Source organism: Heteronotia binoei, chromosome 5, assembly GCF_032191835.1.
Source record: "Heteronotia binoei isolate CCM8104 ecotype False Entrance Well chromosome 5, APGP_CSIRO_Hbin_v1, whole genome shotgun sequence".
Taxonomy (NCBI): Eukaryota; Metazoa; Chordata; class Lepidosauria; order Squamata; family Gekkonidae; genus Heteronotia; species Heteronotia binoei.
Window position 1 is genome coordinate 126,930,948 of NC_083227.1, and position 251,456 is coordinate 127,182,403.

General features: G+C 43.1%; 3 protein-coding genes across 6 annotated transcripts; 1 reads left to right on the forward strand and 2 right to left on the reverse strand.

The window, feature by feature from the left end:
• Nucleotides 1-21,212: 21,212 nt before the first annotated feature.
• On the forward strand, nt 21,213-187,325 carry MGAT4B (alpha-1,3-mannosyl-glycoprotein 4-beta-N-acetylglucosaminyltransferase B). Of its 2 annotated transcripts, none has more exons than XM_060240343.1 (15): nt 21,213-21,614; nt 120,071-120,250; nt 123,489-123,629; nt 126,301-126,434; nt 134,021-134,067; nt 137,952-138,065; nt 139,833-139,908; nt 140,871-140,985; nt 143,084-143,214; nt 149,069-149,176; nt 160,047-160,240; nt 170,591-170,669; nt 171,927-172,014; nt 184,293-184,384; nt 186,258-187,325. In XM_060240343.1, the coding sequence occupies exons 1-15, from the start codon at nt 21,518-21,520 to the stop codon at nt 186,279-186,281; spliced, it is 1,620 nt and encodes a 539-aa protein (XP_060096326.1). In that variant the 5' UTR covers nt 21,213-21,517; the 3' UTR covers nt 186,282-187,325. The 2 variants fall into 2 exon arrangements, with proteins under 2 accessions (XP_060096326.1, XP_060096325.1); XM_060240342.1 differs by having other exon boundaries at nt 21,214-21,614; nt 184,293-184,405.
• A 1,528-nt stretch (nt 187,326-188,853) lies between these two features.
• Nucleotides 188,854-204,648, reverse strand: LTC4S (leukotriene C4 synthase). Its single transcript, XM_060238318.1, has 5 exons — nt 204,519-204,648; nt 200,233-200,332; nt 198,534-198,604; nt 191,055-191,136; nt 188,854-188,959 (listed from the first exon to the last, which is right to left on the reverse strand). Exons 1-5 carry the CDS (start codon nt 204,574-204,576, stop codon nt 188,854-188,856), a joined length of 417 nt encoding a protein of 138 aa, XP_060094301.1. The 5' UTR covers nt 204,577-204,648.
• Nucleotides 204,649-215,848: 11,200 nt separating this feature from the next.
• Nucleotides 215,849-246,285, reverse strand: MAML1 (mastermind like transcriptional coactivator 1). Of its 3 annotated transcripts, none has more exons than XM_060240346.1 (5): nt 245,612-246,285; nt 227,514-228,923; nt 226,570-226,830; nt 223,027-223,138; nt 215,849-220,030 (listed from the first exon to the last, which is right to left on the reverse strand). In XM_060240346.1, exons 1-5 carry the CDS (start codon nt 246,026-246,028, stop codon nt 219,051-219,053), a joined length of 3,180 nt encoding a protein of 1,059 aa, XP_060096329.1. In that variant the 5' UTR covers nt 246,029-246,285; the 3' UTR covers nt 215,849-219,050. The 3 variants fall into 3 exon arrangements, with proteins under 3 accessions (XP_060096329.1, XP_060096328.1, XP_060096327.1); XM_060240345.1 differs by having other exon boundaries at nt 223,027-223,141; nt 227,514-228,920; nt 245,612-246,284; XM_060240344.1 differs by having other exon boundaries at nt 223,027-223,141; nt 245,612-246,284.
• Nucleotides 246,286-251,456: the final 5,171 nt, after the last annotated feature.

Below are 251,456 nucleotides of genomic sequence, written 5' to 3' on the forward strand. Positions count from 1 at the left end.
CTGCTTTTTAAAATGGTCTCTTTTTAAAAGGCCTTCTCTATAAAAGCACCCCAATGGTGGAACCAGCTGCCGGAAGAGGTGCGGGCCCTACGGGACCTTGGCCAATTCCGTAGGGCGTGTAAAACCGCCCTCTTCCGGCTAGCCTTTCAGGATGGAGCTTGAAATAAACATCACGCCATCACTAATACTAATAACTGAGATAACAGCCTGTAGAGATTATTTTAGACTGTTTTTAGATTGTTTTAGATTATGAAAAATGTAATGGTAAATTGTAATTTTATTGAATTGTATAACTGTTTTATTGTTCAATGGCTTTGCCATACCTGTAAGCCACCCTGAGCCTGCCTTGGCGGGGAGGGCGGGGTATAAATAATATTTTATTATTATTATATTATTTTTCTTCCTCCTCCTCCTCCTGCCAGAAGGCCACAGATGCAATCTGACTGCAGCTCCACCCACACTTCTTTTGTCTGTTCAAATCTGCCTGTCATTCTGCACAGAAGGTAGACAAGATAGCTGAAGAAGATCACAGTCTGTATCATCACAATGTCACCTTTTACATTCTTACATCTGGCTTTGTGAAGAGGTCTAGAGAACTTCAATGGTTGCAGATATTTTTGTGTTACTTAGTTAGTTGGTCCTAATCAGGGCTTTTTTTCTGGAAAAAGAGGTGTTGGGACTCACAAGAGGGAAATGAAGGAAAAACACATGAGTGCCCCTCATAAACTCTTAAACATTTTTTTAGGATTTGGTTTCCAGAGATTCCAGAACTTCACTCCACTGCGTTCCCCTGGAAAAAAGCCTCTATCCTAATAAAAGATATCAGGGCTTTTGGTTCGGTATGTTGGTTTGGATCAGATGTGGCTACCTGTATTAATTTTGTATTGTATGTCCATAACGAAAGAGAGAAGGAATGTTTAAAGGTGAAAGGAGATGGAAGTTTATATATGTACAGAGAAGTGTTTCTGTGTCAGGAAAACTTTATAAGCAAACTAAGAGGAAAAGATTTATTTAATTACCCTAAATTACATCATACCCTTGACTCACAATCATACCTTTTCTGGTTTCCTGACTGATGAAACAGACCACAAAACAGCAGTGTTGGCCCTCTGAAACCCCTCTACTGGCCCCCTTTGTTCTCTGCTTGAAGGAACTTAAATCAGATGGCTATGACTCAGCTGAGTCCCATGATCGGTTCCTTTCTCCAAAAATCCTAAAGAGGGAGCTCTAGGATGGAATTATATAACATAGAGAGGTTCAGGAATCTACCTTTTTTTAGTTGTCTCCTTGCTCTGTCATGATGATTCAAACAAGATGCAGTTGCCGAGAATATTCCAGAATTCGCTAGAACTTTTGCATTTTATACTAAGATTTTGAAAATAATGATTTCCCCCTTCTTCTTTATAAAGTAATTATTCTCCTAAAAAGTGTTTTGGATAGGAGAAATGACACATATTACAGCTCTGACACATATTATTGTTTCATTGGGTAAGGTTGTCCCACAACAGGGACTTTCCCCATCCTTCTGTTTTGCACACTTGGGTGGTGTTGTTGTTTTTTTCCATAAAACCAGTGTATTCTTGAACTAGTCCTCTATTGTTCAAGCAGCATAAGTGTATAACCAGGAAAAAATTATGTAAGATTTACTTATTTAGATATTTATACCCTGCTTTTCTTCCCAGCGAGGACCCTCCATGGTTTACAACATAATTATCCTCTTCTCCATTTTTATCCACTGAACAAGAGCCCTGTGAGGTAGGTTAGACTGAGAGAGAGAGTCTGTGTGTGACTGGCCCAAGGTCACCTAACGGCAGCTTCCATAGCAAAATCCATGTCCTGCTAGCAACTGGGCCACAGAGTGAGGCAGAGCAGCACTGCCACCCCTTCTACCTGCCTGGGGCCTGGGCAGATGAAAGAGACAGCACAGCCTTGCTTCGAGGCTGGCACACCAGGGCCTGCCAGGGTCCCAGGCCAGTGGAAGGGGCAGCACTGAGGGTAGGCAGATTGGCCTTCTGCCACCTGGCCACCTAGTGGGGAGGCAGCAGAAACAGCCCCAGTCTTCCCCTCCCATTTAAAGTCCTCTATGGGGGGCAGGGATGGTCATGGGGGCAGCCTGGGGTAGCAAAAAAAAAAAGCATTCCCCCCCCCCCCCAGTCTGTGGGAAAATTGTCTTCCATGAAACCGGTCCCTTGTGCCAAAAAGGTTGGGAGCCACTAGAATAAAGGATTCTAGGATACAATGTATGGCATCCGACAGTAGAATTCTCTCCCACAAAGCACAATAAAAGTACTGCCCTAAAGAATTAAGGGTTTAAACTTTACAATTATGTAAACTAGAAGAACACTGTTTTCTGATATACAGCTTTGGAGATTAAAATGTCCAAATTTTGTAAGTGATTTTGTAAGTATAACCTTTTCTACCCTTATGTTGGAAAGGAAAGGTCCACTGCGGAAGCACCAGTCATTTCCGACTTTCGGGTGAAGTAGCTTTCACAGCAGACTTTTTACAGGGTGGTTTGCCATTGCCTTCCCCAGTCTGTTACTTTATGTTATGTTATGTTATGTTATGTTATGTTATGTTATGTTATGAATGGGGAAATGGCTTTTTAAAAAATGTTTCCCTTTTCATAGGATCTTTCAAGCCATTTTATTTACTTAGTGGGAAATGAGGCCTAGTTTCTGCCTCTCCGGCAATGACATGCAAAAACAACATTAAATAACAATTGCTTATCTAAGACTTCCATCAAGCAGCTGGGAGGGAACACCTTACAGAGTGGCAAAGGGTGCTATTCTACTCTGTCTCCTCTTCATCCAGCAATACAGATCAACATTGCATGGTGAACAGGGTAATATAATAGGAATGGGACTTTAATTAACATGGTCATCCTAAGGCCTAAGCAGAGTTATACTCTTCTGAGCCCAGAGACTTCAGTGGACTTAGAAAGGTATAACTCTGCTTAGGATTGCATAGCTTTATTAATATTCTCAATACCACAGCCTGGCCTTCAGATCCATGCAACAACAAGATGAGAATATTTTGAGACTCAAAACACATGCACATAGAGTTAGCAGGGCTTATTTTGAGCAGGACACAGACGGGCTGACTTGGTGCCAGGGTGTGGCCTAATATGCAAATTAGTTCGTGCTGGGCTTTTTCTACCAAAACAAAAAGCCTTTAGAGTTAGGATTGCAGTACTTCAGTTAGAAAGGCCTTAGATCAAAGTTCCCTTGTATCTTAATTAGAGTTTTCATGCTGACCTTAGTATTGCCGTTTGCACATAAAGTAACCTTTGGGCAATCTTTCCATAGTGTTCCTTTATAAAATGCAGCTAGCATCTTGTGTTGCTTGAACAAGGGTGCAAGTGTACAAAAACTTCCCTGGGAGTGAGACCCATTAAATAAAATGAGATTGACTTCTGAGGAGACCTTAGGGTTGCTCTCTAAATTCAGGAACAAAAGCCTAGTGCTAAACATAAAAGGTAATCCCTTGTGTAAGCTCCAGTCATTTCCAACTTTATGGTGATGTATCACGACATTTTCATGGCAGACTCTTTGCCAAAGACTCTATTCTCTTCCACCAAAAGGCAATTACAGTTCAATATCGAAAGCTAAATTATTCCATCTATTCAACCCGTATACCAGAAACCAATATAGCAGCAACAGGCAAAACCTCTCCTGTTTCACTAAATAGCTTTTTGCAGGCTTCTCAACTTTCAGTTTTTTAAATCTTTTCCATTTTCACCAAACGCCATTTCCCTGACTTATCCAATTTGCTGTTATATGGGTTGAATAGACAGAAGAATTTACGCTTTGGATAGTGAACTGTATTTGCCTTTTGGTAGAAGAGAACAGAGTCTTTGGCAAAGAGTTATATTGGGACCAGTGTTCCCTCTAAGCTGAGTTAGCATGAGCTAGCTCACAGATTTTTAGCCTCTAGCTCACACATTTTTGTCTTAGCTCAGGAAAAATGGTCCCAGAGCACAATAATTTATGCGGTAATTTAATACCAGCGGCTCACAACTTTAATACCAGTAGCTCTCAAAGTAGAATTTTTGCTCACAAGACTCTGCAGCTTAGAGGGAACATTGATTGGGACTTCAGTTTTCTCCACCACTTGAAACATACCTGTGTGCAACTGTGTGCCTAAAAGAAAAGCAAAAGCGTTATAATTGTGAAGACTCTTTGATTTGTCATTGAGAGAAATTGACACAATACATCTTTAAGAGGTTTCTGCAACATGAAGCCTTCAGGTTTCTCTCCAGTTCCACTTTCCATGTGACTCTTGGTTACTTCAACCTCCAAATGGCAGCTAGAGATCCCCCACTATTACAATATATCTCCAGGCAACAGAAATCAGTTCACCTGGATAAAATGGCCACAGTGGAAGCTAAGCTTTGTGGAGGGTTCCAGCCCCTTGGTCTGGGTGGGGGTTCCCCCACATTTTCAGGCTCCTCCCCACTGGGATCAGGGGGAAATCCCACATTTAAATGCCCAAAAGTGCAGTGTGTTGCAGAAGTGATGTCATTGTGCTGCTAACATCATGCAGTGTCTAAGGTTTTTTGTCAAAACTATGGTAAATTTGAGCTCAATAAGAGTTTTGCCCAAAAACTAGTGCATCACAACATGACATCAGAGGTCTGATGATGTCACTTTGGGGTGGAATGCATGGTATTTTACCTGTTGAGTCCCTTCCCAAACCCCATCTTCCCCAGGCTCAACCTCCTGGTATTTCCTGACCAAGAGCTGGCAATCCTTTTGCTCTGTTCTTGCAAACTCAATCATGGAGGCCCTGGCTTCCTTGACTGAGTCAATCCATCTCATGCTGGATCTTCCTTCTTTCCTGCTACTTTCAACTTTTCCTAGCATTATTGTCTTTTCCAGTGAGTCTGCTGTATCTACTACCAAGTGAAGCTCCTGGGAAGGCCTGAGGATCCCCCCCACTGGGAAACAGGTAGGACCTGGCAACCCTAGCTCTATGGCATTATAGTTCATTGAACTCCCAAGCCCTGCCCTCCTTAGCCTTCACCCCCAACCTGGAGTTGGGAACCCTATCTCCAGGTTATAAAGATAAGTTCACCTGGAGAAAATGCCCTCTTTGGAAGATGGGCTCTATGGCATTATACCCCACTGAAAACCCTCTCCTCTCCAAACTCTACCTCCTCAGGCCCCACCACTAAAATCTCCAGGTATTTCACAACCTGGAGCTGGCAATCTTAGTACAGAAACCAAAGTAAGTCTGTTTGCTGGGCAATCTGGAAGTATTTAACATTTTCCAAAGTTCGAACAGGTTTGGCAGCCTTGTGGTAAAATTAGGTATTTGTGTTGTGAGTTTGGAGCAATTTTAACAAAACCTTTAAATGGGAAGCAGGGCAAGTTATTACACTACTGCTGTGGACTCACTTTAACGAGCATTGGATTCCTTAGAAAACATATAGAATAATGTTGCACATATCTGTGGTGCATTGCAGTGCACCATGTGCAACTGTGGTGTAACAGATAGAGTAAGAGTAGGACTGTTCCCTCTGCATGTCATGAGCCATCAATTTGCTTCTGACTCATGGTGATCCTATGAATTAATTATCTCTGACATGTCCCATTATTAACAACCTTGGTAGGGTTTTCAACCTCCAGATGGCACCTGAAGATCTTCTGCTATTATAGTTGCCCTCTGGCAACCCAAGATCAGTTCCCCTGGAGAAAATGGCTGTTTTGGAGAGTGTGCTGTATGAGATTTTACCCTTCTGAGTCCCTTCCCAAACCCCGTCCTCCCCAGGCTACACCTCCAGGTAGTTCCTAACCAAGAGCTTGCAACTCTACCCGTTCTTGCAAACTGAAGGTCCTGGCTTCCTTGATTGGATCGCTCCATCTCATGTTGAGAGGGACTTCCTCTTTTCCTGCAGTTTTCAACTTTCCCTAGCATCATTATCTTTCCCAGTGAGTCCACTGTATCCATTACCAATTGAAAATCCCTAATCAGCTATAAAGAGGATTCTGAGCCAGTCTGTCTCATTCAGCATGGCCTGGTCACAGGGCTGTTGTGAGGATAAAGGGGAAGGAAAAAAGAAACAGGACTGTTGTCCTAAGCTCCTTGGAGAAAGGATAAAAAGGCAATTCTGTTCCCATAGAATTATCACCTTGTGTTGGACTCCAAGTAAACCTATGTAGGATTTGGTTTAAATAGCACATATTAGCCATGTGACTCTTTGACACAATGCTTTCAGTTTTTATTACTGTTGCTGTGTGTGTGTGTTTAAAAATCACACATGAACACAAACAGACTAATGTTGTTTATCATTCAAAAGCGTTTCTCTTGCAAGAGGCATTTCCAACTGGTCATTGGGATGATAAACTGGAGGAGAGCTGAATGATGTAAGCCACTTTGAGTTTCCACTGGGGAGAAAGATGAGATATAAATGAATAAATACATTTAGGCATTAAATGGCTGCACCAGTCTTGATCATGGTTGAATGTGTAAATTGCAGAAAGACAGAGACATTAGACCTGAGCAGCTGAAATTGAAATAGTTTTTTTAAAAAATTAGACACTTGAAAAAATGAGATTAATGCACACAAAATTATTGATCTGGAATGAAAATGGGAACAGAAGGAACATCTTTTTTATTTATTTGTATGGGTATTAAAATATCAAACATGCTTCAGTGATGAACATTTAACAAAAGTGAGATGAAAAGCACCAAACCATTTTTAAAAAATTGTGTTTACATTGATTGCAGAGTTAGAGGTGCCTGAAACGGAGACAGAGGATTTCAAATAACTGCTTTTGTAAACATGCCTATAAAATCTCCCTTGGTTGGAAACGAAATCATTTTCTATTGTTCTACTTCTGCTGTTGTGTGGGACTTTTTTGAAACTATTTCTGTAAGGCAAAAGTGCTCAAACTATGGGGAAGTTTCTCTTTCACAGGGCAGTGCAAGGCTCACAGGGTGAACTGGGAGAGGAGATGAAGGGAGATGAGATGGCAAATTTGGGTTTCTCTCTGCATGATGTAGAAATGGCCTTGCAACTCATTCTGTTGTCCATGTCTCTATCATAACATGCTTAGCTATCATACAATTATCTACCTCAACCCTAAAAATTGGTACATGTTTTAATGACATATTTTATATAAGACCTGCATTAAATGATATGATCAAGTATAAATAATATTTAAATGTTTCTGACTGTGCTCAAAGCTGGAATATTTTTTGCAGTTATTAAATCACTTGTGATCTTGAAATTTAACAAGTAGGGAGAGGAGGGGCTCCCTTTATGATTGTTCTCCTGTATCCATTTTCACATCTCGTACTACTGTCCCTACTTTCTTCTCCACTAAACAGCATGGCCTTGACCTGACTAGTCCAGTCTGATCTTGTCAGATCTTGGAAGCAAAGCAGGGTCAGCCCTGATTAGTACTTGGATGAAAGACCACCAAGGAAGTGACAGTTGCTACTCAGAGGCAGCCAATGGCAGACCACCTCTGAATTTCCCTTACATTGAAAACCCTACAGGGTCACCATAAGTCAGCTGTGACTTGAAAGCAAAAAGAAAAACAGGATCACTCAACCTCCCCCACTCTTCTCACAGCATGCCTGTGCCCTCCAAGTTTCTCCTCTCACTACTTCAGCCCCTATCCCAGTCAATATGTGCCAGCTAAGGTAACCAGGTGTCTCATTACAAGCCTCATTTCTGATGGCCCCCTCTATTCAGGAGGTCTGTTCAAAGTTTCCCCTCTCACTGTAGTTTCTTGCCTCTATCCCACCCAACATGTGCCAGCTAAGGTCATCAGGTGCTTCACTTTTGATATCTCCCTCTATTCAAGAGATCCATTCAGCTACAGCCATGGATGCTCATTTTCAGTGACTGTATCCACACTTCGAAACAGCCTGCCAGATAACACTCTTCTCCTTCTACAAAAAATGCAAACTGGCATCATTTAAATGCACCTTCAGCTGAAATAATTAATATCTCTGGCGGCTGGTAGTGACAATGTTGCAGTTTTAACATGATGTTTAATTTATGCATTTAATGATGCTTTTTTGGGTGTATATTTATACACTTGGGCACTGTGGAAAGATGGAATATAACTATTTGAAATACACACCAGAGCTTCTCTCTTTTTGGAGAAAGGAGAACAGTTACAGGGCAAAGTTTGGACAAGCAAAACCTGGGCTGGATCCTGGGTAAGATGGAAGAGCTAGACATCATCAAGATGTTGTCCTCCTTATTGTTCTCTCTTACAGTTCTAGATCTTGGGGTGAAAGTGGACCTGTGCAGATACATTACCTCCACCCTTTCTTCCTCGACTTTAGGCCTATCTTTGACAGGCTCCAGACATGGCAAAGAGAGAGAATGATGAGAACAAGCAGTATTATGACACTATTTTGGCATTCTGAGGATAGAAATACCTTTAGGACCCTGTACCAACTATTTAATCAGAATATTTTCATTCCACTTTCTTAAAAACCTTGTTGAAGGTGGATAACATTCACAGGGGAGGGCAGTGAAATCAACATGTGACTTACTGCTTTGAGTTGTCTTGAAGATTCTTGACTTTTTTGACAGGGCAATCCTAAACAGAATTATACTTTTCTAAGTCCAATGAAGTAAATGGGCTTAGAGAGATGTATCTCTGTTTAGGACTGGTACTGTTATTGCACAGTATAATTTTAGCACCCCAAGTTCTACCACCACCCTTTCATGCTAGCAAGGTGCATTGTTGCCCCAGACATCATTCCTTTTCATGTAATTCTTTTGCTCCTGAATTGGCAAGGGAGTGCCAGGAAATATCCAGAAGGGGAGGAGATGCAGCCCAGGGGTTTCCATTTGCTGTCTCACAGTCTCAGAGGGTAAAAGGTGACATGAGATTAATAAATAATATGTAAGCAGAACAGCACTCCCTCTGCTGGCCCTGCTCTGCAACGCACAGCAGCCATTTATGATGCCTGTGATGGTCATACTAAAGCCACGAGTTCCAAGTTCCTCTTCTACAGTTTTTTCCCCCCCATTCTAGTTCCTAATGTCATACTATAATAAGTGGTGAGGTTGGTGTCTGGAAGCAACTAAAACAAACAGATGTGACAACTAATGTGGAGTTATCAGGATAGTTTTTTGTATTCCAGGTATACATCTTCCTGAAACCCTTCTGCTGGTGCGAAGTGCTGTCAAGTCACAGCTGACTTACGGGAACCTTGTAGGGTTTTCCAGGCAAGAGATAGCCAGGGGTGGTTTGCTATTGCCTGCCTCCGTGTCGTGACTCTGGTATTCCTTGGTGGTCTCCATCTAGTCAGGACTGACTCTGCTTAGCTCCTGAGGTCTGAAGAGATCAGATTAGCCAGGACTATCCAGGCCAGGATGAAACACCTGTAGATGCAGTTAATTAGTCTTTTTTCCTTGTAGCTATGATGACATTAATTTTATTAACATAAGTTAATAAGGCCAGTAAGTTATCTGAATGTTCCTATTATTTTGGAATTGCTTTTGCTATCCTTCTGTCAACATTGCATCAGGACACATATTCTAACATCCACAGGCCAAGACAGGTTACTGTGTTTAAGACAGAGGAAACTCTCATTTGTACTAACAGTTTCAGTAACAAATAACAAACACACATTAGCTATTTTTAGACTCTTTTCTCATCATCATGGCATGGTTAGCGTTCCTTGTCCCACTGTGATATTGCACACACCCCAACCTTTCGCTTCTACCTATGTGGGTTTGTATCTGCAGCTTGCTTCTACTTGGAGTGTACAGGAGCCTAGCTGGACATGATCAGAATTCAATTAGTCCAGCATTTTGTATCTAGAGTTTCCAACCAGATATCCCAGGAAACTTGGATGCAGTCCAGGGGTTTCCATTTGCTGACTCACAGTCTCAGAGGGTAAGAGGTGACATGGAATTAATAAATAATATGTAAGCAGAACAGCACTCCCTCTGCTGGCCCTGCTCTGCAATGCACAGCAGCCATTTATGATGCCTGTGATGGTCATACTAAAGCCACGAGTTCCAAGTTCCTCTTCTACAGGTTTTTTCCCATTCTAGTTCCTAATGCCATACTATAATAAGTGGTGAGGTTGGTATCTGGAAGCAACTAAAACAAACAGATGTGACAACTAATGTGCAGCTTGGTGGTAGTCAGCCTTTGTCCTCAGTGCTATAATGAAGTACATCACCAGTGATTGGAGGAGTTCAACTTTGCTCTTACAGCTAATAGCTGCAGACAAGCTTTCCTCCATTCGTTTCTCTAATCCCTTCTGAAAGACACCTAATTTAATTTATTTACTTACTTTCTTTATTCCCACCTTTCACCCCAATGGGGACTCAAAGCAGTTTACAGCATTCTCCTCTCTTCTGATATATCCACACAACAACCCTGTGAGGTAGGTTAGGCTGAGGGTGTGACTGGCCTAAAGTCATGGCACGTGGGGTTCTGAACCTGGATTTCCCAGATCCTAGTCCGACACTTTAACTGCTAATCTTGAGGAATCAAGTGATATGCATGTATGTGAGAACCAGACCTAACAGGGAGACAACAAAATTATGTGTGGAGTAGAAAAAGTGGGAAAAGTTTTTTAAATAATAGTTTATTTTATTTTCAACCCCTTTGCTAGTAATTCCTAAATCAATATGTGTTTTTCTTCCCGCTGCTAACGGGGAGAAACTAAAAAAGAAAAAATTCCCACATAATATATGCTTGCATGGTCAGCAATGGTGCGGAGGGAGCTGTAAAAGAAATACCTGGATCTCACAAATTCTTCAATACGGCTTCCCTATCTTCATATTAATATCTGATGTACATTTATGAGGAAGTAGGTCCCATCAAGTCTATTTATTTATAAACATATTGGCTTGGATTCTCTGGAGGAGGTCCATGCATGCTAATAATCTCTGCTATGGAGTGCACTTTCTCTTCCAATAAAACTTCCATCTGTGCAAGGGCCCACTTGAAAACCATTGATGTGAAAATGGAAGGTTTAAAGGAAGTAGAAATTCATTCCATAGCAGTAACTAACTAGTGTACACAAAACTCATTCATAGGATTCAAGCCCTTGCTATCTTTTCTCTCCCCCATCCTTATCCATTAAGTGAGAAATTCCATCATTTAGCATTTCACTTGTTGTCTGGAAGAAAAGAGCACTGGACTCCTATGGTGTCTTTGTAGTATTTGCTTTATTTACAAATATACAGCACAGGTAGAGGACTACAGGGACTCCTCCACGGCAACAGATCCATTTCTTCACATCAGATTATCAGACAGATAAGAACATAAGAGAAGCCATGCTGGATCAGGCCAATGGCCCATCCAGTCCAACACTCTGTGTCACACAGTAGCTAAAAAAATTATATGCCACTGATGGACCTCTGCTCCATATTTTTATCTAACTCCTTCTTGAAGTTGGCTATGCTTGTAGCTGCCACCACCTCCTGTGTTAGTGAATTCCACATGTTAATCACCCTTTGGGTGAAGAAGTACTTCCTTTTATCCATTTCAACCCGACTGCTCAGCAATTAAATCGAATGCCCATGAGTTCTTGCATTGTGAGAAAGGGAGAAAAGTACTTCTTTCTCTACTTTCTCCATCCCATGCAAAATCTTGTAAACCTCTATCATGTCACCCCGCAGTCGACGTTTCTCCAAGCTAAAGAGCCCCAAGCGTTTTAACCTTACTTCATAGGGAAAGTGTTCCAAACCTTCAATCATTCTAGTTGCCCTTTTCTGCACTTTTTCCAATGCTATAATATCCTTTTTGAGGTGCGGTGACCAGAATTGTACACAATATTCCAAATGAGACCACACCATCGATTTATACAGGGGCATTATGATACTGGCTGATTTGTTTTCAGTTCCCTTCCTAATAAATCCCAGCATGGCGTTGGCCTTTTTTATTGCAATCGCACACTGTCTTGACATTTTCAGTGAGTTATTTACCATGACCCCAAGATCTCTCTCTTGGTCAGTCTCTGCCAGTTCACACCCCATCAACTTGTATTTGTAGCTGGGATTTTTGGCCCCAATGTGCATTACTTTGCACTTGGCCACATTGAACCTCATCTGCCACGTTGATGCCTACTCACCCAGCCTCAACAGATCCCTTTGGAGTGCCTCACAATCCTCTCTGGTTCTCACCACCCTGAACAATTTAGTGTCATCTGCAAACTTGGCCACTTCACTGCTTCCTCCCAACTCCAAATCATTTATGAACAAGTTAAAGAGCATGGGACGCAGTACTGAGCCCTGCGGCACCCCACTGCTTACTGTCCTCCACAGCAAAGTTGAACTTGTGAATCTTCTGACAAAAATATGTAATCTTTCATTGAAATCTGCCTCCGTTCCTGAGGACTGGAAGGTAGCAAATGTCACCCCCATCTTTAAAAAGGGTTCCAGAGGAGAACCGGGAAATTACAGGCCAGTCAGTCTGACTTCAATACCAGGAAAGTTGGTAGAAACCATTATCAAGGACAGAATGAGTAGGCACATTGATGAACATGAGTTATTGAGGAAGACTCAGCATGGGATCTGTAAGGGAAGATCTTGCCTCACTAACCTGTTACATTTCTTTGAGGGGGTGAACAAACATGTGGACAAAGGAGACCCAATAGATGTTGTTTACCTTGATTTCCAGAAAGCTTTTGATAAAGCTCCTCATCAAAGGCTCCTTAGTAAGCTAGAGAGTCATGGCGTAACTTCTACCAGGCCAAGGGATTTCTCTAGAGAAATTAGTAAAAAACAGTTTAACCCTTAGTCACAGTGATCAAAGGCCAAGCATGTAGGAAAGAACCATTCACATAATCCCAGCAGACCTTAGCCCAAATTAATTACATTATACAGGATCAATGCATATCTTTGTGGAAATTGCTGCATTTGAGCTAGACAGCCTGCACTAAAAGGATTTAAATGATTGCTATGTAATGTGCACCCCCTAGCATGTGCATATGAAAATGTATGCAGCTTAGCCTATCATGCTTCAGTGCAAAATTAAGCAACAGTTCTGACTTTCCCCACTTTCCATCAAATGTTGATTTTGATTGTTCTTAAGCATGTTATGAATATTTAGTTATTCTTCTTGCCATAAGCCATATTTCTGAATATACAAGGCCTTTGCCAATAACAGCCTGTTTTGTTGTGCACTGCTGGAGTATATTTTGAGTTTGATGCTAAGAGCAATGAGCTATGAAGAAGGTTAGAGAAAGCACTAAGAAATGTGCTTTGGGTGATAAGGGTGATGCATTGTGTTTACAGAAGGAGTGATGAATTGTGTGATGTATAGCCTGCTTCTACACAGAAGGTTTAGTTTTGAATAACACAGAAAATAACAGAAAGAGCAACAGAACAAAAATTACAGTCATGCTTCACAGTTTGCTTTATGACTTTGATGTGTCTGAGTACTTCGGAATGTGTGCTTATGTATTACAATTGCCCAGATGTTCTGTTGCTTTAAAATGTTTGGAGCAGTGAGGCACTGTGTCTCCTTCCTGTTCTGTCCCCTAGCCAACCTCCTTCCACACCTGCTATAGGAAACCAGACCTATAGTGTGGCACCATAGCAGTAAGAAGACCTAATGTGAATTGTCTAATCTCAGAAGCTAAGTAGGTTTGGCCCTGGTCAGTATTTACACAGGAGACCGCCAAGGATTGCTGGCATTGCGATGCAAAGGCAGGCAATGGCAAACCACCTCTTAATTTTTCTTGCTGTGAAACCCCACTAGTACTTGCCATAAGTTGACTGTGACCAATAAAACAAGACAAAAACCCAGCAGTAAGGAAGCAATTCAGAACAGGTCTACTCAGAAGTCTAGTTTTATTAAATGGGGCTTACTCTTGGAAAGGTGTTCTTAGAATAGCAACCAAAGCATCAAAGTAGTCTTTCAGTATTCTTTCAGAGACAGGGACAGAGTGATCCTAATGCTGTATTGAAGCTATGACTACTTTACCCTTAGCAACAGGGAGTCTTGAGGTGTGGGGGCATTCTAGAAAGGTCTAATGAGGACACATCTGTCTTCTTTCTCCCCACTACAAAATCCATAGCAAGAACAGTAGATGGTGCTACTGGCTTAGCTGATGCTCAGATGGAACATTTGGACACAAGACTTATTTTCTCTTGTGTTCTCAAACAGCAAATAATAAAATGAAAATAAAAGAAAATAAACAGAAAATACTTTTTGCTTTACTTCTTTTAGTTTAGCATTCTCATGGAACCAGAGTTCCTGACCTCCTTTTCGTAGCTGTATCAACCTAAAACCTGAGGAAGCTGTTAAACGACAGAAGCTTCCGCTGTAATTTTATCTCTTGCCAGGAACTGTGCTTTCCAAAATGTGGTACTAATATTCATGGGGATTCTTCACCAGGCTTTAGGGAGAACATATTGCAAGGCCCCAGAGGCTTACAGGAACATTTGTGTGCGTGTTTCCAGCACATCAATGAACCACAGCAATAAAGAAGAGGGATGGCTGCAGCAGTGTAACTTCTATTTGTTGCTATTTTTCACTAGAATACTTCAGGTTGGAGTTGTAACTGTTATTGACTGACAGGAGTGACTGGAGAAAGAAGAACACTCGGAAGGGGCTGGGGTGGGGTGCTTAGTTCAGACATTGGGAGAAACCTTAAGTTAAATTACTGGCTGTGGTTAGTGTGATCTGAAATTGGTTTATCAGCTCAAGTCCCTTTAAGAATAAAAAAAACCCTCGTTAAAGTATAAGAAGAAGAGAATACAAATAAAAGGACAGTTCTCACAATGGAGGAAAATAAGCAGTGGACAATATTGGAATTTGTGCTATTTTAATTTGTTCATCAAAGATCTGGGGGTGAGCAGTATAGTGGCCAGGTTTGCCGATTACACCAGATTATTCAGGATGCTGAAAACCAAGGCATTTGTGAAGAGCTACAGGAGGATCTCTCTAAATTGCATAAGTGGGCAACAATGTGGCAAATGAAGTTCAATGAAGTTAAGCATAAAATTATGAACACTAGAACAAAAAAATTCTGCTGGTGTCAGAACTAGCCACACCTGAGAGGAAAAGAGATCTTCATGGTTTAGTGGATACAAGTGTCACCTCCAAGCATAGCAGGGTGTAAAAAAGCAAACTCCATGGTAGAGATTATTAGGAAAGAAACTGAAAATAAAATATACAACATTGTAACATTCCTATAGTGATCTATGGTGACGCCTCATTTGGAATATTGTGTGCAGTTCTGGTCACTATATCTTAAAAAGGACATTGAAGAGCTGGAGAAATAACAGAAGAGGGCAACCAATATGATTATGGGATTGGAGCACATTCCCCATGAGGAAAGGCTACAGAATATGGGACTTTTCAGTTTAGAAAAATGATGACTGAGGGAAGATATGACATAGATTTATAAAATTATGCAAATGGTAGAGAAGTGGATTGCAATAACTTTTTCTTCCTTTACAAGTTGGGGGCAGCCAATGAACTTGATGGGCAATAGACAGCCAGAAAAAAATACTTCTTTACTCAACAAGTAATTAAATTGTGGAATTCACTGATTATGGATATAATGATGGCCATGAGCACAGATAGCTTTAAAATGAGATTACACAGATAAATGGAGGATAGCTCCATCAGTGGCTGCTAGCCATAATGACTAAAGGGAAACTCTGCATCCCAAGGCAGTACATTTCTGAATACCAGTGCTAAGAGAGAATGTCAGGGTAAGACTTTGGCCTCTCTGCCCAGTTTGTTAGCCTTTCAGGGCAACTAATTGGCCACTGTAGAAACAGGATGTTAGACTATATCAGGGGTGGCCAAACTGTGGCTCGGGAGTCACGTGTGGCTCTTTCACGTATATTGTGTGGCTCTCAAAGCCCTCACTGCCCTGTCAGTTGGCTTGGGGAAGGCATTTCTCTCTTTAAATAACTTCTCCAAGCCAAACCAGCAAATGACTTGGAATATGCATATAACATTAAAGTTGCTTTCTTTCCACCTCTCCCTCATCTATTTGCCTCCCTCCCTTCCTGTCTTGCGGCTCTCAAACATCTGATGTTCATGCCTTGTGGCTCTCAAGCATCTCATGTTTATTCTATGTGGCTCTTACATTAAGCAAGTTTGGCCACCCCTGGACTAAATGAACCATTAGTCTGATCCGGGAGGGTTCTTTTATGCTCTTGTAGTTCTGCATGTTGTCTGAATGCAGACATACTGGCTTAACCTGGCATGTTCTTTGGTAACACTCTCTGAGGATATATAGAGAGAAGAAAATGAAACCAGCATTTGTTGAGGCTAGCCAGAAAATGAACAATTGTCTGTGAGCTGAATACTGGTTTCAGAAACTATTTCTAATTAAAGTGAACCTTGATTTTGTGTCATGTCTGAACTAAGCCAAAAATTCAAACTGACTGGCTTGTGACTGTGGCTTGGAAGAATGTGTGTTTGGGACAATTAATTTTGACTGGAGCTTGTAATACATGACTCTGGGCTGGGTAGAGATGTCTACAAGATAATTGTGATTATACATGTATATATATGCATATCTCGGTGGATTTGGGTGGCATATATTCTAGACTAGATTTTATGCAAAATGTTGTTCCTCCATGGTTGTCTGTTTTCTTTCTAAAAGGAAAGGCAAAGCATACCAGAAGGAAGGATCCTCCTCATACCCTTCAAGCTTTCCAGCATACTGGCACTGGAGACAAATCTATGTGCTGAACTTTTTGTTTTTTGGGGAAAATTTTTTTTAAAAACACATTAAAACTTCTCTGTAAATGTTTCCTGTTTAGGAACTCAAATGAGATGATGATAATTCCTGCTTTGGCATCACAGTCCATATCCACACTTTGCTGGAACTGTACTGCTGATATGGGATGTTTCCTACAAGTATCCTAAGTTTGTTTTCATTTTGGGCTTTCTTGCATAACTCCATCCTTAGTTTCCATTAGGCTCTTTTCTCCTCCAGTGGCCTTATCCTTTGCAAAATAAACATGTTAAAATGTGTACAAGATGTGCAGTTCTGTGTACAAGCAGTTTTATGTAGCCCTAGGCACCCTTTACTATGGCCTCCCAAACGCCTTTGATTCCCAGGATATCTGCTGACAGGGGCTTATGGCAGAAAGAAGGGAACGGTATGCACAACACAGATTTCAAATAACAAATTGAAAGTAGTGAGCCCTGGCCAAAACATGTTCATTAATAGGGGAGGGAGAAAAGGCGAAGGGAAGGAGTTGAGCATCACTGAAAATGCTATTTACCATACAGGAACCCAGATCACAACACAGCATATAATGAAGCCATTCTTGGAGCTGTACCTGTTTCATATTTAGCAGGATGACAAGAATCTAGAAAACTTAAGATATTGGTCACCATAAAGTTCCAACAGAGTGAGACAGAGTATGTACGAACTGAGAACAACCCAATTTCTACCACTTACACACTAACGCTATTTATCCATAGTATTGACATAAATAACCTTGATAAATTGCTCAGGATACAATCTCCCAAGTGAAACTACCAGAAAATAACTGCGTACTTTTCCTTCACTTATGCAAACTCTATCCAGTGTCAGAAGGAATGCTTATTTCAGCCAATTGTTAACAGGCTTTTAAGGCAATGGCAAACCACCCTGTAAAAAGTCTGCCGTGAAAATGTTGTGAAAGCAACATCACTCCAGAGTTGGAAACGACTGGTGCTTGCACACCTTTACCTTTTTAAGGTCACCCAGCAAGCTTCCATGGCAGAGCAGGGATTTGAAGTTTGAACCTGAATTTCCCAGATCCTACTCTGGCACTCTTAACCATTACATCATGTATCCCAACCTACTTTTTCATGGAATTCAGACACCCAAAAGGTGTCCTTTCCAGACACTGAACATATACAGCTTCAGCAAAATTACTATATCATGTGCCTTCATACAGCACTCTAGGCTACACTGTATTTCATATTCTAAGGCACAACAAAGTTCCTTGAGGAAACATGTTAGAGCTATTCCTGGTGTTTACTTCATTGCTGAAATGCCCAAAGTATTTTTGGTACTTTTGGTATTTTTGATAGCCCAGGCAAAACCAATCTTGTCAGATCTTGAACAGGCCTTGGCAAGTACTTGGAAGGGAGTACCTCCAAGGAATACCAGGGCTGTGGCACAGAGGCAGGCAATATCAAGCAACCTCTCTGAAATGTCCAAGCCCCACTAAGGGTTGCCAGAAGTTATCATGACTTTCAGGTACACGCACACACACATACACACAAAACTAAAAAAGAAAGAGTGGTAGGCATTGCCATCTAACTGGATTGTATGAAGAAAGAGAATTAAAATAATTCTGTAGAAAAAAATGCCCAAAGTATTTTACCTTACTGCATGTTCATCCTACTTTGCCAATTAATCAAAAGTTGGGAGTAGCCTGCACCCACTCCAAGTAGGTTGATTACACTTTGGACTACATCTTGCATTTGTAATGTCTCATACATATGCCCTAAAAACTAGTTTTGTTGTTGTTGTTCAGTCGCATAGTCAAGTTCGACTCTTTGTGACCCCATGGACAAAGTCTCGCCAGGCCCTCCTGTCTTCCACCATCCTCTGAAGTCTGCTCAGATTCATTCTGTTCCTCTTCTTTATTTGTAACTTGGAGTATAGATGTATCTGTCAAATGAATGTACACATCATTTACCTGTTTGGTTGAACTGTGACTCACAAATGCTTATGATAGATTACAGTTAATCTTTAAAGTGCCACTGGACACCAGTTTAATTTAGCTGCAATGGACTAACATGCCTGCCCCACTGAAATTCCTAGGAAACTGGGGCTATCTTTGTAATGCTGGTCTCATTCTTTTGCTGTTTCTAGCCTTCTGTATATGCATTTCTATGAACTGAATGCAATACTTCTTTGTGTCTGCAAAAAAAAATCTTGCTCAATAATCTTATGCCACAATAAATGCTTTTTAAGGGACCACAATACTCTTTAATTTTTTCGTGAGACAAGGGTCCACTTTAGTTGCCACATTATTCTTAATCAGAAAGCCCTACTTTGCAAGGGGGAAAAGTGAAGTTCTTTAATGTGTGTGACAATTGCATAGATGTGAAACCTGGGTATGGCAAATGTATGTGGTTTGCTGTGTGTAAATAAAGCTGGTACATGCTGTGAAGACACCGCCAGATACGACTTCCCAGTGTGCTCATGTGGCATGAAATACACACAAGTAAGTGCTTTAAGCTGCCAGTTCAATTTTTTCTACCTGCTTTCTATGTAAAAAACACAGTATTTGAAAAAACATCCCTTCAGCATCAAATTATTCATTTTGAATTTTTACCTGTTTTTTCCCACATAGAAGTCACCAAAGCTGCTTACAAATAAAATAATTGGGAATTGCAATATTCAAACCACATAAACACATGAAGCTGCCTTATACTGAGAACCAGTGTGGTGTAGTGGTTAGAGTGTAGGACTAGTATTTGGGAGATGGGGATTTAAATCCCCATGTGTGTCATGGAAGTTCACTGGGTGAGCTTGTGCCAGTCATACTCACTCAACCTAACCTACCTCACAGGGTTGTTGTGAGAATAAAATGGAGGAGAGGAAGAAGGTTTAAGCCATTTTGGGTTCCCCTTGGGGAGAAAAGTGGGCTATAAATGAAGTAAATATGTAAATACTGAGTCAGGCCATCCAGCCCAGTCATGTCTACTCTGACTGGCAGCAATTTTCCCACATTGCAGGCAGAGTCTTTTGCCTCACTTTGAACTGCCTCCTTTAATTTCAAAGGGTTGTATTTTAGGAAATCTCAGAAGACTTGTATCTGAGTTTTGCTTTGCATTTGTTGTGCTCTGCATCATCAAAGGATGAGGCATGTGCTACTGAGTGCTATATAAGCATGTCAGTCCTCATGTGAAAGAAATCCCTCTACTACAGGAAAGTTCAGGACCAGTTCAAACATTATTCTGTGTTTGGTAGTGGTCCCATGGGATGGGGGTAGAATAAAGTTTAATACAGGTTTTGAGTCTTGGACTGAATTAAACCCATGATGACAACTGAAGGCCTCAGGTAACCACCCTGTCATGTGGTGTGTGAAGGCTGCTCCAGAAAAAGACTGGTGGAAGTCTCCTGCCACATCTTCATCTATATTACTTAATTCATCTGTCACTTACCACTGAAACTATGAAATGAGTATTTTCAAAAGTACAGTGTGTGTGTGCGTGTGTACAAGGACTCCTTGAAGAAATCCCTTGGCACCTGTCACATCAACCATCACCAGTGGTCTGACCTAGCCTCAGATCGCAAAGCATGGAGACACACCATCCACCAGGCTGTCTCTTCCTTTGAGAACGCACGCATAGCTGGTCTTGAGGACAAAAGGAGATTGAGGAAGAATCGCACTGCTACAGCACCAACCCCAAATCAGACTTTTCCCTGCAGCCACTGTGGCCGGATCTGCCTATCCCGCATTGGTCTTGTCAGCCACCAGCGAGCCTGCAGCAGACGTGGACTACTGCACCCTTCTTAAATCTTCATTCGCGAATGGCCTGAACCAACATGGCTTCTCTTATGTTCTTATTGCATTTAAGATCTGTAATACCGTATATACGGAATGTTACATTCACAATGTTACAGGCATCAAATGAAGAAAATGTGTATGTGTGAAGCAGGTTGGAGACTAAAACTGTGATCACGGAGGTGGATGATATTTCAAGACTGCTTTTGAGGGGCCATCAAGGTTGCCAACCTTCAGGTGGGCTTGGAATCCCAGAATTACAACTGATCTGCGGACTACACAGATCAGTTCCCCAGGTGAAAACTGTTGCTTTAGAGGGGGGACTCTGTGGCATTATGCTCTGTAAAGGTCCCCGCCACCAAATCTCCAGGCATTTCCCATCCCGGAGTTGGCAACCATAAGTAGGTGTCCGAAGATGGTGGGAACAACCATTCAGTCTGTGAGGCGAGGTTTTCTCTTCACTGTTCGTCGTTTGAGGAGGTTTTGCTTGCACTGCACTCTGTGCTGGCACTCGGGGCTCCTATTCCTTAGGCACCACACCCGCTCCTGCTCCTTTGGCGCGATATTTTCCTGGCACACCCTCCCAGAAAGCGTCTGCCACTCTTCCTCACGTCCTCGTCCCCTGGCTGTCACACACGCCCGCTGCGCGCCCGCTTGCACGTGTCTGTCGCCATGCACGTCCTTGCACACTGGCGGTTCTTGGCGGCGCCCAGGCGGGCAAGCGAAGTGGCTCGAGGCGCGCGCGCGGCTCCTTTAATACGGCGGTGCCATCTCCGCCCCTTCCCTTCCTTAGCAGCCCCCTCTGTGCTCCAGGCCCGGGGAAAGGCAGGCGGCTGTGGGAGCAGCCTTCGCTGCCCGCTGGAGCCGGCGGCCCGGTGGGGCGCGGCCAGTGCATGAGGGCAGCGGGCGGAGGCGCAGAAGGAGGAGGAGGAGGCGGGGGCGGCGGTGACTCCCTCTCGCCCGCCTGGGGACTGGCAGCCCCTGCCGCCGCCTCCACTCTTCGCCGGGGCCCGGGAGGCTGAGGCCGCCGCGTAGCGCCCGGGACATGCGGCCTCCCCAGCCGCAGCTATCGCCGAGGAGACGAAGGACATGAGGCTCCGCAATGGCACCTTCCTCACGCTGCTGCTCGGTTGCCTCTGCGCGCTCTTTTCGCTCTCCTGGTACGGGGCCTTCGGCGGGCACAAAGGTAAGGAGCCCGTAGAGGAAAGGAGGAGCGCGCTCGCCTTGCGCACTGCGCTTGGCCGGAGTTAGGGGTAGGCAGCCGCCAGAGGGGAATCGGAAACATCTCGCGAGGGTCCCAGAATGCCCTCGTAGGCTTCTTGAATGAGGAGCGGGGCCCTCTCCCGAACTTGAAGGTTGCGCTGCGCGCTAACCCCCATCCCTTTTGCTACCACCAACGTAAAATCCTGTCCCAAATCTCTAGGCACTTAGAGCTTACTCCTATTCCAGTCTTTCTCTTCTCCCATACTGCAGTCTTCTTCAAGCTAAAATTTGTTTATTCATGGAGGGGTGCATGTATCTGCTTATTTATGCAGTATGTTGTGCTCCTTTACTGTAGAAAGTGGTGATCAGAGGCCCCCCCCGCCCATTTTCTTCTCCCTCCCTCAAATTTGTGGAAGTACTACAAGCGGAATGTATAGTACAAGGTGGCTTTTGGTTCTCTCTGAAACTGATAGCTGCCTTTTTCATCCTTCTCTCCTTGGTAATGTCCATCTTATTAATGTTAGTCTTTTCCCAATGGGGAGCACTAATGTTATCCATGTATGCTTCTTTTGTGTGCAGCAGCCCTGTTAACTTTTGCTTTGGCCTTAGTAGAAGTGTCCATGGAGCCTTCATGCTCAGGATGTCACTGAACTTTATACACTGTTCAAAGTGAGCAAAATAGGAATAGAGTTCTCCAGCCTTGCCCTTGTGCTCTTGTACTCACAGGTAATGTGATGTTGTCAGAGGACATTGGATTAGCTGGACAGTGTATTTCTACTAGCAGTGACTATTGTTTTTGCTAGATTTTATTTGGTGATCATGTGCTTATAAAATCAATCGGTGGTGTTACTACTTTTCTCTCTTTTTATAGACACCTGAGGTCTCACTATAATGTTTACTCAGAGTATCTTCCTCATTGATTATGTGTGTTTTAAATACTTTTAAATCTGGGCATTAGCCTCCATAAAGCAATTTGAAAAATTGTTCACACCTATCCATACACTGCCGTAGTAAAGCAGTGACATACAGAGAGGTATGCAGGAAAAAGTAGGAACCATGTTTCTGATGTATTATAAAGTGCCAGAGAGCTGCTTCCCACATTAATTTTCTAGACCTGAAAAATGATCCTTTAAAAAAAAAAAGCTAATGTGTGGATAATGGTTTGGGTGTCCTTTTTACTTCAGGTGCATACAAGGTAATTGATACATCTGGCAGCTAAATTTCTGACATGTAAATTTGTGAATGTGAAAAACACTTGCATTACAAATCACACATTATATTTTTCTGCTTTCAGGATCATTTCATGTCTTGCTTTTTCATAGGTAGGAATTAATCTCCATTTAAAAAAATACATGTTTTATAAAACATAAAGGGTTGTGGCTGCCCAGTCAGTGTATTCACTGGAAAATGCAATCAGTCACCATCAATATATATATACAAGGTTTATTTCTCTGTGTAGAAAAAATTACAGTTAGCACTGAGATTAATTCTTGTAACCTGTAAACTAGTGTTAAGTTCAGAGACATGAGCATTTTTTTTTAAAGGAAAAATAGTAGATTGCCATTGGCTACTAGGGCTGTCAGTCAGTACCTAATAACTGTTCATAATTCATTGGTGCAGACAGCCACACTGTTGAAGGAAAGCCTAGGTCATGAAGAACCCAAGTTATTAATGGATTGATGCTTGGAGCAGGCAAGGGTTTGTTTTAGATGTTGCTTAATTGCATTGAAAGCAAATGTCTGTATCTGGTAAACACTCAATAATGTAATCAATCTATAGATCTGCCCACCATTCTGTACATTCTTGATGGGAATTGGACTTCTTTTAACCTTACCCCTTTCTGGGCTTGCTTTACCTCCCTTCTGTTAGGTCAATTCTCAACTGTTTGTCTCTAAGCAGGCTGAATAGTCTAAGTATTCCTAATAAATGGAGTTAAACTATTTTTACTTCCCAGTTTTTAAACTCCTGTGCACGCTATTATCCTCAACAATTATTTAATGAAGGAAGTTGGCAAATGTTTCCTTGTTTCTCTCTGGAGCTGACAGAATTGTTCTAGCCTTGAGGATGCCTAAAGCATGATTGCTTTCTTAGGGCAAATGTGTCCTGCAATCATGGAGAGGATTTTGCTGCTTTTCAACCCCACAGAGAGGAGATAGCTGCAAGATATTATAGTAGGATTTTTAACTCAACTGACTAAATAGTTGAATTATACAATTGGAATGGTATTTCCTCTATAATTTAATTTGATAGCAAAGTTGATTCAATTTATGCTGTGCTTTAGTTTCTCATTGTTGAAGAAATCCTCCATGTTGCGAAATTATAGTTGCACAGTTGCAAGGGAAAAATGATGCTCATACCATTAATTGCAATATTTTGTGGATTTTTTTTGACATTTTTTGACTAGATAAAAAAAGGTAGTTTAATCCTCAGACTAACTGTCCCTGTGTACAGGGGCCTAGAATACAGCTGCACTTTGTGATACTGAACTAGACATCATTATAATAGCACAGTTGGCTGATACAATGGGATCTGTAGGCCACTGCACTTGAATTGTTAAGGCTTCAGTCTTGTCAGCAGGCACATGCGTCTCTTAAGAGAATTGCTTCATTTTGTTTCCAGAGTTTCTGCCTAATGCTATGCACTGCTGTGCCAGCAAAGGAGAGGGGCAGGAACTGCCAGCTGGGGCTGCGGCCCTGTTGTGCTGTCACAACCCATGGCCAGGGATCTGAATCAGGAGGTTTATGGATCTGACTATGAAGCTTTAATTGCTGGCAAAGTGTCATGGGTTGCATGCAGCCGCATTGCCAAGGACCATCAGGAGCAGTGTTGTTCAGGCCATCACATAGAGTGGGAAAAGTCAGTGGGGACCTGGTGAGAGAGGACATGGGCTGAATTAGATGATGGTATTTAGCACAAATAATCCCTGGTTAGATCTCTGACATTTACATATAATCCTAAAGTCCATTTAGCTGCTACAATTAAAAAAAAAAAGTACCATGTTTTGTTATTTTTGCTTGTAATTCTGAATTCCAGTGCTCATTTACCAGGGATCCTTACATTAGTGGGAGGGGGCAAACTTGTGGCCATTCATGACATTTTTACCAATGTAAGACATCTGTTTCATAGTTACTGACCTATCTGTAGAATCAGCATGCACAGGAGGAATGAAGTAATGTGGGACAAGGGAAAACTGTTATACAGCTGAATGTTATGCTCTTGAAGTGTAGGTGCCCTGTAGAATGACGGGTAGATTATAAAGTCATAGGATAATGGCCTCTTCAGGATTAGGATCTTCACTCACTGCTTCAAAATGTTTCCTTGTTTCATAAAGAGGCCTCAGCCTCTGCTACCTTTACAAGAAGTTTTGGATTTTGTAGGTTTAAATCATGGCCAACCTGTTCATTAGGCAGCCCTAGGTGGCTACCTAGGGAGCGGCCCTGGGGGGGGGCGCTGATTCAGGAATCTTCCGGAAGCATAGACCCAGGAGGCTGAGCAACAGTGGTCAGGTGTCACATGCACGCTGAGGCACAGGAACTGCACTTCAACCGTGGTGCTCACCCTCGCCGGGGGTGACAGTGGAAGGAGAAAGGGTGTGGGTGGGGGAGGGGCTGAGCCTCACCTTGGATGCCAGAAGCCCTGAAGCCAGCCCTGGTTTAAATATGATGGAAGGTTGATGTGTGCATGCACATTTTTAACCTGGTAACAACTGTGGCCCCTCTTTTCAACAGGGAATTCATATCCACAGTTGTTGATAAAAATTATCTATGTTAATTAATTTATTTCTCAAGTATATACTTACAAAAGAATTAATGAGAGGAAAGGGGCAGTTAGAAGACTACATAAATGTTAACCAGAGCCATTGGCTGGAGAAAATGAATCCACCATTCAGCCAACAGCATATTATCTTTGTGACAGAGCCAGTTGTACAGTGAGTTTTGGCCCCTAGTTTTGCCTCTTTGGTGGAGCTTTATACAGTCACAGTATTGCTTAATAACAGGACAATGGTATTCCCAAATATTTTCAGAACTGCGCTGGGAATGCTGCTTTGGGGACTGAGGTTGGGACAGGTTTGCTAGATTTTGTGAAATGGTCCTGGCACACAGCTCCTTAAAGAAACAGTTATTTCTGACTGTTGGTATTCATCTGAAAGTTAATGGATACGTTTCTTTGCACACTGTTTAGCCTCTTTATTAACGTAGTGTCTTTCCTTTCGCTGCTAGTTTCTGCACTTTAGAAGTCATTAGGGCCACATCATCCATCTGTCTGGAGGCTTCTTTACTTCCCCCAACCCATTTAAACAGTGTGTCTTTGTTATTGCTGTATAATGGGTTTTGGCTTTGTGATGGTTACTTGATTTCCCTGCATTACTCATCAACTAAAAGGTTCTCTCAACTGTGGTTTAAATTCCATTAAAACTATATCCCTTCAGAGCTTCAGATAAAGAGATTTAGAAACTGAGATTGGTGCAGAAATTTATAATAGTAGATATTTCTGTTTAGATTCCATTCATTAAAGTGTTACATATGACCTGCCTTGTCATTATTTTTGCCCAGTAGATGCAAACATATGGAATAACTGAAAGAGGTAATAAATTGTTTTTATTAAAAATAAATAAAAATAATTATAAATAAGTACACAATATAAAAATAACAACAGAATGTGACACATTTTGCAAAAAGTTCTAGATTAAAAAAAAGTAATGCACATTGGGGCCAAGAATCCCAGCTACAAATACAAGTTGATGGGGTGTGAACTGGCAGAGACTGACCAAGAGAGAGATCTTGGGGTCATGGTAGATAACTCACTGAAAATGTCAAGACAGTGTGTGATTGCAATAAAAAAGGCCAATGCCATGCTGGGAATTATTAGGAAGGGAATTGATAACAAATCAGCCAGTATCATAATGCCCCTGTATAAATCGATGGTGCGGTCTCATTTGGAGTACTGTGTGCAGTTCTGATCACCGCACCTCAAAAAGGATATTATAGCATTGGAAAAAGTGCAGAAAAGGGCAACTAGAATGATTAAAGGGTTGGAACACTTTTCCTATGAAGAAAGAGGTGGCGGCGGCTATAAACATAGCCAGCTTCATGAGGGGATTGGATAAACATCTGGAGCAGAGGTCCATCAATGGCTATTAGTCACAGGGTATAGATGGAACTCTCTGTCTGGGGCAAGTGATGCTCTGTATTTTGGTGCTTGGGAGGGGTAACAGTGGGAGGGCTTCTAGTGTCCTGGCCCCACTGATGGACCTCCTGATGGCACCTGGGTTTTTTGGCCACTGTGTGACACAGAGTGTTGGACTGGGTGGGCCACTGGCCTGATCCAACATGGCTCATCTCATCTCATCTCAAGGTTGAAATGCTTGGGGCTCTTTAGCTTGGAGAAACGTCGACTGCAGGGTGACATGATAGAGGTTTACAAGATAATGCATGGGATGGAGAAAGTAGAGAAAGAAGTACTTTTCTCCCTTTCTCACAATACAAGAACTCGTGGGCATTCGATGAAATTGCTGAGCAGTCGGGTTGAAATGGATAAAAGGAAGTACTTCTTCACCCAAAGGGTGATTAACATGTGGAATTCACTGCCACAGGAGGTGGTGGCGGCTACAAGCATAGCCAGCTTCAAGAGGGAATTGGATAAAAATATGGAGCACAGGTCCATCAGTGGCTATTAGCCACAGTGTGTGTGTGTGTGTGTGTGTGTGTATATATTTGGCCACTGTGTGACACAGAGTGTTGGACTGGATGGGCCATTGGCCTGATCCAACATGGCTTCTCTTATGTTCTTAAGTTCTTAAGTATTTTTTTCCCTGCAGGTTCTTTTTAATTGTCACCTTTTAATTCTACTTTATATAGCAAAGTAGAAGGATTGTTTATTCTCTTAAGTTGTAAATCTTTCACATCTTTTCTTTTAAAAAACATTTGTGAGCACTGTTCTCACCTTGACTGCATACTGTATTACATTTAGTATACTGCAGAAAGGAGAGAGCTTATATGTGCAGTCCTTCATTGGGGACCACAAATGCAATAAATCATAACTGGTACATTTTTAACTGGATATAATTAAAACAATTTTATATTGTCTTAATATATATGGAAGATGCCAAACTAAAGCTGGCAGACAAGTTGCTTCTATTCTTGTTTTAAACAATTTTATTAATTAGTAATATATTGTTATAGAAATCTGTAAGAAATTTTAAAATAATACAAAATAAAAACAATACATCGCTTCCCCCCCCCTTCTCCCTCCCTTTTTCTTGACCCCCACCAGTGTTTTAAAATTAAAGAAAAAAGAAACAAGGTAACTTAACAAATCAAGAATCCCCATTTTAGAACCTTATATCAATAAGGAAGAAATAAAAATGTAAAATAAGAAAAGTTAACTCTATAAATTCATCTTCATTTTTCAATAAGAAAACATTTTCCCTTTATAAATTCTAGTCCATTATTCCACCTCCTTCAGCTTTTATCAGAAATCACTAAGTGTCCCCTTATTTTCCATTGTTTTTCAACATAGTTTTGAAATTTCTCCCATTCCTTCCTAAACTTCTCCAAATCATAGTCTTTTAAGATTCTTGTAAGTTTATCCATTTCACTCCATGACAAAACTTTTAAAATCCAGTCCCATTTTTCTGGTATTTTGTTTTTCTTCCATAGCTGCGCATACAATGTCCTTGCAGCTGAAAGCAGATACCACACCATCGTTCTATCTTGTTTTGGAAAACTTTCCATTTGTAATCCCAACAAAAAAGAGTCTGGAGACCTCTTAATGTCATAACCTAAAATGTTTGACATCTCTTTCTAAATCATTTGCCAAAATTGTTTTTCTTTTTCACAAGTCCACCACATATGGTAGAAAGAGCCTTCATGTTTTTTACATTTCCAGCATCTGTCTGACACCTGATTATTCATTTTTGCCAGTTTCTTAGGTGTCATGTACCATCTATACAGCATTTTATAACAGTTTTCTTTAATGTTATAACATGTCGAAATCTTCATAGAGTTCTTCCATAAATATTCCCAAGATTCCATTTGAATTTCTTTATTAAAATTAATTGCCCATTTTATCATTTGAGATTTAACTGCTTCGTCTTCTGTTGATCACTTCAATAGTAATTTATAAATCCTTGAAATCAACTTTTCATGATCATTTTGGGGCAACTTCACTCTCTGTTACTCTTTGCAGTTCTTCCTGTTGACTCTTGGTCATATTTTTACACAAAATTTTCGATTTTTCTTTATTTATATAGAAGCCTGCCAATTCTCCATAGTCTTGAATTTTATGAAGCAGCAATGGTGTCACAGATAGAGGATTTTCATAAATAAACATTACATCATCAGCAAACGCTCTGTATTTATAAGAAAAACCCTTCAGTCTCAGCCCCTCTATTCTATCTTCTTGTATTTGCATAAGCAATATCTCTAGCGTCATTATGAATATCAATGGAGATAGAGGGCAACCTTGCCTTGTACCTTTGCTGATTATCATTTTCTCCATCAAATCTGCATTTATACAGAGTCTTGCTTGTTGCTCAGTATATATCGCCTTAGCCATTCTTATAAAAGCTTTTCCAAATCCTAATTTCTCCATCACTGCAAACAAAGTCCCAATTCACATTATCAAAGGCCTTCTCTGCATCTGCAAAGAATAATGCCACTTCTTTTTCAGGATGCTTCTCATAATATTCAACAATATCTATGACAGTTCTAATATTATCTCTAATTTGTCTTCTGGGAAGAAATCCTGCTTGTTCCTCTTTAACAAAATTGTTCAAATGCTGTTTGAGTCGTTCTGCTAGTATCCTAGCATATATTTTGTAGTCATTGTCAAGTAATGAAATTGGTCTAAAGTTGCTTTTATTCTGAGCTATTCAGTGGCACAGAGTGGTAAAGCTGCAGTACTGCAGTCTGAGCTCCATGCTGACGACCTGAGTTCGATCCCGGCGGAAGTTGGGTTCAGGTAGCTGGCTCCAGGTTGACTCAGCCTTCCATCCTTCTGAGGTCGATAAAATGAGTACCCAGCTTGCTGTGGGGAAAGTGTAGATGACTTGGGAAGGCAATGGCAAACCACCTCGTAAAAAGTCTGCTGTGAAAACGTGAAAGCAACGTCACCTCAGAGTTGGTGTTTGCACAAGGGACTACCTTTACCTATTCAGTAAAAAAAAAAAATTACATTTGCCTCTTTAAAAAATGTTGATTTTGACCAGAATTAGTCCCTCTACAAATAACCAGGGTCCTAAACGTCTGATATCTGCATGAGAACAGATAGGGTGGAATTAGAGCAAAACTATACAATCAGAGGTTTTCACAAATTGGGACCAATTTTGCACTAGACTTTTAATTCTGGTTTAGCCCTGTCCCCAAGATGACATTCTACACTAAAATAATAGAATCATAGAGTCATAGAGTTGGTTTCTCTGATTCTAGTGTAGAATGTCATTTTGGCGACAGGGCTAAACCAGAATTAAAGGTCTAGTGCAAAATTGGTCTGGGTCTGAGTTCCCCAGACACAGCTCAGGTTCCCCACAACCAAACAGCAGCTGCAGGAAATGGCTTTTAAAAAATAAAGCAGATGGAATGCCACCCTGGGGGGGGGGGGGGAGGAAGGGCTCCTGCCTTCCCCCCAAGCTGTTTTCCCACAAAAAAACAGATCAGGAGAAGTTATTTCCCCATTTTTGCTGGTTCCTGTGGAGTATTCTATGCATGTGGAGCAGCAAAAACAGGGACATAATTCCCCCACAGCACTGTTTCAGTGCAGAAGCCCTTCCTCACCCCATGGAGGTATTCCAAGCCCATTTTGGCTCTTCGTTATTTTTAAATACCATTCTCCACAGCTGCTGTGTGATTGTGGGAAACCTGAGTTGGGTCTGGATAACTTAAATGAATTGTAGTTGGCCTTAAGGTGTGTGTGTGTGAGAGAAGTAGATTCCTTCCAGCACATTTTTACTTAACCCTAGTACAGGCGTGTCAAACATGCAGCCTGGGGGCCAAATCAGACCCTTGGAGGACTCCTATCAGGCCCCCGAGCAACTGGCTGTCTTCTGCTTCCTTCTCCCTCTCTCTCGAGTCCTTCTGCATAACAGCTTGCTTTCCAAGGCTTGCTCAATCACACAGCAGCTAGAGCAGAGACTTTATTTTCTCCATTGGCTGAGGTTCCTCCCTTGGGGAGGAAGGGGGGAAGGAGGCAGAGCTTGCTTTGCCAGGTTCTCTCAATCGCACAGCAGAGCTACTGAGCCAAGCATCTCTTCCTTCTATTGGCTGAGGCTCCTGCCCCTCCTGGTCCCCTAGGGAAGAAAGGAAAGAACCAGAGCTTCCTTTGCCCGGTTCGCTGGATCCCATGGGAGAGATACAAAGAAAGCACCTTTAAGACCAACAAGGGCTAATGTTTTAAAAAAAACAACTTTTAATTGTGTTTGCGTCCTTTATAAAGTTTATATCTCTGCTACCTAATCTTAAATAAGTGTGCACATGGCCTGGCCTGACATGGCTTAGCCCAAAAAGGTCTCATTTGTCAGATCTGGCCCTCATAATAAATGAGTTCGACACCCCTGAAATGAAACACATCAATGCAGCCAGAACCTTACAGTTAAAATTTATAACGGTCTTTTTAAAAATGGGCTTCATTTTCAGGGCTTTCAAATGTAAACATAACTTTTATAACCCCAAACTCTTCCTTTCTCTCCTGAAATAAAGCTAGGAATTCTCTTAGAAAAAAAATTGCAATTCAGACTTGGTGGGAGGGATGGTGAAAAGTATGTTAGACCATACTTGTTGTACCAGCCTTGGTTCTATCATAAATCGAAAACATTTTGTTTGTAATATTTGAATAATACTTGTGTGTTGCCTATACTGACAAGATCAGGAAAATGTTGAGAGAGAAACTTAACATGGGTCTTCAGGAGATGGTGTGAGATGAGGCTTTTTAGGTGGGCTTTTGGTATGGGTGATGCTTGGTTAATTGGGCTTCTATTCTAATGACTGTCTTCTCTGCTGAAAAAAATGTAAACATGTATATTTTTCACCTGGCACTCTTGGTTTTTATGAGTCACCTTGAGTTCCTTTTCAGGAGAAAGAGCAAAATATAAAATAAATATTCTTGGTTTCTCCATTAAATGGGCTGCCTTGGAAAGGAGAACTGGTCAAAATCTCTTCTGTTGTGACTGAAGCTCACAGATAAGCCATTGCCCAGAGGGGGTGGGGGCAGTGTTGCTCGCACAGCAGTAGTCTAGCATTAGGCTCTGATAGAACATTACAGAAACTAGAGGCAAAATTATGAGAGTTTTGCCTCATTATTATTTTTAAAGCAGGTTCCTGTAATCTAGTTTAAAAAGGGAACCACATCGGGGGAAAGGTGCTACATAATACCCTCCTTATGCTATTTTTTTTTTCAATCCAGATTGTTGCTCCCTTGCTTTATTTACCCCTGCTCTGAAAATTTTATGTATTTTCATATTCCTCCCCATGCATGTAAAGGAAGGTTGTATATTGCAGAAATGGTACAAGATGGAAGAGTTATTGCCCTTCTCCCCCACTTTAACTTGCAGTTTTAAATCACTGAGCTACAAAAATCATGTCATTCTTTTGCTCCAAGGCTAAGCAGTTAACTCAGAATATCATTTGAGCATTGATCAGAATCTACTAAGGGCTCCGGAGTTCCTGGAGAGAAGAGTGTGTCCAAGGCCTTTGAAGGAGATTGGTCCTTTGCTTAAAGAAGCAGCTCTTAGTTTCTGAGGGCTGCATTCCAGTAAGGCTGGTATGTTTTCTACAGCCTGGCCTGGTGCCAGAGGCAGGATAAGTGGAGCTGGGGGAGTTTCTGGAAAACTGTCATCTGTATCTTTGTTGGCAGCGAAATATTCTCAGAAGCAGGGCATAGAGGAAGCATGGTCCCCTGAGGTCTTCATCCAGAGAAGACTCTTCAAGAGTAGTTTCCTGAGATGTTCCAGGGAGAAGGTATCTCCCATTCACTAGGATGTCCCAGGATTTCTCTTTTGATATGAAAATAATTCTGGCCCATGTAACAACCAAGTATGTTCATAAAACGTATACTCTGTGGTTTTGCGTTATTTGAGGCCGCTCATACTGTAAAGCATAAAATCATGAAATATCTATAAACCAACTGTCAATCAAAAGAAACTAAAAGTAATAAAATAGTTACAAATAAACCAGTCCTAAACCATTACAAGAAGCTTGCTATGAAAGATGTGTTTGGTTTTTCAAAGTCGTTATATCATTGCTTGTTCCCAGTCATGTGAGACCTCTCTCTTCAAGTTTTCCTGTTCCCCTAAGACTTCCTCTGCTCTTCTTTCCCCTTTGTTCTCAAACCACCTCTCTATCCCATGACCCAAGCCTTATTTGCTTTCAGTTTCTTGGCTTCTGGTCTCTTAGAGCTGTGGTTTCCTCATATTTCCTTCCCTTCTGCCTGCACTCCTCCTTTCTAGAACCTGAGAAGCTAAGGAGCCAGGGACCTTTGCTCAGCCAGTGACGGGCAGACACCCACCTGACTCTTCCATCTCCCAATGACATCAGGACAACTCAACCCATTGCTCTCAGATGCTTCTATTGCAACAAAATTCCTTGTGTACTCCAGTGTACATAATGGTTTATGATAAAAAATTGTAAACCGTAAGGAAAGCAAAGAATGTAAGGGTTGAGATGTGGGAAAGGGAGCTTTGTGGAACTTAACTTGAAGTTGGCCCAAAAGGGACTGTAGTAGTTAAAAGGAAACCAGCTACATGAGAGACAGTTTGTTATAGTGGTTGGAGTGTTGGACTAGGATCTGGGAGACCCAAGTTCAAATCCCCACTCTACCATGGAAGTTTGTTGGGTGTTCCTTCTGTCTCAGCCTAACTTACCTCAAAGGTCCTCACTGGAGGAGAAAGGTGGGGTAGATAAATAACATCCAAAATGAGTATTGCAGTTTAAGGTACAGGGATCATTAAAGTCTGTTTGGCATGTCTTTTATTTCACCCTAGGTTGTCAATATTGACTTACAAGAAATGAAGAAAAACAAACCATTGGATTCTTTGTTTACAGAATGTAAGAAGGATGCATAGTTGTAGTTTCTGCAACAGAAAACCTGTTCATTATGAAGTGAACTGAAGTAATTTATTTAATAAGCCACCAGTTCTGACTTCTGCCTGCCGACCATAGTGACAGGTTTGAATGATGATCTAGAGGTGGAAAAACACTGAGGTGGCCAGTTAGTAATTAAACTTTTAGCTGCTGTCTTCCATAGTACAGCTCCTTGCCTTCACTTCTGTAAAATATTCAGCAAATAATCTAGCCGTGTTACCACCAGGGTGAAATAGAACATGTTCTACTTGCTCAGTAACAGGTTTACTGTTTGCAAAGGCTGGCAGCAATTTGCCAGAGATGTCGGCATCTATATCACGGTTTACAGATTAAATAAGTTTACCACATTATTTCTAGTAAAAGAAGGATTGTCACAATTATATGTCCATACCAAACTATTTCATTCTTTAGGTAGATATGTTCATTCTGTACTCAGTGGGAATGGCTGGGGTTGCGTGCCTAACACCACTTTCTGGGAAATGAAGCACCACTGAAGTCAATGGGAAATGAGTTGCAATGATTGCGACATCTGCCTCACATTTCCATTTCTCACCTTGTCTTGTTTTAACATTCCAATTTAGTGCTCATACACAGGGCTTTTTCTGCTAGTTACGGCTCCTTGCGCTTGTGTAGTGACAGATTGGGTAACAGAGATACTGTCTACTCTTCTGCAGTAAAATTAGATTTACTGCATGCATAGGGGTTGTTTAACTGCATTTAACTTTTCCAATCAATGTCTTTTTTGTAATGAGGTTTTCTGTAGCCCATCATCACGACAGGGAATACCTGCTGAATGAATTTTAAAAACCTCTTACTGTTCCCACAGCACATTAACAGCTTGTTTTTTTTTAAGAATAAGATTCTGTTTCTTTTTTTCCTTCCTATTTCACCTTGGCTAACCAGAGTAGTAAACTTGGCTTTTGATAGGGTTGTTTGGGCTGGCCAAAGAAGATTTGATTAGGTGTCTAGTCAAATGTTGGTTGTATGTTTTTATTAGAACAATAAGTACTTTAATGTCACAGGTATGCTACTTAAGCTAATTAAAAAACACTAATGAACTGTTACTGTGAAATAATGAAATTAGATTTTAAAATAGCAATGAATTAGTATAACTGTTGAGAATGTTACATTTCTCTAAATGTGAACAATTGTTTGTTTTGTTATTTTAGAATACTAGTGTTAGCCTACAGTTTCCAAAGTTAAACAAAAAAAAAGGTAAAGGTAGTTCCCTTTGCAAGCATCAGCCGTTTCTGACTCTGGGGTGACATTGCTTTCACAACGTTTTTATGGCAGACTTTTTATGGGGTGGTTTGCCGTTGCCTTCCCCCTTCATCTACACTTTCCCCCCAGCAAGCTCATTTTACCAACCTCAGAAGGATGGAAGGCTGAGTCAAAGTTAAACAAACCAGAAGTAAAATGAATTTTTAATGAGAATTGTGCTAAGTAGACTGTAAGCCATTTCTTTGTTTGGAAGTAGCAGATGACCAGCAGAATAAGCCTTGCCTGCTGCTAGACTTGCCACCGGCTGTGTCAGGACTAGGAGCCTTTGCTAGCTAAGGATATCATAATGAAAGGAGCTACCACTTACATGGTGGCATTCTTGCTCAGTGGCACTGAGAGCCACTGTGGTGTAGTGCTGAAAATTGGTGTTCTCTTACCTGGAGGACTGGGTTTGATTCCCCACTCCTTCACATGAAGCCTGTTGGGTGACCTTGGGCTGGCCAGTCATAATTCTCTCAGGACTCTCAGCCCCATCTACCTCACAGTGAGCCTGTTGTGGAGAGAGGGGCTTGTGATTTTAAGCCACTTTGAGACTCCTTAAGGCAGAGAAAAGTGGGGAGAAAAATCTATGCTTCTTCATGGCGTATTTTTACCATAGTCAAAATGCAGGTTGTCAATTTACCTTTCAGGTTTTACCTGAACTGTAGTAGAATTTGATGAGAATAGTGATAATGCTTGAGTTACTTGCGTTCCTAGAACATCCTATTCTTTTTCTAGTAAAAAGTGTGAGTCATTTTATCCATTCTCTTTTTCCCTGTGACATTTTTACAGAGATTATTTTCCACCATTAGACAACTATGTCAGGTAGGGGAAAGAAGACAGGGAAGTATTGGACAGTAATGAAATAATTACTAAATATTTCAAAGTGGCAGTACTTGCATGTTGCTTGTTTACTCTACCTCAACCCCATTTCCTGACCAAAAAGAGATTTTAGTTGTGAAATAAAGCAAAAACAGAACTTTTGTTAACCTGTGATGTTTCGATAGTGGCACTGTGATTTTACTGAAATTTACTTAATTTATAGTCCAGCTTTCTTTCTGAGACTTGTTAATTAGAAACAGTGCAATAAAACAGTATTTTAAAAACACATAGCATCATAATGCAAAAACTGGATAACAGAATTGAGAAAACAATGCAGTAAGACTAAGATGATGGGTTGAATCCAGTGCAGAATTTCTGCTTGTACAAACACATGTGTTCTTGTGCAAACACATAAGAAAAAGACTGCATAGCCACTTGTGCTAAACCAGGCACACTTAGTCCCCAATTATGTTTCTGCTTGCACAAGATCTTGTTGCAGCCAGTTTCTGGATACTGTAATATATAAGGGAGTAAAGCACTAGATGTTGCACAAGATCTTGTGTAAGTTGTACTGTGCTAAATCAGTTTATATTTCTACTTGTGAATTGCTGGCTCCAAGCCAATATATACAACAAACAGTGAAAAGTCCACTTCCCTTTATCATAGTGCCTTCCTGAGCATTGAACCCAGGAATGAGATACTGAATCCTATTCAGAAAAATAAACAGGTCACGTATGGAGCTTCTCTGAATGGGAACAGCTGTGGCTCAGTGGCAGAGCATGCAGAAGGTCCCAAGTTCAATTTCTGCCATCTTCCGTGAAAGGATGTGGCAGTAGATGATGTGAAAGTCTTCTGCCTGAGAAGATGTTGTTGATACATCACTATCACTTCCGGCTGTAACCTGGATGTGATGTCACTGTCTCTCAAGAATTTCACCAAGCTATAGAGATAAAAGAAATGCTGGAACATTAGGAACAGGCTTTAGATGGAAGTGACATGGACATCTACCCCTCCCCCCTGCCGCCATTTTCCTCCACTGCACATTTGAGCAGCAGCAGAGGCCATGGGAGATCACCCACCATAGCAGTTGGCAATCTTAACCCTTGCAGTGGTGGATGCATGTTATGATATTTTTTAAAAGAGGGATCATCCTGATAGGACCTTCTTGATTATACGTGTGAAGGAATTCCATTCTTACCGTAGTACAGACTTTCAAAACCAATAGTAAGGGTTGGAAGGGTTGTTTGTAAAGCCTGGTTTGGAGAATTTAAATTGAAGTGGCTCTCCTTAGGCCAGCAGTTAACTAGATACCGTTTGATATTTGTTACATCTTGGCTCAGTGTGTCCCAAGTATCACAAACATTGCAACAAGTCCAATTGTAACTTTCTAAGGAGAGTTTTGTCCACCAAGACTTGCTATGTGTGTCATGAAGCCCTAAAGGAAATAAGCCAGATTTTTGTAGCAGTCCTTTGTCTGAATGTGCCTGTTTGGCATTGCTTCAAAAGCATAATACAGCATTTGCTTACAATTCTGCTACTTCAGGAGGTTGTGATATTTAAAAAAAATATTCTGCTGCACAGCTCTTCTCAGATAATTCTGCTGATTTTTATGTATATAATCCATCTATACAAAAGCCATCTAACATTCTTGTAAATGTCTTATCTGATTGCAGCCATTCAGAATTAAGGATGGTCAAATACAAGAAAGGTATAGAAAGGTATAGAATATCTTAGCAATGTTAGGCATTTGTCCCTATCCAACCATGCTCTTTTTATTCTCTCAGAGCTTCACTGTTTTTCAGAGGATCTGAACTGTGCATTTCTGTGATTCTTTGCAAGTGGTGTTTTCTCCATATTGTACCTGGACAACTGAAGCACAGATCTATTCATTCATTTATTTACTGTTTAGCATCATAAATGTACATAGCACTTTGTGGAGAAACACAAGTAAAATAATAGATTCTGCTCTGTGGAGCTTAACCTGCATTTCAATACTGTGAAAAGCAACAAAGGGAAAAAAATATGATATGGTGCCTTGGCCAAAGTCACCCTGGTAAAGCATACATTTCAGGATACTCTCTGAGTTTCTTTGTTGTCCTTAATGTACTGTGAATTAATCTGAATAAGGATCAAGCACTGATTAATTTTAACTCTGAAAATATAGTTTGTTTAGAGAATAAAGTATAGTAACTTATATAGTAACCAGGGCTTTTGTTGAGCAAGAATGCACAGGAACGCAGTTCCGGCTGGCTTGGCACCAGGGTGTGTGGCCTAATATGCAAATGAGTTATTCTAGACTTTTTCTACCCAAAAAGCCCTGTGTGAAACAATGACGATCAGGGGGTATGGCCTAATATGCAAATAAGTTCTTGCTGGGCTTCTTCTACAAAAAAAGCCCTGATAGTAGCTAATACTTATTTAAAAGCTAGAGCAAGGGAGGGCAGACTTCATGCTTCAAGAAGCATCTTAATTCTTCCCCCCCGAAGAGATCTGAGCATTACCAGTCACAACATGTCAGCTGTGTAGGTGAAGCCAGTCACAAAATGGCAGCTTGTACATATAAACAGCATTTCAGTGCAGGTCTGCAGTTCTTTGATGGGGAAACCTTCACACACACACACACACACACACCTGTTTTGCCAAAGCAAACCATGATCACCCCAAATTATAACTTGCCCTGCAGCAGAAAAATGTAACAGTTAACCTCTGAATTTTCCTTGGAAGAGGCTAATAACAGCTTGGATGCAGAGGGGAAGAGTCAGTGGTACACACCCTTCCTGTCCAGAGCAAGGGTGTGTGCATACATGAAGGAGGAGGACAAGCAGCTGGGAAAGGGTTCTGTTACTTTTCCATCCAGAAACAGGTGCATGTGCTTCACCTCCTTCCCATGAAAGAGAAGCTGGAGAGGTAGCCTTATAGAGAAGGGTAAACTGGAGGGGGTGTGTGAGAAAGCAACTTTAAATTGCTCAGAGAGTGACTCCTGGTGATCTTCTGCCCACCTTTGCACTAGAGGATGGGGATCAGATTTTGAATGCAGTTTACTATCTCTTTACTTCATCTGTGCCCCACCTTTCTCCCCAGTGGGCACCCAAAGCAGCTACATCATTTTCCCTTCCTCCATTTTATCCTCACAATAACTCTGTTGAACTTAGAGCATGTTAAGTTTAGACTAGAGCATGTGACTGGCCCAGGGTCATTCAGCAAGCTTTGATGGCAGTGTGTGGATTTGAATCTGGGGCTCCCAGATCCTAATCTTACACTCTACCCAGTATAGCAGATTGAATCTCATGACTTTCATGTAAAAATAACCTCTGCACATAGAAAACTAGCATGCAATGTTCCAGGCATACTTCCTCTCTGATGTGCTATTTTTTTTCCATGTTGGAGTTTTGCTCTGTGTTTAACACAGGGAAGTCATTATAAATTACTAGAAATAAGGCCCATTGTGAAGGAAAATACAATGGGCTCTAGAAAGAGGATCTGTGCAAGTGCCCCCCCCCCTTGCTGTCTTCCCACCCACCCAAGTCAAGACATTCACTCCCCCCCTTGGTGTCTTCCCACACCCAAGTTCCCACCACCACTCCTCGTCTTATTGCTACACTCCCCAACCACCTCTTCCTCCCACCTCTTCCTTCCTGCACCCTTGGCATGCCACTACCCTCCCATGACATTCAGTCACCTGCACCCTTGCTGTCTTCCCACTCCCCCATGACATTCATTCCCCCCCCCCCTTGCTGTCTTCCCACCCTCCCCACAGCTAAAACAGATGCTGGCTTCCCCTCCCCCGCATGTGTGTGTGTGTCCCTATGTCTGTGGTGCCCTGAAAGAGACCCAGAATGGAGATAAGGAGGAATAATTATGGGGTGGGAGGCATGGAAACAGTCACATAGACGCTGAAGCTCAGCATTCCTTTTGTTTGCAGTGAATTTTTGTGGCCTTTTCTTGTCATATTCAGTCTTGTGGCATTTAGCATCAGTGTGAGCTTGTGTAATGATCTGGTTTTTTTTGTGTGGCTTAGTTGTGTTATGGTGTACCGTAGAGCAGGGGTGTCGAACTCATTTGTTATGAGGGCCGGATATGACATAAATGAGACCTTGAGGGGCCGGGCCATGTCGAGGTGGGCTGAGCCATGTTGGGCCGGGCCATGTGTGTACCTATTTAAGATTAGGTAGCAGAGATACAAATTTTATAAAGAACACAGAGAAACACAAATATATTTTTTAAAAAACTTAAAACGTTAGCACCCACTCATTGGTTTTAAAGATGCTTTCTTTGTATTTCTCCTATGGGATCCTGGGAACTGGGCAAAGGAAGCTCTGGCTCTTCCCTTCCCCAGGAGGCTGGGGGGAGCCTCAGCCAATAGAAGGAAGAGAGGTTTGGCTCAGTAGCTCCACTGTGCAATTGAGAGTGGCTGGCCAAGCAAGTTATTCCTTCCCCCTTCTTCCCCAAGGGAGGAGCCTCAACTAAAGGAGAAAATAGAGGTTTTGCTCTGTAGCTCCTGTGCAATTGAGCAAGCCTGGCAAAGCAAACTGTTATGCAGAACAAAGCAAGAGACAGAGAGAGCGAAGCAGATGACAGCCAGTTGCTCGGGGGCCTGATAGGTCCAGGCCTCCAGGGGCCTGATTCGGTCCACGAACTGCATGTTTGACACACCTGCCATAGAGTATGTGCCTCAAGGTGGCTGTTTTCTGTAGGGGAATTGATCTGACGTCAGTTTTCCATCCCCTCCCCCTTCCCTGCAGCCTCTACATAGGAAAAAAGCAGTCCTTCTCCACAGTGGAGGCCAAAGCAGGAGGGAAGTGGCCTCAGTAGGTTATAATGACACAGAGTCCACCCTGCAAAGCACCCATTTTCTACAGGGAAGCTGATCTCTGCCATCTGGAGAGCAGTTGTAATTCTGTGATCTCCAGGCCTCACTTGGAGATTGGCAACAATGGTTCCCCATGAGGAAATGGCATTGTACCTGTCTGAGGTCCCATCCCTCCTCAAACCCCCATCCTTTCCAAGCCCCACCCCTTACATCTTCAGGAATTTTTCAAACCTGCAGTTGGCAACTGTATCTCCTTCCGTTTATCTTCTCCTATGACTTCATTGCCTTCCCCTTCCCTGCAGCCTCTATGTAGGAAAAGGACAGTCTTTCTCCACAGTGGGAGGGGCAACCATAGCAGCTTACATCATTCTCCTCTCACAACCCTGTGCAGTGGGTTAGGCTGGAAGTCTGAGACTGGTCTGAAATCACCCAGTCAGCTTCCACAGCAAGAACCTGTATCTGGCAGACCTCACTCTGAAGCCCTGGCTCCTATGCCCTCCTCAAACTCCACCACAGAATCTCCAGGAATCTCTCACCAACCTGGAACTGGCACAACCAGGACTAACCACAATAAGTGCTCCCTCAGAGGCCTTTCAGACCAAGACTCTTTCTGATAACATCTTTTCCCCTTCCAGAGGAGGTTAGGGAGGAGTTCTCAGCCAATCAAGGAAAGCATCTCTCTACCTGTTTCCCTCCTCCTCCCTCTCTCAGCCAAACTAGGTTAGGGTTTCTTTCTCTGCTCTGTGAATAAGTGCAGCAGGCAGCTCAGCCAATGGGGGAATAGGGAGAGCCAATGGCTGCCAGAACTAAGGTTGGTTGCATTTTACTGAGAGAATTAGCTTTGCAGGTTAGCAACAGCCACTCAGGTGGGAGAGAGGAGCACCTGAACCATTGAAAAGCAAGTACTCTTGATTGATATTTTTTGGGGCCAAAGGCTGATACCCCACAATCCCACCAAGCCCCAACCAATCAGGATGGTCAGATTTGTCACAACTGGCAAATTGTTACTAAATAAAAAACAACATGCTAATTGCAGTCTGAAGTGCAGAATGATTTGTTTGAGTTTGCTTAGCTTTCAAGCACAAAGCCTTGCAGCAGACATCATGGTTTTGCTTACTAAAACCCGTATTCACAAATGTGCTACTCTGCTTTGGTACTTAATTTTCATCAGCCCTGGCTTAAAACAAATGCTTTCATAACTGATTTTTTTTTTTTTTTGGCCACTGTGACACAGAGTGTTGGGACTGGATGGGCCATTGGCCTGATCCAACATGACTTCTCTTATATTCTTATGATTTTATTTTTCCTAAAAGAGACCATACACTTTTGGGAGAAGGGCAGAGGGAGGGAGCAATGGATGTTATTAGCTTTGGCCTATTCAACAATTGTACTTTGGAATTTGACTTTGTGTCAGTTTCTAATACTAGTTTCCAGCATGATTAGGAAAGTAGTGCCCCAGAATGCCTGTCACATGAAGCTGTCTTATACTGAATCAGACCTCTGGGGTCCAGCAGAGTTAGTACTGTCTACTCAGACTGATGGCAGCTCTCCAGGGTCTCAAGTAGAGGTCTTTCACATAACTTACGACCTAGTCTTTTAACTGAAGGTGACAGGAATTGAACCTGGGACCTTCGGCATGCCAAGGAGATGCTCTGCCACTGAGCCACAGCCCCTTCCTCTGTACTTTTCTTCAGTGGTGTCTGTGGGGGGAACCCTTGTATCATTGAATCTGGAGAGAAAAGAATTGCCATGCATATTGAGAGTTACCTGCTTGGTGTTGTATTTAAGGAATAACTGCCTCACTTTGTGAATAAAATGCTCAGTATCCTGGGTAAGAAGAAAGTGTTAGTTTGCATGTCTATTGTGAAGAGAACTGATATTTATACAGGTCCGTTTCTAGTACAGATGTGATTTTGTATTTGTGGTACCTTAGAGCATGTGAGTACAGGTTGGAACTGGCCATTTAACTTGCAGGATACCTTCCTGGTGGGCCACTGGCAGCTGCTCATTGTTGGTGCTGCTGGCCAGGTATGAGCTGACTGGCTATTGCAGCACTTTGCTTGTAGCACTGCAGGGGCCACCCAGCATGACTGCTTCTGCTGGCCCATTTTAAATTTCCCAGAAAACTCTTTGTTTAAGTAGTATGCCCATGGGAAGTGCGGTGTATTAGCATTAAATGTATGTGTGAAAAAGAAACCACCAGAGGCTAGCTTCCTGGGAAGCAGCTTTGAGTATTTCATAAGCCAAATTGATGTCTTTGAGGTTTGACTGTTGAGTATGACTGTTGTCTAGAGCTAAATTCAGACAAAAATTTCTCCATTTCAAAGAGCATTGACTTTTGTAGATGCTGAGCATTGGGCATCAAGAGGAATTAGTTTGTCTAAAGCAGTGTTTCCCATTTGCAGGGTCGTGACCCGGTACCAGGCCATGGAAGCCTCACTACCGGGTCACAAGAAAAGCCAAAGCTAGCCCCGCCCCAGCAAAGCTAGCCCCGCCCCATCTCTGTGTTGTGCAGAGAGGAGCTGGGCTGCCTCTCCTTCCTTCTCCCCCACTCCCAGTGTTTGAGAGAAAATCTGGGGACCACTGGCACTTTAGACCCATTAAGTGTTCTTCAGGGTATGAGCTTTCATGTGCCTTGCAGTATGTTCTTTTGGGTAGATTTCCCTGGGAGGCCTGGGTGGCAAAGAAGGATGTGTGTGTTTTTTTCAGCTGGGATGGGCATGGAGTGGGCATTTCTATTATCCCCTTGCCCAGATTTCCCGGAGATATGGGCTTGGGTGTCATCAATATGCGGCTGATACCCAGCTCTATCTACTAATGGATGGTCGGCCTGACTGCGTCCCAAAAATCTGGACCTAGCATTGCAAGCTGTGGCTCAGGCTGAGTAGGTTGAAGCTGAATCCAATGAAGACAGAGGTCCTTTGCCTTGGTCGTGGCAGTCTGGGAAGGGAAATCCCCCTTCCAGTTTTTGACAGTGCGCCATTGAAAGTGGCGCACAAGGTCAAGAGCTTGGGGGTTCTTCTGGAGTCTTCCTTGTCAGTGGATGCCCAGATAGCAGCCACTGCTAAATCCGCTTTTTTCCATCTTAGGTGGGCGAGGCAGTTGGCCCCCTTCCTAGAGCGTCACGACTTGGCAATAGTGATACATGCAACGGTCACCTCAAGATTGGATTACTGTAATGCCCTCTACATGGGGCTGCCCTTGTGCCGAACCCAAAAGTTGCAGCTGGTGCAGAATGAGGCGGCCAGGCTATTACTAGGGCTCCTGAAGTGGGAGCACATACAGTTGGGGCTGCGCAAGCTGCAGTGGCTGCCATTTGTATACCGGATTCGTTACAAAGTGCTGGTCATTACCTTTAAAGCCCTATAGGGCCGAGGACCTGTCTACCTTAGGGACTGTCTCTCCCCATATGTGCCCCAGAGAGTACTGAGATCAGGTGCACAAAATTGGTTGACAATCCCCGGGCTGAAGGAGGCCAAACTGAAGAGTACGTGAGAAAGGGCCTTTTCGATCACAGCTCCACACTGGTGGAACCAACTACCAGATGAAGTGCGGGCCCTGCGGAGTCTTGATCAATTCCGTAGGGCCTGCAAGACTACCCTTTTCCAACTGGCCTTCGCTTAATGTGGATTTTAGTCTACTATATACTGCCATCATAAACTACTGAGGAGAACATCTAGAACATAGCACTGTAAATGTTAGTTTTAATTGTAATTTTGATGGTTTTGATTATAATGGTTTTAATTAGCAAATTATATATATTGTACTGAGATAATGTTTTATATTGTAATTTGTATTTGTTATATGTTGTGAGCCGCCCTGAGCCTGCTTCGGTGGGGAGGGTGGGATATAAATAAAATATATTATTATTATTATTATTCCAGTAGCTGGGTTTTTTTACCAAATGACCCCTAGCTGGGGTCATCTGATGGTGAGGAAGGCTTTTTTCCCCCTTTCGTCTCCCCCTTTTTTCTTTCTTTCTCTGCAAGTGATGCTCTGTCTGTATTCTTGGTGCTGGGAGGTGGGGAAGCAACCGTGGGAGGGCTTCTAGTGTCCTGGCTCCACTGGTGGAAATTATGGTGCTTTTTGGGCATTGTATGAGGGAATTTTGGACTGGATAGTCCACTGGCCTGATTTAACATGGCTCCTCTTATGTTTATGTTCTTTCTTTCCATGTCTTTCTTTCCATGTCTTTCTTTTCTTTTCTTTTCTTTTCTTTTCTTTTCTTTTCTTTTCCTTCCATTTCATTTTTTCCCTTTCTCTTTTCTTCCATTTTTGCTGGATGAAACTTTTCTGTTCATCATATTGTTGTTGCAGACATAGGAGCTCTCCCAATGAAAAGTTGGCACCTCCAGTTGTAGCCAGGTGGCCTATGAGATTTCTGTGTGAGTAAGAGTAAGAGGTGTGGGGAAGAAAGAGATTATTGGAGATTACTGTGGTGTATCCCAACAGCACTGGAATAGACAGTACTATGAATTTGGCAACATTTTACTGGTCCTGCTTTTAACAGCTGTCTGACACCAAAATTAAACTCCTGCTGTAGATATTAAAAAGGATGAAAGTAGTTCACTGGCTAAGTAGCTGCACAACAGGTTGCTTTTAAAGGCATGGGAAACACAGCCAGTAAAAAGCTGCAAGCCCCTTGTAAATATCCTTTTTGGGATAACTGCAGAAAAGCTTGTATGAACTTCATATCACTTGAAATTAATTCATTAGTTGCAGTACAATTCTCTGCTACCTTTCACAGCAATTTCCCAGTGTTTCAACCAAAGAAAAGTATGAAAAATAGCTGTCAAAAGACTTTCTTGAAACGAAGCAGCTTGGTTGTAGCTTGAGGCAGGGTTCCAGTAGTAGCAGCTGAAGAAAGGGCCTACTAAATGTGTCAGCATATTTTGAGGTAGAACGACTGCCAGGGCCCAGTGTGGGTGGAAAACAGTGCTGGCATTCCTGATGGCAATGGCAACAGCACTCCCAACTGCATACACTGACCAGTGCTGTTGAGGAAGGGATGTGTAGGTGGTGCAGGCAATTGAACATGGGCATTAGGAGTGCTTGCAAGCTGGAGAAGAATACACAGATAGGTGCATGCAGGTGTTGGGGTGAAAAGAGAGGACCGCCCACTTTCCACCCCCATTTTGGCTTAGCATGAGTTTCAGAGAGATTTTTCTGAAAATGAATTTACTTCCGAAGAAGAGGCAGGTTTGGGGGAGTGCCCTGGAAGTGACATCACTGGAAAAGATGGAGTTTTGGTTCAACGTGTCCCAGAAGTGACACCACTTGGGCCAAGAAAGAGAAGTGTAAAAATCACCGGACCACGGGAAAAAAAAGTTTGGGAAACCCTGGTGTAGGGTATTCAAGCCAAGAGGTGATCAGAGGTAGTTTGCCATTACCTCCCTCTGCATAACAACCCTGGTGGTCTCCTATCCGAACACTAACCAGCATCGACCCTGCTTAGCTTCTTGAGACCTGACAGGATCAGGCTAGCCTGGGCCAAGGCTGATGTAGACATTACTAATTTCTATTGGAGTTGGTATATTAGAACAGATTGAGGTTCCTGAAAGAACTAGATCTCTGGAAGGATCTCTACGGAACACAAGAGTTTATGCCCCTAGTGTGTAACATATGAATGTGGGAATGAGATGGACTAAATGAGTGGAAACAATGACAGCTATCTTAACAGATGATATTTCCTTATACAAAGTTAGACCATGGAATCATCTAGGCTGGTATTGTGGCAGCAAATTTGTACAGTCCTGGAAAAGGTCTGCTTGACTGAATTCTCCTTTACTAAAAATGCCCATATTCCAACTTCATACTCAGTAGAGCAGTTAAGACAGAGAAATAATCAGTTCGAAGTAATCCTCACTAGAATTTCACCCTTTTGACTATTTCTAACCTCTTACAACTCACTGGGATGTTTCTGCTTTTCTACTGTGTTTACAAATATACCATGGGAATATTGAGTATGGGATTATTTTTTTCTTAGACTACCCTCTCTTAACCTTTTGTGTTATTCATGTCTTTCTTTGCCCTTCTGTTTCTTTTCTCATTTGCAGTTATTTTCCTTGACACAAGCTCTCTTTTTTACTATCCAGTTGTGACAGGCAGGTACCTTCTCCTTCATCAGATGTTTTTTCCCCTTATAGGGTAAATCTCTGGATGAATCTAGGTGATGGGAAAAGTTTGACTGCATTCTGCCTCACAGCTAGCTGTTGGGACAAAATGCATTGTGGGTATAAACTTCCAAATGTCCTTCCCCTTCTCCACAGTCTGACAATAAAGCATTTAGTACAGGCCATAGTCTCATTTAAGAGCCCCATGGTGCAGAGTGGTAAAGCTGCGGTACTGCAGTCCTAAACTCTGCTCATGACCTATATTATGTTATATAGAAGTATAACATAAAGTAGAGGTTTGACCCTCAGTCAAGTTCTTGCACCCTTGAAAAAGTGTTCTTGAAAGAGATTCCAAGAGGACTCAAAAAGCCATGATGGCAAAATATACTGGTGGCGGCCACAAGTATAGCCACCTTCAAGAGGGGTTTAGATAAAAATATGGAGCACAGGTCCATCAGTGGCTATTAGCCACAGTGTGTGTGTGTATATAAAATTTTTTGCCACTGTGTGACACAGAGTGTTGGACTGGATGGGCCGTTGGCCTGATCTAACATGGCTTCTCTTACGTTCGTAATTATTTTGGATTAGGAGTTGTTCTTTTGTTAAACAGAAATTTGTCAGACTAGTTCAGTGGAGGGCAGAAATAGTTTTTCTTTGTACTTCTCCTTTCTCCCCTGTGGCTTATACAAAGTGAGTCCCAAGCAACTATGAGAATAATTGCACAGCAAAAATGTTACAAGCATTCTTTTAACTTAATGTTAAGATATAACTCAAATGTTCTAGCTGTACAAGTGTTTATTCACTAAGGATGTTAATACTGGCAAGGGGAAATGAAAAGGTGATATTGCTAGCAAGCCTTGAAAATTCTAGGGCAAATAAACTTCTTTCAGAATGCCTGGTTTTAGTGTGAGGGTGGGAGTAGGAAGGCATAAATGAGCAACAAAATATTGGAGGGTAGGAAAAGAAATGAAAGAATCACCTGTGCGAGTTATGAAAGCTACTTTTTGTATGATATATGGATACAGAACACCAACATCAACTGGTTTGCACCTTGAGTTCCACTTGTTGTTGGTTGTGGCTTCTTTTGATGGTTTTCTTCAGTTATAATTTAGTATGTCAAAGGAAAGTAATTAAAAAGAGCTTTTAGATGCATTTTCTTGAGGCATATATAAAATAACAGTGCAATCCTAAACAGACTTCAGTGGATTTAGAAGGGCATAACTCTGTTTAGGAGAGCACTCTTCCACAACACCTTCCAATCATTTGGGATTGCCATTATGCAAAGTTACTGGCAAAATTAAAAGATTATGCAAACTTAAAATAAACAAAGTTTTACAGCTGACTGTTGAAAAATTGCTGTTGATGTGACAAGCCGCTCAGAAGCTAACTAGAAACTTTTTCTAAATGGTTCAAAGGTAATGCAATAGTCAAACATGTTCTGGAGGAAAAAGCTGTAAGGTTTCCATTTCACTGAACTCTTATAAAAAGCTTGGAACTGAGCCTGAGATTTCAGAAATTAATCACTGTACATGTTTATTATCTCAACACTTTCTGAGAAATAGATGCAAGGAATGTAATTTATGTTTCATTTCTTTTGTTTTACTGACTGACTTGGGCAGAAACAATAACTATTCATTTACAAAGATTTGCTTCATTTGTTTTTGGCTGAGTTTGTATATGAGATGTTTTAAATGTATACCAAAAATGTAAAATGAGAATGCAATAAACACATCTTCAAATGTGTTTATTGTGAAGGTATACTATGACTGGCTACAGCTTCCTGTTGTGATGATAAATCTGGTTTGTTTCTGTATAGTGTGAACTAAATAACTCTCTGGAATAGTTCATAACCAGGATCACACTTGCATGAATTCTGTGTATGTTGGGCAGCCAAATTATTTTGTGTACTGAGGAAGCACAGAGGAGCATTGCTTCCCTTTGTTGTTCAAGAGCAAAGCCTTCTCTGCCAAACATTCATTTATGAGTATAAACATTATGCAACAATCAGCTGCATCATCTGTGTGATCATGGAATGACAGAATTGGCTAACTATGGTGGGTTGCCATAACAGTGCTTCATAGAACTAAAACTGCAGTTTTCACCAGGAGGATCGACTAATACAGAAATTCCTAATGTTAGTTATACTGGATGCTATTGTTCATCGTTGTAGGACATTATATTTTCTTCATTTACAGGTAAATGGAGGAGGCTATATAGGAAGTTTCCAAATGAATGTGTGGGGAGAAAGGAGAGGCAAAATGGAAGAAGGCTTGTGAATGGTTCTTGTCAATTACAGTAGATGTTTATTGCTCAAGAGAAGATTAGGCCCTGATTAGCATTATGTGGGCTGCTGAACATCCCAATGACACTGAGCATGTGCGAGTGCTCAGCAAAGCCTGCTTGCTACCTAGCAGTGCTGCTTCCCCCCCCCCCCATCCCCTGTGACCAGTTAAGTTGCATCTAGAGTGCAAAAAGAGTCAATTTGGACACTGATCTTTGTTTGCCCTGTAGAAGGCCTTAATTTTCATCTATTTTCATTGTGTTTTGCAGAAATCCATTTAAACATTACTGTCATTAAACAAAATGCATAGAGAATGAATTTATCAAAGCCATGGTAGTGAAATGGGACTGCTATGTTGAGTGGCAGTATAATTCTGAGTAGCCGCTACTAGGAGATAGCCAATAGGGAAGGGCTCTTGCCTTCATGTTTTGCTGGTAAGCTGGCTGACTTTGGCACAAGGGCATTAGAGGGATCCTTTGTCTGATCCAAGGTCTTTTGATATCCCCTGTTTGGAAAATGCCAGTAGTGGAGATTCCTAGGGAATATACCTGGGACCTTCTCCTTGTGAAGTAGATGCTCTGCCACTGAGTCATTGGCCCCTCCTCTTCTTTTGCATCTCCTGATACTGGATCCTTTTAATTGACAGTGCCTCTACCTGAGACCCTGGAGAGCCATTACTGCCATTCAGCATAGATAACACTGACCTTGATAGACCAATGGTCTGACTCAGTAAAAGACACTTTTGTTCAGAATACTAATGATTTCCTTTGAAGGCTCATTCTGATGATGATTAAAAAAGAATTAACCCATCCACCCCCAGTTCTGTCTGAGAATATCTGTGATTTTCGCTTTTGCAAAAGAGGTAGTTTTTTTGAAAGACTTCTTTTGCTTTCTTCTTGAACTTGTCCCTGATGTTGTAATTAAGTGACACAGTGTGTTCTTGCACATGAGTTTGTTCATAACTGCCATGCCTGTTCTTTTGCTCTACCGTTCCCTTCTATTTTCTGTGAAAAAAAAACCCGTGATTTAGGTTGAATAGCAATTAAATGTTAAGCGTGAACGACACTCTTTCCATATCTAATTTGCTGAAAGGCATTTCCATCTCTTAGAACCAGTATAGTACAAAGAAATATTAAAAAGTACTATCAAAGTGACATTTTTGCTGGGCTCCCTTTGCCTCTTTCTAGTGATACATGTCTCTTGACTATCATTTTTTTCTTTCCCAGTTTAAGCATCATGTTATTTGATTCATTTCCGATTGTTGAGAAACAAAATCTTTCTCAGGACTTGTCTTCCTGTATATTTCCTCTCTTGCTTCATTATCTATTGTTTTACCTTGCCCTCTCTACCTTTTGTTCCTCTATTATCCCTCACTTCCTTATATTGGAGGAGAGGAAAATGCTGTAAGCTGCTTTGAAAAACCTTTGTGCAGTATTGAAGTACAAGATGACTAACATTTTCATAAACAAAATCTACCATTTTTCTGTAAGAAAACATGTTTTAGTATGTATCAGATGTATCTAATTTACCTCCTAACAATTAAATTTGGTCTCATGGATTATCTGTAGCTAGAGTTCACCTAATCTAACAATCTAATCAAAATTTGCAGCCTTTATTTAACCATTTTCTTTGGAACAGGACAGGATTTAAGGGCCATCATGTCAATTTTTATGGATGTGCACAAACAGTTTAATTCTGGGTATAAGCTTTCATGTGCATGCACGCTTGATCAGATACATCTAAATAAACCTTTGTTGGTCTTAAAGGTGCTACTGGATTAAAACTTTGTTCTTTTAATGCATTGCTCTTGAAATGCTGCTTTATTGTCTGTATTAATATTGTCTGTATCTCTTATTTTGTTGCTGTTGTACTCTAGCACTTATTTTGTTGGGTCTATGTATTGTCATATCTCTGCAGTGTTTTATTTATTCATTTTTTCAATTTATATTCCACCATCTCCAAATGGGCTCAGTGTAGATTACAATAAGATTTAAAACATCAGGTAAATACAATTCTTTAAAATTCTATTAAAAACAGAATAATTTAAATATACAACTGCATGGTTCCAGCTGTCATCACTAGGCCTGTAAGGGACATCAGATCTGGGCCATATATGATGGAAGCTTTAACTTCAGTGGTGGGGGAAAATGTTTGATGGATGTCCACCACCTCAGCTAAAGACTTGGCTTTTTTAGCTGTAATCCAACTGAGCATCAGCAAGAAAGGCAGACTAAAATGAAGTTAATAAAATAAATAATTCTTCAGTATTATGAACTTGCAGTTGTAATAGGAGACTTCAATGTCTTTAATGTCTAAGAAAAATAACCAATCTCTGTTAAAGTCCTCTCTGTTTAAATACCATGCCACCCCTATTATCAGGTAGCAGTGGCACAGTTATTTTTCTATTCTGAAAGCAGATTGCTTGATGGGATAAACAGCAGTTGCAAAGACAATTTCAACAAAAAGATTGAGATGTATTGAGCTATGAAAATGAAGATGGTATAGTGTTCCAGTGACCTGAATCTCAAACAATTTTGTCATGTTTAGAATAAGGCTTTTCAGGAATATGTGTTCCCTATAAGCAACTGCTAGCACCAGCCTCTCTTTTCCTCGAAAAGCCCCCCAGTCACAATTAAACCCAGTGGAATTGTTGACAGTTTTGTTAACAGGAATATTTAGGGAGCTAGAGCAGCGCATTAACTAAGAGAAGACTGATGAATCAAATCTTGCCCCTTCTATAAGCTTACTAGGTGCCCCTGGGGAAGCCATTCTCTCTCAACCTCGGTCCCCCATTTATGGAGGTCATAATAGCTATGTACTTTAAAGGGATGTTCTAAGGATTACTGTGATAATATATGTGAAGCATTTTGACTACTGAGAACACAATATAAATGTTACTATTGTTATTATTTAGGACCCATCTCAAAATGATTTTAAGTTGTATTGCAAATACCAAATATGCTGTTGTCAGCTTTCTTGAAGGTTAAGTGTGTGATTTCAGGTTTGCTTATGGGGTGTTGTGGAACAAGCTGTGAAAAGACTGCATACTGTTAGGGTATGTGTATGTCTGAGCTTTACTGCTTTAACAGTTTTATAAGCAATATTTCAGCTTGTGTTAATAAAAGAGAAAGGAATTCCTACTAGAGGATTCAAGGGTAACTGGCACCTGTTATCATTTTCTCTCTCCCCTTTTTATAACCTAGTGTAAATCCAACTACGTAAGGAAACTCTCCCACAGATGCAGTTACAGAGCTGTAACAGATACTTGTTTTAAAAGACTTGTACATAATGATATGAAACCTCTTAGATGCAAACTATACATTACATGCAGATATGTATTTTTTAAAATCTTTTTTGTAAAATATGGTGTTATGTAAAGCTATTTCCTCACTCAGAATTATCCCCCTCAGCTGATTTGTCTCCCATGTGATTCCAGAATCATGGTTATAATAGCAAATGTGCTTCTGGAGTCCCTTGGCATGAGTGCTGGAGGGGTGGGAAGCAGTTCAGGTGGAGGCAGATGGGGCAGAAGCATGGCTGTTGGACAAAGGTAAGAATCCCTCTGTCTGCTGTTCCTTTCAGAACTGTGGCATCCTAAGTCCTTTTTCATGTTTTTTCAAAGCAGCAGTATTGGGTGGTTTTCATGTATATAGCAAGGAAAATGTAGCTTCCCATTTTTCTGCAACTCTCATTCCTTTCTGTAACCAGAAAGGACATTTTCCTTTTATGCTCAGAAATACCTTTCATAGAGTTCTTGGCAACCCTGCTGATGTGAACAGATAGCCTTGTATTAGGAAGAGTCCCTCCCCCTTTTCCTTCCATGTGATTTTTAAAAATGGATTTAATTGGGTTTCAAATGAATCTGAATGTTACTGTGACAGCTATAGTTTATGAATAATTTTGGAAGTATCGGGACCAAACTCGATGTGTCGATGGCCAGCCATAGTTGTTGCTCACATATTTGCCCCAGTCATAAATTGAGCTAGGAAACAGATGTAGTTTTTGCTTGTAAGAGATGTATAGGTAAGAGAACCTATGTCCTTGAGCCTTCAAGAATTATGGCACTTGAGCCACTTTTCTTCATAACCTGACTGTGGTATGAGAAGTTGGCCATAGTGTGGAAAAAGTTAACAGAAAGCAGTGAAGATAGGTTCTGCTTCCCTCACCCAGAGATACTTTGAAGTATGGAAATAGATTCCATCAGGCAAATATAAGTAAGCAAATGTATCTACCCCCGTCTCCGTATCATTTTTGGCGTGACTCTTTCTGATCTACTTATGTGAGTTTTTCTGTATTGTGACCATGCAGGTCAGTTCAGGACTAAAAATTGAACCCTTTGGGGTGGTTATTGTAGGGACCAGTGATGCAGGGTTACTGAAACATTCCTTCCACCATTTGAGAGGAGACTCTTCAACAATATTTTAGCTTTGGTTTTGACTTGACCTGCAAAGCCAAATTGATTAATTCATAACTTGATTTTATTTGGATTATTATTTGTATTTGTGGTTTTCTTATTCCTCTACCACCCCAGTTACAAATCTATAAAATGTGTTATGTATTCATATAATTCCTACTGATAATCAACTGCAAAACATTAATTATAGCTTTGAAAGTGCCAAGGTTGCCTAATATTGTATTGGAGATGGTATCCATACATTATTATGAATTCCATGAAACAGTGGATATTTTGAAAAGGGAACTTGCTCTGTTTTGTATCTTTAGTATAGAGAGCCAAGAAACAACATGTGTACAGTATCTGGTCCATAAAGCAATTTTATCTAGCACCCTGTAACTTTACCAAATTTTAATAAGATAAGATAAATTTATTTTTATATCCCGCCCTCCCCCGCCAATGGCGGGCTCAGGGCGGCTCACAGACACGGAACACCGTGATATAAATAAAATACAATATAAAACAAACAATTTTAAAATACAATTCAATTACAAATTCAATCACATAGTTAATTAGATGGATAAAACGGTGCTATAAAGTGCAATAGATCGCGATCACGTACAGAATGGCGGGATGGCTACAGATCCATTTAACCAGGTTCTGTCCCAAAGGCAAGCTGAAACAGAGAGGTTTTGCAAGCCCTGCGGAACTGGTTCAGGTCCCGCAGGGCTCGCACCATCTCTGGAAGTTGATTCCACCATCGAGGGGCCATTGCTGAAAAGGCTTGCTCCCTGGTTGTCTTCAGTCTAGCCTCTCTTGGCCCAGGGATTTTTAAGAGGTTTTGGGAGCTAGATCTCAGTGCTCTCTGGGGAACATATGGGGAGAGGCGGTCCCTGAGGTAGGCAGGTCCTCGGCCATATAGGGCTTTAAAGGTGATAACCAGCACCTTATAGCGAACACGGTACACAACCGGCAGCCAGTGCAGATCCCGCAGCCCAGGCTGCACGTGTTCCCACCGAGGTAGTCCCAGCAGCAGCCTGGCCGCCGCGTTCTGCACTACCTGAAGTTTCCGTGTTTGGCATAAGGGCAGCCCCACATAGAGGGCATTGCAGTAGTCTAGTCTCGAGGTGACCGTTGCGTGGATCACAGTTGCTAGGTCGCTGCGTTCCAAGAAGGGAGCCAACTGCCTCGCCCTCTTGAGGTGGAAGAAGGCGGATCTGGCCGTGGCAGCTATCTGGGCCTCCATTGATAAAGAGGATTCCAGTAGCACTCCCAGGCTCTTGACCCTGCACACTGGTATCAGTGGCGCACCGTCAAAAGCCGGTAGGGTGATCTCCCCTCCTGGTCCGCCCTGGCCCACGCAAAGGACCTCAGTCTTCGCTGGATTCAACTTCAGCCCACTCAGCCTGAGCCAGTCAGCCACGGCTTGTAACGCCTGGTCCAAATTTATAGGGACATCGCCAGTCCGGCCGTCCATCAATAGATAGAGCTGGGTATCATCAGCGTACTGATGACAACCAAGCCCGTACCTCCGTGCAATCTGGGCAAGGGGGCGCATGTAGATGTTAAACAACATCGGGGAGAGAACTGCCCCCTGAGGCACCCCACAGTGAAGTGGGTGTCTCTGAGACAGCTCCCCCCCAATTGCCACCCTTTGTCCCCGACCTTCAAGGAAGGAGGAGAGCCACTGTAAGGCTAGCCCCCGAATTCCTGCGTCGGTGAGGCGGCGGGTCAGCAGCCGATGATCGACCATGTCGAACGCAGCCGACAGGTCTAGCAGCAGCAATACTGCCGAGCCACCTCGATCCAGTTGCCGCCGGAGGTCATCCATGAGGGCGACCAAGACTGTTTCTGTCCCATGGCCCGGGCGAAAGCTGGACTGGCATGGGTCCAGGGTGGAAGTGTCCTCCAAAAAATCCTGTAACTGCAACGCCACAGCCCTCTCAATAATTTTGCCCAAAAAGGGCAAATTTGAGACCGGTTGGTAGTGTGCCAATTCGGCTGGGTCTGATGAAGGTTTTTTCAAGAGAGGGCGGACCACTGCTTCTTTCAGGGGTGTTGGAAAGATACCCTCTGAAAGGGATCGATTTACGATGTCCCGCATAGGACACTTTAGTTCCTCCTGGCAGGCCTTAATTAGCCAGGAGGGACATGGGTCCAGATCGCAAGTTGTGGATCGTGCAGTGCCAAGTATTCTGTCGACTTCCTCCAAGCTGAGCGGGACGAAGCAATCCAGAGTTAAATCAGAAGACACGCATTGGGCCTCGAGTTCGCTTACTGCATCTAAATTGGCAGGGCAGTCGTGGCGGAGCGATTGGACCTTATCTGCAAAAAATTTCGCAAAAGCCTCACAGCCTATCTCCAATTCCTTAGCCTTTGAGTTGCCCTGTGGCAATGTAGTAAGGTTCCGAATTATTCTAAATAATTGAGCCGGGCGCGAATTTGCAGATGCAATCTTAGCCGCAAAGTATGTTTTCTTTGCGGTCTTGATTGCCATCTCATAGGACTTCATAAACTTCCTATAAGATGTTCTAGTCGCTTCATCACGGGTACGCCGCCATTGCCTCTCTAGCCGTCTAAGACCTTGTTTCAGCTGGCGTAATTCCGGGGTATACCACGGAGCCAACCTAGTCCGAGATCGTAGAGGGCGTCGAGGTGCGATCTCTTCGATGGCCCTAGAGAGCCGGCTATTCCAGGTCTCAACCAGGCCATCGAGAGAATCGCCAGGGGGCCAGGAGTCCCGCAGGGCCATCTGGAACCGTTCCGGGTCCATTTGGCTCCGCGGGCGAGCCATAATAGGCTCCTCGCCTAAACAGGTTTGGGGAGGCATATCTACACGGGCCTTAAGGGCGAAGTGATCCGACCATGGCACCGCCTCTGCGGTTATATCGCTCACTGCAACCCCGGCCGCAGAGATCAGGTCCAACATGTGTCCAGCCTGGTGAGTGGGGGTTGCAACGAGTTGAGAGAGTCCCAGTGTCACCATGGAAGACCCTAGGTCCGTCACCTGACTAGAGGACGGGTCATCAGCATGGACGTTGAAGTCACCCAGGATTATCAGCCTCGGGTGCTCCAGCGCCCAGCCCGTCGCCGCCTCGAGCAGGAACGGTAAGGCGCTGGCTGGTGCGTTAGGTGTACGGTACACCAGCCAGATCGCCAACCCCTCTCCAGCCTCCCACGCCAGACCGTGCCATTCAATACCCTCAATCTTTGGGGCCGGGAGCGCCCTGAAGGAATAAGCCTCTCGTACAAATAATGCCACTCCTCCCCCCCCGCCTGCTAGTCCGCGATTGGTGAAAGACCGAGTAGCCCGGAGGAGCTGTTTGCGAGAGGGCTACTGTGTCGCCCTCTCGGATCCAGGTCTCGGTCACGCAAGCCAGGTCCATGTTCTGTTCGAGCAGAAATTCTCGAAGGATTGAGGTTTTATTATTAATGGACCTGGCATTGCATAACACCAATGACGGAGGCGGGTTATTCAGCCTGGCCCTACTACCTGTCACCCTTGGGATGGGACGCAGATTGGAAGAGGGCCGAGCACTGTCATGTCTCTGTCCTTTATGTGGTATAAAATAAAATTGTTTTTGTAAGTGGTGAAGATGGAATGTTCTACATTTCAGTTGGACATCTCTTTGTGTGCTTTGATGTAATGCCCCAAAGTTACATGAGCACATGTGCTCCAGAAACATAGACATCTTTTTGCTAGTTCTCATCAACTTTATTATAGAATCTAGGCATGTGTAAGGAGGTTAGAAAGTATTGCAAAATACCATTGGCCGAAGGCTTCAAACTGCTGGTTCCATTCAGTATCTGGGGAAAGTGGGTGGCCCTTTCAGTATTCAGAAGTTTGTACTGTGACAATCTCAGCCTCCCTGACAATCACTTCTCACTGTCTTCCATCTGCCCTTGACTGGGGACCTGAGCTAAATCAGCAAGGAGCTGGCATTCATGGGTTAAAATTATCCAGTTTTGACTCATCCCATCCAGGATCAGAAACAGAGTAGCAGCCATCACCTTCAGAGATAGTCTCTGGTCCATCTTAGCCATGCACATTGTGCGAAAGAGGCTGAATTCACCCTTCCTTCTATTAGCTTCTCTTTCCTTTTGGGCCTTCCTTTCCTACAGAGATGGAGTTGTCTTTGCATAGTTTAAGCAATCTATTTGCTTATGTGTGTTGGAGTTGTTTATTCAGGATAGTTTTGGTTTATAAAAGAGCTTTATTCCAATAACACAAAACAAGAAGCACCAACTTAGGGGGAGGAGCCATGGCCCAATGGTGGAGCATCCACGTGGCACGCAGAAGGACCCTGGTTCAATCCCCAGTATCACCAGTTAAACGTATCCGACTGCAGAAAGACCTCATTCTAAGACCCTGGTCAGCAGCTGCCAGTCTGAGCAGATGATACAGACTGTGATGGACCAGTGGCCTGATTCAATTTGAGGCACCTTCATGTCTTTACATGTCCAACTATTCTACCATGAAGGAAAAATACAGCAGGGTTGGCCAAAGAAAAGACATATTTAAAAGGCTAGCTAGAGTTAATTTAGATTCCTCTAAACAACCCCTCTAAATATTCCCAGTTACAGGTCAGAGGTTTTATGGCCTCTTGCTCCAAAATTTGGGTTGGGCAATTTCCTTTTTGGTGTCTTTGAGGCAAAAGCCTAATCTTCCATCAGAGGAAAGGTGACAGTTTAGTGGATGCTTTGCTGCCTGTTCTGGGCTTTTTGCACGTTCTGCATCATCCTAAAACTGCTACATTGCCCCCATAATGCATTATTTTAGCATCAATTCCACTCCCATTTATAACATCCACTATGGTAAAAGGCTGTGCTATAAGGTACTTTGTTATTCAGACAACTCGGTTCGCTGCCAGCTGCCATGGCTAGCAGTATGTCTGGAGTGCAAGGCCCATTCCTACACTTATCAGTCACTTTGGAGAGAAGGAAGGAAGAGCTGCTGCCTCAGCAGTTCACTGCTGCCAATTTGCTCTCTTAGTGTTGAAGCTCCCAGCACGGCTGAATTACAAGGTTTTTGTAGGCACCGTGAGGGTTGCTGTAAACCTGATACTGGCAGGGAATGGCAAGACCAGCAACAACAACAACAACAACAACAACAATAATAATAATAATAATAATAATAATAAAAATAATAATAATAAAATTTTATTTATATCCCGCCCTCCCCACCTAAGCAGGTTCAGGGCGGCTAACAACTTCCATAAAATATATAATACAGTAGTTATACAGCATGGCATGACAGGTCCTGTCTGCTAGTGACTGTACACAGGGCTTTTTTTGAGCAGGAACGTGCAGGAACACATTTCCGGCTGGCTTGGCATCAGGGAGTGTGGTATGCAAATGAATTCCTGCTGGGCTTTTTCTACAAAAGCCCCACGTGAAATAATGGTGACATCGGGGGGTGTTGCCTAATATGCAAATGAGTTCCTGCTGGCTTTTTCTACCAAAAAAGCCCTGACTGTGCCCTATAGGAGAAAAAGGCCCACCCCTTACTGCTGCAAATCTGCTCTTTTGCTTACCACTGAAGCACTGAAAAGACAGGACTTTTCCCAGCGCCACAACTTGCAGCAAGGTTGGCTGCAAATCCAGTACCCTTTAAGACATCACAGAACATGATAGGATCAGCAAGGCAGCAGCCTAACCAGTCAGAGATGAGCTGAGAGTATGGCTTGTAGGACAAGATAGCCTCACACTCCCTCGACACATTTGTTCTCAAGGGGAAGGAGGAAGAGGAGGACTCAGGGTACTTGCTAGCTCCCTGTCCTCTCTCAGTGCAATCTCACACATTATGGATGGCACTTTTTTCTTTTTCTGTTAAGTTACAGCTGACTTATGGCAGCCCCTGTACGGTTTTCAAGGCACGAGATGTTCAAAAGTGGTTGGCCTCTGCTTCACAAGCCTCATATTCCTTGGAGGTCTTCCATCCAGATATTAGCCAGGGCCAACCCTGCTTAGCTTCAAGATCTGACAATGTTAGACTGGCCTGAGATGTATATGTCAGGGCATATGACTGACACTACACCATCACGAAGCAGAGGTACAGAAAAGGTGTTGTGTGTTGACAATAGCCTAGGAATTGAACACAGGCACTTTGAAAGAGGAGAAAGTTAGAGACAACAGATGCTTGAGTTGGGTATTGGGTTGCCCAAGTAGTTATAATATTGAACTTTATTAACTGGCACATTTGATGTACCAGCAGCCCCCTGAGTGCCTAATACAAAGCTTTTAGTGTACTAGCTTTTAAATTTTACCTGTTTCTTTATCCCTTTCCTATGTCATAATATGTTGCTTGTTTGGGAAGCATTTTTCAGAAGCACTGCAATTTTCCTGAAGGCCATATGGTCTGCCATTTTATCTGCCTTTTCCAAAATTCAGTAATAAGAGATAGTTAGGGGACTGTCTTGTTTCCTTCGGTTTTAAAGGAAGGAAGGTCCAAGTATGCTTAAACTGATAATAGCTACTGCACTTCTTTCTGTCATGGTTAAGAAGGCTTCTGAAAAGAAGGCATTGCTGCTAGTCCTGGAATGTATGTAATCTTTTCTTGATACAACAGTATAGAGATAATTCCAGTTTGGATTGAAACTACAAGGGCAAATAATGCTTGAACAATCCGCTTATAGTATTCTCAGACACAGATGGAACCCACTAATGGAATAAAGAGGGATCCAGATAATTATCTCAGCTGCATTAACTCCTTTCTGTGCAGTAGGTTACTCTTGCTTTGACACAGTTGCAGTGTGCATGGAATGCTAAATCTATTTAGTTAGATCTTGAAAATGTCTGGCTATTTCTTTTATGAAATATGGAAATGTGTCTCTCTCAGGATCAGATCAGAAGCCTTTCTCTCTCCTCCTTGAGATTTCTGATGCTTTTTTCCCCTTGTTCATTTCGTGCTGAACTCAAAGCGTGGTTTTGATCATGGGGAGTCAACATTTATGTTTTTGTTGTGTGAATAAAGAATGGGGGGGGGGGGCGGATCCTAATAAAAGCAGTTTATCATAAAGTTGAAACTGTGGTGTGCATGCACAGACAAATTACCAAATTTATCTCTGCTTTGATCTACTATTAATCTAGATGAGCTCTTGTACAAAAACAGAATATACTATAAAATACAATCAGATGGGATGACAGGAATTACAGCAACATTAGGACTGTGAACTTGAAGTATGTGTAATGAAGATGATTCATTCATACAAGACAGTGTCTAGCAGAAAGCAGAATTCATATTTGTATTTTAGTATTCACCATTCAGAAGAGAAAGGAATGGATGCCTAGAATTTGATATTGGTATGGTGTTGTGTTTGGAGTATGGAACTAGGATTTGGGAGAGCCAGAGTTGGAAGCCCTACTCTGCCATGGAAAACTCATTGGATGACCATGGTGGTTGAGAGAATAAAATGGAGGTGAAGAGAATGATGTAACCTGCTTTGGTTACCCACTGTGAAGGAGGATGGAGTATCAATGAAGTGAATAAATAAAATGACAATCACTTGACATCATCACCTGAATTTGAATATTAGACCTGGTTTTATTAGACTGTCTGGTATATTCCTAAATTTAGTAATATACAGTCTTTGTAGTCCGTAGAATATGAGCTAATAGCTGAAAGAACACAACAGCAAATGAGATTTAATTAAATGCTTTTTTCTGTGCTGAAGTTAACATCTCCCCAATGTTATTTAACATCTACATGCACCCTCTTGCCCAGCTGATTTGGGCTTGGATGCCACCAGTTTGGACTTGGATTTGGGCTTGGATGCCACCAGAGTTTGGGCTTGGATGCCACCAGTATGCGGATGACACTCAGCTGTATCTATTAATGGACGGATGGCTGGACTCAGCCCCAGACATCTTGGACTGGGCATTTGGGGCTGTGGCTGGTTGGTTGAGGTAGAGTCAGCTGAAGCTAAATCCTGTACCTGAGTTGTGGAGACTTGGGAGGGGAACTCCAGCTCCTGGCCTTGGATGGGGTACCCTTGGTGCCAACATCCAAGGTTCGGAGCCTAGGTGTGATGCTGGATGCTGACTGTGGAGGCCCAAGTCACAATGGCTGCTGAACCAGCCTTTTTTCATCTTGGGCAGACCCAGCAGCTTCCTATGGCTTGGCTACAGTGATCCATGCAACGGTCACATCCAGATTAGACTACTGTAATTTGCTCTATGTGGGCCTACCCTTGCACCTGACTTGGAAGTTGCAGCTGGTGCAGAATGCAGCAGCACATTTACTGTTTGATGCCTTTGTGGGCACATATTCAGCTGGTCCTCTGTGAACTGCACTGGCTGCCAATAGAGTTCCAAGTTAGGTTCAAGGTTTTGGTTCTAACCTTTGAGGCCTTGAACAGCCAGGGACCAACGTACCTGTGGGACCGCCTCTCCCCGTATGTCCCATGAAGAGCCTTAAGATCGGCTGAACAAGGTCAGCTGGTAGTCCCCAGCCCAAAAGCGGCCGGTTTGGCCTCTACAAGAGCCAAGGCCTTTTCAGCTCTGGCCCCGACCTGGTGGAATGAGCTCCCCATAGAGATCAGGACCCTGTGGGACTTGCTACAGTTCTGCGGGGCCTGTAAGATGGAGTTCCGCTGCCAGGGCTTTTAGCTTTTAGCTAAAAGCATGGACAATTAATAGATCAGCCCCTCCTAGTGTTATTAGCCCAGACCTTTTTTTTACTTGTTCATGAATAATGTAAATTGAGCTTAATTAGATCTTAAATATTGTTGAGCAGACTAAGAAGTTGTCATCTTGTTGTTCTATATTAAGTACATTCTTCTACATTGAGGATTTTTTATTTTTATAGTCTTGTTTGCACTGATATGTTGTATTTTATTTCTGTTGTAACCTGCCTTGAGCCTGCCTTGGCAGAATGTGCAGGATAAAAATCTCATAAACAAACATTTTATTTATTTATATATTTAAGTATTTTGGTAGCTTTTCCAGATTAATATAATTGTCTAAGAAAGTATTTCAAATATTTTGAAGAGATTTTTTACTATACAGAATACTTATTATATTATATTTATTATATTATCTTTATTATATTATATATTATGAATTATAAGTTATATTATATTTATATCCCGCCCTCCCCTGATGGGCTCAGGGCTAACATCAATTAAAACAATGTAAAATTACATTATTACAGTAAATAGATCCAAGCGGGCAGACGTGTTGGTCTGAAGCAGTTGAACAAAGCAGGAGTCAAGTGCACCTTTAAGACCAACCAAGTCTTATTTAGAACGTAAGCTTTCGTGTGCTCTTAAGCACACTTCATCAGACGAGGAATCCAGCACAGTGAGCAAAGCCATACATAACTGAGCAGAACCATACATAGCTGGTAGGCAGTGGCCCAGAATGCAACATGGTACAGATTTAAGAACCAATGACAGTGAAGTAAAATTATCTGGTAGGCAGTGGTTTAGAATGTAAAATGGTACAATGACAGAATAGTAAAATTAACAAATTGAGCAAACCTTTGATCTGAGTAGCATGAGCATGCAAAAGCAACAAAACAGTAGTATGTCAAAATGTGAGATTGTCTGTCAATGACAATGGGAGATGGGTTCAATATATGTAATGGGATAAGCAACCAAAGTCCCTATTTGAGTGTGTCAATACAGCTAAAAGACAAATATATTGGATAGTGATGTTCTTGTCCACTTAATTTACTTTTTAACATGTAAACATAGTTCTAGTTTGCCATAGGTAAAGGAATACAATAAAATATAGTGAAAATGGGTAAAGCATATGTAATGAGATGTACAGCCAATATCCCTATTTTGAGTATGTCAATACAAATAATTATACTGATACACAATTCTAAAAGAGAAACACATTGGAATACTGTGGATGTATAGCTATACTCACTGAGAGTGGGTTTAGCATCTGTAATGAAATAAAAAACCAATATCCCTGTTCAGTCCTGGGGAAGTGTTTGTTCCAAGTTTCATAATAATTTGTAATTCAGCAATTTCTCTCTCCATTCTGTTCTTGAAGTTCCTTTGCAGTAAATTATATAGTTATTACAGTAAAATCACAATAAGTTATTAAAACACCTCAAACATATACAATTTTAATCCCTAGATGGCATTGTTATTACTTCTGAATTAGCGCTGTTTACTGTGATGTTATTAGGTGTTATTGAGCGCCTTGCGTTTCTGTTTGGATCGGATTAAGATATTAATGCTGTGGGGTGGTGAAATACTGAATGCCTCCATTAGATGTTAAAAGCCTGTTTAAACAGTTCTGTCTTGCAGGCCCTGTGGAACTGTGGCAAGACCCACAGGGACCGGATGTTTTCAGGGAGAACATTCCAGAGGGTAGGGGCTGCCACTGAAAAGGCTCTTGCCCTGGTGGTGGACAGCCGAAGATCCTTTGGCCTGGAGATCGCGAAAAGGTTTTGTGAGCTTGATCATAGTGCTCTCTGGGGCTCTTGTGGGGATAGGCGGTTCCAGAGGTAGGCAGGTCCCAGGCCATGTAGAATAGATCTACCTAATTTTTTAGATGTAAAATTTGGGGAAGTCACATGCTGATTTTACTGTAAGATAAATTCATTCTAGCTTGGATGATAGAATACATCCTTAGAGGTAGGTTCGACCCTTACTGCATGCTCTTGGCAGCAAACTGAAACTGTAGTTTTGATCTCCATTGCTAGGGGACCTTGTGAGAATAGGCTTTTGAGAGAGATCCATACCTATTTGCAGCTGTAGTTTTCCATCCTTTTGGGGAGGCTTTTTTTGCCCTAGTTATGGTAGATGCCAGTCTCGAGGGCTAGGGCTGCATCTTCTAGCCCAACGTAACTAGTGCTGGTGGACTCAGCTGGAGATTCACAAAGTTGGCTGAAGTTACCTGCCATTCACCTGGGCCTGAGATATTTTCCTCCTCTTCCCACATTTCCACAGTGTATGTGCAAAATAGATAACATTGCAACCAAAAGTGTATGTCAACTGCCAGGACAACAAATGTCCTCTTAAAATCACCAGTTTAACACCAGTTTCCTTCTTGGAGACTCCATATGGTTCTGCAGGTGATAACTAAACCATTGAACCACCTTAAAGATAACACAAAGTGTTAATTACTGGTTGCTGTCCCTTTCCATGTGGAGGGTCTCCAAACTGCCAGTCAGGTTCAGTTTATGCTTTTTTCATGAAGGCTTGTGATATTGAGGACTTGCCCAGCATTATACCAAAAATCAACTTGACCTATCATGAGTCTCTGGGAATCAGTCTTGTTTTCTTCTATTTTTAGTCATCTCACCCAAAGGAAAAATCTTGGGGCTTTTTGGGTTTGCATTGAGTTCTATGGATCTACATTTGTAGAACTTCATACTTTTTCAGACTGCTTGTGGATCTTTGTGCAGCCATATTGGGCAGGAAGAGATCTAAACAAATGGCTCAAGGGTGTAAGGTTTAGCAACAGCAACAAGAAATTAGAGTTTGAGAAAGTACTGTTTTCCACTGGTGCATCAACCACAGTGATGTTTGACACTAATACTCTATTGAAAGAAACTAGCAAGGCCATCACATGGACATCTGTGTTGGCTTTTATCAGACAATATAGGATTGATGCCATTGCCTCAGCTGATGCAGCTTTTGGGAATCAGATCTTAAAACAGGTTCTTTAATTAATATTGGGTAGGCAGTCATGCTCTCCAGAGATGGAAAGTGCAGATTTTTGAAATCAGATCAGTAAAGGTTTACTACTTTCTTCAAACTATACATTGGATTTCTGCTTGGAGGAACACAATACATCCTTGATTTAAGGAAGAGTTCTTTTTTGACTGGTGCATCTGACTCTTTTAATAGCCCTTTGCTTTGTCCTATCAGTTTTTATTCCTGTCTGGTCCCTTTTCTTTGTTAGTGTTTTCCCCTACGTTTTGGAGATGTTTAAGATTCAAACCTATGGAATTTTCCAGTCTGCAGAGAGAAGGTTCCAAAAGCTCAGTTCTGTTTTCCTGTGCTATAGCAAGCGGCAAGGATCAAACTCATCTGTAAATGTACTCCATGCTTCCAAGCAGAATGGACCTTCAGAGTAAGTCCAATGTATATTTTCCTAATCTAAAGGGACAAAATGGATATTTTAAGTACTTGGCCTCATCTTGACAGTTTGTGGTGACCAAGTAACTATGAAGCCTGGAGCCTTTCATGTATCTTTTGTAAATTAATGTGAGTCCTATAAAAGAACCATGCCTGTAAAGCTGTGATAAAGTAACAATGTATTTTGAGAACTAGACTGTTTGTGCTCTTAGTGATTTAATACAAATGTTTCCATCGTGTTTTTTTTAAAGTATTTTAATTACCTTGTGTAGTTTGAAATTATCTGGTTCACCTGTGTTCTCTAAATTAATACAAGGAGGAGGAAACACCCATAGTTATCGGACCTTTATCACAATATTGCCGTATCTTGATAGTTGCAGAAGCCAAATGTGTGCCTTGGTGGGTTGTTTGCTTAAGATTCTTTCTCTGAAGAAGGGACAGCATTTCCTGTATTAGAAGAACCTGAACTCTCTGCCCATCACAGCCAACAACAAGGGAGCTGAGAAAAGCACGAAGGGGAATATCCTTAGAGAAGTGATGAAAGCTTGTTGATCTCTCTAAGAGGAAGCATTTGTGTTTCATGGGCAAGGTGCTGGAGAGATGCACTGGCAGCAAGACATCTTTATATACAGCTGGGTTTTCTGCAACAGGGGTATCAAATTTTAGGTGCATCTGCTTTGACAACTATGTATCTTTTTCAATAGATTTACTTGAAAGCCTTGATTAACTATTACTTTACCCTCAGATTACAATAAAGTACATTTATTTTTGTTGTGTAAAGTACACTTTTATTGTGTAAAATGAGTGGGGGAGGCTAAGGAACATAGATACAAGCTTCAGAAACACCTTTTGTTGGGAAAAGATCAGAATGAACTTGTTTTTATGGGCTTCAGTTTAAATATGCTCCTTGTGTGTTTGACTGCGTTTGCTGTGGTTTCAAATGGCTTGTACTTTGTAGGGATCAAGCCATGAACTAGTACCAAAAGTCTTTAGCGGTTAGTGTTGATGCTTCAAAAAGAATGCTGTTAGCTTGAAACTTTATGAGTTGCCTACACAAACAATAAAATTAGCTTAATGTTCAATGAAGGATCTTTTATTTGCTGTAATCTTAATGGCCAGTTTCTGACCTGTTCCCACTGGTATTTAAGGAGATTGCCTTTTCAGTTGGGGGGACAAATTCTCAAGTGGTGGCAGATACCCACTCCTCCAAGGTCTCAAGAAGAATTTGGAGGGATGAAGAAGAATCCCTCTAAGGAACTGGACTTTCTGGTAAACATGCATCTCCTGGCAACTGAGCTCTCTCTCAGTCATTTGCAAGTGATGGGAGTGGGAGAGAGAGTGAGGAACCCTAGGCAATAGCAGTAAGAGGTACATATTTGGGGTAAACAGTTTCCACAGTATCTTCATGCAAGTAGCATATTTTGGGAAAGTTTGGGGAGTTGGTATCTCTGAGTGTACCGTCATTCACACATAGGAAAGAGAACAGATGTATGACTGTTACTTAAGCTTTTAGTTTTGATGTGCCAGCCACTTGTAGTTTGTTTGGTGATTGAAGCACACAGTATGGAGTTCAGGAAGGTACCAGGACTTCCTTCGTCATGGCAGTGCAAGAAAAGAGTCTTCAGTAATTCCTGTCTGCTTAGTAGATGAGCAAAAGGTGAAGCCTGAAGTGCATGCAGACGTTCATCCAGTTTCCAGAGAATGCAAGGTTACATGACATCTCCCTCACCCCAGAAGTACTTCATGCAACCTTTGACTCCTAAATTTGATGTTGATGTTGAGGAACTGTTATGCTATTCTACTTCTGTTTCCCTAACTCAGTTTCCTTCTGAACTGGGAGCCAGAGCTAGTATAAGGCCCTTGGTCTGCTTCAACTTTTAAAGGCTGTAGCCAGAAGCCCAGTGGGTTCATGGCTAAAACCTGTGAGGAACCAGTAACACTTTTGGTGCAGTCTCTTCCTTTCATCTCCCTTTCCCAGCTCCTATTGTGGGGCTTCATGACAGCTGATTGTCACATGGGTAGATGTCAAATGGTCAGCTGTAAGTGGGTTCCTGATCCTTCAAGTGCCAGCTGCCATTAACTAGGTGGACGGTGTATGGACCTTTTAAAGGCGCATCTGTGGCCCCACTGGGCCTAGCTTGTCAATGTGGGGTGCCAAGGAAGAGTGACCACCATTGTCCCCACCCCCTTGACATCCATGTTGTTCTTGGTGTGGTGAAGATTATTAAGATTCAATGAGATTATTAAGGTTCCTCTTACTCCTTTTGAACAACTCTTGCATAAATATCAGGGAGAAGTCAAAGGTCTTATCGCAAGCGTTTATAAAATTCTGATTTCAGTCTTGTCACAAAAGCCTATACAAACTCAATTATTTTGGCAGAATATTTGTAAGCAGAATATCCAAGAGGAGGATTGGCACTCAATTTATAATTCATATGGGTTTAAGATTATTTTAAAAAAAAGATTGAAAGGCTGGTTGGTTTTTAGGAGCTAGGAGACCTAAAATAGGCAGTTTTGAATTTAGAAGGAGGGAAGCTAGATCTTATTGACAAGCAGACTGGGAAGAGGGGATATGAGTCTGCTGTTCCTTTAGTGGAAGAAATGGCACTTCAAGACTAGCTCTTTCAGTCTTCATATCAGTTTGCTCTCAAGTTCATCTCATATATTTGTAAAAAGGGGGGGGCACAAATCTCCATCAGTTTCTCCTCATGAGGAAGTGCTATAGAAAGCAAAGTGGAGTACCATCTTTGCCAGTGCGTTTCAAGAAAGTTCTGGTGCTTGCCTGTGGATCTTGTTCTCTGTACCCTTTCTCTTTTGCTGCAGTCTCCAGCATATCTGGAAGACTTTGCTGTAGGCTGCCAATTTTGGAAATCCTTATTATAGGCAACTGGCTGTGATGGTTATCCCCATCATAATGCCAAAGAATTTGCTGCAAGAGAAGACTTTTACACAAAAAGCAAATTTCTTCATCAAGGATTCATCAGTTGGAATACTCCCTCAACTGCACTGACAGCAAATGCTTGGAAGTAGTTCTGTCCCTGAAATAACCATCATGTTTGTACTGATCCATCACCTAACAAATCAGAGGAAAAGGTCGCATTGCAGTAATAATAATAATAATAATAATAATAATAATAATAATAATAATAATAATAATAATAATAATAATAATAATAATAATTTCTTTGAACCCTCATCGTGCCATTATTTCTTCGTGCTCTGTTAATGCCTGTAACCCATTTTTAACGTTTAAAAGTTTCTGTTAATTTTCAAAGTAAGGGGAAAAGGAAATAGAGATAACAAAAGATGGGAATACAAAAGGAAAAACCAAAGAGAAGATGACAGTTTAGCAATACACTCCTATAGCCCATTTTTATTAAAGTGCTTGTGTTCATGCTTGCTTTATAATCTCTTGGAACTGTTCAAGTCTTCCCCTTCCCCTTGTAAAATCCATTTGCATAATACTACTGAGTATTGCACAGATTTGCAGACGCTCTTAATGCTGATGATGTAGGTGCAAACATGCTTGCTCACTTGGTATACATTTATATTTAGAGTTAAGTCAAATTGGCACATTTCTTAACATAGCAAATAAAATGTCCAGAACAAAGGGGGTGGGCGGGAAACCTTGAAATATTAATAGGGTCTATATAGCAGTTTGCAGAGTTAAAGCAGTGAAAAGGTGCTATGTCCCTAGCTCTCCTGGTGCAGTTGGTTTGCTATTGGGGGCCTCTGTTTTTTTTTAAGAAATGAGAGTTATTTAAAAGAGCCAATGCTGTAACTTTCTGGATTGTGCACCACCAAAATTCCTTTTAAAATAAAATTGGTTTTGCGGAATGTCCAGGACAAATTTATTTGACTCAGTTATGGTTGAAGAGGATGATATCTACAAATGTGACTTCTTGCCATATTTGTACAATAAAATCTTCAGTTTTGTTACACTATTGTTATTCTTTTTTCTTGACACTAGTGAAAGGCTGGACAACGAGAAGCAGATTTAACATTTGCCGTTGCCACCACTACCTGCCACCCCACATGAGTTTGGCATTCAAAATATTTATTCAGATGTTTGCCATCTTGCTACTGAGCCATATGAGAAGTATTTCCAAAAGTTTCTCCAGAATCCTGAGGACAAGAAAATGACTTGCTTTGAGGAATGTTCAGAGATGAACAGTTTCAGTGGAATGGGGGTAGGTGGGTGGATAACAGTGCAGTCTTAAATACAGTTACATCCTTTATAAAGCCACTGAAGTCTGCAGGCTTCAAAAATTAGAACTGCTTGTGATTGCACTATAAGGCACACAATATTTTAAGAACTGGAATAAAATGTTCACTTAACTCCAACCTTTGTGTTACATCTGATAAGAAAAACTGCTTTGATTTAGGATCTTGTTTCTGTAATCTTAAAATGTAGTTACTTAAGTAAATCTTTAGAAGGCCTTGCTGGCTACAGCACTCTTACTGTAATTAATTTGAAATGCTTTTTGGTAGAACATTGTTTTGCACAAGATGGATAATGCTTTCATATAGGAAACGGAATAGACAGCCATATACAATGAGTTTGTGTCTGTTTCATTACTTGCACAGAGCCTATGAAGCCCTGAGAGTGCTAATTACATACAATGGTATGTACACAACTTCTTCAATCACTGTGGTAGCCATACAGGAATTTAATCTTGTGAGAAATAGCTCTGTGATCCTGAGTGGGCACTTATTTGCATCTCCTTGAGCTAGTGAATTCTACCTAGAGCATCTTAGCCTCCAGTGTATTAAGGGATGGGGAATAATCTTTCTATTGTCTTTTGAAGAATGATAAATTGGAAATAAGACTGAAATAATTTGAAAGTTAATGGTTTCTGTTTCTTGTGGGATATCTTGGTAATACAATTATCTGTTTTATAAGGCCATAATATTAAATAAGTCATGGAAAATGTCATCAGGAGAGATAACCATAGTCTGTCTTAACATGAAGTTTGCCTTCGCATAAGTGCTTTAATGCTGATTTCCCATGGAGAAACACAAAAGAAAAATGTTTCCCCTGCAGGAAAGATTTGTGGGTAGAATACAACATTTCTGCTGACTTCTTTTTATTGATCTTTGCTGAAAAATCCACATGAACGACAAAATTAAACTGTAATTGTGCAAGGCCTCTATGGTGTTTTCCATTAGGCAGTAGTTGCTCTCTAGTCCATTCAGGTTTTTGCAAAGCATTCTTTTATGTTGATTGTACTATTTAATAGCACTGTCAGTGAAAAGATATGACCAAAAATAATAGAGTAGCTGTATATGTTGGAAATAATATTTTTGTTTTTGCACTTCATTCCCACATTGTTATATATATTTTTAAAAGCCAGAACTTTTATATTCTAGGCATTCTCAAACAATATTTTTATATACAATCATCTGCTAGTGTGATGATATTAATATAATGTAGTTGTTTTAGTCAAATCCATAAATAGGAAAGCTAGCTTGGCTCAATAGCTAGTGTGTGTGTTTGATAGGAATATAAGATCAAATCCTCTCCCAGGGTGGATTCACATTTTACCTGGCTATTATGTGTAGTACCTGTGCACCAATGTTGCTCATTATACATACATTATTAAAAGGAGACTCCTCTCCAAATACTTGGGAAGACATAGTAAAATGCTTCTCAGTGGCTTGAAATAAGCATGGCTGCCTGGTACAGGCTTATGCAAGTTTCCCCTTCACATGTGTAAATGGGAAAACATGATTGTGCATGAATTGGCATCTCTGACATTAAGCACATTGGTTGCCTTGAGAAACTGATTCTCCCTCTGAGGTGGACATTTGATGGGTGTTTCCCACTGCCCAATCAGGGAAGCAGGAATAATTTTTCCCAACTTCCAGCCCCTTACCTGTGGGAACCACCCTCTCCAGTTCTTTTCCTGCCTCTACAGGAAGAGCAGGCCTTGCCTTTATCTCCCTTAAATTCTAAAATTTTCTAACTCAGCTTAATTCAGTCTTACATATTTTCCCTCATAACTAACAGTTATATACTTTTAAAAATTCTTTTCACTATTTTTCCTTACATTCTCTTTCTTTTGGAGAACAACAAGATATATAGCAGGGGTGGCCAAACTTGCTTAAGAACCACACAGAATATATGTCAGATGTTAGAGAGCAAGAAGAAAGGAAGGAAATTGAACAAACCTTTGATCTGTAAATAGTCAAATTTGTTGCTTTTACTGTTCTGTCATTGGATTTTAAATTTGTGCCATTTTGCATTCTAAACCACTGCCTACCAGCTATATGTAGCTCTGCTCACTGTACTTGATTCCTCGTTTGAAGAAGTGTGCATGCACACGAAAGCTTACATTCTGAATAAAACTTTGTTGGTCTTAAAGGTGCAACTTGACTCCTACTTTGTCTACTGCTTCAGACCAACATGGCTGCCCACTTGGATCTATCTAATAGGCGTGAAAGAGCCACAGTTTTGCTACCCCTGATATATAGAGAGGCCATCTGCTGCAGTGGCCATTTTATGAGTTCTTAAGCTCTACATTTCTTAATTAGCCTTATTCAGTCATATATATTTTCCCTCATAACTACCTTTATATACGTTATGTAATTCCTTTCACTGTTCTTCCTTACATTTTAATTCCTTTGGGAAAGAACAAGTTATATATAGAGGCCATCTTCTGTTGCTTCAGCCATTTTAAGAGTTCTTTCATTTACTGAGTGAGTTATCTTCACCTGCTTATATAAAGGCAGATCAATAAGAAGACAGTTCCTTCTGCTGAGGTGGGACTCTCCCCTTCATTGCTGGTGCCAGGCAGGGCAAGAGGAGACAGCATGTCCTTTCAGCTTGCCTTGGCATTCCCAATGAAATTGACTGTGGCCATAAGTGAAGCCAGCGTGTCTTCTTGGCTTGCCTTGGCATGTTCAGTGAAACTGCCTATGGACATTAAAGCTGAGCCAGCATGACCCATAGTGGGCATACCATGGCATCCCCAACTGATTGCCTAAATCTGAAGGTGATGGAAAAAATGCCTCTTGCTGCTGCTGGCTCCAGAGCCCATGGCTACTTCATTCACCTCAGCACCTGATGGCAATCACTCTGTGCACCTACTTGGTGGTCACAACAAGATCTTGATTATTACATCACAGACCTCATGGACACTGCAGAGCTGCAACAATGGGTCAAGAGCAGGAAGTTCTGTGTACCCAGATGACATGCTAGATTTTGAATGTCGCAGTAATGTATGCAAACCCAGGCTATTTCTTTACTTTCCAAATCTATCTCCCATTAAGTCTGGAAGGCTGTGGAGTTGTTCCCCCTCTTCCATAAGTCATGCTAACAACGCAGCACCCAGCAAAGACCATCTAAGCAATTACTCAGTACGCCAAGTAGTTGTGACAGCTATACCCAGTACCTGCAGAGGGTCTATGGGTCCATTAATGGGTTATGTGCCTGGTTCAATCCTCGGAGTTTCCCCCTGAGTTCTTATCTTCTTCAGTCTAACCATGAGGTAGGAAATTACCAGATTATATCACAGTGGAGATGACTAGACAGATCCCTCTCCAGCTCTTCTTCCCACTCCTTCCCTTTGATGGGGAATTTGGAATCTCCCAAAGGGAGATCTATCTGGTTCCCTAAGGCAGTTAGGAAGGGAATTTACAGCACATAGGGAAAGAGAGAACTATTTATGTCCCTGAACTCCCACCAGTGGTCCAGGTGACCTAACACCCTTACATAATAACAAATAAGTAAAGCCTCCCCACCCTCCAAAAAGCACCTTGCTTGTGGAAATGGCTATATGCGCGATGACTAATAAGCATCAGTATATGTCTGACAAGGGTTAAATGACTGGATCCCATTCTTTTTATGTAAACTTTCACTTGGATGTAAAGCTGTTTTCTGTGTACATCGGCAGGTCAGTGAGAGGATATTCCTCCCAAGCTAAGACCATGACAGCATTAGAGCTGTAACTGACTATCTCAAAAGACATACCTGGTCCTCTAGTTCTCAGGCCAGTGGTTAGTCAAAGAGAATACCAAGTCCTTTCCAGGTCTAGCAAAGCAGAGAAAATTTTTTCCTCCCATCAGTTGTTTAGGAAACAATTAAAGACTGAATGGGTAAAACCTATGGCCAATAGACAATTACAAGATTTACTAAGAAACTGTTTGTTTTTTGTTTTCACTTTTCTACACAGTTCCTTTGAACTGACAGACACAACTAGGCCTGTCTACCGGACTATGGATTCCTTGTCAATCTTCAAGATGTTCTCTACTTTAAAAGGTGAATGACCATTAGATACTTACCATGAAGGGTCATTCTCCTCTGAGGAAAGAAGTAGTGTGGGAATGACAAACTAATTATTTTTACAGGATGGAATTATCAGATGTAGCTATTGGGCCTACCTTTTTCAAGGAGGTTAATACTGTGGCAGAAGATATGTGCTTTTAAGTCTTTCTTCCCTTGCTTTTTCCCTACTGAAAAAAGCCCACAGTATCTCATACTGGGGAGATAAAAGCAGCCCAGGGGTAGTCTTTTCATCAGGACAGTAATAGTACAAGAGAGGGTGTCATTCTCTTCCCTGGAAAAACAACCCAAGTGGCTGCATTCAGAAGAGAAAAAGAAATTTTAAAAATCATGGAACTAACTGTAATGTAACTCCATTCCAGTTCCTCCTGTATGAGGACCAACAGGCAATAATGTGACCACTCAAATGCCTTCTCAAATGATAGGGTATATATAATAGTAATTCATTCTGTTGCTTATTGGGAACTGGGCAGCCTTGTCTGGAGTCACACAGTTCTCTTCTGTTGGTACTAGTATAGAAAGTGGTTTGAGAGCTCATATTTCACCTCCATTCCTCTTGAGGGCTTTCCTCACTGCTTTTGGTTTTGTTCTGTCCATAAAGGCTTGCCTTGTAGCAGAAATGCATGCATTTATTAGGCAGTTATAATGCACTAAAAGCAGTGGTTTCCATGTTACTATTTGGAAGAACAGTTTTAAAGAAACTCACAATTGTCCAGAGTGACCAGATTTGACAATATGAAGCGAAATACAGTGGTATTCAGCCTTACCCAGCATGTAATCTAGAGGAAAGAGCTTGTGTGCTGGCAGATATTTCCTTCCTACAATCAGCAGTAAGACCCCCATTTACAGGCAAGGTACAAAATCGTGTGCTAAATGTTTAAAACTGTTCACACCAAGGTTTTGCAATGAATTCAAACAACATTATGATTAAGTTAGTAGCTGAGTGCAAAAAAGTCATTACATAAGTTCTTTGCATGTTAATTAAATAAATGTTACAGCACCTTGTGAGAAAACTAAGCTGGGTTGGGTAATTGAATACACAAGGTCTATTTTTGTAGTTCCCAGGTGTGTACACGTTTGGTTCCTTATTCCCTTTATTGTCTTCATTGTATATAGAGAGCAGAGGTGGATTTGAAGCTACAGCTAAAGCTAGAAAGACTTGCTTCCTTCTAATGTAATACCTAGGTTGTTGGGACAAACCATTATTCACAATGGCTTCAAGCATGAATAAACTCTGTGGGAGCTAATGTTTGTTGTGCTTGCTTGCACAGGAAGAGTGCAGGTGGCTTCCTTTTTTAATATGAATCAAGATTACAGAATAGGCCACAATGTTCTTTTTCCTTCCCCTTCCCTCCCTCTTTCATTGTCTCTGGTAGCTGATCATCTAAGTTTCACCCTAACCTGTCTCTACCCTTTGTACTTGTTCTTTCACTCCTCCATATTCTCCTAGTTCCTTTCACTAAGGTTAGTTCCTGAGGAAGTCATGGTCCTCTCTCCAGTACTGAACTAAAGTGAATTCAACTATAACTCCTGGTTAATCTTTGCAAATTGGCAGTTTCTGAAAAAATGTGTACATTTCTCTCTTCAATTTCCTGAATATCCAGCTGAATAAACACTAAACTCTTCAGATCCAGGAGGATGGTTCCTGTGCTGTAGGATGTATTTGTCATTGATCATGAGGGAGGGGGTAAGGGAACATGATATTCTTCCACAAAAATTATGGGGATGCAATTTAAAATAAACACCTCAAGAAATAAATATTTTGAATGAAGGCAGGTCCTCTTGGTTTTAATGTGCCTTCGAAAACAGGTACACATATATGAAATGTAGCAATTTCATTGGCGATCCAATTTTATAAGCAGAGGTCCTTATAGCAGTCTGTCCCAGCGTCTGAGACAAACTCCTGATTTTCATCCCTTTGCATCATACCCAATGCTTCTGTTTATGACAAGGTTAGTAACACAAATAAGTGTTGTTTATTTAAATTTTTTAAATTAAATCAGATTTTATAAACACCTTTTGTTTAAAAAATTCTATATGAAGATAGTTTTAATTTCAAGTTTAAGGCCTCAATGTACTTAATGTACCAGTGTGAGATAATTTATTCATATAATGTTTTTGCAGAAGTTTTATCAATAGTCCACAACATGCCATGGGTATGTTTATTCTGGAGAGATGTCTGAGAGGTGATATGATCACCATCTTCAAGTACTTGAAGGGCTGTCATAGAAAATGGTATGGAGTTGTTTTCCGTTGCCCCAGAAGGTCAGATCAGAACTGATGGATTGAAATTAAAAGAGTTTTTGGCTAAACATTAGGAAAAACTTCCTTACAGGTAGTGGTTCCCCAGTGGAATAGGCTTTCTTGAAAGGTGGTGAGCTCTCCTTCCTTGGAGGTTTTCAAACAAAAGCTAGATGACCATCAAACAGCAATGAGGATCCTGTGAACTTTGGCAGATCATGGGAGGGAGTGCAGGAAAGATTGCATCAGTGCTTAGTTCTCGTGGCCCTTCCTTACATACCTAGAGAAATGCTTACCAGAACTTTGGAGTTAGGAAGCAGTTTTCTCCAGGCCAATTTGGCCAGGGATCCTAGAGGGTGGGGGTTTGGGTTTTTTTGCCATTTTCTAGGCATGGAACAAGGGTCACTGTGTGTGTGTTGGGTGGGGGGGATAGTTGTAAATTTCCTGCATTGTGCAGAGGGTTTGGACTAGATGACCTGAAGGTCCCTTTTAACTTCTGACATCTTGCCATTACTCTCCATCTATCTCCTTCAGTTAATTACTCTCAACATTCCACAAATACATCTGCCCATCAGTCTCCAATTTTGATATATTTCCTTCACTATGTTCTCCCCTGGTATTAAACTCAGACATATGGTGACCATATAAAACTAAGCTTGTTATTCTTGTTTGGTCCTTGAATCTGTTAAACATCTTCATTATGTTGCATGCTAATTTACTGCATATCCTTTACCTCTTTGTATGGACTGGCAATAACTTCCATTTCATTGTATCTGAAGAAGCGTGCATGCACATGAAAACTTATATTTTGAATAAAACTCTGTTGGTCTTAAAGGTGCCAGTGGACTTTAACTTTGTTCCGCAGCTTCAGACCAATATGGCTACCCACCTGAATCTAGGTTTTCTCAGGATAAAACAAGGCTGGTTGTGGAAAGTGCCTTCAAGCTGCATGAAGGATTTTCAAGGCAACAGATGAACAGAAATGGTTTGCCATTGTTTGTCTCTGTGTAGCTGCTCTGAACTTTCTTGGTCATCTCTCATCCAAGTACTAACCAGTGTAAGAAAAAGCCCCCTACTTTTTATACACATGGGCATCGTGATCACCAGTATGGTTGCCAGGGTGCCTGGAGTTTTCACTCACACATATCTGCTCTAAGAAGTGGACTTTGCCCACGATTTCTAAGGCTTATGTGAATACTATAAGCCTCAGCTTTGCAGCAGTATTCTACATCTCTGGATGAGTGTTAGCCAGAACTACAGATGAGCCTCCAGCCACTCCTTGCGTGCACAGTCTCGGCCGTTGTAGTGGAAGAAGCCACGCCGCCATGATCTGTACAGGGAAAGAGTTTCCAGCCTGTTTCCATGAACCAAAGGCTAACATCACCAGAATCCATCTTGTTTTCCTGACTCCATTACAGCAAAACAAGAGACTCACGTATCCAACAGCTGCTTCAACTTCTGCATAAGGCAATCGAGCTTATCTTAGGCTTGGATCCTGCCAGACTGCCTAAGCTTTTGTCCAACGGAACCCAAGACAAAGGATGGTGCCAGCAGAGGAGTAAAGAAGAGGAAGAACAGCTTCACTCAGAGCCATAGTTATTGTATAAATTGGGTGTCACCTTAGGTATCAATTTGACCCTATATTGTCACTTATAGATAAGTTTGGATAACTTGTTTAATCACCTCCACCCAATACCTCCACCCATGCCCTGCCCTAACTGTCACACTGGAGCCTCCCCCTTGCCCATTGTTACCTGGAAGCCCAATCAGGTAACCAGGGCCAGGTCTGCTTATTGGCCAGGTATGGGCATCCAATCAGGTGCCCCCAATAAACTGGCCATTGGCTACCACACAAGTCCAGCCCTTATGGTCATTGCGGAGCCTCCCCTTTTTCTGGGGTCATGTATCAGCTGACCATCTGTCATCCGCCCCTGAACCTCCTACTCCCTTAGGGGTCAACCTCTGACCCAACATTCTGCACATGTGCACCTAGCAGTACCCCATTCCTGCTGTTTAGATACATCTTCGATTCCTGATCAGTTGAGGGTCCCTTCCCCCATGGCCCTAGTTTGTTGCCATTGGGTGTCTGGGAGTGCCAGTGGCGATTGGGTGTCTGGGAGTGGGCTTGCCAAGCCGAGGGTGCAAGGGGATTGGTGAAGCAATTACATGGCTCCCAAAGGAGTTTGTGGGCTCATGCAGTGGCAGGGGAGAAATGTGACTTTAGGAACAATGAGTGCCTATGGGATGTGCCAGCATATTGCAAGGTGTAAGTTTGCTCCTCTCAGGGGGGCATGTCAGGGCCCAAAGTTCTTTGAGATCCAACTAAGCCTGGGCACACCCCTGACTCCACCCCCTCACTGCCGGACTCTCCACCAGACTTCCGCCTGTACTCAAGTGCAGGACTGAGGCTCTGCTGCCCTGGTGTGGAAGCCCACTCGGGCAGGCCCACGCACATGTAAGTCGCCTCTGCTCCGACGTAAGTGAACTTAGAGTGGTGTAACTCTGACTTATGTGGGCGTAGGCCTTAATTTGTTTCCAGAGGACTCCCCCCCCCCTTAGGATTGTGCTGTTAATAGCCTACAGAATGTCAAGAGATATGAGGTAATAATAGTTACTGGTTTATACAGTAATTTTTTTCCAAATAGAAGAGTAACATGAATGTTAATTTTTTTACATTAATTGGATGAAGTTCAGAAGAAAGGATGTTAACTAAATTACATTTCCAAAGGATCAGTTTTTCTTATTTAAATGGTTTCTCTAATTGAAGTTGATGCAGACAGTAGAATGATCAGTATTGCTGTATTTTTCTGAAAATGTTATTCCACAGCCTATATTTACTCATCCTTACAGTGTCTAAAATCAGGAGACATTTGCACCACAAGTTGCAAAAAAAATACCAACTTTGATTTCTCAGTCTTTCTAATGGACCCTGTGAAAAACCAGTCAGGGTCAGCTTGGGAGGGTGACCACTATAAATCTTTTCTTTTCACCTCCCCTCAGTACCTCAGGCTCACACTCTAAAAACCCTGTCAGAAATCAAAACTAGCCACCAGATGTTTTCAAAAACCACAAGGAATATTTATTGGTTCACAAAAAGCAATGGAGGGGGTAAAATAATATTGATTAGGATATTTAAAGTCAAATCAGTTAGCAGGCAATTCAAAATAATCTCTGATTACTAGAGATTTGTCAGGCTGAATTAATTTCAACAGGCAGGCTTTTAGAAAATATATACACAAAACTTTAGACACTGACTAGGCAGAGATGAAATGGCCCCAAACCCAGGCTTCTTTAAATAATAAAAATAACAAACTGAAATTCACTCTTTTCCACACACACTGAGGACTCCTGACTTGTGCTAGATAACTTTTCCCCTACAGACATACACACTAGCTCACTGGACTCACACTCTTTTGAGTGCTCTAACCAGCCCCTCAACTCCTGGTGTATCTCAGTCCCAGCTATATTCCTTGTCTGACTCTTGGGATCCCTTTCTAGCCACAAGAATCCAGTCACAGTATTTGTGTATTGGAGTGTTGTCAGTTTATACAAGGAGTCTGCCCTGTTGTGCTGACAAAACCCCACAGAGAGTTTCTCCTTACCCCCTTTTGACTAAAAACTCTCTCACAGGCAGAAGCTTAGCCCACGTCTGTCCACTCAAGGAACTTAGCCCCACTGGCTGTTCTCAACTCTGAGGTGTTTTTTCCTTCTGCAAGCCCCTTCAATTCACTACATTCTCGTTTCCATAGCTGCAGCCCAGCTAATTGTTGCGAGGCTGTTCCCAGCTTCCATACTAAGTGCCTGAGTCTATTACAGACTTATAGAGTATTTTTAGACTTGTAAAATAAAAGTAATGTTTGATATTTAATAACAGACTTCTGTAAACAGGTGTTGTCTGTATTTACAATTTTAAAATTCTGCTTATTGCATACATTGGTAAAATGCATTTGTAAATTAAAGAAAAAAATTTAACACATTAACAAACATTAATCTCTTACAACTCAATCCAGGGACTTCATTTTGGTACCTCTTATATATCTCTTCCACATCTCTGTACTGCCCAATTTCCTTGGCCAGTGTCTATGTAACCCTATTTCACGTCTACCCTGATATTTCACTTCTGCCCTGAGGTAACATTGAATCTGTATTTGCCAGATTTCAAACCCTCCCTCCTCCCTAACAATGATTTCAATGGGTTACACTGAGCAATTACTTCTTTAAAATGATATAATCGTCCCTGCAACATGCAAAATGGTTTGTGCATCCCTTCTGTGTCTAACAGCCTCTCCTAGAAAACAGGAGATTAATAGAAATATATATGCCAATCTGGTAAGCAATTCTTAGCTCTCCAGAAAGCAATTATTTATTTATTTATTTTAGTATATTTCTATTCCGCCTATTCCTTGTAGAGCTCAGGGTGGAGTACAACATATGATAAAACAATAAAATACAATAACTTTACCATCATCACGTATTGCCAAGCCTGGCCGTCACACATCATGATATCTCATAGAGATGGCAGATATTAGTCCATTTTGTAGTACAGGTGACAGTGCAATCTCTTCACAATAGACATAGGGATCATCATAATCAAGGTAAAGTAAATTTTCAGGGTTTTAACTTCAGAATCCTTTTTTCCCTACGAGTACCTATGGTTATTTTTAGCTTTGATGATCAGAAGTTTTCTATAGTATATTATGTTGTTAATTCCTAGCATGTTTTATTCCCCAGTCAAATGAGAACATAAAAGCAAAAACAAAGCCCTTGTTTTGTGTGGAACATAGAAAATGCTTAGAAAGCTTTATTTTTGCTGCACTGCTTGAATAATTAGACTGCTAATGAAGTAACTCTTCTTGTGCATGGGTATGGGCTTAAAGTAAATCTCCATAACAAAAAAGTAAAAATATTAGTTTACTGTAAGTGTAATGTTAATCCAGTTACCTAACCATGGTTATATAACTCGGAGCATCCCACAAACTCAATGGATTTTGCTTATTTGGCACCAACCACTGTTTGCAACTATAGCTAGAAGATTTGCAAACTGGTTTGGTACCATCAGTGATTAATAGAACCACCAGTGCAGGTAATGCTTACCATAATTATCTCCAAAACTTAAAAAGGGGCAGGGTGAATGTGCAAAGTTACACTGTTCTCCTATCCTCATAATAATGGTTAGACAATTAAGAAGCATTCAGTCCAAATCAAACCATTTTGAAAGTGAGTATTACTGTGCTTGAATATTGATGAAAAAAATAAAATAGTATTTTATAATGGACCTATATGTGTCCAATATTTGATTAAAAGAAAACCAAACATCTGGCTTTTAAATCACTGTCATGAACACAAAGCACCATCCAAAATTGCACACAAAAGCCATTTAGCCTTTATAGAGATAAAGGGACTGTCTGCTGTAGAACTGGTTGCTGAAGCAAAGACATTTTCAGAGGAATTGCGTTCATCTTACACTTTCAGGGCTGGTTTTTTTTTCTTTTCTAAAACCATTAGGCACTTATGATAAGAGGCCCCCTCATCGTTTTAAACAGCATGTCAAAGATTGCATAGATTATTATCCATCACAATGTTGCATCTGTCAGCTGTGTGCTCCAGAAAGCCTCTTCCTCCCAGCAATTGCCTTGGGTCCTAGATGCAGGATAGCTGACTGCAGGAAGACTGTTGTTCCTCCCTTTCCATATGGTATGGAGTTTGAGTGTTTGTCTCATGTTTATATCAGCTGATTTCATTATGTGAACCACCTAGCCTCTGAAGAATTATGTGCTAAAAAGATTATTTTTAACAACTCCCCCCCCTAGTAATATTTTTTGTAATCAGAAACACTAGCAGTTCCTTTTAATTGTGAGCTTTGGAAAACTTAGTGTTTGGATCTTACCAGCTTTTCCACTGTTGCAAATGTTAGGAGGTGGTGCCCTCTGACAACCCAAGGATTAATAGCAGTTGATTGAAAAAGCTGGCTGGATCTAGCCCAGTATCTGTGTGGAACAGGGGCAAGAGAGATATTACAGTGGTGTTTTGATGGTGTGCAAGGATGAAAGTCACAGCCATCTATATAATTGAGAATGTTTTTTACCTCTTAATAGCAAGAACAGATAAAGTGTAGGGTCAATTGCAGCTTGTCCCAGGATATGGAACTGAGGCTATTTTAAGCAATAACTATGGGCACTCCCCTCTAGGGCTGCCCCGCCCCACCCAGTCAGGACAGTGGATCCCCAACCCTGAATACCTGTTGCCTGCTGCTGCCCCAAGTAGCGGCTGGGAGTGGTAAAAAAAAATTCACCAAGGTCATCAACATTACATCACTTCTGGGGAGGGTGGGCAGCTACTGCTAATGCTTCCAGGGTTTCCTCAAAAGTGATGTGCTCACACTCTTGAAGCTGGCCCCCCACCATGTTCCCACCCCTCCTGCCTGTTGCCTGGCTGAGCCTGCAAACCTAGTCCCAGTTGTCATGACCCATGTTTGATTCAGACATGGAGGCCCCAGTTTCAACCTCTGTTTAGATTTAGTTCTGTTTACTGGCTTATTTGCATAGGGAAGCCTATGCACTTAAACACTGCAATGTCAGATAAAAATATTTATGACATGATGACTCTGTTTATATAATGCTCCCATGTTCCCACAAGTACACAAGTTCATGTGAACATTTTTTGTACAAGTGAGATGATGTATAGAATCTATAAACTGGCCCAGTGTTATGAAATATCTAGTGTCCTTGAAGGTAGCTCTGAACCTTACCCCAGTTCAGAGTAGGCTTTCGGAGTAACAAGATGAATTTTGAAAATGTTTTGTTCTCTGAAAGTTCTACAGAAAATTATGGGTAGTACAGAACCAACCAGTACTTACAAGTGCAATCCTAAGAACACTTTCCTGTGTGTGTTGTGTAATGTGCTGCTTAGAAACTGGATATGAAAATGCAGCCCTGGATTTGTTGCATTATGTTGCCTACATTCATCATAAACTTCTAGTCTTTAAACCATGCTTAAATAACATGCCACATTACATCTGCACCAGCTCTCAAGTGCGTTAAAAATCATGTAGGTATATACTTACATCCCGTAAATTGCTGGTTTTGCCTGATTATTTCCCAACCTGTTCCAGTGTTACTTCAAGTTATTTAAACAGACATGAGGATTAAAATTGAGTGAGTACTGATATTCTCAGCGGTCCAATAAGAGCCAGAAGAAGCCGATAAGGTGCCCTTGCCTGAACAATGGTCCTTGAATCTCTTCAGATGATCCAGTGCACAGAAGATGGTTCTCTCACATTCCAATCCATAAAGCACTTGCTTCAAGGACATTTCGCTGTCAACTTGAGTAGGTTTGCCTTGGCCCTGCCGTTGAAACCCTAGCTGTTTAGACTACACCGGGTACCTTGTAAACAGTTCAGTGCAGTAATACATTAGCCAAGCAGTGCTGTGGCTTTAGATATTTTGGGGAATGTTTGCTTTAAAATTCAAGGCACTAAAAGCTGAATAGAAAATGTGCCAGGTTGTGAAACTTGGCATACTCACTCAGAAGAGTAGGCTTTCAGCTCAGAGTAGTTTGTTTATTCACTGGTGAATGATTTTGAAAGGTTTTTGTTCCTAGGCTCTCCTCAGCAGGATCTCTTTCTCATAGTAGTATACTGGCACATAACTTTGAACCCAGTCCTGACATTCAGCTCAGCAACAGATTTTCCCAGATTTTCGTATTGCCAAATTTGGCAGAAGAACAAATTCATTCTGAATTAATCTATGGCTGTTTTTCTGTCATTCACATACTCATTAGGAATCAAATTTCTCTCCCCTATTCTTCCCATTTTATTGCTGTTTGTTTTGATGTCCAGTATTGTACAAGTACTTGTGGAAATATTAGACCAGTAGTACTCAGTGGCTTGGAAGCCGCATATGGGTCTTTGATGCCACTTGTGGCTCTTCTGAGAGGCAAGGGAAACATAATATAGCCTGAACTTGTCAGATCTCAGAAACTCGGTAGGATTGGTACTTGGAAAGGAGACCACCAAGGAAGACTCTGCAGAAGAAAGCAATGACAAACCACCTCTGCTGCTCACTTGCCTTGAAAACCCTTTGCTGGGGTCACCATAAGCTGGTTGACAGCACGTACGAACATATGTGACTCTTCCAAACACTGTTCCCTAATATGGCACCTCCTCTGTGATTCAGGAAAGCAGGCAGCACTCTTTTCCAGGGGGGATTGTACTTGGCAGTTTGCATAAAATGGCTGCCACTAGAAATGCAGACATCATGCCAGGGATGGAAGTATATGTGGATCTTTGGGCTAATAGTAACTGCAGATGAGGCTCTCTGTGGGCCCCAAAATGAGTACCACCATATTAGGCAATGGTGCATGAAAGTTAGAAAGGGTGAGGTGGAAAAGTGCTGTTGATGGCTTTGCTTGTATATCAGTGAAATTCATCACCTCTTTATTTCACATGGGATATTTTTCTTTATGCTTGGTTGTTGTCAATAATTATATAAAAAGCTGTTAACAATAATATAATTAATGACATGTGTTTGCTAGAGTTTTAGCATCCTAGGCATATATCAGCATTCTGAGTGCCTGGTTAGACGCAAGGAAATGTCTCTTGTGTGCCTATCATTGGTGTTTGCCATTACAAAGCAGCATAGTAAAAACGTTGACACAAACAAACACACACACCTCTCCCCTATGGGAGTTGGGTTTGCTTATTAAAGTGTCTGCTGTCTGTCTGTTTCTTCAGACAGGAGGTGTGATGGCACTTCCTTATGGAGTGCTGTGAATATAGCTTTATTCTGTACAAGCAGTGTGCAGTAGTGTAAATTACGGAGCAGTCATATTTGTTCATGTGGGTTCATGCAGTTGTAAGAAACTTGCACTATATTTAGAAGGGAACAATAAAAGCAGATGAATTTAAGTCCCAGGAAAATGCATGGAAGATCCTCCTGCTTCTTTCACTTTCATTTGAAGATTTTAGGACTATTGTAAGCCAAAGGGGGAAGTTTTGTTATTTTTAACTTAATTTCTGTACAGTGCCTTATTTTTAGGGCACTTTATAATTGTACAATGGTTTAGGTCTGTCCTTAGAAACCAGAATAGAGTAGCAACTCTATTTTATGTTTATAAGGTGCTTGGTTTTCCTCCAGTAGGGATCCAGATAATCTTCCACTTTAACTATTTCTTTTCTTCTGTAGTTGTGCTGTTTCTCCTTGTGCTTTTATGGGAACTTCCAGCCTCTCCAAAATCAGCAAGTCTAGTATCTCTGTTCCTGCAGCAAACGCTGAACATCAGTGTTTTTGCCTCACCTGCTGACACTAATATCCTCAACAGTGTGTACCTTGAGCAAGAGGTACTGTGCTGGGTTACCATCTATCCCAGCATCCTGACTAACACAGTGGACAACCTGGAGGGATAGCATCCAGAAAAGCCATAGAGGCTATAACTCATATTGCTTTCTAGCACCAATGTTCCCAAAGTTTACTGTTTCTGGACTAGAAATATGAACACCTGGGGGGAAGAAAAATCAGGGAGGGGGATTTTTTTCCCTGAGGACTTTTTTTTTGGCAGCACTGAAAGAAACTCCTATGAAATTTTTCCTCTTTTGAAATAAGTGACATTCCTTTGTAAGCTTTCGTGTGCTAAAAGCACACTTCTTCAGACAAGGGGATCAAGTAGCTGATCCCCTTGACTGAAGAAGTGTGCTTTTAGCACATGAAAGTTTACGTTCTGAATAAAACTTTGTTGTTCTTAAAGGTACAACTTGACTTTGTTCAACTGCTTCAGACCAACACGACTGCCCACTTGGATCTATGCCTTTGTAAGATAAGGTGTTACTGTGGATGTGTAGTATGACAATTGTAGTGTATCCTAATATGTTGTATATGTCTACAATATTCACAAGAATTATAATTATCTAAACCAGGAGTGTCAAACATGCAGCCCCAGGGCCGAACCAGGCCCCTGGAGGGCTCCTATCTAGCCCCTGAGCAACTGGCTCTTGTCTGCTTCCTTCTCCCTCTCTCTTGCTTCTTTCTGCATCTCAGTTTGCTTTGCAAGACTTGCTCAATCAATAGGAGAGCAGATGGCAGAGATCAAGAACTTCTGGAGAACAGCAAACAGACAGCAGAGACCAATAAAGCCTTAAAGGCATTAGATTCCCAGGTGACAGATAATACACAAAAGGTGAAACAATTGGGAAAAGAACAGAACATACATGATTCCAGACTCTTGCAATTGGAAATAGACAGAGCTGCCTATATGCTGAGGTTTCAAAACATACCAAAAGATAAAACTGAAGATTTACAGAAAATATTAAGTGAAGCCTTGGCTGAAATTTTACAGGTGACTCCTCAAAGGAGGGAAGAAGAATTTGATCAAGTCAGACGAGTGCCATCAAGCTTTACGAGATGGAATAAATTGCCCAGTGAAGTCACTTGAAACTTACAAGAAAGAGAACCAGAGATGATATTTTGAAGCAAGCAAGAGACAAACCTATGATGATAGCTGGAAATATGGTGAAAATTTTGAGAGCAGTACCATGGCCAGTGAGACGAAAGAGGAGAGAATACCAAGCTTTAACAGGCTTCCTGAGAGAAAAAGAAATACCCTATACATGGCTAATGCCGGAAGGCCTCCTTTTTACTTATAAATAGGTACAGGATAAATTCCATTTTCAAAGCCCAGAATTTTCTGGATAGAGTGAAGGAAAAAGAGGGGAAGGAAAAGAATGATGATGAAGAGGAAGAAGGAAGCTCTGGTGAAGAGAATCCAAATGAATCACGGAAATAGACAACAAGACTGCAGACTAAAAAAGATAGTGATAAGAAAAATCCATAATGGCATCAATAATTTCTATTAATGTGAATGGACTCAATTCTCCTGTTAAACGGAGGAAGACCTTCAGATATTTGACAAAATTGGAAATGGATATAATTTGTTTACAAGAAACCCATATTTTAACTAAAGACCAACACCTTTTGAAAAATAAGAAACTTGGCAGTTTATTTACAGCAACAGACATGACTAAAAAGAAAAGGGGAATGGCAATATATATTAAGGATAAATTTAACCCACAATTACAGTATGCCTCTGAAGATGGAAGAACCTTATTAGTGGAAATTACAGTGGGCAATAAAAAAATCCTACTGGCAAATATTTATGCCCCAAATGATCATCAAGAGAAATTATTTCAAGATTTACATTTTAAATTATCAAATTTGGAATACGTGGAATATTGTATAATAGTAGATTTTAATGCAGTTTCTGACAGACAACTGGACAAAAAAGTACATAAACAGACTAAAAGTAAAAGTCTTCAATTGCCAATAAGCTTTTGGAAGCCAGCAGAAGAATTGGATCTACTTGATGCATGGAGAACAAGATACCTAAATTCGAAAGACTTTACCTATTATACTCCTAGTCATCAAACATGGTCAAGAATTGATATGTGTTGGCTCTCTACAAATTTGGCCAAAGATTTAGTTGAGACAGAAATTCAAACAAGAGTCATATCAGATCATAGTCCTGCAACGGTAAAGTTCAAAGGTAGAAGAAGAAGAAGATCATGGAGGCTAAATACCTCAATTCTGTAAGAGAAAGATTTTCTTAAAGAATCTAAGGTTGAAATGGAATCCTTTTTCAAACAGAACATAACACAAGATGTAAAGATGCAAGCAGTTTGAAATACTGCTAAAGCATACTTCAGGGGCCTCTCAATTAGATATAGTGCCAAGAAAAAGAAAGAAAGAACTGAAAATTTTCAAAAACTAATGTTGCAAGCTGGAAAAGCTGAAAAGAACTTAAAAACGCAACTGACAAGACAGGAGTTCCAAAATAAGGTTAAAGAAGCACAACATCAATTGAACTTGTTACTCACAGAGGAGATGGAGATAAAATTGAGATATGCCAGACAAAACTTTTTTGAGCATGCCAATAAGCCTGGAAGGTGGTTGGCCTATTGAATGAGAAAAGAGAACGCCAAAAGATAATACCGGTTTTGAAAGATGAGAATAATAAAGAGAAAGTTCAAAAAAGGAGATATGTCAAATCGTGGAACAATTTTATAAAAAGCTATATGAAGATAAACAAGTTCATTAAATAGACTTAGAAGATTATATTAACCAAAATAATCTTAACAAATTTACAGAACAACAAAAAAATTTAAATGAACCAATAACAATAAGGGAACTTGGAGACGTAGTGGCATCTCAAAAGAATGGTAAAGCCCCAGGGACAGATGGACTGCCTGCGGAATTCTACAAAGCTTATGAAGAGTCCTCACTGTTACCATTTAAACATCTTGAAAAGATTCAAGACGAAGGCCAAGTATCAGCTTCATGGCAAGAAACTACAATATTCTTAATCCCAAAAGAAAGTGCGGATTTGAAAGATATAAAAAACTATCGTCCGATCTCTCTTTTAAATGTGGATTATAAAATCTTTGGTGCAATATTGGCACAACGTTTGAAGAAAGTTCTACAGTCTACAGTACATCAAGACCAGGCTGGATTCCTTCCTAAAAGAAACCTGAAAGATAATGTTAGAACAGTTTGTACGTTTGTAGTATATTGGAATATTATGAGACCCATCCAGAAAAACAACTGGCACAAATTTGTTTGGATGCTGAGGAGGCCTTTGATAATGTTCGTTGGCAATTTATGTCACAACTGAAAGGTATGGAATGTGGTGAAAATTTTTTGAGAGCAGTAGAATCAATATACTCTTTCCAAAGAGCAAGGGTGTTGGTGAATGGTGAACTAACAGAAGCAATTAATATTCAAAAGGGTACAAGACAAGGTTGCCCACTATCACCACTCCTTTTTATTTTATGTTTAGAGATATTGAATAACCAGATAAGAGAAGACACCAGTATCAAGGGAGCAGTGGTAAAAGGTGAACAATACAAATTGAGAGCTTTCGCAGATGATCTAGTTTTTATATTAGAGTAACCAATAGACTCAGTAGACTGTCTTATAAACAAGATCACTCAATTTGGTTACTGGGCAGCAACTACCATAAAACAAAATTTTTGACAAAGAATATGACGATAGAACAAATTCGGTCTCTTCAACAAAAATCAGGGGTTTTGTATGAGAAAAAAATAAAATATTTAGGGATGACAAAAGAATCAAATAAGTGCAGCAGTTTAAAAATTGACAACTATGATAAACTACTTAAAGAAATTTAAAAAGACCTGGAAAATGGCATAATTTGAATTTATCCTTAATGGGAAGAATAGCCTCAATAAAGATGAATATCCTCCCAAGATTATTATTATTATTATTATCCTCCGAAGGTTATTAGTTTTATTTCAAACTATCCTAGTATTTTTAAATAGTGGGTTTTTTCAAGAATTGAATAAGATGGTTTCTAAATATATTTGGCAAGGCAAAAAACCAAGAATCAAACTAAAGATATTGCAAGATTCTAAATTGAGAGCAGGTATGGGCCTTCCAGATTGGCAATTGTATTACAAAGCTTCTGTGCTCCTGTGGGTAAGAGACTGGATACTATTGAATGATTAGAGGCAATTGCTGTTAGAGGGACATGATCTCAATCTGGGTCAGCATGCGTATCTATGGTATCAAAGACTTGAAGGACATTCCTCTTTTAAGAACCATTGGTTTCGGAAATCTTTGTATCATACATGGTCATGGTTAAAAACAAGAATCTATCAAAAAATTCCAAGATGGGTATCTCCAGTGGAAGCACTTACTCATCCAAATCTTTTAAAACCTAGCCAGAGTTATAGATTCGATGACCTGTTGAGAAAAGACAATCAACTGAAAATCAGAGAAGAGTTGTAAAGCATGGACATTAAAATGAATTGGTGGTTGAGAATGCAAGTTAAATCTAGGTACGTCAAAGTCAAGACTATAGGTTTTAACACTGAACAATACCCATTTTATAAAATTTTTCTAGGTCCTCAAGAAAAGCTAATCTCTAAACTATATGCATACCTATTACAGATGAAGATGCAAGATGAAGTTGTAAAAGATTGTATGGTCCAATGGGTGAAAAATTTGGGTCATAATATTACATTAGAAGAATGGGAGAGATTGTGGAAATTCAATATTAAATTAACCAGGTCAGTAACTTTTAAAGAAAACTTGTATAAGATGTTTTATAGATGGTACATGACTCCACAGAAGTTGTGTAAGATGTATACTAATATGTCTAACAAATGTTGAAAATGTGCTAAACAGGTGGGTTCTTTTTATCATATGTGGTGGACATGTGAGATGGTGAAAGACTATTGGAAAATGGTTCATGAATTATTACAGAAGATTATGAAGACACAGATTCAATTCAAACCAGAACTATTTTTATTGAACATATTTCCTGAGGATTATTCCAAAGAGATGAGACATTTGTTGCCGCATTTCAATACAGCAGCCAGGATTCTTTTGGCACAGAGATGGAAATTTCAGGAAATTCCCACAAGAAAGGATTTGGTGGGAAAAATTCTGGAAACAACAGAGCTGTTGGCTGGAAATCTAAGGAAGAAGCAAGAAAATATGGGTTGAAATTCTATGCCTGGCTAGATACTCAAGACTCTGATGTGAATTTATATCTCCTTTTTCCTGTATTCTGTATTACAAGATTGCTTTTACCGGAAATGTCAAATTCAATAGATATTTTAACAACATAATACAAAATATCAAAATGTTGATGATGCAAAGTTAAGAGATAATAATATGTGAAAATCTATGTATTTTAAGAAAGTATAGTAGATGCAGACTTGTATTTTTTGAAAGTACTCTCTATGCAGATTAAGACTGATTTGTAATCTTTATTTCTTATCCCTTCTTATCCCCTATTCCTAATTCTTTGAAACTAATAAAAACTTTTAAAATTAGAAGTCTTGCTCAATTGCACAGGAGCTACAGAGCAAAGCTTCTATTTTCTCCATTGGTTGAGGCTCCTCCGCCTCCTGGTCCCCTGAGGAGGGAGGGGAAAAGCCAGAGCTTCCTTTGCCCAGTCCCCTGAATCCCTTTACAACCAACAAGTGCTAATGTTATAAGCATGTTTTATTTTAAGTTTAAAAAAAAATCTTTAATTGTGCTTATCTGTGTCCTTTAAGAAGTTTATATCTCTGCTATCTAATCTTAAATAGGTACACACACGGCTCAGCCCAACACAGCCTGGCCCAACAAGGTCTCATTTATGTCAGATTTGGCCCTCATAACAAATGAGTTTGACACCCCTGATCTAAACCTTTAGATAATGATAATTCTTGTGAAAATTATAGACATATACAACATGTTTTAAAAGATACTTGTTCATTGGTTAAATGTGACTAATTTTGTCCACGGTTAATATGCAGGTGGGGACCCGCAACAGAATGTTGCATAATGTTTTAAGTTGTATTTGCATTTTTTCTTTGAAACTGCAGTGTAGGATTTGTAGTTACTAAATCCAGTGTAGGATTTGTCAGCTTTTTGGATTTTCTCATTTTGGCAGGGCATCCTCTTTCATGAGGGACTTTTGGCATTGTATTGGTCTGTCTGGTACTGATGAGGGATTGTTGTATCTGACAAAAAAGATAGAGATTCTTTCAATTGTCCTATGCGGCACCCTCTTAAGGGACGAGGCAGCTCTGTGAAAGCCTTCTGTGAAGGGAAGGGAATGACAGTTGGAACCCACTTTCCCTTTTTCCCTTTGTTTCTTCCTTTTTCTTTATTGAACACTGGAAAGAGAGCCATCTAGCCTTGCTAAGTTTCCTTGTGCATAGTCAGCCAGCCGGCTGAAGTTAGCTTCAAAGAGGAGTTTGCCTGGGAATCAGTGTTCCCTCTAAGCTGCAGTCTTGTGAGCAAAAATTCTACTTTGTGAGCTACTGTTATTAAAGTTGTGAGCTAGTGGCATTAAGGTAGTGAGCTACTGCATAAATCATTTTTTTCTATGTTTAGCAAAAAACATAGAAAATGGGGCGGGATATAAATTAAAATTTATTATTATTATTAGGAATCTATAGTAACAGTGCTAGGATCAGGTGATGCCAGGGTTCTGGCTTGTGCAGTTGTGTTTAATGCCTTTAAGTTTATTCAGTCTGAGGACGTGGACAGGATTCTTGGAAGGACATACCACATTTTTGAATGACCTTTGCCCCTCCTGGTTGCTTAAATCTGCTTGGGGTGGGGCAAGCAGATTTGGTCCAGGAGACAGTAAATGCTCCTTGAGAGAGGAGGTGGTCACCCCAGCCTTGAAACAGGAGGTGGTGAGCCCATTCCTGCAGAAATCTATTTTGATCCCAGGCAACATTAATAACGGCTGCCTGGTCTCTAATGTATCATTCTTTATCAAGGTGATTGAATACTTAGTGATTGGGTAACTCCAGGGATTCTTAGATTGAAATGGATTGTTGGAACCTTTCCATTCTGATTGACCCAAGAATTAAGGTGTCTCCTGTTCCGGATGGGATTACATTCCCACTAAAGGAGCTGTTTCATAATTTAGGGGTGCTGCTGGAGCCAAGCGTCCTGCGAGATAAGCAGGCGGTGGCAGCAGCAAGGAGCAGCCTTTATAAGCTTTGGTTGGTGAGCTAATGGCAGCCTTTCCTGGGCAAAAAAATACCTTATCACTGTGGTGTCTAGCCTGCCATCTGAGGCTAGACTGGTGACAACCTGGGAAAGGGTCCTGACATCAAAATTATGAAAAATTCCAACATTTTGAAATTCCCTCCCTGGGGAAATTCAGCTTTCCCCCCTCTCACTGTCTTCCACCATGAATCTCTTGTGTCTGGCTTTCCCTCAGTGAGTTTCACTGACTCTTTTTATTTTATATGGTATTATAAATTATGCTTTTATGCTGTTACAGTTGCAGCATAGTATAGTTTTGATAAGAGAGTGTTACATATATGTCTGGGGGGGGGACAAGAAAAATGCCCCCCATGTCCCTACTTTAGACTTGGAGATTTCCTTTAGTTATTATGGTTAAAGTAATTGGTGAACTTATCCTCCATGAATCTTTTGAAGTTGTCTATGCTAGTGTCCATTGCTACATCTGCTGGCAGTGAATCCACAATTTAATTGCTCATTGAGTGGTGCCTTTTTATGTCCTGAATCTAATAGCCATCAGCTTCCTTGGGTGAAACAGGATGCTGGGTGAGATGGACTGCTGGTCTGACTCAGCAAGTTATCTCTTATTTTCTGCTATGTTATGTTCTTAAGCCACTGTTTGAACTCTTTTTTTTGTCTGCATGCTAACCTGTGATTATAGCAATACCTGTAACAAATAGTCTGCTGTGAATTCACAGGCTGATTTTTTGACTGGGATAGGAGACTGGGACAAGGGAGGTCTGGGCCTTACATTTTAGAAGCATTAAAACTGAGCACAGTTTCACATTTTCTGCATTTCCAGCTAATGAAAGGCAATCTCTCTGATACCTCCGCATCTTTCTGGTTTAATGAAAAGTGCAGTGCTGTGCTGGAGCAGCCAGATCATTAATGACTGATAATCAGTGACATTTCTTTTTTGACTGTACCATGAAGGGGTGGAAGAGAGAATGGTGGCTTTCTTTTAAGCCACTGAATTATGGCTTAACTTTTACTGTCTCCTGGGGTTTGTGTAAAATAGTCGGCAACAAAAATTAAGATTTTTATTTATTTATTTGATTCATAATAGAGAGCCTCTATGGATTTATACTGTGAGCCTCCCTGCCGAAGCAGGCTCAGGGCAGCTCACAGTATAAAACCACAACAATTAAAATCCATACATATTATAAAATTACACATTCCATACTTAAAACAATCAGAGTAGTCTGGTGCTAATCTCTTTGATATTATATCATTTCAGTGGCGACAGTATTTCTTCAATTTCCCTACAATACAGGCTCGGCGTCAGTTGAAATCCAGTCGGAAGAGCGCAGTCTTACGGGCATTGAGGAACTGGGCAAGGTTCCACAAGGCCCTTGCTTCCTCTGGTAGTTGATTCCAACAGTAGGGGGCTGCAGTCAAGAAGGTCCTCTCTCTAGTGGTCTTTAGTTTGGCCTCCTTCGGCCCAGGGATTACTAATAGATTTTGAGATCCAGATCGAAGTACCTTCTGGGGAACATTTGGGGCGAGACGGTCCCTAAGGTAGGCAGGTCCTAGGCCATACAGGGCTTTAAAAGTGATAACCAGCACCTTGTAACAAATCCGGTATACTATTGGCAGCCAGTGCAGTTCCTGCAGTCCTGGCTGTATGTGCTCCCACCTGGGAAGCCCCAATAGCAGCCTGGCCGCCGCGTTCTGCACTAGCTGTAGTTTCTGGGTTTGACATAGGGGCAGCCCCAAGTAGAGGGCATTACAGGAGTCCAACCTCGAGGTGACCGTTGCATGGATCACCGTTTCCAGGTCTCCGCATTCAAGAAAGGGGACTGACTGCCTCACACACCTAAGAGGGAAAAAAGCAGATTTAGCAGTGGCTGCTGTCTGGGCCCCATTGACAAGGCAGGCTCCAGCAGCACCCCCAAGCTTCTGACGTTGTGCGCCATTGTCAGTGGTGCACTGTCAAATGCTGGTAAGGGGATTTCCCTGCCCAGACCGCAACGACTCAGGCAAAGGACCTCTGTCTTCGCTGGATTCAGCTTCAAGTGACTCAGCCTAAGCCATCCTGTCACGGCTTGCAGCGCCAGGTCCAGATTTTCTGGAACACAGCCAGGCCAGCTGTCCATCAGCAGATAGAACTGGGTGTCATCAGCGTACTGGTGGCAACCCAACCCATACCTCCAGGCAATCTGAGGAAGGGGGCGCATGTAGATGTTGAACAACATTGGGGAGAGCACGGCCCCCTGAGGCACCCCACAATTAAGTGCGTGCCTCTGGGACGACTCTCTCCCAATCGCCACTCTTTGTCCCCGACCATCTAGGAAAGAGGAAAGCCATTGCAAGGTCAACCCCTGAATCTTTGTGTCGGCGAGGCAGCAGGTCAGCAACCGATGGTCGATCATATCGAATGCAGCCAACAAGTCTAACAACATCTGTACCGCTGAGCCGCCTCAGTCCGGATGCCACTGGAAGTCATCCACCAGGGCGACCAGCACTGTCTCTGTCCCATGATCTGGGCGGAAGCTGGACTGGTGGGGGTCTAGGACGGAAGCGTCATCCAGAAAACTCTGTAACTGTAGTGCTACTGCCCTCTCAATAATTTTACCCAAAAAGGGTAAGTTCGAGACCGGCCGGTAGTGTTCCAATTTGGCTGGGTCTGATATAGGTTTTTTCAAGAGGGGGCGGACAATAGCCTCTTTGAGAGGCATTGGAAAAAGCCCTTCAGAGAGAGATCTCTTTATGATATCCCATAAAGGATATCTAAGCTGCCTCTGGCAAGCTTTAATTAGCCAGGAGGGGTAAGCATCCAAATCACAGGTTGTTGGGCGCACAGTGGAGAGGATTCTGTCAACTTTCTCCAGACTGAGTGTTTCAAAGCAATCCAAAACTGGTCCAGAAGACAGGCACGGGGCCTTGAGTTCACGTACTGTTTCCAATGTAGCGGGGAGGTCGTGGCGGAGCAACGAGATCTTATCTGCAAAAAAGTTCGCAAAAGCCTTACAGCCAATCTCCAGTTCCCTAAGGTTTGGCCTACCTTGTGGCAGTGTAGTAAGAGTCTGAATTGTACTAAACAGTTGTGCCGGGCGCGAAATCACAGACGCAATCTTGGCCGCAAAGTAAATTTTCTTTGTGGCTTTGACTGCCATCTCATAGGACCTCATAAACTCTCTATAAGATGTTCTCGTCGCTTCATCTCGAATTCGCCGCCATTGCCTCTCTAGCTGTCTGAGCCCTTTTTTCATCTGCTGCAATTTCGGGGTATACCACGGCGCTAGCTTAGAATGAGGGCACAGAGGACACCGAGGTGCGATCTCATCGATGGCTCTGAAGAGCCAGCCATGCCAAGACTCAACCAGGTCATCCAGAGATTCGCCAGGGGGCCAGGAATTCCGTAGAGCCATTTGGAACCGCTTAGGGTCCATCAGGCTCTGCGGGCGAGTGTCACAGCTGGGGCCGGGTCAGGCAAAGTCCAGAGGCAGTCCGAGGTCTGTAGCCAGCAAGCAGGAGTGTCCAAGGTGCCAAATCCAAATCGCTGTGCAAGTATCGCAGGTCCGAGGTCCAGAAGCCAAGGTTAGGGAGTCCAGAAGTCAAAAACCAAAGTCAGGGAGTCAGGAACCAAAGTCAAGCCGGAGTGGATGCTAGAACGTCAGGGAGATGACTAGTTGCTTCCACAAAGCCTCCTCCCAAAGCCCACAGCTATATAGCCCTCTGCTGGCTGTTGCCCATTTGGGCTAATTGCTGGCTCTGGGAGGCAGCCAGGATCCTGTTACAACTCAAGCATCCTTGCTCTTAGGAGGGCCAGAATCCTCTCAAAACTCAGGACTCAGGGAGCGTCTTGCTTGTGAGCGTGCCGCCCTCCTCCGATCCCTGAGGTCCTGATGGAGGCGGTTACGCACACGAGCCACCCGAGAGGGCGAGGCAGGGGGGCTGGGATCTTCTTCAGCAGGAGGCAGGGGTACTGGTGCAGGTGGCAGGGGTACAGTTTCCTCGGCAGACTCGTCTTCCTCTGCAGGGTTCCCAGCACCCATGACACTATCCCCCCCCCCCAGGGCCCCCCTCCGTCGAGGGACCTGGGAGGTCGGGGTGGTCGTTGTGGAACTGTTGCACCAAGTCCGGGGCATGAAGATTGTCCACGGGCTCCCAAGACCGGTCTTCTGGGCCGTATCCCTCCCAGTCCACAAGGTACTGGAGGCTTCCGTGATGGTACCGGGAGTCCAGGATCTGGCGCACCTCGTATTCTTCCTCGTCATCCACCAACACCGGTGGTGGCGGCGGTGGGCAAGGAGGCCGAGCTGGGTCAGGGGGTGCAGCTGGAACAAGGAGGGAGCGATGGAACACAGGGTGAATGCGGAGGTGAGGTGGCAACTGGAGCCTGAAGGCGACGGGGTTTATTTGGTCCATGACGGGGTAGGGTCCTATGAACCACGAATCCAGCTTGTGAGACCGACCAGGCCAGCGCAGGTAGCGAGTTGAGAGCCACACCTGATCCCCCGGCTGGACTGGGGGGCCTTCCTGCCTCTTCCGGTCCGCAGCCAGTTTATAGGCTTCCTTGGCCCGCTGTAGCTGCTCTCGGAGCAAGTCTTGGCTGGCGTGGAGTTCTTGCAGGTAGGCCTCGACGGCGGGGACATTAGTGTGTGGCAGGATCTCCGGGAAGAACCGAGGGTGGTAGCCGTAGGTTGCAGCAAACGGGGTCATTTGGGTAGACGAGTGGACCGCATTGTTGTATGCAAACTCCGCTAGAGGCAACAGAGTGGTCCAGTCGTCCTGCTGGTAGCAGGTGTAGCAGCGGAGATATTGCTCTAGCGTGGCATTGGTGCGCTCTGTCTGACCATCTGTCTGCGGGTGGTAGGCTGAGGACAGGTGCACTCGAGTACCCAGGCTGGAATGGAGGGCTTGCCAGAACCGAGAGGAGAACTGGGGCCCCCGGTCTGAGATCAGGTGGGCTGGGAGTCCGTGCAGACGAAAGATGTGTTGCAGGTAGAGCTGAGCTGTCTCCTGAGCTGTGGGAAGTTTCGGGCACAGAATGAAGTGGGCCATCTTGGTAAATAGGTCGACGACCACCAAGATGCAAGTCTGACCTTTGGATCGTGGGAGTTCCGTGATGAAGTCCATCGAGATGGTATTCCAGGGTCCTGAGGGTGCGGGCAAGGGCTGTAACAACCCCGAGGGTTTGGCTGGGACGTCTTTGGCCCGCCGACAGACGTCACAGGAGCTGACATAACGGGCAACATCGGAGCGAACTCGTGGCCACCAGAATTCTCGCGTCAGCAAGTGGGTGGTCTTATGCTGTCTGAAGTGCCCGGCGGGCAACGAGTCGTGGGTCAGGCGTAGCACTTCTGCCCGTAAGGGCCCGGGCGGCACATAGAGGCGTTCGCGGTGTAGCAAGAAACCGCCTCGAGTCGTGAACTCGCCTGCCGAGTCATCTTGGAGGGCCTGGAGGTGTTGCTGGATCCAGGGATCGTTGGCCTGGCTAGCACAAATGTCCTCCACGAGTGTGGGTGAAGTGGAGGTGGCTGCAAACACTGAGGGCGGCAGGATGGGAGCAGCGGGCGCGGCCTCAGTTGAAGCAGGGGCGTATTCCGGTTTCCAGGAGAGTGCATCTGCTTTCCGGTTCTGGGTATGGGGGATGTAGGAGATCTGGAAGTCAAAGCGAGAGAAGAATAGGGACCACCGGATCTGGCGCTGGTTGAGACGGCGGGTGGTCTGGAGGTGCTCTAAGTTCCGGTGGTCGGTGAGCACTTGAACAGGGTGGCGAGCCCCTTCGAGGTAATGCCTCCAAACCTCAAAAGCCGCCTTGATCGCGAGCAACTCTCTCTCCCAGATGGTGTAGTTCCTCTCCGCAGCGGTGAGCTGGCGCGAGTAATAGGCGCAGGGCTGGAGTGGCTGAGACGGCTCCTCGCGCTGGGACAGCACTGCTCCCAGGGCCACGTTGGAGGCATCAGCTTCCACCGTAAAGGGAAGCTGGGGGTCAGGGTATCTCAGGAGTGGCCCGGTGGCAAAACGGGTCTTCAGAGTGGAGAAGGCGTTATCGGCCTCTGGGGACCAGCAGAAGGGTTCTTTGGGGCGGAGTAGTTGAGTCAGGGGTGTTGTCAGGGAGGCATAGGCCGGGATGAATTGCCAATAGTAGTTGGCAAACCCAAGGAACCGCTGCAGGTCTTTGTGATTCTGAGGAGCCTGCCAGGTCAGGACCGCTTCCACTTTTTTCGGGTCCATGAGGATCCCCTGCGGTGACACAATGTGACCGAGGAATTCGACAGAGCGCAGGTTGAAGTCGCACTTCTCCAGCTTGGCGTAGAGGCCATGGGTTCGTAGGCGCTGCAGGACCTGGCGGACGTGCTCGGCGTGCTGGGCAGGATCGCGGGAGTAGATTAGGATGTCATCTAGATATATGATTGCGAAGCGGTCGAGCAGGTCCCGGAATATGTCGTTCATGAACCTCTGGAAGACAGGGGGGGCGTTGGTCAATCCGAAGGGCATCACCAGGTGCTCGTACTGCCCGTATCTTCCATTCGTCTCCGGGCCGTATGCGCACCAAATTGTACGCTCCACGGAGGTCCAGCTTGGTATAGAGTTGGGCCCCCTTTAAGCGATCCAAGAGTTCAGGGATCAGTGGTAGAGGGTACCGGTCGTGGATGGTGATTTTGTTCAGGGCCCGGTAATCATTGCACAGTCGGAGCTCCCCACTTTTCTTCTTCACGAAGAGGACTGGGGCAGACAGGGGAGAGGTTGAGGGTCGGATGAATCCGCGTTTCAGGTTCTTATCTAGGAAGTCTCGCAGAGCGGCCAACTCAGGCTCCGACATTGGATACAGATGCCCCACCGGGAGTGGTGCCCCAGGTACCAAGTCAATGGCACAGTCATAGGGCCGGTGAGGGGGAAGCTGATCTGCCCCTGTCTCCTCGAAGACATCGGCGAAATCCGCATACTTCTGAGGGAGCTGAGGACCACTACTCGGGATGCCGGCTGCCAGAGTGGTGGGAGGAGGCAGGTGGGGGCATGGGTCTCGGAAACATAGTTCCTGCTGGGCCCAGTCCACGATGGGGTTGTGCAGCTTCAGCCAGGAAAGGCCCAGAATCAGTGGGAAGCGAGGCATGCGGGCGACATTAAACTGCAGCTGTTCTTGGTGCTGCTGGACGTGGAAAGTGATGGGACAGGTCTCCTGGGTGACGGGCCCAGAACGGAGGAGGCGCCCGTCAATAGCCTCCACCAGCAACGGAATCGCTTTTGTCTGCACCGGAATCTGGTGCTGCTTCACAAAGGCGGCATCTATAAAACAGTGGGCTGCTCCCGAGTCCAGCATGGCATACACGAACAGCCAGCGTTTGTCAGGCAGACGGAGTTTGACAGGTAGCAGGAATGGGCCCGGGGTCTCAGCCTGCTGTTCGGAGGACCCAGCCAGTCGCCCCAGGCTGGGGGGTCCACTTACGCCTGGGGCTGCCCTTTTGGCGGCGGTGGCAGCGAAGGTCCGGGTGTCCGATGCTTAGCAGGACAGCCGGAGGCATAGTGGCCTGCCGTACCGCAGTAGAGGCACAGATTCTGCGTGCGGCGTCTGGCCTTTTCCTCTGGGGTCAGGCGGGGTCGAGCAGCTCCAAGCTGCATAGGCTCATCCTTGGCGCTGGTACTAGCTAGGGACGGGCTAGGAGCCAAGTGGCACGGCGCAGGGAGCTGGCGCCCTCTGGTCTTGGCTTGGCGGCGACTTTCCAGGCAGCCATCGATGCGGAGGCAGAGGGTGATAAGTTGTTGGAGCGTGGGTGGTTGCTCCACCCTGGCCAGCTCATCCAGGACCTCCTCTGCCAACCCCTCGGTAAACTGGTCCATCTGGGCAGCCTCATTCCACGCCAGGTCTTGGGTCAGGAGCTTGAATTCGGTGGCATATTGGGCCACCGAGGAGTTGCCTTGCTTCAGTGCCCTGATCTTCCGGTTGGCTGTGGCTGCTTGGACTGGGCTAGAGAAAGCATCAGACAGGTGGGCCTCAAACCCCTGGTAATTAGTTAGTAGGGGAGAGGACGTGACCAGCAAGGGTGTGGCCCATTTGGCCGCCTGCCCCTTTAACAGACTGATGATGAAACACACCTTTGTCTTGTCATTGAGGAAGTCCCGTGCTCTCAGTTCAAAGTACAGCCGGCACTGTGCTAGGAAGGCAGGAAATTCTTCCACGGCACCCCCAAACCTGTCAGGTGGGGGAACTGGGCACTTGGCTGGAGCACTGGCTGCAGGTTGTTGCTGCAAGTGCACTACTGCCTGTGTTAGCTGCTGTACCTGGGCTTGGAGCGCAGCCAGTAGTTCTGTGGTTTCACTTGCTTCAGCCTCCATCCTGTGGAGTGGGTGTTTGTCGGGTGGAAGCAATCTGTCACGGCTGGGGCCGGGTCAGGCAAAGTCCAGAGGCAGTCCGAGGTCTGTAGCCAGCAAGCAGGAGTGTCCAAGGTGCCAAATCCAAATCGCTGTGCAAGTATCGCAGGTCCGAGGTCCAGAAGCCGAGGTCAGGGAGTCCAGAAGTCAAAAGCCAAAGTCAGGGAGTCAGGAACCAAAGTCAAGCCGGAGTGGATGCTAGAACGTCAGGGAGATGACTAGTTGCTTCCACAAAGCCTCCTCCCAAAGCCCACAGCTATATAGCCCTCTGCTGGCTGTTGCCCATTTGGGCTAATTGCTGGCTCTGGGAGGCAGCCAGGATCCTGTTACAACTCAAGCATCCTTGCTCTTAGGAGGGCCAGAATCCTCTCAAAACTCAGGACTCAGGGAGCATCTTGCTTGTGAGCGTGCCGCCCTCCTCCGATCCCTAAGGTCCTGACGGAGGCGGTCACGCACACGAGCCACCCGAGAGTGCGAGTAAGGGGGGCTGGGATCTTCTTCAGCAGGAGGCAGGGGTACTGGTGCAGGTGGCAGGGGTACAGTTTCCTCGGCAGACTCGTCTTCCTCTGCAGGGTCCCCAGCATCCATGACAGCGAGCCAAAATATGCTCACCACCTAAACACACTTGGGGTGGGACATCCACACGAGCCTTGAGGGCATAGTGGTCCGACCATGGCACTGCTTAAGCAGTAATACCATCCACTAAAATTCCCACCGCAAAGACCAAATCTAGCGTGTGCCCCGCCTGCTGAGTGGCATTGTTACAAATTGGGAGAGTCCCAGTGTCACCATGGATGACACTAGGTCCATTGCCTGACTGGAGGTCACGTCATCGGCTTGGACATTGAAGTCACCCAGGATCAAGAGCCTTGGGTATTCCAATGCCCAGCCTGTTATGGCCTCCATCAGGAATGGTAAGGCCCTGGCTGATGTGTTAGGCGGATGGTACACCAGCCATATCACCAACCCCTCCCCAACATCCGACACCAGACCGGCACATTCAATGCCATTGATCTCTGAGGCGGGCCGGAAAAGCCCGGAAGGCGTAAGCCTCTCGTATGTGTCATGAGCCCTGAGGAGGGGAGCTGGAATGGTTAACAGACCAGGAAGAACCAACAGCTGGGCCGTCAATCACACCCTCCACATTCCAGGCACCCACTCCAACTGTTGACAATCGGTCTCCTCCAAGTTCTCCCCCTCCCATCTCAAGAATGCGCACACGTCTTCGATAGGCACTGACAGAAAACAGACACACCGCAGGCCAATGCTTCAGATCTCTTAGCCCTGTTTACTAGGTAGGGTGACCATAATGTCTGAAGGCCAGCCAGGGACACTGGGGGGGGGGGGGGGTGCGCGCGAAGCGTGCGCGCCGCCGGAAACAGGAAGTGACGTCACTTCCGGTGACGTCACTTCCGGTGACGTCATGCCACCACCGGAAACAGGAAGTGGCATCACTTCCTGTGACATCATTTCCCCTGCGTCACCTGCCGGAAACAGGAAGTGACTTCACAGCACTTCCTGTGACGTCCCCAAAAATCCCCCAAATATCACCGCCGGAAACAATTTTGTTCTCAAATCCTGTATATACTTCATCAGTATATGGGATAAGGCACTTTCTCAACTGTGCTGCATAATGCAGCCTATTTATTTTGTCCTGTTGGCTCTGTTGGCTCTATCTGCGCCACCTTCATCACTTTCGGGGTGTGGATCCCCCAGTGGGGTGGTCTCCCGACTCCCTCCGCTGACTGTTTCTGATAGCCCTGCGCCCCCTCTTTCATTTGATATGTGTCCCGTGCGGGTGCCACCCTCCCGCCGGGAGATGCCGCAAAATGAGCCCCCTTGAGGCTTATGGCGGCAGGGCTCGGGGGAAGCGAGCTAGACTGCTGTTCTTTTGAGGGGTTATAGAGTGTTTCGAGCCCGTCCCTGTGGCATCGGTCCCATCGTTGTGGGACCCAGGGGGCCGGCGCAGCGGCACGCCGAAGCAGCCTGTCACTAATAACACCGGTCAAGATGCAGGACAGGAACCTGGAAGTGACCGACAGGCTGCTTCAGCGTGCTGCTGCGCCGGCCCCCTGGGCCCCACAATGATGGGACCGATGCCACAGGGACGGGCTCGAAACACTCTATAACCCTTCAAAAGAACAGCAGTCTAGCTCGCTTCCCCCGAGCCCTGCCGCCATAAGCCTCAAGGGGGCTCATTTTGCGGCATCTCCCGGCGGGAGGGTGGCACCCGCACGGGACACATATCAAATGAAAGAGGGGGCGCAGGGCTATCAGAAACAGCCGGCGGAGGGAGTCGGGAGACCACTCCACTGGGGGATCCACACCCCGAAAGTGATGAAGGTGGCGCAGATAGAGCCAACAGAGCCAACAGGACAAAATAAATAGGCTGCATTATGCAGCACAGTTGAGAAAGTGCCTTATCCCATATACTGATGAAGTAAATACAGGATCTGAGAACAAAATTGCACTAGAAGACACAAACACAAAGCTCCCTTACACTGAATCAGTGCTTGGGTCCACCAAAGTCAGTATTGTCACATAAGAGAAGCCCTGTTGGATCAGGCCAGTGGCCCCTCCAGTCCAACACTCTGCGTCACATAATAACATAAGAGAAGCCCTGTTGGATCAGGCCAGTGGCCCATCCAGTCCAACACTCTGCATCACATAACAACATAAGAGAAGCCCTGTTGGATCAGGCCAGTGGCCCATCCAGTCCAACACTCTGCGTCACATAAGAACATAAGAGAAGCCCTGTTGGATCAGGCCAGTGGCCCATCCAGTCCAACACTCTGCATCACATAACAACATAAGAGAAGCCCTGTTGGATCAGGCCAGTGGCCCATCCAGTCCAACACTCTGCGTCACATAAGAACATAAGAGAAGCCCTGTTGGATCAGGCCAGTGGCCCATCCAGTCCAACACTCTGCATCACATAACAACATAAGAGAAGCCCTGTTGGATCAGGCCAGTGGCCCATCCAGTCCAACACTCTGCGTCACATAAGAACATAAGAGAAGCCCTGTTGGATCAGGCCAGTGGCCCATCCAGTCCAACACTCTGCGTCACATAAGAACATAAGAGAAGCCCTGTTGGATCAGGCCAGTGGCCCATCCAGTCCAACACTCTGCATCACATAACAACATAAGAGAAGCCCTGTTGGATCAGGCCAGTGGCCCATCCAGTCCAACACTCTGCGTCACATAAGAACATAAGAGAAGCCCTGTTGGATCAGGCCAGTGGCCCATCCAGTCCAACACTCTGCATCACATAACAACATAAGAGAAGCCCTGTTGGATCAGGCCAGTGGCCCATCCAGTCCAACACTCTGTGTCACATAAGAACATAAGGAGGGAGGGAGGGAAGGAAGGAAGGAAGGGAGAAAGGGAGGGAGGGAAGAAGGGAAGAAAGGAAGAAGGGAGGGAGGGAAGGAAGGAAGGGAGGGGAGGAAGGAAGGGAGGGAAGGAAGGAAGGAAGGAAGGAAGGAAGGAAGGAAGGAAGGAAGGAAGGAAGGAAGGAAGGGGGAGGGAGGGAAGGAAGGAAGGGGGGAGGGAAGGAAGAAAGAAAGGAAGGAAGGGAGGAGGGAGGGAAGGAAGGAAGGCAAGGGAGGAAGGAAGAAAGGAAGGGAGGGAGGAGGGAGGGAAGGAAGGAAGGGAAGGGAGTGAGGGAAGGAAGGAAGGAAGGAAGGGAGGAGGGAGGGAAGGAAGGAAGGGAAGGGAGTGAGGGAAGGAAGGAAGGAAGGAAGGAAGGAAGGGAGGAGGGAGGGAAGAAAGGAAGGCCGCCCCCCGCCCCCCCCCCCCGCTTTCGGCCCCCTTACCTTATTCCAGGGCGGCGGAGTCCAGCGGCGGCGGCGGCGGGGAGTCCTCCGGCGGCGGCCTCGCGGCGAGGGAGGGAGGGAGCTGCCGGCGCTGGCCTCCAGGGACCAGCGCCGGCTGCTCCGCGGCTTCCCCGCGGCCTCCGCTGGTCCCTGGAGGCCCTCCAGAGACTCTGGAGGGCCTCCAGGGACCAGCGGAGGCCGCGGGGAAGCCTTCGCTGGCCGGCGCTGGTCCCCGAAGGCCTTCCAGAGGCTCTGGAAGGCCTTCCGGGACCAGCGCCGGGTGCCCCGCGGCTTCCCCGCGGCCTCCGCTGGTCCCTGGAGGCCCTCCAGAGACTCTGGAGGGCCTACAGGGACCAGCGGAGGCCGCGGGGAAGCCTTCGCTGGCCGGCGCTGGTCCCCGAAGGCCTTCCAGAGCCTCTGGAAGGCCTTCTGGGACCAGCGCCGGGTGCCCCGCGGCTTCCCCGCGGCCTCCGCTGGTCCCTGGAGGCCCTCCAGAGACTCTGGAGGGCCTCCAGGGACCAGCGGAGGCCGCGGGGAAGCCTTCGCTGGCCGGCGCTGGTCCCCGAAGGCCTTCCAGAGCCTCTGGAAGGCCTTCCGGGACCAGCGCCGGGTGCCCCGCGGCTTCCCCGCGGCCTCCGCTGGTCCCTGGAGGCCCTCCAGAGACTCTGGAGGGCCTACAGGGACCAGCGGAGGCCGCGGGGAAGCCTTCGCTGGCCGGCGCTGGTCCCGGAAGGCCTTCCAGAGCCTCTGGAAGGCCTTCCGGGACCAGCGCCGGGTGCCCCGCGGCTTCCCCGCGGCCTCCGCTGGTCCCTGGAGGCCCTCCAGAGACTCTGGAGGGCCTACAGGGACCAGCGGAGGCCGCGGGGAAGCCTTCGCTGGCCGGCGCTGGTCCCGGAAGGCCTTCCAGAGCCTCTGGAAGGCCTTCCGGGACCAGCGCCGGGTGCCCCGCGGCTTCCCCGCGGCCTCCGCTGGTCCCTGGAGGCCCTCCAGAGACTCTGGAGGGCCTACAGGGACCAGCGGAGGCCGCGGGGAAGCCTTCGCTGGCCGGCGCTGGTCCCCGAAGGCCTTCCAGAGGCTCTGGAAGGCCTTCCGGGACCAGCGCCGGGTGCCCCGCGGCTTCCCCGCGGCCTCCGCTGGTCCCTGGAGGCCCTCCAGAGACTCTGGAGGGCCTACAGGGACCAGCGGAGGCCGCGGGGAAGCCTTCGCTGGCCGGCGCTGGTCCCCGAAGGCCTTCCAGAGCCTCTGGAAGGCCTTCCGGGACCAGCGCCGGGTGCCCTGCGGCTTCCCCGCGGCCTCCGCTGGTCCCTGGAGGCCCTCCAGAGACTCTGGAGGGCCTCCAGGGACCAGCGGAGGCCGCGGGGAAGCCTTCGCTGGCCGGCGCTGGTCCCGGAAGGCCTTCCAGAGCCTCTGGAAGGCCTTCCGGGACCAGCGCCGGGTGCCCCGCGGCTTCCCCGCGGCCTCCGCTGGTCCCTGGAGGCCCTCCAGAGACTCTGGAGGGCCTACAGGGACCAGCGGAGGCCGCGGGGAAGCCTTCGCTGGCCGGCGCTGGTCCCCGAAGGCCTTCCAGAGCCTCTGGAAGGCCTTCCGGGACCAGCGCCGGGTGCCCCGCGGCTTCCCCGCGGCCTCCGCTGGTCCCTGGAGGCCCTCCAGAGACTCTGGAGGGCCTACAGGGACCTGCGGAGGCCGCGGGGAAGCCTTCGCTGGCCGGCGCTGGTCCCGGAAGGCCTTCCAGAGCCTCTGGAAGGCCTTCCGGGACCAGCGCCGGGTGCCCCGCGGCTTCCCCGCGGCCTCCGCTGGTCCCTGGAGGCCCTCCAGAGACTCTGGAGGGCCTACAGGGACCAGCGGAGGCCGCGGGGAAGCCTTCGCTGGCCGGCGCTGGTCCCGAAAGGCCTTCCAGAGCCTCTGGAAGGCCTTCCGGGACCAGCGCCGGGTGCCCCGCGGCTTCCCCGCGGCCTCCGCTGGTCCCTGGAGGCCCTCCAGGGACTCTGGAGGGCCTACAGGGACCAGCGGAGGCCGCGGGGAAGCCTTCGCTGGCCGGCGCTGGTCCCCGAAGGCCTTCCAGAGGCTCTGGAAGGCCTTCCGGGACCAGCGCCGGGTGCCCCGCGGCTTCCCCGCGGCCTCCGCTGGTCCCTGGAGGCCCTCCAGAGACTCTGGAGGGCCTCCAGGGACCAGCGGAGGCCGCGGGGAAGCCTTCGCTGGCCGGCGCTGGTCCCCGAAGGCCTTCCAGAGGCTCTGGAAGGCCTTCCGGGACCAGCGCCGGGTGCCCCGCGGCCTCTCCGCGGCCTCCGCTGGTCCCTGGAGGCCCTCCAGAGTCTCTGGAGGGCTTCCAGCGACCAGCGGAGGCCACGGAGAGGCCTCCACCACTGCCGCCGGGCCCCGCGCGCGGGCGGGGAAGGCGGGAAGTGAGGGAGGGAGCGTCCCTGCGCGTGCGCAGGGGCCCTGCGCAGGCGCAGGGACGCTCCCTCCCTCACTCCCCGCCTTCCCCGCCCGCGCCCGCGGCCCACCGGCTCCGGGGCTGCCTAAACCGGGACCTTTAATGGTCCCGGTATAGGCAGCCCGGGATCCGGGATTGGGTGGCCAGATCCGGGAATGTCCCGGGAGACCGGGACGGTCTGGCCACCCTATTACTAGGGGAACTTTGGCCACCCAGGAAGCAGGTTGATTGATGTGCCCATATAACTCACGCCCGGGACTTGGCAACCTCGTGGAAGCAACAAGTCGATTCCCTGGCTTGCATCCATGCTGCTTCCTGACTCCAGTTCCTGACTGGTTTGAATTCATTGGCACCCCTAACCCTTTGGCTTTGGACACTGACTTCTTCTGGTTTGCGATTTTGTTGTGGTGACTCGGCTCCTGACCGTCTCCTTGAACTTGACTTTGGACCAGCTTTAGACTCCCTCCTGCCTGCGCCCTGAGACGTGACAGTATGAATAGAGTGACCCCTTCCCTCCGCCAGCTAGTCCATGAATGATGAAAGACTGAGTATCCTGGGAGAGCAATTTGGGAGAGGGCTACGGTCTCCCCATCTCGCACCCAGGTCTCAGTCACATAAGCCAGGTCCATGTCCTACTTGAGCAGGAAATCCTGAAGGACTGAGGTCTTTTTATTTATGGACCTGGCACTGCATAACACCAGTGACAGAGGCGAGTAACTACCTGCCACTATTGAGATGGGACGCAGACTGGAAGGGGACCTAGCGCCTTCATGTCTCAGCCTCCTTCCCTTATAGCGATGTCTGTTCCCACCGTCATATCTTCCCCTCCCCAGGAGTACTGGAATCTCCAGGCTGGTCATTCCCTACTGGTCTACGCCACAGCCTCAGACCAGTTGTGATGCGGCTTGCTTGACTGATCACACTGGGCTGCTGCAGAAGTTCATATGAAGCTACCTCATACCAGTTCAGGCTGCTGATCAGATCAGCCTTGCCTGCTTTGACTACCATTGGTTCTTTATCATAGAATCATAGAGTTGGAAGGGACCTCCAGGGTCATCTAGTCCAACCCCCCGCACAATGCAGGAAACCCACAAATACCCCTAATTCACAGGATCTTCATCGCTGTCAGATGGCCATCCTAGCCTCTGTTTAAAAACCTCCAAGGAAGGAGAGCCCACCACCTCCCGAGGAAGTCCACTGAGGAATTGCTCTAACAGTCAGGAAGTTCTTCCTAATGTTGAGCTGGAAACTCTTGATTTAATTTCAACCCATTGGTTCTGATCCTACCTACTGGGTATGGTCTAAGGTAGATAAATCCATGATCATTTCATTGTAGTTCCTAGGGGTTAAACTGGGGACCTACTGCAAGGATGATATATGCTTTACATTGTGCCATGGCCCCTCCCAAAATGTATTCTACAGGAGTGTGTATAGATTTATTCTGAAAACAGGGCTCAACATGGTTGCCTTTCTCAGTGAGCTCAGCTTTCCATCAGAGTGCACTGTAGAAGGTGCAAGTGTGCATGCCACTATTCTACAAGTTAGTTTACTCCACTACATACCAGTGGACAGGCTACTCATCATTTCATATAACAACTTGTCTCCTCACAAAGAAATAAAAGCAGAATAATTTGAAAAAGCTGAAAAACTGTTCCAGGGAGGAAAGGACGGAGAGGTAATGACATTCGTATGGATCCCAGTCAACCATCAGCATTGAACATCAGCTTTTGCTGAAGCCATATTGAATAAGTATCCTCTGAACTCATTTCAGGAGTGAAGATGGTCCTTGAATAATGCCACGCATGTATGCATTTTATACGTTCCCTCACAAGTAACTGCAGTATATTAAAATTGTAGGAACACAATGTGCATTTGTTTTTTTCCCTTGTTCTCCCTTTCTTCCTCCCTGGTATATTCAGAATTTCTCTTTCTTTCTTTCTTTCTTTCTTTCTTTCTTTCTTTCTTTCTTTCTTTCTTTCTTTCTTTCTTTCTTTCTTTCTTTCTTTCTTTCTTTCTTTCTTTCTTTCTTTCTTTCTCTCTTTCTCTCTTTCTCTCTTTCTCTCTTTCTCTCTTTCTCTCTCTCTCTCTCTCTCTCTTTCTCTTTCTCTCTCTCTTTCTCTCTCTCTTTCTCTCTCTCTTTCTTTCTCTCTCTCTTTCTTTCTCTCTTTCTCTCTCTCTCTCTCTCTCTCATAATGTGTGGACTTTACTTGAACATTCACTGTGAAATTTTGTTTCTTCACTTGTGTTTGCTTTAAATAATGCTAAGTGTGCATAGGCGATTGTGGACTGTACAGTAATAACACTGATGAACTCAGAAAACCTTTAAATGGAAGGAAGAGAGGGAAATTAGACTTTATTGGCCTTGTAGGAGCTGTATAATGATTAGGAAGTTACAAATGAATATGGAAATCCACATTCAAAGCAAGTGGGTGAGAAAGGCCTGATGAATAAGGAGGAAGAGGACTGATGGTTGCTTGAAAGCGGTCTCTAACATGTTTGTCCAGATTATGATTTATAACACTTATAATGATGGCAAGGTTAGTGTCTGTTTATAAGGAGCTGTTTTTATAACCATGTAACTGGCTTGTGGAATGCTAACCTAGATTAGGTGTAGAATTTTCAAGGTGCCTGTAGTACTCAGGAAACAAATCATGCATAAAGCAACTGCTGCAGGCATATCCTTTGCTCATGAGAAAGATGCATATGCATAGAGAATGGCTAAGCAGAGCCAACGTGAGTGGTTTGTTCCATGTTATGTTTTCAGACAAGGAATTGCTTGCAGCAGTACTGCAGTGATGTGAAAAATGGCCCTTAGCACTGAGAATGTAAATGCTTTGGGAGAAAGGAAGGGTAGATACATTATAAAAGGAAGTGTGATGACTTCAGGGCATTTGAAGATGATTCAAAATAGTGGGACTGTCCTAGATCAATTTCATACTGTGATGTTATCCCGGTTTGAACCTGTTTTTACCCCAGTAGTTTTCTAATTGTTGGGGTTGTTGTTAAAATCATAGAATCATGGAAAGGACCTCCAGGGTCAACCCCCTGCACAATGCAGGAAACTCACAAATACCTCCCCCTAAATTCACAGGATCTTCATTGCTGTCAGATGGCCATCTAGCCTCTGTTTAAAAACCTCCAAGGAAGAAGAGCTCACTGCATCCTGAGGAAGCCTGTTCCACTGAGGAACCACTCTAACGGTTAGGAAGTTCTCCCTAATGTTGTGCTGGAAACTCTTTTGATTTAATTTCAACCCATTGGTTCTGGTCCTACCTTCTGGGGCCACAGAAAACAATTCCACACCATCCTCTACATGACAGCCCTTCAAGTACTTGAAGATAGTGATCGTAGCACCTCTCAGCTGCCTCCTCTGCAGGCTAAACATGCCCAGCTTCTTCAACCTTTCTTCATAGGACTTGGTCTCCAGACCCCTCACCATCTTCGTCGCCCTTCTCTGGACCCGTTCCAGCTTGTTTCTATTCTTATTAAAATGTGGTGCCCAAAACTGAACACAGTACTCCAGGTGAGGTCTTACCAGAGCTGAGTAAAGCGATACCATCACTTCATGTGATCTGGACACTATACTTCAGTTGAGACAGCCCAAAATTGTATTTGCCTTTTTCAATGTCCATGCCGAGGATGCGGCTTCCACTTGGTTGACAGACCTAGTGTCTTCCATGGCAGCACTGGGACTCTCCCAATATATAACAACACCCACACATCAGGCCGGGCACACGTTAAACCTGATCTTTGCAACTGGAGTTGTAGTGGATCAGATTTCTGCTGATGCAATGCCATGGTCAGACCACTATACCCTGAAGACCCGTGTGAATACTTCACCTCTTCGCCATTTAGGTAGTGGGCATGTTTTGGCTTGCAAGTTTTGGCTTGCCCACGAAGCCAGATAGACCCTATGCGGCTTCAAATGACTTTGCGGGATCCTTGGCCCTCTGGTGACTCGTTGGATGAGCTTGCGGAGACTTGGAATAGCCAGCTCTCTGCAGCCATCGATGAGATCACTCCCCAACATCCTCTTCATCCCCGTTCACAGTCTGCACCGTGGTATATCCTACAGTTTTATTTCTCCCAAGTGGTTTGTTGATTGACCAAGACCTGTAAATACTACTATGAAGGAGCTTCTTCTCTGATTTCTGTGCCAGTGGTATATGCAGGGTCACTGGCTGGCTTCACTTATAGCAGAGTTAAGACACAGAAGAAGGAACTAAGCTACAACCAAGGCCTGCACGAGATAAAAGTCAGGGCTGGGGGAGCAGCTGCTTATCCATCACTGCCTTCTGGGTATGTCCTGCTGAAAATAATATGAGTTTGACTTTGCCTGCATTGTACTTCGAGCTAATCAGAAGTGAGGCTTACAGATAGGACATTCAGGGCAATGTCTAACAGCCTGCTAGTTAAATGTTTGCTCCATCCATTGGTTTTGTTTTCCCAAGAGCAGCCTTGTGCCATCTGTCTAAGGGGACAATCTGAGGTCTTGTATCCTTTCCTTAATTATTCATGCAGGTTTGTTTTTGAAGCAGCTGGTACTTTGGACACAGCTGGGGAGGTATCTTGCTGATCTGACTTTCATAATTCCCATAGCCTGCCATAGGTGTTAGTAGATGGCGATGGTGGTAGGAAACCTGTTCTTTCAGTCTTCAAACAGTGTTTTTTTTAAAAAAAAAATATCGCAGTGTCTTTGGACAGGCATTTTAATTTGACCCTTTGATTATTCTTCCTTCTCACTAGGTTGCTCACTGCTGGAATTTTGGACTTCAGTTTGTACGCAGTGTATCAGGATCATGGAAAATAAGATGGATATTTGGGAGGGGGGTTCCTTTGCTGGTTCAAGTAGGCTATTTTTGTGTCTTTTCTGATAGCTGGCGTAAGGACTGCCAGTTGCCATAGTAATAACAATAACATCGCTTTGCATAGCAAAATCTTCATTTGAATGTTTGGGATCTAATGAAACTTTGTGGTAGTGACAGGCAGGAGACTCAGCCCTTGTTTCTGCTCTGCTCTTCCCCTCCAAAGTCTTCAGTTTTGCAGTCAAAATGAATGAGGGCAAACAGTAATATATGAGGAGTTCTCTGATACAACCCTCTCATGGATTGCTGACGTGGCAAGAGGGCTTGCGTGGTTCAGTGAGGCTGTGGGCTATGCCATGCAGGGCCACCCGAGATGGACAGGCCACAGCTGAGAACCCAGACAAAATGTGATCCACTGGAGAAGGAAATGGCAACCCACTCCAGTATCCTTGCCGAGAAAACCCTATGGACAGTAACAAAAGGCTAAAAGATATCACGCTGAAAGATGAGCCCCTCAGGTCAGAAGGTGCCCAATATGTTATTGGGGAAGAGCGGAGGGCAAGTCCAAGAAACCACAGAAAGAGTGAAGCAGCTGGGCCAAAGCTGAAAGGATGCTCAGCTGTGGATGTGTGTGATGGTGAAAGGAAAGTCCAATGCTGCAAAGAACAATACTGCATTGGAACGTGGAATGTAAGATCTATGAATCAAGGTAAGCTGGATGTAGTCAAACAAGAGATGGCAAGACTGAACATCGACATCTTGGGAATCAGTGAACTAAAATGAATGGGAATGGGTGAATTTAACTTAGCGGATCACTACATTTATTATTGTGGGCAAGAATCCCATAGAAGAAAGTGTGGCCTTTATAGTTAACAAGAGAGCAAGGAAGGCAGTAATGGGATACAGTCTCAAAAATGACAGAATGATCTCGGTCCGTATCCAAAGCAAACCATTCAATATCACAGTAATCCAAGTCTATGCCCCAACCACTGATGCAGAAGAGGCTGAAGTGGACGAGTTTTATGAAGATCTACAACACCTTCTAGAATTAACACCCCAAAAAGATGTCCTCCTCATCATAGGGGACTGGAATGCCAAAGTAGGAAGTCAAAAGGTAACCAGAACAACTGAGAAGTTTGGCCTTGGAGAACAAAATGAAGCCGGGCAAAAGCTAATAGAGTTTTGTCAAACTGGTCAAACAACCTAAAAGGCGACTCTACACATGGACATCACCTGATGGGCAACACAGAAATCAGATTGATTATATACTCTGCAATCAAAGATGGAGAAGCTCCTTACAGTCAGCAAAAACAAGACCTGGGGCTGACTGCGGTTCAGATCCATGAGCTACTCATTACAAAATTCAGGCTTAAACTGAAGAAAACTGGGGAAGCCATTAGACCATTCAGATTTGACCTTGATCACATCCCTTATGAATATACAGTGGAGGAGAAGAATAGGTTTAAGGAACTAGAGTTGATAGAGTGCCTGAAGAACTATGGACGGAAGTTCGTGACATTGTACAGAAGACAGCGATCAGCACCATCCCAAAGAAAAAGAAATGCAAGAAAGCAAAGTGGCTATCTGATGAGGCTTTACACATAGCTGAGGAAAGAAGGAATGTGAAAGACAAAGGTGAAAAAGAAAAATTCACCCAACTGAATGCAGATCTTCAGAGAGCAGCAAGGACAGATAAGGAGGCCTTTCTGAAGGAACAATGCAAAGCAATAGAGGAAAATAATAGAATGGGAAGGACAAGAGATTTCTTCAAGAAAATTGGAGAACTCAAGGGGACGTTTCATGCAAAGATGGCCATGATAAAGTACAAAAACGGTAGGGACCCAACAGAAGCAGGAGACATCAGGAAGAGGTGGCAAGAATACACAGAAGAGTTATACAAGAAGGATCTCAGTGTCCTTGACAACCATGATGATGAAATCGCTGACTTCGAGCCAGACATCCTGGAGTGTGAAGTCAAATAGGCCTTAGAAAGCATTACTAAAAATAAAGCAAGTGGAGATGACGTTATCTCAATTGAGCCATTCAGAGTCCTAAAAGATGATGCTGTTAAAGTGATGCACACATTATGTCAACAAATTTGGAAACGCAACTATGGCCACAGGATTGGAAAAGGTCAGTTTATATTCCAATCCCAAAGAAAGGTAATGCCAAAGAATGTTCAAACTATCGCACCATTGCACTCATTTCACATGCCAGCAATGTCATGTAAAAGATCCTACAAGCTAGGTTCAAGCTGGGTTTCGGAGAGGTAGAGGAATTAGAGATCAAATTGCCAACATTTGCTGGATTATGGAGAAAGCATGGGAGTATCAGAAAAAGGTCTATTTCTGTTTCATTGACTAAAGCCTTTGATTGTGTGGATCACAACAAACTGTGGCAAGTCCTTCAAGAGACGGGAGTACCCGACCACCTCATGTGTCTCCTAAGAAACCTCTATAAGGGTCAAGAAGCAGTTGTCAGAACAGGATATGGAACAACTTATTGGTTTAGAATAGGAAAGGGGGTTTGACAAGTATGTATATTGTCACCCTGTTTATTTAATTTATATGCAGAGTACGTCATGCGGAATGCTGGCCTGGATGAAGCACAAGCCGGAATTAAAAACATCAACAATCTCAGATACGCAGACGACACCACTCTAATGGCAGAAAGTGAGGAGGGCCTAAAGAACTTCTTGTTGAGGGTGAAAGAAGAGAGCACAAAAGTAGGCTTGAAACTCAACATCCAAAAAACTAAGATCATGGCATCTGGCCCCATCATACCTTGGCAAATAGAAGGGGACGTTATGGAAGTAGTGACAGACTTCACATTTCTGGGATCCAAGATCACTGCAGATGGTGACTGTAGCCATGAAATTAAAAGACGTTTGCTCCTTGGGAGGACAGCTATGGCGAACCTGGGCAGTATAATAAAAAGTAGAGACATCACCTTGCCAACAAAAGTCCGTATAGTCAAAGCGATGGTATTCCCAGTAGTATGTATGGCTGTGAGAGCTGGACCATAAGGAAGGCCGAGCGCAGAAGAATAGATGCTTTTGAGCTGTAGTGCTGGAGAAGAATCTAAGTACAAAATTTCAGTGTTTGAAGTACTGGGTGAAGAAAATCAGTAGCCCTGCTTCCAATTAGATATGGAAGAAAATTTCTTGGAAAATTTAAAGTTTGGTGGCCTGCCTTTTTTATTCGGGGGGCGGGGGGGGACTCCTTTGAGAAGAATTGGACTATAGTGTTACTTTCTTATCAAACTTAAATTCATTTTATTATTTTTATTGCCAAAAACTCATGAGTTAGGATTTGCAATTATATTGTTTGGCATGTTGATGACATTTAACACCCAATAGTGGAGAGGAAGTGAGCTGCACATTATGGACCATCTCCTGTGGAGAACTGCAAATGGGTGTGTGGATGAGATCGACGGGGGGTTGCTGACTTCCAGACCTTTACAGGCCCAAATGTAGCCTCAATACAGATTAAAACCATACAGCAGGGGGTGGCCAATGGTAGCTCTGCAGATGCTTTTTTTGCCTGCAACTCCCATCAGCTCCAGCCAGCATGGCCAATGGCTGGGGCTGATGGGAGTTGTGGTCAGGAAGGCATCTGGAGAGCTACCGTTGGCCACCCCTGCCATACAGTATTCACAAGCAGGACCTTAGGCAACCCAAGACATTTTGGCCAGCTGGCCTTCTCCAGTGGTCAAGCATCACTAATATGTGTAGGCTCCGTGTTGCAATAATAAAACAAAGTATTAATCAATATAGGGCCAAGTGAAAATTATAATACTCATCAGTGGCTCAAGGTATACAATAGAGGTCTCATACGATGTCACCTTGGCTGCAATCACAGAAATTAAGTAATGCACTTTAATCCACTTTCAGTTTACTTTCCAACTGGATTTTACGGTGTGAACTGGCAAAATCCAGTTGGAAAGTGGATTGAAAGTGCATTATTTAGTGTGTGTGATCGCAGCTCTTGTGTCCTAGTTGGGTGCATATGCCTTAGATGGTGCTACAGTGGTATTCCTTCCTATTTTGGTTCAAAGGACGGTTTCAGATGCAATCCAGAGCTTATCTGTCATAATGGTATGTGGTTTACCACTCTGGATTGCATTTGAAATTGCATCTTTCGGACCATGGTGGGCAGGCATGTTGTTGCGGTGCCATCTGAAGGGTGTGCACCTGATTAGGGTACGAGGCAATATCATGAATTTGTGATAACTGGTATTATCCATATGTTAATGCTCTATATCTACTGATTTTAAGAATGGGCTCTCTTGTTTGTATATATTTAACCTTTTAGGTTCATAATTCTCTGTCTGGTGCAGTGATGCTCTGTATTCTTGGTGCTGGGGGGGTCAGGGCTTCTAGTGTCCTGGCCCCACTGGTGGATCTCCTGATGGCACCTGGATTTTTTGGCCACTGTGTGACACAAGAGTGTTGGACTGGATGGGCCATTGGCCTGATCCAACAGGACTTCTCTTATGTTCTTAATCTTGAGAGTTCCTTGGACTGTGCCACGTTCTCAGGGCACAGGCAGGCGGGTGTCCAAAGCCAGTCTAAGGTCAAAGTTCAGGAAGTCAAGCAGGAGCCAAGTCACCAAAGCAGAATCGCAAACTGGAATCAGAAGTCAGTGTCCAAAAGCTAAAGGGTCAGGGTGCCAAGGAATTCAAGCAAGTCAGGATCAGGAAGGAGCGTGAATGCAAGCCAGAGAATAGACTTGTTGCTTCCACAAGGTTACCAGGTCCTGGGTGGGTGTTATATGGGAGCCTCAATCAGCCTGCTCCCTGGGTGGCAGCGACTCTGCTAGAACTCAGGGCTGAGAGGTCTGAAGCATCAGCGTGCCTCATGTCTTTGCTCTGAAAGTTCTTTCTGGAGCCTGCTTCATATTCTTGCGATGAGGGGGGAAGAGCTTGGAGGAGGTTGATTGTCAACAGCTGACACTGGTGCAAGGAATGTGGGGAGAGTGATTGATGGGCCAGCTGCTGGTTGTTCGGCTGAGGAACTGGCTGGCAACTTTTCCAGGTCTGTTAACCCTTCCAGCTCCCCCTCGCCAGGGCTCATGACACGCTGCAAGAAAATCAAATCAGTCAGTCTTAAGGGAAATCAACCCTGACTTTTCCCTGGAAGGTCAGATGCTGAAGCTGAAGCTCAAATACTTTGGCCACCAAATGAGAAGGGAGCACTCACTGGAGAAGATCCTGATACTGGGAAAGACAGAAGGCAAAAGAAGAAGGGGACGGAAAAAGATGAGATGGCTGGACAGCGTTACTGATGTAACAAACGTGAATTTGAGCAGACTTTGGAGAATGGTGGAAGATAGGAGGGCCTGGTGTGACTTTGTCCATGGGGTCATAAAGAGCCGGACTCAACTGTGCAACTGAACAGCAAAAAATTTTGATACAATTGTTTTTGTAAAAATTGCATCATTTCTTCATGCACCATGTTATTCTTAGCTGTTGAAAAACTGGAAATGTAAACTGTTTACTGTGTTTCTAAACAGTTTTTATGAAAATCCTGAGGCTTTTCTAGGCTGGGTGCAAATTTATTAATACTGGTCTTAACACATTATTCAATACAGTTGAAATCAATGAACACATCTGTGTCTATGTTTGTGCACAAATACGGTGCATGACAGGGTCCCCCAATGTGGCATTCGTAAAGGCTGCCCTAATTCACATGAAAGGGTTTTCCTCTGGAGGATCAGGAGGACTGATAAGCACCTGGCCTTTCCTTAGCTCCTGTATGGCTCTATTCCCACATTCTTGCTTTCCTTCTTTCCAGGAGATGTGTGGAGGGGGATATTATGTTCCACCTTTCTGCTCAGTCTCTTGCAGAAGCCATTTTGTGGTGGCACTCACCACCCCCTTTCAAAATCCAATGGTGCCTGCAAACTCAAAAAGGTTGGGTACATTCAGGGCCAGTGTCAGGGTTTCGGGCACCCTAGGCCCCACCCCACATCTGGAAGACCTGGGAAGGTGCGAGCAGGGGGCAGTGCGGCAGTGTGTCCTCTCCTCAGCACCACCTTCCCTTGCAAGGGAAGGGGAGCTCCAAGGAATGCACGTGCTGCCGCCCCACCCCGCTACTCTCGCGGTGAGAGTGGTGGGGTGGGGCAGTGTGCAAGCTTGGAGCCTGCCCTCCCTCGCTGTGGAACACTTCCATGGCAAGGAAAGGCAGGCTCCAAGGCAGAGCCAGTGCACACTTGGGGGAGTGGCACCTGGTGCCCTGTAAGCCAGGTGGCACCCTGGGGAGCTGCCTTCCTGACCTACTCCTATGCACCTGCCCTGGGTTCATTTGGTCTATGGTTAGATACCAGTAGCTATAAACACTGTGGCAGTGATTTCACTTGCAGTTCTTGAAATGTTCACACATCACAAATATCAGTATTCGTTCTGTCACTTAATATTTTTAATATTATCAAACAGACCTGGGCTGTGAGGCATGCACTCTGTCTCCTCTTGTGGAGCTCCAAGCTCACCCATCACCTCCTGCATTCCCCTGGCTCTGGGGAAAGGGAAGTCGAGGCAGCCTTTCCTGAATCCTGGGTCATTGGCTCACTTCCTGTTGGGGTTGTCTCCTCTGTGGTCTCAGTGCCCATGGGGCTAGGGTCCACACTGTCTTTAGCAACAGGTGCCCGAGGACTCGCTTCTGCCACCTCTGAGTCACTGGCAGGGGTGGTAACAGGCTTGGCTGGACATCAGCATCAGTTGCTGCAGGCTGCTGACCCATGCCATAGAGAGGTTGGAGCACTGTTGTTTTCTGTTTCTCCAGAAAGTCAAGTTAGAACCAATGGGTTGAAATTAAATCAGAACCATGTTTGGCTAAACATTAGGAAGAACTTCCTGACAGAGCAGTTCCTCAGTGGGACAGGCTTTCTTGGGATGTGGTGGGCTCTCCTTCTTTGGAGGTGCTTAAACAGAGGCTAGATGGCCATCTGATGGCAATGCAGATTTTGTGAACTTAGGCAGATCATGAGAAGGAAGACAGGAAGGGTTGCATCAGTACTTAGTTTTCGTGGCCCTTTCTTACATGCCCAGGGAAATGCTATCACCACTTTGGGGTTAGGAAAGAGTTTTCTTCAGTTTGGCCTGGGATCCTGGAGAGGTGTTTTGTTTGTTTGTTTGTTTTGGCCAACTTCTAGGCATCGAGCAGGGGTATGTGGGGGGGGAGGCATTTGTAATTTCTTGCATTGTTCAGGGGGGTTGGACTAGATGACCCTGGAGGTCCCTTCTAACTCTATAGATGCATTCACACTACACTAAATAATGCGTTTTGCAGCTGGATTTTACTGTGCAAGAATAGCAAGAAATCCAGTTGCAAAATACATTATTTAGTGTAGTGTGAATGCACCCTACAGTCTTATTATTTTAATTTGATGTGTTATGTTCTCATGCTGTATCATATTTTATTCAGCTCTTCCTCCAAGGAGCTCTTAGTTGTCCTCTTTTATATTTATCCTCACAACAATCCTATGATGTAGGCTAGACTGACAGAAAGTAAGTGGTTCAAGGACATCCATAGAGCTTTGTGGAAGAATGGTGATTTGAACCTGAGTCCCGCCTCTGTTAGGCAACATTAATTTTACATAATGCTAAATAATGCAGTTTGAGTCCACTTTAGTGACCGTTTTCAAGTGGATTTTGCCATTTCACATAGCGAAATCCAGTTGCACAGTACATTGAAAGTGGATTGAAAGTGCATTATTTAGTGTGTGTGAAAGCACCCTAAATATAGTTGCCATGAGCATTCAGCCATTGCTTCCCTTAATAGGAATTGTTTTGACAAAATGAGCAATTCCATTTATTATCCAACAAGCTTGCATCTCAAGGTGACTTTCAAAGGAACTCAGTTTATATGTAAACCATTTAACTGTGACTTTGCTTCTGGCTACTTCTAAATTTATCTGTATTTTCAGAACTCCTGCCCACAGGCATAAATCATAATACAGGTGTGAGCATTTAAATATTTAAAAGAAGTGGAAGACCTGCTTGCTGAAAGCATACATTGCTTTGAGTAATGTGCATCTAGTTAAATACAAAGGTTTTCTCCCCTCTTCCAAATTAGCTGTTGAAGCAGGCTGTTCTCTCCTTATCTCTTCCTTCCCCACCCCCTTTGAGAAAAGGTTGGAATTTAAAATAAAACCCTCTTGCAGCAGAAAAAAAAGAATAGCGCATTTTCCTCTTCTCTGCAGGTGATGTTGTGGATATCTATCAGCGAGAGTTCCTAGCACTAAGAGACCGCTTGCATGCTGCAGAACAGGAGAGCCTCAAGCGGTCCAAGGAGCTGAACCTAGTCCTAGATGAAATAAAGCGAGCCATCTCTGAGAAGCAGGCCCTGCGGGACATAAACCGGACGTGGAGCAGCTTATCTGGTAAATCAAGCTGTAACAAGAATGAGATCATGATACATGGAAGCAGTGGAAAAGTGCGCACATCCATTGTAGTATCTCAGACAGGACAGGCATTTTGTGTGTCCCAGGGGAGATTTACTATAGGGATGTAGTGCTGAGCATGTAAAGGTCTCTGGGAAAAAATTATTTGTGGTGTGTGGGAAATAAACCTTTCCCTTGAGGTATACTAGCTGTGTATTTTAAGCGAATAGAATGAAAAATGTTTCTAATCCACTGAAACATAGAGTAATCTGAACTTCCCAGCTGTTGATGGGAGCATGTGATGCTTAAATAAAAATACTACATTGGTGTGTTCAGTCTTCCTACTCTTCTGCCTGCCTTTTCTTCATCCCCAGCTGCCTACAGCTCCTGTGACTCTCAGCCATGGCTCTCTCTTCTCCTGTGACTCTCAGCCATGGCCTTCTTTCCCTCTTCCCGCCCCTTTCACACAAAAGGCCAACGCCATGCTGGGAATTATTAGGAAGGGAATTGACAACAAATCAGCCAGTATCATAATGCCCCTGTATAAATCGATGGTGCGGTCTCATTTGGAGTACTGTGTGCAGTTCTGGTCGCCGCACCTCAAAAAGGATATTATAGCATTGGAGAAAGTCCAGAGAAGGGCAACTAGAATGATTAAAGGGCTGGAGCACTTTCCCTATGAAGAAAGGTTGAAACGCTTGGGACTCTTTAGCTTGGAGAAACGTCGACTGCGGGGTGACATGATAGAGGTTTACAAGATAATGCATGGGATGGAGAAAGTAGAGAAAGAAGTACTTTTCTCCCTTTCTCACAATACAAGAACTTGTGGGCATTCAATGAAATTGCTGAGCAGACAGGTTAAAACGGATAAAAGGAAGTACTTCTTCACCCAAAGGGTGATTAACATGTGGAATTCACTGCCACAGGAGGTGGTGGCGGCCACAAGTATAGCCACCTTCAAGAAGGGTTTAGATAAAAATATGGAGCACAGGTCCATCAGTGGCTATTAGCCACAGTGTATGTGTGTATATAAATTTTTTTGCCACTGTGTGACACAGAGTGTTGGACTTGATGGGCCGTTGGCCTGATCCAACATGGCTTCTCTTATGTTCTTATGTTCTTACCCATCTCAGCTGTTGGTTTCCACACAGGGATAGGTTTGTGTAGTTTCTCCATTGCTGGTGCAGTTGCTAATACAGTGCTGTAGCAATGCGGCTTCCATCTGGCCAGGGCCAGCTCACCCATTAGGCAAACTAGGCATTTGCCTAGGGCGCTGGCAGGGTGGGTAAGCCAAATTCAGCTCTCCCCCCCCCCCATCCCATGCCCTGGACAGATCACTGGTTTGCCTCTTCCTCTGTCCACCTGCCCCCTCCCCTTCTCCATAGCTTGCCCATCCCGCCTCCTCCCCGTCGCTTCTCTTCCCCCGTCCACCCGCCCAGCCTCGCCTGTTCCCCGTCACTTCTCTTCCTCGTCCACCCGCCCCGCCTCCTCCCCATCGCTTCTCCTCTTTGTCCACCATGCAGGCGGTGGGGAGTGGCGCTGCAGGACAGCGCTGCGGAGGAGGGTGGTGGGTGGTAAGCAGGCCTGGGGCACCATGCGCCCCAGGGCTGGCCCTGCATCTGGCAGATTTCCCCAGAGTTTCCCTGTCCCAGTCCCCAGCAGTGGCTGTTTCTATTCCCCCAGGGCACTGGGGCTTTTAAATTTTAAATCAGAATGTCACTGTACTGAGATATCATTATACCAATATGTATAACAGGTTGTTTGAATTTCCAACATTCATTTTAAACATAAATCTCTGTCTCCTATTGTGAGTATACACTGTTTCTTTCGTATCTCTGCAACAGAAGGGTCTACAGATTTATTCTTTTTTTCAGAATAAAAGTTGGGACTTCAGAGAGCCTGTTACACATAGTCGTATAATGATATATTGAGATAACTGTATTCAATTGATTTGTTTTTAAGTTAAAAGCACACACACACACACACCCCCCCGTTGGGTGGGGGAGAAATGAGCATTGCACAGACAATGTCAGGGAAGATGACTGCCATGTGGGTGAGAGAAATCCAAATTCTCCCACACACAACAACAACCATTCAGACTTTAATGCAGTCATCCCTCAAACTTAATGGCAAAGCAGGTTTGAGAAAGATTGGATAAAAGCTGGGAAAACACTGCAAGTGTATGAATGAACCACAATGCTGTGGGAAAGCAGGCGGGGGGGGGCACTTCCCAAGTGCATTGAACCTGGAGCAGATAACCTGTGTGAAAATAGGCCGCTTCTGCTTTCTAAAGAACTCTTCACCTGCTTCTTCACTTCGCAGTGGCTTTGTTAAGCTGCTTTCAGTAGCTAGTCTGCTCCCTCCTGTACTGAAAGCCCTTCCCACACACAGGCTAGGCTGGACTTAACTGGAAACTGAAGGCAATGTGTGACCTCTGCTGCTTCAGTGCCCCCTGGTGGCGGTGGAATACCACCTCAGAGAGGCTGCCACAGAAACAAGTTTAGGGTTAACTCTGTACATTTTTTTTATTTATAAAGCTGCACAGCCGTGACCAGTAGACATGCAGAATCCCATTTTAAAATGTTAAGCAGGGCTTCTTTTGTAACAGGAACTCGTTTGCATATTAGGTCACACACCCCTGATGTAGCCAATCCTCCTGGAGTTTACAGAAGGCCCTTTACTAAGAGCCCTGTAAGCTCTTGGAGGATTGGCTACATCAGGGGTGTGTGGCCTAATATGCAAGGGAGTTCCTGCTACAAAAAAAGCCCACGAATGTGTCAGGTTTTTAAATAAATTATAACAACTTGTCACTACAGACAGCTGGGTATTGTGTTCCAAGTACATACTCTTTGTTTAAATACATACACTGGAAGTTTCAAAAGCAATCTCTCAAAAGTACTCTGTAATAACTCTACAAAATTAGGGGCATGAAAGCCAAGAGCCAAGTTATGGCCACATACAAAAATGAGTGCAAATTCAGATCTTTTAGCCAAGGGTGTGATTTCCTCATCTCAAAAGATTTTAAGAGAGGGCATGCTCATCCATCTTGAGCTTTAAGTAATTCCTGCTAAATTTAATGGGATTAGTGGGTGCAAGTGAAGAAGATTGGACTGATTAACCTAAATTAAGTGATAATCTGGGCTGGCCAGATGGTGCTGTGAAGTGGGTATGGCTTTCAAACTTTACATTCTCTCTCCAGTCTGTTCCTGCAAAAAGGTTTCACTCTCCTTTTTTTCAGATGAAACAAAATTAAAACTGTGGAATATCACTAACAAGAATGTGTTGCATCTTCCTACCATCTTTCATCATTTGCCACATTTGCTATCAAAGGAGAACAGCCTGCAGCCTGCTGTGCATGTAGGACAGGGACGCACTGGAGGTAAGTGACCTGGCTTTTCCCTGGCTTTAGGTCCCTTTCCTTCCCACCTGGATGATCCGTGTTTACTCTCTCGCAGGCCTGAGCAGGGGGCGTTAATTTCATTCTGGTTGTTTACTGCATTGTGATCTTAAGATCAGTGAATTGGATTGAGTTTACATGTTACAGCTGCCAAATAAAGATCATTTTCAGTCATTCCTTGGGGAGCCATTATCACGGAGTAAACCAACTGTATGAGTAGCTTCTTGAGTGGCTGGGGCCATTTCAGTACAAACGTTTTCTTTTGGACTTTTGCACTGGTATGGAGAAAACCAGTCTTACTGCAGGGTAGAGCTCCTCGATGGCAGTCACCTAGATGGAGCGATTTAAAAAGTTACCTCCATTTGACAGCCATAATATGTACATTGGCTCTGAAAGTTATGCATGACTCCCAGGTATACTTTGGTCCTAGAAAATGACTTGCTGTTTCATCCCAATGACATATCTGTATAGGAGTTTCTGGTGTTCCTATGCGTTGATATGGCCCTTTTCAAACTGCTTTTGTACTCCATTTTACTAACTGGTTGCTAATGGATTTTTTCCTGTTATTTCAGACAACCCATTTTAGTAACAGGCTGCTAATGAAATTTATTTACCTGTTCATGCAAACCCACTTGTGTCAGGTTGGCAAAAGCATGAATAAGCTGCTTTTGAGGAAAATGGCTATCTTCCATTTTCTAACTATTTATTGCACTTCTGAATCACTATGGTGTGCTGTTTAAAATGTCCATAGTACTTTTTTACAATGCCGCTTTCCCCCCTGCCATTTTTCACAGCATGATCTTCCTCTGGCTTTAAAAAAAAACATTCTAAGTTGAACGCTATAGCATTAAACCAATATAGCACTTTAGTGCTATAGCGCATTAAAGAAATGCCTTGACTCCATAGTCCTCATAGTCCAGTAGGGTGGCCAGACCGTCCCGGTCTCCCGGGATTTTCCCGGTTCTGGCCACCAATTCCCGGCTCCCGGGCTGCCTATACCGGGACCATTACAAAGTCCCGGTATAGGCAGCGGGGAGCCGGCGGGCCGCGCGGGCGGGCCGGGAAGGCGGGGAGTGAGGCAGCCAGCGTCCCTGTGCGTGAGCACGGCGGTGTGCGCACGCGCAGGGACGCTGGCTGCCTCACTCGCCGCCTTCCCAGCCCGCGCGCGGGCTCCGGCAGCGGTGGTGGAGGCCGGAGAGGCCGCCGCTGGTCCCTGGAGGCCTCCAGAGGTCAGCGCCGGCAGCGGAGAGGCCAGCGCTGGTCCCTGGAGGCCTCCAGAGACCAGCGGAGGCAGCGTGGAGAGGCCAGCGCTGGTCCCTGGAGGCCTCCAGAGGCCAGCGCCGGCAGCGGAGAGGCCAGCGCTGGTCCCTGGAGGCCTCCAGAGGCCAGCGCTGGTCCCTGGAGGCCTCCAGAGGCCAGCGCCGGCAGCGGAGAGGCCAGCGCTGGTCCCTGGAGGCCTCCAGAGACCAGCGGAGGCAGCGTGGAGAGGCCGGCGCTGGTCCCTGGAGGCCTCCAGAGGCCAGCGCCGGCAGCGGAGAGGCCAGCGCTGGTCCCTGGAGGCCTCCAGAGACCAGCGGAGGCAGCGTGGAGAGGCCGGCGCTGGTCCCTGGAGGCCTCCAGAGGCCAGCGCCGGCAGCGGAGAGGCCAGCGCTGGTCCCTGGAGGCCTCCAGAGGCCAGCGCCGGCAGCAGAGAGGCCAGCGCTGGTCCCTGGAGGCCTCCAGAGACCAGCGCCGGCAGCGGAGAGGCCAGCGCTGGTCCCTGGAGGCCTCCAGAGACCAGCGCCGGCAGCGTGGAGAGGCCGGCGCTGGTCCCTGGAGGCCTCCAGAGGCCAGCGCCGGCAGCGCCGGCAGTCAGAGGAAAATCACATGGCAAAAAAGGCTGGGTGGGGGGGAGCAGCACTCTTTGAAATGACCATAGCACTTTAGAGACAGCTCATTAACAGAAGGAAATTTGCTATATGAAACCCTTGTCCCTTTATTGCGTTACTTGAAATCAAGCCAACAGCAAATAAATCCAGCTTAGAACGGTAATGTGGAAAGACCCTGTATTTGCACTAAACAGGAAATGCAGAAGGAAGTTCTTTGAAACAGTGCAACACAAGTGTTGCTCTTTTCGCTTGTGTGGTTTCTGTCATCTGGGCTCAGCTCACACTTCCCTTCTATGTGGTGCAGAGGTTGAGCATGTGTGATGTGTATCTATGGTGGCTACAAGCATTAACAGTGTCCCTGGAGAAAGACTCTCTCAAGGATGTGTGCTGCCCCTGCTTGAAAGGGAGAGAGTGCATGACTATACTCTCTGGAGGATCTACCTCATTCTTTGTCAGTCAGAATAAACTTCATCCTCCTGAAGGTATATTTGAAGTCATCTGGTCTTGAGTGTCTGAAATCTTAACCTAGCATGAAAGAAATATGACAGATTCTTCTTCAGTCAGGAGCAATGTACTGTTGAACATCCCTATGCCCTGTAGTGATCAGCACTTTATAGCTATTCATGATGAATCTGAGAATGTTGGTCCATTTTCCTCCACACGTGGAGAACTTTACTGAAAACAGAAAGAACGGTAAACTGAGTTCTTAAAAACAAGTGTGAGGTGCAGTGTGTTTATTTGTCAACAAGATCACTTCAACTATTATTTGCTTTGTTCTTGTACAGTATCCGTAGTGATGGGAATCCCCAGTGTCAAACGAGAGGTTCATTCCTACCTTACAGATACCCTAAACTCTTTGATCTCAGAGCTCAACCAGCAGGAGAAGGAAGACTCTGTCATCGTTGTTCTGATTGCTGAGGTAAAATGATCTTTTCACCTCTATATCCAGCTTTGATAGCTCTCATCCCTTTATTGTCTGTCTGAGAAGGACTTGGTATGGATCCAGGCGGCTGTGTGTAGTCATAAAGCAGCAGGATGTGTCTCTACATGGCAGTGGGCCAACTTCTCCTTTGGCTCAGAGAGATAAGTCCAACCTTGGGCTGCTGTCCGACAAGGATCATCGGGCACATCCCGCCTGTGGGGCCCAGCAGGCTGTTTCCAAAGTGAAACAATGCTTGAATGCACTCAACTGTAGAGGGTCAATACGTTAGCAGAAGGCTGAGTGGCTGTTGCCAAGATGGCAATTGTGTACATCTCTTTAATTTAAATTGCATTCAGCTTGTTGACCTTTGCTCTTACAGAATGTTAGGCAGCTGTTGACTGAATTGTTTTTAAAAAGAAGGCTGGCAGAAAATGCCATGTTATCATAAGCTTATGTGCATTTGCTGCCGCCACCTGTTTGGCATCCGAAGAAAGGCTTGGCTTAAACCAAGAACTATGCATTTTGCTACTCTAATACCCCTTACCAGAACTAGCTCTTGAATTCGGGATTAAAATGGCCACAGCACATTAATCTATGATAGCTTCATTTTATCTTGGGGTTTATTTGGCTTTCCCCCTGTCTATTGCATCCCTTATTGGGCTATTCTTGCAGACGTGAAATGGTCTTTCTTTCAAAAAATGCTTTGAGAAGCAAAAGAGCCTTCAGTGACATGTTATTTCCAAGAGAATCTCAACTATTAATGTCATCTTTATCTGCATTTTTTCTTGATGGAATTTTTGATTTTGCATTACATTAGAATAAAGTTGACAATAAGACCTAATACCTGCTATTCATGCAACAGTAGTCTGTTGCTTAGCAGAAGTAAAACTCGAGGCTGCTTCATATGTTTGGGGATTTATTTATTTATGTATATAAATAATGTTTGCAATAAAACAATGAAAAAAATGTTTGCAATAAGGTGTGAGAGGCATTATTCTGGTATTTATTGCATACATTGGGAAGCTACTGTGTGCATCAGTCTCATACTGCCCTTCTCATTAATGCCAATATGTTTTTTATGATGTAAATGTCAAACTCTGTTGAAAAGGAGACATGTCAAGCAGCCCTTAAGGGGGTCTGATTGGTGTCCCTGAGCACAGGCAAGGCATTTAATGTCTCCATTTTCATTGTAACCAATTTGTGAATCTTTCTATGAAAATTATAAAGAGATGGTCAACTGGAAACAGATAAATGTGTGTGTATTTTTACAGGTATTTTACAGATATCTGAGTTTTCTTTGCCAATTCTCATGTTTCTTTTTTTGAAAAACAAACAAACAACAAAAACAAACCTACTGTTCCGGCTCCCCCTTAAATGAGATCAGTTAAAATTCTGTTTTCAAAAACATTTGTTGGAGACTTAGCTATGGGATAGAATAGTCTGAGCTATAGCAGTCTTTAGTAAAATATCTCTGGGACTTCTAACAATATATAACATGATTTATTATCCATAGAAGGAAAGTGGATAGCATTAATGTGATTATATTCTAAATTCTTTTTAAGTCTGACCTACACAGTATCTGATTTGCATGATGAGGCACTGTGTATTTATTTTAGCTTAAGGTGTTAGAGTACATCCCCTCATCCATTAAATCTTTAGTGTAAACTTGTGAGGTAAGTTGAGTCTCTGGCCCAAGGCCACATAGTGGATTTTGTGACAGTCAAGGATAGGAGTCTGAGTTTCCTGAAATGCAGTCCGGCACTCTAACCGCTACACTGTACTGGCTCATGTTGCCTCTTAGTAATATGGCCCAACTTAGCCACGCCTCCCATTTGGATTAAATGTGCATGATCACATGAGCACATCTGCCCTTTGAGCTTCACCCATTCTCACCCTGTCTCCAAATGCCTCCTGTCTGGATTAAAAAGCCACCTAGATTTTCCTGGTTGTTTCCTCCTGAATTGCATTTAGGTCACATACTTGCTCTGAACTCTTGAGCATGACTCATAAGTGGAAGAACAGTGTGATCATCTCCTGTGTGTTCAGGGTCCCCCCCCCCCAGCCCTGCTCCGAGGAGTGCTTGTGTGCTTCTCTGCTTGAGTGCTCACACTTGTTTTTTTAAAAACCTTTTCCGCAGTGAGTCTATGGTTGAGGTGCCTTGATATGGCAAGAGGGCTTGTGCAGTTCAGTGAGGCTGTAGGCTATGCCATGCAGAGCCACCCAAGATGGACAGGCCACAGTTGAGATCCCAGACAAAATGCAATTCACTGGAGAAGAAAATGGCAACCCACTCCAGTATCCTTCCCAAGAAAACCCCATGGACAGTAACAAAAGACAAAAAGATATGACACTGGAAGATGAGCCCCTCAGATCAAAAGGTGCCCAATATGCTACTGGGGAAGAGTGGAGGGCAAGTGCAAGTAACCAAAGAAAGAGTGAAGCAGCTGGGCCAAAGCCGAAAGGATGCTCAGCTGTGGATGTGTCTGATGGTGAAGGGAAAGTTCGATGCTGCAAAGAACTGCATTGGAACATGGAATGTAAGATCTATGAATCAAGGTAAGCTGCGTGTAGTCAAACAAGAGATGGCAAGACTGAACATCGACATCTTGGGAATCAGTGAACTAAAATGGACAGGAATGGACGAATTTAACTCAGAGGATCTCTACATCTATTACTGTGGGCAAGAGTCCTGTAGAAGAAAGGTGTGTCCTGGAATGCCAAAGTAGGAAGTTAAAAGGTAACCAGAACAACTGACAAGTTTGGCCTTGGAGAACAAAATGAAGCCAGGCAAAGGCTAATAGAGTTTTGTCAAGAGAACAAGCTGGTCATAGCAAACATCCTCTTCCAACAACCCACACGGCTACTATACACATGGACATCACCTGATGGGCAACACAGAAATCAGGTTGATTATATACTCTGCAGTCAAAGATGGAGAAGCTTCTTACAGTCAGCAAAAACAAGACCTGGAGCTGACTGCAGCTCAGTTCATGAGGTACTCATTACAAAATTTAGGCTTAAACTGAAGAAAACTGGGGAAGCCATTAGGCCATTCAGGTTTGACCTCAGTCACATCCCTTATGAATATACAGTGGAGGTGAGAAATAGATTTAAGAAACTAGAGTTGATAGAGTGCCTGAAGAACTATGGATGGATGTTCGTGACATTGTACAGAAGGCAGTGATCAGCATCATCCCAAAGAAAAAGAAATGCAAGAAACCAAAGTGGCTGTCTGATGAGGCTTTACAAATAGCTGAGGAAAGAAGGAAAGCAAAAGGCAAAGGTGAAAAGGAAAGATTCACCCAACTGAATGCAATTTTCCAGAGAACAGCATGGAGAGATAAGGAGGCCTTCCTGAAGGAACAATGCAAAGCAATAGAGGAAAATAACAGAATGGGAAGGACAAGAGTTCTCTTCAAGAAAATTGGAGAAATCAAGGGAACATTTCATGCATAGATGGCCATGATAAAGGACAAAAACAGTAGGGACCTAACAGAAGTAGAAGAGATTAGGGCAAAAATACACATAAGAATTATACGAGAAGGATCTCAATGTCCTTGACAACCATGATGGTGAAACCGCTGACCTCGAGCTAGACATTCTGGAGTGTGAAGTCAGATGGGCCTTAGAAAGCATTACTAACAAAGCGAGCAAAGATGACGTTATCCCAGTTGAGCTATTCAAAGTCCTAAAAGACAATGCTGTTAAAGTGATGCACACATTATGCCAGGAAAACGCAACAGTGGCCACAGGATTGGAAAAGGTCAGTTTATATTCCAATCACAAAGAAGGGTAATGCCAAGGAATGTTCAAACTATAACACCATTGCACTCATTTCACATGCCAGCAAGGTCATGTTAAAGATCCTACAAGCTAGGTTTCAGCAGTATGTAGATTGGGAACTACCAGAAGTTCTAGCTGGGTTTCGATGAGGTAGAGGAACTAGAGATCAAATTGCCAACATTCACTGGATTATGGAGAAAGCACGGGTGAATCAGAAAAACGTCTGTTTCTGTTTCATTGACTATGCTAAAGCCTTTGATTGTACGGATCACAACAAACTGTGGCAAGTCCTTAAAGAGACGGGAGTACCAGACCACCTCACATGTCTCCTGAGAAACCCATATAAGGGTCAAGAAGCAACTGTCAGAATGGGATAGGAGCAACTGATAGGCGCAACGGAAAAGGAGTTTGACAAGGATGTATATTGTCAACCTGCTTATTTAATTTATATGCAGATTACATTATGTGGAATGCTGGCCTGGATGAAGCAGAAGCCGGAATTAAGATTGCCGGGAAAAACATCAACAACCTTAGATATGCAGATGACACTACTCTAATGGCAGAAAGTGAGGAGGACCTAAAGAACCTCTTGTTGAGGGTGAAAAAGGAGGGCACAAAAGTAGGTTTGAAAACATCAAAAAAACTAAGATCATGGCATCTGGCCCCATCACACCTTGGCAAATAGAAGGGGAAGATATGGAAGTAGCGACAGACTTCACATTTCTGAGATCCAAGATCACTGCAGATGGTGTCTGTAGCCATGAAATTAAAAGACGTTTGCTCCTTGGGAGGACAGCTATGGTGAACCTAGGCAGTATAATAAAAAGCAGAGACATCACCCTGCCAACAAAAGTCCATATAGTCAAAGCGATGGTATTCCCAGTAGCAATGTATGGCTGTGGGAGTTGGACCATAAGGAAGGCCAAGCGCAGAAGAATAGATGCTTTTAAGCTATGGTGCTGGAGAAGAATCTTGAGAGTCTCTTGGATTGCAAGAGGATCAAATCAGTCAGTCCTAAGGGAAGTCAACCCTGACTGTTTCCTGGAAGGTCAGATGCTGAAACTCAAATACTTTGGCTACCAAATGAGAAGGGAGCACTCACTGGAGAAGATCCTGATGCTGGGAAAGATGGAAGGCAAAAGAAGGGGACGGCAAAAGATGAGATGGCTGGACAGCGTTACTGATGCAACTAACATGAATTTGAGCAGACTTTGGAGGATGATGGAAGACAGGAGGGCCTGGCGTGACTTTGTCCATGGGGTCGCAAAGAGTCAGACTCGACTTTGCAACTGAATAACAACAAAGCAGTGTAAATGGCCAACCATGGACTGCTGTCATGATCCTGCCACTTCAACAGCAGCTGTCTGATAGCTCGGATATGGACTAAACTCAAGCGGCTTTTTTGGAGCCAAGATAATGTCAAACCAGTTTCCCAGTGTGATAGCACCCTGTGTATCCCACTGTAGCCTATTTGTTGACCTCATCAATATATCCAAACCTGGTCAAATCTGAGGTTGTTTAAATTCAAAAATTGCAGCCATGAATGGATAAGACAGAGCTTTCCACAAACCTGAAAAGCTCTCCAGATTTGCAGAAAAATCTGAAATGTAAAAAAAATAAAAATTGGGGAGGTTAAAAATCCTCCCAATTCTAGGAGTACTTGTAGCTTTAAGAAATGAATGCAGTCATTAACTATTGCTCGGCAACCAGAACAGTTTTGCCAGCATTTCATGCATGAGGTGTGATCAGATGGGCTTTTTGGCTTACTATAGCTACCCCCCCCACCCCCAGATTTAATGTAGGCAATCACACATACACATCTCCTACCCCCTCACCCCCCAGCCTACACATCCTTATCTCATCATAGGCTGGGCTGGGAACAGAATAAATAGCCCCCGGGAATTTTCCAGTAGCAAACTCCTTGCTGTGCCTCCATGGCACATTTCTGGCTGTCTGAATGTCTGGGGCGTGCCATGGATGTTCTGTGCATATGCATGAGCTGTATGAATGCTCCTGTGACGTGTGTGGCATGTGCTTGTCTTGGCAGCTGGGCATGTGCTGTCTGATTGCAGCAGTGCACCTCAAACTGCACCAGCTTTTTCAAACTGCAATGACAACTTCCTACTTTGATCTTCCCCCCGCCCCGTTTCTGTTAGTAAAAGGCAGGGGGAGGGGCCAAGGGCTTTTCCAGGACTACTTTGGCATTTGACAGAAAACTCATCAGCCAGATCTGGAAATGGCTAGTCACAGATTATATGATTTACTCAGCACTGGCTACTTACTACTGTTCAACAGCTGCCACCCCTCAAAAACATGTGGTTAGGGTTTCAGACTAGGATCTGCCATTGAAGCTCACAGGGTGACCTTGGACCAGTCATATAGTCTAAGCCTAACTTACCTCTCAGGGTTGTTGTGAAGATAAAATGGAGGAGTGGAGAATGATGTAAGCTGCTTTGGATCCCCATTGGAAAGAAAGGAAGAGCATAAATGAAGAAAACATATAATAAAAACAGCTTAACATGGGTGCCAAATAAAAAGTTGGTTGGTGGTTGGAAAGGAGAGAAAGAAGCAGAAAAAGGCGAGGATATAAGAGTTGCCAGGAGAATGGAAAGAAGAAATAGTGTGTGGAAGGGGATAACAGATGGAAATTAAGTACCTCCTGCAAGATCTTGTAGGTTTTCCACTGTGCAACAGGGCCCACCCAGGTAGTCAGAAGTATGCACCTGGTCATGATTTTCCCAAGCAGAAGCTACTAGGGTATGGAAAGGTGGAAAAGCTGAAAACAGAGGGACAGATAAAAGGCAGGAAGGAGAGAAGGAAACAGAAATTGAGGAGAAAGTATAGAAACTTCCAGGTAAGGAAAAGAAAAAATACTGGAGGAGAGGGAAATGAGGTGCTCCCTGCAAGTCCTTGCAGTTCCCTTCTTGTGTAACACACCCAGTAGTGTAGTGAGTTTCAACAACAGTGCCAGTGTATCTGTTACATATTTTTTCCTAATTCATAGGTGCTTTTGGTGTATCAGCAGGAGCATATTATCAGAAGTCACCAAGATCAGATAATGTTATCTGTTGGTCAGGCTTAAGATGAACCCACCAGTGATCAAATAAGACATAGTGTTCAAACCACTGGACTGCCTGAAGAAGCAAGATGTGCAGGAACTGAAATAGCTTAAGGTGTTAGGATATTGAAAAGCCTGGAGAGCAGGTATGTGTATTTATAATAGAAAGATAGTTGTCCGGAGTAGAAAGATAGAAAGAAGGTTGTTCAGTGAAGCAATTTTAAGCTATTGGAGGATGCTTCTATGGAGTATGACAGAGCTATTCTGAAGCAAAGATCTTAAAAACACAGGATTCTGATTAGTGTTTGTCAAGAGGCTATAATCCGGATGTTGCTAGAGATTACTTTTATGAGATGCACAGTGCATGTAAAAAGGTAAAAGTAGTCCCCTGTTCAAGTACCAGTCGTTTTCGACTTTGGGGTGACGTTGCTTTCACAATGTTTTCACAGCAGACTTTTTACGGGGTAGTTTGCCATTGCCTTCCCCAGTCATCTACACTTTCCCCCCAGCAAGCTGGGTACTCATTTTACCGACCTCAGAAGGATGGCAGGCTGAGTCAACCTCGAGCCGGCTACCTGAAACCAGCTTCCACGGGGATCAAACTCAGGTCATGAGCAGAGCTTAGGACTGCAGTACTACAGCTTTACCACTCTGCACCACAGGGCTCTTGCAGTGCATGTACTGATGTGTTTTTCAACCTGGGTGTGGATGTTATTTCACACATTTTAATTTTCCTTTTCAGACAGATCCGCAGTACACAACAGGAGTGGCAGAAAATATCAAAAACCTGTAAGCAGTTTTCTTCTGTAATGGCAGACTTATCGCAGGACAAATACTTTGGTTTCCCTTTAATGGAAAAATAGAACATTTTTGTTTTAATGTTAAATTTTGGAACAAGACCTTTTATAAAATCCAAAGTGTATCCATCAAATATGTATGCAGGCTGACCTCACTTTTCCTCCTTGCCTGTTAAAACTGGCTGTGAGTCTGCATCAACCATTAAACCAATCATGGCATCCATTTATTTCCTCCTCTGTTTCTTAGGGTTGTCAGGGGACTGATTATTTAGAGCAGCAGAATGTGCTACATGGCCTGTGGTCTGTATTTATGCTGCTGGTGAGTTGTGTGGCAGATACTGCTGACTTAGATTTACAATAGTCCCAGGAACACTGTTCTTCTTATCTGTATTGTACTGTCTGTTCACAGCATGGAAAGGGGGATAGTAATCAGGCAGCACTGACCTCAGACCAAATTAAGGTCAAATATAGGCTTCAGGGTTTACTGCCATTCTGGGTGACATCAACATCCCTCCCAGATGCACTGTACAACATTAGGTCATTTTCTTCCTTCGTCCCACCCCAGTTCTGCAGCTCTGATTTCTCTAGAGCTCCATGTGGGCTTAACAGTTCATTTCTGCTGTGGAGCTTTGCAGTATCAGGGTTTTCTCATCAATCAGTTGCTGTGGGCTTCCCCTCCCCCCTTAAGGATTTGGAAAGGAGACTCTGGTGGATTGTTTTTAATTATTTGCAAGCTGGTAAGAGACAGCAGGCAAGAATTAGCAGCATCAGAGCTCTGAGGACAGAAGATTTAGACAATAATGGTAATGTAAGAAGCCACAACCCAACTTCATTACTGCTTCTGCATTCTGCATATTGCCTATTAATAGCATCAGCTAAGATCAGGACTTGGAAAAAGGATGATGTGACCTAATAGCTCAAGTTCTGCTGCCCCCACTGTACAGGTGATGAGAGATGGCTCCCTTAATAGTCGAAATGGAAATTATTTTGTTTTCAGTGCAAAGAAAGAGTTCAGTGCTTGTGTTTTGTCATGTGAAGTCAGGCAGTTCTCTGTGCTGCCTTTTAGCCCTTGGCAAAATTACACAGTTAACAGAAGATAATGGGTCTTATTGTGTAATAGACCTTGATGAAATCAGCAGGCATTGTCTAAGAAAGTGGCCCTCTATCAAGTGCCTCAGACTTTCCCTTTAACCAGTTTAGTGATTTGATTCCCACCCCCACACACACAAAAACTGTTTTATCTCCCTTAAATGGAATATGCAGAAGTGTAGGGGAGGGGAGGGGAGAGAGAGAAAGTTGAAGGGAATATGTGGTAGAGAAGTACAGTTTTTAGCCGAGATGGCTTTGAGAAAAAAGCAGTTGCTTCTGTGTCAGAGCTGCATTCTCAGTAGGAAGCCACAGTTCAAATATTGCTGAAAGAGGATTAATTTAAAGGCAGATGAGGTTGTCCACAGGACAATGTTGTTGCTGTTTTTTAAAATGAGTTTGAACATAGACAGAGCGGCTACTTTTGTTCCTGAATCTGTCTGTTCTTGTGGTCTGGTAAACACTTGAATAAGAGGGGTAAGGTTTACTGCAGGACAAAGGACAATGTTGTTTGTCTGTAATCAAGCATTGTCATAATGTATACTGTTCAGATACTTTTTAAAAATTCAGATCTTCATATAATAATGCAGGGGTGGCCAACGGTAGCTCTCCAGATGTTTTTTGCCTACAACTCCCACCAGCCCCGGCCAGCATGGCCAATGGCTGGGGCTGATGAGAGTTGTAGGCAAAAAACATCTGGAGAGCTACCGTTGGCCACCCCTGCAATAATGAATGTTCACTGTGATTATATTTACATACACATGGAAGATAAAAATTGCAGGTTAACTGTATTGGTCCAAATCCTTCACTAGGTACAGTGCAAGTTGCACAAAATAGTGAGCAAGCTTTTCAGTTCAACAAAACCCCTCTTTGTGCTGTGGATTAAGCAAAAAGAAAGGTGGGACAGAGGCAGGTTGATGGGCATAGTGAAAAGTACAGTTAAAGTGAAATTCTTGGAATGATAACACAGTAATCCCCAATATGGCACCCATCAGGAGCTGTCTTGGTGCCCATTTATTTCTTCATCGTCATCTCTTTCTCAAAGCAAAGATCTTGGCTTTCTCCACCTCGTTGGAATAGGAAGTGGTTCAGAAAAATCCTTGAGGTTCTTAGTGTCTACTCACTCAGTAACAGGTTACTCTATCATAGGAAGATGCTTAGTTTGCAACCTCCAAGCATTTTATGGTTGGCCACTATGCCATTGGCAGCCACACTGTAGTTGCCCCCCATAACAGTTGGTGCTCAATGCTTTTTTTTTGCCATCATATTGCAGCCAGCTTGTGGTAACTGCTCATGGGGTCTTCAAGGCAACAGACATTCAGAGGTGGTTTGCCATTGCCTGCCTCTACATCGTGACCCTGGTATTCCTTGATGGTCTCCCATCCAAATACGAACCAGGGCCAAGCTTTGCCCAGATGTTGAGGACTGGAAAGATAAAATGCAAGAATATGCTGTTATGACAAAATTTGACAAATTATATAAATATAAATGAATTTGAGGACAACTGGAAAGTTTTTTATGCTTATTATTAATTCTTGTTAATATAGTTATATATTAAATAATTATATAAGCATCAATTAGTATATGGAAAATTCTTATTTTTTTCCCACAGTATCACAAACTGTTATTCTAAAACTACATACAAAATTAATATGAAATTTATCTATATGACTTTCTTTATCACTTTTTAGATAGTGAATAATGAAAATACACTATGTGAAAATAGTAGCATACTATGTGCAAAGTGTCGTTTCGTTTATGTCATGTATTCCCTTATTAATTATTGTCCTGGATATTTATAAAAAGTGCCCTTTGTATGTTTCTTTATTTTTTCTCTTACCCCCTTTTTCTTATTCTGTATTTCTATAAAAAGCCAAAAATAAAATTTAAAACCCCCCACAAATACTAGCCAGGGATGATCCTGCTTAGCCCCAATATCTGATGAGATCCAACTAGCCTGGGCAGTGTCCACCACCCATCCTCAAAACTCCAAAAGGCTCAACAAGAATAGGAATCTCTGCTTTAATATCTCAGACAAAATAAAATATTGAAGTTGCCCTGACATGACAGGAGAAACTAGTTCAGTAAGCAAACCAAAAGCCTTGTGCTTTAAGACTAAAAATAGGGGCACAATCTTCATAAAACAAGATTGGATTAATGAACCATTGCCTCTGCAAAAAACCAGCCAACCAACCAAAACTGACTCTTCCCTTTCCATATACGTGTATGTGTGTAAACAATTGGAAACAATTTAAAAGGGATGTGAAACTGGTTAGCTGCCATGCTTCTCAGCAGGTTAATTCTGGGAATCCCTAAGGGAGTAAGAGCACCACAAGATAAAAACTAACAGATAATTTAAAAAAGATTAGACCCAACATTCACTGAAGTGTGCGGGAGACAATGCCCGATATATCCAGGCAATCTGACTTGTGGTCGTGGTGACAAGGAAAAAGCTTTTTCAACTGTTAATATTGTGATTGATTAGAACCCACATTCCAAGTATTTTCAAAGAAATTTGGTTGGGATGGATGCTTCTCAAAACCATGTTTCCCAGCCTTTTGAGGAATCTGTTCCACTTGACCTGACTGCCCCTTGGGACTAGCAGGAAACTACTCGTCTAGAAAGACTTGAGGAAGTTTTCTTCTTGTTTTAATTGCAGTTAGGATTTAACAGTTTTTTCCTCACTACCCTTGGCTTATGAACTCTACAAAATGTTCAGTGTAATCTTTTAGATATTTTCCACTTTTCATTTTATGACAATTAGCTACCTCTATGTTTTCTCTTTCTTAGTTTCCCCAACGAAATACATTCTGGTCTTCTAGAAGTCATTTCCCCTTCTCCACATTTTTATCCAGATTTTTCACGTCTCCGAGAATCTTTTGGTGACCCCAAGGAGAGAGTCAGGTAATATTTGAGGAGATGGCTGGCTTATGTATTATACCATTCTAAGCATTTTGCTTTTGGGGTGAACTTTAAATTTGCATAGAAGGAAACAAAAGTTTGTGAGAAAAATTAATATTTTTGGCTTTTTGTGGTTTAAATAATAAGCCTGTATTTCTTTGTCTCTTCAAAAATATATATATTCTACTTGAGAAAGCCATTCACAGTTTAAAGAAATATTTATTTAATATGATGCTTCTCTTGAAATGATTGAGACTGTGTCGAACAATATACATAAACATAGAATAAAATATTCTAAGGAGGTTCTTTCCTGCTCTATTTCTGTTGTAATAAATGTACACCTTAATCCATAGATACTTGCTCAGGGGCCATGTATGGCTCTTAGACATGCTACCTGTGGCTCTTCACTGGTGTGATTCCCTTCTTATGTTCCAGGAAAGTGACCAAGGTCATTGCCCAGTAGGGCTTGTGGTTGGCAGTTAGTTTCTACCTTGAAACAGCTGCTGCCAGAGGGGCAAGAGTATGGGTAGGCTGTGAGCCTCTCTGAGCTGTGGGCCTCATTCCAGGGACAGAAGTAAAAGGCTTGTCCTTTACCAATCCCCCACCTCTCTCTGTAGCCTCTGGGTTCTCATCTCAGCCAGAGAGCAAACTGACTGCAGAGAAGAGAGAAACAGAACCTCCACAGCAGCCACCCCCAAAAATAACAAGGTGACTAGTTTTTTGTTTTGTGGGAGTGTGCTTTCCATTTTCCACAGTCAGCTTGTACTCCTGCGGGCACCTTGGCAATCTCACTCTCTCACCAACCTTCTGTACCTCATATTGAGAAGGCAGAAGGCAAGACCTTTCCCTCAGTCCAGATACACAGGGGCTCACTAATGTCTAGCTGTGGTGGGGAGAGACAATCCTGCCTGGGCAGAAATATTCCAGTAATTTAAAAAGGTATACTTACATGCAGTGTTAATAGTTATTTTTTAAATTATTCTATGTGCATGCTTTGGTGGGATGGTGCAAAGGCAATGCAGTGTTCATATGGCGTGTGTTCTTTTGGTTGCTGGCATTTGTGAGTGTGCCTCTCTCTGAGATGGAAAGTGAGCAGCACTGCCTTAAACTCACCTAGCTGGCATAAGGAACATGTATACCAGTGACCCCCCCCCCCCCCGTATGGTGCCCATGAGTGCTGTGGCAGTTGCCAATGTGTTTGTTGGTGCCCATTTACTTCTTCTTCATAGTATTTCTTCCCAAAAGGAAAAGATGCAACCCAGGCTTTCCTCCAGTGGAATTGGAGGTACTTCAAAAGAGACCATCTATTTGGAAACAGTTGTCACTAGATCTTCCTAATATTTTGAGGAACTTTTCAACATTTTGGATACAGAATCCATTATGGCCTTTTTGTGATTGGTTCCCTTCCCCTGCAATCATTTTGTTGTGGTACCTACTACCTGTTCTGAAAATTCCATAAATGTTCACAGGTTCAATAAAGTTAGGGGAAGAACATAAGAGCCCTGCTGGATTAGACCAGTAGTTCCATCTAGTCCAGCATCCTGTCTCACACAGTGGCCAACTAGTTCTTCTGGACAGCCAACAACAGGGCATCTGATCTATATACTGTGGATGTCTCTACAATGTAATTTATGTGGTTTCAGAATTCGAATATTCTAAATTCTGAATGTTCTTTGGAACTTGTGTTTTTACTCCAAATAAAGTTCCCATTGACTAATGTCAATGTAGCGTCTTTCAGCCTTGCATTTAGCTGTAGTTTTTCTTTTATAGGTGGAGGACAAAACAGAACCTAGATTACTGCTTTTTAATGATGTATGCACAATCCAAAGGCATTTACTATGTACAGGTATGTTTAACATTGGCCAAAGTATGCATTTAATATACTACTGTTGCTCCAAATATGGACTATTATGTATAGATCTTTAAATGAAACACAAGGACCAAAACCTATGATGTAAAAATGGAAATGGCAGCATTTGGTTGTGAGCATTCTCTTAGTTCCTTTATTTTCATAGAGATCATATGGGACTATTGTAGGAAGGCTCAGTATTTGATTCAATCTTTTTGAGGTTAGACTTCTTTTTGAGGTTCCTTTGGGATTCTTGCTTCTGTTACCACATGCAAATTGCCTGGATTTAGCTGGGGAAAGAAAGGATTATATTAACCTTCTGGAGGCTGTTGCAAGTTTTTTTTTCCAATTTAAATTTTTATTAAATTTTTATATATACATAAAAGAAGAAAAAAAAACAAAATGTATATCATTTTGACTTACAGAGTAGTCTTGTATGATCTTATATTTATATCACAGATTCATTAAAAATAAATCAGTTTTTCATATAAAGAATTATTTGATATATACTCAAGAGACTGTTGCAAGTTGGTTTGCTCAGAAATCAAGTGTACCAGCTTTGATGCTTTGTAGTTTTAACACAGAGGCAGGAACTCTGGAATCGGTATATTGTTGCTTATTGCCATGTTGTATGTGTCATCTTTTGTAATTAACAGGATCCATTTACAATTATTACCGATATAAAGTGGCTGGACAAATAGCTGCCCTGTTTTATTATTTAAATTTTAATAATATGTTCTGCTGGTAATTTACCTTGACTAATTTATTATTTTACTTTATTAAAAAGATCAAGAAGCTGCTGAAAGTGGCGACTTTTGTTTTCCATAATAAAGTATTTTCCTTTGTTCAGGAGCATCTTCCTTCTTCCCTACTAATTGCATATTTGAAGTTAGTGTTCTTGTTCAGTAGTGTATGCGTTCTGTTCTGAAGCACTGATGTCTCCTTTGTTTGTTTTGTAGCTGGAAGATGATATTGTAGCCAAACCAAACTATCTCAGCACAATGAAGAACTTTGCTCTGCAGCAGCCCTCTGAAGAATGGATGATCCTGGAGTTCTCTCAGCTTGGGTTTATCGGTAAGAGATCCCCTTCCTCACAAGTAGTCATCCTTAGATTTGTCTTGCTTACAGGGACATTCTGGTCAACAGGGCTTTTTTGTAGGAAAAGCCCAGCAGGAACTCATTTGCATATTAGGTCACACCCCCTGGTGCCAAGCCAGTGGGAGCTGTTTTCTTGTGCATTCCTACTTTTAAAAAGCCCTGCTGGTCAAATATATGGTGCTAAAACACATGGCAACAATAGCTTGATGGGGCAAGAAATGAAAAAAAATTTCCAATAATTTATCCTTTTGACACAAAAATAAAAGATAAATTATTGTTGGTTTGTTTATTTTTTTGCCCAATTCAGAACATGCACAATTCAGTCCTAACTAACGCAAACAGAAAGGGTTCCCAGAAATAAATATTTTCTTAGTAGCCCCTTGAGTGCCCCAAACAGCCTCTGGGGTATATTGGGATAAAGCTCCTGAAAAGTAAAGTATGCTTTGAGGGAACTACAGAAATAAAAGAAAATTGGGTGATACAATCCCTCCCCCCTATTACACGAGCAGAAAATGCTTGGCTCCAAAGCTGGCTTTACTTGACTCTGCTCACAGAAAAAAGAGGGAGGGTTTGTCTTGATTTCTTCCTTCTCATTGCTACCCTTCATTTGGTGCCACATGCTATGTTATTGGGAGGATCCCCAACTCTCAAAAGAGGCTTTTGGAGGCATGCAGGAGGCAGCTGAAGGAAGAAGAAGGTAGGAAAGTTCAATTTTTGCTAATGCAAGTTAGGATCCAACTAATATAGCATACAGCAGTGCAAGCCGTCTTTGCCTTTTATGTGACATAAATGATTAATTGATGTAGCTTGTTAAACAGGTCAAGCATCTTGAGAGGCTCTTATTACAGTTTTGAGAGCAGTACATAGTTCTTGTACATACTTGTCCATGGAGATGGAAAACATAGGTACTTAACTACTGTAATGCTTCAGTGATTATAGTTGAATTTTAAAAAGCCCCAAAAACTCTTTCTACCACTCCGTTGCCCAGCAATGTTAGATAGGATCTGGGAGATGAACAGTGGATCTGACCCAGGCAATAACCATGTAGAAATGTTTCATGAGCAACATTGTGCATTCTTTTTTTGGGAGTGGTGGTGGTTCATTTATTATTATTATCATTCATTTATTAAATTTTTGACCACCCTTCCCAAAGATTGGGCTCAGGGTGGTTCGCAACAAATTACATTTCACATACAATCAAACCATGTTAAATTACATTAAAAACATTTTACGATTCTCTAAAAACAGGATGGCATCAAATCAAGGTGCTGCTGCTATCTTGCAGGAAGTGAGAGCGGAAGTGGGAGTGCCAGATGTAAACCATAGCTGCCCTCAATCAAATACCTGGCAGGGCATCTCTACCTTGCATGCCCTGCAGAACAGTAGTAATTCCCGCAGGGCCCGGATAGAAATTGGCAGCGAGTTCCACCAGGTTGGGACCAGGGCAGAAAGGGCCCTGGCGCAAGTCAAGGACAGCTGGATCTGTCTAGGGCTGGGGACCACCAGCAGATGTTGGTCACTAGAGCACAAGGCCCTCTTGGGAGTATACCAAGAGAGTCAGTCCCAGTGGGTCACTGGTTGTTAAGGGGCTTTTGAAATTAGCCTGTCAAATATGGCTGCTGCAGTGCCTGTATTCTATTTTGGTTCTGGATTCTGAATTCCCATGACTTATAAAATTATACAATTTTATCAAGGATCATTTTCTGATCATTTCCCTTGTTTGTTTCAAAAGTTGTGGAAGTTGGATCAGTGCCAGATTAGTTTGTGTCTGGGCATATGTGCTCCATAACTGTAAAGCTATTTCCTCTGGGAAATGGCATGTGTTCCTGCTGCAAAATGTTGTTCTGGCTCCAAGGCTGCTATCTCAAGTACAGTGTAGCTTTTGGGCTTCCTGGATCTGGAGCAGGTGTAGGGACTGCAATAGCGTGTGGGTGTTCTAGCAGTGTGCTGTTCAATGCATTAGAAGAGAGTAAGGAAGATATTTCTTTGCTGTTTATCCAATATATAATTCCTTAGGTGCATTTGTGAATTGTATGATTCCGTTTATCTTTTTTCCATTTAAATATTGTTTCAGGGAAGATGTTTAAGTCACTGGATCTCAGTCTGATTGTCGAATTTATACTCATGTTCTATAAGGACAAGCCCATTGATTGGCTGCTTGATCACATTCTTTGGGTGAAAGTCTGCAACCCAGAGAAAGATGCAGTAAGTCAATTTCTTATTACAATAAATGATCTCATTCCATTGTAATGAATATGCATCTTTTCATAATAGCTACTGGAAATATACTAAGTTCCACAAGGGCATTTGAAATGGTCAAAATTTTGTTCTGAGTAAGTCCACAGTACTTAAACTTTTTTTTTAAATTAATAGTGAGTATAGGAGCAGCCATGTTGGATCAGACCAATGGTCCACTCAGTCTTACATCTTAGGTCTCATATTGGCCTAGCAGATGCCCCAGAATGGTTCCAAAGAGGTCATGTTGCTCAAAGTCTCTTCAGCCCTGTTCAGACGCACAGTATAATCAGATGTCGCTGCTGTTTCCTTCCGGATTTAAAGTGGCTGAGCAGACAGCAACATCTGCCTCCCAGTATTAGCTCGTGGTAGCCCCCCCTCCCCCCCCCAATCCTTCTCGGAACCAGATTATTTTGTTACCTGTTCCTTTGCAATGTTTTTTGAGTTCTCCAGTTTCACCTCATAGTTTTCTCTGTCTGGATAGTTCTGCTGCGATATTAACCAACTTCTGGATGTCTGAAAGCTGTCCCAGAGCAAAAGGAGCCTCAGACATCCGGTTTACGGTCACCATTTTTTTTTTACTACTTAGCGATATGCGTATAACCGCATAACCACATAATGTTTTAACCTGTGTTCATAGTGCGCACATGTGCATAGTGCGAACATGCACATAATAGTGGAAGAAAAAAAGAACTGCATGGTGCCGTCGTGTGGACGGCAGAAGACGGTTTCACCGTGGAGTGATTTGAATTGCATTATGGCAGTCTGATCAATAATATCCGGAACAAAGGTATTCGGAACAGAACCGGATCAGTTTAACACAGACTCAATACGTTGTGTGAACAGGGCCTTCCTGTTATTGGCCCCTAGTGCTGACATTCAGAGGGCCACTGCCTCTGAACATACTAATAGCCTCTAATGGACCTATACCAATTTGAGCTGTTTTTAGGGATCCCATTTCAGTGAATGCCAGCATCCCTCCCTGGATGTTGCTTGGTTGGAGGGAATGTAATTCTATGATGCCTGAAAGCCATTAGTGGTCACTGGACTCTGGCTTGCATGTGGGTTGCTACTAGTGTTCCCTCTAAGCTGAGTTAGTGTGAGCTAGCTCACAGATTTTTAGCCTCCATCTCACACATTTTGTCTTAGCTCAGGAAGGATGACCCCAGAGCACAATAATTTATGCAGTAGCTCACAACTTTAACACCGGTAGTTCACAACTTTAACGCCAGTAGCTCACAACTTTAATACCAGTAGCTCACAAAGTAGAATTTTTGCTCACAAGACTCTGCAGCTTAGAGGGAACAACTTGCTACCCATAACAACAGAAATCCTAACACTATTGAGATGACAGTTGGTTTGCATTGCACTGAGGCACTCAAAATGGCTCCCCCCCCCCCCAAAAAAGAGCATAAGGAGATATAATAGTAATTCCAAGGAGACATAGAGGGTGGTAGCAGCCTAGTTAAATCTTTTATATCTTTGTTTTACTTTTTAAAAAAAAATTGTAAAAAATAGTATTTTCTGCCCAGGGTCAGGTGCTATTGTAGGCTTCCCAGCAGCCACTGGCAGCAGCACCTTTTATCAAAAATACCATCTTTACTTTGCCTGAGCATATGCTCTTGGGAGAGGGTGGCGGTTGCCACAGCAAGCAAGGCATTTTTGCCCAGAAGCAGTTCTATGGTGTCAGGTGGGTAGCCATGTTGGTTGGAAGTAGACTAGCTAAATTCGAGTCCAGCAGCACCTTAGAGACTTAACAAGATTCTTGGGGCTTTATGAAGAGGGCTCAATGCTGTGTTGGGGGATGGTTGATTGGGAGATGATGACACATCAGGGCTGGAGATTTGGGACATGGTCCAGGGATAAACATAAGCTGAAAGTGCTTTGCTCTGCAGCCCCCTGTATTGGCTGCTGGAAGTAAGAAGGCAAGCAGAGTGGAGCTTGATATTGGGAGTGTAATGTGGGAATCAGCCCAAACTAAGAGTCAACCTACATGTGACAGTGGGGATGCTGGAAAATGGTAATGGTAGCCCTTGGATTTCTCCTGTGCAGTTGTCTCAATTAAAATTACCCCTGCAGAGGTGCACTTTGTCCCACAAGGGAAGATATCCCACAGAAACAGCTCAGGAAGGAGGGATCTATATTTCAGAAAGGTGAAAGGATTTCAGTCTTCCTTCCCTGATCTAAATTGCCCCCTGTAGCAGCTATTCACTTTGAAAACTGTGGACTTTAGTCCTAGGAATTTTTTTGTCAGTTCCCCACTTTCTTCTCATGATGTCCTTTGAGGATCTCCTGTCCAATTCAGAGTCATATCAAGGGTGTTTTGGCCTGCAGCAAAGGAGAAGGCAAGACAGGCATGTTTTAGAGACAGAAATCCCTTCTGCCCGTGGAAATATGGGTGGATTTGAGACAGAGATCTTGTTTAATTGCACCTTCAGTGTGGAATGTGCTGCAGCCACCTCTTTCACTGGTGCAGAAGGTCAAGGGACCAGCATAGACTGAGCAATAAAATGCGCTTTCATGTAGACACAGTATTCTCTCTCTGTCCCAAATGCTGTCTTTCAGTTCTTCTGGAACTGTGGGTTACCTGTGCCTCAGGTGTGGCAGTTGGTCTGCCCTACAGAAGAAAAGGCATACACTCTCCTTCTGATCTAGGCAAGGTCAGGATTTGCCTTGTGCATTATTCTATGCTGAGATTATAAGGCCCTGCTGGTGCTTTTCTTATGTATAAAGCCTCGGAAGTGGTGCATAGTTTCAGCATCACTGTGCATCCAGGCTAACTTGTGTGTCCTGCTCTACTGTCCATCCACCTTCCCAGTAACATTTTCTAGGGGATCCTGAAATGATTAAGCACTGCCTGTTTCAAACTATAACCTAGTTGCAGCATGGATTTCTGGCTCTCTTTCCCACTGTTCGCAGACTTCACTCTGCACAACAAACAGGGCCTTTCCCCTTGTAAATCCTGCTGTGTAGAATTGAATTGGGAACATGTCGGATTGGTCTCCTTGACTGAAAGTTTGCTCAGCCTGAGCTTTGCCTGCTCTGGATATTGGCTGTCATTCTTGTCTGGAAACTAACTTTGGATTTCACCTTTCTGTAGTTGCTTTCATGATTGCATGACTTAAAAAAAAAAAACCCAAGAGGGAAAATGGTACTGCATTTGACAGCAAGGTGAGCTGTTTGCTAGCAGCTGAGAAGCTGAGGTGAGCTGTTTGCTAGCAGCATGCCATGAATGGATCTAGGTTTTTAATTTTCTAAAGTGATGAGAGCTGGATTAAGGGGATTAATTTAGAACAGGGCTGCAGGGAGTCGGTGGGCAATCCTCAGTGCTGCAGGCCGTGCACAGCCATGAGGCAGGGCTGTTGTGAAGGGCCATTCTGTGCCTCTGTTGGGAGTAGGACAGCAGAAAATTGTTCACAAAATACTTAAGTTCTCTGTTGAAAAGGTAGACTTGAATTTTGTGGTTGTTTTTCTGTTTTCATTTACTCAAGGAACCTCTTTCTGCCTAAGAAGAACTCTTTAGTGAAAGATTCACTTACCTTGGCACCAAAAACATGTATCCAGCATGCCGTTCCTTGAGAAGAGGGAACAGCAAAGTTAGGAGAAGTATTGGAGAAATGTAGAGTAAAGGGGAAGATTTTTAAAAGGCTTTTGAAAGAGTGACCCACTTAGTGGATGGTGTTTCTGGCACATTTCACTTGCCCTTTGATGCTCTGCTACTAAGTTTGCACAAGCTCTTAAATGTTTAGCTTTTCTCCTAATCAATGCTAACATTCTGCTTTTACTCACCCTATTGTATTTGCATTTGGCATCATACAAGGAAGTGGGGAAATGGACTGTATTAAGATATGACTATGCAGTAACTGACAGTGTTAAGTAGAAAGGTTTAGATTTTGCTATGGAATTTAGAAAGTTGCATGAAGAAAGTAAATTGGTATGAGGTTCAAGGGCCACACTGTCCTCTGTTTCATTTTTTAAAATTACTTTTAGAAGTGAAAAGTATCTTCAATAATGAAGTATATGGAATAGGAAGGAGGAGCAATGTGGGTCCTTTCTAGATCAGTCTTCTGGCCAATGCTTTTGCATGGTTAAAGCAACCAGACAACTGAAGTGCAGACAGTATGAAACAAACTGCTGACTGGACCCAGGGCTGGAGGGGGTGTTGCAGAGGAGGGTACTTGCCCCGGGCGCCACCGGAGGGGGGCCCCAAAATTGGGTATGGAGTCCATTCTATTCTATGGGCCCATAAGGGGGTGCCATTTTTAAATTTTGACACACACACCCCCTCCTCAAAAAACATTTAGATCTGGTCCTGACTGGACCTCCCTTTCTGTAAGGAAGCCACAAGAAGATTACATGAAAATCTGTGTACCCCTTCCTTTGAGTGACATATTTGGTTCGCATTGTTAGTAATGCATTTTATTGCCTTTGTGCTCTTTTCTAGCTGTCCAATGTGTGCCATGCACCTGAACACATTCATATTTAGGTTACAGAGAACCTGCTTTTCTAATTCTCCAGATCACAGCTGTGGGACAGAAATGTTCAAAAAGTGCAGCAAATGGGCTGATCAAACATTTTCTTATAGTGCAAACAAAGCATTAACATAGAAGTCTGTCTTTCAGTTTTGGTCAGGAGGAGATGAAACAGTGGGGCTAAATGAGAACAGAGTTAAATAAAGTCAATAAAACTGTGTTTTTGAATGTGAAGGGAAAAGTAGGGAGGAACATCTCAATTTATTTTGACAGCTGTTTTATTAATCTGATACTAATGATGCATTCCTGACGGCCTACACCATCCAGAAAGTCACACTCCCTGTGTCCTTCCTCCTTCCCACATCCTGATCCACAGATTGCTGGAGGTCAGCAAAGCATTCCTCTTGAGGCTTCATATTCAGAACCAGGAGCATAACAGTTGCTGAAACTAATGCTGGACAGCCTGACCCTCAACCAGGGACCAGTGTATTTTAATACTATCTCTTCCACGTATTATATTTTTGTATGAGTGAAACGCTTTTCAAGACAAGGTTTTATTCACTCAAAATCTATAGTATGCAGATTTCAATCTACAGCCTTAAAAACTAAATTCCTGTATACACTGAAAAGTAACACAATATTTTCACAGGTATCATTGTTTAAATGTAATTAACTTTGTCTACAATTAATATGTTGTAGTGTATACAATAATAATATACTGTTTAATAGTTCAGTGTTAAAACGTTTAACTTCATATCTGTATTATGACTGATTCTGTCAAAATAACACTTTTTTTTGTTTGCTACAAAATTTGTGTTTTTAGCTTTGATCATTGTCTCACAAATGGAAAAAATTAAGATACATGAACTATGATTGCATAGGGTTCAGGAGCCTGCATTTCATTCTCAGGTATCGGGCATATCCCTATTGTAGCTTATATAAAACTTCACAGCGCAGTCCTTGTTAGTGATGTAAATGCTTGTAGAATAGTCCATTTTTGCATCTTCAGGTATTGGCTTATTAGTCTCAAGTTACAGAAATTTAATACAAATGCTGGCACAACACATCAAGTGTTGACTGCAGCGAGTGATATGAGAGTCCCTTTGGATTACAGAAATGTCATCACTAATAACTATTGCTAATAATTGCTCTGGTGCTTTGCTGAATAAAGGTATCCAGCAGCTTTTGTTCATAACAATGACAGTGTTACAACTACAGTTGAGAAATCAGTGTGTTTGCTGATAAGCCCCACTGAAAATGGTTAGCCACCTTTTTTTTGCCATTTCAGGCTTCCTCCTCCTAAACCAGAAGAAGAAATCTTGAGTTCATTTTCTGTTTTTTTGCTGTTTCAGAAACATTGTGATAGACAGAAAGCAAATCTGAGGATACGCTTCAAACCCTCACTGTTCCAACATGTGGGAACTCACTCCTCCCTGGCCGGCAAAATACAGAAGCTAAAAGTGAGTATTTGATGTCATACATCTGGAAACTCAAAATGTGTATAAAGTAGAGGACAGAATGAAAAGATTTATTATGTCTTTCATAGGTTTATTAGTGAAAGTTTCTGTGAAGTTCTGTAAAGGGGGTGGGGGCAGGATGAAGAATTCTAGTCCTTTCCCCTCTCTCACAGTGGTTGCATTCCCATGAATACTTTCCTGGGAGTAAAAAGGTAAAGGTAGTCCCCTGTGTAAGCGCCAGTCGTTTTCGACTCCGGGGTGACGTTGCTTTCACAACGTTTTCACAGCAGACTTTTTTATGAGGTGGTTTGCCATTGCCTTCCCCAGTCATTTATACTTCCCCCCCCAGCAAGCTGGGTACTCATTTTACTGACCTCGGAAGGATGGAAGGCTGATTCAACCTGGAGCCGGCTACCTGAATCCAGCTTCTGCTGGGATCGAACTCAGGTCGTGAGCAGAGACCTCCAACTGCAGTACTGCAGCTTTACCACTCTGTGCCACAGGGCTCTTTTCCTGGGAGTAAGCCCTTTCAAATAAATGGGACTTACTTCTGTGTAGACCTGCTTCGCATCACTCCCAGTGTCTCCCATTCTTTTGCTGAAGGCAGCACCTCAGGTGGATGAATACTTTATCCCATAGAGCTCAGTGCAAGCCACTAAGAACCAATCATCTGCATAAATCGTACCCCGGAAAATGTTTGTTGACCGCAGGCATGGCAGAATTTGAAGCACTGGCTTTTATAGATAAATGCTTGTCATTATTGTGAGCCCTGTGTGTTCATGAGTGCTCTGTGTGCACGTGTGTGCACATACACATAAATTAGGGAGGGTTTGAAAAGGCCCTTGAAGCAGAGTGAGGCAGTTCCTCTCTGTATAAACTGTGCACAGATACCTGTTTGCCTTTCCCAAGCAGGAAAGCAATGGCTTTGGCTCTGACACGCATGAATTTATACATGATAAATGTTGCTTTATTAAACTTCCTCTCTCCCTGCATGTGTATGAGGGTGTGTTTTCCCCCTTCTCTGCTACATGAAAGTTCTACCCATAAGCAAGATTTTTGTTAGGTCTATGAAAAAGAACCTTTGCTTAATTTTTTGCAAATTAAACCTAATTTATGTGAATCAGAATCAGATTGGTTTGGTGCCTGCAGAAGGGAACAAAGACTAACTCAATTCAAATGCCCCTTCTTCCTTATTCCACCAGTACCTTTTTCATCAGGAAACAGGAGATTGTCATAATGGGCTCTGGGGCGCTGTAGGGGGGTCTGGAGTTGATCTGTCTTTTTCTGGTGGAAGGAGTGCTGGAGTACACCTGCAATAATTCTGCTCTGGTGAAACTAACAGGAATATGAACAAGTCATGCTTTGCTTTCTCCTGCAGAGCCCTGATTGAGAGCAGAAAGCTAATGGATTATCAGCTAAGAGTGATGGTCAGAAAATGCTCCTAGTCCTCATGAAGAAGGAATAAAAGCAGAGACCAATAAATTTTGGCTTTGTCTTGCACTATATGAAATGTGTATTATGCCATTGTTTCTAGTTTGGTGTCTTTACGGCTTATCCTGTTAGCTTTCAATTAAAGCTCCTTTGAAAGAAATAGTCCTCTATATTGAACAGATAAAAAAGTGGGCTGCGCAGAATAACTCTAGTATGACATGATACTGGAGCATATTTTTTTTTACTAGGTGGCATTTATCTCTTGCTACATGCTCTTTTGTTGCAAATATCCATTCCATTGGGTCCCTTTCAGGCTACTGAGTTGTTCAGATACTCGCAGCTTGCTCTGAGGAGCACAGATCTTGTGGGCACAGAATACAAAAAAGTGTGTATATCAAGATGGATAGCACTGATTTAAAACTGAATTTTGTAGGAATATGTATTATATTATTTAATGTCTGTTTACAATTGACAAATCTTCGTTTTGTCCATCTGGGATAAAGAAGGAGTGGAAGGACTGCCTTTGATAAACAGTAGTGAGTAGGGATGGGCACAAACCTTTTCACAAACATGGCTGGTTCATGGTTTGTGAGGCGAGGGTTCATGAGATCATATCTCCTATGAACTGCTATAAACAGCCGTGTTTTTCACGGAAGTTCTTGAGGTTCATAACGCCAGTTTGTGAGCCAGACTTGCTGGCTCCAGTGTATTACTTGTCAAAGTGACAGGGGGCGGGGGCAGACTTCTGCATCCCTGGAAACAACTATAGTGGCCTTCCAAAACTTGACAGTTAGCTCTGTCTGCCAACAAGAGAGCTCCCCAGCTCACACACAGCTCTTTTTACTTGTCTGCAGGTAGTTAGGGTCAGAGAGAGTTAATTGTCTGAGGCAGAGAGGGAAGGAGTACGATGAACAGTGTTGGTGCTTCAGGGCTCTCTGAGGCACCTGTCCCTCTGCTGCAGCCAAGCAGAGTGGCTCAGCCAGTGGGAACCAAGATCTACCTCATATTGGTTGGGTGACTTCCTTTCAGCCCTGAGGAGAAGGGTCAGATGTGATTTCCTCAGAGAGTACTTTCCTGGGGGTACCTGCTTTAAGGGACCACTGCTCACTCCCCCCTCACAGCCAATCCTCACCAAACTTGAAGGGCAAGAAGAGGGGCAGCTTGGGGAGATCCTCTGTGAGATCAATGCCTCTAGCTTGCAGGGAGTCCATTCGATACACACTCCTGACCTGTGGCTGTGGTTTCCTACCATGCAATTTGCACAACTCCACAGGTGTGATAGTGGCTACATCTTGATTCTATACAACTCACCTGGCTCCACAGCAGCCTCTATACAGTTCATGCAACTTGGCCAAGCCTGGCAGTGGCTACCATACAACTCACAACTCAAAAGTTGCTTCCACACAACTTTCGCAAGTTGGCCAGATTTTTCCCACAGAGAGGCTGCCAAAGGAAGAGAAAGGAGAGAAAGCTGAAAGCCAGAGTGGTATGGTGGTTAGAATGTCAGACCCTGAGAGACCCAGGTAGTCCCCACTTGCCGTGGAAGCCAGTCATTCAGCCAATTCTACTTCACAAAGATAAAATAGAAGAGAGCAGAATGATATAAGCAGCTTTGGACCCCATTGGAGAGAAAGAATAAAGTTAAAGAGTAAGGGGACAGATAAAATAAAGATTAATTTGGGAGTAGGAAAGAAAGAAGGGAGCCGAGAATACATGAAATGATACAGAGGCTGCCACAAGAAAAGGAAGAGGAAACAGTGTGGGGTTGGGGATGATACAAGGGAAAATGAAGTTGACACCTGCTAGTCTTTGTGAGTTCCCTGCTTCTCAAACTAATATGCACTGAGAGAACTGCACAAAACCTGGTCCTGTAGAAGGCAACCAATTAATACTCCCATTTTACAGCTGAGAGATGGGAGATGCAATTAGCCCAAACCAGCTATTGAATCAATGATAGAGAAATCTTTCTTCTTTTTTTAAGAATGGCCGTTTGCATCAGCATTCTCATATACAAGTCACATTTTGCGGCTAGGCAACAACAAAGTTTACTGATACTTAGCATGGCCTGAATTTTACCTGTGGTGGTTTACCTAAGTTTACCTAACTAAAATGAGTCTTACTTTTTTATTTCCTCCTAAAAAAACAACAACTATTGCATCACATTTTGTAGTAAATGGGTTTTGTGGCACACATGTCATTTTAAAACCCCTTCAGCCAAGAATATGGTATCTTAAGCATCATATGAAGAAAACAATCACAACATTTATGTAAATGTGGAATACTTGCAATGCATAGGATTGTAGGCTGTGTCTGAATTTGTCTTCATTTTTGCTTCAACAAGAAAAGTCTGTTTTAGAAGTTAACAAACCCAGTACAGGGACTGACTAAACAATGCTATGACTAGGTACGTTTGGTTAAAAAGTTATTGTGACTGTTTTAAGAAGAAATTTGACCGAATAGGGGCAAACCTATGTTCTTTACCTTTTTTTTGGTAATTGATTAACCATCATAAAGGTTCATAACTGGTTACTTTGAGAGAGCGTGGAAAAAACACAAGTAGAATTCAGGGATCCACAAATCTTGCCTGTTCTTGGTAGGAAGCCAAAAGGTGCACTCTCCACTGATTCTGCCCACCCCAAGAGAAGAAGAAGTGGGGTCCTGCCCTTGATAACACGCTGAGCTTTGGAGATGCTTCAAGCACTTTCAAGGCCCAGCATGATTGCAGGGGCAGGCCTCATCCTTCCTCTCCAACTGAGCTTGATGTGGGGGGGGTGGGGGGAGGCTCATTCCCAAGACGCACTTTCAGAAGGCAAAGAGACATCTTGAGGCTTTCCAAGCCTTTCCAAAAAGTGAGAGACAAGTTGAAGTAAAGGCTGTTTTGAGGTTATAGGAGGATATATTAACCAGGTTCTAACCAGGTTTCTATCTAAAAGGTTCTCTCCCTTTTAGCAGTTTGAACCATTGTGAGAATTTGAAGTGAGAAATCGCTTATCAAGTGGTTGGGGGAAACTATGTGGTACAGAGATTTACTGCAAACATTCAGAATATTAAAATGTTTATTAAAAAGAGATAAGAGGTTATAACAAGCGTATTTTTTGCACAGCACCTGATCAACAACCAGAAGAACAAAGAAAAGTTGGTCATAATTGCATCTTCTGTCTCTGGTTCTACAACTTACTTTACTAGATGTTGAAGTACAGAGGGCAATTCCAAGCTTAGTAAGTTACAAAATTGTTATAAGGCTGTCTCATTACCTCAGGCTTCTGCTTCTTCCAGACAGCCAGGCCCATCCACATGTTCAAGATGGCCACTGCCTGCTGACCAGAGCTCAGCAGTCTGTTCTCTTTCAAGGCTCAGCATGAAGAGACGCTCCCCAGTGGGAGCAAGCATTCTTATTAAACCTCTGACTTCACCCATTTTACATCACTCTTCACTCCTTGTTACCTGGTCCATCCAGGTGCTTCCTGGGATCACACAGGTGCATCCTGGGAGCCTTCCTTGAAGGCATTCTGGGAAATCTCCAGGAGTCACCTGGAGATTCCTAACACTACAGTTCCTTTGCAAGCCTAGTCATTTGAATAACTATGGCTGGAAATTGTACTAGCTTCCTGCCCTTCCAGAGAGCAGAGACACTTTTGAAACTCAGAATGGAGGAAGGGGAAAGGTGTTATGTCACAGAGGGCAAACTAAGTTCTGTTTGCATCAAAGCTGCAAGGGTACCTCTGGGAGAACAGAGTTTGATTCCCCACTCCTCTACTTGCACCTCATAGAATGGCCTTGGGTTAGCCATAGCTCTGGCAGAGGTTGTCCTTGAAACGGCAGCTGCTGTGAGTGCCCTCTCATCCCCACCCACCTCACAAGGTGTCTGTTGTGGGGGGAGAAGATATAGGAGATTGTAAGCCGTTCTGAGTCTCTGATTCAGAGAGAAGGGTGGGGTATGAATTTGCAATTCTTCTTCTTCTAGTTAGAGCTAGGATTCTCTTTTAAAAGGAGGATTTGGGTGGATTCCAATTTTGTCAGCAGTCATTCCAATCCCAAACCTCTACACCATATAGGAGTTGAGGGACAACCTTGCTTTGATATAATTTCAAAGCTGGATCTATTAGAAAACCTCCTTGTGTGTAATGAAATTTCAGAATAGCACTTATTGGTCTTAAAGTACATCTGGTTATTGCCTAGTAGGCTCTCCAGGATAAAGTTTCACTGAGGGTTATCCCTAAATATTTGAAGGTGCTGCTTTGATCTATGGCAGGGGTATCAAATTCATTTGTTATGGGGGCTGGATCTGACATAAATGTCACTTTGTTGGGCCAGGCCATGTGTGCCATAAATGTAACAGGAAGTACCCACAATATTTCAAAACCAATAGAGGAACATTTTAACCTTCCAAGACATTCAGTTGCTGACCTAAGAGTAGCAGTTCTCTTACAAAGGAATTTCAAAGATAGATTAGAAAGAGAGACTGGCTGAATTGCAACTGATAATGAAGCTCAAAACAACGCATCCTCCTGGGCTGATGAACGGAGACTTAGGCTGATATCAGATGGCTGGTTCGAGGCGGCTTCAAGCCACCCCAAAGAGAGCCATTTGGAAACTGAGTGCCCTGGAGCTTCCAGATGGTGTTCAGAAAAGGGGCGGGCCAAGGGCACCCAGGGAGCATCTGAAACGCTCACGCATCCGATCCATGGCTCCCCAGGTGCTCTTTGGGTGCTTCCCAGCCTTCCAGATGCCTTGGAGATGCCTCGGAGGCGCCCCAGCAAAAAGGTACCACTTTCAAAGTGGTGCCTTTTAAAGCCAGCTCCTGGCAAACCAGGGGCGAGATGGGGGCAGGACGGGGACAGGAGTCAAATGTGTGCGTGTGGACGCACTTTTTTGGTCTGCCTGCCTCCCAGCCCCCAGATGGCTTTAAAAGCCTGTCTGTAATCAGCCTTGGATTTCTTCTCTTGTTACCATTGCCTACTATTGTCATTTTGCGTTTGAAATCACCTCATTCTCGAAGGTATAAGGGCAGATGGAGTCACATCTAACTATATCTAAAGAAGTGAGCAGTGACTCATGAACACTCATGCCCTGCCACAAGTTTTGTTAATTGTTAAAGTGCTACTGGACTCTTTCTCCCCTCCACCAATAAAGATTGCAAGCTGTGCTGTTAGGTTTCTTCCCCATCTGTTAGAAATGGAAAAGGGTCTCACTCTTGAGAACCAGTCAGGTGTAGTGATTAAGTGCATTTACTTTAATCTGGGAGAACTATGTTTGATTCCCCATTCCTCCACATGTAGCTGCTGGTATGACCTTGGGTGAGTCATAATACTCTCAGAGCTGTTCCTCTCACGAGCAGTTCTGGAAGAGCTCTCTCAGCCTCACCTACCTCACAGGGTGTCTGTTGTGAGGAGGGGAAGGGAAATGAGATTGTAAGCCATTCTGAGACTCTGAGTGAAGGGCAGGGTATAAATCCAATCTTCTCCTCCTCCTTTCTTCTTTCTCTCTCTCCCCCTCAAGAAGTGTGTGTGTGCCCATCAAAACTTATACCTGGAATAAAACTTTGTTGGCCTTAAAGGTGCTAAAGGACTCTCTCTCTTTCTCTCCTTCCCTCCCAGATTCTTGCTTCCTTCCACTAATAAAGACTGCAAGCTGTACCATTAGGCTTCCCACCATCTGTTAGAATTGGAAAGGGGGATCTCTCTCTCTTTCAAAAAGTGTGCACACACACAAAACCTTATACCTGGAATAAAACTTAATTGGTCTTAATGGTGCCGTGGGACTCTCTCTCTCTCTGGCTCTTTCCCTCCCCCTCCCCAAATGAGGGGGAGAAGAAAACTTACCCAATCAAGAGAAAGGAGGCTTGACTTTCATTCCTTTGTTCTTTACTCTGCAAAGCAGGAGAGGAGAAAGTTGGGCAAAAGCGAGCTGCAAAGCAGGAAGCGGACGACAACCAGTTGCTTGTGGGACAGATAGGAGCTCTGCAGGGGACAGTTCTGGTCCATGAGCCATATGTTTGAAACTCCTGATCTATGGGAGTTCTATCTATGGTCCAGTTAAACTTGCAAGGCCTTTTCCTACAGACAATCACTTTGATCTTGGAGTCATTGATGTTTAAGGCCTCTTCTTTACAAAAATCACCTAATTTGTAGAGCAGTCTTCTAAGGCCTGTGGGTGTGTAAGGAAGACCAGAACCTTATCATCGGTATATGATATTTTCTGAGAGCCTAGAGGAGGAGAGACAAACTCAGAGCCAGATAGCATTAGTAAACAGTGGTAAAGAAGCAAGCATTAATGAAACAAGAAAAACTCAAGATTTAGAAGTCCACTGGGTATGAAAGAAACTGGGTAAATGTAGCAGTCTCCTAAAGCAAATCAAAATCAGATAGGCTAATTTTAGTGACATCCAGAGGCTAGTAAACAGATACATTTATTAGGTACACCAGTGTTCACTTTACATTCTACAACCTTACAAATTGCCTGGAATTTCTCCTCAGGCTTGATGTTTGAGAAGAACTTTTTTTCATGTGCTTAAATTTATATGTAGGGAAAGCTCTTCTAATCAGAATAAATTTGTTTAGTTTCATTTGTTCTTCTGAGGGCAGGATTCCACAACAACAAAAATGATGCAAAAATTGGGCCTGATGCAGGGGCAGGCAGTCATGGGCTGATTGTGCCAGATATAAAACTAAACAGACCTTGCTCTGATCAGTTACTGGATGGGAGATTGCCTGGAATCCTAAAGAGTTTGAAGGAAGACGGGATCTGTAATAAATAAAATAAGGATTAGTTTTGTCAGGCGCTAGCAAGAGGGGAAAGGTACTGTAGCTCACTCTCTTGTTTGTTTGTCTCAAATCCTATATATTTTTTCTGAATTCTCTTCAGACAATGCCAACATATTTTGAGTCTGCTCTCTCCTCCCATAAGGGCTCGAAGCTGTCTTTTTCTTTAAGCTCAAGATTCAGTGGATATCACATTGTGTGCCAGATATAGTCTGTCCTTGATTAGTGAACCTGTAGGCAGATGGTATGTGTGAGCCCACACAAGCTGCACCTTGGGATATCAAATAGATTTCTATGTAAAATGTAATGGGTTTTCGAATTTGTGTAACAGTTTTGGCTGAGAGAGCAGGTGCTTCTGATGCAGGTGTGTTCCCTGGAGAAAAGAGGTCAGCTGTACTGCTTCGCACAGAGGGAGTGGATGCTTCACTGACAGAGTCTGGAAGAAATTTTAAATGGTTTGGAAGGAAAGAGGAGGCACTGGGTCAGGAGGCAAGGGAACAGGAGCATGGCAGGTATCAACTCTGATTAATAGTGGCTAGGAAGCATTTGCTAGCTATGTATTGCAGCAGCTTTTAAAGCCTCAGAGCCGCAGTGTGCTTCAAAAATATACTGAGTGGAGGGGCAAGGGCTCCATGTGAATTCCTGACCTGAAGTCATAGTTACTGGAATCCATTGAAGCTCTACTAACACTGTCCTGTGGAGGGCTTGTGTTAAGATTCTTAAGGGCTATTTAGGGAAAATGCTTTCTTTTTTTAAAGCAAATTAAAATTGACCAAATATCTCAAGGAATATGTAGTTTGATTTCTATCGCCTGCCTCCTTTCCAAGGACTCCAGGCGGGCTGCAACAGGTGGCAAAATAAAACACATCCCTCCTCCACAATGCCCAGTTAACTTTAAATTACTCATGCTTGCTTAACCCTGGTAATTGAATCTATGGGCTTATAGCAGAAAGAAAGTTCTCCATTGTGTGCTAGCTACCAAGAATTCTCTAAATGTCCTTGCTATATGAATTTGGCAAACATAACATAAGAGAAGCCATGCTGGATCAGAAGAAGAAGATCATATTGGATTTATATCCCGCCCTCCACTCCGAAGAGTCTCAGAGCGGCTCACAATCTCCTTTACCTTCCTCCCCCACAACAGTCACCCTGTGAGGGGGGTGGGGCTGGAGAGGGCTCTCACAGCAGCTGCCCTTTCAAGGACAACCTCTGCCAGAGCTATGGCTGACCCAAGGCCATTCCAGCAAGTGCAAGTGGAGGAGTGGGGAATCAAACCCGGTTCTCCCAGATAAGAGTCCACACACTTAACCACTACACCAAACTGGCTCGCCAAAGGCCCATCCAGTCCAACACTCTGTGTCACACAGTCAGGGCTGGCACCAGGGTTTCTGGAACCCTAGGCTCCCAGCCCTCCCCCATGCCTGTGAGTGCGGCATGGCACCAAGTGGCATGGCACCAAGTGCCTCCGAGCACACCCGCCACCATGCTGCCCTCACTCAGCCTTTCCAGTTCGGTGCTTCTGCTGAAAGCATAGACCCTGGAAGTGAGCAGGGTCAGAGGTGTGTGTGCACTCAGTGCTTGGAGCCACCCTGCTCTGCAATGCCCAGTGCCCCTTCCTCACTGCTGCCACTGCCTGCCCACCCACAGGTAGGTGGCGAGGTGGAGGAGGGTGGCAGAGAGGTGGGTGGCAAGGGCGAGTGCTGCGGTAGCAGAGAAGAGGCACCAGGGTATGTGTGAGGAGGGGGGAGGGTTTTCACCAGCCACCCCTGAGGCCAGGTAGTGCCCTAGGCAACCACCTACCTGGCCGACTGGGACATGCTGGCCCTGCATACATCATCATCATCATTATCATTTTATTTATATCCTGTCAAAGCATGCTCAGGGCGGTTAACAGCACAAATCAATACATACATTATACAGTATATTTAAACAAAACTAATTTAACAGTTAATTAAAATTCTATTAAAATTCTAAAACAATAAAATTAATATTATTAATATGAATATGCTGGTGCTATTATACAGATGGTGAGTTTACTTAGCAGTCTCTCTCTTTAGTCGGTGAAGGCCATTCGAAAAAGGATGTTCTTGCAGGCCCTGTGGAACTGTTCAAAGTCCCGCAGGGCCCGCATTTCTTCCGGAAGCTGGTTCCATAGGAGTGGAGCCACAGCAGAGAAGGCCCGAGCGCGGGTTCTCTGTAGCTTTACCTCTTTCGGTCCGGGAATAGTTAGCAGGTTCTTCCCTGCTGACCTCAGTGCTCTCTGGGGTTCGTATGGGGAGAGACAGTCCCTGAGGTAGGCAGGTCCTCGGCCATATAGGGCTTTAAAGGTGATAACCAGCACTTTGTAATGAATCCAGTATATAACTGGCAGCCAGTGTCAAAACCCAGGTTCCATACTGATAGGACTGTCAAGGAGGCACTTTCAGATGGTCTTTAATAATAAGAGCAAGTAGTTTCTGTTGTACAAAGCGAAGCAACATGATTTGGCAAGTGCATGTTGGGAGCAAAGGAGAGGAAAAAGAAAAGATAACACTTCATGTGTAATCAGTAAGAGTGGATGGTGATATTGGCAACAGATACAGAAGAGAGAGAAAGGAACAGAGGGCTAGGAACGTTTCCATGAAAGTGGGTTGCATGTTTTAAATAAAATTGCTTTGTTTTTATGTTTTGTGTGTGTTCAGGACAAAGATTTTGGAAAACAAGCTCTTAGAAAAGAACATGTCAACCCTCCTGCAGAGGTGAGCACCAGTCTGAAAACCTACCAGCACTTCACCTTGGAGAAAGCATATATGAGAGAAGATTTCTTTTGGGCATTTACCCCTACCATGGGTGACTTCATACGTTTCCGCTTCTTTAAGCCACTACGCATTGAACGGTGAGTGTGGGGGTAGTTGTGGGAGTCCAGAATGGAAAGGATCTGCTTTGCTTTTGGAAGTCAGTCATTGTTTTATTTATCCCCATTTCCCTACGCTAAAACAAGGTTCATCTGAGAATGAACCACATACAGGTTGAATTTCTGTTGCTGTCCACCAGCTTTTTCACTCCACCTCTTCTTTGCACAAAGCAGCTACCAATACAAATAACAGGAGAACAAAACAATAAAACAAGCTATCTGAAAAACAGTATAATAAGCTATCAACAATGTGTTTCAAATCAGCACAAAGTTCTTAATTGCTACAGGCCTTCTGAAGTATGGCTGCCATACATGGTTTCCTAAACCTGACTAGAAAAGGAGATCTACTTATCTCTCATGGAAGGCTGTTCCAGAAGGTGGAAACAACAAGTCCATCCACCTTGTGGAAGACTGAGAAGGAAGAAACTACAGGTTGGGTCAGATATGAGGTGACAAGCAGGTGTCGGAAGAATACATAGATTGTGAAAGGATTTGAAGGCTGAAAAGAGTGCTTTTATGTTCCCTAAAATAGGTAGGGCAACCAGTCCAGTGTAATTGTTGCAGAGTTGAATATCCCACACCCATTAGGAGGCAGGCCACCATGTTTTGCATCAGGTGTAGGAATGGGCACAAACTGACCGATAAACTAAAGTTCATCATGAATTTTGGCCAGTTCGTGGTTTTCAAAGCAATGCTTGTGAACTGAAGACCTGTCATCAACTTCCACAAATTTTGATGCAGTTCATGGTGGTTTGTGAAGAGCACAAAGCACAGTTTACTCCCTGCTTTCTGCTCATGAAGAACAACTCAGCTATTTGGTTTAAATGGCTCTGAGCTATTTATACCCTGCTTTCTGCTCTGCCCAAAAAGCCATGAGGAACAGAAAGCAGGGGTTTAAACTTTAAATGGCTCACGAACTGATATGAACCAGTTTGGTTCACAAACCAGCATGGTTCCGTTTGGGGTTCAGCCACAGACCATGAAACAAAAATTCACTTCCTGCCCACCCCTTATGAGCTGCAGTTCAAGATACTTTCAAGGGCTGTGTCTTTTCCCTTATCTGTTTGATCATAACCTCCAGGCATTGAGGCAGGACACCTGCATATGGAGATTTTGAAAAGAATAGAAAGCCAGCTGTCATCAGTCTATCAGCAGCAGTCAGCACCAGCATTCGAGATGATCTCATTCATTGGTTTCCTATAAGTGATGAAAATCATTAGATAGATAGATAGATAGATAGATAGATAGATAGATAGATAGATAGATAGATAGATAGATAGATAGATAGATAGATAGATAGATAGATAGATAGATAGATAGATAGATAGATAGATAATTTTATTTATATCCCGCCCTCCCCGCCGGAGCAGGCTCAGGGCGGCTAACAACATCATTCAAATTTCCATTATACAAAAGACAAAGTTACATTTGGGGAAACAGTGGACCCTGGGAAATGCTATATGTCAGTTACCAGAGTGTTGGAACTCCTGCCATTAGCTACATAAAGAAGAACAATTAATAAAGAAAGAAAAATGCTATTATTCCAAAACCAAATGATTCAGTAAATATGATACACTCTATCTAATGGTATGATACACTCTATCTAATGCGTCCTATAGAATCAAGTAGGCACCTTGTTCATTTGTAGATGGGGTCATTCACCACTATCACCAAAGCCATCCTTGTCCCATAAGCAGGCCAGAAACCAGACTAAAAAGCATCAAGGGAAGAAGCACTTGCCTCTACCTTTCAATTTTGGCACTAGACTGCCTGATGATGAATAACTGCTTTCTGTAAACTCACAAAGGAAATCCAACCTGGGTCTTATTGGTTCCCAGTCACCTTGATTCCATAGTTGTCTGTTTTGTGGGGGATTTGTTGTTGTTGGTTTTGCAAGTGTTGTGGCTATCTGACACAGTTTATAGTTAAATTCTGATCATTTTTACAGATATCAGGCTGCATGTGTTTCTTTCGCATAGTGGTTTCTCAGTGTAAAAACAATTTTTATTATTCTACAACATATTATATCAGTATTTCATTTTCTTCTCTCAAATAAAAGTCAATATGTTGCATTACATTTCCACCTCCCCTCCTCCCTTTCAAGACTTCCCCAGTGTTACTTACAATATAAAAGCAATAAAGGTAATTTAACATTAAAAAAACTGTTTTTAAAAAAAGGAACTTATACTTCTTTATGGTTATTACCTCATTCGATTAATGATCCAAGATATTACTAAATTAAGTCATATTATCTATCTTATTATAATCTTTTAAGAAAGAACAAAATATTTTCTCATACTCTCATTTTAACTATCATTCTTGTCTCAGTGAATTAAAAATAGCTGATAAACAAGTTATCCATTATCAAATATCACCATGTGTCCTTTCACTCTCCAATGTTCTTCCACATAGTTCTGAAACTTTCGCCATTCATTATTAAATTTTTCCATATCAAGTTCCTTTAGTGTTCTTGTTAATTTGTCCATTTCACTCCAGTGCATAGTTTTCATAACCCAGTCCCATTTTTCTGGAATTTTATTTTGCTTCCACAACTGCACATACAATGTCCGTGCAGCTGAAAGCATGTACCAAAGTAATGTTCTGTCTTGCTTCGGAAAATTTTCTATTTGTAATCCCAACAAAAAGATTTCTGGTGCCTTCTTCACTTTGTATCCCAAAATCTTTGACATTTCTTGCTGGATCATTTGCCAATATTGTATAGCCCTTTCACAAGTCCACCACATATGGTAGAAGGACCCTTCATGTTTTTTACATTTCTAACATTGATCAGACATCTGATTATTTGTTTTCGACAGGTTTTGTGTCATATACCACCTATACAACATTTTGTAACAATTTTCTTTTATGTTATTACATGTTGATATTTTCATAGTTCTTCCACAAATATTCCTTGTTTATATTAGTTGCCCACTTTATCATTTGAAATTTTACCACTTCTTCCTCTGTAGACCATTTCAGTAACAGTTTATATACTCTTGAGATCAATTTTACGTCCTCACCAAACAGCATTTTCTCCATTTCTGTTTGTTCTTGTCTTATTCCTTCATTCCTAATATCCTGCTTCAGCAGACTTTTAATTTGTAACCATTGAAACCAATTAAATTTATAATCCAATTCTTCCACTGATTTTAATTCTGCTTTGCCTCCTTGTATTTTTAACAATTGTTTATATCGGGGACAAAGGGTGGCAATCGGGAGTGAGCTCTCCCAGAGACGCACACTACATTGTGGGGTGCCTAAGGGAGCAGTCCTCTCGCCAATGCTATTTAATATCTATATGCGCCCCCTTTCCCGGATTGCCAGGAGGTATGGGCTTGGGTGCCACCAGTACGCAGATGACACCCAGCTCTATCTGCTAATGGACAGCCGGCCTGGCTGCGTCCCAGAGAATCTGGACCTGGCACTGCAGGCCGTGACAACTTGGTTAAGGCTGAGTGGGCTGAAACTGAATCCAGCGAAGACAGAGGTCCTTTGCTTGGGTCGGGGCGCTCTGGGGGGGGGGAAAATATCCCTCCCGGTCTTTGACAGGGCGCCATTGAAAGCGGCGCACCAAGTCAGAAGCCTCGGAGTCCTACTGGAGCCTTCATTATCAATGGAGGCCCAGATAGCAGCCACTGCCAAGTCAGCCTTTTTTCATCTGAGGCGGGCAAGGCAGTTGGCTCCCTTCCTAGAGCGTCAGGACCTGGCAACAGTGATCCACGCAACAGTCACCTCGAGACTAGATTACTGTAATGCCCTCTACATGGGGCTGCCTCTGTGCCGACCCCGGAAGCTGCAGCTAGTGCAGAATGCAGCTGCCAGACTGCTGTTGGGGCCCCCAAAGTGGGAGCACATACAGCCGGGGCTGCGTGAACTGCACTGGCTGCCAGTTATATACCGGATTCGCTACAAAGTGCTGGTCAGTACCTTTAAAACCCTATATGGCCGAGGACCTGCCTACCTTAGGGACCGTCTCTCCCCGTACGAACCCCAGAGAGCACTGAGGTCAGCAGGGAAGAACCTGCTGACTATTCCCGGGCCAAAAGATGTAAAACTCCAGAGCACCCGTACTCGGGCTTTCTCTGTTATGGCTCCACAGCTATGGAATCAGCTTCCAGAAGAAATGCGGGCCCTGCGGGACTTTGAACAGTTCCGCAGGGCCTGCAAGACCGTTCTCTTTCAAATGGCCTTCACTGACTAAAACTGCTAAGTAAACTCGCCATCTGTATAATAGCACTAATATATGAATGTTAATTTTATTGTTTTTAGAATTTTAATAGTTTTTAATTAATTATAGGTTTATGCTGTTAGTTATAACACAATGCATGTATTGAATTCCTGTTGTTAGCCGCCCTGAGCCTGCCTCAGCGGGGGAGGGCGGGATATAAATAAAATGTGATGATGATGTGATGATAACCATTTCTCTTCCTCAATATCCAAATATAACTTTATTACTTCCGTTGGCGGCACAATCCAGAGCGGTTTCCTCTCATCTCCATATTTTTGGTATTTCAACCAAGTTTTAAGCCAACTACTTCTTACATAATGATGTGAAAAAAAACCATCCATTTTACTTTTTCCATAGCACAAATATGCATGCCAACCAAAAACCTTTCCATGGCCTTCTAATGTTAATAATAGATTTTGACATATTTTTACACAAAATTTTTGTTTTCTCTTTATTTACATAAAAGCCTGTCAGATCACCATATTCTTTTATTTTTTGGAGCAGCAACAGTGTAACTTGAGTTGGGTTTTCATTTATAAACATTACATCATCTGCAAACGCTCTGTATTTGTAAGAAAAGACTTTTAATTCCAAACCCTCTATCTCCTTATCTTCTTGAACTTGCATAAGCAATATTTCTAGCGTAATTATAAATATCAAAGGGGATAGAGGGCACCCTTGTCTTGTTCCTTTACAAATTGCTATTTTCTCTGTCAAATCTGCATTTATACAAAGTCTTGCTTGTTGGTCAGTATGTATTGCCTTTACCATTCTAACAAAGTCTTCACCCAATCCCAATTTCTCCATTACTGCAAACATAAAGTCCCAATGAACATTGTCAAAAGCTTTCTCTGCATCAGAGAAAAGCAAAGCTACTTCTTTTTCAGGATGTTTTTCATAATATTCTATTATATCTATTACAGTTCTGATATTTTCTCTTAATTGCCTTCTGGGGAGAAACCCTGTTTGTTCCTCTTTAACAAAACTATTCAAATGCTGCTTCAGGCATTCCGCTAAAATTCTAGCATATATTTTGTAGTCATTATTTAGCAATGAAATTGGTCTATAGTTTTTTACATTAGTCACATCTCTATCTTCTTTTGGTATCAACGAGATTACTGCTTCCTTCCAAGTATTAGGTATCTTCCCATCTATTCTTATAATGTTCATCAATTTCTGAAGTTTTGGAAGTAGAGTTTCTTTAAGAACTTTATAATATCTTGCTGTAAAACCATCAGGATCCGGAGCCTTCCCTGGCTTAATTGAGTTAATTGCCACTTCAATTTCTTCCTTACCAATTGGATCGTTTAAGATCTTTTTCATGTCGTCCATTAAGGGTTTAACATTAATTTCCTGTAAATAGGTATCTATTTTTTCTTTTTTCCCCATATGACTTTTATACAAATTTGCATAATACTTTTAAAACTCTCTTTTGATTCCTTCCTGGTCAACAATTTCTTTGTTGCCCAAACTAATTTTATTAACAATTTTATTTTCCCTTTTTCTTTTCATTTGCCAGGCCAAGTATTTTCCAGCTTTATTTGCACTCTCAAAAGATTTTTGTTGAAGCCTTTTTAAGTTCCATTCTATTTCTTTATTTAACAAGTGTCTTAGTTGGTTCTGTAGAATTCCAATTTCTTTTAAAATCTTCTTTTCCCCCGGTCTCTTTATAAGCTCTCTCCCCTTCTTCTTAATCTCCTTCTGTATGTCTGTCATTTTGTTTCTCTTTAGCTTTTCTGTCTTTATTATTCATTGTGATTAAAATACCTCTCATCACCGCTTTATAAGCATCCCACACCGTTTGATATTGAACATCCTCATTTGCATTTACTTGGAAAAAGGTTTTAGTCTCTTTTTGCAGAGATTCTACTACCCCATCTTTCTGCAGTAAATCTTCATTTATTTGCCATCTTAAAGTCTTTTTTGGTAGGTTTCGCAGACTACATTATTGGATTATGATCTTCTCTTATTTTCAGAAGAATCTCTATTTTTTTTGTTGCAAGTCCCAAATTTTTTGTACTCCATAACATATCAATCCTTGAGAAAGAGTTATGTCGAGCTGAGGAGAAGGTATAGTCTGTAACTGTAGGATTTTTCTCCCTCCAAATGTCTACAAGATTTTCTTGCTTGGCTAATTCAAAAAAAGACTTCGGTAGTTTACCTTCATTATTCTTCTTCCCAGATCCGTCCAAAATATTTTAACTGTACCATTAAAGTCTCCCATTAACATGATTTGCTCATATGTCTCGTGATCAAGTTGCTGCATAATGTCCTTAAAAAAAATCTTTTGCTTCATTAGGAGCATACAGTCCCAATAGCAAAGTCTTCTTGTGGTTCATCATCACTTGCACTACAATATATCTACCATCATTGTCCTTAAAAATCAATTTTGGTTCCAATTCCTGTTTTACATAAAAAAACACCCCTCTTTTTTTCTCTTAGCCAATGAAAAAAATTCCATACCAAATTGCTTATTCCACAAATATTTGTAATCCAATCGTTTAATATGTACTTCTTGTAGACAAATTATGTTACATTTTTGCTTCCCAATCCAATGAAAAGTTGCCTTTCTTTTTTGTTGTGAATTAAGTCCATTTACATTCCAAGATAATAATTTGTAATCCATCATGGTTTTCTATTTTAATCTGAACCTCCAAATTCTTTATTCTCCACCAAAAACTTCTCCATCTCCTGAGTGCTTGTAATGGTAATCCTCTTCCCCTTGTATTCAAAAACCAATCCTTCTGGGAGAATCCATCTGTATCTCATTTGACTCTCTCTCAATTGCTCAGTCAGTTTTTTATATAATCTTCTGTCACTTAAGACTTTCCTTGGTAATTCTTTCATAATTCTAACATCACTGCCTTCCACAATCAGCTTGCCTTCATACTGTTTACTTAGAATCCTTCTCACCAAGTCTCTTGTTACACATCTCACTACCACATCTCTTGGTAGTTTATTTTTCCTTGCATATTCTGAATTGACCCTGTAAATATAGTCATAAAAGTAATTAGTCTCCTCAGGATCATCTCCAACATATTCAGCAATAATCCTTATGTATTTCCTTAAATCACCATCCTTTTCAGGCACACCTCTCAAATGTATCTGATTTTCCATTGATTTGCAGTCCTGCAGTACTGTTTTGTCCTGCAATTTTTTAATAGTGGAATCCACTGTATTAATTCTTTCATCATGGTCTTTCACTTTCTCTTGCACCTCTTGGATTTTTTTGGATACTGATTTAAACTCTTTACTGAGAACTTCTATATCTATTTTTAATTCCGTCTTACAATCTCTTATAGAATCTTTAATCAGTTTAGACAATCTAGCTTCCATGACATCCATCTGTTCTTTTTTATCAGCCTTTTTGCCCTCTTCTAGTGTCTTGGATCTTGTCTGTAATGGTTTTTGGGCTGACACTACTGCCTTCCCATTATAAATATAGGCTTTACAATTGAAGTCACCAAGTTCTTTTTAAATGGTCTAGTCTTATAGATTAGGGCATGCCCTTTCAGAAAAGCCCAAAATCGCCATCCTCCTATGCCCCTGGGTCCAGATATTAATTTTTTAAAAGTTATAATTTTCCAAAATGGTGCTTGATGTTTCTCTATGGTTTAGTCCTAGAGGGGCTTAAAAAACCTGTAGTTTTCCCTTCCCTTGATGGCCTCTTCTGCCCACACTTGCCACAAAGTCTCGTTATCTATGGTTGTGAAGTCTCACGATGTTCCCAGACGTCATTTCCTGTAATGACTTGTTGATCTGCAGTTCTTCCACTCTCAGGGGGAGTAACCACAAAAATTCCAAACAATATCAGCTTTTGCCTTTTTTAAGCCTTATATCTGTTTAACTCAGTCCAAGATTTCCCCCTCCTCCTCCTTCTTTATTATTACAAGTTGTTTATGTGTCCAGATCTTCGTTTGCCTTCCAAATATTTCCCAATTTAATCCTGGAGCAACAGATAAAAATCTCTTTACCTTTGAAAACCCAACATCAAACACACTGGTCTGTTTCTTATCCACGATTAATTAGCCCTTAAGAAGCTTTGCACACGTTGAATTTATGTCGATTTAACGACCCCAGATACCCTCTATAGACGTTGGAAGCGGTTCTTCTTCGGAGACTCTTCAAAGCCAAAAAGAAACACCCCCTGGGATTTCTCATTAGCCAAAGTACCTCTCCTCAGAACTTTAAGCATATCTTGACCATCATCTTGCCTAGTTGATGTAGACAGCAGGTATTAAAACACCTTCTCTGTCCAGAATAGAGGGTCTGGTGAGCTCCCCCACTGGAAAGCTTGTCAATTCTCCATGAAATCCAAACCGGAAGCCACCTCTCATAGTGGTTTCTCAATGGACTCTAGTGCATGTTGTCTAAAATACTGCTCCTGAAAAGCCCTTACTGTAGTTGAAAGACACTGTGTTAGAGAAAAACTGAGCCACAATTTGGAATGAGAGAGAATAGCTTAGAATGAGATTTATTTTTATGCTAACAAAATGTATAATAAATATGTATATAGTTAAAAGCTCATCAGTCCAATAAACACACCAGCCTGACCATCAATATGTACAAAGACTGATGCAGGTAATTTTACAGATATGTCAACTAAAACAAAATATTTAGCTTCCAAATTAAACGCTCACAGCAACAAGAACTTAAGGACCTCACAAAGAGAGCTTGTTCCTCAGCAGTAGAGGCAATATTGAAAAAGCAAGGGACCAAAAGTGCCACTCTCAAAGAAGGACCAGCCAACAAGTTTTGCTGCAGCTTGCGCATGGAATGAAGCATGTGCCCAGCTCTTGAAAAATACAGAGCTTCAATCTACAGTGCCCCCTCCCATTTCATACTCTGGTAGGGGCTTCAGGAAAAGGGGCAGATTAATTCTTCCACAGCTCACTTCTGTTGCATCTTTGGTGTTTATGCAGACACACTTCCATGCTGGCTTCTGTAGTAAAACTTCAGAAGGTTATGATTCCTTCTGATTTGGACTCAGCTTTTACAATGTGCTGTTGTCTGCTTGAGAATGGGAGTAGAGTTATGGAAACAAGGGCTGTCAACATCCTGTTTTCACAAGTGATGCTAGCAGATAATACAGCACTGTGAGCACAGTTAAGGGCAGGTGCTACATTTTCTTTGGACTCTCTCAGAGGAATTGGAGAAAGAAGCTGATCTGGGAAAGCATTTTTCCCTATGTCTAATTTCTTGCTTATTGTGTAATTAGAAACCATTAAAGAAGCTTTTATTTGACAAAGCTCCCTCTGGGTTTTTTTTTAGCTTGTTCTTTCTGCCCATCCTAAAAAGTTTCCCAAGCCAAACTCCTACTCATCATTAAATTCTACTTCTGTCTCACAAGAGATTAAGAATAATTGTTGCACTTTGTATTTCCCCATTTATATCAGTGCTACACCAATAACTTCAAAGCAGTATGCCAAAAAGCAAAAGTGTTATAGAAGATTAAATTGATTCCCTTTGTACTAAAGACCAGAATGCAATGATATATATGTTGTTGCAAATGCTATCATTTTACCCCCTCACCACACCCATTTTATGCTTATAGTTCCTGAACACTGTTCTCAGACTTAAGAATGCAGCTTTTCTCTTGAATTTTCTTGATATTCAAATATATCCTGGAAACTGAGAGGAAAGTTGCACATGGCCATTGGAAATCAGTTTGTTGAATACTAAATTTCACTGAGCATAGAGAGTATATATCTTTTTTTAACAGTGAATTTTCTTGCAGGAGCATCTTATCTATATAACTTATCTCATCCTTCATAGAATCTGCTCTTTGTGCTTAAGATGCACACAGAGCCACATTTCTCTAGCACAGAGAAGAGAACTGCTCTCACCATGGGGGTGGATAATTGCACTTCTTACATGTTCATTCAAATGCACTGGAGTGCTTAATTTGCAAGAGTAATCAAACAATCAATCCATAATTGGTTGTTTTTGCATTTGAAGTTGTCTAAAAAGTGGATTTTACTGTGCTAAGGAAGCCACCTGTTGGGTGGGACGTCTTGGCAAGCGCACATTCCTGACTGGGAGCTTTTATGTGCTAATATGTCCCCCGTGAATCTGTGCAGTCATCTTGGATTCCTGTCCCACAGGTTTTTCTTCCGCAGTGGCAACATTGAGCACCCTGAAGACAAACTATTCAACACAACAGTGGAAGTCTTGCCCTTTGATGTGAGTCATTGAACTTATGGTAAAGGATTTTTTGAGGGGGAGGGGGAAGATAGACAGTGATGCTGTTTCAAAACATGCAGGAAATCTTGCTTTTAAGAACAGGTGACAGTACATAACATGTTTTTCTGATGGTGAGTGATAGATTGTAGGCTCTAGTTCGGTCCTAGACCATTAACATAACCTTGGCATAAACCGACGATCCCCAACCTTTTTGAACTTGTAGGCACCTTTTGAATTGTGGCACAAGGTGGTCAGTGCACTCACAAAATGGCCACATCAGAGGCAGAGCCAACCACAAACGCAGAGGAAGCCAAGGTGCAAGGGGAAAAGGATTATATTTTTAAAATACACTGGGAAAGAAGAGTCTAAGAAAGAATAAAACCAACTTTATAGTGGCTACTGTTGCTGGAAGCCGCCCTGAGCCACCTGGTAGGAAGGGCGGGATACAAATTACAAATAAATAAAATAAAATTTTACTTAATCTGCACAGCCACTCATATCTCAGATGGGCAATTAGAAGTCCTAAAGGGCAGGAGCCCATTTGGTCCCACCCACTTTCTAAAAACACTTTGTGGGCGCTCAGAAAGGTGTTAGCTGGTGCCGTGGGGACCCCTGGCATAAATTTTAGCCTCTACTCTGTAATTTTAGATTTTAACTGTTTTTTGTGGTCTTTTACGATGTAACCTGCCCTAAGCCTAGGTTCTGAGGGAAGAGCAATCTAAAAATCGAATAAAATAAATAAATAATAAGGTAACTCTATAGCTCTCATAATCTCCTGAAAAAAGATGGTGATTGCTTGCATTAGAAATGTAAACACCACCTGACATGTTTTTAGAAGATTATAATCCAGATTCTTATTACTCTGCAGTTGGATCTTTTTAATAACAGTATCTTTCCAGGATCAGGGGACTGACTGGCAGTGAGAAAGCTGCCACACAGACTGAAACCAGATCCTTATTTACCCTTGAGACATTATTCCAAAACCTCAAAGAAAGTCTGCTTAGTCATTTTCTTATATAAAGTGCAGAGTCTGTGGCAGGAAAAGGCACTTCAGGGACTGTTCCCCACTAGATATTCTACAGACCTTTATGGATCCTTGAAAGGCATAGGGAAGGTCTTCAAGCAAGAGAAACGTTCTGTCTCTGAAAACATAAACATTGCCTGACGCTTTATGGCTGTAGTGGTTCAAGCTGTACAGCAGGCTGCCTAAATCTTTGTTGCTGGCTTTTTGCAAAGATTGTCTGTTTCCCTGCACAGAGTCTCCAATCAGATAAAGAAGCCCTGCAGGAGGGAAGAGGGACAGCATTCAAGTACCACAGGACATCTGATGGCTACATCCAGATAGGTAAATTGCTGGCTCAAGGCAAACCATAGCCTGCAGGTTGTGGATAATGCACTGTGCATGTTGCTGTTCTGATAACAAAATAATGCAGGGAGTGCTCATAGGAGATGCTTACAGGGTAGGGCATGCATAGTCTGCATGGGTTGAGTCCTGTCCCCTGCCCCCAGCCCCCCTCTGGAAATGAGTCATTCACTTTTAGAAAACATTGGTATTTTCCCCCAGTGAATAAAAATCCCAGGGTCTTAATCTTTTAAAGCCTTTCTTTGAGAAAGTAGTCTTTCTCAGTTAATGTTGTGCAGTCAGAAATGTTGCTGCTTTACAGATCAAATGCTTGGACACACCTGAAAGAAACAAAGGAAATTCTGCTGACAAAATTTCAAAACGCTGCCTTACTGTTTATTTAGTGATGTTTATTCTGCCCTTCCTCTAAGGAGTTCATTACCTGCATTTACCTGCAAAACAATTCTGTGAGGCAGATTAGTTTGAGAAACAGTAACTGTCCCAAGGTCACCCAGCGAGCCTCTCAATTGACTGAGAATTTGAACCTGGGTTGCAGATCTTAGCCCATAATTTCCTTTAACCTGTCATTTCCTTCAGGTGGCCTAAAAGTGCATTCCAAAAACATTTACTGAAAGTTGGTGGGTAAATTGCTTAGAGGCAGCACTGGCCCAAGGGTGCATGGCACCCCAGGCAGGAGCCCCTCTGCCACCCCCCCCCCCGCACAGCACTGCAACGCAGCACCATACTCCGTTGCACCTCCCAAAGGCGCAGTGCCTTCCCTTCCCATCACCTACCCCCTGCGCGATCAGAGTGGTCTGTGCCTGGGCAGTACCACCCGCTGCCGCTCCCCATCCACCCCTCTTTTCCCTTCCCCTCCCCCCCCCGGGCATGATCAGAGTACGCTGCACCTGGGCCCTGCTGGCTGTGACGCGGCGTGCATATTATCTGTCGAAGAAGGCGCTGGAGGCTTTCCCCCCCTGCTTTCCAGAACTGGAAGCGAGGGGGAGCCAAGCCTCCTCCAGCGCCTTCTTCAACAGATAAGATGCATGCTGCATCGTGGCCGGCAGGGCCCAGGCGCGGCATGCTGTGATTGCGTTGGGGGGGGAGGCAAAGGACAAGAAGGGAAAGGAGGAGTGGGTGGCAGTGGGCGGGCAGAGGAGGCAGGCTCTGGGGGGGGGAGCCCAGTTTTGTGCCTCCACCCTCCCGGCACCCTAGGCAAGCACCTAGTTTGCCTAGTGGGCAAGCTGGCCCTGCTTGGAGGTACATGTTTTTGTGTAGTAGGAATAGTCAGGCACAGTGCATGGAGACTTCTCAGCTCTTTGAATACAGGTGCCCTCCAGCAGCCATTTTCTGGTGGCTTCCCCATCTGGCTGTTCAGAACATAAGGAGGGGATGGTGACATCAGAATTGCCTTTCAGCCTGGACAGTTCTGCTGAGCAGATCTGACCATTTCTTGGGTTTTGAAAGAGTAACTACCATTGTTCACATAGCTTACACTTTATAATCACCATGCACATTTTTCATTTAATACAATTCATACATTATGGAGAATATAGATTGGGTCTAGGATCTCAGGGCTGCTGCCAGGCTTTTTGGTGGCCTAGACGAGGCTACCTACTTGCGCCCCCTCCCCCTCAACCAAGCAGGGACAAGGGAGCATCAACCATTTTGTGAGAAGCTCAATCCTACACAGACTTTGTTATTAGCCTCATTGGGCTCAACAGTGCTTACTCCCAAGCAAGAGCCAGTAATGAGAGCCCAGAAAATATCGTGGTCAGAGGGTTAGACTAGGATGTGGGAGGACCAGGTTCAGATCTCCACTCTGCCACAAAATTTACAGTTTAACCTCAGACCTGTTGCTCTCTCTCTCAGCCTAACCTGGATTGCAGGGTTGTTGAGGAGGATAAAATGGAGGGAGAATCTTTAGTGGGATAATAGTATACAAGACAGCTTCAAATTCCTGGCTTTCTGTTACATACTTCAGTGGTCAGCATTTTTTGGTGATGCAAAGTGACATCAAGTTGCAGCCAACTTATGGTGATGCCATAGAGTTTTCAAGGCAAGAAAGGTCCAGAGGTGGTTTGGTATTGCCTGCCTCTGGTGGTCTCCCTTTCAAGTGCGAACCAGGGCCAACCCTTCTTAGCTTCCAATATCCTCCATCTCTGTTACTCCATCTCCTCTGAGGCATTCATCTTCAACACCAAAAAATCTTGGAGAATTTTGAGCTCCTTGCCTTTGTTTTCCTTTGCGCTTTTAGCAGTTGAAAGACAGTTGCCTACTCCAGAAGAGGGGGGGTGCGCAGGCACAGACCACTCTCAAGTCCGTCGCATTTGCAGGGGAGTCCCCACATTTGCATGGGAGTCCCCGCATGGGACTGAGGGAGGGCCAGTGCTTTGGCCACAGTAGAGCCACCCCCACCCCTGCATGTGGTGGGACAAGGCTTTGGGGAGTGTGCCCTCCACGGCAAAGGTCAGCCTGGACAGCCGGCATCCATCCATCCATCCATCTCAGGCTGTCCTGGTGATGCCCTTTGCTGAAGACCAGGAAAGCAACTGCCCCTCTACCCCCTCAGCCCAGCCCCCCAAAGGGCCTGGAGGGGCCCTGCAGGGACACACACAGAAAGCTGATTCTGGCGGCGAAAGGGAACCAAGCCATCACAAGCCCCTTCCTTCCTTCCTTCCTCCCTTCCTCCTGTTGCCCTGATCATGATTCAGGAGGCACTGCAGCTCAGGCAAGCCCCCCCCCCCCAGTGGCTGAGCCAGTCTGCAGTGTGGATCTCTGCCTGCCCCAGCAGCTGCATCCCCAGGCCGGGTCCTAAGGAGACTCTAAAGCGACAGTAGACGCTGGCAGGGGAGGCACTCTGCACATGCCCAGAGGCCTACTGCAGAATTCCAGGCGCTGGGCAGGGCCTGCTGAGCGGAAGGGGGAATGGTGGCGAGGGGGCAGGAAGGCTGGCTGCAGCAATCTTTGCGGGGTGTGCCATGCCAAAGTCTCTCATGGGGACTGAGTGACTTCCAGGACTCTTATGCTGATAGGACACCTTCCTGGAGATGTTAGCAGAGGGCTGCCTGCAGCTGTGTTCTCAGGCTGGGTGCAGCATGGTGTGGTGGGAGGCATCTTCTGGGAAACAACTGAAGCCATGTGTGCCCGCTCCACCCCCTCTGGCACCAGTCAGCAGCATAAGCCCCACCCCTGTGCCAACCCGCGGTGCTGGAAAATGAGTCCAGTACCGAGGTAGGCTATAGCCATAGCTGCCTTCAGGAACCAAGCCGGCCGCCCTGTGACCAGGTTCCCACCCTAGGTAGCTGCCTACGCCTATGTAGTAGTCCTGTGGGATCCCCACCCTATGTCGCAGCCATACATAAGTTGTGGGTTTGTTGGTTTGTTTGTTAGACTTTTATCTCACCTTGCTCCGCAGGCGGGCTTGGAGCAGCTTACAACATATAATCCAACCAATAAAACAATTAATTTAAATACCATCTTAAACAATTGAAATTAGTTATATTCAGTTCCTGGGTTCATTGTGCCTGATTAAGATCATGATTGTGGTGCTTGTGGAGAGGGGTCTTAAGCCTTTCCCCTGCACATTTTTTCAACCTGCAGCAATCCAAGAAGACCCTGCTGTTTGGTGCACTGGGACAACCCTCATGCACCTTCGTGAATTTCCCTAACAGAACAAATAGCGCCCCACAGGCATCAGAAAAATGGTTCAAGGGAGATGGATGAAGTTCCTTCTCTACATATGTCACAGCTGTGATCTGAATCGGGTACCACATGCTCAGGAATTGAAGAACCCATAACTCATGTGTGATTGTGACACAGGGTGGGGACCCCAGACCCAACCTGTGTTTTCTATAATGTGTGAATTGGCCCTTAAGTACTGCAGGAACTTAAGGCTTGCTTACCACTGATTTGGAATTAGACACTGTACGGATCATTGTTGTTGCCTGGTCCCAGCAGGGCTGGCCTAAGGTCTCCTCAAATTAGACTTTCCCAACCTGATATGATCCCCAAGTGCCAAATATGCACACTGTAGGTTCCAGATTCAACTGCAGAAGCGTAATTCTATTTATTTAACATATTTAAAATACATTCTCAGTAAAAATATTTCTGAGGCATCCATTTAAGATATGAGTGAACAGTGATGAGGAAAAGAACTGGCCTTTGCTTGCAAGTCTCCATTGAAGTGGCTGCTAAACAGAACAGAGAGAGAGACTGTGCTTGATGGAGTAGCAAATGTAAGAGAAGGGGAAAGTGTTTTAAATGGTAGCAGGAAAACTAGAGGTGCTGTTAGTTCAGGGAGGCTTTGCAGGGGGTTTTGAAATGGAAAGGGAGGTTATTTTGTCTGGAGAGAAAAGGAAAAATTATTCTAGGTGTAGGGGGTCACCATAAAAGCTCCAAGAAGAGGGAAAACATTGGGGGTGGGGAGTGGTACTGAATGCGCTTGAGCAGAAAGAAGAGAAACACGCCTTTGACTTTTAATAATTCATCTTGACCAGAGTGGGGAGAGAGATAATTTTTGTTTATTGTAGCACCCAGTATTTTCCTCGAGGAGACAAAAATCGATGTTCTCACAGCATCCCTAGTGGTACCCAAAACATTGCCTTGTGTCTCTTCTGATATTGCTTGACATGGCTTCTCAAGGTGGTTCTGCTTATGCTCTGACTTTCTCACTTCTCAAGGTCAATTGCATCGACTTGACTCCCAGGATCTTTCACGCTTTTTTGTCATGTATAGTCAAGAACATTAGAAGAGCCCTGCTGGATCAGACAAATATTGCATCTAGTCCAGCATCCCGTCTCACCCGGTGGCCAACCGCTTCCTCTGGAGGGCCAAAACAGGGCATAGAGGCTGAAGCCTTCCCCAATGTTGCCTCGTGGCTCTGGGATTCAGAGGATTAGTGCCTCTAAATGTGCAGATTCCCCTCAGTCACCATGGCTAGTAGCCATTGATAGATTTATCCTCCATGAATCTAATTCCCTTTTGAAGCTGTTTATTCCTGTGGCCATCGTTACATCCTATGGCAGTGAATTCCACATTTTAATTATTCTCCGTCTAAAGCAGTATTTCCTTTTGTTCATCCTGAACCTACCGCCCATCAGCCTCATTGGATGCCCTTGAGTTGTAGTATTTTGGGAGAGGGAGAAAATTCTATTTTTCTCCACTCTCTCCACCTGATGCCTAATTTTATAAACCTCTATCATGTCTTCTCCTTAGTCATCTGTTTTCTAAACTGAAAAGTCCCAGACTCTTCAGCCTTTCCTCATTGGTAAGGTGCACCAACCTCATAACCATCTTGGTTGTTCTCCTCTGTACTTTTTTCCAGCTCTGCAAAGTCCTTTTGGAGATATGGTGAACAGAAATATGCACAGTATTCCAAATTAGTCTGCATGATAGATCTCTACAGGGGCATTACAAAATTGGCCATTTTATTCTCAGTCCCTTTTTCTTTTTCAGCACTGCAGCAGACTGGGTTGACACTTTCACTGAGCTATGACCCCAAGACCATTTTTCCTCTCAGTCTCCACAAGTTCAGACCCCATTAGCCTTTATCTGGATGGGATTTTTTCTCCAAATGTGCTTTACCTTACACCTCATTGAATCATAAAGTTGGAAAGGACCTCCAAGGTCATCTAGCCCAACCCCCTGCAAAATGAAGGAAAAGTACCTTCCCCTGCACTCCTTCTCATGATCTGCCTAAGTTCACAGAATCAGCATTGCTGTTAGATGGCCACCTGTTTAAAAACCTCTCAAGAACGAGAGCCCACCACCTCATGAGGAAGCCTGTTCCACTGAGGAACCGCTCTGACTGTCAGGAAGTTCTTCCTAACAGCTCTTCCTAACTTACCAACATTGAACTTCATTTGCCACTTTGACACCCATTCACCCAGTTTGTGGAGTTTTTCACAGTCAGCCGTTGTGTTCACCATCCTGAATAACTTTGTGTCATCTTCAAACTTGATCACTACACTTCTCACCCTTAGTTCCTGATCATTGATGAATAAATTAAATAGTACCGGCCCAAATATTGATTCTTGTGGGCCCTGCTGCTTACTTCCCTCCAGTGTGAGAACTATCCATTTATTCCTACTCTTTGCTTCCTGTCATTTGACCAGTTTTTAATTCATAAGAGAACCCATGACTTCTAGGTTTACTTAGGAGTCTTTGGTGAGGTATCTTCTCAAAAGCCTTTTGAAAGTCCAGGTATATAATGTCTATCGAGGGGTGTCAAATTTGTGGCCCATAGGCCAGATCCGGCGGGCTCCTATCAGGCCTGCAAGCAAGTCTGCTTCCTTCTCCCTTGCTTCTTTCTGTGTCACAGCTTGCTTTGCCAGGATTTCTCAATTGCACAGAAGCTACAGGGCAAAGCCTCTATTTCCTCCATTGGCTGAGGCTCCTTTCTTGGGGAGGAAGGGGGGGGAGGGAGAACTTGCTTTGATACTGACCACAATATTGCAAGAATGCTAATACTTTAAGCATGCTTTATTTTAGGATTTTAAAAAAAATCTTTAATTGTGTTTGTCTGGTTCCTTTATAAAGTTTACCTGCTACCTGACATTACACTTTATGACACACATGGCCTGGCCCAACAAGGTCTCATTTATGTCAGATCCAGCCCTCATAACAACTGAGTTTGACACCTCTGGTCTATTGGGTCACCATTGTCTATGCTTTGTTCACTTTCTCAAAGAACTCCAAAAAGTTGGTGAGGCAGGACTTCCCTTTGCAGAAGCCATGCTGATTTTCCCTCAGCAGGCTCTGTCCCTCTATGTGAAAGATTTTTGCATTGCACCAGTTACTGCTGAAGGCTTTGCTGTTCCATTTTGAAACTGTTGTACCCATCCACAAATATGTGGTAAAGATCCCAGGCTCTTGACAAAGGAATACTGAAATGATTGTCGGGCTTGGAGTTGGTTTATACTGGACCTGTCTGCTTTGGAATAGAGTCCATTTGGGGTGCTTGCTCATCCAGTTGTGAATTTGAATACTTTTGATACACCTCAATTAGGACATCGGTACTCTTCTTGCTGAAAATGTATTGGAATGACCTTAATTACTAATGTATTCTATGTATACTTGATTATTATATTATACTTTTATTTCATATATTGTTGTGTTCATGGTTACTTGCTTCATTTTGGCTGTTGCAGCATACTGTGTGTAGTCTTTACTTTTTATAGCTTCCTTGACTTGCACTGTTGACCACACAGGCCCTCTCTGAAACCTTGGCAGGTCCCCCATGTTGATTCTGGGAACCTTCATGTTCCTGTTTCAGTGCAAGTGTCTTTAGGGTACATTTCTTTTGAACCCTATATTTATAGGGTTCCTCTCATGTTCTGTACAATTCAGTTACAAGTGGCATGAATTCAGAGAGAGTGGATTGGTACAAGTAGCACAGCTCCTTATTTTCATTTCTGTAGTTAGTATATGCTCCAGTGGTTTTGCTGAACTCTTTGGTTCACTGTCAGTTAACAACTTTTTGGAGGAATGTACCCATTTTCATTGATTGAAACCCATTTAATTTCAAGACAGAGTTCATCTGAAAGCTTTAGACTTTTGAGGACAGGATTCTTCTACTTTATTAGAACTACATTAACACATAGTAATAACTTGGATGTGAGCGGAAGAAAAAAGGTGAGGCGATTGATTTCCTGTGTTGTAGCATAGCTTCTCACTTATACTCTGCTCAGGCCCATAGCAATGGTGGGGCCCCAGGGTCCTGACCCCCCCCTATTGAAGCCCAAGGCAATGGACCCAGCCGCACCACTGACCACCCTGGTGGGTCAAACTAGTCCCAGCCTGGTGCCCGTGCTCCTCCTTGGGCCCTGCATGCATGCTTCACTCTCTGTCTCCCCCATTCTGCCTGGGCTTGGCGCAGCCTGTCCCTCCAGCTATGAGGCTGGCCCTCTAAAGGTAGCAGGTGAGCTTCTGAGGGATCAGAGAAGAAGCACTGCAGCATGGCCATGTTCAATGGCAGGCACTTGCCAATCAATGTTTGGCTGCCTGGCTGGGCACAGAAGGCTGTGCTGGTTCTTAGGGAGTGATTAGCTGGATGGGGAGCCAAGCCTTACAGGGTGGGGATTGACACGACTTTGCCTTCCCTCCCCCCAGTCTGGCCCCATTCAGGCCACTCCTTCCCTCTCCTTGCTGCTCACTCCTTTCCACTCAGGGTAGCCAAGCACACCGAGACTGGCCTTAATCTAGGGTGTGATTGGCAGAGGAAGGGTTGGCTCCTGTGGGGAGAAAAGCCCTCACCGGGTCGGGGGTACCAAGTTCAGAGGTGTTGTTTTGTGAGAAGGGGTCTGGTCTGTGCTGCACCTCTGGAGCCCCTTGCTGTGCCCTCCTGGAGGGGGCCCTCCTTGGGCACCGTCTCCCCGCCTGCTGGCTGCTGTCATCTTCCTCCTCCTCCCCCTTTTTGAGTTTCTGCTCAGAGAAGCTTTCCACCCAGAGCCAGCAAGGCCAGCCCAGCAACCTGCAAGTTGCAGCCAATGTAAGATGCCGCCATCTGCACCAAGGAACCTCCCCAGGCTCAGGCAATGACACCAGCGCTCAGTCCCAGCAAGGCAAGCCCTCTCCCTCCATGTCACCGGCTGATTCAGTGCATGCCTGGGCCGTGCCCATCCTCCCTCAACTCATATAGGTACCTGCTGTTGCACTCTGCCTTCACTTCGTGGCCTCAGCAGCTGCAGAGGAAGGGGAGTATCAAGCTGTTGCCTCGGGATCCCACAAAGTCAGTTTTATTCTGTTTTTATTTTATTTCTGTGATGTCATTTTTGGCCCCACAGCCCCTCACCATTTTCCCCAGTGCCCCTCCACTTAAAATGTCCTAGCTGCAGACCTGACTCTGCTATAGGTACAAGAGGATGTGGAATGGTGTCCTGTAGCTTGATCCATTGTTCCCTCTAATTCCCGCCCCCACACTGAGCGGAGCACTTCACTTCCTGAACAGAATATAACTGCTGTGATCTTAAAATGGGCAATGGGCAGTGCAAGTCCCTGCATGGCTCCAGATTGCTGCTGAGCTGAAGGTTCCCATGTGAATGAGTGGCTGCCCATGCACACAGCCTAGAGGGGACACTGGCCTGATCTCATCACATTTCAGAAGCTAAGTAAGGTCAGTACGTGGTAGGGAGACCGCCAAGGAAGACTTTGCAGAGAAAGGCAGTGACAAAGCATCTCTGCATTTCATTTGCCTTGAAACTCTATAAGGTTGTCATATATCAGCTGAAAGTGGTGGCATTTTACCACACAGGTACAAGAAAAAAGCACCTCTGTGTGAACTGGGAAAGCCATATGGAAATATCAAGTTACATTTTCCTTAAAAATGCATGGAAGCAAGGGCTCAGTCATAAGACTGTTTAGAGACATCAGACCCCCTCTGGCTATGTTCAAGGGAAATGTGGTTATGCATACTTCACAGATAACATTAGAGGAAGTGTAATTCAGTGAAACAGCACATGCTTTGCATGCAGATATCTCAGGTTCAGTCCACAGCATCTCAAGGGAAGGACTTCAGGGGCTAGGATTGAGAGGTACCTGACTGTACTGCCGCCATTCACAGTAGAGAAACTTGGGCTATGGAGCCTGAGTGGAGGGTGGAGGGGTGCGGAAACAAGAAACTCACAATAACTTGTGGGAGTCGTGTTCCCAATATCCTCTCCAAAAACTATTTTTTCTTTCTCTCTTCTTTGCAGCCCCTGTAACCTCTCTCCCCTTTTCCTTCTTTCTTCTTTCCACCCACCAGCCAATCTAACTTTATCTAGCTTTCCTTCTTTCCCTCCCTGACAGTATCTTTCTAAGAAAACTGTGGCCCAGTTGCATGGTGAGAAACCTGTGAGGATTTGTGGGGGGCATCTCACTTTTCCCTGTTATTCGCCTCCCCACACTATTTCCTCATCCCTTCCTCCTGGAAATCTTTCCCTTCTTCCATTTCTCCTTCCCACCTTCTCCATCTTTTATCTGCCCCTATCTTCACCAGTGTTTATTTACTTAATTCACACCTTTTTCACAATGGGGACCCAAAGCAACTTACATCATTCTCCCTTCATCCATTTCATCCTCATAACCCCCCTGTGTGGTAGGTGAGGCTGTGTGTGTGTGTGTGACTGGTCCATGGTCACCAGTGAGCTTCTGCAGCAAAGTGGAGAACTGAACTGGGTTTCTCAGCTCTTACTCTGAAATTGTAACCGCTGTCCCACACAGGCTTTGGTGGGGTAGTTGTTGAAGAGTAGTAAACAGCCACGCCTGGATGAGACATGGAAGTCACATGGTGTCACGTTATCTGGTGGATAAATGGAGGTGGGAGGAATTTGCAGTTTTTAATACTGCAGGTTACAGGGTGGGGAGTAAATATTTCATCCTTTAGTTGTCACCTCCCCAATTCTCAGCCTGGGTTGCTTTTTCATCAGAGCTTGAACTGTTAAAAAATACAGGATCACACTGTTTTGAAGATCACATAACATTTGCCTCAGCTGCAGTTCAAGATGCTCAGGGAACAATTTCCTCCAATACTTTTCCATTTAAGAAAAATAGCTGATGCTTAATACCCATATGAAATGGTAACCTGTAAACTGATGCCACCTGCTGGACAATAGAAGCTTTGCAGTTTTTAAAAATGACTTCCATGGGGTGCATGTATTAAATTTGCAACATCTCTTGTTTGAAATATACTATTGTTTGTTGGAGTCATATTTCTTTGTGTGGTGGCAGTAGCAGAAAGTTTTGTATTCACTTGGCATTCTGGCTGTTTCTAGAAAACCTGTCCATTTGGGGAGAGCAAAGGCAGTATTCTCTGTGATGGAAGTTGTGCTTAGGTTCCCCAGGATCATCTGGATTGTGCCTGTTCCCAAATTGTAATAAAGGCAGAATTCTTCCACTTGGGCAGTTTCAGCTGATTTTGTAGGGAAATCGTCATAAGTATCATTCGCTAAGTCACTGTACAGCTGCATGTTTGATGGCTGCCTGGAAAGGAAATATGAGGTTTCAGGTCTGTTTGATTGTGTGCAAATGAGAGAGGGCAGCCCAAACATACTCAGCAACACGGAGCCAGCACAACCAATGAGGCATGCTCCCTTACTTGGCAAGTCATCACAGGGAACTGCGTAATGTAGTCAGATTTGCTCCATGGCAGTTGAACATGAATGACATCATACCTAGTTTCAGTGATGAGCAACACACGACAGCCACACATTGTAATTTATGGCAAGTTTGTCAATGATGAACAAGAAACAAAACTCCTCTCTTGGTCTGCTCCACTTTAATGTATACCTTTTTTTTAATTAAAAAAAAAAGTTTGTCTGCTTGTGAAAAGATATTGAGTGATGCTGCAAAGTGAAAATAATGCATGTGCCTCGCAGCAAACAGTTAAAAACAAAAGAAGGGCTACGATATGGGCCACTTCAAGCATTAAAGAGAAAACAGTGGTCTTGGAGCCACAGTTGTGAGAATGATCAGTTGAACTCTGCGTTCCTAACAGGTTGAATCCTAACTAGCACAAATGGAATTGCGCTAGAAGGAGGCAACTTCCCTGTCTCCCCCTAGAGAGCCAGTTTGGTGTAGTGGTTAAGTGTGTGGACTCTTATCTGGGAGAACCGGGTTTGATTCTCCACTCCTCCATTTGCACCTGCTAGCATGGCCTTGAGTCAGCCATAGCTCTGGCAGAGGTTGTCCTTGAAAGGGCAGCTGCCGTGAGAGCCCTCCAGCCCCACCCACCTCACAGGGTGTCTGTTGTGAGGGAGGAAGGTAAAGGAGATTGTGAGCTTCTTCTTCTTCTCCTCCTTCTTCTCCTCCTCCTCCTCCTCCTTCTTCTTCTCCTCCTCCTCCTTCTTCTCCTTCCCCTCCTTTCCCTCCTTCTTCCCCTTCCCCTCCCCCTCCCCCTCCTCCGCACAGTGCAGCCTTCTGTGCCCTTCCTGAAACTGTGCCCTTCCTGCCTGTCAGTCAGCAGCCCTGAAGAAACTCTGGTGGTGATGATGGGGGGAGGGGGGCGGGCAAAGACAGTCTGTAGGAGAAAGGGGGACTGGGCGGGGGAAATCTCCCTTCCCATCTCCACGGACAGGAAATTCGTTCCATTGGAGAAGGTGCCATTGCTCTGATAGGACAGTACTTTAGGCTCCCAGGCGTTATTTGAATGCACAATGTTTGTAGGCAAGACTGCAGGTGCTGGGTTGTGCCTAAAAGAATGGATCATTTCACCAGGGAAATGGTTTTCTGACTGCAGTGGTTTTGTTGCTGCTGAGAAGAAGTCCTGACATCCTTTCTCTCTCTTTCCCTTTCTTGCTCAGGGTCTTTTTCCAAAGGCATTGCTGAAGGAGAAGTAGACCCTTCCTTTGGGCCTCTGGAAGCAATACGGCTGACCATTCAGACGGACTCTCCCGTATGGATCATCTTGAGTGAAGTAATACTCTTTTCTATAGGAACTATTTCTTAGGAATGTTGATAGCAGCAGGTCCCACACAGGGCCGTAGCCAGAATATGGAAGGTCGGGGGGCATTTAAATTTGTTGGAGGGCACTCACACCCCCAGCGCTCCACACAACCTTTCCTCTTCTCCCTCCCACCTCTCTCCCTGCTGCTCTTGCTGCTGCTCTCCCTTCCCTGCCACTAAAATAGTGTGCGGGGAATGGGGGCAGAAGCAGCCCCCCACACCAGTTAAAGGGACCGCCAATCAGCTAATCAGCGGTCCCTTTAACTAGTGCGGGAGGCTGGGGGCTGCTTCTGCCCCCGTCCCCGCACACTATTTTAGTGCAGGGAAGGGAGGGCAGCAGCAAGAGCCGCTCTCATGCCGGCCTTCCTTCCCTAACAGACACTAAAATAGAGCACGGGGTCGGGGGCAGTAGCTGCCCCCAGCTGATCCGCGCGCGCCCTTTAACTGGTGCCGGGAGGTTGCTTCTGCCCCTGCCCTGCATGCTATTTTAGTGGTGAGAATGGAGGCCGGTGGTGAGAGCGATTCTCCCTGCCGCTCTCACTGCCGCCGCCCTGCCTTCCCACCACTAAAATAGCTGTCGGGCAGGAGCAGAAGCAGTCCCCAGTCCCCCAGCTGGTCTGACCCTTTAACTTGTGGGAGGGGTTGGGAGCTGCTTCTGCCCCTGACCTGACACGCTATTTTAGTGGCGGGAAGGGAAGGCAGCGGTGAGAGCGGCAGGGAGAATCATTCTCACCACCTGTCTCCGTTCCCTCCACTAAAATAGCGCCCAGGGCTGGGGGCAGAAGCAGGCCCTGGCACCAGTTAAAGGCCCCCCAAGAGCCCCGACTGCTTCTGCTGCCTGCCCCGCAAGTGAATTCTCCACCATGCAAATCGCTCGTGGGGCCAGAGACAGCCCCCCGGACATGGCAGAAGTCGGGGGGCTGTGCCCCTACAGGCCCCCTTGTAGCTACGGGCCTGGTCCCACACAAGATTCCTGCAGGGAAAGCTCAACACCAAAAAGAACCCTTGCGCCTGAATCTTTTCTCTGCCTAGGAGTGCTCTTAGCACCATGTCAGACGCACTCGCATGCAGTGTGCCTGGACTGTCGCCAGGACTCAGCCAGCAGTAGATGCAGTCACAGCTTCCTAGCAACCATATTCACAGAGGCCCATACTCTCAGCTAACTGTGGTAATGATCTGGGAGGCATGTTATGCTCTACGTATAAACGCAACTCCAAGCCACCACAGACATTCCTTCCAGAGAACTTGAAAGTTTTGAACCAGTCCTTAGCAGGAACAATGTGAGCCTACTGAATAACAGAAATGGTATAATTGCTTAAATGTTGCATAAAATGCCTTTAGTACCAAGAATGCATAAGTATCCTTGGCCACAGCTATGCCCCATGCTTTATTAACTACGTTAAAAGAATACCACTGTATATTGTATTGTATTTGTCCCTATGGGCCCTTCTTGAGTCACAGGCATAGAATGTCTTTGCTTACCTCAGTAGGCTGTTACACACATAGTAAGATGAAAGGAAGTGATAATTTGTAATTGTTGCGGGGGGAGGGGGCGTTAAACAAAGATTTTGTAGAACAGAACTTTGTAGCAAGGCTCTCTAGGCAGCAGTTGCCTTTAAGTTATTGGAGAGGGGCTTTGTTAAAATCATTTTTCTGTCCAACAGTAAAGCTTCTACCCCAGTTCTTTACAGGGAACATTTGTCTCACTTCAGACTTTGTTTCCAAGAAGAAACCAGGACTTAGTTCTTGTTTTCATCTTCAGTAGGAAGATGTTTGGTATTATCAAAGTGACTCATTGAGCCCTAAATGGTCTTTTTTTTCAGATATTCCTGAAGAAAGCTGACTGAAGTCTAAGAGACAGGAGATGCAACACTAAGTGGTCATTAGCTCTTCCCGCCTTCTTCCTCTCTTCTATGAAACTGCAAACATTGCAGAACAAAGGCAGCCTGCCCGTAAAGCAAAGGTGCGTGCTCAAGGCTACAGCTGCTCCAAGAACAGGAAGAAAAATGTGGTGAAACTTGGCAGGACCTTGTGTTTCCTGACCACATACTAGGAGAAGAGAAGCGTTTTTCCCACGCGGGCGCTGGACTGCATTACATGAAGACTCACCAATGCTGGCATATCTTGTACCTAGCTGCCTCTGCAGCTGAAGAAAGACACAATGAGATGAAATTTCCATGTCAAAAGATTTTTGGGTTTTTTGTTCCCTCAAGCAAGGACCACATTGTCCCCACTACTTTTCCTTCCCCTGGGTGTTGAACTCCTGAATGTATCACTAAGGTGTGCATTTAGAAATACGGGTTTACAGAGTGTGAAGGCTAAACTGAGAAGGCCCACTTGACTGCGTCAGGCTTTTACATGCTGCAGAGCAGCTCAGAGGTATATGTGGGAAGGGGAGGAGCAGATTCCCACCCCCTTGTTTAATACAAGCCGTAGCTCCAGGCCATGCCGGAGGATTAAATATTGAAGGGTAACAGGTCTGAAAGAAAGTGAATTACAGAGATGAGAGACAGCATGGCAGGGAAATAATGAAACCACACTGTGCCTGCCAGGGTTGGATACAGCCCCTTCATACAATAGAATTTATGTTGGAAGTCTCCAGTGTCTTCATGCCTTGGGAATGAGTGCAAAAGTCCACCCTTTTACATCCATATTTCTGTTGTTTACTGGTTGGTGTGAATTTTGAAGAAAAACATGTAGGCCAGGTCTCAAATGGTAGGGTTTAGAGTGTAATTTAAGAACAAACAAACAAAAAAACCAATGTCACTAGCTATACACTGGAATGCATTATACTACTTTAATGTGCTGTATTTTTTATTATTGGATACATTTGATTTTTTCAAGTATATCTATATAAAATATATATTAAAATGTGCACTGTAAAATTTTAATTCCATTTAAAGTAGCTTTTTAAACAGTTGTTCTATTAAGTGGGGAAATTAAAACACAACATTTTACAGGTATACTTGCTAAAGCTTTTAAATGTGAATGGTTGTCCAGTTGAATGCATGGGGAAGTCAGCTATTAAAACCAAACCCACCGACTCGTCCTCTACATGATACAGCCTATCCACAGTACGCTGGAGAGCTGGATGGTGGTTTTCTCTTGCCGTAACTGAGAATTTAAACATATGTGGTTCCTTCCTTAAGGCAGATGGGCTTTATAATTAGGTTCCATAATTCCCCATTCAATCTGAAAAAAATATCTGGCAAAAAGTGAAGATATGAAAGTAAAGTGGAGCTCTAGGCTAGATTAGGTTTGGCAGCTGTAAATGGGGTCAGAGCAACTTCCTTACAGACTAAACCTTGGGTTATGTTTGTCTTTGAACTGTAGTAAACATCCATGCTTTACTTGCATTTTCTTACATAGGTCAATAGAAACTACCATGATACCATCACATACTTGAAAAACTACTTGACAATTTGTGATTAAATTGCTAACTGTGTAGGTAACTATAAAACTCAGAATTCTGCCATACTTAAGATTCATTAACCAAGGAAGATTTTGTCTTCCTGTGTAATCTGGCCAAGAGCTGGCAAAATTCTGCAAAGTATTCTGGAAGCCAACGAGTGTGTCATGTAAGATACCACCAGCTACAATACTGACTTTAAAAATCATAAGTAGCTGTTAAAAAATTGGTTGCACCAATTGAGCTATGGCAAATTCATTCAAGGCAACAGTGGAACAATGTCAGTAATTTTATCTTCACTCATAACAGAGACTGTCACTGATTGAGATGACAGTGGTAGAAGTCAGACATTTCATTAGCCTGTACCAAAAAACCCAGCTTTTTGGAGAGTGTAGTTGGGGTTGCATGCTAAACTCAGTGGCAGCTCTTATAAGAAGAACCCTGCTGGTTCAAAACAGTGGTCCATCTAATCCAGCATCCTGTCTCACACAGTGACCAACTAAGTCCTCTGGACAGCCAGCAACAGGGCATAGAGTTTGAGGCCTTCCCCTTGATGTTGTCTCCTGGCTCTGGGATTCAGAGGTTGACTGCCTCTAATATGGAGGTTCCCCTTAGTCACTGTGGCTAGGAGCCACTGATAGATTTATCCTCCATGAATCTATCTAATCCTCTTTTAAAGCTGTTTTTTCCCCTGTGGCCTACATACTGTGGCAGTGAATTCCATGTTTTAATCGCTTTTTGTGTAAAGTACTATTTCTTTATAAGGTCTATAACATACTCATAAAAAAATAATAACAAGGTTTTGCCATGAGAACTAATTTACTGATGCTTTTGAGGTAAATGACTAATATTAATATAGGTTAAAATACTATCGTAACTGCTTCCTTTTAAAAATGTCTCGTTAGAAACATTAATTCAGAGAAGACATAAGTGAATAAAAACTGTTGTGCAACATTTAGGACAGTTTGAAAGAAGAAGGGCATTTTCAGCTGATTTAGAAACACTTTTTTTCAAGAAATCAAAAATGGAAGTGGCGTAAAGTGGATGAAGAGCCCCACAACAGATAAGCCAACAAGAACACAAAGGACTCCGCTGCTGAAGTACATGGGACCCAACCTGTGCAAAAAGAAGAGGGAAAACATTTGTCAATCCATGGGATTCACTAATGTTAAGCTGATCTTTATTGATGATTTTCAGGCTACCATGATAAATGAGGGCTCTCAGATATTCTCAATCACACAGCATATCTGATTATGTGGCAATTAGTTTAACATGCAGGAAGAAGTAAAGCCCCCAGCTATCACAGTTTAAACCCAATTCACAAAATATGTTCAAGGAATGTAGTGATAGGCCAGCAGCTGCTCTGCAGTCTTCAGAAGTCTTTTACAGAGAGTGGATTCTTTTGTTGTAACATTATTTTTTTTACATGGTGGGGGAGAAGGTTAGACTCATTGCTTCATCGTTCTTGATCCAATTCTGTATTTCACGCAGCAGAACTAACATCAGATCTTGCTTTAGTGAACACTGATGCATTTATAGAAAGTAATGAACACGCAAGAAGAGTTTTGGCTAATGCACACCCCACAAAAAAAAGATCACAATAAATCATATTCTCTCTAATGGTCTCTTTCCTGACCTGGATAGCCTAGCCTATCTCATCAGATGTCAGAAGCCAAACAAAGTCAGTCCTGGCTAGTATTTGGAGATCTGTTTTCCACAATTGAAGAAGACCTTCAAGGAATACTAGGGTCATAATGCAGAGGCAGGTAATGGCAATGGTAAGCCATCACCGTCTCTTGCCTTTAAAATCCCATGACATTGTCATAAGTTCAGCTGTGACTTGGTGGCACTTCCACAACCACAAATGTTATCTTTGGTGGGGGAAGTCTTAGTTTCTCTCTCCAAGAGAACTGAGATCAGAAATGTGAATTCCATGTTACTTTCCTCCACTATTACAGAAGAGTTACAAGGAATTAGAAGTGAAACCTCTCTAAACAGCGTGCTTTTAATTGTCACTTTCTAAGTAAACTATTACTAATTGTCAAAAGATCAGTCACTTTCTAAGTAAACTATTAATGATTGTCAGATCGACAGCTCTCCACCTCCCTTTTCAGCAGTCTACAAAAGATTAAACCAAAACACTAAAATCATGAGAGTAATATAGCAGATTTAAACAGCTTTGAACATTTTGATGACAAAGATTAGCAGAAATCTAACAACTGAAAAACAGCTTGGTTGTGTCTTGAAATTAGTTCCAGCAGTTTCAGTTTGATAGCGTGTTCCCTTACTGGCACTGAAGTCTAGAAAACAAAATTAGATCAGATAGGATGTGAACTGCTCCTATTTCAGCCCAAAGGGACAAGAGGCAGGGGAGAGGCTTTCACACCTGAAGCATCATGACCAAACTGAATCCCTGCCCAAACATTTTAGCAATAGCAGCCCAACTCTTCCTTCCATGGTTATTCCTTTCCAGAGTACAACAGGCTATCCAGCTGGAGTTCTTGCAAGAGCTCTGATGCAGTGCCCAAGAGACCCCACCCCGTGCTGTACATGCAGCTACACACCTGTGCTTCCTGGCCTGCAAATGGAAGAGCAAGCTAAAATTGTCTTTTTATGTTCTGGGGGCAAGCAGTCAGGAAATATGGTGCAAATGTGGCTCCCAGATCAAAAGTTTAAGGTGTTATTTTCCCCCCCTTCAGCTTAGATCTAATTAAAGGGGTAAATCTGTGTGAGTTGTACCACTTCAGGCAGCAGGTGGAGAACTCCTGTGACTGAATACTACACCAGCCAGAAAAAAAAAAATGCACATGGAAAACCAGCATGTCACAGAGAAATCTAGAGGAAAACCATTGCATCTGACATACTTTTTTAATGCCAAGGAAGATGTTTTTAGAGGAGCTCTGTTACTTACAGTCCAGCCCAGCCGCACACTTATTTACTGCCATGATACAAAATCTCAGATCAGAATGTGGCCCTCACCTTGGAGTCCAGAATCAGCAGTGTACACAAGGCCATTGCTCAAGGCTTTCTATTTCTAGATGGTTACATTTTGTTTTTAGTGAGACTGCAAAAGCCTGGGCTTTAGCAGTATCAATTGCTAGAAGGCAGGCAGGAAGGCAGACAGGCTAGCTGGTTAGGGTTGCCAGGTCCTCCCTAGCCACCGGCGGGGGATGGGGGTTCAGTACACTTAAGGCTACTTTGTAGTACTCACCTTCCTTGTGCAGTGCAGGCATATCCACTAAAGTACTGATAGCGAGCATACAGGTAAATTAACCCACAGACTGCTGCCGATGCTACAGGAGAAGACAGTAGTTGAATTAGTTACCATGGGAAGCCTGTGAAATATCCCTCCTAATTTTTAAGTGATAGCGTCCCATGTGCACACATACTGGGGAGAAGAGATTGAGTGACTCTGTGTGGGAAACATGTAAATTTGCTGCCATTTTAGCTGGGGACCACAATTAGCAGCTCTCTTTAAATACTTAATTACTGGACCTCACAAGAGAGGCAAAGTGACAGCTGAACAAACAAAAGGTTGTACAACATGCATGGGTATACTGGTGCCCTCCTCTCACTATAAGAAAACCATGCATGACTGTCCAATCAAGGCAACAGAGGAGTACAACCTGAGGGGTGATTGCAGCTCTTTCTGTGGCCCCACTTCTGTGGTGAACATAGATGTCCAGGTTTTGCAGATTTTGGCAAACATCCCGTATGACAAATTCAGGCAATATAAGTCATTTTTCAGTTTCAAATTTTTATTAGATTTCAGTATAAAGGGGGGAAATAATGCAGGGATACAGAACAAAAAAAAAGGGTAATTAGGAAGGGGATAAGACAAAGAGACATTAACCAAAAAAAGAAAAAAAAGAAGCAGTAAATATAACTATTACATTTCTACCTTTCAAACCTAATATATAATTTCTCTATCAGTAAGTCTTAAATTTTAACTCAATACAACCATTACAGTCTACAATCTCATTATTTTATTATATATTTTTCAACTGTTTATTGCTTATGATATAAATATGAACTATTCATTTTAATACCAACAATGAGAAAAGCAAAAAAAAACCCCAGCTACTAAATAAAACCCGCTGTGTATTTTTAACCTCATTAGCAGTAAGTACTAACTTTATCACCAACAACAGTAATCATAAGCAGAGAAGATGGACATAGTCTTTTTGTCCTTAATACTTCCTTAATTAATTCAATGATAAGAGTAACAAAAAGCCAAAATAAAACCTAGCATAAAGTACTTTATCTATTTCAATGTCAGCAGAATCTGTTGTTAAGAGGGGAAAAAACAATAACCAGGAGCAGATCTTTCAAATTTTCAAATACCTGTGTCAACTACCTTTAAATTTGACTCAAGTTAATTGCTTATCTAAATTAAGTATTTGAGTATTTAGCTTCATTAAGTTCTGGAGACTATATCTTCCATTTCCATAATATTTTAAAAACTAAAAAGATAGAAAAAAGGATCACCAATTTAATATACAGTGGCAGCCTCATTTCCCATACTTATTATTGCATATATATTTTCTAAATGAGAAATCATATACTTCTCTATAATTCACTCTCTGTTAAATTGCTCTATTTACCTTTGTAAAATAAAAGGGGAAAAGTCCCTAAATAAAAACGGCCTCCCCTCTCACCCTTATTTATTTTTACCCCTAGTAAAAATCATACATATCAATAATTCTCTCTGTTAATTACTCTATTTAGCTTTGAAAACATATGATCTATACCACCAAAAACAAATAGAGAAAACACATTTAAATTCTAAAAGTCTCATTGCCATTTCAAAGCCACACATCTCAATGGATCTCAATTGTCCCTTCCAAGCCATTTAAAATCACACATCAAGTCCCTTTTATTAATTCCATGTTAACCGATTACACGAAAGAGCAGCAGTTTATAATCCCTTCTTTCTGAAAGCTTTCCAAAATTTGGATTTCTTAAAGTAGTCTGCCTTTTCTCCCTTTGATGCATATGTCCATTTTATTAAAACCAATGAAGTCTCCGCACCGTCACTTCCTCCTGCAAAGATTTTAATCAAGCTTGATTTCCATCTCTTCTTTGTAGCTACACACGATGTCTCCATTTTGATTTCTTTCAGCTTCTTTCCCTCCAAGTCTTTTCCCACTTCTCCCATCTTCGTAGACAACATTGGGATCCCATCATTCCTCTGCTCATATGTATTTTCAGTTTCGCTGTGTTTTAAAATGAAAAATTTCCACCTTATCCTGTATTAACTCTGCCAGTTGACTGATTTCTTGCTTTAAGGAAGATATAGAACCATAATGTCTTTTTTATCACACATTTAAAGTTTAGACTCCATCTTCTCTGCAGTTTAGCTCAGTCCAATAAGCAAAGTTAAAAACCAATTTCAAATCCCAAGTAATCTACCTTTCTAATTCACCTCCAGCCCTGTGCTTTTCTCTTACAGTCCGGTTGTAATCAATTTAATACAAATCAAATATCAAAAGTATTCCTCTTGAAAATATATCAGACTTTTATTCAGACCGTATTAAGGTAAAATAATGTTCTCATTGTTGCTTATTTAGTTGTAAACCGAATCCGATTGAATTTCTTACTCAGTCCATTCTGTATTCTTAATGGTTCCTAGATTTGTTCATTGTCTTTTGGAAGTCGCCCTTGGGGGGAAAAGGGAGGTGGGATATCTTCCTTTTTCCCTTTTTCTTTTGAACAGTCCCAATTGGCGTTATAACAAAAGATCCATTAGTTGGTCGTAGTAAAGAGAAAGACTTACTTGCAGGATAGCATTTCAGTGTTTAAGGTAGAAGTATGCTGTAGTAAAAACTTGTTAGAAGAAAAAAAGCAGTCAGGTATTCATCTCTTACTGCCATCATGACGGCCACGACGGTAGAGCTTCAGGGCAGACAGAAGGAGCAGAGATCAGTCGCCACTGATTCCCTGACTTCTGAAGAGCCCTTTGCTGTCAGAAGACTCCTCCAAAGTCTTCCTTGGGACACCACAGCTGTGGCATCCCTCCAACTGCCCGGTTCGGGGCGGGGGGACCGTCAAGAGCAAGCTCCACGGACCCCCACCAATCTTGAGATGCCAAACCCGGAAGTCCAGCAAGTCATTTTTCTATGTGCCCCAAGCTGCCGCAACCCAAGGGAATTTGGGGGCAGTGGCAGTAGAATAACGTCTGACCAGCCACATTAATTGAACCTGCAGATGATCAGTTTCTACCAGCAAAAAATCCATAAGAAACTTTTGAAAGATTTAACTCACATGGTTATGTTTTTGGTGCATCTAGTATATTTTTATATACTTCTCCCATTTTATCCTGTGAGGTTGGCTAAGCTGTGAGAATTACTACTCCAAGGTCACCCAGTGAGCTTCAAAACAGTGTGAGAATTTGAACCCAGGTTTCCCAGTTTCTACTCCCGCAATCTACCAATATACACCACAGTACTTAAGAACATAAGAGAAGCCATGTTGGATCAGGCCAATGGCCCATCCAGTCCAACACTCTGTGTCACACAGTGGCCAAAAAATCCAGGAGCCATCAGGCGCTCCATCAGTGGGGCCAGGACACTAGAAGCCTTCCCAGTGTTCTTTGAAGCATACAGTGTCAACCACATATCCATAATTTTTTTGTGTATAAACAATTTTTATTGGTAACATATGGTAGCAAATCTATATCAATCTCTTACAACTTAAAAAGAAAAATTTATCTATCCCATATCTTACTTTTCCCCCACCCCTCCCCCCATTATTTGAGCCCCACCAGTGTTATTTACTTAAAAAAAAACAAATATTAAAGGTACCCTTAACTATTAAGAAAACCAAAAGTTATATTCTTCTTTTAAAACTTAATCATTATCAAAAATTGTCCAATGTCCTTTTATTTTCCACTCTTTTTCTACGTATCTTCTGAACTTCTTCCACTCCATCTTAAAAACTTCCAAATCATAGTCTCTTAATATTCTTGTTAATTTGTCCATTTCACTCTATGTCGTAACTTTTATAATCCAATCCCATTTTTCTGGTATTTTTTCTTGCTTCCACAACTGCGTATACAATGTCCTAGTAGCTGAGACCAAGTACCAGATTAAAGTTCTATCTTCTTTTGGAAATGTTTCCATTTGTAGTCCCAACAGAAAAGTCTCTGCAACTTTGTTAAACTCATATCCCAAGATCTTAGAAATCTCTTGCTGAATCATCAGCCAAAACATTTTAGCTCTTTCACAAGTCCACCACATATGGTAGAAAGAACCTTCATGCTTTTTACATTTCCAACATCTGTCTGGCATCTTATTATTCATCTTTGCCAATTTTTTAGGAGTTATATACCATCTATACATCATCTTAAAACAATTTTCTTTAATACTTTGACATGTTGCGAGTTAATAGAGTTCTTCCACAGATATTCCCAAGATTCCATCTTTATTTACATTAATTGCCCATTTAATCATTTGAGATTTCACTACTTCATCTTCTGTAGACCATTGTAAAAGTAATTTGTATACTTTTGAAATTAGTTTATCATTGTCTCCAAGCAGAACTTTTTCCATTTCTGTTTGCTCATTCCTTATTCCTTCAGTTTTAATGCCATTCTCTACCAAGCTCTTTATTTGTTGCATTTGAAACCAATCATATTTGTGACTCAATTCTTCAGCAGTTTTCAGTTCTATTTTTCCACTTTGTATTTTTAACAATTGATTATATGACAGCCACTTTTCTTCACCTATCTCAGCCGTTATCTTTATTACTTCAGCTGGCACTATCCATAAAGGTCTTCTCTCATCTCCATATTTCTTGTATTTTGTCCATGTATTTAATAAATTGCTTCTTATATAATTCTTTTTCCCGCATATCCATAATTTTAGATGCCTATATGCCTAGTAGCCATGGCCCAGGGCAGGACTCTGCAGCTCCTGTACATGGGCATTTAAAGGTATGGGTTATGTCATCCACACTAGGGCTTTGTTGCAGCCGCAATCATGCCTGTCACAAAAAGTGGCAAGCCCCCCTTAATAATTCACCAGACATCTAAATTTAAATAGCTGAAAAGCATCGTGATGTGATCATACTTTTCAGCAAATATAGTAAGTTTATGTCAACATGAAAAAAGTGTCTTACATAACTGCAACCCCGAATAAACACCCTGGATTAAATTAAAGATTTTTACTTATTTACAGTTGTGTCAACAGTATATCAAGAAGGCCGAAATTCTTCCTTCCTTCTCCTTCCTTTCTCTACTTTCTCCATCCCATGCATAATCTTGTAAACCTCTATCATGTCACCCCACAGTCGTCGTTTCTCCAAGCTAAAGAGCCCCAAGCGTTTTAACCTTACTTCATAGGGAAAGTGTTCCAAACCTTTAATCATTCTAGTCGCCCTTTTCTGCATTTTTTCCAATGCTATAATATCCTTTTTGAGGTGTGGTGACCACAATTGTACACAATATTCCAAATGAGACCGCACCATCAATTTTTACAGGGGTATTATGATACTGGCTGATTTGTTTTGAATTCCCTTCCTAATAATTCCCAGCATGGCGTTGGCCTTCTTTATTGCAATCACACACTGTCTTGACATTTTCAGTGAGTTATCTACCATGACCCCAAGATCTCTCTCTTGGTCAGTCTCTGCCAGTTCACACCCCATCAACTTGTATTTGTAGCTGGGATTTTTGGCCCCAATGTGCATTACTTTGCACTTGGCCACACTGAACCTCATCTGCCACATTGACGCCCACTCAGCCAGCCTTAACAGATCCCTTCGGAGTGCCTCACAATCCTCTCTGGTTCTTACCACCCTGAATAATTTAGTGTCATCTGCAAACTTAGCCATTTCACTGCTTATTCCCAACTCCAAATCATTTATGAACAAGTTAAAGAGTATAGGACCCAGTACTGAGCCCTGTGGCACCCCACTGCTTACCGTCTTCCACTGCGAAGATTGCCCATTTATACTCACTCTCTGCTTCCTATTAATTTAACCAGTTTTTGATCCACAAGAGGACCTGTCCTTTTACTCTATGACTCTCGAGCTTACTAAGGAGCTTCTGATTAGGAACTTTATCAAACGCTTTCTGGAAGTCAAGGTAAACAACATCTATTGGGTCCCCTTTGTCCACATGTTTGTTCACCCCCTCAAAGAACTGTAACAGGTTAGTGAGGCAAGATCTTCCCTTACAGAACCCATGCTGAGTCTTCCTCAATAACTTGTGTTCATCAATGTGCCTACTCGTTCTGTCCTTAATAATAGTTTCTACCAACTTTCCCGGTATTGAAGTCAGACTGACTGGCCTGTAATTTCCTGGATCTCCTCTGGAACCCTTTTTAAAGATGGTGACATTTGCTACCTTCCAGTCCTCAGAAACAGAGGCAGATTTAAATGAAAGATTACATATTTTTGTCAGGAGATCCACAAGTTCACCTTTGAGTTCTTTCAGAACTCTTGTATGTATGCCATATGGACCTGGTGACTTACTAGTTTTTAATTCATCTATCAGTTGTAGGACCTCCTCTCTCGTCACCTCAATCTGACTCAGTTTCTAATCCAAGGCTTTTATCCAAGTCAATTTGTGGGTATCCTGATTTAGAGTATCAGACCTTTTTCAGCATAGAGCAATTTTAATCTCAGTTTTAAGGCATATAGCCATGCTCTTCCTCCCAAGAACAGCTGTCCAAATTCTGCCTGCAATATAACATTAGACACACAACGGGATATTCAATATTTTCCTAAGAAATTGTGCTAAGGATTGGTCAATATTATCAGAGATAGCTTTAATCCAAATAGCTGATCAATAAAGAATAATGGGGGCTACTTTCAGATTAAAAACTTGCACCATTCCAGGAATATGCTTCCATTCCCTATTGTGGAAAAATCTATTTATAGTGTTTGTGCATGGTTTTGCTTTATTAAGTGCTGTTTTGAGTTGGAGAGTCCAGGAGTGATCAGCCAAAAACAAAATACTCAAGTAGGAAAATGTCTCAACTTGCTCAATATTGGACCCATTGATTGACTATCGAGACAGGTTCTATTTCTTAGTCTTGGTGAAAACGTAAGACGTTAGATTTCAAAAAGCTGATCACCAAGTTTACTTGAGAGCAACAGTTGGAGAAAGATTACAGGATCCTTTGCATCCCAACTCTAGTTCAAGACAGGATCATGGCGTCCTCCACATAAAACATAATAGGTACACAAATCTCAGCTAATTTTGATGGATGACAGCAGTCATCAAAAATTGATGCTGCATCATTTAAGTATAGGTTAAAAAAGAAAGGCATCAACAAACATTTCTGGCGCACCCACTTTTTCAATTTGAATTAATTTGTTAAGTTTCCTCTGTACCCACATCATACTTGGGCAGTCAAACCTGAAAATAATTGCTGAATATGTCCAAAAAGTCTTTTATCCATATTATTTTGATTGAGTTTGTTCCATAATCTGGGACAATTTATAGACTCAAAGGCCCCCTTAAGATAAATGAAAGCCACAGATGAAATCACCTTCCTTTAACAGATGAATACTTCTCAGCCAAGTGATAACTAAACAGTGGTCATAAGTTGAAGAACTCCACCTAAATCCTGTTCATGTCCAAAAAGGGTTTCTGATTCCATCCAATCTAATAACATCTTCAATAGGTAAGAGGAAATTCTAACCTTTTTCACATAAAGTTTATGCATTAGATCATAGATTTTACCTTGATGGAAAAAGACTCCAGCCACCCACAATAGAGAAAGAAATATTGGGAAGTATTCTGTGCAATTCACTCTAAACAAAATAAGAAGAAAGAGTAAACACAAATACTTAACCTAGGCTCTGGAGAATATTCTTGAAAATCCACATGAACAGTTCATTTCAGATCCAGTTTTCACATGAAGCAATGGAAATAAATTCTAATGGGGTACCATTTTCCTACCTCCAACTGTCATGGGCAGTTAGCACAAAGGAGAAAAGTAGGCTATAGAGTCTCCTGGGGCTCTGTGTTAGGACTTTTGAAAAACAATCTGGAATTCATGAATGACCAATTAAGTGCCAAATCTGCAGATAACACAAAATTACTCAGAATGGTGAAAAGCAACATTGATTGTGAAGGACTCCTAAAGGATTTCTCCAGATAAGGTGAGCAGTGACATACGAGGAAAATAAATGCACAGTGGAACAACAACGACAACAAAATCTAAACATATGTTGATAGGGTCTGCCCAATGCTGACTGGCCAGGAAATAGATCTAGGGGCTGTAGTGAATACCTAGATGAGAAAAGTCACACCTTGATTGTGGGATTATTAGGGAAAAGACTAAAAATAGTGCTTTTGTATATTTCTATGGTATGAATACTGTGTACAGTCCTGACTGCTGGGTCTCAGAAAGAATATGCTAGGAGCTGGAGAAGATGGAAGATCAATAAGGGGTTACAGCACCATTCCTATGAGGAAGGACTACGAGGATGATGGGGAGGTGGAGAGAGACACATGACAGAAGCATATATAAACTGAATATTCTGGAGAAAGCAAACATATGATGAACCTGATTTATGGGAAGTCAAACAACTGGTCTATAAACAGAGCAAGCCTTTTCTTTCTGATGGAAAAGCAGTAATAAATTGATGGTGGTAGATTCAGGATAGAAAAAAGTATTTCATGTAGTGCTATAGAACATCTTGCACTGACTTCAGGAACCTTTTAGTCCTTTTCCACGCAGGAAATCTACACAGTATTACACCTAAGACAGCTGAGACAAAGGAGTGGACCCAGGGTAAGGACCATGGAACTTCCTGGCTTTCCCCTCCCCCAGCAGTTTTTTCTGACTTCCGGGGAAGTTTATTCTTGAGGTTGTGGTAACCTGATGGAGTAAAAAGGCTGCAAAAGAAGAGTAAAGTTGGCGTCTTCTTCCATAAAGCATAATTTGTCTCAAAGAAGAAGAAACTGTAATTTCATCTTCTTCCCTCTAATCATTGCAGCCTCCCATATGTCTATTACTCCACTTTCCCAGAGTCAGGAGAAAGTCAAACAGATGAGCAACCGTAAGCACTGTCCACTGATGGATCACAGGATCAAGCCAAAAGTAGAGTGGACCTGAACTGTGTCTTTACCCATGTCAACCTAAACAGAACTTGAAATTTACCAAACTGTCCTAGGTTGATTTTCTGATATGTTGTGAATGTTTCTAGCACGCAGCTGCAGATTTTTTTAGTTGGCGGATACCTCAGGAAAGATCAACAATGGGAGAAAAGGTCCTATCTCTCAGTGTCACATAGCTTGTTTACCCTGACCCTATTAAATGTTCATAGAGTTAAGTCTACAAGTCTCAGCATAAACTTTTTCTGACTCAGTGTAGTTCAGGATATAGGTCATCAACCCTGCCCTTCCGCCGCCCCTCGCCAAGTTTATAACTTACTGGGCTCTGAAGATTCTTTCAAATTCTGGAGGACCTGATATACCAGGAGGAGACACTTTGCACCTGCGCCGAGCATAGATCACCTGCATAGCAAAATAGGCTGTGGGGTGGGGTGGGAGAAAAGCCAACTATTTTAGTCTGAAAGGGTGCAGACAATGGAAAATAACCAATATTCTCATTGTTACCCACCCCTGTACCAGCAAACACTATTCAGGTTTAGTGTGAGCAGTCAACAAAGAGTGTTCTATTTCATACTTTTGCAGACTCCTCACTTAATTGCACTAAGCCTTGGGTTGATCTTAAAATAACAGCAGAGAATCCAAAGATGATAGGATAAGACTTACCAAGGTGACTACTGCCAATGCAACTCTACAGTGAGCAGCCAGGCCCAGAAGGGTTGGGAAAAAAGGATGGATGCACTCAGGACGAAAAGTCTTTAAAAGTCAACACATACAACCCCAAAAATCCAGGAAAGGGTATACCAGAAATCAAGGTCTGTCTGGGGAAAACATTGTCTTCTGACCAGAAGGACCTTCCTCTATTGTTATAATGGGGACATTGTGCTCAGAGGTGGTGTGTTTGTGCACACGTGCACACATTGTACTTGTTCCAGGGCACACTTTTCTATTCTTAATGAGTTCCAGGATTATGTCCTGGCCTTAAAAATAAATGCGGGGCAGAGTCCTGTCACAAATTACCTCACCACCATTCTCAAGATGGATATATAGACACTATTCTCAAGAAGTCCATACATCCAAGATTTACTACTTCATCTTATATATGTTTAAGCACTTTACAGGTTAATGGGTACAATGCATATGTGTTTTTAAAAAGTGGTCACTTTTTTCCTGAAACAAATTTACATTGCTTCTCTTCAAGAATTTGTCTACAATGGCAAGTTACCTGGGGAGGAGACCGGACATTGTTTTAAACCTAAGGAGGAGGTGGGAGCAGAAAGAAACAATATAAAAATTAAATCCAGGCAGTGGAGGTATGTTCAAGAGACAGTAATGATTGCAGGAAGTTACCCCTCCTGGAAGGGGGGTACTATCTAACACATATTTATCCTGCCCTTCTTCCAAGGAAATTGGGGCAGGTTCCCAACTCTGTTGATTCTCTTCTCGGGATGAGCTTTACAAATAATGCAACGTGACATTGCATGTGAATTAAATGCTTAAATAATGAAGTTCAACAGTCTCACATCATAAAGGAGTTGGACCTTCCTTGAGTGAAATCCAGAAGTCTTTGCCCGCTCCCTCATTATTATTATTATTATTTGGCAGCTCTGCTCATTCCATCTGTTGAGTGAAATCCAGAAGTCTTTGCCCGCTCCCTCATCATCATCATCATCATTATTATTATTATTATTATTATTATTATTATTATTATTATTATTATTATTTGGCAGCTCTGCTCATTCCATCTGTTGAGTCTGCCATTGCCTAATTGTGTTTGTTGTATGATTCAGTTTCTGTTGCATCCTTTCTAATTAGGTAATATGCCTTAAGACTCAGCAAAAAAAAAAAAAAGTACTATAAATTAAATGGAGGGAAACCGTGTATCCCCTTTGGCTTTCCTCAACCATTTTATCCTGCCCCAACTGCCCTCTGTTTAGTTCCCTTGCAGCAAAAGACTGACAGTGCAAACTTTGTCATCTCATTAATTATATTAATAAGCTATGTGTGTTATCTTCACCTTATTTCCCCCTCTTTCTCTGCCATGCAGTCTTATTAAGGCATCTTTTTCTCTCTTAATGTCCTCCCCTCCTCTTCAGCATATGACTTTTCAATTTCCTTCAGTACCACTGCTCACTATTTGTTTAAAATCTTGCCTCATGACACATCCTCTCCCCATCCTACTGCATGCCCCCCTCATCCTTTTCTTCTTGGAGGTCTCTCTCTCTCTTCCTCTCTCCTTTTTGATGTCTTACTCTAACTTCAGTGGCTCCATCTTCTCTTCAACCATGCTTCTGAATGTAATGTTTTTACCCAGTTGCAGGGCTTTTGAAGATGACTCTGGATTTGCACTTGGAAGCTTTCCACAAGGCCTCTCATGCTTGCCTGATATCCAGAGCTGTGAGTTAACACAGACCACACAATGATGCAGCGATAAGCACATTCACCAGAAATGTTGCTACTCAGTGTTTTACAAGGTAGAGATAAGCAAGGCAACTGGGGCATCCTGTTTTTAAAATGTTGCCTTTTCTTTGTTGGAGCATAGTCTAGCTCATGCTAATGAGGCTGGGCAAATAAAGCCTCTTCCCGCTCCACCACATCCCAGAACTACTGCATGAATTATAAAGTGGTCCTACAAGTACACACGTATGGTTTTTCTGTTTTACTGCATTGACGTGTTCAAGAACTCTGATTTTAACACTGTTCCAGTGATATACTGGTTTTGGATAGAAGCAAATACACATACATGATGCTTTTTATGCAAGCAGTGTGCCATGAACCCATGCAAGACTGTAGCCCTGCCCCATTGTCTTGGAAATAATAACCACAACTTGATACCACCACCCCCACCACCCCCATGACAGGGAGCTCTAAGCACTTTGGAGTCTGCTAACTGTATGTCGCCATGCTTGTGTCAAGCACAAGCCAGTACACAGCATATTATTAGAACTCACTCACTCAGAGAAATACATGAATACTAAACAAATATGCTATTTTAATTGATAAAGTTGTCAATTAGTATTCTTCCTAGAAGTTCACATCTGTAATCTCCAGGTTTTTTGCTAATACTTAAAAAATCTTTTTATATTAAACACAGAAACAATACAAACATGGAAGAGAAATGAGATAGAAATATGACATTACTACACATACATAGACAATCATATTTGGTAGACAAAAGCATAAATATTAATAAAAGAGAAAGACCATCATCTATAATCATCAATATTGTCTTTTAAATTGTTACTAACCACATTTTCTATAAAATTGTTGAATAGATCTTACTTTGTTACAAACAGATTATTCATATATTTTTGTTTTGGTATATATTCTATTTTTTTCCCATTTCTAACATTTATAATATTTGGTCATTATAAACATTATAGACCTATATTGCTCAGTTCTGCCTCTTAATCATTCTGGACTGTGTCACAATTTTAATATTTAAAATTTTCCACCCTGTTTTTTAAAAATTCAATTTTTCTTGAAATTCTGAATCTGGTCTGTTATGCAAGCAAGATGTTAGCTTTGACTGATTTTTTGCTAATGCTGTCCATATAATGAAAAAGGTTCCTGAAATGCTTTTGTTGGTGGGGGGGCACCTTAAACTTTTGTGGCATATAGCACTACCAGGATGCAATTGGGTTGTTCTGTGCACTTTAGTCTTTTTTTGTATTTTTGTGTGTTTTAGAGGTGTGTGTGTATCTGGTCTTGAGGACAAAAGGAGATCAAGGACGAATCGTACTGCTACAGCACCAACCCCAAATCAGACTTTTCCCTGCAGCCACTGTGGCCGGACCTGCCTGTCCCGCATTGGTCTTGTCAGCCACCAGCGAGCCTGCAACAGACGTGGACTACTGCACCTTTCTTAAATCTTCATTTGCGGAGTCAAGCAGAGAGAGAGAGTGTATCTGCACCTGGAAGTCATGTCAACTTCTGGTGACTGACCCTTACTGGGGGCCTGGAGGATATTCAGAGAGGTGGCTGAAAGCCTGCCCCTGCCTCAGCTCTGGTATTCCAAGGTCTCCCATCCAAGTACTAACCACAGTCACCACTCCTTAGCTTCCAAGATCTGATGAGAGTGGGCTTGCCTTGGCTGTCCAGGTCAGGGCCACTTTAGGGTCACTATTGTTTGTAAAATAACTTGCTTGAGCTGCTGGACATAGACCTTCTCTCCCTCTCAGTTTAAACAATCCAATGACGCACATCATTACTAAAGGCTTTCTATTGGAGGTTAGAATTATATAACAAATTGATTTTGGGGGGCGGTAGACTCGCCTTCACCCAATTATAATTGTTTCTTTACCCAATGGTTGCCATTAAGCAAACAAACTTAGTATCATCACCATTGCCCCCCATGCAAGCCCAGGTGTAAAATTCAATTACACTCTCAGCCTCTGTAATAGCTACAAGAAGTCAATTAGATTTCAGACTTTAGCCATAACAATGGACTGCCAGGCCATCAGAAAGTGTTCTGTATTTTTTATTCCCTACAGCTCAGGCAATTTATTCCTATGTAATTGACCTACAAGATTCTACTTAGTTTATTGTGGCTATCATAGACAGTATCCCCCCCGCCCCCTTCAATAAAAGTGATAACATGGTCCTTACCTTGTTCCAACACTCCCAAAATGGTAACAGCGGCCAGCCAGGCTATCTGATGCAACATATTGGTTCTTAGAAGCTGGAGGATAAAAGTAAGGAAGCTACAAAGTTCAATGGACTTTTGACACTGTGAATTTTTCTCCTCCTAATATACATAAGCAAAGCTGCTGTCATAGTTTGACAGACCACACAATCTTTGTTTCCTCTTCCAAAAGGTTAGCTGGTTAACTCTCTGCTTGCTGGACAGTTGTGAATAGATCATAGCTATCTAAGCGCTACTGACCCACTTTTGTGAACTTCCTGACTCTACTGTTAAACTGCAGACACCCACAGATGTCTAAAAACCTAGAGCTTTCCATCACATTATTTTACAATAATGTTAGACGCTGGAGAAGAGTCTCCCCATCAGTGGAAAGATGAGCAGACCTGTCACTTTTAATGTCCATACAAGAACATCTTGTGTTCTAAAAATACATGCAGCACCATTCAACATCACAGAGCAGCAGTAGTTTCCACAGCCCTCACACGTTTTTCTTTCCAGCTGTAATAGTTAGACCAAACAAAATTCTTCTGAATCAAATCTATCTCCATAAAACCCTTGGGAAAACCATGGTGAAAGTGTTTTACTGTTGTCACAAACAGCTATTCTGTACCACAATGCCATACTGCTGCGAATAGAATGAAATTTAATATGTGTAAATTTTTCATGCTTTAACATGTCAATACTTACGTTTGTTTCAGATTTCTACAATCCAAGCCCCGCTGCAGTTTATTGGATGTTGATTATATTGACTTACGCTATGTAATTTGCCTTGAGTCTCAGCAAGAAAGGTGAGCATTCAATGTAAATAAATAAATAAATAGATAAAGGTGGTTTTTTTTGTCTTTTAAAGCCCTAAATGTTTTGGGTCCAGATTAACTGGAATACCAACTCATCTTGTTTCAATCCATCCAGGCCTGGACAGGGCTGGATTAACAATTATGCCAAGTAGGCACTGGCCTATGCCCCCCCCCACCTTTTTGGGCCCCAGGCCAGCTCCCCCGTTTCCCTCCACTTGCAGTCCTCCCAGCCTACACGTGTAGCCAGCAACTGAGCCGCTCTTTGCCCAACTTGCGTGGTGCGGCTGCTGCTGGCATCGTTGCCAAGTTTGCCTCTCCCCGGCAGCTTTGTCAAAGGGGCTTTTGACAAGGTGCCTGCAGGCTGCAGTGGAAGCCACAGGTGGTGGTGGTGGGGGCGCTCCGACTCTGAGATAATTTGCGAAGGGGCCCCCTGAGATTTTGACTGCCTAGGGGCCTCCATAGGGTTTGATCTGGCACTGGGCCTGGAGATCAATGAATGAGGCCTTCATGTGGGTGCCTTGCCTGTATGTAAGACTGATGGAGGAATCATGGGAAGGCCTTGTGAAAGACAGGTTGCTTACCTGTAACTGTAGATCTTCGAGTGGTCATCTGTGCATTCACACTCATGGGATAGTGCGAAAAGCCCGGGATTTTTTCGCGCTCAGCGCCAATGGGCATGCGCAGGCGTCCCAATGCGCATGCCCACCAGCGCCAGCGCGGGGATCCCGCCAGTTCCTTCCTGACCGCCGAAAGCCTCTTACTGGAGGGAGACCGTCAGCAGCGGGGAAGGAGGGCGGGTAGTGTGAATGCACAGATGACCACTCGAAGATCTACAGTTACAGGTAAGCAACCTGTCTATCTTCTTCGTGGTCTCTGTGCTTCACACTCATGGGAGACTAGCAAGCAAAGCATACCTGGAGGTGGGAAGAAGGTCAACCTGAAGAAACAGCTTGCAGCACCGCAGCTCCCAACCGAGTCCTCTGCTGAGCATGCACGTCCAGCGCGTAGTGCTTCATGAAGGCATGCGGAGAAGACCAGGTAGCCGCCTTGCAGACGTCGGAAAGGGACACACCTTTCAGGAATGCCACCGACGTGGCCATCGCCCTTCTGGAGTGTCCACGAACAGGTCCAGGTAAAGGCTTCTTCGCCAACAAATAACAAAGTTTAATTGTCTCAATAAGCCACTTGGAAAGTCTTTGAGACGAAATCTTGGACCCTAACTTGGGGGCAGAGTAGGAGACAAAAAGTTGGTTGTCCTTACGAAAACCCCGTGAACGATTCAAATAAAATAAGAGGGCACGTTTAACGTCTAACGCATGCAGCCTGCGCTCCTCATCCGAGGAAGGGCTAGGGTAAAACGTGGGTAGCCAAACTTCTAAGTTCAGGTGAAATTGGGAAACCACCTTGGGGAGAAAAGTGATGTCTGGAGCTAGTCACAGCGCATCGCCGTGAGCTCCCCCGCACGACGTGCCGAGGTGATGGCAACTAAAAATGCAATCTTCCAAGACAAAAGTTGTAAGGAACATGTTGCCATGGGCTCAAAGGGACGACGAGTCAACTTATCCAGAACCAGAGTCAAGTCCCACAATTGTGGAGGGGATCTAGAAGGGGGGTGAAGGCGAAACAGCCCCTTCATAAACCTCTTGGAATGAGGGTGAGCAAAAACAGAGTAACCCTCTACTGACACATGGAAAGCAGAGATAGCTGCCAAATAAACCCTGATGGAAGAGAATACCAGCCCCTCATCCACCAAGGCTAAAAGAAAGTCAAAAATTGCCGACAGCCCGACAGAGTCAGGAGGCGTAGGGGAGTCAGCCACAAACTTACTAAACTTCTTCCACTTCCTCTCGTACGAGGCACGAGTGGAAGGCTTCCTGCTGCTTTGGAGGACTTGCTGGACCCTGGTGGAAAACCTTACTGGTCGATGAACCACGCCGTCAGCTTCAGGTGAGGCACGTTGTGATGGAGTACGTGCCCACCCTGGGCCGACAACAGGTCCGGATCTTTCGGGAACTGATGAAAGACCCCCCCCCCGACTGCTGGAGCAGGATCGGGAACCAGCTCTGATGGGGCCACCACGGAGTCACCAGGATGCAACGTGGCCTCTCCTGCACTAACTTGTGGACTACCCTTGTCAGCAAAGGCAAGGGTGGGAACATGTAAAGAAACCAGCCCCCCCACTGAAGTAGGAGTCCGTCCCCCAGTGAGGCTGGATCCGCACCTCCCCTGGCACGGAACAAGGGGCACTTCTTGTTCTCCGCTGTGGCGAAGACGTCTAGCTGTGGGTACCCCCAACGCTGGAACACCGGCTCCAGGAACCGCCATTGCAGCTCCCATTCATGTGGGAGAGCACCACCCCTGCTGAGAGAGTCCGCCTGAATGTTGAGGACCCCCGGCAGATGTGTTGCCTTCAGAAAAATGTCCCACTGGAGGCACTCCGTCCAGAGATCCATCGCTAGCGAGCACAGCCTGCGGGACACCGTCCCTCCCTGTCTGTTTATATAACACAGGGCAGTGGTGTTGTCTGTAAGCAGTGCCACAGTCTTCCCTGCTAGCAGAGGGCGGAAGGAGCGAAGAGCGAAGTGAACCGCCAGCAGTTCCAAGTAATTTATATGGCACCGACTCAGTTCCGGAGGCCACTGGCCCCCCACACACAGATCTTCCAGGTGAGCTCCCCACCCCCACATGGAAGCATCGGTGGCGATAGTCACTTTAGGGGTTGGTAGATGAAAGGGAGCCCCTTGACAGATGTTGCTCTCCGATCCCCACCATTGCAGAGATTGGATAGTCCCAAGAGGGATGGAAAACCTCTTTCGAGGCGAGTCTCTGAGGGGACGAAAATGGCGTAAGAACCATAGTTGCAGTCCTCTCATTCGCAGTCTTGCGAAACGTAGCACGCTTGTCGTCGCAGCCATCAGCCCCAGCATCCGCTGGAGCTGCTGAGCCGTGCCCCACTGCCGCCTTCGAAGAAGCTGTACCAGATTGATGATGTCCTTTGCTCTCTGTGCAGGAAGGAATGCTCGGTGTCGATCTGTATCCAATAGGGCCCCTATGAATTGAACTGTCCTGGATGGAGTAAGATGGGACTTCTCCAGGTTGACCTGCAAACCCAGGGTGTCGAGCAGACGCAGAGTGATGGCAATGTGCATTGTTAAACTCTCCTTCGACTTCGCTACAAGAAGCCAGTCGTCGATGTATGGGAAGACAACAACTCCCTGAAGACGAAGGTGGGCAGCCACCACACTCATCAACTTCGTGAACACCCGAGGAGCGGTAGACAGTCCAAACGGCAGGGCCCTGAACTGGAAATGCCGAGCACCCACTGCAAACCTTAGGAAACGCCTGAACGCAGGGTGGATGCTGACATGGAAGTAGGCATCCTTGAGGTCCAGGATCGCCATCCAGTCTCCCTGATTGATGAGAGGCAGGATAGTCTGCAGGGTGGCCATTCTGAACTTCTGGTACAGAATGAATTTGTTCAGACTCCGAAGGTCCATGATAGGCCTCAAGCCCCCGTCCCGTTTGGGGACCAGGAAGTAGCGGGAGTAGAAGCCTCCTGTCCTGGCCTCCGGCGGAACTACCTCTTTGGCTTGTTTCTGTAGGAGGTTGTTCACCTCCGCCAGCAGAGGTGGGGAAGGGGGAGTGGTAACTACCACGGACTGGTCTGGGGTCTGAACAAACTCTATTTTGTAGCCCTCTTTTACGATGGACAGCGCCCACCTGTCTGTGGAGATCAACTCCCAGGCAGGCAGGAAAGGACGTAGGCGGATGGAAGAGCCAACAGTGGGAGCGATGACGCGTGCTTGTAGAAAGTCAAACCCCCTGCTTCTGGGGACGGGCCCCCTTAGACTTGCTGGAGGGCTGGGTCCCGTAACGGTTCCTGCCGTTACCAGAGTAGGAGGGTCGTTCAGGCTGTGCAGGCCGGGGACGCCATTGTTCAGGGGAGAACCTTTGGTAGGGTTTCTTGGTCCAGGGCTTAGGCCACTGCTTGGACCTAGAAGTTTTGGGAGTGGATTGGACGCCCAAGTTCTTAGAGGTCTTGACGCTCTTATCGAACTCTTGCAGCGCCGAGTCGGTTGTGGTGCTGAAGAGTCCATCACCCTCAAAGGGCAGGTCCTCAATGAAGGTTTTTGTGTCTTGGTGAAGTGCCGTGGACCGAAGCCAGGAGTGACGCCTAATGCAGACTGCAGAGGTGATCTGTTTGGCTGAGGCTTCCACCATGTGTTTCGCTGCAGCTAGTTGTTGTCTGGCCACAGCGAGACCCTCTTTCTGCAGCTTGGTTGCAGCGGCCTTTTTGTCCTCACTTAGAGAAGAGAGGAAAGGGGCAAGTTGTTCCAACACGGCATACTGATACCTAGCCATGCAGGCTGCATAGTTAGATATTTTTATGCCGAGTGCCCCAGCTGAGTAGACCTTGCGGCCCATTCCGTCGATCTTCCTCCCTTCTTTGTCCGGTGGGGAGGAGTGAACCTTCCTTGCCTTCGAGGAGGAGGAGACCACCACTGAGTTCGGACGTGGGTGGGTGAACAAAAATTCGGCACCTGCCTCCTGGACCCTGTACATTTGGTCCAGGCGTTTAGAGGAGACCGGTGTCGAAGAAGGCTTCTTCCAGGGTTCTTTGACGGCCTGAATAATCACTTTAGTAACCGGGAGGGCCACCGCAGTGGACGTGTTCCTCTGCATTATATCGAACACGTCGTCCACTACGGGTTCCAGCTGGGTCACAGGCAGTCTGAGGGTGGCAGCAATACGTCTCACGAGGTCCCCATAGGACTTCAGATCCTCCGACGGCGAAATCGGAAGGTCCTCCGCCGTCTGCGAACCTGGTGAGGGCTCCAAGTCCTGAGCTTCACTATCCGACTCCGATGACGAAGAGTCATGTTGGGCGGAGTGTTCTGAGAGCCTCGGGGTCGACTCTCGCGGTGGCAGTTGAAGCGGTTGTAGTCTCCGAGGGGCTTCGACCGGAACTAGCTGTCAATCCGGAGGAACCGACGCCGATGCCTTCCGGGAACGATGCGAGACCCTCGACACCGAAGAGAACTCCGAAGCTTGCTCCCAGTCTTGGTGGTCCTCCGGGTACCAACGGTAGGATTCATACCGGGAGTAGGGAGGCTGCCACCGACGCTGCTCTCATGGTGGTATCGGGAAGCGTTGCGGGGTATAGGGTGGATCTCGCCTGGGTCAGGGCTTGAACGGCGGGTCTATGACCGGTGCCGAAGCATCCACTTCCGACGCCGAATCGCTGATCGACCGTCGACGTGAGCCCGAAGACGAAGACCGTTGGGTGAGGTCAATCTCCGGCTCCTGCTCCGACGCCGACAGGCGTTGCTGGGTCGCTGGGCTTCGGCGCGGGGAAACCTGAATCGTTTTTGGCGGATTTGCCGATGTCGATGCGCCACCCGACGGGGAAGGAGTGCGGGGTCGCTTCCGCTTCTCCTTTGACTTCGCCTTTTTCGGAACTCGGGTCCCCGAGTCCTCACGGCGTTTCTTAGCGGGCGTATCCACCGAGCCCTCGCGGGAACGTTTTGTGGAGCCACGCTCTTCCGGCAGTTCTAGTCGGGATCGGAGCGGCATCGGCCGATGCGAGCTCCTGTGCCGGGGTGTCAGTCGATTTCGGTGCCGATCCCTCCATCGGTCGATGAGGTCGAAGCGCCGATTCGGTTAACGCCGCCGATAATCGAGCCGCACGGTTCTTCCTGGTCTGTTTTGAGAACCGAAGGCAATGCGGGCACGACTCTACTCTGTGCGACTCTCCCAAACACAGCAGGCACAGAGAATGGCCGTCCGGAGGGGCAATCTTCTTCCCGCAAGCACGGCAGCGCTTGAAAAACCCCCAGCGACTTTCCATAAGCAGTCGCACGAACACAACTTCTTTCTACTCAGAAACGCCTGAGAGAAAGGCGGGGGAAAGCGAAAGCGGAATATCCCAAGGGGCAGTCCGCCGGACAACGAAGAACGTTTTTTTTTTTTTACTAACTATCACTAACTAATACTAAAGACTAACTAACTAACTATTTACAAAGACAAACGGGCTAAAACGAGAGAAAAAGTGCTCTCACCGACCGGAGAAACAGAAAGGGAACCTCTCTAGCGCAGCGGTCAGAAAGGAACTGGCGGGATCCCCGCGCTGGCGCTGGTGGGCATGCGCATTGGGACGCCTGCGCATGCCCATTGGCGCCGAGCGCGAAAAAATCCCGGGCTTTTCAGATACCGATTCGGGGATCGGCGCAGGCGCACTATCCCATGAGTGTGAAGCACAGAGACCACGAAGATGTGCTACCTCCAGGTTATGGAATTCTCAGGAGAGGCTGGCACAATTATTACAGAACTTTGGGAGTTGGACTTTTCTCTGGAATGCCTTTGAGCTAAATGCATCACATCCTTTTCTATTGGAAAATTTTGAGATGACTATGGCTTTTGTGGGAGTGCAACAACATGGTAAACAACAATTCTTATTGGAACTCCTGAATGGCTGCTGAAGAATGTTTTGTGAGTGATATAACAGTAAATATTAACGGATTACACACACATACCCTACCACCAGTGATGGGGTTGTTAGTGCACAACTATGGTGTAAAAACAACAAACCAATGTTTTAATAAAATCGGCTATGAAAACTGGTCCTATACACATTTACTTAGGACTCTAGATTTTAATAGTACTTGTTTCCAAATAAGTATGATAGAATTGAAATTGAAGAGTTGTGTGCAAAGAGCAGTGAGGGGAGAAAAGGTATTTTGTCATGCCTTCTCAATCCTGATCAGTCCAGAACCATAATGCGAGGTTGATGCAATGTTCCCAATAATTTAAGAAAATGTGTTCAGGGTTCCATGGTGCTTTCAGTGCTAAAACTGCAGTCATGATGTTACGTGACTGTGGTAAAGATCTACATTTCGTTAAGACTAAAGATAAAAAAATCTGAAAAGAACTTATTGTACTGATGCAAAACAAGATTCTAGAGCCTGAAACAAGAAACAACAGATAAATTATACTTACTGTGCAGTACAGCTCCCTGCTATCACTCTGTGGTATCTTTATTAATCATATAAGAACCAGTAGCAAACAGATTTCATTTCCTTGGGAGGTAGCAGTGAAAAACAGCATATGAAAATGACTACAAGCAACTGCCCACACATTTGTCTAAAGACTCAATAAGCCTAACCCACTCACTTGAAAGTAAAGAAATACACAGGACACTTTCCAGGTGTATAGTTAACCTAAGTGTTTTAAGTGTTAACCTAAATATATAAAGTGGGATTAACTCACATATCTAGCATACCACCCGTGTTTGCTTTTATGTAAACATGTGCGAAATGCCCTTAAAGAGAAAACTCCAAGCAGCTATTCCATGTTCAGAAACAAAAGAGGTCCCCCTATCCCACAGGAGCAGCATTTTTTTCAGGGGGGGGGGCATTCTTGACTGTAGCAGGAAGGGGAAGATGAAATTGAGCTACATTGGTATAATTTTTTTCATTGATGAGATTGAAGTCGCACTTGTTTTCCAGAATATATTTTATATAGTAGATCTTAAAGTTACAACTATATTATCACCAATCCCTTGTAGGGAGGGGCACAGAATGCAAAAATGGTGGTCTGTTGGGTTACCCAATTCAGTGGTTTGGTTTGTGTCTTTTTATTACCTGAAAAATTCATGGTTCTCTGGTTCATTCAGTTTGGGAGGCATGGAACGCCTAGGAAGTGCAGGTCTGCCACAATGTGCCTGGCATGATGACATCACCAGGAAGTGATGTTAAGTTGCCCAGGGGGGGGGGGAGAATGCTCCATCACTCTGATAACCATAAGAGTTTTCTCCAAGTGATAGAGCATTCCCCAGCAATGTGCCTGGCAAGATAACATTACTTCCAGGTGATGTCATTGTACCAGGCATGTAGTTGCGTGCAAGGATCCTCTGCCAGTAACGACACAAACTGCCAAATAACTCAAGCTGTTTCATTTTTATTTTGTGTGTAACACCATTTGAACCACAAATCAGCCATTTTTAGCACAAATTGCAATTCATGCTTTGCTTTGTGCCCATGCCTAGTCCCTTCTATTGAAGGGACATTGATGGGGAAAAGCATGTTTTGCAATGTTCATGTTACATGTGCTCTTAAAAAAATAAGGCATATAAAGGAATACATTCTTCAAACACTATGCTTCTTCGATACAGACTGAAAAAAATTTACTTCTTATCACTTTGGCTCCTGCAATGATTCGATCTGCTAGAATTGTATTCAGAGTATCAAGAATGTAAATTTTTAATGGCCAAATATGTTTCAGAATTAAACTATAATACCATAAAAAAACTAATATTGAAGTCTCTCCCACAACATGTTAAATGTGAAGCATTAGTCAAAGTCTTTTTCACCTGCTGAGGGAGCTGCAAACAAATGTGCACATTCTGTAAACTAGAATGTGGAGTGCCGCGGGGGGCAATACTTTCCCCGATGCTATTTAGTATCTATATGTGCCCCCTTTCCTAGATGGTCCAAAGATATAGGCTGGGTTGTCACCAAAATGCTGATGACACCCAGCTCTATCTGCTTATGGACAGCTGCCCCAGCTCTATCTGCTTATGGACAGCTGCCCCAACCCTGCCCCTGAAAAACTGGCTGAGGTATTGCAGGCCATGGCTGGTTGGTTGCATCAGAGCCGGCTGAAACTGAATCCATCAAGAATGGAAGTCCTGTGGCTGGGTCAGAAGGGGGTGGGGAGTGGGATCAGGCTCCCATCCTTGGATGGCACCAATTGACACCATCAACAGAGGTGAAGAGCCTGGGGGTGTTTCTGGTTGCATCTTTTATCTATAGAAGCACAGGTCACCACCACTGCAAGGGACGCCTTTTTCCATCTGAGGCGGGCCCGGCAGTTGGTCCCCCACCTTACCTCCCATGATCTAGCCACAGTGATTCATACAACGGTCACCTCCAAATTAGACTATTGTAACTCTATGTGGGGCTTCCCTTGACCCTGCTCCGGAAACTCCAGTTGTTGGCATTGAGGCCTACGCGGGCGTGGATGCATCCGGTGCTGTGCGAACTGCACAGGCTACCTCTCAAGTACCAGATCCAGTTCAAGGTGTTGGTCTTTACCTTTAAGGCCCTTTACGGCCAGGGGCCTGCATATCTTTGGGACTGCCTCTCCCCATATGAACCGCCCCCCCCGGGCTCTGAGGTCTGCTGCTCAGCATCTTCTCATAGTCCTAAGGACGCCCTGCTGGCTTCAACAAGGGCCAGGGCCTTTTCAGTCTGGGCCCCTACCTGGTGGAATGAGCTCCTGCTGGAGATCTGGGCCCTGCAGGACTTATCAAGGTTTCGCAGGGTTCTTCTGCGAAAGATGCAGTTCTGCCAGGTTTTTAATTAATCCAGTGGGCGTCCTTTTAAAGTCATCACTTCCCTTAGCATTTCACCATTATGGTGTTATGTTATGCTGTTAGCCATCAGCTGCATACTGTTTACCACCTATGTCTGTAAGTTTACTGTGCTGCTCCTATTTCGTAATGTCTGTTTTTATGATATTATTTTGTTTTATTGTTGTAAACTGCCCTGAGCCTGTTTGCAGGATAGGGAGGGATATAAATCTAAAAAATAAATTAAATTAAAATGCTCTGCTCTTGACCTCCAAGAAATCCCCATTGGATTAACTTCCTTAATATATTGAGAGTTTTTTGTTCAGGGTGGATGAGAGCAATTGAGGACAAACTGCAACTCTGTTTTTCCTGTGCAGCTGTTTTGCACCTTGACTATCAAGGAGCTAAAGCTATAATTAAACAAAGGTTATAGGATGTCTCCCAACAAACAAGACAAATCACAAGCCTACATTGTATTAGCTGTGGGGAACTGCAACCAAAATGTTATTCTAGCTAACTATCACTTTATGCTGGAATCCCCCAAATATCACAGAGCTTTCACTCTGGCTCAACTTAACATTCTTCCCTGCCCTTTTAGAAGGGAGGTATGCATGAATCCTGTATGCAAAATACTGCTGCTCATGCCATTTGGGTATGGTAGAGGCAATTGAGCATGTCCTCTTTTATTACTAGTTTTACTAGAACCATTTGGAATATGTAAATTAATCCAATTATGTCCAATCATCCAGGTAGATCTAACCAGTTCTCTATTTCTCTTCTGCTTGGTGATCAATGCAATTAAATTACTTTTAAAATAGCCAGACTTTGTACCATGGCATGTTCAGTCGGAAAGAAGTGTTATCATTTTAACAAATTGTATTGAACCACTGTATTTTAGAAGGTATATTTGAGATCTAAAAGGTATGTTTCCTGAAGAGTTGATTTCTGATCTTGGATCATCATAAACTGATTGACGGACCTCCAAGAATATATCAGGTCTTCCTCTTACTACTGAGGTCAGGCTGAGAATGCAAGGGAGAAAAGTTAACATTGTTTTCTCTCATGAAAGTAGGAACAGAATTTAAAGTGCTAGCCCTACGGTAAAGATAATTCAGAACTCTGTGCTCCGCTCAGAAATCCACAACCATTTGTTTAATACACTAGCAAAATATTTATTTTTTTATAATGACAAAACAGAAGTGAAAGATTTCTTTTTGGTGTGCCACAGTAACTGTAGTTAAAGAAAAGGGAAATTAATGGGCTCTTTATACATTTTAATTACAAGAAAGTTAGCATCAAATTGGAACTGTTCACCATTTAAACAAAAGAAAAACTTACAGTAATCACCCCCAACACACACACACACATATATAAAGAATTATACTTTTAAAATCTATAAAAAAGTCAAAAATATACACTCAGAAGATCTAACTCTTATTCAATCTTTAATATAAAAATTGTAAACATTTATTTACACAAAGAAAATGTGTAGAATAGAAAACCAAGCACCCTTTTCAATTGAGCAGTGGGTTTTTGGAAGGCAGTGGATGTTGAACAGCGTCATTCTCATCCCCTTTCACCTCCCATAACCACAGTCTATAAATAAAGTTGAGGCAGTTGGCTAGGTAAAGTTCAGAGGAGCCACGTCTTATTGCTCTGAAGCTGCAGCAAATGGGAACCCAAGTGCATATATTCTTTTATGAACTGCTACAAGGGACTGAAGGGCAGGACTCAGAACTTCTCCACTGAGCCTCCATACTTAATTATCACTGAACAGCACGTGAATATTTTTCTGCCAAAGCCACCTTTTAAAGATTTGGACAATTTTGCTTGGGAAAGACACTGAATTGACATTGAGTGTACTATAATTTAAAAGTTTGTAAATCCTCATTTTAATGGATTTAACACATGCCACGCAAAGAATATTCTAAACTAGTTTTTTTAAAGAAACCATGTTTGAACAGAAGTAAAATAGCATGTGATGACAGCTGACAAGCCCTATGTACTAGAATAAAGATAGGGGAAGAGATCTATCCCATCAATATTTTACTTTTACTTTGATGCAAAAATGTTAAATTGGCTACAAAAATCTGACTATAGAATTAGAAACCTAAGGGGTGGCATTTAAAAAATCTTAGATTCCAATTGACAAATTCAATACTAACCTAAAGCATTTAAATTTCATCAAAACTGCCATTTTTCAGTGTTCCTAAGAAGGAAATCAGCAGAACCCAGACAATAGTTAAGAAATATGAGGTCCCAAGCACCTCCAATAAGGAAAGAAGGCACACTGGTGCAAAATTCCCCCAATATTTACAGAACAAGTACTATCACCTCCCCTCTTCCTGGCCCAAAAAGCAGCTACAGAGATCAACAGGAGATTTTCCTGATGACATTTGTCTTAGGCCATTTCTTTGATTAAGCCAAACTCACAAATTGTTTTGCTCAACTGCTGACTTGCAGGAAAGATTAGTAAATTTAATCTTAATCTAATTAATTACAATATCAGTGACATCAATGTTTATTCATTAAATTAACAACCCCCTAGAAAACAAAGTTTTAAAAATCATACTAGCAATGCAATTTGCTTGAATTTGGACATTCAGCAGTGGAACCACTCCACACACAACTTTCACCATTTATCCCTATAAACAGTCCATCATGATATAATACAAAAATCTGTTTAGCACAGCATATATAACTTGCTCATGGCTGGCAAGCATATATAACAAAAGTAATATCCATAAGTAATTTGGGAAAAGATTAAATAAAGAGTAGTGTTAAAACAGATTTATTTTTCCAAAGTGCACATTTCAGAAAAACACTGTGGATACAGTAAAACATTTCCTTCCTGTTGTTTAACTGTTTTTTTCTTAATTGTTCCCCACTCTACAATATATCCCTCTTGACTTTCCAAGCCTGCCTTGTGTAAATATACTCCTGGTTTTTAGAAGGAAATTATTTGATTCTCAGTTAAAGGTATTATGCAATAATTAAGAACCATTACAATAGGAGGTAAAATGGAGCAGGGAACAGAGGTATCTTTGCATCTAAAACAACTTTCAAATTTATTACCTTTATAAACTAAAGGTTAAGGCAAAAGGTGGCTTGATGGCAAGCAGAAATATTTTTGGTAACATTAAAAACAATTCTCTCCTTTCCTTGCCAAGCATGGAATGGACCCTAAACATCCATGAGGGTCTCCACGGACCATGATGAAATAGCAGCATCTGCTTCACTGGAGATCAGTCTACATATTTCTAAGGAGATCAAACCACAGAACAAACATTTTCAAAGGGTGTGTGTGTCAAGAGGACTTTCACAATGGGACAACTTTTAATTATTAAGCCTTCTTACCCCCACCCCCTCATTCCCCATGCCATTATTGCAAAATTGTTAAAGTTACTAATGACTTCCAAGGCACAAAGCTTCCTTCACATGCTTCACCAAAAATAACAGATTCTGTGCTTATTAGTACAGCATGTGTGTGGCAACAAAAAATTATAAATTTAAATGCCCTCTGAATCAAAGAGGAAAAAAATCAATCCAACTTACTCATTTAAACACAATGAATGCTGGAAAGAAGATAGGAAAAGTGCACACACTTAATTTTAAGTGAGACTGCTTTAAAAAAAAACTTCTAAAAACCAGCCTTCCTCCACAGCAGAGTGCAAATTGCTTAGCTTAAGCCCATTAAGACTTGGGGTCCCCAGTTTACATCCCTACAAATCTCTCATTGGCCATGTTAACTCCTGACAATCTCCAGTATATAAATTCATTAGTAGTTATTTTGAAATCTCCCAGCTTGCTTGATGAGAAATACATATCACTGATGAAATACATATTACTGATCACCCGAACAAACTAGAGTGGATCCTGTAAAGGCAGAAATGTTGAACACTCTCTCTTCAAAACAAATGCAGGCAGGATGCTAACTGCAATAACTAACAGACCAGACTAGGATTAAGATGCTGTTAAGTACTAGCTGCAGGAAAGACTGCCTTAACACTGAATATTTGGAGTCTCTTTACAGGGTTGCTCTCTGCACCACCACTGCACAGGTTTGCATTTACTCTTCAATGCCAAACACTGTAAAAGTGAAATGTATGAAGGCTGAATGCACAACAAATTGACCTGGACTTTTGTTTTGTGCAGTGTTCCAAACACACTACAAAAATGACCATGTTATTCCTGTCATATTGGTGTTTAATTTTCATGTCTTAAACCCAGAAGGGAGCAGCTCTAATACATTCCCACTAGTGCCCTGTGAATCTTCTAAAAGCCACAGGTATTTGGTCCAAATATAATATGCAATTCAAAAAGATCCAGAAAATCCCCCAAATGTAATTTTAATGATTCCCTAATAATTCATCTAGGTCATTCATCCACTCTTCTGAAGTCCTATTTTTCAACAAAGAGTCTATGAGATCTGTATCGCCAGTTAAGCTCTGCAGTCCATTATTGCCTGATTGGTTGCTGTAGGCAAAAGGTAGTTCCTGACCAGTTGTCCTCACTGGGTAACCTTGATTACAGTGCAGATTGGCTCTGTTAGGCAGCTGCTGACTTTGATTCTGGCTGAAAGCAGTCAGATCTTGGACAGCCTGACTCATGCCTGGCAAAATCTGTTGTGATGGTACTGGTTGCTGGGTAGGAGGATTTGTCCTTTGTTGAGCACCCATAGATGGCAGCATCTGTCCAGAGACAGCTGTGTTCATGGAGGCCATTGGCCTGCTGGTGTTGAGACTTACCTGAGGCATCCCTTGTGCAAACTGTTGGTTGGTCATCTTTAAGTGAGACTGCTGCATATGGAAAGTAGAATTTGCTGTAAATGTCCCTAAGCCATTATTGCCTTGTGCCTGGTTGTTCATGTTTGACATTCCTTGGTGCTGCCATGATGAATTTTGAGCCCCAATGGCTGTTGGTATTCTTGCCATCTGTGGCTTGGATAATGTTGGATTCAGTGCTCCTTTACTGTGTTGCTGAGAAATGCCTGCATTTCCTAGGGAGCCCTGTCCATAACCAGCAGGAAGAGCAGTACCCTGGGTCAAATTGGCTTGTCTTTGTATCTGTGGCTGTCCACTGGCACTCGAGGTTGCATGCTGCTGAACCATCTGCGTTATACCAGATGTCATGTTGTATAAACCACTACGCTGAATGTTCTGCATTCCAGTATACTGAGTCACACCTTGATCCTGCTGACTAGAGCTTGATGCAACAGAATTGTGTCCTGTTCCAATCTGAATCATGTTCTGAGTCTGAGAAAACATGCGTGGACTGCTGGAATTGGACTGAACTAAACTATTTACCCCTGCAATAGCTGGCGATGAGCCTGTAATACAAATTTGAGATTTTTAACATTTGTTAGAAAAACAAACCCAAATCTCATTATGAATTCAAATACACAGTTACCTGCAAAGTATTACAGCTAGATTTAGACCTCAAAACACAGATGAAACATTCTATCTTCTAATATACTTCATATCTATACATATCTATCTAAAATCTAATTCATGGAACTTTAGAAGCTTGCAGAAACTGTTACAAACAGAATTCATTATAGCCTCTCTTTCTATGACTACCACCCAAGAATCTAGACCCAAATTCCAGAATACTGAGGCAGAAACAGAAAATCCTGATCTGGACTTAATGTACAAACAATAAGCGAATACACTGATATTTAGCTATATGTGCTGTAGTCTATGTCTTTGGCTTTAACATTTCTTATCTGCATCATTTCACATTTCAAGAGTAAACAACTGACATTTCATGACTACCAAGCAATGAGCTCAAGACTGTTAAGTGAAATGGGCAGAATCATATAAAGACAAATCAAGTCTGCCACCTACACACATTGCTACGTCTGCTACAAAAACATCTGAGGTGGGCTATGTACATGCTTGACAGATATAGAATTGTATCCTACAGACATTCTGCTGGCAAAAGTAGACCCTACCACCTGTTCCCCTCCTCTCAGCAACCTCCTCTGTAACCCCAACCAAAAGCATCACTAGGGACTCAGGGACCCTTGCAGACAAAAAGGCATGCAGGCTGGGGGTTACAAAATTGCCTGTCATTCCTCTTAATGCATAGATGAGAGCAGAATGTCCACAGAATATTATATACAGGTTTAGTTCACAGCATGAAACATAGTTTTGGCCATAAAGTAAAGTAGTATTGAGAAGTAGGCTGCATATGGATATAGCTCCAATAATTTCCATGATAATGCCAGTAATTTCCCCCAATCCTTGCCATCATGTAAACTGCTGCAGCTTTGTTCATGTATAACCTATTCTATGTTCCTTTCTGCACAAACACACACCCTATCTCTGGCTGGGACCATTCTCATGGAAAAGAAAGCATCTGCATAAATCAGTCCAAAGCTCTTACGTCACGGACTTTCTAGTTAACCTATGCAAAAAGTGGGCAGGGACTGGAATACTCCTGGGAAAAGATGCTAAAGGACACTGCAAGACAACAAAGTTTACCCTAACACTACTACCAAAGCACCTCTTCTATAATCAGGGTAAAGATGCAAGACCTCAAGAGAAGCACCTTGCTTATCAAAGCACACTACTGCAGCTAGAAATTGGAGAGGTAGGTCTGCAAAACAGACAGAACCATGCACATCTTTGTGTATTGCCCTCCATAAGGAAAGAGAGTGTGTATTCATTTCTCAAGTAAGTGGGTAGATTCAGACAAACTATTGATGTGGAAGCTTCAGTCCTCATTCATAGCTACTGCTTGCATATACTGTATTTTAGCTGCTTTATACTGTGATATTAATTTTGTTTTTAATTGTTTGACTTTCTGATGGAACCCAGCCTGAGCCTGCTTCACGGGAAGGGCGGGATATAAGTCAAACAAAATAAATTTCAATGTGGTCAAGTGCAAAGTAATGCACATTGGGGCCAAAAATCCCAGCTACAAATACAAGTTGATGGGGTGTGAACTGGCAGAGACTGACCAAGAGAGAGATCTTGGGGACGTGCTAGATAACTCAATGAAAATGTCAAGACAGTGTGCGATTGCAATAAAAAAGGCCAACGCCATGCTGGGAATTCTTAGGAAGGGAACTGAAAACAAATGAGCCAGTATCATAATGCCCCTGTATAAATTGATGGTGCGGTCTCATTTGGAATACTATGTACAATTGTGGTCACCGCACCTCAAAAAGGATATTATAGCATTGTAAAAAGTCCAGAAAAGGGCAACTAGAAAGACTAAAGGGTTGGAACACTTTCCCTATGAAGAAAGGTTAAAACACTTGGGGCTCTTTAGCTTGGAGATACATCGACTGTGGGATAACATGATAGAGGTTTACAAGATTATGCATGGGATGGAGAAAGTAGAGAAAGAAGTACTCTCCTCCCTTTCAATACAACAGCTCGTGGGCATTCAATGAAATTGCTGAGCAGTCAGGTTAAAACGGGTAAAAGGAAGTACTTCTTCACCCAAAGGGTGATTAACATGTGGAATTCACTGCCGCAGGAGGTGGTGGCGGCTACAAGCATAGCCAGCTTAAAGAGGGGATTGGATAAAAATATGGAGCCGAGGTCCATCAGTGGTTATTAGCCACAGTATGTATGTGTGTGTGTATATATATATATATATGTGTGTGTGTGTGTGTGTGTATGTATATATATATATACACACACACACACACACACATATTGGCCACTGTGTGACACAGAGTGTTGGACTGGATGGGCAATTGGTCTGATCCAACATGGCTTCTCTTATGTTCTTAAATAAATAAAAGCCAGGTTAGATATTTGTTACAAATTCCCAGCAAACAGGCATTAAATGTATGTATTTATGTATTATTTATGTATTGACTGAATTCTATTTAAATGTTATACACTTCCCTGAACCCTCCGGGGGGGCAGCTTAAAAATAATGATGATAACAATAACAACAAAAATGGAATTTGCAAACAATGCATGAAAAATGGCAACTGAAAAGCTCTCAATGTGAAAGAATGGGGGTTGGACTAGATGACCCTTGAGGTACCTTCCAACTCTATGATTTTATGAGTCCAGTGTTGAAACTGAGACCTGCCTAAATTAGTGTTTTTGACTCACTCACGTGGGAGATGGCCATATTTCAATGGTAACAAGTAAAGGAGAGAATTTTTGTTTCACTCTAGTTGCTCTCATAATACTACTACTAGTGTTCAGAAAAAATACAGTCAAAATTCATGCCGATTGGAGAAAGAAACTTCCTCTGCAGCAAGTGCACAGGATTATGAACTGTGCCAGTAAAAGAACATCTAACTAAATGACAAAATCCACACAACCTCACACAAAACAATACCACCACATTTACCTGTGAACTGTACAACCTGCTGTTGGTAAGGGTTCTGTGTCTGGTCTTGATATTGAGGTGGCGGCCGAGTGAGATGCCTCTGAAGCTGCTGCTCTCGATGCTGCCTTTGCTTCTCCTAAGACAAGGCATAGGCAATACAGTTAAAACACAACTTCATCACAAAACTGACAGCGGGCTCTTTTTTTACAAAACAATGGCTGTAAAGGATTGCTGCTTTATTAACTGGTGACTATTGTTTCTATAGTATTATCACAAAACCTATTCAGAAAAAAATAAGGCTTTTATATAGGTAAGGAAATCAAGAGTAATGCTTTGTTGTTCAATATACCACACAACAGAATCAATCAGAATGTTCTGAATAGAAAGAGAAAAAACTGTGTCTATAACAGTGAGGGAATGTTAGTGAGGGAACATCCTAAGAAACTACCTAGCAGGACATGGTTGGGAACAAACTTCAACATTTTTATTCAAGCAGAAGACATCTCTCTTCCATTGCAGTTCTTTATAGTAATGGTAATACTCTTCTATAGGGAGCATGGCAACATGGAATCTTGGTAACATTAAACAACATGCACTTTTAAAAGTCTCCTCTCATATAAATGTACTCAATGAGAAGAACAACACTGCAGCATTTTAATCCTGAAGAGACATTTATCATGTGCCAGCACAGTGATCAAACCCCTTTGAGATCCCAGCAACACATTGCCGCTGTTTTCCTTAACTAACATTTACAGGCAAAGAGGCATATCCGTTTGCTATTACAACAGTTCAAACAATAGGCTGCTGACCTCCTCTACAGTAGATTTACTCACAAAAGGCAGGAAGGCAAAAGAAATTCAGTGTTTCATTTTATTCACTCAAGTAAGTTACTAGGTAGCTCAACTGAAGTAAGCGTGGAAAAACAGGTCAGATCAAGATGAGTAGCCATGTTAGTTTGTCTGAAGCACTAGAAAAGTGTAAGAGTCCAGTAGCACCTTAAAGATTAACAAAATTTCTGGTAGAGTATGAGTTTTTGTTAGTCACTGCTCACTTCTTCAGGTATGTTTCTGGACTCTTTTCTAGAGATACCACTAATGAAACCCTGCCTCCATAACTATGGCAGGAAGCTAGCTTGATGTTAAAAGGAAAAGTTTCTACTCCCAGTTAAACCAAATTTGCTCTGCCTTCTGGGCACATGAACTGAGGGGTGAAAAGAAACCCAAGCAATATTACAGCAATGTTTAAGCCCCTGTAATACAGCAACAAGACAAGTACCAATAGTGGCTCTTCATCACTGCATATTTCATCTCACACTAAAGCGTACAGATCAATCCGTAATCTCATATGAGATGAGAACGCACATTAAATGACTTCTCCAGCATATAAAGTACAGCATAGCCTGAGGAGTCCCTCAGTAGACAGCTGAATTCCCTTTTGAAACTTCTTGTCTTCTTTATCATTCTATTTTTACTATTCTGTTGCCATTTGATTTTTTTTTTGAAATTTTAAAATCTTTATTCTCCAGATTCTCTCTCTGTATGTAAGCAGCTTTTTAACAGCTAAAAAGCAACATATACCACAGTTAATTTAGAGGGCATATGAATTAATGTTTTTATTCAATTTTAATGGTTTTAAGATTTGTTTCTCTTTTGTATGTTTTTAAACCTGGTGGCCCTGATGAGGGCAGGAAGGCAGGAATATACATTTTGTAAATAAATATCTGCTAGGCAGCTGATAGGTACCTGTCAATAACAAGCAATTGTCTCCTTTCTGAAACAGCTGCCTAGCAGATATTTATTTACAAAATGTATATTCCTGCCCTCATCAGGGCCACCAGATTTAAAAACATACAAAAGAGAAACAAATCTTAAAACCATTAAAATTGAATAAAAACATCAATTCAATTAAAACCAAACCTAGAAAGCACATTTAAACACAATTAAAACATAGGGAAGGAAGAAGGGATCACTGAAGGAATGCCGAAAAAACAAAAAGTCTCCATCTGTTGGTGGAAGACAGCAACAGACAGATGAGTCTCCCTTGGTTGAGAATTCCAGAGTTTTGGTGCCACATTCAAAAAGATCCTCCCCCGGATTGCCTTCCACCTAACCTGAGAAGGTGGAGGCACTCAGTGCAAGGCTTCAAAAGATGACCACAGAGGTTAGGTGGGTTTATAATGGAGTAGGGGTGGTCCTTCAGGTATGCTGGTTTCAGGTCATAGAGGGCTTTAAAGATCCACATCAGCGCCTTGAAGCTACACTGTGCTTGTAAACAGGCTGGTAGCTAGGGCAGGATTGGAGAGAGATGGTCCCTACAACTTATTCCGGTCAACATCCTTGTTACAGTGGTTTCCTATCCATCTAATACTCATAAGGATTTAGTAAAGTGCTTAAACTCCCTTCCTGCAGCTTTATTGATTTAAAACTGAGAATTTTATGCCTGTAATAAAGAAAGCCATCTAGATGCCATTTAAAAAATACATTTTTACATGTCTTAATTCTTGCTACCTTTTCAAAAATATGAATCTTTTAGAACAGCAAACCATAGTACACCTTCCTCATGCATAGAAGTGTCCTTAGGTTCTCCATTCAATATTCAGGCATAGTTTCATTACCAATCAAACATCACTAAAGCAATTTATACAACTTACCTAGAATTAAAAAATGCTTTTCAAAAGCACTTGTCCACCATTTATTTTCAGACTACGTAAACTGAAATCTGATTCTGATGGCACTTACCTGAAATACAACACCTGCCTATCATTCAAAATCCTGCATTGTCTTTGCCAATATCATAGTCTCATCTTTCACATACTTCAATAAATTCTTAATGTAGATGAAATGGTTATATATTACGGCTGTGGTAGACACAATCATGCAATTAAACTGCTTAATTGTAACAATTACTTTACGAAAAGCTGGGCTACATTTTATGCTTGCTATGAAAGCAACTCAGCTCTGTTAAAAATTTAGAAGGCAACCTCCATCTATAGGCAGAGATAACTGCAGAGAATAATATCACACAAAAAGGAGTGAAAACCCACTGTCTCTTTTTCTCCAGCCACTGTTTACCTCCAGAACTTTCTGCCATAACTATTTTTTCCTAGGAATCAGGAAAGAAGAGAGGCTGTGACTCTATGGTAGTGGATCTTCTTGCCATGTAGAAGGTCCTAGGTTCAATCCCTGTCATCTCCAGTTAAAACATGATCAAGTTGTAAATGAATATGAGAGACTTCTAGCTGAAAACTAGGTGAGTTGCTGTCAGTCTGAGTTGACAATACTAACTGATGGACCAATGGTCTGATTCAGCAGAAGGCAGCTTCACATGTTCAATGGACAGAATTAAGGAAATCAGTTACTAAAGAGACAGATGTGGAGATAACCAATGGAGAAAAGCAGCCAGTGGTTCCTTTCTCTGCATGCAGACAGAGAACCTTCAGAGTTCTCAACAGGCATACTAAGCCTAGCTATATAAAAAACCAACATTTAACAATAAGCTAAGGTAGCTTCTTGTACAACAAACAATGAAAAGAGAAGGCTCCTTTTTCTCAATGATATGTTTTACCTGTTCAGCAAGAAGTTGCCTCTGGCCCATTAAAAACTGTTTCTGTTGCTCCATTAATAAATGCTTTTGTTGCTGTTCCCTCTGTTTCTGCTGATCTAGCAGCATTTGGTGCTGTTTCATTACAGCTGCCTGCTGCTGACTGTTGAGATAGGCTGTGCTGCCATGATTACCTGCCATGGACACATTTGGAGGCTGTGCATTCACCCCAGGGCCAGGAACAGAAACAGGAATGCGGGGAACATTAGCAGAAGAATTCTGATCCTATAAAGGTAGCAATAACAAGTAGAAAGTCAGCCAAGACTTCAGTTTAGAAACACATATTAAATTTATAAGGTTCTGTTTTTTGACTAACTCCCATCACAGAAAATCTATATTCAGAAAGTTGCTAGTTTTTTATCAAGAAGTGTTCAACACAACTTTGACTGTGACTATAATTTGCTTTCATATGAAAGCAAATATGCTTTTTTTGTATGTCAGTAAAAAGTTTAAAATTGAGTTTAACCATAAGTCATGACCCATTTTTCCATACATAAAGATTACAACAAATACTGTCTTCATAGGATATAGAATGTTTAAATTACTTCTAACTACTTTCCATGCAACTAATGACATTTGTAAAGATAACAAATGTCAATCTTAGAAAAGTCAATTCAAATAGAACCACCTAAAGAAATATCTCCTTAAAATGTTAATTAATTACACTAATGCTTAACAAATTTCAAATAATTTTGTATCTGTCTTTAAACAATTCAGCCACAGACTGATGACCATGCAATAGGCATTGTATGTCAGAATACAGCCAATTGTGGAAGTATCTTGAGTTTGTGGTCATCTTTGTTGCCCTCTGTAAACACACTCTACCATATAACTAGTTTACATTTTTGATCCACGTATTTACCTTCCACCAATTTACTACAGCCAATCTGCTACGCTAGGCAATTTACCTGGCTATGTGGTACTAGAGGTCTGTAGGCCATGCTTCCAGACTTCTGCTTCATTATAAACATCCCATTCTGCTCTTCATTCATATGAGGCAGGGGAGCCTGTTGACGCTGCTGCATATATGCCAACATAGCAGTCTTGTTCTGTCCAGGTACTGCAGCCCCCTGCACACATTCTTTGTAATGTGAAAGAGGTTTTGTGTTCCCATAGTCCAATACAGAGCTTTGACTAGATACAGAGTTCTGGTTTAAACTGTTTGGCTGATGGCTTAGAATATTTCCAGAGTGATAATTGCCTCCAGCCCTGGGAGAACTCTTGTTTGGCATATTGGACATTATGAGTTTCTGGTTACTGAAGTCCTGTTGATAAACTGAAGGGCTAGTAGGATTTTCCATGCTATATGGGACAGCTAATGGACTATGAGAAGGTCCAGATTGCTGCCAACTGGAAATCTGACTGGGTTGATGGACTTGCTGTTGGTTTTGCAACAACTGATCTCTCTTTTGCTTGGCAGCTATCTGCTGAAGCTGTTGAGCAGATGACATGTCTTTGGCACTTCCTGTATTCTGTCCAGGTAATACAGAATTAGGTAGAGGCCTCTGTACATTCTGAGACTGGTTTGATGACTGCATAATAGTCTGATGATTAGGATTTTCAGTCACTGACTGACTGGATGGCTGAAACATATTCTGGGAATTACCAACCACTGGAGAAGCAGCACTAACAGGCACAGAAGAGTTCCCAATGAAGGCTGTGCTAGAGGAACTAGATCTGACTTGTGGAGACCCCATCTGTTCTTGCTCAAAATCTGCTGGAGAAAATTCAGTCTTAATAATTATGTCTTGTGGCAATGGAGTTTGTGCTGCTGAATTTGAAGAGTCAACATCTTTCTTCTCCTCAAAGTCCTCTGTAAATAGATCTTTCATGTCTTCATCTGGCACTGACCTATTAAGTTCATCAATGAGCTCTTTCCACTCTTGCTCATTAAGGTTAAGATCAGACATCAAGTTGTTCTGAGATATAGAACTTCCTGCTCCAGGAATCATACAAGGAAGATCATCTGGTTCCTGTTTGAGCTCCTTGTTCGAAGTCATACTAAAGGAGTCATCAACATCACTGCTTCCATTTAGCTGTAGATTAGAATCCCGCAGACATTTTTTGCTGATGCTATCTAGCCCCAGGGAATGTTTTCCATTAAGCTGCAATGTATCTCCACTGGAAGATTTGCTGTCTAGCTGGTGCAGAGGAGATACAGGAGGAAGTCCATTGGAGGACCCACTCAAACCACCAAGACCATCATCATGACGTAGTTTCTTGGGCACAGAAAACATCTCCCCATAGCCATTCTGCTGGTCACCATTCTGAGGGGAAACAGAACTATCAAGTTTCCTTTTCACCGTCTCATGAAGCTGCTGAAAAAGAAATAATTTAAAATTGGTTTATATCTTACAACAGTTTGATTGTTTTCATATTAAAAAGGTTATAATGAGGTCTTTCAGACAGTTATTTCCATTAAGTATTATAAGCCATATGATAAAACGGCATTTACTTCTGAGTTATACTATGCAAACAGAACAACTCAGCAACATGTAGACTTATTTTTAAAGCTAACACTCAACTGCAGGCTTAGAAACATTACTGAATGCATAACTGCTTCTCCTCCTTTACTAAGCAGACCACGTGGTACATTAAATTCACTTGTAACTTTAAAGGGCCAGCTGCTGTTTGAGGCTAGAACAGAGTGGTACACAATATGTAGCTCTCATAGTGCTTTGAATATAGTGTTTTGAATTTTGTTTGAATAAAGGGCAAAAATATAAAGCCCACAGGTTTATGATCCTCCCTATCCTCAAAGGGTTCCTAGTTCTACAAAGCTTAAGAAAAAGTACAATATGGCTTGGATCCTGTCTAAAAGTTCCACAGGCATAAAGGTGGGGTGATTTTCAGACTCTCTTCCCAAAAGAAACCACTAACCCCAAACTATTTCAAGGGATTCTACTGTCCTGAGAGACAGCTTTGGAGAGAGGGAAAACTGGTGAGTACTGCCCTCCACTCTTTGTGTCCATGGAATTAATAGGTGGGATCCAAGCCCATATATACAGCAGTCACATCACTGCTAACATAGCACAGCACTATTGAATTCTCCGTGCAAAGAAGAAGCTGTATATTGTACATGTGAAGTTTATCAATAAGGTGCTCATCTGAGGATAAATGTTATATACTGAGCCGAATAAATACCTGAAAAATATCTTATTGGTGTTTTTCGGGTATTTAGAGGGTGGATTTGATTTAAATCACTAGTCAGTAAGACTTGATTTAAATCATAGTTTTCTACGTAAAGACTCATTTTTTTCTGGTATAACCTTAATATTCACAATTAGATGAAGATTTCATTTTCAGAATAACAACTGTTCATATTAGTTTTACAGTTATATAAAAATATTGATTTTTAATACTATTAGAAACATTATAAATAGAGAAACTTCATCAAAATATTCCCAAACTGGGTCTCTTTTACGGCCTGCTGCCATTATAAGTTTTCTCCTCCAGAGAAAGAATAATGTGATAAACCTCGGGTTATACACACAAAAGAACCAAAAGTCTTGTGGAGTATTCTGCCCCAAAAGTTTCACTTTCATTTTTACTGCTTGCCCCTCCCTCCTCACACTTAAGTTTCTTCTTGTGCAGATCTATTCCACTCGAAGCAATCTTTTTCTATTCATTGAACTTTTTGAAACTTAGCACTTAAGGGGTTGATTCTGTGTACACAGGTTTGTAGAACAATGAGATTAAGGTCTTTTTCTCAACTCTGTTCATTTTATGACATTTTTGCTGTGTAGAAGAGGCATGTGATCTCTACAGACACAAATTACAGTTTTGAGCACTGCAAAACCAAGCATCTGTGTTCTGTGATAATATCTTGTAGACAGAGAAACTGCCCAGTAAACTTACAGAAACCTCTGAAAGAGCATAACATTGTGAATGGATTAATAGAATTTATTACCAAAAAAATTAAACATTGCATGAATATACAGCCTTATGCTTCAGAATTAAAAACTAATTCTTATTTCATGATGGAATAATCTTTGGATGATAAAACATTTTCCTCAAAAAGCACTTTATTTAAAAAATCCAATTCAAATAAAAAAAAATCCAATTTAAATCAACAAATCCATTTTTTTATTTTTAAAAAATCATTGATTTTTTATTCATCCTGGGTATTCATTCAGTCAAATACAGATTAGAGCAGGGGTGTCAAACTCATTTTGTTAGAGGGCTGGACCTGATACAAATGGGCCTTTTTGAGGCTGGGCCATGTGTGTCATAAAATGTAATTTGAAGTAGCAGAGATATAAACTTTTATAAAGGACACAAACGCAATTAAAGATATTATGTTTTAACTTAAAATACAAACATGCTTAAAAACTCTTGCAATATTTTGTTTAAAATGTTAAGGTGGGGGAATAGTGGAATTTGACAATGCAATCTTTAAAATAAAACATCAAGAAAAAGCACAAGGATCACAACAGAAACTAAAAATATAACATGCTCTAAGCCTGGGAAAACAATGAAATGGCACTGCAAGCTCCCCCCCCACCCCATTTACTCAGATTGGCAATGGCTCTCCAATGTAACATCCCCCTTTGGCTGTGGGTTTCTAAATTAGAATATTCACTAGGCACCAGTTCTCAGGTCTGCTGAGCAGAGACAACCTGGCTCAAAGCATCAACTCTTTATTTGCAAGGACACAATTCCAGGAAGCATGAGCTTCAGCCAGCTATAGGAACACTGAAACAGCACAGACAAAGTTGCAAGGAAACTGTGGAATAGATTTTCTATTAAGGTCTCTGGGACCTATCTATCTGGGCACAGAGACCTTAACGGAAAATCCACTCCACCTTTTCTTTGCGGCTTTGTTTCATGCTGCAGCCAAACAAGGCAGAAACAGCAGGAAACTTCAGTAGCCTCCGAGTTTCAAAGAGTAAAGCCAGGAAAGGGAGGGGGAGAAAAGAGCCCGGGGGCCTCATTACAGTCCTGGGCAGGCTGCTGCTGGCCCACAGACCAGACATTTGAGACTCCTGGATTAGACAATCTGATTCAGTTACAGCTGCATCCAAATTAAAGACAATATTATTTAGTTTTTTATATGGGACAGCTAGAAGGCACTTAAAGAGACCATGGTCTCTTTATATGACTTATGAACTTGCCAGGTTGTGATGCTGCTGTGGCAAGACTCATCAAGTGAACTTGAGTAAATTTTAAATGCTTTCTGAACTTGCTGAGTGTCACTGTCATGCCAGCATGACTTGATGTGTGAATTCAGAAAGTATTTAAAGTTTAAATGCCTTCTGAAGTCTCCAAGTTCAGAAAGCATTCAAACTTAATTTTAATTCTCCACAGGGTATAATGGAGCCAAATAAATTCAGGTTTCCCAAATATTTACCCGAATACTAATATAATACCAATACTGGCACTCAGGAATATTTGGGAATGACAATATTTTCCAGGTCCAATAGACCTGAATTGAGAAAAAAACCCTGATTTTTTTTGCACAACCGTAGTGTCAATTATACAGTTCAAATTCCCAGCCAGAATTATAATATCTCCCTGAATCTAGATAGTCTATTAGTTTTTTAAATAATATGCTTAAACTTTTGTATGGTGCATAAATATGTTGCAGAAGAATTCCACATGCTTTCCAGTCTTTAATAAAAAAAATAGCATCCATCCTGATCCCTTTTGATCTCCAAAGTAGCAACAGCTGTTTATGAATACAATCATCACCCATTTATTTTTGGATGCTACAGAGGAATGAAAGATTTGTCTACTAAAAACTGAGTGCAAATACTTCTCATATCTTTTTTAATATGTATTTCTTGCATGCATAAGATATGTGGTTTGTCTTTCTGCACTGCTTATCCAATTGTCTTTTAACAAGGCTCTTTAAACTATTATTTTATTTTATTTTAGTGAATTTCTATTTCGCCCATTCCCCGTAGGGCTCAGGGTGTAGTACAACATATAATAAAACAATAAAACACAATAAAAACATTTTAAAACAGACAACTCAACAGAACTCAGATTACCATGACATCACATATTGCCCAGCCTAGCCATCTCACATCATGATATCTCATAGGGATGGCAGTTTTTATTCCAATTCCTAGCACAGATGACAGCGCTGGCTGGGGAGGCCAACCAGATCTAGAATAGACGCCTGCATCAGCTAAAAGCCTGGTGGAACAGCTCCGTTTTACAGGCCCTACGGAAGGCTAATAAGCCAGGTAGGGCCCGGATCTCAATAGGGAGCTGATTCCACCAGGTTGGAGCTAGGACTGAAAAAGCCCTGGCCCTAGTTGAGGTCAGGCGGGCGTCTCTTGGGCCGGGGATGGCCAACGGATGTTGGAAGGTCAACTTAACAACTTCCTGGGCATATATGGAAAGAGACAGTCCCATGGTCTGTTGGTCCCAGGCCGTGTAAGACTTTAAATGTCAGCACTAGAACCCTGAAGCGATGGCAGCCAGTGCAGACTGTGGCCCGCCGGCCGAATGCCCACCCGTAAAGGTGGTGCAGTTAGCTGGCGAGTTGCCGCATTCTGCACTCGCTGCAGTTTCCAGATCAGTCTAAAGGGTAAGCCAGCGTAGACCGAGTTACAGTAGTCTAGTCTGGAAGTGACCATTGCATGGATCACTGTAGCCAGGTCCTGGGGGGATAGATATGGTGCTAGCTGCCTGATCTGCCGAAGATAACAAAAGGCAGACCCAGCAACCATCGTGATCTGGGCCTCTATGGAAAGGGAGGCATCCAAGGTCACTCCCAAGCTCCTCACTTTTGGGGCTGGCACCAATGTGGCACCGTGCAAAGCTGGGAGCTCGATGCCCATACCCACCCCACCCCGATTCAGGTATAGGACCTTTATCTTAGCTGGATTCAGCTTCAGCCAGCTCTGTTGTAACCACCCAGCCATGGCTCCCAATGCCTCAGACAACTGCTCAGGGGTGGCGCCTGGCCAGCCACGCATCAACAGATAGAGCTGGGTGTCATCAGCATATTGGTGGCAACCCAGTCCAAAACTTCAGGCAATCTGGGCAAGGGGGCGCATATAGATGTTAAATAATATTGGCAAGAGAATGGCTCCCTGTGGCACTCCACATACAAGTGGATGCCACAAGGAAGTCTGCTCGCCAAGCACCACCTTTTGTCCCCGTCCCCGGAGAAAGGAGGAAAACCACTGTAAGGCAAACTTTTAAACATAGTAAAAAAAATTGCAGGAAACTACATCAATTTAAAGCAGCATTGATGACAGAGCTAGACATAACACAATCTTCTCCACTGGCAAGTAAAAATTACTTTGGGTATGAAATATCCCACTGAAGCATGATTCAGCATTACATGAACAAGTCTTCTGCCACCCCCATCCCCTGCACACTTGGAATCTATCAGCAATTTTGGCCTTAAAAAGGTAAAAGTAGTTCCCTGTGCAAGCACCAGTCGTTTTCAACTCTGAGGTGACATTGCTTTCACAACGTTTTCATAGCAGACTTTGTACAGGGTGATTTGCCATTGCCTTCCCCAGTCATGTACACTTTCCTCCCAGCAAGCTGGGTACTCATTTTACCGACCTCAGAAGGATGGAAGGCTGAGTCAACCTGGAGCCAGCTACTTGAACCAGCTTCAACTGGAATCGAACTCAGGTCGTGAGCAGAAGGCTCTGACTGCAGCTTTACCACTCTGCACCACGGGGCTCTACAATTTTGGCCTTAGCAAAAACCAATTTTTGCAGATTAGTACACTATAGTTTGTACTTTCCCTCCAAACCACACTGCTTTAGAGAGACAACAAACTGTGGCTTGAAGTAAAGGGAAAATCACTAATGGACTCTGAGGGTATATGGGCAGAGTGAGTAAAGTAACAGAGGGATAGTTTACATCTGCCTTTCATCTAAACCAATTCAGACAGCTATGGCACCATTTTCATGGCTTAAATGAAACACCTTCTCATCTCCTGTCCATTAACTCCTATCTTGTACCTAAGACTTATTCACATTTTTGTCATGTGGATACATGAACAGGAAGCTCTCACAAAATTCCATCAGAATGTCAATGTTTTTGCTCCATTCTAAGACTCACCACAGACCAATCCACAATCCACACAGCAAGCAGATTTCCTGGACACCAGTGTGAAACTATATAACTGACATATAAGCACAACCATACATTGAAAACTCACTAACCAAACATGCCTGCATTATTCTAGTTACCATTCAGGATAACATCAATCCATAATCTACAGTCAAGTACTGCATTGCAATCCTATTTATTTATTTATTTTATTTTATTTTATTTATTTGCTCTGACCTATCAGACAGGGACTATACAGGATTTACAAAAGGTATTCTTTTTAGATTACAATATCTGCCAAAGCAAACACACCAAAATTACTGTGAAATATTAACGAGATACATTCACCATACACTAGCTTTTCTCCGTGTCCAGTGCTTTTGTAAATGATCTGTTGAATGGCAATGTGAAAAAATGCCTCTTTGTGAAAGGGCAGACCAGAAATGGTAGCACAGGCAGAAGCGTTCCTGTTAGAGGCTGTGGATGTTTTCCCATTTCCGACTCTGGGATGACGTTGCTTTCACAACGTTTTCACAGCAGACTTTTTACGGGGTGGTTTGCCATTGCCTTCCCCAGTCATCTACGCTTTCCCCCCAGCAAGCTGGGTACTCATTTTACCAACCTCGGAAGGATAGAAGGCTGAGTCAACATCGAGCCAGCTACCTGAACCAGCTTTCGCTGGGATCGAACTCAGGTCATGAGCAGAGGGCTCCGACTGCAGTACTGCAGTTTTACCACTCTGCGCCATGGGGCTCTATATACAATACAAACAAATATAAATTTACAGTAAGGTGAACGAAAAAGTTTGAAGAACGGGTTGCTAAAAATATTTGAAGAAATGCTTATTGTTTATCCTATTATGTCAGGAGAAGGAAAGTGGCAGGGGAGATGTTTGGGTTTTGGATAACAAAAGAATGAAAGAATTGCTTAAGGACGATGAAGAGATAGCAGAGAAACAAAATTATTTGTGTGTGTTTTCACTATGGAAACTGTGGGACATGTACCAATGCTAGAACTGCTTTTTCAGGAAGGGTGTCTGAAGAATTTTGTTAAATCAAGGTACAAAAGATAAAGTTCTGGAAGTGCTGGACAAACTAGAAACTGACAAAGAATAGATGGCATACTCCTGAGGATTCTTAAGGAAATTGAGTGAGAAATTGTTGCTCTATATCAGTCAGTATATATACGGTAACTTGTCACTAAAACTGGCTTCTGTGCTGGACAACCAGAAAGTAACAGATATTGTATATATCAATTTGTATATACAAATTTATATTTGTTTTGGCAGAACCTGCACTTTTTTCTGTTCATTTCATTTGGAGAAACCTTCTGCTTTTTAAAAGAAGTCTTTTGCCTTTTAGAGTTTCTTAGACTTTAATAATCAACCATGCAGGCATCCCTTCAGACTTTTCTAACCTGGGGAAGGCATTCCATCTGGACATCGATTACTTCAGTTTTATATAGTTTCTAGCAATCTGCAGGGACTGAACTCTCTTGATTCTCAGTTTTTACTTTCTTTTGTCTAGTCCCCTTATTTTTACAAAGTTCCCTCTTTGTCTGAGACATTGGGGGCAGCTTTCCATCAACATGAATACTGAACTAAAGAGTACTGCTGTCATTGTTCTCAATCAGTACAACAACACCTATACCATCTAGCATCAGGTCTGAAGCCCCACTGAGAACCAAGTTCAGAGTTTCTATACCTCAAGCTCACTCCATGATCAATGGCACCAATACATAGTCATTTATGATGTCGAGAAACCCTGTTTCTACATCATGACTCAAGCACATATTTACTCAATAAATTTTAAGGTAGCCTTAGTATTATACCATTTTCCACTTGAGTCACCTCCCTTATTTCCCTCTCCAATTTGAGATCTGCCTCACAGTTTTGATTGGTGTGGGACAGTACACCCTTACTTTTGAGTAACCCTTGAGGACTAATATCTTCACCTATAGTGATTCTGTGGGGGAAGTTTATTCCATAAATATTTCTGGCTTATCTGACCCTTTAATATACAGAGCATGTCCCTCCCTGTCTAGAGGGTTTATATTCAGGAATACTGTATTCCATTTTCTCCATTCTACAAGGTTTCTGGATGCCCAATATATATCTAAATTGTCATCATTTAGCACTAAATATGCATGCACACTTCTTCAGACAAGGAATGAGGTCCAGTAAGCAGAGCTACATATAGCTGGTGGGGTTTGGAATAGTGGTACAAAGTTAAAATCCAATAGCAGAATAGTAAAATTAACAAATTCAGAAAACCTTTGATCTGGGTTGCACCAGCATGGGAAACCATAAAACAGTAACATGTCAGAATGTGAGAATGCCTGTTAATTATTCTATTGCTAATAAACGTGGGTCAAAAAGAGGGCATTTCTTTCCCAGATATTTTTCCTGTCCAACTAATTTACCTTTTAACATGTAACATAAATATATACATCATTCTAGTTTGCCATTAGGAAAAAAATACATTAAAATATAATGGAAGATGGTTTAGTATACATAATGAGATAAACAGCCAATATCCCTGTTTGAGTATGTCAATACAAAAGCATTATTCTGATGCACTATCCTAAAAGAGAAATACATTGGAATACTGTAGATATATCGCCCTACTTGGTGAAAGTGGGTTTAGCATCTGTAATGAGATAAAAAACAACAACATCTCTGTTCAGTCCTGGGGAGGTGTTTGTTCCAAGTTTCATAATAGTTTGTAATTCAGCAATTTCTCTCTCCATTCTGTTCTTGAAGTTCCTTTGCAGTAGCTGTTTTACTGCAAAGAAACTTCAAGAACAGAATGGTGAGAGAAATTGCTGAATTACAAATTATTATGAAACTTGGAACAAACACCTCCCCAGGACTGAACAGGGATATTGGTTTTTTATCTCATTACAGATGCTAAACCCACTCTTAACTTCAAGAAGAGAATGGAGAGGGGAATTGCTGAATTACAAACTATTATGAAACTTGGAACAAACACCTCCCCAGGACTGAACAGAGATGTTGTTGTTTTTTTATCTCATTACATTTGCTAAACCCACTTTCACCAAGTAGGGCAATATATCCACAGTATTCCAATGTATTTCTCTTCTAGGATAGTGTATCCTAAAAGACAGTGTAGGATAATGTTTTTGTATTGACATACTCAAACAAAAGATATTGGCTGTTTATCTCATTAAATATACTAAACCCATCTTCCACTATATTTTAATGTATTTTTTTCCTAATGGCAAACTAGAATGATGTATATATTTATGTTACATGTTAAAAGGTAAATTAGTTGGACAGGAAAAACATCTGGGAAAGAAATGCCCTCTTTTTGACCCACGTTTATTAGCAATAGAATAATTAAGAGGCATTCTCACATTCTGACATGTTACTGTTTTATGGTTTCCCACGCTGGTGCAACCCAGATCAAAGGTTTTCTGAATTTGTTAATTTTTCTACTCTGCTATTGGATTTTAACTTTGTACCACTATTCCAAACCCTACCAGCTATATGTGGCTCTGCTTACTGGACCTCATTCCTCGTCTGAAGAAGTGTGCATGCACACGAAAGCTTACATTCTTAATAAAACTAAGTTGGGCTTAAAGGTGCAATCGACTCCTATTTTGTTCTACTACTTCAGACCAACACGGCTGCCTACTTGGATAAATCTATCATGCAAAGAGGTTTCTAAGAGGTTTTCCCCACCTTCACAGTCAGATTCTCTCCAACCTCAAAACCATCACTCTTCACAACACCAGAGGAGCAATCTCAACAGGTATGTAGCAGGTCTAGTGCTTTTTAATTCCTTTGAATCAGTGACAACTGTCTCATGGTTGGTAGCAATAGCTTCAGCGGAGTAAATTTATTCTGTAAGAACCAAGAACTCCATGAATCAAGCATTCACCCACAGTTTTTCTTCTGTGAGCAGAAAATCATACCATGTAGCTAAAGATGTACATTTTCTGGAAATTTTGAAGCTGCAGTAAAATGCTTTTTTCCCTATTTGTTTTTGGGGGAAAAATTGCAACTTTGGGGAAAAATAAATATATTCTGTATATACTTTCCTTTCAAACCTAAACTTCTGCTGATTTACCAAGATAAAATGCATTGTTTATAGCTTAGTTATCATATAACAATTGTACTATTTTGCATACTGTTGGAATTTAAAAGAATAACAATCTTTCATTTCTATAACAAAACATTAAACTATAATACTTGAAAAAGAGGTGCAAACTGTGGAACCCCATGCTATTATGACCTTAAGCTGGGCACATTCCATTTATGAGTGTGTCACAACACCGACTCTCGTCACAACCTCAATACCTTAACCACCTGTCACTAGCAAAGATTAAAACGCCCCATCCTTTGACCCAGCTCTATCCAGCCACTATCTAAACAAAGAAATGACTAATGGACCAGGCACACTAAACTTCTGACTCTACCCAATGCAAAGATCACAACAACTTAAACTTCCATAGGTAGCATATACTTATTTTGCTCCCCTTCCCATATCTTACAGATGACCCTTTTAAACAGATCCTTCAGATACAGTGATTGATATACAAAAGCCTGAGTGGCTGAGAACATACCTCCACTTTACCTGCAGAGCTGAATCTCTTTTTTCAAATGACATAACTTTAATAATTATTGTTGCAAGTCTTGCATATATTTAGGTGGAAAAGATGGTTTAAACATTTTAAACAAATAAATAAGTTTCACTGGCTATTCTCAGATGTTTTTTGTGACTGACATGACCTAGCTTCTTGCAGCTGGCCCCTTGATGGGCTCAGAAGCTCCAGTTTTACTGGGGTGTCAGAATGCAGGTGTGATGGACTGCACTTTTTAAAGAGGCTTAAAAGTGCTATACATACAATTTCAAGACTGTGAAGGGTTAATACTTCAGAGAGACAGAGAGCCTTGAGTGACAGGCTGTTCCAAGAGATCAGATCGGTAAGCATCAGCTGAGCAGAAAAAGTCTTGTCAGAGCTACATGCTGAGAAAAGTCATTTTAGACACCTGCCTTAACTGTAAAGAGACTGTACTGAGACCACCTATGAATAACCCTGTCAGAAAAAGTGTTTAGTGCTGCCAGAGTCAGATTTCAATTCAGACTGAATGCAATCTGAATTCAGCAGTAGTTGAGAGAAGTTTGAACACACACAGGAGAACTGGGAATTAAGCACAGACACAATCGGGAAAATGGAGGTTTGTGGCTCAACTGGTTCGGAGTTCGGACCTGTTGGGAGTGAGTTCCAAAGGCATTTAAATACTTTTGGTGTCCAGCTCCAGGGTTGGGCTGACCCAACTGAACTTTGAAGGCCTTTACGGGCCTTTAGAACTCACTGTGGGAACTCTGAATGCTTTTATAGGCTTTATACGGGCAGGCTCCACCTAGAAGTGGGCTCTGAAGGCCTACACAAGCCTTCAGAGATTAGTCTGAGAGCTCAGTCAAGTCAGGCCACCTAACATGACTGAGCTGCAAGAGTGAGCTCTGAAGGCCTTAAAGCCTTTCGGAGCTCACTCTCAGGGCTCAGTTGGGCTGGCCCCACCCAGAGGCAGGCTCCAAAGGCATTTAAACGCCTTCAGAGCTCACTCTCAGTCGGGCAGCCCAACCTGGAAGCTCCAAAGGCATTTAAATGCCTTTGGAGCCACCTGTACAAACTCTCCCCAAACATCATAAACCTCCATGGAGGTTCAGGGAGGGTTTATGGGAGACACATTCACCTGAACCCCAGTTCAGTTCAGGAAGCACGAACCGGCTGTGGTTTGGTTTGCACCCATCCCTACTGGGGACAGTCTGGCAAAGGAACTGGATAGTGGAGAAAGCTCCAATTCAGGCTGTCACGATCCTGGGCCTAGCGAGGCTTGCAGGCCCCAGGAAAGCCTGCTTTGGAGTTACTGGGAAAAGTCTACATCTCCCAGGATCCCCTCTGTCCCTCTGATTGGATAGCAAGGGGTTTGGAGGGAAACAGGCTCAGAGAGGAGTGGGGCCTGGGAAGAGAATATAAAGGCCCAGCCCAGGAAGTGGGTGTTCTTTCCTTGGAAGGCTGAGCTAGAGGTAGGCTGTGCCTAAAGAGCTTGAGCCGGGGAAAGCTCCCTCACCCAAGGGAAGCAGTGAGTGCTGGTTAGTAGTTTAGGGACTGTAAGTTAAGACGCGTTAGGACTTTTGTTTATTTTCCCTTCACCCTTTTACTGTTGTATGCACCTTGTTAATTTATCTTGCACTGACTTTAGAATAAACCTTTTTGTTGTTATTCACTCTGCCTGGTCCTCACGCCTATTATTTGGCCTAAGCTACAAGAGGCCTGAAGGGCTTGGGAGGGAACTCTGGGCCTTCTCAAGGGGAACCCTTACTTAACCCAGAGTGGTGGCAGCAATTGATAAGACGCCCCTGAGTCTTGACACAGGCCAAAAGAAAACCTCTTCTAGAGACAGAATTCCCTACCCAGTCAAACAGGACAAGTTATCTCGCAAGAGTAAGAGATCCTGGTCTGATGTGATTAGGAACTGCTTGTACAGACCTAAAAGTCAATCAAAAACTCAAGCAGAATACAGGTGTTCCAAATAAAAGGGGGCTGGATACTGGGAAGAGGGTACTAGCCTTCTGGGCACCAAAAGCATCAACAATTATACAAATACAGCATATCTGAGTGTTTGGAAAAACACTGGAACATGACCCTCTCAATATAAAGATCTAAGTAACTGTGAATAGTTTAAGAACTTCCCATTAGCCTGATGCATAAGAGCGAACGTCTATGCTTATAATAGTTTTATCTTGGTTATTTCAACCCCTGATTTCACCTGACCTTTCCCCCGATATTAAATAAAACCTTCTGTTATTTTTGAATTTTAAAAGCATCTCAAGTATCATTTTCTGTCATTTAAGTCTAAAGGGAGACCCTAACCCTTTCCTCATGTCCTGGGCTGAGAAAATAGCCATTACTTATTACTGAGACAGGGTGGGACTGCTAAACCTATTTGAAAGAGAAGAATACGCATTACCAGGGCTGCTCAGTCAGTGATGGGACACAGACAGAAAAACAGAGGGGGAAAAGATTTTCTATGACCGTGTCTGCCATAGAAGGCATCTGGGCAAATGGAGGTTTCCTCTCCACAAACATGGATTTTAAATCATGGTTTAATCACAGCCGAGAACCCCAGTTTGTGGGGAAGAAAACTCCAACTAGCCAAGGCTCACTTTCAGATATCAATTTCAGTATCAATATCTACTAAAACTGAAGGACCTGAACCTACTGCGTGCCATGAGTCCACCAAGTAACTCTTACAGGGAGGATTCTACAACAAGGTTTTTAGAACTATATGAATGGGATGTACTTCAAAAATCACTTTCAAGTCAAAGTGTAGCCAACATTTTCATAATCACCTTGAGTCTTGATAAGAAAACTGGACTATAAACAAAGTAATTAGTAATAATTTTTTTTTTAATTCTCATCTCCCCCCACACACTATATAGAACAGGCTATCAACAATTGTTGGCAATCAAACTAATTTTCTTTCCGTCTATCAAACAGGATGAATACATAAAGATTTCAATATACTTTTTAAAAAAAAAAAAATACTATATGCCAAAATGTTGCAGTAGTCAAGATAAGCTTCATACTTAGTAATAATTCAAATGGTAAAATTCTTCTATTTTGCAAATCAGCTCTTTGCAAATAGATTTCCTAGGTGCACATGATGTCAAGGAACTTAAGATACCACATTTTAATGTAAGACAGAGATCCAATAACTCAAATAACCTTTTTATTAAAGGTATTCCCTAATTTCAAAAGGACTCCATGAAAAAAAATCACTGAGAAGTCTGAGCCTTCTGAAAAAGTGGTCCCTGGTTCATGAAAGCTGACGCAACAAACATGTATTAGACTATTATTTTTACTATAACAAACTAACACAGTTACCCCTCTGGAATTAGTGTAAACCAACTTTAACTGTTAGCCTGAAGGAGGTACAAGTAGTAATCCTTAAAACCTCATTTCAATCCAAGCAGAAAGACCATCAACAAAATAGGAGCTATATTTCTGGATTGGTTTTAAGATCCTGAAATAAAATTTAGGGTTGGATCCAACGTACAGTGAACACAGCAATATTCAAAGAATAAATATTTCTGCCTTCTCCCCACATCACACCATGCACCCAAAAATGCCATTTCTGGGATTCTGTGTAGGGTGTCCCGTGGAGTTCTAAAGTGGAAAAAAAATCAATGAAAATCGTGCCTCTCCTTCTGCTGGCAGAAGATGAGTTTGGTCCAATCCTTAGCTTTCCAGCACAGAATGGGATGTGTTTTCAAATACAACATATTTGTCACTTTAGATCCATAAATCAGTAGTGCTAACTTGGTGGCTTGGAAGTCACTCTGACATACCATCCGTGGCTTTTCTGAGCACTCTCCCCCCAACACGACATCTACTCCATGTTTCAGAAAAGTGGGCAAGGTCCATGTCCAGCAGGGACTGCAGCTGGCAGATAGTTTCCACCATGAATCCAAAAGCATGGATAAGCTGCAATCTTCATGTCCGGGGTGGAAGTAAATGCAGCTCTTTTGTGATTGACAGTAACTGCAAATGGGGCTCTCAATGAGTTGCAGACTCATGAGGACCACTGTCATAAATAAAGTGAGATATGGGGGGAAAACTGACAGCTCTCATTTGTAGTCAAAATCAAACAATAAAAAAATAAGTTGAAATTATATATGACTGAACTTACACATGAAAAACTGGAAAGATATCACAATCAGTATTCCTCTAACTACAGTGAATAACCTTGGTTATGACACAATATTAATATATGTTAAAATGGAACAAATTAGTTGTGAAATCTAGTTGTACTAGTATCTCATCCACACAAGCTGAGAGGCTACAAAATTTACCAAATAGCTACTGTGTTGTCAGTCCTAAACTGATTTTTTCCCAGTCATTCACAATGGCAGATACTATCCAGAAGCTATTTTTTGTTAATGATATGAAAGGTTATATAACTCAATATTCCAAAATTTAATTTCGGAGATATGTTACAAGTTCTGCTGTTCATGAATATATTAATCTTTTTTAAAGGCTGCAGTGGAAACCTGTCTTGATTCCTTGTTAGAAGAATGTTACTGCCCTCTTCTTAATGTTACTGCCCTCTCCTTAATATATAGCCTCAAACAGGCTATATATTTCAGGGAATGGGTCTATAACCTTAACAAAAATTACGCTTTCCTTTTGGAGTCTGAGTAGTTTCAAAAACGAAATTACCAACAGTTACTAACACAGCTGGCTGAAAATGTCACTGTGTTATTTCAGAAAGGCCATAGCTTGTCAGTGCCAGAACACAGGGTTTAACTAGTATAAAGTCTAAGGCTCAATCCATGTATCATCTGGTTAATGAACTTCATGAAGCAGAACTGGGAAAGGCCTCTAAGGGGCACTGTTGCTAGGCAGAGTTGACAGTTCTCAGTTGAAGTCCAACTCTCTATAAAAGCAACTATTTAAATTCTTGTATTTGTTACTGTGTTATATTGAATTGTTTGTTTCTGTAGCTCAAACTTTTATAATAACAGTAACAGTCCTATTCATAACTGCGAGGAGCACATTTCAGTATATAAATCTGTTAAATGGGGGGAAAACAGCTTTCCTGTGATCTTTGACTTTTTAAGAGCTCCTTTCCAACTGCTTGTGAAAACTGGTATAAAGTATTAAACACCTTTCTTAACCTTACTATGCTGGTCAATCAGTAAGTCTGGGGGGGAGGGGGATGTACTATGATACACAGAGAAAACATATCCTTCCAAGACCATCTTCAAAATCACAGCTTGCACTGGAAAAAGAATACAACCCCCATCATTCTCCCACATCACACTATCCACATAATGTGGTGAATCAACTTGTTCGAATAAATTTATTCAGAAACATAACAGTATCTGGAGCTAGATCAAGATGGGTAGCCTTGACAGTATGTAGCAAAATAAAAGAGTAAGAGTCCAGTAGCATCTTAAAGACCATCAACATTTGGGGTTGGGTATCTGAAGAAATGAGCAGTGACTCACAAATGCTCATACCCTTCCACTATTTTTTAAGTCTTTAAGGCATTACTGGACTCTTTTTTACTAGTATCTGGAGCAGAATTCTCATCCACTATATACATAATATCCCTACCTCCCCTGACTCATTACAGAATCAACATAAATGGAGCGGCCATTTACTGTTGTTAGATGTGGGAATAAATACCACCCTTCTGCATGTTTCCTGCCAAATGACTGTTTACGTGGATATGATTAGGGCATTACGAACACCTCACCAACCCTCAGCCCTGTATGCACTCAAAAGCCTGCCTTACACAGACCATACGGGTAATAGTGCCACATTGAGGTGAAGAATCAAAAACCAGGCTATCTCCTTGAATAAAGAGAGCAATTTTAAAGCAGATCTATTAGCTTACTTTTTAATTTGATCACAATACAACCTCAATGTATTACTTTTGTGCTCATTCCCCTACAGGCAAGCATCTCTAGCTAAAAAATCTCAGGTGACAGGTACTGGGGTAAGACCTTTCTTTGGAGATTCTGGCTAGGAGTCAGAGTAAACATCACTGAACTAGACCAATGATCTGACTCTGTGTAGGGCAGCTTTATATGTCCATATAACTATCTACAGAAGTTGGCTAATTTCCTATATTTTTTACTACAGTGTTTTCTTTAAAAGTTATAAAACAAACACAAATCAATGTTCTTTTCTACAAAGCGAGGGGGGGGGGAATCCCAACATCATTATTCCTATTTCCAATATTAGAGATTCACAGTTCTCTGAAAAAGTTACCTGAAGTCACTACTTTAAAGTTAAAAGTTCTTCGCTTCAAGCCACAACTCTTCTAAAGTCTAAGAAACTATAATCCTAGTTCGAGCCTTTTCCAAGGCATGCCACAATGCCAAAACAGGCCCAAGGAACTCCAGGGCCGTCTAGGCCGCATCAGCTGGGACCTTACCGCGATGAGGGCGCTGCTGCGGCCTGGGTGCTGTTGCTGCTGTTCACCGCCCGCGGTGTCGGCGTCGAGGCCATTAGCTCCGGGCCTGTCGGAAGAGGAGATAGCGGCAGAACCCGCCGAGCCCGGGGCCGGAACAGAGGGCGGCGGTTGCGAGGGCGCAGCTGGAGGGGGTGCCGCTGGAGGCGGCGGTTGGCGGTGCTTCCCAGCCCGCTTCGCCTTGGCCTGCAAGCAGCGCTGATGAAGAGCGAAGGTCTGCTGGCGTTCCAGCTCTAGACGCTCCGGAGACACGGCCTGGTAGCGTGACTCACAAGCGCTGTGATGCCGCCGGCATAGTTCGATCCGCCGGCGGAGCCGCTCCATTACCGCGCTGTGCCGCGGCACCACGAAGTCCGCCATGGGACAAGGGGGCAGAACCATGAGCCGAGGAAGAGAAAAGAAGAAAGGGAGCGACCGAAAGCTCTCCACACCAGGCGCCTCTTCACAGCGCCATGACTCACAGCAAAGGACACCGGGTAGCCCTCAGCCACAACTCTTCGGCAGCTCCTGCCGCCGCCCTTTCCAGACGCGGGCGCCTCAGTCCCCGCGGGACCCGACCCGACCACTGTCTAGCTGAGGCCCGGCCACCCGCGCCGACCTTCCGTCTCCTGCCACCCCTCCCCCCCCCCAGCCTCAGGCCCACAGCCACTGAGGCCTCCCACTTCCCATTGTTATCCGCGCCTCAGTCGCCGCCATCTTGAAATTGTTTTACCCCTTTTCTTCCCTCCCCTCCCCTCCCCCCGCCTTGAAAGCCAGCCCAGTTCAGAGGAGGCGGACTTCTCTCGGTGGTGCCTGACGTCACAGCACACGCATTGCTTTTGGAATGTGACGGACAGTTCGGCGATCCAATAGAGCGTGAAGATTAGAAAGGGGTCAGACAAGCGGTGGTGCGGGAAGACCCCCCCCCGCCTTTGCTAACTTCATTTCCCCCTCCCCCAACAACAGTGCGACCTTTCCGGAAGAGTAAAAAGGGCGGAGCTTTATGATTGACGAGTAGGGCCTGCGCCGCTCCCTCCTTTGCACTTACTGGAAATAGTTATAATTTATTCAGCCCGTTTCGCGTTATGGTGATGAAAATACGCCGAAAAGACATCCGGACAGTTTAGTAGAGGCATTCCCCGTCAAGAAGAAACACTTTGTCCTCCCTCCCCCGTGCCTTGTATTTTAAAAGCGTGTATGACATCACATTAAGGTCGCATTGCTTACACAATCCACTAAATCCTATTGGTCTAGTTAGCACTACTGGACTCGAACCCAACCTTTCTTTCGCAAACTAACATGGCTGCCTTCAGACACAATCCACAGTACACACAAATCCAACACATATTCTGCAGTAGGTTGATACCTGGTTTTCTAAAGAATCGGGGAGGGACGGTGGCTCAGTGGTAATCTGCTTGGTAAGCAGAAGGTCCCAGGTTCAATCCCTGGCATCCCCAAAAAGGGTCCAGGCAAATAGGTGTGAAAAACCTCAGCTTGAGACCCTGGAGAGCTGCTGCCAGTCTGAGTAGACAATACTGACTTTGATGGGCCAAGGGTCTGATTCAGTATAAGGCAGCTTCATATGTTCATCTCAGGCTAACTTGGTGCCTACTCGAAAGCAGAGAGAGTAATGTGAAGCACAGTGGTTAACTACAAAATCTACTTCGCCTCAAAATTCTTCAGTGGATAATCCTTCTAGTCAGGCCTCAGATTCAGGAGGAGTGCAGCTCCTGAACCGTTCTGAGGGTTCCCCCTCTTCCTCTCCACCTAACTTGTCCATTGAATAGTAGGCACAGCTGCATAACAATCCCTGGTTTAGGAGAGTGGGCAGCCAGCCAGCCACCATCAGCAGTCACCCTTTCTCCACTTCTTGTGTGATTTTGGGCAGCGCCTTTTCAAGGTCCTTGAAGATGATAAAACCAATGAAATCTGCAGCACAAGGACAGAAATTCAGACCAACACAGCACTGAGTCAAAAATAAAAGCATGTAATACTAGACCACTTCACACGTCTCCTGAGAAACCTGTATAAAGGTCAAGAAGCAACTGTCAGAACGGGATATGGAACAACTGATTGGTTTGGAATAGGAAAAGGAGTTCGACCAGGATGTATATTGTCACCCTGCTTATTTAATTTATATGCAGAGTACATAATGTGGAATACTGGCCTGGATGAAGCAGAAGCCGGAATTAAGATTGCCGGGGAAAACATCCAACAACCTCAGATATGGATGACACCACTCTAATGGCAGAAAGTGAGGAGGACCTAAAGAACCTCTTGTTGAGTGTGAAAGAGGAGAGCACAAAAGTAGGGTTGAAACTCAACATCAAAAAAACTAAGATCATGGCATCCGGCCCCATCACACCTTGGCAGATAGAAGGCGAAGACATGGAAGTCGTGACAGACTTCACATTTCTGGGATCCAAGATCACTGCAGATGATGACTGTAACCATGAAATTAAAAGACGTTTGCTCCTTGGGAGGACAGCTATGGCAAACTTGGGCAGTATAATGAAAAGTAGAGACATCACCCTGCCATCAAAAGCCCGTATAGTCAAAGCAATGGTATTTCCAGTAGTAATGTATGGCTGTGAGAGCTGGACCATAAGGAAGGCTGAACGCAGAAGAATAGATGCTTTTGAGATGTGGTGCCCGAGAAGAATCTTGAGAGTCTTCTTGAGAGAAGAATCTTGCAAGATCACATCAGTCAGTCCTAAGGGAAATCAACCCAGACTGTTCCCTGGAAGGTCAGATGATGAAGCTGAAGCTCAAATACTTTGGCAACCAAATGAGAAGGGAGCACTCACTGGAGAAGATCCTGATGCTGGGAAAGACAGAAGGCAAAAGAAGAAGGGGATGGCAAAAGATAAGATGGCTGGACAGCGTTTCTGATGTAACAAACACAAATTTGAGGAGACTTCGGAGGATGGTGGAAGACAGGAGGGCTGGTGTGACTTTGTCCATGGGGTCGCAATGAGTCAGACTCGACTGTGCGACTGAACAACAACAAATACTAGGTCTCACATTTTTAGTGCTTGTTAAGTACCAGACTTGAAATATTTTGACAATTGTTAACAACATGAACTTATATGATTCCAGAGTCAAGTCTACAGAAGCATTCACTGTACTTTCATTCCACCTTCTCCCAAGTTTAGGGTGAGTGCAGTTATTCTCCACTTGTCCCCTTCAAGTGAGTCTGAGTGCTGAGTTGGGTTAGGTTTTAACTGGCCCTGGGTTACAGTGAACTTTTAAGGATGAACAGGGATAAGAAGAACCTAAAGGTTAGTATACAATGAGGGCCAAAGATTAAAAGCAGAATTTAAAATAAAATCATAACCAAAAATACATGTATTACAGAAAGTTAAACAGCATTTAGGGGCCCATCATTAGCCTCCTTACTTAGCAAAATTATACAAGAACGGGAAAGCACTTGACCTGACGCATTTCAACCAACAATAATCTTCAGAAGTCAAACAAATGTATACACATACAGGCTCATATTACAAAATACAATAAATCAATGCTGGACCAAAAAGAAAGTAGTTTAATAAAGTAACAAAGGCTAAGAGATGTAACTGAGGCCTTTTATAATACAGCCTTAAGTCCTTGTCATGGGCATACGTGTTGCATCATGTGTCTTATTGTTTGCCAAAATGGTCCAGGATTGATTTGTGCCAGATCAGAGCCAGTGTGTCAAGAGTACTACAACACATATCTTTTGTATTTTGTGATGAGACTGTACGCATATACATTTGTTTGACCTCTGAAGACGACCATTTTAAGTCAAAATGCATCAAGTCAAGTGGTTTCCCATTGTTGTTGTATGACTTTACTAAGTAATGAGGCTAACAATGGGCCCCTAAATGCTTTTAACTTTCTGTAATAAATAATTTATTTTTTGTTATTTTATTTTAAATTCTGCTTTTAATTTTTAGCCTTTATTAGAGATTGTTTGGTTTTTGATTCGAGTTTTTGGGTTAGGTTTCTTTCCCCCCTCTGTTTTTCTTTTGAACAGGGATTAGAACCAGCTCTGTAGTCTGTCTGCATATCTAAATCAATCAATTTTAAAAGCCACTCACCTGTTTTCATCCAGTTCTTCAGCAGACTACACTAAATGCTTCATAAGTTCATTAACAGGTAAATCAATTTTATGCATATTGAATAAGAAGCTTTATAATAAAGCTTCTCAAAGCTCAATGCACAGCAGCCAAGAAGGTCTGAGCGCCTGCTCCGGCTGCAACGCCACTGAGGATGTTCTCCGCAGCTGAGAACAAAACGTCTGGAAGGAAAACTTTCTCCAGTAGAACACGGCACTTGAGCCCGAAAGATTCTACAAACCCTAATGATGTTACCAGCCGTGAAAACCTGAAATATTTGATAATAAAGCTTTAGGGAAAAGAGACTGTTTCCAACTGACTTTAATTCCCCATCAATTATCTTTTGTAGAACTATGACAGATTGAAAGCCTGCCTTGCCTGGACTTCCTGAAGCTATGACAGATCAACCTATACAAAGCACCATGAATAAGCCAAAACATTATGGATTTAATGAACAGGGCAAAAAGTTTCTCCATGAACCTTAAGTTACATACTCAGTATTAAACAGACTTACAAGCATCTCACTCACTTTAGAAAATTTGCTTTAAAAAAAATGCTTACCAACAAGGGCATGCAATTAATGCCAGTAACTGGTATTTAGCAATTTCAACAGTTAACATTTCTGAACAATACATTGCAAAATATTTTTTGTTGTGCCTTTAAGCCTATTGATGGCACTGGTTAAATGCCCATATCTCTCAGTGCTGACTGGTCTCATAGTCTCAGAAAAGGCAAACATTTCCTTTAGTGGTCCTTGCTGAATCTTCTCCTCTAGCTTAGCTTTGCCTTAAACCCAGGAATAAAAAAGTTACAGCACACTTAACAAAATGAAACAAAGGTAATTTTGTGTTTCTTTATTAATCAGCGTAAGCTTACATTTCTTCATAACTTAACCAATATATTATATATGCATACCAAATATTCAGTTCTTTAACAGTCAGGACTTTGAGAAGTCACAGTCTTGTTTCCTAACACTTGCTGGGGCTGTATCAGAAATAACTTGTACAGATGCAGTACTGGCACTTAGAAAACTATAGTGGGCAGGCAAAAGGGTGCCAGGTAGTAGTCATTAGCACCATATTTACTGCCGCAAATTAAGAGAAGCCAAGCATTGAAGAACTAGGATACCTTTCCACATTGATAACTGCATGGGATTTCTGTCATCTATAACAGCCAAAATGTTGCATCTCAGTGCATTTTACCATCTGCATTTTTAATTTATGTTAGTACTGTAAAATATCTGAAGGCATGTCATATTCACTGAAGGAGCATTACCTTGTTAAATAGTATCTACTTTTCACCCAACATACTGAAACACATTGGTTTGAAATTTCTCTAAATGCAACTTACTGTTTTCCAGACAAAATAATAAACCATTGCATCCTATTCAGTGCACTCTGAAGTTATGGTTTGTGAAAGGGAATATTTTCTTTTTTAAACCCCCCCCCCCACTAATGCAGTGCAGGACTCTGCTTTCCCACTATCAGTTGTATCTATAGATTTTGAACAGATTTCAGGCTGAAGTACTTTAAAAAAATCATCTTTCTGATCAGACAGCAGGTGCATTCACACTACACTAAATAATGCGTTTTGCAAGTAGACTTTTGCTATTCTTGCACAGTAAAAATCCAGTTGCAAAATGCATTATTTAGCGTAGTGTGAACAATTCAAGAGTCAGAGCCTGCTATTTGAAAACTACAATCCAATTGAACCTAACTTCTTCCTGAAATAGC

Bases quoted from the DNA above. Each gene is read 5' to 3' on its own strand.
- LTC4S (XM_060238318.1), bottom strand. From the start codon at position 204,576: ATGTTGCATCAGATAGCCTGGCTGGCCGCTGTTACCATTTTGGGAGTG. The intron at 191,137-198,533 runs GTAAAATCTATG...CTTCTCCTGTAG, and splicing joins TGGAGTCTTTTTCCATCAAG to CATCGGCAGCAGTCTGTGGG. The intron at 188,960-191,054 runs GTGAGTACTACA...CTTTTTGCACAG, and splicing joins GCCTGCACTGCACAAGGAAG to GTTGGGTCCCATGTACTTCA.
- MGAT4B (XM_060240342.1), top strand. From the start codon at position 21,518: ATGAGGCTCCGCAATGGCACCTTCCTCACGCTGCTGCTCGGTTGCCTC. The intron at 120,251-123,488 runs GTAAATCAAGCT...CCTTTTTTTCAG, and splicing joins GACGTGGAGCAGCTTATCTG to ATGAAACAAAATTAAAACTG. The intron at 149,177-160,046 runs GTGAGTATTTGA...GTGTGTGTTCAG, and splicing joins GCAAAATACAGAAGCTAAAA to GACAAAGATTTTGGAAAACA.
- MAML1 (XM_060240344.1), bottom strand. From the start codon at position 246,028: ATGGTTCTGCCCCCTTGTCCCATGGCGGACTTCGTGGTGCCGCGGCAC. The intron at 226,831-227,513 runs GTAAATTGCCTA...CTACCTTTATAG, and splicing joins CTCTAGTACCACATAGCCAG to GATCAGAATTCTTCTGCTAA. The intron at 223,142-226,569 runs GTAAAACATATC...GCCTTGTCTTAG, and splicing joins GGCAACTTCTTGCTGAACAG to GAGAAGCAAAGGCAGCATCG.